Raw genomic sequence first — 288,358 nt, forward strand, 5'->3', positions numbered from 1 at the left:
AAACATCTGGCGGTCACGCCAGATCTCTCTACGAACTAAGATCCGAATCTTCAACTCAAACGTCAAATCCGTATTGCTGTACGGGTGTGAAACTTGGTGCACATATGACGACGCGAAAACTGCAAGTTTTTGTGAATCGCTGCCTGCGGAACATCATCCGCGCTTGGTGGCCTGGCAACTGGACCTCAAACGTTGAACTTCTTCGCCGGTGTCATCAAAAGGCGCTAGAAATCGAGATTCGGGAACCTAAGTGGAGATGGATTGGGCACACGCTGCGAAGAGATGAAAACGAGATTTGCAGAGAGGCGCTTGACTGGAATCCAGATGGGCATCGAAGAAGAGGCAGGCCCAAAAGCTCGTGGCGGCGAAATCTAGCCGCTGAAATCCGCACAGTTGACGAGAACCTTGGCTGGCAGCAAGTGAAGACGCTGGCTCCGGATCGCCAGCAGTGGAGATCTTTTATCTCAGCCCTATGCGCCGGTCAATCGGCGCTGGACCCTTAGGTAGGGCATGAACCGCAACCGCAAAATTTTAAAACTATCCCTCAATAGTTTGAGACAATTTCGGTAGCATTTAACAGAAGGTATAATATTTTGCTGCCTGCAGATACATTAATAAAAAAATCTGGGCAATTTTGAAAAAAAGTCTGGGAGTGTCTGTGCATAAGGAAGATCACAAATTTAACACTAAACAAGAAATTTGGTTATGCGTTAAAAAAAGGGGGGTTTAATGATAATTGGTCAAATACAGGGAGGTGGCAATCTAGTTCTTCTTTCGAACAAGAATCTTTTTCTTTTTTTCTATCCATCGGGAGAGACGTTTATGGTGTTTTCCTCTCAAAGCAGTACGAAGTCTCAAAAGTCAAAATTTAATGACAAACGATAGGGATGCCATCTCCCTGGTCAAATACCTATGGATACAAGCGAGATTTCAGTCTAATCTGGTACTTACGGATCAAATTCGATACACGAATATTGATTTCATCACTCAATTTTGAAAGTCTGTAAAATCTGGGCACTCTTAGCAAAAATCTGGGCAAAATCTGTGTCTGACCAATATCTGGAAGAAGGGTCAAAAGTCTTGGTTTTACAGACAAATCTGGGCACCTGGCAACCCAGCTTGAGAGAACGATTGCAATCATCCTGCGCGGTTGATCCGTTAGAAGTAAGCTAATGCCAATTGCATGAACCGCAACCGCAAATTTTTAATTTATCCCAGAGGAGGGTGGAATAAATTGAGACAATTTCGGTCTCCTTGTACGACGGAAGTAAGGACCTGGTACGACAATGAGGGAACTTGAATGTGAAAAATAAATCATTAATTGACTCAAAAGTAAGTTACGAATTGATCTATTTCCTGCATAATTTAATAACACAATATTAGGAATATTTTAGTTCAATGAATGAATGTCAGTTTTAAACCAACATGGAAGGCAATTCTATTGAAGTAATGAAAAAAGCTTCCTTAAGCCGTTGTCTTAGGGGCCTCTTCCCTAATAGAAACATATTCAAGATCGATAAAAATAACAACATGCTATTTTAGAATAATTTTTAATACAGAAACAATTTTACCATTCCACGACAAACAAAAACAAATTACAGCATATCACAGAAAACCAATCTAAACCGCTCCGGCTAATCGATTTGTAGCTTTCGAAAGCTTCCGACTGCCCCGGCATCAATAATATCGACGCTACCGTGCACCGTCTCAACTTTATCACCAAGCTCGATCTGCATCTGGTCCAGCGCCAGCAGCATCTCCCGTTTACTGACGACGTACTCTCGGAAGCGCTCATTCAACTTCTCAACCGAAAGCTTTCCTCCGTACTCCTGGGGTAGAACACTGACGTCAATGGATTGCCGCAACTCCTCCAGATTTCGATGGCACTGGGAAGGAAATGATTGAAGGAAAAAAAAAATCGTTAAAAACATTTTGAAACCAAACAAAGCGTAAAGTTTGTGTCAAGTTCACCTTCGATTCTAACTGTGACTTGCAGGTTTTTTCATTCTCGATTCGATTGAGATTATCATTCTGATCTATAACAACAAGTTTCGTGCATATATAGTAAATAATGATATGGCAGTTACAGCTTTGATTGATACAACGATTCAATAATATCTATATAACTGTGGACATTTTTTTCAATAAAAACACAAAAACATTATGACAACAAAATTTGAAAATTCGTTTTCTTGATTTTTTTTAAATAATTGTATCGAAAACTATATCTCAATTATTTTTTTTGGAATAACTTTATTAAAAACTACAATTCCAATAGCATATAGACATTCATGTACAGAAAAAACATAAAGTACTATTATAACATTGGGCAAAAATTGAATTCATGAAGTGCGAATATTCGTTGAAGGTCTGTGTTTATTGGGTATACTGAGCGGAAAATTTAATAATTATACCAATAATTTTTTGTTCATTTTTGTCCTTAGTAGTTATGAATATAGTTATATTTAATTTGAACACATACAGCTGATGATTTATTTGAGAGTAACAACAATCAATACTATTTTTTTTTTTTTTTTTTTTTTTTTTTTTTTTTTTTTTTTTTTTTTTTTTTTTTTTTTTTTTTTTTTGTTTCGATTATAGTCGTTTTACCATCTTTATGGCATTCGCGACTTTATCAACGTAACAGTTGGCGGATCGTTATTGAGAAACTATCCGGTACAACTGTGTTCGATGTTTACTCTTGGGCTCGAACTCGCGGACATCGGCTCAGGAGACAACAGACTTGCCAACTGAGCTATATCACAAGCCGATCAATACTACGTTTTGCTGATTTACCGAGCAAAAAATTGATAATTATAAGCTTTCACTGTCATGATGTATGACTTAGCCATTTTAATGATGGATTCGTGATTGCCAACCATATTCTCAGGGATTGTGGTAGCATTGATCTGGGTACGGCATTCGAATCACATTTAGATACGTACATTGTTTAAATTTCAAAATACTTCAGAGTATAATCTTTTCAAACGTTATCTAAAGAGAAAAAGAAAGATCACAGATTCAATGTTCAAATTTTCGATGCTTCCACCAAAAAGATAGAAACAACTAAAATGATTGAAATAATCCACTAAAAAAGAAAAACAAAAACAAAACCAGAGGCCAAAATTGCAAAAATGACAAAAATGACAAAAATGACAAAAATGACAAAAATGACAAAAATGACAAAAATGACAAAAATGACAAAAATGACAAAAATGACAAAAATGACAAAAATGACAAAAATGACAAAAATGACAAAAATGACAAAAATGACAAAAATGACAAAAATGACAAAAATGACAAAAATGACAAAAATGACAAAAATGACAAAAATGACAAAAATGACAAAAATGACAAAAATGACAAAAATGACAAAAATGACAAAAATGACAAAAATGACAAAAATGACAAAAATGACAAAAATGACAAAAATGACAAAAATGACAAAAATGACAAAAATGACAAAAATGACAAAAATGACAAAAATGACAAAAATGACAAAAATGACAAAAATGACAAAAATGACAAAAATGACAAAAATGACAAAAATGACAAAAATGACAAAAATGACAAAAATGACAAAAATGACAAAAATGACAAAAATGACAAAAATGACAAAAATGACAAAAATGACAAAAATGACAAAAATGACAAAAATGACAAAAATGACAAAAATGACAAAAATGACAAAAATGACAAAAATGACAAAAATGACAAAAATGACAAAAATGACAAAAATGACAAAAATGACAAAAATGACAAAAATGACAAAAATGACAAAAATGACAAAAATGACAAAAATGACAAAAATGACAAAAATGACAAAAATGACAAAAATGACAAAAATGACAAAAATGACAAAAATGACAAAAATGACAAAAATGACAAAAATGACAAAAATGACAAAAATGACAAAAATGACAAAAATGACAAAAATGACAAAAATGACAAAAATGACAAAAATGACAAAAATGACAAAAATGACAAAAATGACAAAAATGACAAAAATGACAAAAATGACAAAAATGACAAAAATGACAAAAATGACAAAAATGACAAAAATGACAAAAATGACAAAAATGACAAAAATGACAAAAATGACAAAAATGACAAAAATGACAAAAATGACAAAAATGACAAAAATGACAAAAATGACAAAAATGACAAAAATGACAAAAATGACAAAAATGACAAAAATGACAAAAATGACAAAAATGACAAAAATGACAAAAATGACAAAAATGACAAAAATGACAAAAATGACAAAAATGACAAAAATGACAAAAATGACAAAAATGACAAAAATGACAAAAATGACAAAAATGACAAAAATGACAAAAATGACAAAAATGACAAAAATGACAAAAATGACAAAAATGACAAAAATGACAAAAATGACAAAAATGACAAAAATGACAAAAATGACAAAAATGACAAAAATGACAAAAATGACAAAAATGACAAAAATGACAAAAATGACAAAAATGACAAAAATGACAAAAATGACAAAAATGACAAAAATGACAAAAATGACAAAAATGACAAAAATGACAAAAATGACAAAAATGACAAAAATGACAAAAATGACAAAAATGACAAAAATGACAAAAATGACAAAAATGACAAAAATGACAAAAATGACAAAAATGACAAAAATGACAAAAATGACAAAAATGACAAAAATGACAAAAATGACAAAAATGACAAAAATGACAAAAATGACAAAAATGACAAAAATGACAAAAATGACAAAAATGACAAAAATGACAAAAATGACAAAAATGACAAAAATGACAAAAATGACAAAAATGACAAAAATGACAAAAATGACAAAAATGACAAAAATGACAAAAATGACAAAAATGACAAAAATGACAAAAATGACAAAAATGACAAAAATGACAAAAATGACAAAAATGACAAAAATGACAAAAATGACAAAAATGACAAAAATGACAAAAATGACAAAAATGACAAAAATGACAAAAATGACAAAAATGACAAAAATGACAAAAATGACAAAAATGACAAAAATGACAAAAATGACAAAAATGACAAAAATGACAAAAATGACAAAAATGACAAAAATGACAAAAATGACAAAAATGACAAAAATGACAAAAATGACAAAAATGACAAAAATGACAAAAATGACAAAAATGACAAAAATGACAAAAATGACAAAAATGACAAAAATGACAAAAATGACAAAAATGACAAAAATGACAAAAATGACAAAAATGACAAAAATGACAAAAATGACAAAAATGACAAAAATGACAAAAATGACAAAAATGACAAAAATGACAAAAATGACAAAAATGACAAAAATGACAAAAATGACAAAAATGACAAAAATGACAAAAATGACAAAAATGACAAAAATGACAAAAATGACAAAAATGACAAAAATGACAAAAATGACAAAAATGACAAAAATGACAAAAATGACAAAAATGACAAAAATGACAAAAATGACAAAAATGACAAAAATGACAAAAATGACAAAAATGACAAAAATGACAAAAATGACAAAAATGACAAAAATGACAAAAATGACAAAAATGACAAAAATGACAAAAATGACAAAAATGACAAAAATGACAAAAATGACAAAAATGACAAAAATGACAAAAATGACAAAAATGACAAAAATGACAAAAATGACAAAAATGACAAAAATGACAAAAATGACAAAAATGACAAAAATGACAAAAATGACAAAAATGACAAAAATGACAAAAATGACAAAAATGACAAAAATGACAAAAATGACAAAAATGACAAAAATGACAAAAATGACAAAAATGACAAAAATGACAAAAATGACAAAAATGACAAAAATGACAAAAATGACAAAAATGACAAAAATGACAAAAATGACAAAAATGACAAAAATGACAAAAATGACAAAAATGACAAAAATGACAAAAATGACAAAAATGACAAAAATGACAAAAATGACAAAAATGACAAAAATGACAAAAATGACAAAAATGACAAAAATGACAAAAATGACAAAAATGACAAAAATGACAAAAATGACAAAAATGACAAAAATGACAAAAATGACAAAAATGACAAAAATGACAAAAATGACAAAAATGACAAAAATGACAAAAATGACAAAAATGACAAAAATGACAAAAATGACAAAAATGACAAAAATGACAAAAATGACAAAAATGACAAAAATGACAAAAATGACAAAAATGACAAAAATGACAAAAATGACAAAAATGACAAAAATGACAAAAATGACAAAAATGACAAAAATGACAAAAATGACAAAAATGACAAAAATGACAAAAATGACAAAAATGACAAAAATGACAAAAATGACAAAAATGACAAAAATGACAAAAATGACAAAAATGACAAAAATGACAAAAATGACAAAAATGACAAAAATGACAAAAATGACAAAAATGACAAAAATGACAAAAATGACAAAAATGACAAAAATGACAAAAATGACAAAAATGACAAAAATGACAAAAATGACAAAAATGACAAAAATGACAAAAATGACAAAAATGACAAAAATGACAAAAATGACAAAAATGACAAAAATGACAAAAATGACAAAAATGACAAAAATGACAAAAATGACAAAAATGACAAAAATGACAAAAATGACAAAAATGACAAAAATGACAAAAATGACAAAAATGACAAAAATGACGAAAATGACAAAAATGACAAAAATGACAAAAATGACAAAAATGACAAAAATGACAAAAATGACAAAAATGACAAAAATGACAAAAATGACAAAAATGACAAAAATGACAAAAATGACAAAAATGACAAAAATGACAAAAATGACAAAAATGACAAAAATGACAAAAATGACAAAAATGACAAAAATGACAAAAATGACAAAAATGACAAAAATGACAAAAATGACAAAAATGACAAAAATGACAAAAATGACAAAAATGACAAAAATGACAAAAATGACAAAAATGACAAAAATGACAAAAATGACAAAAATGACAAAAATGACAAAAATGACAAAAATGACAAAAATGACAGTTGATTTAGTTTATGGGTGGCCAACATTTTCAGGTGGCGGGCCAAATTTAAGCAATGTGGTTTGTCTGCGGGCCAAAAAAATCTTGACAGCACATTTTTTTTCTTCCATTTATACTTCTAAAGTATGTTTCAAATAAATTTAATCAAGTAAAATAAAAAAAATACATTTATAAGTTGTTAAGTTCTACAGTTTGAGAGTAATTGACTTATGGTATTTCTATAACTTTATTTTAATATGTTAAACGCCTATAATCGTAACAACAAAAAAAATATTCAGGGTTGCTTGCGATTTTTTCATTTGAAATTTCCAAGTTTTTCTCGATTTTTCTTGGTAAAAAATTATAATTTCTAAGACTTTTAGTCTTTAATATGAAAACATGGTTTATCAAAAAGTTTTGAGGAAACGAGATTCGCAACTCTATTTTGAAATTTTCATAATTTCAAACTTCTTTCATGTCACATTGCAAAAGTAAAAATTTTGGCTTCTGAAAATTTTTCAGAGGTGAACTAAAATTTAATTAGCTGAAAATATTCGGGAATGTATCACGTAAAGGAAAGACTTCTTCTTAAAATCATGATGGCTTATCGTTATATTAAAACTGCATGAAGTGAATATGATCTTAAATAAATAAGCGTAAGCTCAAATTTAAATAATTCCAACAATTCAAAAAAAAAATTCCCCCTCACACTTTTATTTTACGAAAATTATCTTGAAGATTTGCCTTCGAAGTACTAAAATATCTAGAGAAACTTAAAAAAAAAAAGATATTTTCAGATAATATGAAATAAAGCAATTTTAGAGCGACGAATGAATCTAAAATTACTCTTTCACAAAATTTGTTTCCTTTTCGATAAAAAGTATCATAATCTTAAAAACTATGCAAGATAAAAAAGTCTTTGAGTGAGAATTTTTTTTTCCAAAGATGTGAAAATGTTCTCATGTTTTTTCAAACATAAATTAAACCTGGATGATTTTAAGCCGAATTTCGTACAAATCAGTTCATTTGAACGTCAGAAGTTGAATTCTGTATACTTTCAAAAATTGTGATTAAAAATATTTCTATGCTATTGAATTGCTTTGTTTTTATCACATTTAGTTAAACCCCCTAACTTTTTACATTTGAAGCGAAATTCCCAAAAAATGTCAATTTATCTGGTTTTGTGCTGAAATTCCCAGTTTTTTATGGTTTCATGGCGAAGGAATGACATTCCAAATTTTTCCCAATTCGCTAGCAACCCATCATCAACAAACCTAGTTTATAAAATGAAGGATGCTTCACCTCATCCAAATTTGTTTTACGAAGCCCTTCCAGCCCAAACTGATGAAATTTTTTCTTTAACTGGGTATCACAGCACATTTCGCGGTTCGCGCAACGCGATTCAATTTTTGATGGAAATTTTTATGGAAGAAGAAATTTTTGCGTGTTAAATCGTCCTGAAAATTCAAATAAGCTTGAAATTAATTATGTCTTTAATTACTCATTTTGCCTATTCTTCAACTTCATTTTTTGCTAACATGAAAAGAAGTTAAGGCTATCATTAAAAAGTTATAAATATTTCAAAATAAAAAAATTTGAATTAAATGAAAATTATTTAAAAATGGCAGGTTTTGTTGGTTAGAGCTTTCACAAATTTTAAGAAATGATTTTGTCAAGGTTAAATAAATCAACACATTCATAGGCTGTGCAAAGCAAATTTTTTGCAATTTTTTATTCTCATCCATCATTTAAACAGATCTAAAAAGAACAGTCAAAAACGCTAAAATTAAAAAAAATATATATTTTGTATTTTTTTTTTTGCATTTTCTGCAATATCTTTTCTGGGATAAAAATTTGGTTTAAGGTTTGTTTGCATGAAATGTACTGCAAGAATTGAGCAATATTTCAAACCCAATGATATGTTTTATAGAACTTTCAGTACATCTTTGGCGATTTTTGAATGAAAAATTTTGTCATCCCATATAAATTTCCATACAAAATTCAAACTCGTTGCGCTAATTCAGGACTGAATGAATCGCTTCCAAAAGTTCAAGTGCTATTTGAGACAGTCGAAATAACCAAAAAAAGTAATGGGGGGTGTAAATATGTATAAATTTGGAATTTTTATACAAAGCTTGCAGGTGTCAAATGGGGATACGTGATCTCATTTTTTTTTTAATTTAATCTTTTTGGAAAAATTCAGAAAATCACCATCTTTAGCACTTTCTAACAGCATGTAATTTCAAGTTTATATGCTCCAAAAGCCATTAGATGCACTAGAAGCATTTTCGTGGGATGTAAAAAATTTTTAAAAGTTAATGAAAACTTGATCGTTTATTCGAGATGCCCTAAGCCTTGGCAAAAATCAAACAAACACTCAAGATAAATGGTTTACTTTTGGCCATATAAGTTTTCATTCCACAGTTTATAAGTGTCAGACAGAAAGAATTCTAAAATTTTGTCTACAACCCTATAGTCATTGCATAGTTGAAGGCACAATTTTCTAATTTTTAGATAAAAGCACTTTTTGTGTCCTTTTTTTAGGTAATTATTGAAACATTTTGAGGTGATAAAAAAAGATCACATTTTGTAATATTTTTTAAACAAATTTTTTTTTCGAATTTTTTCAGAGAACAGGTTTGTTGTTCCATTTTGCAAATTTTTCTAGAACATTTAAATTTTGTAAGACATTCCAGTTTCGAATCAAGTATACTCATTCTTCCCTATAGTATATTAAACTGTGTTCCAGATTACTCTAGTTTGTTAAAAGTAGCTGAGAACAATGTGATTAGTTTGCTCGAAATAGTGTTACATTTTGACAAAATAGAATTTTCAATTTTTTGCTTGAACCCTTGTAAAAGTTACCGAAAGGGGTTTATCCCCTAAATGTATGCATCTCCGGTAATAGCAAAAATCTCTGAAAAGTCATATTGGTCGCTGGTAGTGTTCGTGCTATTATGCTGGTTATTTCACCAAGACTTTTCAGTTTTGGGACAATCTATCTCAAAAATGACCATGTGTGTCTTTCGGCTGCCCGTTTTTTGTACCGAGAGTTTTTGAGGTTAATTGTCCCGTCTCAAAATGTCAAAAACAACTCTATTAATCTTTCCGTCTAAAAATACACATGTTCCTAAAACTTACTAGATTGCAGAAAATTTAAAGCACTAATGCCATGTCCCACAGTATTGAGAACATGAATTCTGAGACATCCCCAATAGAAAATTGGCTGGGAACTTTAAATTTATGACACTTACATGAATTCTCGATTTGAGCTTCTCACTGGCAAAAGAGAGACAGAACTTCCGAATTTGCGCCGCAAAGCTGGGCACATTGCAGAAGTGATTCTCCTTGAGCCTTATTGGGACGCCGTTGATGACACTGCGCAAATAGTTGCTCAGATTCTCCAGGGTCCAGCAGGTGACGTGCGACATCGTCATATCGCTGTTATCGAAAATGTGCGTGAAACCGGCTATCTGATTGGCTTGGTCTTCGAAGAGCACTTCGTTTACTAGCATCTGCAGTCGGATCATGGTATCGGAATTGTACTGTTGGGTGTTGAAGTTTTTGACGATCCCCAGGACCACGATTCGACCTCCTTTATCCCTTCCGATCGGAAGCAGGGAACAGTAATTGAGGGCATCTTTAAGATCTCTAGCTAGGGGATCCAGATTGTGGCACCACTTCTTATAGGTCTGTCTCATGGTGAGATACTTTTCCAGGGACTCACAGGCCCTGGGTATCGAGAACTTCCGAACCCTCAAGAACCGTAACAGGAATGAATCATCCGTACGGCAGTTTTTGATCCGTGGGTTTTGAACAATCCAATCACGCATCTGTCTCAAAGATTCTCGCCGCACGTGATCATTTTCGTTGAGCTCGTCCCGTGAAATTTGCTCCAGCAACTGATCCAGCCCATCAAACTTGTACAAACAAGAATCGCCGTCATCGCTGCCGTTAGCTTCCATTATTGATTGTGCTCTTCGTTAATTTGATTAGATTTTAATTAGACTGGTTTTCAGCACTTCAGGAGGAAGTCAAATCCAGAAATTCGCTTCTACTCTTGGAAGCGTCACTCGCTCAACTGAACTCAACCTGCAGTCCAAATTGTGCTACAGACGATGAAGCCGGACGGAAGATGATGTATCATTATTTCCAGCATTATCACTCGCCATCAGCGGCACACTATCAGTGAGTGAAAAAATTAAAGTGAAAAAAAAAACAATAACAAAAGATACCGAACAGCCGGGCGACCAGCAAATTCTGGAATCCTAAACAAACTCGCGCACACCTCCCCAGTCATAAAACGAAACCAATTGATGAAATAACTCGGGACGACGATGACGCTAATGATGATGATGGCGGGCGGCGGCGCGCGATGATTATTGTGTAAATTGGCGCGGTTTCTGGTAGTCGCGAGCCGAGACTCAGTAGAATACCTAGTATCTGAGCACATTACAGTAGGAGGAAATGATGCGACAAAAGTTCTAGTATTTATCTGTCTACCTTTGATTTTGAGCTTATTTTGACTCGGTCGGCGGCAAGCGTTTGCTTACATATTTCAATTTTCCACTTTGAAACGATTATCACCTAATTTGAAACAAGGGGAAAACCCCACACTCAATTTTCCTTATGTTCGTTAGTCTGACAATTGTAGACTGGCCACATGTTTATTTTTATTTTTAACGCTTGAAACCAACTGTCAGATGAATTTGAAGTAAAATATAATTCAAAATATTCCTCCGTCCAACTGATATTTTTTATGCCAATGATAATAACTGCGAAGAAAGTCATGTCTCATGTCAGCAATTTTGCTCTTGGGGATTGGCACTACGAGCATACTACCAATGTGGATGAATTTATCCGTCGATTTCCCACCACACGCTCGAAGAATCCCCGAGGTCCATGACGCTGAGAGTCTTATAGTTTTTTTTTTCCACTCGAAGATTCGGAGTTATTCTACTGCAAAGACCACCCCCGACCAGATCACCGTATGGTGGGATCATTTTAAAATTTTGAAGACCATCTAGACGATCGACGATCGCGATTATTGCACCAGTCATTGGACCAATTTTTTGCTTGTACTCGTTGGCAGCTGGACAACCGCCACTTGTGTTTCGTTGTTTGTTGTTACCAAGGTGGTAAATCCTTTTTAACGGCTTGAGGCTCATGATACTATGATTTTCTTTGCCATAAATCCACCTAGGGCCTATGATCAGAATTCTCAACCGGGCCAGCAACTACGCTATACCCGTAATGAGGGACCAAGTTCGCGCTTATGCGCTCATCGGTAATACGCGTTCACAAGTTAACTCCAGCTTATAATCTTGCCTCTTGTTACGATTCAAGACTAAGACCTCTCCTCTACCTACTCTAGGTCCGGCCTTTACTAGTAACTTGAAGCTCGCTCTTCATCTCCAACCATTGTGTGCTCCGCCTGTATTCGAGTCCACTATTAGAGACATGATCTCTCCTCTAACGACTTGAGGTCATAAGTCCGATTGTTTTGGATCGAGGCCCTCTCCTTTGCCCGCCCGTGTGCCGAATCAAGAGCAGCTTATCCTGGACATGCGCCTGTCACAGCACACGTCCGGGACTTTACAGTTCTACTCGGATAGTCTCCGGCGATGACGTTATCCTACATCGACTCGATTGACTCACCCGACAGCGACGTGAAGCCACTCTACTCGAGAAAATTCCACAGCGTGAATACTATTCTCCGTACGAGTTCGATTGCGGAGAAGGTAAAATTTTACCCCTTCTCACATAATCAACGACGGTAACGGTAAAGATATCCTACACAACGGTATGCGCAGAAGGTATAGTCTTATCTTTGTATGCGTATGCTTTACTGCTAGGTTCGGATGCCCTCGACTCAGATGCCCCCCGGTGATTCAGATATCCTACGCCGATCGTGAACTGGTCCGGACTCCAACTCCTCTGCAGGGCAGACATGATCCGGGCGAACCTATCCTTGACCAAGTTCTGGCTGACCAAAATTGACATCATCGCTAATTTATCTTCTGCAAGATATTATCGGCTGCCGGGTCAGCTCCACATGCGGCAAGGATGTTCGTGCGTACCCTTCCGAACCTAGGACAGTAGAACACTGCGTACTCCGACGTCTCAACTGTGTTACCGCAGGTTGGGCAGAGGTACGAGGCCAAGCGTCCAAACTGGATGGCAGTATTCCATGAAGCATCCATGGTCACCTAACCATGTTTCCAATCCTCCCAAAACCGACATCAGGGATCAAGCGATGGGTTCACCGGCCGCTTTCCGAGCTGTCTCACAGCTGCTGCCAGTTGATCATCGAGGCTTCTCTAGCGTATCTCCGTGGATTGAGCATCATCTTCCTCGAACAAATCCTAGTTTCACTGCCAGTTCCAGACTGCCATTTTAGGCTGCAACACTATTTACTAACTTAATTTTCCCGCGTCAATCCTCCGGTGCATAGGGCCGAAGTAAAAGACTTTCACTGTCGATTATCCGGAGCCAGCGTCTTCACTTGGTCCTTCAAGATTATAGTCGACAGTTCTGATTTCATAGACTAGGCTTCTTTGCCACAAGCTTCTGGATTCCAGTCAAGCGCATTTCTGCAAATCTCGTTCTTCTTTTTCGCAGCGCAATCTATCTCCACTTACGCTCCCGAATCTCGATTTCTAGCGCCTTCTGATGTCCTCCTGATGTAGTTATACGTTTGAGATCCAATTGCCAGGCCACGGATGATATTCTGCAGGCAGCGATTTACAAATACTTGCCGTTTTCGCGTCGATACCGCATATGTGCACCAAGTTTCGCACTCGTACAGCAATACGGATTTCACGTTTGAGTTGAAGATTCGGATTATTAAATTGATAAAAATACGTTAATTAACCAATCGTTGTTACTGAAAACTGATTAACTTACAGTTGTTAAAAGTAACAGCTAATAAATATAAGCTTAAAAACATGAAAAAAAAACTGTAAATGGACCCATTTCTCGAAAAATGATCAATTCGGTAGCTAACCCAGGTCAGAACCCCCTTGATCACTGTGTTTTTAGATCTAAAAAAAAAATGATTGGCAGCTAGGTATTGAAAGTCCTTAGCCCCCGTGCTTATGAAATTTTTTAAATAATTGTCAACAAATTTGCTCATCTATGAAGTTTTTTCGTAGAAAAAAGTTGTTTTGTAATGAATATTGTTGAATTTATTTCGTTATAGGTATCTCGTCATCTGTTAGAACAAGTGTCTCTTCCAGAGATTGTGTCCGTACTTTCAACTTCAAAGGCAATGCCGAATTGCCTCAAAAAATTTTAATCGACTCATATCTAGAGTGTCCATTTCCCGGCCGTTTTGGCGTTCCCGGGAATCGGGAAATTTGACGATCCTTTTCCCGAAAATTCTCGGGATCCCGGGAAAATAGAAAAAGAAGATTTCAACATGGAGATGTTAATCCTCTTCTGCGCATGAATTCTTATCAATATGGTATTATTAAATTTAAAGTAGTACCTAGTATTGTAAAACATTTCGACCTTTTTTAATGCGTCAAAAATTCAATAAGCAAACCAAAGACCCAAAAACAAAGTACTTTAACCGAAAAACCGGTCTGATTCTAGTAGCAAAAATTTGAAATAATTAAGAAAGACTTCTCACTATCGATAGAAGTTAGTTAGCTAGACTGTTATTCATCGAACATCGTAAATTTTCAAATAACTATTCATTTGTTTAACAATATGTCATTTCTTTGCTGATGATTTTGCTACTGTAAACAGTATCCGAAACGGAGGTTCTAAATGATGAGTGTTGCAAAATAGAACATTCAGATTCTTTCCGTAGCTTTTCATTATTGGTTTTATGAATTCTTTGGCGTTTTTCACTACTACACTAAGTTTTCGATAGGAAAAACATGTTTTTATAAAATTCCTTGTGTTAACCAGATCTAAGAAAAATAATATTTAAGACTAAGTCATCGAGGTCACTGATCACACTGACATGACACTAAGAACATAAATTCAACCATTTTCAGGCCATTTTTTGTCAAAGTTTGTAGGTTTGCAAAACCGACGGAAAAATAAACCTGTTAAGCCCGATTTTATCGTAGAAATTGCTTATTTTTTTAAAAGTTAGGTGGCACTTTTTAACTGGAATAGCATTTCTCAAATCGATCGATGCGCACTCTGGAGTATTGCGTACTGTTGGAAAAATTATCCAACAAACGAAATCAAGTGTCCAGTCAGTATGGTCAGTGGTAGAACTATCATTTTCCTTGCTCAATATGATTCATTTTTCCAATTCATCGTGTAAATCGTGTAAATTTGTAGTAATTTAGAACATTTTACTGGCTTCGAGAATTCTCAGGTTTTTCTAAGCGTTTCCCGGGATTCGGGAATTCCCGAATTTTCCTAATTCCCGGGAATTCCCGACCAAGAAATCCTGGGTAGGACACTCTACTCATATCATACCAGAAGCCTTTCAGTTAAACAATATCATTTCAAATTTCAAACCTTCAATTCGATTCCGCAATTCAAACCATAAAAAATATATTTAACGAATGATATAGCTCCACGACCATAATGTTTCCTGGTTCACTCGTAGGATTTTCAGCGAAGTAATTGCACATAAATATTTATTCTCTTGAAAATTTTTAAGATAATGACCAATCAAAATGTAAAAAAAAGTGTTGTTAAAACCGTACTTTTCAATCAATGAACTGTCAAAATTGTTTACGTCACAACAGATAAATTTTGAAAAGTGGATTGAAAAGTTGACGTCATTTCGCACATCTTTTAATTTTTAGATTGTCAAAACACGAAATACAGAATTTAAGACGTATTTTCAAAAGTAGCTGTTTTTCGAACTTTTTGTTAATTTAAAAAAAAACGCTGGATTTTTAGTATATTAACGCAAGATTATCGCAATGAATTTATATAGAAAGACAAATTCATACCGATTCTAGTGGTGTCATTACATAAGCTTTCGACAATATGAAAATGCAAAAGTGCCAAATTACGTCAACTTTCCAATCCACTTTTCAAAATTTATCTGTTGTGACGTAAACAATTTTGACGGTCCATCGATTGAAAAGTACGGGTTTTACACCATTTTCTTACATTTTTTTGTGGCCTTAATCTTGAAAAATTTCAAAAAGTATATACTAATTACTAATACTAATACTATACTAATTAAAAAGTAATACTAACATCTTATGTTTCTAACTTCATGTAACTGATCTATGGTCCGGAGCTTGTTTTCCGAAGCTTGTTTTTTCGGTTATTTTTACGGAAAACTGAAGTGTTGTATGTATGTATGTATGTAGATAATCCACCATGGGTGCACGGATTCACCGCAGTTTCGCCAACGTATGCGCTAAATTGCATTCTTTAGATAATAAGGTCGGCCAATCTTCAATGCAAATTAGCACATACCCGACACCATGGCTTCGTGTGAACTGTCATGTAATGAATGTATTTCGTGTATGTGTATGTCTTATTTGTAGAACGAGGAAACAGTTTCGCAACCGTATAAAATTCGTAACATTCTCAGTGTTATGAATCTACGACAGGTATTCCGCATGCGTGTAGATACCTGCCCTGCTGGCAACTGATTGAACGTTCATATATGATAAAATCAATAAATGAAATAATTATACAACAGAATAATCTCACCTTTATACCCAACTTACCTCAAGACACACTAAGCTTACCTTTAGCTGTAGCCCACCTTAATCACCTTAACCATATTTATTTCCATCTGATCTAAAATAAACAATTTTTAAAGTATTAAAAAATTGCGATGCAAAATATTTGAAACAAAACATTGAAAATGATAGATTCATTTTAAGCACAGAAAACTAAGAACAGTAAACATGACCACGTCCTGCTAATAATAATTCAAGGAAGTTGTATTGTTATAATAAACGAATAAAAAAATTGTTTTAATAAATGTTCACATCATGTTGGCGATGTACTGCAACTGTACATTCCATGAATATCTGAAAATAAAAGAATCCGGTGCTGAGGTGTATATTTCTGACGATGTCCAAGTCGATAGCTGAAAATTGAATAAATCACGATATTTCATGTATGTATGTATGGTAGCCACCTTGGGTGCACGTTTGTACCACAGTTGTGATTAAGGCTTCATCAACATATATTCAATTAATAACAGCTGGATGAGACGTTCAAGGGAATGGATTCGTAAGTAGTAACTTGAGATATCCGAATGCGTCTTTCATCCCGATAGCTTGAAATGTAATAAATTAATGTATTTCATCATTAAAAATGTAAAAAAAAGAATATATTTCAACAAGCCAGCGGTTTTCATTTGCCTCGGGGGACCCTAAATGTCGTCGAATTATCTTTCCACAAGTGCACCCTTATATTGATTGAAAGTTTATTCACTTTAAACAAATTAATTTAAAAACTTTGACTTCCCTTTGACACTTACAACCTATTCCATATTAGGTAATGGTTGCACCATATTGTCATCTGAGTCGCATCGCATGTTGCCCTTCTGGCCACGACACCAAACTCGCCACCGTATCCTGAAAAGCCCATTATAGACTAGAATTAATCGTTAAGTGTTCAAATTTTACTTTCCAGGATAGTTTTTTTTTTTTTATTTTGCAATTGGGCGAAAAGCATATAAATTTAAGTTTTATAAAAAATATGATTGTTATTATTTATATTTAAGAAAAATATTATTGGAATGGCTCTTAGAGATAGCTATTTATGAACTTTTTGTTGGTTTCATCCAATTTAAAAAAATAAAGGTTAAATTCTTGTATTTTTTTGATAAGACGAAATGACTAAAATTAAGAATTGGTTCTTAGTTGCAATACTTTACGGTTTTGAATTATTTCAATGGTGAAATATTTCAAATCAAAGATTCATTCATCCCTCAGACGAAAGAAACGGGGAAGACGAGGAGCGAATGAATTAAAATGCTTTTGCCGTAATAGTAAGTTAGCCACGTAACCATGGCAACGTATAGCTGTTCCCCCATTTGTTGGATAAATTTGAGTCATGTCTTGGCTCACCCGAACAACATGCACGTAGACCCTCAGCGTTGCAGCAATCAGGAAAGCACAATCGTCGCCTACTTGATATGAATGAATTAAACTATTAGTGAAAACTACGAGAGAGTGGTTAGAGGAAAGGGAGAGAAGAAATATGAATTATGTATAAAATCCTATGGTATCGGCATCTCACTCGCACCTGTGGAAATGTATACATACATGAGTCGTTTCTGTACGAGAATAGCGACGGGTAAGAGAAGGATAGTATTTATCTATATGGAATTTCCTCACCGGTTTTCTATCAGCTAGCCAGACTCAGCTTCACCCAGGGGAAAATGAACTGAAAATTGTGATTGATTTTTCTATCGACGCAACCGTATTTTAACTCCACCCGTCCTAAATAAATTTCTTTTGCACCAATCTTCCACCCTTTATGCTCAATTGGTTTTTAAACCAAGGTAGCACATCATCACTTTATTTGATTAATTAAGAGTTTTTAATGGCCCCGCTAAGGCACACTAGGCCAGACTTGCTCAAAGCCCGCTCGCCCATACATTTATCAATTATAGCCCTGCTTACAACACATTCTTTCTTCTTCGGCACATTAGTCACTTCTTCTTAGTAGTTGTCACCAAAATTCATTGCGATCCATCGCAGCAAGCCGGTGGATTTCGCTCATGCATTAACACGTCGAGGAGGAAAAACTAAATGATGCACCCCATAATTCTTTGGCAATTTTCACTAGGCACAATTCTTAACACCAAATTTTATTGAAAGCCAACTGGCAGACTCAAAACAGATATAAAAATTGAAACCATCGCTTTGCAGACAAATATTAATATATTTGCGCTAATGCGCATCACACTGAATAATCATTTTCAACAAGATAACATCACTTTTTGAGATTTAAAAGCCCCTCCACACGTATCAAAACCAGTTTTTCGAGGATTCTTTTGCTGCAACAGATTAACTTTTTGCAGATCCCATTGTGGACAAAACACCAAATTCATCACTTTTATTTTACGTCGCTTTCACAATTCAACAATATCGAATCCTTTCCGCACGATTCCGGTTAAAATTCAACACATTCTCCACGCAACATTTACGAAATCGGCCCAGCGAGGACAACCCGACCGCACCCGACGAAGGTTAATGCGAAACTCTCTGTTTACGGAAAACTGAAGTGTTGTATGTGAATAATGATTATAATTTTAATGGCATGTGCGGCGGAATGAAAACTAGAGAGAATTTATTTTATAGAATTTGAATGAAAGGTGGATAGACAGGCATTAGTGCGCCAATAGGAGAAAGCTTGATAGGTGTTGAAATTTTAGGCTAGAGGGCATGTTGATGAAAAGCTCCCATGAATTGCTCCCGCCTTTGCTCTGCATTAGCTAACTATACATGAGAAACCTAGAAAGAGAATTCCCATGTATAGCGAGCCCAATGGTTTGAGAGCGTGTTTTTACGCACACTTCAAACGAGCAAAAACGTAGCAACCCATGGGCCTACTGAGCTTTCCTTATGCGAGAACAGTTTTATCGACGTTGCCATTATTTCAGATTCGCTGCGAATAGTTGCTACTTGTCGATTTTTTCGCATTTCACATTTTATCTATTCCGCGTTCTAACTTTTTTGGCCAAGTGTCAATTTTTTGAACCGTATTTTTCTTGTTGTATTTTTTCTTTTTGCCAATGATTTTTTGTAATATGATTTTAATTTTTTTCTTTCAAATTCTATAAAATAAATTCTCTCTAGTTTTCATTCCGCCGCACATGCCATTAAAATTATAATCATACAAATTACGGCGATTAAAATCATATTACAAACAATCATTGGCAAAAAGAAAAAATACAACAAGAAAAATACGGTTCAAAAAATTGACACTTGGCCAAAAAGTTAGAACGCGGAATAGATAAAATGTGAAATGCGAAAAAATCGACAAGTAGCAACTATTCGCAGCGAATCTGAAATAATGGCAACGTCGATAGAACTGTTCTCGCATAAGGAAAGCTCAGTAGGCCCATGGGTTGCTACGTTTTTGCTCGTTTGAAGTGTGCGTAAAAACACGCTCTCAAACCATTGGGCTCGCTATACATGGGAATTCTCTTTCTGGGTTTCTCATGTATAGTTAGCTAATGCAGAGCAAAGGCGGGAGCAATTCATGGGAGCTTTTCATCAACATGCCCTCTAGCCTAAAATTTCAACACCTATCAAGCTTTCTCCTATTGGCGCACTAATGCCTGTCTATCCACCTTTCTTTCAAATTCTATAAAATAAATTCTCTCTAGTTTTCATTCCGCCGCACATGCCATTAAAATTATAATCATACAAATTACGGCGATTAAAATCATATTACAAACAGTATGTGAATAATGTTTGAGAAACATATTTGAATTGCATTTCGAGGTTTCCAAAACTATAAATTTAGTAAAAAATCGAGAAACAAGAGAGATTTAGTCAGGAGTGTCAAAATGACACTACAGGGACTGTAACGGGTAAAAATTTCAGGGAAGGATGAGGGTCAAAGAAATACGTTAAACTACGTCTACAATTAGAAAACCTAATTTGTGGAAAAATCTATGCAAGTGCCGTGCATTAAAGTTAGAACTTAAATTGTGAATTTAGCAACAATAACTTCTCTACCATAACTAATTTATCTCATTAAATAAAATAAAATAAATTAAATGAATACAAATTCGATTTCTGATTTCCACGATTTTTTTTTATGGGTAAGCTGAGCATCCTTAACATCAAGAAAAATTTGAATACTGAATTATGTTTTCTATTGAGCCAACGCGGAACAAAAAATTCAGCAAAGTTTCTAAAAATGTTGTGCAGCATAGATCAAATGATATCAAACACAACATGTAAAGCTCTAATATTCATTGGGTAGTATTTTAGATAATTATATTGAAAGTGTATGAGAAGCAAATGTTAAACCGATTGGCAGCCTCAAGCGATTGCCTAACGAAAGGCGCATTGATTTTCAAACATTGGACCGGTTCACTTGGATATGGGGTTTCGTTAAACATTTTGATGTACGGAAAACTAAGTTTAATCGATATCGATGAAGAATGCCAAGATTACACTGCCGGCCGTAAGGTTGAGATCAGCCCTAAAAAAATCATGAATTTTTTTTTATTGCCATATCTCAGCCATCTTATGACATGCTGCATTTCTTTCGATTTCATTCGAAAAAAGGTGATTAAAACATTTTTCGTCTGTTTTAGACAAAGTGTATATGTTAACTTTTTATGGCTTAAACTTAGCTTTTAGTTAATTTTCCAAAAACCTGCAATTAAAAATTCAAACCCCATTATCTAAAGATGTTGTGAATCAAATTTAAATATTTAAGTTGCATGCGAGTCATCATGCCATACTTATGCAAACCATTAGTTGAATTTTGTGCAACAATTTGCTATGTATTTAAAATAAATAAAATAGCTACTTTTAGGTTACTGTCCAAAAGTTTAAGGTCACTTTTCTAAAACATGCAATTTCATTTTACTCGTATCTCTGTTAACAAACAACGTATTGTTTAACAGGTAAGGTGATTTGGAAGCGTGTGAGTTGAACTTGCTTTGTGGATATTTAGTAAAAATATTTTTGAAGACTTCATTTAAAATAAATTAAATGGACTGAAACGAAGTATACTGTTCTAAACCTATTTAAAGATAAATTTCAATAATTTCAAACGTGGTTATCGGTAGATCGGTGATCTTTTTTTCAGTTCAATTGATTTGTTTCATTTCAAAACATTTAATTTCAAACTTTTGACTAACAGTTGAAATCTGGATTCTCAAATCATACTTTTATTTTGGTAAATTTCTCGTTCAATCCTAAAATTTCAAATGGGTAATATCAGAAATTTCCTTACTCTCAATTTCATTTTTATTTAAGTATTTAAAAATTGATTTGTGTTCAAGTACCTGTTTCGTATATTTTGCGGAGAAAAATTTCCGGTCACCCACAAGGAAAAATAAAATCTTAGTAAATTCGCTTTCTAATATCCTGGATATGAAGCAGTAAATACGAATCTTTAAGGTCCATAAAAAAATAAAACTGAACACTGTTCCCCATTTCCTTTCCATTTGATTCGCTCATCCTATTTCAAGTTTCAAAAGTAATATAAACCTTCAGTTGCTGGTCAAAAACTTGATAGTTTTAATTCTTTTGAACCTTTTTCATGACTCTTTTCTAAGGCTGAAAATTAATTTGTAATGGTTAAATAGCGTTTGACGTTTCCTATTAAATTTACAAAGAATAAATAATAGTCAGAAATTATCATCATTTATTAAACTCGAACGAAATAAAACAATTTTTTGAAGGAAAACTAAGAAAACTTGAAATCATATTTAATCATCATTCATAGTAATACGATATTGTTTTTTTTTTCAAGATTAGACTTAAATTAACTTTGATTATCTCACTTACATTAAACCTAATTATGTATATAATAATACCTTTAAATCTGATTCACAACACTAGGTAGATATTATGGAATTTTCAATTGACAGATCTTAAACCTCTTCATCATGAATGTTCTGGTCTGAAGACAAAATAAAAATGAGTTATAAAGTGATGAGTAATATTTATAAACATGATTTTCCTGTTTGGATTGCCTAATTTCTTCTAAACTAAACCACAAATAACCTGTTCGGAAGGAAGTTCAGACCAGTATTCTGATCATATGAATGTGCGAACGAGTTTGAATAAGCTAATGGTTTTTCTGAACTATTGAATAATCATGACCCTAAATATTTGCACCGTTAGGACCAGTTTCAAACCTATGTAAATGTTAATGCTATTTCGCAACCTAATCTGGCCGTGAACCTAAAAAAACACTAAGTGATGAAAATGTTTTATTTTACATATATAGCGAATGAAAACCGAACACAAACGAGTTTTTTGGCAAAATTATGCAGAATACCTAAGTAGACAAACGGATTCCTAACGCTAATTTTACAGCGAATCGGTAAAGATGCTACCCAAAATACGAATCAATGCTTTGCTACTAGCGAAGCTCAATCGATGTTCAACTTCCGGAAGCTGCCTACCATGCCGGACTCGATTTCGGTGGCCTTTCCGCAGCTGCCGTTGATGGCCGACGGGTGGTTTTGGTTCCAGAGAGCCGAATAGGCCGAAACGTCGATTTCCATCTGATCCAGCAGAATGAGCTCGTCCCGGGAGTCCTGAACCTGCTGGTGGAACTGCTTCGAGAGCTCCATCGAGTCGTTGGTCCCGTTGAATTCGGACGGCAGCAGGCTCTTGTCCAGGTACTTCTTGGCGTCGATCAACGTTTTGTGGAACTGTGGAGAGGGATGGAAAAAATAAGAAATGGGCATCGTCACAAATGTTGATTTCATGTTGAATAAGATATTTATATCGAATTGATCCGATAACATTTATTTTACAATTTTTTTCAACTCCATAACTTTTTAGGTTGTTTTTATGCCGGAAAAAGGATTAACAATTTTGGGAGCCATTCATTCAGTCCTGATTTAGTGCTACAAGTTTAATTTTTATTTGAAAGCTGTTTAAAAAATCGATACAAACTGCTGTTAATCAATTTATTGAATCATAAAGGATGATACGGTCAATATTTGGTCAATTGAAAACGCGTGTAATTCGGTGAAATCGTTATTTAAAAAAATCAAATTAAATTTCTTTTTCAAGTTTAATTAGTATAAAATTCAGGAAAAATATTCAGTTAGGCTTTCGCTTTTCCAAATCCGCATTTCCGGGCCTTACGCTTAACCCCTGCCATCAGATTTTGTACAGCCACCTTGTCCTTGTCCACCTTCTTCGCCGCAGAAAGCCAGTTTGCCTTGAACTGCTGCCCGTCCTTAGAAGTTTTTCTGGTCTTCTTTAGGTTCCGCTTGACAATAGCACGGTATTTCTCAATTTGGCGGAGCTCTGGCATGTTGGAAGGGTTCTTGTCCTTGGGAACCATCTGCACGTTGTTGGTGGCGTACCATTCCATGGCCTTTTTACCGTAATGGCAAGATGCCAAATCCGGTCAAAGCAGTCAAACTTTGTCAGCATCGTCGTGTACAGCCTCCGGGGTCGCGCTTTGGCCGCCGTATTTTGTTTATCATAGCGATTTGGAGTCACTACCTTCTTGTAAGTCGATAGTCCGGCTCGTTTTTTGGCTCGATGCACGGTTGTAGACGATACACCCAGCTTATTTGCGACATCTCGGAGAGAGAGGTTAGGGTTTCGCTTGAAACTACCGGTGACTCTCTTTGTCGTCTCAGTGGCTTCCAGTTTTCGATTTCCCCCCGATCCAGACTTCCTGGCTGTCTACAAACGTTCCCCAAATACTTTAATTACTTTTGTAACGATTGATTTGGCTACTTTTAGCAATTTTGCCAGCTTTGCGTGCGAGTAGCTCGGATTTTCGCGATGCGCGAGTAAAATTTTGATACGCTGCTCTTCTTCCTTGGACGGCATTTTGACAACTGAAGAGTGAATTTCAAAATCAAAATAGGAGCAACATTCTACACACACATACACACACCTTCATAATGAGGGGTGTTCAGGTTTTTTAAATGCAAAATGAAAGAAATACGTCAAGTTGATATTGACCAAATTTTGACCGTATCACCCTTTGGAACATGATGTTGAAGGAATTTAATCTCATTTTCACCATCTTTCATTTCTTCTAACGTTCTATCCATCTATAAAATTTCGTAATCTGGTGAATGTATGATGTCCGAGAAATTGGAGAACGGTTGCCATGGACCGAGTGAGTTTTAGGAATTATGTTCGTCAAGTTATGTCGTGAGATGGAATTCTACGAAAATACAAATAAAGTCCCTACTAAAAAGAACATCACTTTTCACCGATAAGGCCGATAAATTAATGTAGAGAATTAAGATCCAGAATTCGAATCTGGTGTTAGTTTTCATCCATGAGCTCTTGTGGTGTTAGGGCGGTTCAAAGACGGGAAATACGGTAATTTCAAGGAAAAATTCGACATTTATAATAAATGAACAAAAAAATAGCACCAAAACGAAAACTGTTATTGAGTTATGGAATTCATTACTTTTAATTTGAGTCGCATTTTAGATTTAGATTAGATTTTTTAGTCACAGAGATATATCGTTTTAAAAAATAACCATTAAAAAATTCAGTAGAACCCTCATAATTATTTCTGGCATCTCTGGTGACCGTTTCTGAGTTTTGAATATTCAAGGTCTTGTCTTACTCAGCAACTTTCTGCAAGATCGCAATACGTTTTGAGTTATAGTTCAAAAGATATTATTCAGTACTACAGTAATATTCAATAGTTAGGCTTTCTTCCACCCGTCAAATTGAAACGTTCCCGTGTTGATAGGTATAGCTTTGTGAACTTTGTGAAATCATATATCAACTCCTCTGAAGTATTGCATTTTAAAGCTTTGAAAACTATAATCAGGTCTAAATTTACGATTTTGGTAAACAAAAAAAATTCCAATGGCTCGAAGTAAAAATGATTTTTCTCGTTTTATATAAGAAAGCTTTTTTTCATGAGTTGAAATTCAGATTAATTTTCAAATTCAATCTTCAAATTTTGGAATAAGAATTCAAGTTCAAAACTAAAAACAAACACTTTCTAATTGATGCTTGAATAGTGTCGTGCACTTACGTTATGTGAAATATAGATACCTTGATTCAGATGTACAAGAACTGATGATTAAGAACCCTACAGCAATAACTTTTGAACTTAGAAATTGGAGTTTTATTCGTCAACCTATTGAATAAGTTATGACTGACTGATAAAAAATGTTCGAATCTATAATATGTTCTGAGCAATATCATAGCATAAATCATTTTATGAAAACAAATAAGTATCCAAGGTATTTGTGAGAAAATTTTTCGAGACCGCGTAGAAAACATTTGTGTGATAACAAATATATTTCAAATTTGTTTTAAAAATTTCAAAACTCAAGAAAATTTCGATCCTAGCATACTTTCGATAATTCAGTCAAAAGGTGGTGTATAATATGTAAAATAAGAAAAGCAATTTTATGAAGATTCCGGAAAAAAAACATCATGATTGAAGCAACTTAAACAATATTTCTAAATTCCAACGTTGCATTAGTTGAACGTTCTCCAAGGACGCTCAACTGAACGCTGAATCTTACTGTAAAGCTAAGAACTTTAGAGTTTTTTTGGTATTGTCTTGATTAACTTTGAAAAATGCTGCTTATTATTAGATAAAAGACGTTTTTAAAAGACTTTCAGTGTTAAACCAGTGAATCCAAATTTAGGCTAAAGTTTGATTTTTTAAGTGAAAACAGTAAACTTTCTAAAAGTTTTCAAAAAAAGGGGGACATTTTGAGGAAAAAGCGGATGGCGGAATATTCAACAAAAAATCGGGACATGTCCCACTTTTGCGGGACGGATGGTAACCTGAAATTTTACCATTTGATAGGTCTTTCAAAATTACACTTATTTTACAAACAGATGACTCAAATCTACTATCATTAGCTGAAAAAGAAACACATGTTTTGGGGTGGACGTTTCTATAAGCCCACTTCAAGTTTTTTTTTCATCAAAATTAATGATTAAAAAACGAAAAACTGTCAAATAATTCCAAGGTTCAGGTCGCAAAAAACTTGTGGAATGAGTTTCAAAGATTTCTTTTCTCAGAAAGTAACCGGATAGGTAAATCGGGAATATTTTATTTAAAAATCTGGCTAATTCAAGACATTTGATTTTAAAATTTTCATCTCAAAATCCGGCCAATACCCGTGCAAATTTTGTCAAACTCCAGGAATTATTCAACAAAAATCAAGAAGAAAAACACTTGAACCTTTTTTTTTCATCGCAACCCATCGGCATATTATAAATATGTAATAGGTACATATTTTTATCTTTTAAAAAACCTTTCATGATTGTTTTGATAAAATTAGCTGAAAAAAAAATTATGCATAAAAAAATTTACAAAAATCCAGTAAATCATTTTAAGACTTTTGATTTATTACGTAACTAAGGTGGATAAATCCGGGTAAAATCCAGGTTTTTGAAAGAAGTTCGAGAAACTAGGCCGGATTGGATTTCCTCCAAAATTTATTTAAAATATCCGAGCGAGTCCGGGCAAACCAGACAATCTGACAAGCTAATACATTTAGTTTGAAAACTTAATAAGTTGGATGGAAAAAACACGTTTAATACTTTGCATAATTGCCAATTGACTTTATGCCAGTATTTTTTCAGCACGTATTCGGGACACGTATTCGGGCAAATCCGTGCTATTTTATTTAAAAACCTGCAAAATCTGGGCATTTGATTACAAAATTGTCAACCAAAACTGGGTAAATTTATTATTACTAAAAAAAAAACAAGAAAAAGAATTGAATTTTAAATCGTATTTTAGGCTTCATATGTATAAACTGTTTATGATTGTTTAGAATAAACTTGCTCAAAAAATCGTTCTTGGACGCAAAACAATGATAACTATATTTAAAGTTTTTTTGTTCAGTTTAAGGAATAAAGTGAATAAACCTTTGCAAAATCTAGGCATTTTTCTACAAAGTTTGAGCAACCGAGCCGGACCGAATTTTTCAAAAATTTTGTGTTAAATATCCGGGCAAGTCCGGATGAAACCAGGCAATCTGGCATTACCATAACAATCTGGTTCAGTTAAGCAAGGTTCTTTGTGCACGTTCTAGCGATGTTAATATTTTTCGATTGAAAAAAAATGCTTTAAGTTCGAACGCATCAACCGCGCAGGACACCTGTAAACGTATTTATAAGATTTCAGTCGTAATAATATGGTCTTGACATTTATAGCCAGCCATGTATAGGAATGGTCATTAAAAAACAAGATTTTTAAGAGTTTCTAAAACGTCCCGCTTTTTTCGTCGATGTCCTGCTTTTTTTCGTGAAATGTCCCGCTTATTTCTGAAAGTATCTGGTAAGCCTACAATAGACTCGATTTTCGATCAATGCTCGAGAACTAACATATACGGTTGAAAATCTTAATTTTTTTAAAGTAAATTTATGTATATTTATTGATTTTCACATAATATCGATTTAAAATGTTGTTGGATTTCTGAATTATGTGCTGTAGTTCGATATCTGAGATCAGTTTTTTTTGTTCTGTTTGGTGGTACGTTTGGGTAAAAATCTCGCCAGAGCTGGAAGGCAACGATCAATTAAAGGGAATGAAAAGGAAGCAGTGTTTTTAGTCAAATATTTTAAACTTAGTGTTGGTGGAATGGAAAAAACGCGGGACAAGAAGTTAATCGCTAGTAATATTAATAGGAAACAGATTTCTAGTTGTGAAATAACGTGGTTAAAAATAATTAAACATTAAAAATGGAACTCGAAATAAAATATGAAACTAAGAATTTTTTTTGCTTAGAATAAATTGCTATATTGAGAAAAATGTGAGAATTCTAAAATCAGAAATTATTCAAGATATTTTCTTAATAAATAAAAACTTCGAACAAAAAGGGATCCAGAAAATTCAAAAAAAAGTAAGATGAGTAAAATTGTAAAGTTGATCAATTACAATCTCTTTTTACATAAATGTATAAGGAACGTCTAATAATTTAACTGCTGGGTAGTTATATACACTTGTTGATTTTCACATGATATTGTTTTTGTAAATTGTAAATATCACCAACATCGGATTAAATCTTTCATATACAAATATGGGCTGTAATTGGAGAAAATTCAGCATCATCATTCTGACACAATCTTCAATGAATAAAACTTTTCAATTAACGGAAAACTTGTTTTAAAGATATTTATTACTTACTTAGCTATTTTATAATTTTATATTTTGATGAGTCACAATGCAAACTCCATTAAAAATCTACTTCCATTTTCCCCAGTTTAACGAACTACACGCTCAATTTCCTCTGCCCACAATTGGTTCTCCGAAAAAATTTCAAGGTAGAGCCAACCGAGACACCAACTAAGGCATGCAATCAATTTGCTTGGTACCTTTCATCGGATTCTGTTTAAATAGGTATAACGCTATTTTGGCTGAAGAACCACGACGAATGCGTGTGAATCAACTGCCACCACCCTTCTCTACTCTACCCGGCGCAGCTTAGAGTCTGCAATGGCGGCAGCTGCGGCTCAAATTCGGGTCATTGTCAAGTGCAGCTTTTGGCAACGCACGCAGCAGCTCTTCAACGTCCTCAGCTCTTCACTAAGGCTGGACGTTTTTCTGCTGTTGTTATTTAAATCATCCATTCCATTGACGAAGATGCTGATGGCAAGTCATGAGATGTCTTACGGCTTATACAGCTTAATGGGGGTGAATGGATTGATTGTGAAGAATTGTTTATGGTCATGGTGCTGGCGCGGTCTGTTAATAGTTCTATGGCCGAACAATTGAAAATATTCTTGAAAGGCCTCCCCTGAAAAGGTAGCGGTCCTTGAAATCGGAAAAAGGTTTTGACAGTGGATTTTTTGTGCTGAAGCAAGCTTCTACGGAGAATGGCTCTTAAAATATCATACATTGAACTGAATTAACCTTTTGATCAAGATAGATTAGATATTGCTGGCTGTTTGAAAAAAAGTTGTAGACAAATTGAAAGTATTATCTTTTGTAATGTTTGATAACTTACTAGGAAGGTTCGTCACTTAAAATGTTGAAGTCTTTCGTTTATTCAATGAAAGCTCATTAAAAATACTATATCTAACTTTTTTACGAGTGCTCCACATGTTACTAAACCAATTTCGTTGCAACACTTTCCTAACTTCAAAAATCAGCTGACACTTTCATTGAAATTCAATTCAATTCAATCGTCGCGATGATGAATTGAAACCATAAACTTGCCAAAAACGCAATCAAAAGCATTCATTTCGGTTTTCCAGTCGAAATGTTCCTTCAGTTTTCCTGTCACCGGAGACAAAAATCTATGATGCTGAACATTTCGAACAGCAGCCACTATCTTGAGCAATCGCTCGGTGCTTTGCTGTGTTCAACCAATTTGATCGAGAAAACACACGAGACGAGATCAAACCACCTCAAGAAGACTAATGACACCTCATCAAATTTCAGCGCCCCAATCAAAGCTGCTGCATATTTACAATACGAACGAGATGTTAGAGATCTTGCGTTTGTGCGTTTGTTTGCTTGCTTACCTCAGCTTAATTGTCGTGTCAACATCCAGCAAAATTATGACTATTTGTTTGTATGATTTCTGTGAATTGTAAGTACCATTTGATTGCTCTACCTGATGATAGACCTATGGGTGGAGTTTGTCTTTGTTTGAACAGAACACAAATCTAGACTGATTTTATTTTTTATTTTGAAAACACTTGTGCAATTGATTGTGCTGCCTTTTAGAAGATTCAAGTAGGTATATTAAGTCTAATGTAAATTAAGTGGTTTTCGAATATCGTAATATTCGTAATATTCGTGGAATTGTGAAGCTAAAAGGTGTCCCACATCAAATTGCATCAGTGTGCACAAAGAAATCTGAAACTGTGTAGTTTTCAAGGTATTTTTTCTGTATTTTGACAAATGAAAAATATAGAGCCAATCAAAGAGTAATGAGGCAAATTTATTTTGTACAAATCTACAGAAAAATACTCAATTCTTCAAACGTGACGTGCAAAATCAACTTGTAGTCGCGCTGCAACTGTCAGTTTTGTGTTTAAACGTTACTACACAGTTCTGAGACAGAAGAAGATAAGGGGTCCGAATGATTTTTTTTATCAGTTGTTGTATACAGTTTCAGGCAGAATCTCTTTACTTCGCTCTAGAAATTACAGAGTGGCTCCTTACAAAATTTTGATCCAAAGTGTTTTCCAAATTTTTTGTGCATTTAAGATGATATTTCATCAAATTAATGATAAAAATTTGACATAAATATAATTTTTACAGCATTCAATACGTATAACTAGCATTTGAAAGTGATTTTTGCAAACTTTTGGATAAAAAACACAATTCGCAAAAAAGGTTTACAGTTTTGGTTGCATCTGCAAAACTACTAGACCGATTTTCATCCAAAATGCCATTTTGCAATCGTCTTAATAGCTACTTTGTTGTTTTTATGTTTGGACGCATCGAAAAATTTCAGTTAATTTCAAAATGGTCCGGTAATGATGTTTGTTTTTAACAAAAAAAACTCGCTTTACTGTAAAAAAAAAACTTCCAGAGCTCTCTTGAGTTGAATGTTCAAAATAAGCTCTAAGGTGGTTAACTGCACTATTTCGACTTGTTTTTATTCGTTCCACTATTCAAAGGATGCCCTGAAGTGATATGAAGCCAAAAAAGTTACTTTTGTATTCAAGAACATAAGTTCTTCCAAAGCGCCGGAACTAAGACCCATTGAAAAATACTGTGCTATTTTGAAGTGGGCACTCTGTGAGCGGCTCAAAGAGGTTAATTTTCAGGAAGAAATGACGAAAAAGTAGGTTTCTGTACAAAAAAAAAAGCTGCTTTCAAATGTTGCGCTAATTTTTTTGGGTATAATTGGGCCTAATGTACGATTGTACGAATATGGTATTGAACTTAAATCAAGTAAAAATATCAAAAGATCACAAATGGTTAAAAGTTCATCGTCTGAAAGTTTAGAAAGAATCGGTCAACTAGGCAATTTTGAAAGCATTTATACTGTGATGCAATTTGATGTGGGACACATGATTGCCAAAATCACAGAAAAATCTTTAATTTAGCAGAATTTTGTGCAAATTTTCATCACATAATCTGTGTCATAGAACACAGAATTTTGAAAATATGCAAAGATTTCACAGATTTTTCGATTTTTGTACGTGTTTCTAAAATTTTAATATTTAATGTCAACTTTCATTTTGGATTTCTAACTTTGAACTTTTTGGATAGTCAAGATAAGATTGTTAGTGTTTATTAATTTTTCTCTGTGTAAAAGAGACACAATTCCTCAAGACTATTTAATGAAATCAATGCTATTTTTCATCACAGAAAACTGTCTTAGATTTTCTGGGTAAAACCGCAGAAAGTCAGAATACTTTTTCAAAAAAAAAACAGTTTTTTCCGCAACCTTGGTGGGACACCCTTTATATTACAATATCAAATCAAGCATGCGAAACAAAGACAAATAAGTACAAAATATAATTCAGATATTAATTCAAAATGGATTTTTAGCATATTAAAGCGAAACAAAAAGAGTAAGAGGCTTTTAAGAGTATGCAAGCCTCAGATATATGTACAAATTCTTTGGAAAGCCCTCTTGGTCGTGGTTTCAGATTTTCCCCAACATCAATAGATATAACATAACATTGACCCTCTAGTGCCCAAACCCGCCTTTAGACGGGGTCCACAAGAATCGGCATAAAACCTATGCCAATCATATTTTGTACTTTTATTTTGCGCAGAATGTTTTATAATAATAAAAGAATTTTCGATCTCTGGGGGGGGGGAGGGGGGTGTTATCGGGGTGATTACTCCCTCCTCCCCTCCCCTCAAGCGTCAAAAAATCATTACGATTGAAAAATAGTTGATGTATCTTCTTTTCAACTTTAGAAATTTTCCACTCCGTGGGAGTGTTTGTTAAATATAAGAGTTTATCAATCACTTAAAAGTTTAAAGTCACTGAAGGTTTAAAAAAGTCGATCCACTAAACTCATTCAGCTGTAACATGCAATTTCCTGGACCGAATTTCCCCAAATAACTTTTGTAGAGAGAGTGTTAAATTCGAATTCGAATCTGTTAATGAATCTGTTAATGAAATTTGAGGCCGCTTAAAAAATGATACTATTTTGCCGTCATATGCCTAAGTTTACACGAGCAAATAGTTATGAATTTTTTATTTGCGCAAACTTCTGGGCTTCAAAATTCTTCGTATTCTTTTAAATTTAAATATAAAATTTTCAAATGTCAAATATGGAGGTTGCTATGATTATTATTAGACTGAAATACTTGAAACATTTTTTTTCTGTCGACGGCATACATTTATTGCCTTAATGCAGTAGGTATATTTTATATTCGCTTCTACATGGAAGCAAACGATAAGATTCCCGTAAACTATAAATGTACTGTACATATATTAGTCTATCATTTGATTTGCAATTTTCTTCAATTTAAAAAAAAATCTACAATCTTTATGAAACTTTATATTTTTTTCCTTCTTAGAAGTAAAAAAACGATAGGTCTTTATGTGTTGAATTTCTTTTATAGTACTTTTTTACTTTTTCTACAAAAGTATGCATTTTGTTGAATAAATTTTCACGAGGAATAGTTTCGTACTTCCTACAGTATTAATTTTTCACCAAAAAAGAAATCTCCTTATCGTATTTACAGAAATATTTAAACAAAAACATCTAGGTTCTCAAGTGACGAAAATATTATTATTTTCAAGCACCAGGAAATAAGCTTTTATGATCTTTGAATCATCTCGATCTTTAATGTACGCACTGCAACATGATATAGGACACATTGTTCCTCAATTTTCACCATCATTAATTTTTTGATTTCTCTCTTCAATTTTAAAACGCGTTTTTACTTTAATTTGTTGACTCGATGCGAACAGAGCACAATTAATCGGGACACGATGAGCGTTTTCTGTCGCATAGGTAAGGCGTCGTACACAAATTACGTAACGCAAAAAATCTAGAATTTGGACTCCCCCCCCCCTATGTAACAATAAGTAACGTTTGATAGGACCCCCCTCTATAGTTACGTAACGCTAAACACCACCCCCCCCCCCCCCCCCTATATTCAATTTTGAAATTAAAAGTAAAAGTACAAAAAGTAACGGGGTTTCTCATCTGGGCCCCCGTCAGCGGTAATAATAACAAAGGGCTTGATCTCTCCTTGATAACGCATGATCTTATTGAACTCTAGTAGTTCACACACCCTGTTGAAATCCAGTCCATTAGAAAAAGCTGTTGATGAACAGTGTTTCCCTGAACGCACCTACTTAACCACCATTGATGCTCTCGAACAAGGGGTGCGTAGATTTGCTCGCCAAAAATAGAAAATTACAATTCTTGTCGTTATGTTTTTTTTTCATTAATTTGTTACGTAACTGAACCAAGCACCCCCCTCCCCCTATGAAACAGCAAGTAACGCAGACTCAACTCCACTCCCCCCCCCCCCCCCTACATGCGTTACGTAAATTGTGTACGATGCCTAATCTAAAGCAAATTCAACTCAATGTAGTCAATTGAATTAAAGAGCTACAGCTTGACTAGTTTATATCTGACGATGTGGCCTATTGGTAAGGTGTCGGGGAGGCAATAAGTAGGCTGGAGTTCGATTCCTGTTTGAGGAGATTTTTTTTTTCATTTACCATTCATTATCGATTATTTGGATTGTTGCATTATATGACTAATACAATCTTGGCGAGTGATGCAAAGCACCAAAAACATAATGTATGAGTGTTTGTGAATTGTTTGAATTCTACAAACAGTCACACATTATTTATGTATTCCTTTGTCTGATGGATCTACTCCTAAAAAAATGCAAAATGCATCGACCATGAATGGTAAATAAAAAAAAATCACCTTGAACAGAAATCGAACTCAAGCCTACTGATTACATCTCCAACATCTAACCAATACGCCAAATCTTCAGATGAAACAAGTCAAGTCGTAGCTCTATTGTTCAGTTGACTTCATCGAGTGAAATTCGCTGCTAGATTCCACGACAGAAAACGCTCATCGTGCCCCGATTAATGTTGCTTATACTGCCCCAATGGGGGTTCTCATTATGCCCGTATAGTGACTGATTTTCAGCTTTCGGCAAATTTTTTTAAAATGCATTTTTAAACGTTTTTATCTACTTTTTCAAGTATCAGCCAGTTAGGAAATAGGCTTTTTTAGTGTCTGATCACAAAACAATGATGTAAGTCACATATCATAGCTGTTTTCTATGGTTAAATAAGCGTCTTCCTTAAGGTGGCCATTAGGCGCTTATCTCCCCTATTATTTCCCGTTGAATTATTCAAATAGAAAAACTAAAAACTTTAAATTGAAGGGTTGAAAATTGTTTATTCCTTATGGTAATATTTAAATAATCTTCAATTCAAATTTTTTGGATTATTTTCTAATGCATGTTTCAATTGTTAAAGAAAGTCTATTCTTTTTGTTAATTAAAGATATCGAAACTGAAATTATAAAGAAACGTTTAAATTTCAGAACATCAGGAAAATTAAAAAAATATACGGAAAAACGATCTAAAAAATTCTAAAATACGCTCAGATCGAACGAGTACTGTTCTGAAACACTAATAAAAAATACCATTTCCCTCACACACATATAATAAAAACAAATTTCCTTGTAAGGATGTTTATTTTGAAAGTTTTTTAAAAGAAAATTAACTTTGTTTGTATTTGCCTTGGTAAAGGGGTAAAGGTACTTATATTTGAAGCCGTTATCGCATTCAAACAATTTTAATATTTATTTTTGATTTTTAAGTTGTCTGTGATTCCTTTGAATTCACCCACAGTATTTATTTATAGTTTTCATCAAGATTTTTTACCTTCAAATAGAAAAATAAAAACAAAAGATATAGTAAATAAGAAATAAACAATAATGCATAATTTGTTCTGAGACCAAATAACGATTAATTTTGAAAATAAATTTCTATTATCGGTTATTCACCATACAGTTTCAATCGTTGTGTGCAACAAATGTTGATGTCGCATTTAAGTTTCGGGAAACGGAAGGTTCCTTATTAGTATTTTTTTTTTTGTTTTTAAAGTTCAAAATGGAGGAATATCATGAGTTTAGAATCAAAATGAAAATATTATTACTAGGTTGCATGGTTTTACCCGGACTTGCGCGGATATTTCACACAAATTTAGAAAAAGTTCGGTACATTCTGGTTGCCCAGACTTCGTTGAAAAATGCCCCTTAATATGCTAAATCAGACAAAAAAAAACTCTAATTGAGTTCTAAAGATTTGTATTTTTACGTCCAAAACATAAATGTATCAAGTGTTTTTTTTTCTTGATTTTTGTTGAGTTATTCCAGGGTTTGGACCAAATTTGCCGGATACTGTCCTTATTTTGGATTGAAAATTTTGAAATCTATTGCCCGGATTTTCCTAGGTTTTAAAAATTTTCTGCCGATTTCAGTAATAATAAATCAAAAGAAGGGATTGTGAGTTAAGAATTTTTAGGAAAAAATATGGGCTTATGTTTCAATTTTCCATCCACAAAAAAAAAATTAAAATTTTAAGTAGAACTCCATCTTCAGTTTTTAAGTAGAAAATCTACTGTGGCTCTGAAAAATTTGTTATTTCTATAGCGAATGTTTCAGACTCCTCCTCCTCCTTAATACTAATTAACTATCGAAAATGAACCTTTCTTCTTTTTTTTTCAAAATCATGCAAAAAAAGTGAGAAAAGACGTGTTTATAAAGATAAAAATGGTGTTTAACTTTTTTAATAGTTCATTTGTTGCAAATTTGATCCTATTCCGCTTCAGTTCAAATGAAATTTCAAAATCTGGTATGGGAGCTTGAAATTAAAGCAAAAAATAATGAAAATAAAGTTTCAATAGCTTCATGCTTCAGAATCAGCCTATGAGCCTAGTGCTTATTCGCTCAGGACATATATTGAAGATAACTTGAAGTTTTTTGTTTTTGATTTAAATGTTTTCGGCGTTTTCAGTCTCTAGAAGATGTCAAAATCGAGGTTTTTTACTACATCCGACGTTTCGGCATAATTTATTTAGTCTTTTTCAAGGAATCTAGGAACCAAAGTGTACATAAAATGGCATTAGAATTTTTGTTTTGATTTTTAGTTAAACATTAAAAACTTATGTAATCTAATTAACTTGTGTCGGAATGTTAAATTTTGTTTTTAAATTTTTGAAAAAAGGGGGTGAATGATATTGTGATTGGGTGTACTTACAGTAATTTGTCGTTTTAACTGTCCAGTATGTTTCTTGAATCTACTAAACTGTCCGATATTAAAAATTGTTCTCGTCCAGTTGTCTGTGAATGTTTGGAAAAACTTAGCATTCAAACTTGTATACAATATTATATGCTCCATGTTCTACTTACTGCCGGGGGGCTTACAATATATTGTGTGTTGATGTTTACGAATGATACAAAAGTAGGATGAAATGAAATTTGATGAAGAACAGTATAAAAATTTTTGGTGTTTCTTGTTGTTTGTTTTGGTTAACCACTATCACTGACTGTTGAAAGTTGCGTGTTATGATTGTCTATCTGTGTATTGGTGTGTTGGTGTATATTTTTCATGGAGTTGAAGATGTCAGCGTAGATGATACTTAGCCCTTCAGTATCAGTCTTCTTATTGACCGTGTTGCCATTTCTCGCGATGTGACACATTTCGAGAGTTTGAAGACCAGAGACGTACCTGTGGCGATCTATTATTTTTGTCCGTTCTAAGTTGAAGGTGTGATCTTTTTTAATACTGTGATGAAGAAGTGCAGTTTGTCCTTTCAGTTGTGTCATCCTTGTGTCGTGTTTATCTGCTCCTTCATTCCGTAGCTTTTCTAATGCTTTCTTGTTTGATTTATGACCTCCAATCCTTTCTTTTAACGTGTTTGTCGTCATTCCGATGTATTGTGAATCACAATCGTTGCAGGGAATACTGTAAACGATATTTGAGTAATCGTCTTTTGGTACCGGGTCTTTCACTTTGGTGAATATCTGTTTGATTTTTGCGATTGATTTCGTTGCTAGTTTGACATCTGGGTAATCCGTTTTCAGAAATTTTCCAATTTTTTCCGTTAATCCCGGAACATATGCGATAGATTTATATTTCCATTGTTCTTTATCAGTTGTTATAGATTTGGATGGATATTTTCTGCTGTTGATTAACCTATGTCGTAGTGTTGGTGGGTAGTTATTCATTTTCAGATGAGAATCCATGATGGCAATTTTTGATTTATCATCTAGTTTCGGGGAAAGTCGTTCCACTCGACTGATGAAGTTTTTTGCCACATTGATTTTTTGATGCAGCGGATGGACTGATAAGAAATCCAAAAATTTTCCACTGGCAATGGGCTTTTGATACCAACTTGTTGTGATCGTTAGATCATTTTCTCTTGTTAGGGTCATATCGAGAAAAGGTATTTTGTTGTTTTCTTCGACTTCGCTGGTGAATTGGATATTTTCATTATAACCGTTAAACTTATCAATGACATATTGTAACTTGGACAGCAGGATTGCAGTGATAAGATCGTCAACATATTTTTTTTATGAAAGGGAGTTCAAAATCCAGACTAGGTACGACGGTTTTAAGTAATCCTTCCATGACAAGATCCGCAAGGGTTGGGGATAATGGATTTCCCATAGCAGTTCCGAATGTTTGTTTGTAAAATTTGTAGTTAAACCTGAAGAAACTCGAATCAATGCAGAACTCAACTATTTCTAAGAACAAATCCAAGTTTATGTTGTGTGCATTCTCGCGAATATCATCCCAATTGTTGATGATGTCGTGTAACACTAAATCTTTAGGTATACACGTAAAAAGTGACACTACATCTAACGAAATGAGACTATAGTCTACAGGTAGAGTCACGGAGCTGATGAAATCGCAAAAATCAAAAGAGTTTACGATGTTGTAAGAGCTCTTGATCGAATTCTGTATTATTTTGCCTATGAACTTCGACAGATTGTAGGACGGGGCAGTCATGTTTGGAACGACTGGTCGTAGTGGTAGTCCTAATTTGTGGGCCTTGGGGAGTCCATAAATTCTGGGACAGATCGAATTATTGGCCGTTAACTTTCGTTTTGTTAATTTATCAATTAGTCCCAAATCTGAAAGCCTTTGAACTATTTTGTTATTCGATTTTTCATATCCTGTTGTTGGATCTCTATTCAGGAGGCTATACGTTTTTGAATCAGAGATAAGGTTTGTCATTTTATTTTTATAATCATCTAGTAACATAATAACAGTTTTGTTCCCCTTATCTGATTGTATAACTATGACGTTGGGGTTTGATTTCAAAAATTGTTGTGTTATTTTCAGTGCTTTTTCACAAAAAACGGTTGTAGCATTTCGGTATGAGCACTGATTTTTTGATCGATATATGTAGTTCTGAATTATATTTGAAACTCCACATCTGTTACTATTTCGAATTCCTATGTTGTTGCTCGATTCCAAAATCAGTTCCATATCCGCAATTAAATGAAAAATTTGGGTGTCGTGTAAGTTTTTCATTGGAAGAGCGAATTTTGGGCCTAAACTCAGGAGGGCCAAAGTCTCAGGAGGCGGTTCTGTTGTAGTGGCATTATGGATTGCTTTACTATTCTCATAGGGAACAGATATCTCAGGTTCTAAAATTTGGGAAAATTTCCTTTTTGTATTGGTAGCTTGGCGACATAAATTTTTCTCATAGAAAGACTGTTGACTGGAGAAGAAAGGAAGGTAAACTTCCGGTGGAATGGCATCTGTTATTTTGTTAGCGATAGTGGTTTTTTGCTGTTGTAGAGTACCAATTTTGAAGTATGTATGTCTTATTTCAATGTTCAATATAGTTTTCTTGAATCTCGTTATGCATCTTTCCAATTTTGGTAGAAAAGGGCTGTTTTCATCCATTTGAATGCTAAGTTTTTCCAAACATTCACAGACAACTGGACGAGAACAATTTTTAATATCGGACAGTTTAGTAGATTCAAGAAACATACTGGACAGTTAAAACGACAAATTACTGTAAGTACACCCAATCACAATATCATTCACCCCCTTTTTTCAAAAATTTAAAAACAAAATTTAACATTCCGACACAAGTTAATTAGATTACATAAGTTTTTAATGTTTAACTAAAAATCTAAACAAAAATTCTAATGCCATTTTATGTACACTTTGGTTCCTAGATTCCTTGAAAAAGGCTAAATAAATTATGCCGAAACGTCGGATGTAGTAAAAAACCTCGATTTTGACATCTTCTAGAGACTGAAAACGCCGAAAACATTTAAATCATCACCTTACCAGTCGATAGGAAAATTTAACGTTTTTTGTTTTTTTTTTTCATTTTCTGCTCTCAAAATGTGAGTATTATTATTTATAATTGTAAAATAAGATACTCCTAAATGTTATATTTTTAAGTGTTCGATCAAAAAGTATGGTAAGAAAAGTGGACTACGTTATCGTTGATATATTTTAAACTCTATTCATTGTTCTATCCTACTTCACTTTAAGTTTTCCGGAAAAATCGTGTCAACTATCAGCGATTTTGAATAAGTCTCCAGCTCCTATTTCCAGTGCATGCTTTCGGAGTCGGACAGTTCGGACAGACTTCTTAGAAATATCAAGCTCTCGTAAAATGATTCAATAATTCAACAATAACAAGTTTCATTAACTTATTTTTGAAACATTTCTAGATACGCTTCGAGTTCTGAAGAAATATTTCAAGACAAAAAACGTCAAAACAACAATCATTCAGACTGTAAGTGCTGGAGAGAGTTGCTTGAGTGAAGGAAAGCGTTTCCACAAAACTAAATGGCAATTAGCGAAATGAAGAAAGTGTTCACCAAAATCGCTCTCTATCGGAACAGCTTCTTTATGGATGGAATCTAAAAAATTCCAAAATGTTTTTTTTTACAAACCTATGAAAACTTTTTTTGCGTGTACAAAAAGCATTTAACTAAATCAATTACAGATTTTCTTACCAGATTCAGTCAACTTGTCTGAAATTCGACACCTTTCTCAGAAATCTCAATTTCATAAACAAAAACCGACATCATCACCCTTTTCTAAGTTTCGAATGTGAAAATCTGACCAAAATAGTGTCGTGACTTTGGATTGGCCTTTCCAGTCACCTGATACCAATCCAATTGAAAACGTTCGGGCTCAAATAAAGATGAAACTTGAGAAGAATCGACCCTACAATTTTAAACAGCTTGTCTGCCGGATTCACAAAATTTGGAGGTCGTTTTCAGAGGAATATGCGCAAAATCATGTCAAAAGTTTGACGCGAAGATGTCAAGTTATTATTTACGGTAAAGGTGATTGGACCTGCTATTGATTGCATTGATGATTTTGAAAACATAAGTCAATAGTTTAAACATTCCCATAACAGTGACTGACTAAACAGTAAATTTTTGCCTCGGTTTCCAGCGAAAACAATTGGCTGGAACTTCTAGCAATCCAAAATTTAGCTGGAAACCAGTCTCCGTCTTGCTGATTTTTCCAGCACTTGATTTGCATTGCTAAAACTAATAATTTCATTTTTATTTCAGATGGAGCATTATGTCCTAGACTTGACGAAAAGCTACCAACCAACTAGTAGACATTATTTTACATAGTTTAAAAAATCTATATTAATGTAGCTCAAGCTAAATGAACAAACCAATTTCTAATTATAAATACGACTACCATGAGGGTTTAATGTTGATATTTCATTTCAAATCTTATTTAGAATCCAAAAACTTTGGGTTGTTTTTTGATAAAAAAAAAAGTTGATTTCCAGTAATTGAGATAGCAAGCAAATGAGATTGATGGATTTCCAGTAATTGATTTTGCTGAACGTTTTCAGTAATTCAAATTTCTGGAAATTTTGCTGGATAATCAATGGAACAAAAACCAGCAAAATTTAGCCGGTTTCCAGAAAAAAAATGGCTGTGCATGTTTTATGAATAGACTGTACCTAGCTGAATTCAAAACTATATTAATTGCCGTTTCAAAAGTTCAGTAGGGTAGGAACTCTACAGAGATAAGAAAATATACCCTAGAGCACTAAATTAACAATCAATTTAATCTAAAAATTTCACAATTTTCTTTTAATATAAAAAAAAACCGTCAATCTCTAAATTAATGTCAATTTTTCCTGTCACAAAAAAAAATCTCAAAATGAAACATAATTAACACCCTTGAAATCCCCGTTCCCTGGGGTCATAAACCAAAACACTAAAAAACGATCGTTGAAATCGGTAGCACCATTGTTTGATTCATAACAAAACACACAACACTTTTGATCGGCCCAAAGTCCCAAACATAGTACCACGATCTGCACAACGAAAGGCAAAAGAACGACGAAGTTGATGCGAAATATTTCGCAAAGATCACTTCTGCTGTAACAATCTTGTCATCCTGGCATGGCGGGCGCTATGTGACCTTTTGCGGTTCGACCCAGATTATTTGTCGGAGCGACACAACACCCAAACAGCCAAACCGAAAACTCTACTAAATAAAAGACTTACGAAGAATCGCTGCTTCAGCTTGGGACTGACGAAGGTGAACAGGATATCGACCAGGGTGACGCTCATCTTGGGCAGCCGCAGCACGTGGATCTCCTTGCAGCGCACCGGCAGCAGATGATTGATGTACGGCATCATGTTCTTCATGTCGCTCAGATTGAACAGGGTAAAGTGCATCATCGTTGTCTGGAAGCAGTCCACTATGAGGACGATTCCGGCGATTTGGATGCGTTCGTCACTCGAAAGGATTTCCATGTACATGTGCAGGTACCGCACCAAGTGGACTAGGGTGAACTTTTCCACATTGAAGTTTCGGGATTTAATCAGGATCAGAATACGTCCGTGCTCATCGAATCCGAGTGCTTGGAAAACGTCGTTGAAGCTCATTTCCTGCATGTCTGCATCCTGTGGGTCCAGGTTCTGATACCAGTGCGGGAAAGTTTGCCGCATAGCCAGGTATCGTTCCAGTGTTTCACAGGCCAGAGGGATTGAAAACTTCCTCTGTCTCAGGAATCGCAACAAGAACAGGGAATCCGTTCGGCAACGTCTGATATAAGGATGTTTAGCAATCCAGGCCCTCATCCCTTCCAAAGCCTGTTCCCTCAGAGTGTCATCCTCCCTAAGCTGTTCCTTAGCAACGGCCCGGTATTTCTCCGTCACCGTACAGCGGTATTCATCGAACTTTTTCGGGCACTTGTCCACTCCGTAGGTAACCGTCATTTTTGCCAACCCGATTGATGATGAATCCGATCCGATCTGAATCCAACCGACGAACGAGACGCGCAAAACTAGACTGACTAGCTTGGGGGATTGCGCTCCGTCGGGTTGACACGGTTTCCAAAAAATTTTGCGCCCGCTCTTAGCCATTCGTTTCGTTTTGGCATCCCACGATTTTTGTTCGATTTTGTTTTGTCTTGCATCGATTGCAATCGACCAAAAGTCTGTTGTTGGTGCTGATGTCGATCTGCCGATGCTATTTTCGGAACCCTACTTACATACCTTCTTGGAGTGAAAACTGGGTGCCGTTCGGGGTGGTCAAGAACTTGTGTTTCAAGTTAAGTTACTGGTAATAACGATATCCCCACGGACTACCCAATGATGGGTGGAGCAACACGTGGTCTGAACTTGAAGAAACTAGACTCTCTAGGGCTACATATTTGCGAAAACCTGTTGCGCTGCATGCATATGGCTTAAAGGCGGGAATGCTTGTGGGTTGTCTAGACATGTTACATTTAATGCTTGCAGGTTGGATTGATGGACGTTTGGGTCTTTCATTCAAATATACCTGAAGTGCAGTTCCTCCCGTAAAAATTGAAAATTCTTCTAGAGGACGTTTAAGCTCCAATATTTCTGTTTTCTGTAATTGCTGTTGAATGATGTTATAATTACCAGAACTTTCGCTTTAAATAAAGCGTTTTGATCAATTTTTTTTGTGATCTCAGGGAACGATCTATTAATTCGGCCGTATTCGTTCGACAATCGGCTTAACCCTTAAGATCTGTCAATAATAGCGATTATTTATTATAATCTAGCCACACGAACCTTTTGGAGAAAGAAAATCAAAACCGGTTAAAAACCAATAAAATATTGCAAAACGTCCGGGACATCCTACACGTGTCTAGAAATTGTATTACCGTCGTTCGAGATGACTATGTGTCTAGGGGGTATCAGGTATCAGATAAGGTGGCAAATAGCATGATAATGGACAAATAATTTCATCTTTTTCTCTAGAAGTTTTTTCTCAGAAATATTTAGATGTGATTCTAAGATTCTTGAAAATTATGTATCGAATGGAATGCCTTTTCGTGCATAGTCAGTCTACGTTTATTCGTTTTGAATTTACATATCGGGTATTACACGCATAATGATAATGTCTCAAACGATCGACTGCCAAATGGAATAAAGTGCTAAAAATGATTCCGCGAAATTCTACCCACTGTCTTGTGGAGTCGTTCAGAGTAGCAAAGCAAGGGCCGGGGGTCGGGGTAACTTTTTGAATTGAATTTTGAGTTAAAATCAATTGGAGTTAACAATTTGGGGTACTGTAACAAATAATAAAAAAAAAATCATTTTAATAATTTATTTATTTATTTACATAGTATTCCGTCTCACGACATAACTTGACGAACATAATTCCTAAAATTCACTCGGTCCATGGCAACCGTTCTCCAATTCCTCGGGCACCCCACGTTCGCCAGATCACGCTCCACTTGGTCTAACCACCTCGCTCGTTGCGCCCCCGCTCGTCTTGTTCCTACCGGATTCGTAGCGAACACCTGTTTTGCAGGACAGTCGTCCGGCATTCTCGCAACATGTCCCGCCCAGCGTATCCGGCCAGCTTTCACCACCTTCTGGATACTGGGTTCGCCGTAGAGTCGCGCGAGCTCGTGGTTCATCCTTCGCCTCCACACTCCGTTCTCCTGTACGCCGCCAAAGATGGTTCTTAACACTCGTCGCTCGAATACCCCGAGTGTACGCAGGTCCTCCTCGAGCAATATCCATGTCTCGTGCCCGTAGAGAACAACCGGTCTAATAAGCGTCATATACAGGTTACACTTCGTGCGAGGGCAAAGCCTTCTCGACCGCAGTTGCTTGTGGAGTCCATAGTAGGCACCAGGCCTCGGCATCGTCGAAATAAAAAATCGAAAGTGAAATTTCCTGTCATTCGCCTCATCTCACCGTTAGTCGATTTCGAGCACATCATTCTCTTCTGTCAGATCGAAGCAAACACTTTTCTGCTCACTACTCATGTGAAACAAATGTTCTTCGATTTCATTCCGTCATATTCTCATCTCATTGCAATATTTACAGTCGAAAATTTCAACGACGAGAGAAACTACTCGAAAGCAGTGCCTTCAGTTTCAACGTCAGGAGGCTTTCATTTTCGTTTCGAATATTCAGCTTCCAGCTCAGTGAGCAGTTTCAATTCTGCATCCGCCCGCTTACTGCAGGTCACATGCAATGCACATCAATGGAGGTTGGTAGTTTTCATTTTTTCCCCACAAATTGAGTTTTAAGTTTATTTATCTGAGCAGGTAAATCCACAACGACGGAAGGTAAAACCCACCCGCTTGGAGAGGTCCATCACGGCAACGATCACAGATCTCCTGAGCCAAAACTGGAAACATAACGGTGAAAATGGTTTGGGCTTTCTGGCTGGACCCTCCGGGTTATATCGATTTCAAGATGGAACAGTCGCTAGCGGCCGTATCGAGGCGCAAAAGGTAACCGTTATGGGGCAACCGATGCCGCCCAGGCTAGTCCGTAAGAAGCTGAGAGTTGACCCCGGTGCTACATAAACTACTCCTAATGCTACTCCAAGTTAATCGACAAGGTTCCGAAGCGATTTTTTGAACTTTTAGTATAAGCAAAAAATGAATTAAATTATAACCATAAATAAACTGAAATTAATTATATTACATTTTTATAGATTTCTATTACATTTTGAAAGATTTTCATCAAATTTATATAGATTTTTGAAACATTTGAACATACTGATGTCTTAGAAACTTTTTGTTTACATTTCTCGGTTTGGCGGAGGTTTTTGACCGACGCACAGTCACAAATGTATGTTTGCTTGACATTTAGCGCCATATTCGACGTGCATATTTTGTGGAAAATTGTATAAATACGATACTGCCGGTACTCGCGAAACTGTCCCATGAGTCATATGTTAAGCATTGAATTTAGAAACACGGCTCTTATGATGTGCGATTATCTCCCATAAACATGTATAGGTTTTTTATACGAATTGCGGAAAGATGAAACATTGCATTTGTTCTTATATAAATTTTCTTTCGTAAATTATACCGCTATTCGCAAAATTAAACCTAGAGGCAACAGTTTTGAAAACTATCGGTACAAGTACATGTGGAACATGAGACAATTTTGCGAATAAGCATTGTATTTCTAACCTTCCACTTCATTTTCTGAACAGTTTTCTCGTGATAAGTTTGACATTAGAAGAGTTGTGCGTTTACATTGACTGTCGTTATTAATCGTGCTTCAGTGATAACGCCAACCAAACAAACTCCACATTCACAAATTGCCCTAAACATTCGGATTTTTCGTTGAGTAACGCCATGATCCTAATCGACATATGACTTAAATATACCGCGATGTTTACAATTTTTTCGGGTAAAGTTTAGACAAACAGGTGCACTCCACAGTTCAGCATTTTCGTACCATGATTTTTCATCTATCTTCAATCCGACGTTATCTTTTTTGCAGCATGCCATTTTCATTTGCTATCCTGTAATTTGAGGATTATAGAAAAGCTCTATGAGTTAACGCCACTTTTCGGATGAGGCCAAACTTGAGATTCACGCTCGGTTTGCTTACCTGAAGTCCAGAGCTGGTTGGATCAGACTGTCTAAGTTTGGATGGCGAACTAAGCTCTTTAATCTTTTGCCTGTACTCTTGGTGGCTCTGAAAGAAAATGAAGTTCTTATCAATAAATAAAGGCTTTGCTAAGGTTAATTAAAAAACACACTTAGAATGATTAATTCCAGAGGACTGTTTTCCAGACGACAGGTTGTCGAAAATCTTTTGCGTCGATGAAGGAGTCCTCATTTTAATAGATTCTGTAGCTTTCTGTTGCTTCCGGAAGATTTCATCGACGATCAATAAGTTCATCCTACTTCGAGTTTTTTAATAGAAAGTGACAAATTTCCGGAGGTTCTTCATTACTCTGGCACTGTGGCAAAGGTTGTTCTATCGAATATTTGATGCCTGTTGGACGGTCTGACGGTTGGAGGATCTGATCGGATCGACTGTTGAAAGCTTGATGGCTGGTATTCCTTAGCTGAGGCAAGAAGTTTTGAAGAGGGACCCTTTCTTGATTCCCGTTTGGATTAGCGAACAATGTGAACTGCCACTGGTGAAAATTTGGTCTGTGCGAACACTAAACGAAACAAAACCAAATAAAAGAACGACCGAGCAAATCAAAACAAATGTTTTTTGATTTTTCTTTAGTTGTAAGTTACCTCACTCCTTATTTTGTTTTGCTCACTGAAAGGACTGACGAAAGCGCCGATGAAATTTCCGATTGAAGAAAAACTGCTCGAATGAGAAGAAACATCGTTTCGCATTGAAGCTGACGTTTGCTGTCTTCACTTCACACTGACGTTGAGAGCAAATGAAAGTGAGACGAAGAAACTGAACATGAAGGAGAAAAGAATATAGAGCTAAGTGAGAGTGAAGAGTGAATAATCGAAATCGAAACTACATGAATGGTTAGCAAAATGTAGCTCACTGGGCTCGTTAGTGAGTGACGATTGCTTTGTGAATGTGAATATGCCAGGGCCTGGTAGGCACGACTTCCGCTGATAATTCGCCTCCGGATCTCACGGCTGGTGTCATTGTCTGCGGTCACCAGTGAGCGGAGATAGACAAAGTCTTCGACTATCTCCAGCTCGTCGCCGTCGATCGTGACCTTGTTATTACTGGACAAGCGGGTTCGGTCGGTCTCGGATCCGCAGGCCAGCATGTACTTCGTCTTGGACGTATTAATCATCAACCCAATCCTTCCTGCTTCGCGTTTCAGTTTGCGGTACATCTCCTCCACCGCCGCAGATGATCTGCCGACTATATCAATGTCATCGGCAAAGCAGATAAGTTGACTGGATCTGTTGAAAATCGTGCCCCGCATTTCGCCCACCGCTCGTCGAATAACACCTTCTAGCGCCACGTTGAACATCATGCAGGATAGACCATCACCTTGTCGAAGCCCCCTGCGCGATTCGAATGAACTCGACAATTCACCCGAAATCCGCACACAGCACTGCGTTCCATCCATCGTCGCCTTGATCAGTCTGATTAGCTTCCCGGAAAAGCCGTTCTCGTCCATGATTTTCCATAGCTCGTTACGGTCGATCGTGTCGTATGCGGCTTTGAAGTCGATGAATAGATGGTGCGTAGGGACTTGGTGTTCACGGCATTTTTGGAGGATTTGCCGTAATGTGAATATCTGGTCCGTCGTAGACCGTCCCTCCATGAAGCCGGCTTGAAGACTTCCCACGAATCTGTTTACTTGTGGCGTTAGGTGGCGGAGTAGGATTCGGAACAGCACTTTGTTGGCAGCATTGAAGACTGTGCAGTGATCACTCTGTAGTTCTCACAGTCCAATTTGTCGCCCTTCTTGTAGATGGGGCATATTACCCCTTCCTTCCACTCCTCCGGTAGCTGTTCTATGTCCCAGATCCGGATTATCAACCGGTGTAGGCAATCGGCCAACCTGTCCGGGCCCATTTTGATGAGTTCAGCTGCGATGCCATCCTTCCCAGCCGACTTGTTTCTATTAAGCTGGCGAATGGCTTCCTTAACTTCACTCGTCGTTGGGAGTGGCTCGTCTTCGTCGTTGGCTACGCCGGCGATGTACCTTCCTCCACCGTCTTGATCTCCTGCATGTGCGCCGTTAAGGTGTTCATCGAAGTGCTGCTTCCACCTTTTGATCACCTCATGATTGTCCGTCAGGATACCCCCGTCCTTATCCCGGCACATTTCGGCTTGCGGCACGAAGCCTTTGCGGGATGCGTTGAGTTTCTGATAGAACTTTCGTGTTTCTTGGGAACGATGCAGCTGCTCCAGCTCCTCGAGCTCCTCCTCCTCCAGGCGGCGCTTTTTCTCCTGGAAAAGTCGAACTCCCTGCCTTTAATTTTAATAATAGTTTAAAAATAATAACAATAATGCTTGTGTACAAACAAAAATTTTATTTAAAAAAGGGAAAAAATTAAAACAATCTTCTACGTTTTGGAGAAATGATGTTGTTTCAAGTTCGAAATAATAGCTTCATAATTGTGACTTTTTGATGTAGGTAAGGGCGATTTGAATACAGTCTTCGGCGTTTAATCGATTTCTGTTCTTCGTTTTTATGGTAATTAGAGTGGAAAAGCCTTATTCGCACAAATATGTTGTTCCAAAGGTGAGTAATTTTTTAACCGCCTCTCCATGTGCAATTTTGAAAGCCTTTGCCGCTTTTGACATCCAAAAAAGACGACAGATTTGGTTTGTTCTCAAATTGAATGCGTGCTTCCGTATTAGACCGAAGTTTGAGAATTGCTTCTGCTAAACCTGAAGGTATTGTAGCAATTTCACAATTAATAGGATCTGCAATCCAACTGACAGTATGTGAATCAAGATCTAAAAAGTAATCAGAAAAACGCTTTCTGAGTTCGACAAGATGTTTTACAATTGTATCCTTGATGTCTGCAATAGTAATATTTTCATCATCTTCAAAAACAAAGCAAATCTTCTGTCTCCATTAATGCAGTTTTAAACCAAACGCTGACATCATTTCTGCCGCTGAAATGATATCAATATTTTTTCCTTGCAATTTGTTGTTCAATATATTTATATTTCCCAAAATGTCCGTAAATAAGCGAGATATGCAACAAAGGAAAGGAATTCGAACTTATCTGCAAGAATATGTTTTTGACCAATCATCAAAATTTCGACTTCATTTTTGAGAGTCCATATTCGATTTAGTACATTTCCGCGAGAGAGCCACCTCACTTCTGTCCAATAAAGTATGTCCGTATATTCAGCTTCTCCATCCTGACATGGTTCACGAAATAGCCGCATCATTCATGACAGCTTCCAGTGTTGATTCTAAATATTTGACCATGAGAGTCTGGCGATGGATCATACAGTAAGTCACTTGAATATTTGGATTTTTTTTACGAAAGCCGAAATACCATTAATATGGCTTAGCATAGCTGGAGCTCCATCCAAAGATACAGAAAAACAGTTTTCCCATTTTAAATTATGTGCATTGAAGTTTTCATTCACTTTATTATTGACATCAATTCCACGAGATCTCAACTCGAGCGGAGAACAAAACAGCAATTCCTCTTCAAAACTATCTGCACCTTTGTAGCGAACATATACCATTAGCTGTGAATTGCTACTGAAATCGGTTTTTCATCAAGCTGAATAGCTAAGTATTTCGCCTAAAGCAAAAATAATTTGTTCCCTCACATTTTCGGCTAATGTAGAAATTCGTTCTTTATCTATTCTAGCAGATAAGGGCACTAAATCCAGTTTCTTCGCTTCTGTTTCGCCACACAGGAATAGGGGACAATGAGGATACTTGATCCCTGGGGATACTCGATTCCTTAGCTATATATCGAAACTGGAATGACTTACAAGAATCAAATGGTCTAGAAAAATGTGCTAAATGAAGCAAACCAACTATGCTATAAGCTCAGAAAATTTTAACAAAATAGTTTTTTGAGTTGTTGAACTTTGTTTGAAAAAATTCACAAAATGCGAACATCTTTTTTTATCACTTTAAAATGTTTCTGATATGAAAAAATTAAAACAAAAATATACATTCCAATACTTAAATCGTTAGAGTGAAATATGAACTTCATAATACCATATTTTCAAAACAATATGGTAAACTCTCATCATTTTTCATTTCAAGTTTTCAAAAATGTCCATTATGGGTTCAATTGATTCCTAGAGTTCAAGAGGGTTTTTTTTTCTTCTAAATAGATCGTGATCATTGCTGATTACAAGATTACGATTATTTATCCAATAACTGATATTCATACAACAATTGTCTGGAAAAAAGGGTTTGGGAAGTTGATTTTATCCTAAATTCAGAAAAATGCGCCTTAAAGTATGGAATTGCGACATAGTTTTGGAATTTTTTTTTTCTGACATTTATAAATTGTGAAATGAGAAAAAACACGACCAAAATAGTCAATTGACATTCATTTTGAAATTTTGTTTGATTTTTTCGAATGACTAGGGCCTCCGGAATGAAGGATCAAGTCTCCTTCACTTAACTTCAAAAATACTGCATTTTTTAACTTACACGAAAATGCTTCTACGGGTTCATGTATCGTTCCAACTTTTAGAGCATATAAACTTGAAATTACACGCTGTTAGAAAATGCAAAAGACGGCGAGTTATTAATAAGATATGACCAAAACAAGAAAAGGGGATTAAGTATCCCCATTCTCCCCTAAGGAGACACAATCGGGAAAGGACGCGGAAAAATGACTCTGCGAAGGTCACGCTTTTGGTACGATCAGACGGTAGGTATAAAACTCCTACCCCGGGTTTGCAAAAGGAATAAATGCTGGTATTTCTAAAATTATAAATAAAAGTGTCCATTAAAAGTTTTGATTGGATTATTGATAAAGTTTATCGATTTCATATGATCAAAAAACTAAAACTTTTTTTTATAATTCCTTTATTTGAAACGGCTCATACCTTTAGGCTTCAAGGAGCCAAACTCGTTTTGTATTTTTACAATTGGTATGCTTAGCTTAACACTTGTTTAGAAACCAAAGAAGGATAGAAAGGGAAATATGAAAGAAAATAAAAAAAATTATAGACGAAGATCAACGGGATCTGCAAATGTCAAAAACTAAAACTTTATAATTATATTTTATGTAGGATTAATCACCGTAATTTATGTTTGTAGATATAATTTATCGGCCTAGCGGTGAAAAGTGATGTCCTTTTTAGTAGGGACATCTAAATTAGGTTTTTTTTCATATAGATGGATAGAAGGTAAGTTGAAATGAAAGATGTTGAAAATGAGCGGGTAGAATTTATTTAGAAGCATATCATCATGAGGAACAAAAATTTGATATGTTATGATATGCTTCTAAATAAATTCTACCCGCTTATTTTCAACATCTTTCATTTCATCTTACCTTCTATCCACCTATATGAAAAAAAAATCCTAATCTTTAGATGTCCCTACTTAAAAGGACATCACTTTTCACCGCTAGGCCGATAAATTAAATCTACAATAAGAATTATTTTAGAGATCCGAATCATAAAGTCAATCAGATTAATCAATCAATTATTCAATCATCATTCAACAGCTAGTAAAAAAAGGTCACAACAAGATAAGATATAGAAAGTAAACATTTATTAATCAACCACCCAGCGCGCTACATTTGTAATCGAAAGGAAATGATCCGTAATCAATTACACTACTGGCGTCACACAGTGGGCCAGGAACCACACTTTTGCGGTCAAAATTGACTGTAGACCAGAGGCTTCGTTGTAGCTCATTGGTGTCTTGGACAAAGTTACTCGACTATATTTGCACTATCTATTGATGGATTTGAATTAGTTCTATTTTTCTCTGCAAGGTGGCGCCAAAAATCTAACTTTTTACAGAAGCAAGATACAGGCATGGTCTCTTCTACAAAGTTGTTCAATACACTTTCACATCAACTTTCTAGAACATTTTTAAGCTCTATGTTGTGTACTTACCTTGCAAATTTTTTTGCCAAGGTGAAAAGAATGGTGCTTGGGAATAGCAGCTCATTCTCATCACAAAAAACTGATGCTCTCTCTTTGAACATCAATAACGGCGCCGGCCACGTCCTAGTAGTCAAAAGATAGTTTGGAAAAGAGTGAAAGGGATGAAAGAATGATATTTTGCTTTAGGACCGAGGTCACCTCTGCATCCTAGCAAAAAAACATGTTCTTGGGAGTATGAGTGCAAGGATATGATCAGGAAGCACTTTTGACTAGTGCGATCATCTAGAATATCATTTCTCTTACCTTTATGTATATCTGATTCCTATATGAACTCTCAATCTCAATCTCAAATCTTCAACCAGGCATCTTTTATTTCAGTTTTAACTTATACATTAAATTTCATCAAAACAAAAAAAAATCATTTAAGTTAAGTTAATAAATAACAGATTATTTAATATTTTGGAAGGCTCTAGCCAACAAAAAGCAAAGAGAAAACAATTATTTTGAATGAATTCGTCTCTAGTGAATATATTAATGGAAGGTTTTGTACCAATCGATAATAATTTTATTTAGATTTTTTGACAATGAAACACTCAATACTCTTACTACCTGTCTAAGTTTTTTAAGCACGATACTGCAGTTCACGAAAAAAGAAATTCTCTTCTGCACTTCTGTAGTTTCATAACAAGTCAATCTTCTACATTATAATATGGTCTCTATTGCTTGCTAAGTACTGCATTGAAACTTGTATTGAAGCCTCCTTTTCTCCTTCTCATTCGCAACTGCTGGAAGGAGGTGAGGATCCCATTTTTTCGTACCGTAGCGTAATCCGGGGTAATATTGATCACTATTTTCAATATATTCCGATTTTTTTTTCTGTTAAGAGGAATGTGGCATGTTTTATATTTATAAAACCAGTACTGGACTCCTATGAATATAAAAAATGGATGCAGAAATTTATTGGATCTCTTTAAATTTGATTTAAAAATCGTTTTCGTCTCTGTTCAGGATTGGATGCTTTAGGGTGACATTGATCAGCCTCTATTCTGATGGTTTTAATGAGTTTTGCTTTAAAACGTAGAAAACAGTTTTCAAAAATTCAAACTATAGACTGAGTTATTGATGATAGTATGGAAAAGTATATTGTGGTGTTTTTTTTCGGGTCCGAAAAAGTTTCAATTAAATAGATTGTTTTAATTTGAATAATTTTCATAAATTGTTAGAAGATGAGTAAAAGAAGTAGCTGGAAGTCTACTGAGTCTCTGATCGCCGGAAGTGTTTCAAACGGGCTTGTGGGTTGATAGCTATGCACATTTCATAAATTTGCATTGAGCAAAAGGCAAAAGTTTGGACAATTGAAGTGAAGTTTGCGACTCCAGTGCGTTTGAATTAGTGTAACTCTAAGTTTACGAAGGAGTTTCTCTGATAGATCCCACAAGTTTCACCGAAATAGCGGAGGTTGTGTTTCGGTAATGGTTGGTGTGGGTTGGTGTGGGAAGAAAAGTTTACAATTTGGCTAATCGCCGTGGTGATCTCGGCATGCTGCGATCAGATAAGTTTTTCTAATATGGTTTTTTGGTCGCTTAGAAATACCCGAAGCCTTTAATGGAAAAACGATAAGTATCCTAAATATCATTTTATGAATTTTAGATTCCTTTTTAAAAACGGTAAACATAAAATAAATGTTATAAATAGGTAAGATGCAAAACATGATTTAAAAGTTTATAATGATCGTAAATTCAAAATAGCTTAACTCTATTATGGGGGCTTAGTGGGGGGTAGGACAGGGCATCAAACGAGCGGAAAACTGATATACAATGGATTGTGGGTTCAAGCCAGCCGGAGTATCTCGGCAAATTTGGAATCATGTGTAGGGTACCTTTCCAGGATTCTTTATTTGTTTCGAACAGTTTGAAGGGAGCGATATGATTCAAACCTGTCCCAAGCCAGTGGTAACGGACCCTTGGTTGTGCTGCAATTATTGTTGATGAGTTAAGCATGAACAAAATTTGAAAATGCGATCGAGACTTCCCGTACCGCCTCGGGTCGAAAGACCTATCAGCCACTGGTGGGTTCTCATACATACATGCATGCATACATACATAATATGGAAAAGTATATTGTTGGTCAAATTTACCCCGGTGATCAAAGTTACCCCGCTTTACGGTAATCGAAAAACCCTGCCATATCAAATTTGGTTCCATTATTGTTTGATAAGTTTATGAGTAATACAACAACATTCATATGGAACTTCCTCCGTCCCTCTGCGCTTCACACTGAAAGGCAGAAGGGTCTGTAACATTCATAAAAAAAATATCTCAAGTACCATCCAATGTCAAATTCAATTCCAATTACTTAATTACTTCTCCAATTAAGCCAACAAAACTGTATTAGAGCCTCCTGCCCCCTTTCTATGTACTCCCTGGAAGCAGGGTGGTGTTTCAAATACCTAATCATAAAACCATTTCTCGTACCCAAGTGATTTCTCATGCCATACTTGGTCCCATTTGTTAGATAAATTCTTGGATTATGCTAAACAATTGTATAGGAGCTCCCCTCTTCCCTAACTTTATAGCCAACTGAAAGAGAAGATTTTGAAAGAAACATATTACCTTTTTTCGTATCCAGATGTCCTCTCATGCCAAGTTTGGTTTCATTTGCTCGATTAGTTTTCAAGTTATGCAACAAATTGTAAAGAAACCCTGTCCCTGTTTCTATCTCTACATTGTAAGGAAGAGGGGAACCAATTCTTCATAGAACCATTTCTCGTACCCAAAAGCATTCAAAGCTAAATTTGGTTCCATTTGCTCGGATAGTTCTCAAGTTATGCAATAAAAAAAGGTATGAAGCCCCCTCTTCCATTCCTATATCCCCATTGGAAGAAGGGAGCTCATTTATCAAAACCGTGCGAAGGGGGGGGGGGGTTAGGGGTTTAATCCCCCCCCCCCCGCCATGGATATTTTTTCAAGTAAAATTTTAATTTCAAGAAATAAATTTACCGTTGTAACGTGGAATAACTCGATTCCAAAAGGTGTTTGAGAACAAGTGTTAACATACATGTCAGAAAATTTTCGGTTTAGCTTCTTAATCACACTAGACTCAAGACATTTCATTCTTCGACACTGTATGCCTTTCACGTACATAAACTAATTTTTAATTGTAAATTTCGATTTGCAATTAAATAAATCTTTTGTATTGAAACTCGAATCTTAATGCACGAAAACCCTACCTGGTCTATAAAATTGGTTTTTATTAAGGAGTGTACCTAAACAAGTTCATCCATTACTTTATTACTAATTGCTTTCAAAATAAAAGAAAATCTTTTATATGACTGCAAATTTTATGCAGCTACGAAACATTCTTCAAAAAACCAATTTCAGCCTAAATTTTATTTTATGTTTCTTGTTCTTAAACTCCACATTGAAAAGGGTTTTGATAAATTACACAAGGCCAAATTCACATTTTTCTGAGGTGTAAAGAACTGAGGACCTTTGGTGCCCTGAAACATTTGAAAATAGATAAAAACTATTTCCGAAAATTTTTCAATTTTCTGACAAAACTTTGAAACATTACAAAAATGTTAAAATAAAGGTTATTATCAACATTCTCCAAGACCCCAAGAAATTTTGACATCTGCGAAAAAAGTCATAAAAGTTTTATTTGTTTACTTTTCCCAGTTTTGTCAATTAATAGAGTTTTAACTTATGCTATTTTAATTGAATTTAAGATATTTTAAAAAGCAAAAATCAAATCGTTGTGCATGCTTGAACAAGTTTGTTCAATAAAATCTATATCTATTTTTTCAAACTTTCTTCAGTTATGTCAGGAATTAAATTTTCGAAGAACGGTTGAATTTTACTTATTTTGATCAGCATCATCATCATCACTATGGAAATATTATTCCTAAATTGAATAGAGTGTTATAAACAACAAACTGACCCGGTAAACTTTGGTTTACCTTTAAATTAATAAATCATTATAAATAACTAACTTCTTCTACACGTTCTGAACTACTTCGTGCTCGTGAATCAATGTTGAAAATCATTTCAAAATTGTGTCCAATTTTAACTTGTTTATGTATGAGGCCCCCTTTCATAAAATGTGCAATTCTTAAAGTTATTAGACAAACCATCTCTCACCCGATAAACCCTCGCATTCCAACTTGCAATGCATTGCGACTGTTCGTTTATACGTGATGGTTATAATTTTTGTTAATTTAATTATTCGACTTTATCAGTGAAAGCTATATTCTTTAAGTAAGCACATTGCTAGATTATGAAAATTACAGGCTAGTAGAAAGTTAGAAGAAATGGATAAAAATTGATAATGAGCAAGCAGCATTAGTAGATAAAACCATTTTCATCACATGTCATCAATTTGTTCCTAATGGAACGAATTTGCATTTTCATAATCTTGAAATGTTCTTACTAAAACAACATAACTATTACCGATAAGGCTGAGCAATCAAATTTACATTTTATTTAAATTTTCAAATAAATTTATGGAATTTTTCAGTCAAATCTATAATTTTTTTATATATTTTGAATAAGTTTGCCTTCGTTATTCAACTCTAAATTTTTGTAATCTGCAATCATGTTCTTGGAAGCCTATAAATCTAGATTTTTTTTAAGAAACACATAGTTCCGACCTTTTTCTTTCCGGGCCCAATATTGCACTTCACAGCTATAAAAATTCAGAGCTTGAAGTTTTAAACTTGAATTGCGCTTGAAAATTTATAAACGTTTCACTTATTTCCATTGTTTGTTATTTTATTGTTAATTCATCTTTTTGGAATAGATTATGAAAAATTCAAACTTTTGAAGTTTTTCATTCTGATAACTGGAATAATTTGGAATATAAAAAAGAATTTTATCTCTGACTTTGATAACTGGCACTCTTGAAATGAAATTGGATTTGTTTTATAAAATTTAGTTCAATCAGCTTCTGTGATTAAAAAAAATCTCCCAAGTTCAAAATGGTTAACTATTTAGATTTAAAAAATAAGATAAATAAATAATAAGTTCAAAATGGATTTTTTTTTTCACAATTAAAAAAAATACATTTCATATCGTGTTTAAAATATAATTTAAAATTTAACATAAACAGAGGAATTTTTCAATTAACTTTTCCATTTAGAATAAAAAAAAAAGTCAATTAATATGGTTACTGATGGTTAATTTCTGACCTGCCTTTAAATTTATTTTTAAATTCGTATTTAATTTTTTTAAACCTGGTGTTTTATTTTATGTATTCTATTTCTTTGCACTGATGTTTATGCCCAACGCTTTAAATTCTGGGTTAAAATTTTAATACACATTCGATTTCCGGATTTCGATAATATTGACTAAATAAATCTAACTATTTTGAATTATTAATAATAAGTCAGATGAAGGTAAAATTTGAGTTACAGAACTATTAAATTGGTAACAATTTTTGCCTGTACCTATATGTATATTTACACATAGGTTAAAGTTTTTTTTTTTCGTTTCGATTATAGTCGTTATACCATTTTTATGGCATTCGTGACTTTATCAACGTTGCAGTTGGCGGATCGTTATTGAAAAACTTATCCGGTACAACTGTGTCGATGTTTTCTCAAAATTAGATTGGCTGGAATTTTTGTCTGCATATTTTGATATATCGAATACATTAATACATTTGGGATGATTTTTTTATAAATACATCTTGTGAGTCTTTCAATATTTTTTTAAACAAAAAAACAGCTTCTGGTTGTTAAGAATAGTAAAGAGATCGATCATAAAGCTCCGATTTTTAAAAATCTAATCGAATCAGATAAAGGTAGAATTTGAGTGATTGATCGCTGCTAAAGTCATCAAACGGACCGATGATTCCTATATCTGAGTTTTTCTATCCCAGGAAATGGTTATTAAGCTTCAACTATAAGTAACTGGTCGAATTGATAACAGAACAGTTTATGCCTGTTATATGATATTTTTCTCTATTTAAATGAAATTCAGAAATTTAATGTTACACTTATGATATAGGTCTGCTGTATTTCGTAAATAAATTTTTAAAAAATTACAACGTATTTTCCAACATCATTTTTTGGCCATTCATTCATTATCTTTTTCTGACTCGATCCTTGAAAATGTGAAGAAGACTCTCTAGCTGAAAACATAACATAAACGCCTTATCAATCTTTTTCGGCAAATCACCGGTGTCCAGTCAGCTGCGCATTATGAGTTTTGCGCAAATTTTCTCCTCTCCAAAAGCATCTCGTTCCTTCAAGGCCGAAGCGTGAGCCGAACCAGCATCAGGCTGAGCCGTTAGTTTTTACAATCACTCTGCGCTGATTCGATTCTTGACTGGCAGCCACCCAATTTGAGAGGAAGGTGAGAAGAATGGCTCCTCACAGACAGACTCCTCAAATATCCAAACATTTGGAATCGATTGGTGGCCTGCCAGTCAGCAACCATCGAGACACTCACGGAGATCACCGAAGGCCGAAGATTTGTATTCGAGCGCGATCACCAGCACCACCATTAGGATGTTACGTAAGGTGCGGTACAGGTGTCCGAAAATTGGTTCGAAGAACCGTTTTTGAGAAAGGTCAGTTACCTTGCGATATTAGATGTTTTTGTTATTTTTTGTGGTCCAGCTGTTGTTGGTGATCGATGTAAGTAACATTGAGCAATTAGGCAATGTAGACCGTCAGAATAATTGAATTTAATGATTCCTCGAAAAAGATGGAGATGGTGTAACGATGCTCAAGGTACCGAAAATGACTCACGTTGGACTTGAGATTTTAAAGATTATCTTCACAGCAATTGATCATTTCCAAATACGGTAAAATCGCTATAACTGATAGGGAATTCGGCATGAAACTCAGAAAAAAACTTCGCTTATCCACTGTGTAAAACTATTGCCATTTGTGCACTTTATTTGTTAAATGTTTACCTACACTGATTCACTTTATACCCCGGTTAAGCTAAAATTGTACAGCATCGTTTAGCAAACGAGAGAGACAGCTATTCTTGCCTTATAATTATAACCGGGACCATTCAAAGATTCCAATCGTTTTTCTTCTCTCAACAACAATCTCGAACGAGCATTTTTCTTAACATTGAATGATCCACTTAGAAACTTAGAAACTTCAAGTACAAATTGATTAGGAAGAGACATTTCAAGGAACGATCCCACCAATTCAATCGACATTCAGCTTCCGGAAGCTGCCAATGACCGACTCGTCGACGACGCTGCTCTGCAACGCTGCGTTGGCCGGATTTTTCGAGTTCGGATTCGGAATCGAAAGGTCGATCGTCATCTCGGCGTGTTTCAGGATACGCTCGCGCTGTTCCAGCACCTTCTGGCGGAATCGCTCGTTGGCCTCCTCCAGCGACTGTTTGCCACCGTAGATGTCCGGCAGGACCGACTCGTCGATGGCCGCCTTCAGATCGTCAATCGATTTGTGGAACTGGAAGGACATAAGAAAAAAAAATGTCAATCGAAGATAGAATGTTAGAAATCATAAATATTCACGATCAAAGTATGGGAGTATTTTAAAAAAAATCGAAACAACCGAAATAATCTAGATAATCAAACATAACGGAATTGTCAAAATTATTGAAAGAATCGAGAAAATCAATTAAATAAAAAAAATCGAAATCGAAAAAATTATCGAAATAACAAAAATATTTGAAATAAATTTTATTATCGAAATAATTGAAATAATCGAAATAATCGAAATTATCGAAATTATCGAAATTATCAAAATTATCGAAATAAACGAAATAATCGAAATTATCGAAAAACTTGAATCAATCGAAATCAGAGAAATATTCGAAAGTACCGACAGTATCGGAAAAATCAAAACAGCTGAAGTATGTAATGGAAACAATAGAAATAATGAAATAAATCGATAAAACCGAAATAATCGAAATAATGAAACAAATCGAAATAACCAAATAAATCGAAATAATCGAAATAATCGAAATAATCGAAATAATCGAAATAATCGAAATAATCGAAATAATCAAAATAATCGAAATAATCGAAATAATCGAAATAATCGATAAAAATTAAACAATCCAGATAATCGAAAAAGTAACAAAAGAAGTTGGTATTACCAAAATGATCAACAAAAATGACAAAAACTACTAGAATTAATAAAATTTTTAAAAAATTTAAAAAATTGACAAAATTGAAAAATTTGAAAAAAATGACCAAATTGACAAAATTGACAAAATTGACAAAATTGACAAAATTTACAAAATTGACAAAATTGACAAAATTGACAAAATTGACAAAATTGACAAAATTGACAAAATTGACAAAAATGACAAAATTGACAAAATTGACTAAATTTACAAAATTGACAAAATTGACAAAATTGACAAAATTGACAAAATTGACAAAATTGACAAAATTGACAAAATTGCCAAAATTGACAAAATTGACAAAATTGACAAAATTGCCAAAATTGACAAAATTGACAAAATTGACAAAATTGACAAAATTGACAAAATTGACAAAATTGACAAAATTGACAAAATTGACAAAATTGACAAAATTGACAAAATTGACAAAATTGACAAAATTGACAAAATTGACAAAATTGACAAAATTGACAAAATTGACAAAATTGACAAAATTGACAAAATTGACAAAATTGACAAAATTGACAAAATTGACAAAATTGACAAAATTGACAAAATTGACAAAATTGACAAAATTGACAAAATTGACAAAATTGACAAAATTGACAAAATTGACAAAATTGACAAAATTGACAAAATTGACAAAATTGACAAAATTGACAAAATTGACAAAATTGACAAAATTGACAAAATTGACAAAATTGACAAAATTGACAAAATTGACAAAATTGACAAAATTGACAAAATTGACAAAATTGACAAAATTGACAAAATTGACAAAATTGACAAAATTGATAAAATTGATAAAATTGACAAAATTGACAAAATTGACAAAATTGACAAAATTGACAAAATTGACAAAATTGACAAAATTGACAAAATTGACAAAATTGACAAAATTGACAAAATTGACAAAATTGACAAAAATGAGAAAAATGACAAAAATGACAAAAATGACAAAAATGACAAAAATGACAAAAATGACAAAAATGACAAAAATGACAAAAATGACAAAAATGACAAAAATGACAAAAATGACAAAAATGACAAAAATGACAAAAATGACAAAAATGACAAAAATGACAAAAATGACAAAAATGACAAAAATGACAAAAATGACAAAAATGACAAAAATGACAAAAATGACAAAAATGACAAAAATGACAAAAATGACAAAAATGACAAAAATGACAAAAATGACAAAAATGACAAAAATGACAAAAATGACAAAAATGACAAAAATGACAAAAATGACAAAAATGACAAAAATGACAAAAATGACAAAAATGACAAAAATGACAAAAATGACAAAAATGACAAAAATGACAAAAATGACAAAAATGACAAAAATGACAAAAATGACAAAAATGACAAAAATGACAAAAATGACAAAAATGACAAAAATGACAAAAATGACAAAAATGACAAAAATGACAAAAATGACAAAAATGACAAAAATGACAAAAATGACAAAAATGACAAAAATGACAAAAATGACAAAAATGACAAAAATGACAAAAATGACAAAAATGACAAAAATGACAAAAATGACAAAAATGACAAAAATGACAAAAATGACAAAAATGACAAAAATGACAAAAATGACAAAAATGACAAAAATGACAAAAATGACAAAAATGACAAAAATGACAAAAATGACAAAAATGACAAAAATGACAAAAATGACAAAAATGACAAAAATGACAAAAATGACAAAAATGACAAAAATGACAAAAATGACAAAAATGACAAAAATGACAAAAATGACAAAAATGACAAAAATGACAAAAATGACAAAAATGACAAAAATGACAAAAATGACAAAAATGACAAAAATGACAAAAATGACAAAAATGACAAAAATGACAAAAATGACAAAAATGACAAAAATGACAAAAATGACAAAAATGACAAAAATGACAAAAATGACAAAAATGACAAAAATGACAAAAATGACAAAAATGACAAAAATGACAAAAATGACAAAAATGACAAAAATGACAAAAATGACAAAAATGACAAAAATGACAAAAATGACAAAAATGACAAAATTGACAAAAATGACAAAAATGACAATAATGACAAAAATGACAAAAATGACAAAAATGACAAAAATGACAAAAATGACAAAAATGACAAAAATGACAAAAATGACAAAAATGACAAAAATGACAAAAATGACAAAAATGACAAAAATGACAAAAATGACAAAAATGACAAAAATGACAAAAATGACAAAAATGACAAAAATGACAAAAATGACAAAAATAACAAAAATGACAAAAATGACAAAAATTACAAAAATTACAAAAATTACAAAAATGACAAAAATGACAAAAATGACAAAAATGACAAAAATTACAAAAATGACAAAAATGACAAAAATGACAAAAATGACAAAAATGACAAAAATGACAAAAATGACAAAAATGACGAAAATGACAAAAATGACAAAAATGACAAAAATTACAAGAATGACAAAAATGACAAAAATGACAAAAATGACAAAAATGACAAAAATGACAAAAATGACAAAAATGACAAAAATGACAAAAATGACACAAATGACAAAAATGACAAAAATGACAAAAATGACAAAAATGACAAAAATGACAAAAATGACAAAAATGACAAAAATGACAAAAATGGCAAAAATGACAAAAATGACAAAAATGACAAAAATGACAAAAATGACAAAAATGACAAAAATGACAAAAATGACAAAAATGACAAAAATGACAAAAATGACAAAAATGACAAAAATGACAAAAATGACAAAAATGACAAAAATGACAAAAATGACAAAAATGACAAAAATGACAAAAATGACAAAAATGACAAAAATGACAAAAATGACAAAAATGACAAAAATGACAAAAATGACAAAAATGACAAAAATGACAAAAATGACAAAAATGACAAAAATGACAAAAATGACAAAAATGACAAAAATGACAAAAATGACAAAAATGACAAAAATGACAAAAATGACAAAAATGACAAAAATGACAAAAATGACAAAAATGACAAAAATGACAAAAATGACAAAAATGACAAAAATGACAAAAATGACAAAAATGACAAAAATGACAAAAATGACAAAAATGACAAAAATGACAAAAATGACAAAAATGACAAAAATGACAAAAATGACAAAAATGACAAAAATGACAAAAATGACAAAAATGACAAAAATGACAAAAATGACAAAAATGACAAAAATGACAAAAATGACAAAAATGACAAAAATGACAAAAATGACAAAAATGACAAAAATGACAAAAATGACAAAAATGACAAAAATGACAAAAATGACAAAAATGACAAAAATGACAAAAATGACAAAAATGACAAAAATGACAAAAATGACAAAAATGACAAAAATGACAAAAATGACAAAAATGACAAAAATGACAAAAATGACAAAAATGACAAAAATGACAAAAATGACAAAAATGACAAAAATGACAAAAATGACAAAAATGACAAAAATGACAAAAATGACAAAAATGACAAAAATGACAAAAATGACAAAAATGACAAAAATGACAAAAATGACAAAAATGACAAAAATGACAAAAATGACAAAAATGACAAAAATGACAAAAATGACAAAAATGACAAAAATGACAAAAATGACAAAAATGACAAAAATGACAAAAATGACAAAAATGACAAAAATGACAAAAATGACAAAAATGACAAAAATGACAAAAATGACAAAAATGACAAAAATGACAAAAATGACAAAAATGACAAAAATGACAAAAATGACAAAAATGACAAAAATGACAAAAATGACAAAAATGACAAAAATGACAAAAATGACAAAAATGACAAAAATGACAAAAATGACAAAAATGACAAAAATGACAAAAATGACAAAAATGACAAAAATGACAAAAATGACAAAAATGACAAAAATGACAAAAATGACAAAAAATGACAAAAAATGACAAAAATGACATGATTTTTTAAGTAATATTTTTTTCAATTTCCTTTTTGAATCCATTGCATTTGATTTTTAAAAAATATTCAGCCAACCAAACGTTGACTGATTTCGGTTTCTGAATCAAAGAAGAGCATGCATGCATATATTGGATCCAGAAGAAAAGTCATAAAACTTTGAACCATGAAGTTTGACGGGAAACCGGATGTGACCTTCCATAGGTGGCCAGGCCAGTGCGTCAGGCACCTTGGACTTGGAACGTGCCAGTAGAAATTGGCCTTTTTTTCTAACTGATTATTCACCACCTAAGACGGAAAACCCAACGAACTAATGTAGTCACTAAAACCTTTAAGTTGCTGTGATTTTGGCGGCCAAGGTTTTTCACTGGTCGTCTCAGTTAGCAGCTGTATGTGATTTCCGTGCATGAGCTGTGTTCTTGCAAGTATTATCTTTAACAGCATAAAAAATTTTATACGCCCGCGGTCGGTCATGGTACTTTTTCATGGTTCACACGATTAGCAAGATGGCCAAAAAACGACAACAAAACCGCGCTGTTATCTCGTTTCAGGTAACGGAAGCGCGCTTGCCTTTGGTTCGGTAACATGTTTGCAGGTTTCGGTCCAAAGGTTATTCATCCACCCATTCATCTATCCATCCATTCATCTATTACTAGTGTTATGTCAAATTCTATTTTAAAAAACAGATTACAAAACAAGTTAGACAGTTCAGCTGATTGATTTCTAGTTTCAGTGTTCAAAAAGCCGTATCTATCTTGAAGTAAAGGGTGCTGAAACCAAACAGGCGTTTTGGTCAAATGTCGCTGTCGGTAAACTTAAGCTAGACATAAGGTGGTAGGTAACACCAATTTCGGTTGCAATAAAAACCTTATATGATAGATAATTTAGAGAAACAAAAACTCACCGACTGCAACGCTATCGCTCGACTCAAGATAATATATTAAAAATCAATGAGACGTTAGGGCACCTTTGCACTTTTGTCTTTCACACATATCAAAGGATTTTGCCTTTTGAAAAACCCCTAACTTCTCGATGAAAAAGGTGAAACGAATCATTTGATATTGCAGATAGATTGACAAGGCCAAGGGATTGATTAAACAAATTGAAAACCACATACCGTTACCGCATAAACGTTACAGTAAGTTTTAGTAAGAATTTATTATGAATCAATCAATCAACCTAAAAATCACTTAAATTTCCCAATTGACTAAAAGTCGAAAAATAACATGGTTCCGGAAAAAGGCTGTAGATCAGTAATTAAGTACTCGACAATTTTTTCACTTACTGCCTTAGTAAGCTGAAGTAAGATTCTTGAAATATGTTGCACGTGTGGTTTTTTTTTAATTTTTTTTTTTAAGATCATGGCTACACAAAATGTAAAAACTGTGGTCTAAAACTCGTTCTTTTAAATCAATCAACCACCAAAGCTGTTCCAGTCACAGTAGGAAATAGTGCAATTTGTTGATGTTTGATAAGACGTTTCAAAGAATTTCATAGAAAAAGTAAACTGACATAGAATTCCAGGGTAAAATCCAGAACATAGGTCGGCATCCTGCGGCTCTTTGAATATGAAGCTGCGGTGCTTTAGCTAACTGCGCAAACAAATGAATAAATATATAAAAAATCGTGCTAAATCGATAATTGAGTCTAGTGATCTGGCACACGGATTTTCATAGGTCCAGAAGAAAATTTGAAAATTTCATCCACTGTAATGGCCAAAAAGCTTTTATTGAAGCCAAGTTTGGCAATTTTTTGCTTTTCACTGTTTTTAAACCATCAGCATAGAGATCAAGACTTAATTTATCATTAACCGTAAATGCAAAACATAAATGTTGTTTTAAAACAACAATAACTAAAATCAAATTATTTATTTCCAAAACGTGTGTAGCAATCACAGATTATAATTTACAAAAAAGTAGTTTCACATAGCTACTGTTTTGTTATCAAACAATATAACCCTCATCAAATTTTATATTTTAACACTCGCAATCACTTTTTTGCCATTTATGAAAATTGATCAGTTGAAATTCTGGTTGCCCGGATATTGAAGATAAAGGCCCGGGGTTTTCCCGGACTATTCACAATTTTTACGAGATTTTAAATTTTCAACTTGTTTTGGCGAAATAAATTCGCATGCATTTTGTAGGAATTGTGAGAAAAAATGGAGATGCGATAAAATCAGATTATTACTGAGATTGTTAGCTCAAAACGGGTGAGCTTAATAACTGTTTTTGATAATTCTAATCGAAATGCGTTCTTCAGATTTAGTATTGTCATAATTTTCGGCTTTAAAACACTCAAATTAATATCATTTGATCATTGGTGAAAACCTGTTTTTTTTTTGTTCATCCCGAACAAAATCCACGTAATGCTATACAAACTTCATGTTTGTTGCGCGGCCCCTTTTCCGTAGAATAATCTGTCCCTTATTTTAGTTGGGACCCTGTGCTACATATTTTAATTTTATTAATTTTGTAATTCAGTTAAAAGTCTCTTTCGTGGGTGTGGTATCTAAGTAGTCAGGTATTTCTATAATGTTTATCTTGTGTCAACTGGAGATTATTATTAGTTTAACCACGGATCCTGAAGGTTAAAGATACTACAGTGGGATTTTCTAGTAACATTCTTTTAGGTGGAAATTTCAATAAAGGATAGTTTTTAAGTATAATTTCATTATAAATTTATTATGGATCGAAGTAGTCATCGACTGGAGTATGACGTGTTTTTTTTTCACGCTCTTAATTTACTTTAATTCAAAGTGAAATTTTTAATATCAAGATATCAAGATCAAGAGTAATCCTTTTAATGTCGGTGTAGAAGATATTAAATGGAGCAAAAACATCTGTCCAAGGATTGTTCATCAGGAGTCCAAGGAGTCATCAGGCACGAACTTCCGCTCCAAGAGTGTACGTCGGGCGTCATCAAGTGTGCGCGAATAGAGCAGTGGATATTAGGAATTTCCCTTTCAGCAGGTTGTAGTACAGCGGTACGAGGGAAGTAGTTACAGCATAGGTCAAATAGACGCTGGATACCCGAAGGATTATTCGAGCTTGAAGCAAAATCCATTTGGAAATCAGCATTGAAAGTCTTAAAGCTAAGTATTTCCTTTAACTTTAACTTTAATTTCTGCTTCGTCTCAGATTTGCAACAAGTGCTTACTGTGTTTTAATTTGTGGTTCTTGATCATTGAAGTTAATTAAATTTTGCAGAACTGGAGCGATGGGGATTTTTTGAATTTATGTTTCGTTATGAAACTTCCATTAAAATTTGTGTGCATATTCTAAGACACTCCAAGGATATATATTTTTTTCTTTGGAAGAATGAAAAGCTTTTAAAACAGACAGACATTAGAGAGAAATTGAACAATTCATCAAATAAATAGATTTGTATGATTTTAAGCTTGAAATAAACTTAAAACTTCATTTTTGATTCTATTCTGATCTAAATTTTGTAAAAGTTTGTTGAATTATTAACAAATTAGGAAGGTTTGGCCTTATGATTGAAACGGTTTTTTTTTTTGCCGAAAAGTTAGCTTTCAACTTTACGCGATCCAGATGTTTGATAGAAATAAATTCAAAAAATTCAGCTTACGATTAAGAAAAATTTAGAACTAGTTATAAAACAAAAATTATGCAATCAAATAGAAAATTTTCCTTATATGCTATTATAAACTCAGTTAAATTTTCACAGAGAAATTGGTCTTTGAGGTAGCCAAACTGTTAAAATAATGATTAAAATTTACTTCAATTCAATCGAAACGTTTGCAATTGTTCAAAACTAACTTCCATGATTTTTTAAATTTTATTTCTCTAAACAGTAAACTGTATATTGAGAATATATATAACAGGAAAATTCAGTTATAGTCATTATGATTTTCTTTAAGGTTCATCAGTACTTTGATTGAAGAAATGATCAAAATTCAAATGAATTTTATGAAAGCAAACCAGTCGGAAATTTAAAAATTCACGAAGCCATTTAGGAAAGAAGAGAAGTACCCTTCCATTGAAGACGTTCTAGTATCCTTTTAAAATGGTACCAGGTAAGCTGTTAAAAATGTGCAGCTTTTTTTTTTACTAAATTTCTACAATCAAAATAGCTTAACTCTATTAAAGGGGATTAGTGGGGGGTTGGACAGGGCATCAAACGAGCGGAAAACTGATATACAATGGATTGTGGGTTCAAGCCAGCCGGAGTATCTCGGCAAATTTGGAATCATGATTTGGCTACTTAGGTTCCTTTTCAAGATTCTTTATTTGTATTGAACAGTTGGAAGGGAGTGAGATGAGTAAAACCTTTTTTTTTTCAATTTCTGAATGTACGATCGAGACTTCCCGTACTGCCTCGGGTCGAAAGACCTATCAGCCACTGGTGGGTTCAACTACATACATACATACATACATAATTTCATTATAAATTTATTTTCCACTGGCTTACCCGGTGTGCTTTGCTACACCTTCCAAAAATTATTGAAATTTGTGGTACCTAGTTATTTAACTTTTAATTTATTTTCATAAAATTATTTATTCAATTTCAAAATCATTAAAATGTTTCTGCAAAATAAAATTACAACTCTTTTTATTTTGAAAATTTAAACTTTTTTTTTTAATCCGTGTTTTATTCTTTTTTTATGAATCTGGATTTCTTTGCTTCATTAGTTTATAACTTATCTCAAAATATTTTTTTCATATATAGAATCTTCACTGTCTCTTTTTAATGTGGAGAGGGTTTCAAACTATCCAAGAATTATTTTTTGTAACAAAACATCGTCACGGGACACTTATCACGTTCTTATCGTTCTCGAATTATTATGCCCAATTCTGTTCCATTTGCTCGATTGTATGATTGTTCCCATGTCATATTTGGTTCCATTTGTTAGATAAGTTCTTGGTTTATGCAAATCAATCGTATGTGAGCTCCCGTCTTCTCTTACTGTATCTTCAATTGAAGAAGAAAGAAGCCTCAAATAAGCACATAAGTATTTGACGAATCCAAATGCATTCCCATGCTAAATTTGTTTCCATTTGCTCGATTAGTTCTCGAGTTGTGCGAAAAATTGTAAAGGAACCCCCTCTCTTTCCTATCACCCCAATGGAAGTAGTGACAAATATTCACAGAAACATTCCTTATGCTCAAATACCATCCCAAGCCAAATTTCGTTCCATTTGCTGAGTAAGTTCCCGAGTGATGTAAACAATTGTTTGGTAGCACCCTCCAACGGAGGTTTTGAAAAATATCATAAAAACATTTCTCGTAATCGAATACCTTCCCACGCAAAATTTTGTTCGATTTGCTTGATTATTTTCTCAGTAATGCTGAAAACTGTAAAGGAACCCCCACCCCACTTTCTCTCTCTTCACTGGACAAAGGGAGGGGTACCAATTATTCATAGAACTATTATCGTACCCAAATACCCTTTCAGGCCAAATTTGGTTTCATTTGCTCGAATGGTTTTCAAGTTATGTAATAAAAAAGGGGTTAAAGGCCCCTCCCTTCCTTCCTTTATCTCCACTCGAATGTGGGAGGTGTCTGAAATAATCATAGAACAATTTCTTGTATTGCACTACCCTCCCATGCCAAATTTTGTGCCATTTGCTTGATTAGTTCTCCAGTTATGTAAAACAAATTGTAAGGTAGGCCCCTCCCCCCTTCTTATCTTCACACTGGAAGGAGGGAGAGGTACCAAATATTCTTAGAAATATTTCTCGTACCCTACTACCAACCTTTGTCAAGTTTGGTATGATCTGCTTTATCAGTTATCGAGTTATGAAAACTTATTACTTTTATTTAAGAGACCCCCTCCCCCCTTCTAGGAAGAGGGAAGAGTCCCAAACTATTATAGGAACCTTCCACGGTCTCCAATACCCTCATATGCCAAATTTCACGATTATCGGTTCTGTAGTTTTCGAGTCCATATGGAACAGACAGACAGACAGAAATTCATTTTTATATATATAGATTAACGTGTTATGAATTTGTTTAGAAGAAAAAGTTTCCAAAAATTTTAACGCCAACATACTCAATTCTAAAGAAAGGTAACTGAATATCTTTTGATGGAAAATGAATCTCAAGAAAAAACCTTTCTAATGCTGTGCAATTTACTTTTGAATAATGAAAAAAAATCGGTTCTCCAGTTGAGGGGCGCTTGGAATGGGTCATATAAGAACACTCAGGTTTTTTTTACGCGGTATTTTGTCCCGCGTAAAAAAAAACCGCGTTAAATCGAAAATCCGCGTAAAAAAAACCGCGTTAATTCGAAAATCCGCGTAAAAAAACCGCGTTAATTCGAAAATCCGAGTAAAAAAAAACCTCGTTAATTCGAAAATCCGCGTAAAAAAACCCCGAATTTCGAAAATCCACGTAAAAAAACCATTTTAATTAAAAAATTCGAGCAAAAAAGCACGTTACTAAAAAAATGCGAAAGAACCATGATTATTTAAAAATTTGCGTACAATGATAGTTTATTTTTAAGATAAAAAACAAAATCAATTAGATCGTCTGATGTCTCATGTCTCAGGTCTCATGTTCCATGTCTCAGGTCTCATGTCTCATGTCTTAGGTCTCATATCCCAGGTCTCATGTCTCATGTCTCATGTCTCAGGTCTCATGTCTCATGTCTCATGTCTCAGGTCTCGTGTCTCAGGTCTCATGTTTCATGTCTCTGGTCTCATGTCTCATGTCTCAGGTCTCATATCATAGGTCTCATGTCTCATGTCTCAGGTCTCATATCTCAGGTCTCATGTCTCATGTCTTTTGTCTCAGGTCTCATGTCTTAGGTCTCATGTCTCATGTCTCATGTCTCAGGTCTCATATCTCAGGTCTCATGTCTCAGGTCTCATGTCTCAGGTCTCATGTCTCAGGTTTCATGTCTCATGTCTCAGGTCTCAGGTCTCAGGTCTCATGTCTCATGTCTCATGTCTCATGTCTCATGTCTCATGTCTCATGTCTCATGTCTCAGGTCTCATGTCTCATGTCTCATGTCTCATGTCTCAGGTCTCATGTCTTAGGTCTCAAGTCTCATGTCTCATGTCTCATGTCTAAGGTCTCAGGTCTCAGATCTCATGTCTCATGTCTCATATCTCAGGTCTCATGTCTCATGTCTCATGTCTCAGGTCTCATGTCTCATGTCTCATGTCTCAGGTCTCATGTCTCAGGTCTCATGTCTCAGGTCTCATGTCTCATGTCTCAGGTCTCATGTCTCAGGTCTCATATCTCAGGTCTCATGTCTCATGTCTCAGGTCTCATGTCTCATGTCTCATGTCTCATGTCTCAGGTCTCAGGTCTCAGGTCTCAGGTCTCAGGTCTCAAGTCTCAGGTCTCAGGACTCAGATATCATGTATCACGTTCTTAGTCTCAGAGCTAAGATTTTCCCAACTACAAAGAGAATCTAAGTGTTTTCCTTTGAAAAAGTCTTAGAATATTTTCTCTCAAAAACCGCGTTAATTCGAAAATCCGCGTAAAAAAATACCGCGTTAATTCGAAAATCCGCGTAAAAAAAGCCGCGTAAAAAAAACCGTGTAAAAAAAACCGCGTAAAAAAACCTCAGTGTATATGTAAAAAGCATTTTCTGTATGTTTGTTTGTTTGTTTGTTTGTTTCTCCTCTATAAGCTCAACCGTCTTAAGATCTAGAGAGCCAAAATTTGGCATGGATGCTTATTAGGACCAGGGATGATGAAAAATGTGTTCAGATTTTCGGATGACCCCTTTTGAAGGGGGTCGTCCTTACATGACAAATATTGTTTGAGCGATATTGTCGTTATTGTAAATCGGATTGTGATGAAAATTTACATATGAGTGTTTTGAGGAACGAGCAATTGATTCCAGGTATAACATAGAGGGAAAGAGGTCGGCCAAAGAAGTCGTTCATCTCAACTTTTTAATGCATTTGCGACAGTGACGTGTTCAAAAGTGTTTAGCGAATGTTTTCAACCATCTTGAAAGAAGTTGCATTAACAGCGCTTAGAAGTTCCGTTATCGATATTTTAACCTTGCAAAAGGCGATGGAAGTTGCTGAGTAACTTTTACGTGGCATGAGTCACCTGGAGCTCCCGTAAAACATTTTTCCAGCCAAATGTGAACTTCGGAATTCCATCTTTAAGTAAAAACGCGACTTTTGGTTTGCAGTCATGGTCACTTGAAGCAAGTGCTTTGTAATTTTGTAAAACAATCTCATTTTCCCTACTATTACTAAAATAGCTATAATTTAGGTTATTCGCTATCGCATGAACCATTGGAATCAGTAAATTTCTTTCATTAAGACTGTTTTAGACTAATCTAAAACATACCTGCAAATAACACTTTTCAAAAATGGTCGGGTAAAACGAACAATGCTTAGGAAAGGAACCTTTTTTTGAAAAAAAAAAAATGCTGTAAAAGTAGGGGTGAGTGGGGTATCATGGGCCACTTTTTTTCTTTGCTTCATAACTTCTTTATTATAAAAGATAAAAAGAAAAAATAAATGGAAAGGTTTTCTACATTTTTAAAGTATCATAAGGCATCTTGTTTAATTTTTAAATACATTAATTTCCCGAGGTTTGGCTGTTTAAAAAAAAAATAATTTTTTGGATTTTAGAAAACTTTGGGGAAACGTGGACCACCAAATCCAAATTGACTAGATAACTTGCAAAGTTTATAAGTTGACTCCAAACTAAAATTTCATAATTCATTTAGTTATTTCAAAGCAATTTCTGATGAGGAAATAAAAAAAGAGAGTTGTGTTGGATCGATTAGTTGCTTATTCCTGGCTCGCGAACGTTACGGAAAAAATCCCTTATGTAGGATTTATGTTCGTCTCTATCGCACTGGAAAAAATGGACAAAATATGTTTCATAGTTCTTTATTTGGCATAAGAAAACTTAGCAGACAGGAAAAACGTATTTGAAGTTCTGAATGTGTTTAAAAACACCAAAATATAGGTGGCCCACGATTCCCCACAAGATATGATTTGCAAAATAGTTGCGTTTGTGTGACTTATTTATGTTTCATTAAATATTCCTTTTCCACGTGAAAGAACATAACAAAATTATGTTCATAAGCGTACGAGCATATTTTTGTTATGTACTTTAGATCTCCCACAGATGCGATTCGCGAGTGTTTTTTTTTAATTATGTAAGTATATTTTTCTAGGCCAGTTAAATAAAAGAAGCATATGATGCGTGCATAAGTCAACAATATATAGAAAAACATGCTTACGGAAAGCGACGACGATTACAGTTGGATTGAGATTTTTATCTCAACACACAACTGAGATATTTAGAGCGGCCCACGATTTCCCATGGCCCACGTAAGCCCACTTTCCCCTACATATTTTGTGAGTTAAGTATTTGAGAACGTTTTTAAACAAAAATGGAACCAACTGGTCCGAGTCCAGAAGCGAAACAGTGTGGTTTTGGAATTCTGTATTTTGTAGGCGCTTTCTTAACCGGGGATCCAGGTTTTACAGTTTTTATGGCCTATTTGAGATGGTGAGTGCTTTTTTATCGACAATTGCTCTTGCCAAGCTCATATATAGCATTTGAAGGATTAAAACGATAAAAAATTTAAAATACTTGGAGAAACTTATGTGTTCGTTTTAACCGACCTTTAGGCGTCCGTCTTACCCGCTTAAGCATCTTTTTTTTTTAAACGTAAGTTGCTCAAGCCCTTTGACCGAAACCCGCTCATTTTTCTCCAGATGGTTAAAGAGAAGCCTAATAAACACTCCACCTTTAAAAGCAATTGAAGCTTTCGAAAATGTTTCGACTTATGAACTATTTTCTGAGTAGAAAAAAATACATCAAATAATGGAACCTCAATTTTTTTGTTTGTTTGGTTCACTAATACGAGGCCTTGCATGATGTTAATAAACAAAGGGTCTCGAAAGTGTAGGTACACTTAGGCAAAAATATTCATATCATTAGATAAGTGCCACATATTGTAATTTTAGAAATATTGAAAGTGTCCGTCTTACCCGACTTTCCCCTAGTGGTACGCAGAATGGTCAAAACTTAACAAATGAAGAGTAAAATCAGGTAAAAATTTCTAAATTAATTCGTTATTCCATTTTTTAACTCAACTGAATTATTTTTGAAACTGATGTTAGAAGCAGTTGATTAAAAACATCTAGAATAATCGTAGAAATGAGAGATAGGAAACGTTTTTTTTTCTTACTCTTCTTTCTATAACCGAATTAAGAAAAAAAAATCAAAAAGTCAATATCGAAATTCTCTAATGATAATGCTAATATTTCTTGAGACGTTCAACCATCAAGTTCACTCAAGACTTATAATCACTTTAAATTAAGCCGGGCCGCACGAATCCGGGCCAAAAACCTGGCAAAATCTGGGCATTTGATTTCAAACAAAACTTTTAACCCAAAAGTCGGGCAATATCCGGCTAAAATTGGAAAACACTTGAAACATAGTTTTTTTTAATACATCAGCCGTTTTACAATCACTTTTAGGCTTACAGGAAACTGTCTATGATGATTTTCATAAAACGACTTTAAAAAATCTCATATTTTAAAATTCTAATAACTTAATTTAAGATTTTTTGTTTCATTTGACAAATAAAGTGAATACATCTGGGCAAATTCCAACGCAATTTTTCAAACAAAATCCGGGCAACCGGACCGGACCGGACTTTTCCTAATTTATGTATCAATCATCCGGGCAAATCCGGATAAAACCGGGCAATCAGGAAAACTTATTTTATGTAAATTTTTCTTACTACATTTTTTAGTTTTACTGATAAATTTTGATAGATTTTCTTCTCTTATTTCACCATTAGATAAAACTTCGCTGATGCCACTAATAATAATCTTTAAAAAAATGCCTGTCTAATCATTACTATTTAGACAGGTCTTATGTCAGAATCTTTTTTTTTTTCAATTTAAGCTGTTTTAACATCTGTATGTTATTCGCGATTCAGTTGCGAACTTGGATTAAAAACCCAATGCAAAAGTTTACAGCATTACCTCTTGGAATATGAGCTCCTCTAAAAATGTCACTTCAATAAACTGATCTACATAGATTAACTACCTTCAACCTTTTCTGCAACTTTGGGGAGAGGGCGGCCATACAAAACTCCATCAGCACCGAGGCGTATTTGGGTAGCTGAACAACGTGAATTTCTCGGATTCGAAAAGTCATAAGATCGTTTACCGCACCGATTAGCACCTGCAGCTTCGGGATGGTCCAGATTGCGAAATGCGCCATTGTCGCCCCACTAAAATCAAGCAACGCCACGATTCCCGTTATCTGGTACATTTCTTCGTCATGGAACGTTTCCATGGTCAACGTTCCGAGTCGTGTCTGATCTTCCGGGATTATTTTACTGGGATCGAAAGCACCGAACCTCACAATCACAATCAACCGATCCTGACGATCACGTTCCACCGGAATTATCATACACTCATCGATCATGTAATCGAGATCCCGTGGATCGGCAAACCGAAAGAAGCTAGCCGTGAGGGATCCGGCCGTTAGCCACTTTTCCAACATTTCACAGGCGGCCACCACATTGAACTTCCGGTACCGGAGAAAACGCAACAGAAACAGGGCATCTGTCCGGCAGTATTTTATCTGAGGATGTTTATTGATAAATTCCCGCATCTGTCGTAGAGCCGGTTCCCGAGTGGTTTCATCTTCGTGGAGTTCCTCCCTGGCTATTGCCAAAAATCTTGGCTCCAGTGTGGTTCGATAGTCTTGCTCCATTTTTGAACCGGAAGCTTCCGGTTGAGTGTTTCTGAACCTGTCAGCCCGGCGATCGATTTGCAACACTGTCCTCAAGTGATGCTTTTCCCTGCAGCTTTAGAAATTCGTTTCCCGGAACAGTTTTTCGAGGGTTGATGAGCTTGAAACAATTACCCATACACCTGCCGGCCCATTCCTACTGATATGAAATGTTCATGGGATGGGATATCAAGTTTATGAAATCATCTGGGGTTAAATCTTTTAATTTTTTTATAGAGGTAGTCTAATCTTCTAGCGCACAGTGGCTCCATAAAATTTAATAACCGATTGAATTATCTTACAGTTTAGTTGATCCAGTATTATCTTGCCGTTTTTAGGCAACGTTAAACATCGTTAAACGTGCTGTTCAGATAATTGGCATTAAATTAGATGAGACGCAACATGAATTGTTGATGCTCAACAATCTGACGTGGAGCGTCATTTTTCTCCCACAATGCAACTGCCTTGAAGGTTGAGAGCCATTCATGCAACTGCTTGCCTACTTGAAGTGTAATTATTTAGCCACTTGCAATCATCTGCCGATGTCGACGACGTCAGCAACTGTATACATATGGCCTTTGGTCAGATTTTTTACTCCCAACTTGAGACTATTCTGGAAGCAATTTAGCTTCTACTGTTGATAACTTTTTTTCTGCCAACTAATAATACTATACAAGTATATAGTGAAATTAGACACACGCAGCGCTGTCAAACGTCTGACCTCTGGGAGCAATCTTCTCCCGAAGGTTTTTCGAGCGACACATAAAATCTACGATTTGCTTTATCAAATCTTTGACACTCTAGGGATAATTTTATGGTTCTTAAACTTTCTCTAAAAAGTACTTACATATATGTCCGGCAAACTATAACTTCTTTAAAAGTGCTTTAAAACAAGCCATTATTTAAAAAAAATGAATGAATGTCAGAAGAAAATTTGGTAGAAACAATTGAAAAATAACAAATTATGAATCCAAACAAATATTAGGGTGGCAGTGACAGCCAAATGGATCATGTCGAATTTCGAAAACTACATATAGGTACATTTAGTATACTGACCCAAATAAATACAAGTTCAAAATTTTCAGCTCTGTTCTCCAAAAAACGGTCCCAGAATGTTGTTTTTGGCCAAAAAATTTGTTTTTCGAGATAACACTAGATCTCGACGTTTCTAAGTCATTTGGCATCTAAATTAAAATTTCGATTTTCTGGATTTCTTTTGGTTTCTTCTTTGGAGACTTTTGAAGGTAAAAAACCAAAACTTTGAGGCATCCCTAAATCAAGTCTGATTAAGCTGAAATTTTGCACAGGTCAGTTTTTTAAGCAAATCTACAAAATGTATATGGTTGGTTTTCATAATTCGATCATAAAATTACAAAAATATTATACTTTCATAAAGAGAATATCTGAAATTCTTGGGTGCCAGTATGTTTAAAAAAAAATTCCGAAATCCAAAGACGACAGTCTTTCGACCATTCGACCATCTATTTTATAATGAATATGACTTTCGGATGTGGCAGAAAGATGTGACGTGTACTATAGTCCAAACTTTATTAAAACTCCTCTTCTCATCGTGCTAGGCAGAAGACCCAAAACATAAAAAATGCAAAACAATATAGATGTGCGCTAATAGGAAAATATATCGATTATTTCTAATGGAAAATTCAAATTTTAAAGCGCTTCCTAAAACAAGCAATTGAATGAAATAACAATAAAATAAAACATCAGCCGAAGTATAATATTCAAAATAACCGGTCATGAATGGTCAATAAAAAAAATCGCCTCGACCAGGAATCGAACTCGAGTCCTATGAATTACCTCGCTGACACACTGACACCTGACCACTAGGCCAAATCGTCAGATGAAAAATTTACTATTGTTCAATTCTCAATATGAAAATTAAACATTTATAATTTCGATTTTCGAGAGCCTTGCTATTTTTTGCAGAGGCTCAAAAGACCTGGCCCCTAAAACATTAAAAACTTTTAAGGATCTACAAATCTCCAAAAAAATTTTTTGCTTTCAACAGCATTTAATGTTCTTTTTCGTTTTGAAGAATTTACAATAATCGGTTATATTTTGATTTATCTGTGAACACATGTCAAAATTTCATAGGAAATTTTTGGCAAGGGAATTATTCAAGATAAAATTTCCCCTTTGAAAAAAACTGGAGAGCCTTTTCAGTACAACAATTAATCTTTTTATGTAGGTACATACATACTCGATATATTACAATTTCAAAGAAAGTCACTTAAAAACAGTTCGTTGGTACAATACTTTCTAAGAGGCAACTTTCATAAAAAAAATTGAGGGGTCTTCAAAACATTTCCGTTTCCTAGCCCATAGAGAACAGACAGATAGACAAACATTCATTTAAATTTATAGACGTTTGATTTCAAGACGGTTCGATTTGGAAAATGTGCCAAATTCGAATGGTTTTTCAACACAATTTCTCTTAACATTTTCCGCTTTATCAGGACCAATAGAATTCAGACAAACAACATAAATTGGTTTCTAAGTTTAAAAATGATAGATAAAATATAGAAAAAATAATAAAAATTGCATGAAGTAACAAAGTTATTAAAAAAAATTAAACTTTCGTAAAACTAAAAAACAAACAAGAGCATAAAAATGAGAAAAATAACTAAAATGGATACACAATGACAAATATGACAGAAATATGCAACGGTATAAATTTTTAAAAAATCCTAAAATTAAAAAAAAATACGAAAAACGACGTCGTGGTTTATTTTTCAATTAATGATTAACTTTAGTGTCTAAATTTGGGATTTTACATTGAGATATGAATGCCTCATTGTTATATCAGATTATTATTTTTCAAGAAGGGCTATTTGCTTCAAGTTAAAGACAAAAAAATTTTGAAACAATCACTATTCAAATCCAGAAAAAATAACGCTCAGTTCACGAACATTCGACTAAGAATTCAGAATAAAAATCATATTTCAGAATTAAACGTTAAAATTGAGTTTACAAGCAGCTCTTGGTGCTAATGTAGCACCCGAAAAAAATATAAAATTATACGAGCCAAAATCGTTGAAAAAATTTATTTTATTAGATTTAAATTGAAAAGGACCTAATTTTATATCATTTTACATCTATGTTTCATGCGCGTAGCTTGAAATTAAAATATAGTTCTGGAGAACCGATTTTAATTTTTCATTTTTCAAAAATAAATTGCACAGCATTAGAAAGGTTATTTCTTTTACTTCATTATCGCATCAAAAGATTTTCAGTTACCTTTTTTAAGAATTGAGTATGCTATCGTTGAAATTTAAAAAAAAATCGTTTGGAAACAAATAATTATTTTTTATTTGAAACATGACTTTGTCAAAAATATAGCTATATAAAAAAAAAATTACTGAAAAATTGTGGTAAAACAAACATCTTTTAAGCATGATTTTAGATAAAGAATAATCACTGCCAGTTTACGCTCTAGAATAGGAGATAAAGGTATTCATTTTGATGCGTTGTGACGTCACGAAAATTCTACTGTTTTTCGATTCATAATTGCCTTAAGGGGGGAGTAGGGTCTAACGGGTAAGAAATCACCATTTTCACGAATTTTTTTAGAGCTATCGTTCGAACAAATGTATTTTTTGCATTATACAAAGCATTGTTAAAAGAACATTTAGTAATTTTTTCGTAGAAAAATATTGAAAAATGAGCCGGTGACGGAGCACTTTCGATTATGCCTTTTAGAAAACAGGATTTGCGGTGGACACTGTATCTCAGCACAGAATCATCTGAAGTCAAAAAATCAGAGCAAAATATTTTTAATAGATGTTTTTCTGGACCCCAACGATTTTATTTAACTTAAAAAATTTTTAAGTTAAATTTTACGATTTTTCACGAAAAAATCCGCCATTTTTTATCTGTAAAATCTCCCCAAAGTAAAAAAAAGGCAATCGTTGGGGTTCGGTATTTTATATGTAGAAAATATGTTCCAAATTGGAAAAGAATCGGTGAAGTAGTTTTCAAATGACTTTAAAAATGTGCTTTCGAGAAAAACGTGTTTGAAGTTTCTGCTCTATTGTTTCTGCAGTATTAGATAAGAGGAGATAAAGGCCTATAATTTCTACAGTTTTGCTTCGATTGCCTTGAAAATTTGACACAACATTCTTGAAATGTTTTACAATAAGAAAATAAAAAAAATCGATTTTTTGAAAGTGTTAGACCCTACTCCCCCCTTAAACGTCTCATATTGCAGAAAATTGGGGATTTTTTCAATTTTTTTAGGAGGAATTCAATGCAATTTTCAGAATGAAAATCGGTTCAGAAGGTTGTGACGTCACGAAAACTAGTTTACTTTTGTTTTGAAAACGTTCAAGACTTTTTTACCTCAACACAATTATAATATTTCTTCAATACAAGTTTAAATTAACAATTCGCTCCAATAAACGAACTCAACTATCAATTTTTTAAAGAAACTAAGAAAATTAATTTTTTCAGAGATTAAGTTTATATCTAATAAATTCATACGATTTTCATAAAAAATAAATTTCTAGTAAAATTATTCTTAAAAAACTGTCCTTTATTGAAATTTTCACCTAAAAAATTTACGAGAAAATCCAAACCGACCAGATTAGATTACGGGAAGGGGTCGCGCAACAAACCTTAAAATTTGCATGGAATCATGTGGATTTTGTTCGGCATGAACAAAAAAAAAACAGTTTTTCGCTAATAATTTTGGTCTTTATCAATCGATTTTTCTTTTAATTCGAGAGTTTTAAAGCCTTAGTTATTTATGACAATATTTCATCTGAAAAACGCATTTCGATTAGAATTATCATTAAACACATATTAAGCTTCAAAAACGAGTATATAAGCATCAATTAATGAAAATTGATGTATTTTTAAGTATTTTTCTTCATTGACCCTTCACAAGTTTATTTTTGAAACTCAAATCTTTTTTACCATAACCAAGACCGGATTAAGGGGGGGGGGGGAGCAATAGGGGCAATTACCCCGGGCCCCCCGGCTCAGGGGGCCCCTCCGAGGGAAAAAAGTTTTAACATTACTTTAATCATACTACTTCAATTTCTACAAATGTATCAAAAGAAATCAAAACTAGAAAATCGGAATGAAAAATTGAAATATAACCCTCGTGAAATAATATCTAGAATAGTTTTTCTCTTATATAAGTTAAGGGGGACCCCTAGAGTAAGCAGTGAAGGAGTACTCCTGCGTTTTGTGGGCTGAGGATATCAAAATCTTGGTATTGAATTTCAAAATTTTCAACCCAAAATGTGGACAAAAATCATTCGACAAAAATTAAGAAGATATGAAGCAAAACACCTCACATTTTCTTTTTTTTTTTTATAGATACATGTCAGTAAGAATATTCAGTTCAGAACAGCAAAATTTTAGAAAAACATCTCCTCATTTTCATGACACATTTACAAACGTCTTGCACAATCATAATGTTTATTATTACGTTTGCTTTTATAAATTCTAAACCCTTTTCCCTCCCTATTTTTGAAAATAAAATCTTTTAAAAAAACTATAGTTGCTTAAATTGGACCAACCGACAGTGCAGAGTTTCTTTATTGAATTTCCACCCCAATTTCTGTCTTAGACTTGAAATTTGTATTGAAACATTTGCAAATGATTTAACCCAAATTTTATTATCTATTGAAGTAAATATCCTAAATTCAGCATATCATTTTCCAAATGATCTTTTTCAAATTATTTTCATAATAAAAATAATCTCATAGTTGAACTGCTAATATCATTGAGTGATTCTCTTAACTTCAATATTTCTATGTTTTTGATCTTATCTTTTTCCAGATTCAATTCATTAAGATTTTTTAGTCTTGTGTTGTATTTTCAGTAACTGAAGTTCAGTTTCATGGTTTTTCTTAATTTTGAGAACTCAGGATCTTTGTTTAAGGTACTAAACTCATTTGGATTCGTTATCTGACTTTTTTCAATGATTACTGATTCTGTGTTTTAAACCTTTAATCTCTATTCTGGATTTTTTTCCTTCAATCGTTTTTGCACTTATACCCCTTTGGCTTTGAGGGCATTGAATGAAACCTTTGTCATATTTAGAAAAACAAGTTTACAAAAAAAAAATTCATCTAATGAGAATCATATTCATAAACATCTCATGAAAAGGTTTTTTTGTGTTTCAAAGATATAAAATTGAAATTCATATTTGGTGCAATTTCTGCATTTCTTGCATTGCATCAGAGAACTCTAAAACTCTCATTTTTTTTTTATTTAATTCATATTGTTTCTCAAAACTTCTTTTGAAGTTATGATTCAGATTTGAGACACTGAATTCTGGTTTTGTTTGAATATAACCTGATTTTACGTTTCGAATTCTTAAACTCTTATATCTGCATCTCTATGGAGTTTGAATTTAGTTATTATATTAATTTTTTAAAATTTTGTATTCTTTGTTTCCAATTTTTATTATATTTTCCAATTGTCATTAGGAAAATATTTCTCCATGAAGCACAAACCAGAATATCAATTAAGAAATGCGAATCTTTCAAAATATCCATGTCATTTTTCTAAATCAGATAATTTTAATTGGTCATAAGGGATTTAAAAGAATGGATAATTGAATTATGAATGTTGCAGCTCAAATCAGAGCTTTCATTTTTGAGAATTTTCTAAACTCTTCCGCAATGATTGCACGTGCTAAATTAACAATTTTTATATGAAGATACCATAAAACAACTTCTACGCAGAAAACATGGCTATTTGAAGACAGTTACTGAACTCATCTCCAGTTCTTTAACATGTTTAAAATGTTTTGTATTATCTGGGATAACGTTTGAAAAAAAGTCCGATCCCCCAAATTTCGCATTGGACGTTGTGCTAGGCCTAGGATCAATTATATGTTATATATCTCATTAAATTTTCATAAGTGAGCTCATTTGGCTTATGATTTGGCTTTTGAAATTATCATTTATTTTTCCTTTCCTTTATAATTAAATATTAATAAGATTCAGAAACACATTTCAACGCTTTTATCAAAAAAATTTCCTAGTATTAGTTTTTTTTTTTAAATATTGTTCACGGGATCGCACAAAACAATTTCGAATAAAATTTATGTGCGCAGTGTTGCAAATCTTAATCAGTTTACATGGGCCTTTTTGCACTTAATTTTTTAGGCATGAATGGATCAGTTTCATTACCAAATCATATTATTTGTTGAGTTTCTAAGCATTTTTAGTAAGTTAAGCACTGATTTGAATAATATATTATTATACTTTGATTTATTTCATGTAGCTGATCATAAAATTGCATGACGTCACAACGCTTTGCAATACCGTGTTTTAAAAAATGGAGCGTTCTAACATCACGAAACTTAATCGCTCTAAAATAAATTGAAACCAAAATTTAAAAAAAAATCAAAACCAGCGATTTGTTGGTTGTGGCGTCACGAGTTCTAATGCTTATATTTTGATAACTATTCGTTCAATAAAAATACTTTTGATTCCAAATTGTAGCGGTTTAAATTTTGAACATAGAGGTAAAATTTTTTTTAATGTGTGCAATAAACTGTAAAATTTACTAAAAATATACCAAAAAATTGATTTGCAAACGTTGTGACGTTACGCTGGAATGGGTCTTCTCAATTAAAATTTATCTCTACAATGACGTAGAACTTAGTGCGAGAAAACGCAATTCGAAGGAGACAGAAATAAAGGCGAAAAAGTTGAGTTCCGGAGAAAAAATCGATTTAACTAAGTGTTGTTATTTGATGACTGCTGGAGTATGGCCGAATCGATGAATGAATAATGGTCGAAGGAAATAAACTTAAATTCCGCAAAACTTGTCTGTTGCAACATGCTGCAAGGTTTGTCTTTGAATTTAAATTTCATTGTTGGTTTAAGAAATGTAAAATGAGATTGTGAAAACTGTCGGAAAAGAGCGAATATTTTGCGTGTACAGTGAAACTTTTGCACATCTAGTTGGACACAAATTTACATCAATGATTTAAATTGATGTTTTTTATTTAATTTTTATTATTTTCAGTTTTTATTTCAGCGCTGCTGTTTTATACCTAACATGTTAGGAAACTTTTCAAAACCTCTATCTATTCAATAGAAATTTATATAAATTTGACGTGATTGACACTTTATTGATGTGAATTGCTAAAGGATTGGTTTCGGGAACCAATAGAGTCACACTTCAATCTTGTAGCACTGATCACACTGACATGACACTTAGAAAATAAATTCAACCATTTTCTGTTTAATTTTTTGTTGTCAGATTTTGCAGGTTCGCAATACCGACGGCAGGCGGCGAACCTGAAAAATTTGACAAAAATTGCCTTGTAGGAAAAATGTATCTGTTTAGCCAGATTTTATCGTAGAAATTGTCTGTTTTTTTAAGTTGGGTAGCATTTCCTAACTGGGATAGCATTTCTTCAAATCGATCGATGCGCACCCTGGAGTCAACATTGCGTACTGTTGGAAAAATTATCCAGAAAACGAAATCGAGTGTCCAGTCAGTATGGTCAGTGCTTGTAGTGTAAGCAATTTAAAAATAATTGTTCCGTGAGCTTTTTGTTGGTATGTTAAATCAATAATCAAAACCAATAAATAAACAACACAAAGGTAGTAATCGGATAAGTTTTTCAATACCAAACCACCAACTAAATCATTAATCATATTCGAGAACGGCATAAACATATGTATTGAAATTCCTTTTATCAAAACTCTTAAACAGTAGGAGAGAATGAGGATACTTGATCCCTTTTTTTCTTATTTTCATCATATCCTTTTGGAAAAAAATTGCAGATAGTCGTATTTTGCATTTTATGACATCGTGTATTTTAAAGTTTATATGCTGCCAAAGTTAGATCGATACATGAACCCGTAAATGAACTAGAAACGTTTTCGTGGAACAAAAAAAAAGTGCTATTTTGAAAGTTAAAGGATAGGTACTTGATCCTTTATTAAAAGAGACTTGGTCTTTCGATCAAGGTGCTCTAAGCTTTGGCAAAAGTCATACAAAATTTTAAGATAAAAGTTCCATTGACTTTTTTGGCCATATTAGTTTTCCTTCTACAGTTTATAAGTGTCAGACAAAATTGCAAGTTTGCATTCAAGTTACATTTGCAAGTTACATTCATTGTCTACTTAAAGACGCAATTTTCAGATAAAAGCACTTTTTTACGTTCTTTTTATCAGTAAATTATAGGATACATAAAAGCAATTGAATAAATATTAATAATTTTGTACTTAAAAATGATCAACACCCTGTAGAAGAAAAATATATATTTTTGCACTCGAGGGATCAAGCGAACCCATAACATACATTTTGGAAAACTTTTTATTGAAAAAAATTGAGAGTTTACTATTCCTTTGAAAATATGGCATTAAAAAGTTCTAATTATATTCTAACGATTGCCTGTTGGAATAAATATTTTTATCATAAATTTTTCATGTGAGACACATGTTAAAAAGATGAAAAAAAATTTAAAGTCACATTTTGTTGGATTTTTCAAACAAAGTGCAATAATAAAAAAAAAAATTTTTTTAATTTTTTTAGATAACAGGTTTGTTGTTTTTTCAATTTGTTATTTTTTTCTAGATCATTTCAGCACCAACACGGTGAAAAGGGTCTATGTTCATTTATGACGTTTCGAGAAAAACGCATTTGAAAATTTTGCAATCTTTTTTTAATCGCTAATTAAAATTCACGAGGAATCTTCCAAGTCTATATGATCAAAACGGTGCGTAAATATTCTAAATATGTTTTTTATCGATCCGACGGTGTTATCATGGAAAAATAGCTCGCAATTGTTTATAGACCCTAGCTGGAGTATGAAATTCGTCTAAATGTTTTTTACACCCTTTGCTTTGTACTGTATGTCTCATATGTGTGAGTGAGATGGAGATAAAATTTTCCCTCTTTTTTGACAAAGGCTTATGGTTCTCGCTACGGGAGTGAGTAAATAGCTTCCCAAATTCTTCCCCTTTTAAGGTTTTGCATCAAGACCGTTTGCTTTGTTGTGGAGTAAAGGGTGTATAAAACAATCTGTGTAAGGATAATGTCATTTTATGGCTCTAATTATTTTAGATCCTTTGCTCAAACTGGATTATAAATCTTGCGAAAACTGAAAAGCTAAAAACGGTTTTTTGTGTTCAGTAGAGCTCATATTGGGCTATTTGAGTCCCCTGAAAACGGGTTTTGTTTACTTTGTCTTTTATACCCTATTCACATGTTGGTGCTGATTTGATATATGTAAGACGTTCCTGTTTCGAGATAAAGCTAAGAAATCAAGTATCCCCAGGGATCAAGTATCCTCATTCTCCCCTATAGATATATGTATCTCTGTTCCTGTTTTAAGTTTCAGTTTCCGTTTTGATTGAAATATTTCCAAATACAATCAAATTCAAGTGCTTATTCCAAATTCGGCCATCCAAGTGGGAACATCACTTTGGTTGTGCTTCAAGAACATATTGAAGACCATTTCTATCAATGAATTTTGTCTGGACTGCCTGCTGGCCATTCGAAGCGAATGTTTTTGTCGATTAAGCCCCAATATCTAAATGAAAACTTGAATTCATTGATTGAGAATGGAAACTCCGTATCACGAACAGTTAGATTTTTTTTAAATCAGAATACGATTATCCGAGTGAAGAACGAATATTGGCCCTTATTCTGCGCCGCGCGTGACGTGACGATTGTCACCTCACCTCGAGTCACCGTGAGATTTGTCACCTTATTCCCGGAGTCGATATGGGTAAAGTGACAGATGTTCATTTCTGGTGAGCGACCGAATGAACTCAAGTGTCAAATTTGTTCGGTTTGTATTTATTTCGTTCGCGATTCCAAATGTTAAAATTAAATTTTAAATCAAAATGTACAAATTTCGGTACGCAAACGGTCACTATCGGGTTGCAAGGTTTAAGCAAGCAGCTGGAATCACTTTTGGAGCTGCGAATAAAGCGATTCGACAGAATTTGGTCATATATGTTTGGTTCCTGGAGCGGCTTGAAAAAAAAACATCCACCAGAAAAGCGGAAATCGACAGCTGCTGCCTCAATAAACTGGTCCTTTCCATACGGATCAACACATGGGATACGACACCTCGACGTGGATAAACAACGGTTCAGTACAGGACTTCAAAGCTTATTTTGTTCGAAAACAACATTACCGGGTGAAAGTGAAATACCCCCGCGATGGGAATCGGATAAGATTTAGTGAAGTGCAAAAAATGTGTATTTTTTTTAAATTTCGATGCATGTAAATGAAGTTGTATAAAATGAAATTATAACCTCTTTCAATTCTATATGTTTGAATTTATTTTCAACGTCTAGTAATCATTTTTTTTTTGCTGCACAAATAATTGAAAAAAATCAAAAATTGAAGTGATTTTTGTTTTGATTGATTCTAAAACTATCATACTTTAGTGTAATTAAACGTTTAGAGCCTAATTATTCCATTTTGTATCAATTTTCCATTCAATTTCTCTCTCGTCGCCGCCTGAAAAGGTACCGACAATTGTCACCTAAAATCGTCACCCGAATGCGACGATTCTCACCCACGGTGACTATCAGAATAGGGTATGAACTCAAAAAGTTCATCCGAAGTGACGTTCCTCACCTAAACCGACTACTGGAATAGAGTGACTTGGGTGACTCGACTATCGTCATCTCATGCGCGGCGCAGAATAAGGGCCATTGATTTATCGATCTGCCAGTATCTTGATGAAGTAGATACTTATATAAAGTTTTGTTGGCAACTTCCAAAATAGGTAAAAGGCTTCAAATGAAAGTTAAATTTTCTTATCATTAAACCTCAATCATCCTCACCTTTACTCGGATATTCAACTTGGACGACAACATTCCAATAGCAAAATTCACAACACCGGTCGTAAACTTGGGCATTTGTACCACATGAACTTCCTTCAGCCGATAGGGCATCGCATCCCGGGCAGAACTTATAACAATTTTCAGCTTGGCCAAAGTCCAGCCCGCCAAATGGGCCATCGTAAATTCAACAAGATCCACAATTATGACGGCACCATTCACCTGGTAACGTTCCTCGTCCACGTAAGTTTCTACACTTAGCACCGAAATCAGACAGGCTTTTTCCGGAAAGGTGATTTCGGGATCGTAATGACCACATCGCATCACAAACACCATTCGACCATCCCGATCCGGACCCATTGGAACAAAAATACACTGCTCAATCAGCTGTTGCATATCAGGTTGGTTCCGAACGAGGAAAAAATCACTGTAAATCGTTCGGAGGGTGAGCCATTTCTCCAACGCCTCACAGGCGGAAGTGACATTGAACTTCCGGAATCTGAGAAACCGTAGCAGAAAAACCGGATCCGTTCGGCAGCAACCGATTTGGGGATGCTTGGCTATAAACTGTCGCATTTGAGCGAACGCAGGCTCTCGGATGTGAGTTTCCTCGTGCAGCTCTACTCGAGCAGTTTCCAAGTCTTTCGGGCCCAGGGAGCATGAGTACTGTTTGTAAGTTTCGGGACTTTTATTTGTTTCAATTGGATCTTCGTTCATTTTAGAGCTCAAAATTCGAACTATTTGACAGGGTGGACTGCCCTCAACTAACTTAATGTCTTTCTGAGCTACAGAATAGTTTGGGGATCATTAAAAATAATTCAATGCATATACAAATCGTGAGATTATTGTATTTTATGTTTTAAACCGCAAATGAACCATTTAAAAGATACACGATGAAACGGTGTGTTAAATGCACTTGGAGATAACATCAATAGCATTGTTTCCGTAATAGCGTCGATTTGACAGTACTTTTAACTACGGCAATTACTGTTATGCGTCATACAGCACTGCAGTATCATTTCTTTTCGATATGGATCAATATTTTCCAAATGATAACACTAGTTTACAGCATTTTTGAACTAAGTAAACTGAAGATCACTTTTAATGTGTAATCCGGTGCTGAATCAGAAAACGAAATTAAAAAAAGCTCAGTACCTAAACGCACAGTTTTTGAGTTTGAGGTTTTTGCATATTAAACGAAAATAAATTTGCTATCAACCATCTGAACTCCATTTTTGCGTATGATCAACAGTATTGTTGATATTAGTAACATAATAATAGAAAAAATTATAAAAAAAAAACTCTTTTTTTAAAGAGAAAATTTTGTTTCAGAGAAAATTTTGACCTTAAAGGCAACATTCAAAAATCTTATTTTCTATTGACCTTAAAAATCAATTCAAAACCAAGAGTGGTTATTTATCAATATCGATTGAAAATTGAAGAAGTAATGGTTCATTTATCATAACAATAATTTTTGCATTTTTGAATAATTTAACGAACCGCGGTGTATCAGGTATCAGAAAAGGGGTAGGCTTGATAGCGGCACGTTATCCAAACAAACGGGAAAATTGTGCCTAGCCTTTTTTTTTACAGATTTCATCATATACCTGAGAAACCTGAAAACCATAAAAGGATTAGAAAATAAATAAATATTTAGGGCATAAAGCCGATCCACGTAGGGATTTTAAAGCAATGAAGCTTATAACCACATTGGGTGAAAAATGACAGATTGTTATTTAAGTTTAAATTATTAGAATAAGATACACTTATAACAAGATAGGCGAGAGTACATAAAAGCTTTCTAGCAAACGAAATACAGGCATATATGAGTTAAAATGAATCACAAATTTTTGATTCACAACTACAAAATTCAGAAGATTTGAGTTTACAATCATCAGAAAGTGTTCTAACCAGGATGCTACAACTACAATAAGGGCAAATAAACGATTTTATAATGGCAAAGTTGGCATTTAGCCTATCCACATAGGGATTTTTAAGCAATGAAGCTTTTTTTTAAATCATAATATCGGAAATAAGGACTTTTTTTTTTAACTTTCTCTGTTAAATTCTAACATACATTAAAAAAAATGAAGTCGGGCGAAAGAGGGACATGTACACACTAAGTGGAAGGTAAATATAGGTACGGTAGTACCTCTGAATCATAGCTTAACCATACAGGAGATTCAGAGCACAAAGTCTTGATTTTATATATTTTTATTTAACTGACTAGTTAGCGCTCTAGTTAGACGACTACAAAGAGTTCCTGTGACAACAAATTTGAAACAAGCGATAGCTGTAACAGTGGATTCTAGAACCAGGATTGACGTTTGATAACGAAATATCAGAGTACGATACTAGAGGAGCATTGACTCTTCTTAACACTATAGCCATTCTAAAGCTAAGGGAATATGTGTCAATACAAGAGAAATGACATAAATTAGGTGAAACAGATATGACTGTCGACATGCGATACAAATTTTGATCGAAAGCTTGATTTAATAGGGAATTTTAAAGCCTTTTGGCAACCTAAAAGACATTTTTTTTGAACACTTTTTGCATGGAAACGATATTTGTACGGCTTGAATGATTGAATAACATGACGCAATTTTAAAAATTTAATATCTTTATATGAAAGGACATTTACCTCCACAAAATTCTGTTACCAATCCAAAGATAGAAGGGACTGAACACTTGTCCATAATAAGGAAAATACACTAATTTTGCGCTTGATGTAACAGATATAACTGTTGTAATTTAGATTATATTCTTCTATGATTTCAAATCGGTTAATATTAACAGAAAGCCAAAAGAAATGGGACCGTAAGCGATGCGTTTGCGATTCACATTTAAACACATGTGAAGAGATTTTATAAAACGGAGTTACTAGGAGAGCAAAAAGATTAGTTATATGAAAAATCATATTCCAAATTGGCAAAACAAGAAAATATAGAAGAATACAGCTTGTGCAAATGTATGTACAACATATGCACTATTGGCATACCCTTCTCGAGAGAGAATACGTACAAAAGTTCAAAAACACTAGCAAGAATTTAAAACTGATTCAGATTCAAAACATTTTCTTCCAATGTTTTGAACTCGAAAAACTTCTGAACTCTGCATGCAATAATTGACCTTGACCTATTTTCTCCCCCGCCCAGATACAGCCTCATTGATTTCCAATAGACAGAAATATGAGATAAACGTATCTGGGAAGTACTGGATAAGTCGCCTCGTACGACATGGACCAGTATTCCAGTGGCAGTATTCTTTTGGCCGCTGCCACACAGCGTGCACACAGATTGCACACAGCGTGCACACAGATTCAAAAATCTTATTTTCTATTGACCTTAAAAATCAATTCAAAACCAAGAGTGGTTATTTATCAATATCGATTGAAAATTGAAGAAGTAATGGTTCATTTATCATAACAATAATTTTTGCATTTTTGAATAATTTAACGAACCGCGGTGTACTTATCATAGTATAGGAAGAATTAAACATGATAAATCTCACTCGCTCCAAATTGATTATTTTCTTACCAGAAGGTCACATGCCAAATTTCAGAACGATATGATCATTGGGAGGGATTGCTTTAATCTCAAACGTGAATAGTATTTAAGGAATAAAATACTCGGGAGGAATAAAATATAGTGGTTTATTATCAATAACTTTTTTCTTCAATGGTCGATTGCTTTTTGAATAATTTTTTTTGAAAGCTTGAATTGAGATAAATACTCGAAGACTTCAACCCGATAGGACTCGAAACAAAAAAGTTAGTGCGGTTCAAAAATAATATTATGGCCGAAAATTGTTGTCTAACACGCAATGAGTACTTTTTAATCTCTTAATCTTTTATCCGCAATAACTTTTTTGTTTCAATAATCAATCATCGTATTGCAGTCTTCGAATGAAATATTTGTCTCAGATTTGGCTTCAAGAAAATTATTCATAAAAATTAATCGGGTAGTGAAAAAAAAAGATATTACTGAAAACTAGTATTTTTTATTCCTCCCTAGCAAAATACCTTAAAGTCCTATTCACGTTTGAGACTTAAACAACTCCTCCCCATGGTCAGATGGTTCTGAAATTTGGCTTGAGACTTTCTAGTAAGCTAATAATTAATTTCGGCTAGTAGGGAGTGAGATTTACCACGTTTAATTCTTCCTATACTATGATAAGTACACCGCGATTCGTTAAATTATTCAATAAAGCAAAAAATACTGTTATGGTAAAGTAACCATATCGTCTTTAATTTTTAACCGATTTTGATAAAAAAATGAGTTGAAATTTTTTTTTATTTGATATTCAAGTACAACAGAAAGCCAGATTTTTAAATGTTTCCTTCGAGTCTAAAACATTCGCTGAAACAAAATTTGCTCTAAAAAATGCTATTTTTTATAATTTTTCCTATCAAATAGTCACTAATATCAACAATACTGCTGATCATACGCAAAAATGAAGTTCAGATGATCGATAGCAAATTTATTCACCTTTGATATGCAAAAAAAAAGATTATATGATTTAAATGAATTTATGTTATTCAGTCAAAGATATTTGAATTTGAGTACACTTACCTACTTATTTTATTTTTTTTTAATTTTCTATTTGGAACATAACTCAAAAACTGTTCTACTGATTTTTAAAAAAAAATTTTTTTTTTGGAATTAGAGCCCGATCTCACATTAAAAGTGATTTTCAGTTTACTTGGTTCAAAAATGCTGTAAACTAGTGTAATCGATTATTTCGCTTGTATCACTAGACTGTGAGTCACATCACGTGATATCACATCATCCACCAAACAAAGCTTTGGAGAAATGATTCCCAAATTGCACTGGATTTATTTGAGTATTGTGTACGTTTAATAAACATTCTTTTAAAAATAACAAAAAACCATCCGAAACAACATCGTTTGGTTAAAGTAAAATGACAAACTTTAATTTCCAATCGATTTGACCATTGTTTTGAGATTTTTTTTATTGGAAATTGTTTTCTTCTACAGTTGTTTCCTAACTTCCGTCTTTTAGTGAGCAATCCGATCCAAAATTCTCAACAGAAGTTATGTTTGAACCAATAGACCGTTCGAAAGTGGTTTGGAAAATAACGGGAATGTCTAAGACCTTTTTTTTAATATATTCGAAATTCGTTCTTATTTTTAAAAAATCGTTCTTATTTTTAGAAATTTTAAAAATTATTTAAAATATACTGAAAATCCTGTGCAAAGTTGAATTTAAGTGCAAGAAAATCTGAGAAATTGCAAATTGACCAAAGTTCGAAAAACAGCTACCTTTGAGTATTCGTCACAAATTCTGAATTTCGTATTTTGAAAATCAAAAGATGCGAAAATGTGCAAAATTATGTCAACTTTTCAATCCTCTTATCAAAATTTATTTGGTATGATCTAAACAATTTTCCCGGTTCTTTGATTGAAAAGTACGGTTTTTACACAAGTTTTTTACATTTTTTGTGTTCATGATCTAAAAAAAATTCAAAAAAAATATATCGTTATGTGCAACGTATAGCTTCAGCTTTCTTGGAATGTTATTGAAATTATTTCTGAGCATTCCGTAGCTGATCTAAGTCATTTTTTCTGGAGCATGTTTTTTCGGTTTTTTTTTCTTAGACTTTAAATAACGGAAAACTGAAGTGTTGTAGCTGAACATTGTCTGAAAAACATATTTGAGTTACGTTTCGGAGTTTCCAAAACTATAAATTTGGTAAAATTGGTAGAGAAACAAGAGATATATCTATAGCGGTTTTAAGCGAGGAGTGTCAAATTGGCACTCAAGGTCTGTTTAGGGATTTCTTTGGCCTTCAGGGTGCGTCCATAAAAAAAGTTTTAATACCTACGGTTTCAGATAGGTTTCCGGAAGATCCGGAACACTTCAGCAGAGGATTTTTACTTACAGACACTTAAATTTCATATAGTCTGGCAAAGAGAATGACGGGAGCCAATCGAGCAAACTTTCCAAATAATGAAAAATCATGATTTAAGTACTGTGATTCCCGAAGCTTTTTTGGCTTTTTATTAACATTAACTAAAGTTATTTAGCATAATTTTCACTATTTTTCATGTATAGATCATAATATATTTTTCAAAAACGATTTCGAGTGCAATTAACAAAAAGAGTATTTATTTTACGAGTCTAAAATACTATTTTAGATTTTGCAACTGGAGAGAGTAATGAAGAGCTTGAACATTATCATAGAATGCTCGATTGGCTCCGCACGAATGACAGTTCGATTGGCTCCCGTCGTTCTCTTTGCCAGACTTTATGAAATTATAGTGTCCATACGGTCCATACTTTTACTATTTATTCCTCAAAGAGAACCGAAACAACACATTGTTTTGGTTCGTTTGTTTTCAATGCTATTCGCAATTGCGAAGAATAGAACCGATGATTGCTAATGATAGGTGATGGTGATAAACGCGGTTCAAATGTTTACATCATCGCACGGTTAATCATCACTTCCATCTGTACCGTTGAGCCGTCAACACGTACGCCGGAGCATCGTATCGTTGCTGTGTACCTGCAGGAACATTTTACATTATTTATTTTTTCCTTACCTGTATTTCAATCAGCACTTTTCAGTGCTAAAATTATTTTCATTTTCTTTTATTCATATTTTCTCTTTTCTTTCCAGCATGGGGAAGTCTTCGGCCGGCTCAAGGGCCGGAAGAAAACGGATTGCTGAACCTAATCCAGGGCCATCTGCCAAAAAAGTTGAAATTTCCAATTCATTCGATGTCCTTCATAACATCGGTGATGAGGAAATATTCATATTTAATTCTGATAAGAGTACTAAGAAACCTTCTTCTTCTTATACTCTTAAAAACGAAAAGATTCCACCAATAACGGTCACGATTCCTGACTTCAATGCCTTTCGAAAAGAAATCGTCACTTCCGTCAAGGATGTGAAGATTTCTTTTCAGATCGGTCGAAGGGGAACTGCTCGTCTATTGGCGGAATCTTTTAATGATTTTCAAAAGGTTTTAAATTATTTGAATAATAAAAAACACCAATTTTTTACGTACGACGCTAGAAGTGATCGTCCATTTAAAGTTGTACTTCGTGGTCTCACTGGCGATCAGACACCGGATGAGATCACAGCTGAATTAAATTCTTTGTTAGGTTTTTCTCCAATTCAAGTAATTCAAATGAGGAAAAGAACCAACACGAATAATACCAGTAGTGTTGGTTTTGCTCCTGAACTTTATTTGATCCATTTTAAAAAGGATCAGGTTAATAATTTGGAAATTTCGGAAAAGGCTCGTCTTATGTTCCATTGTCGAGTAAAATTTGAACCTTTTCGTAAATCCCATACCAATTTTTTACAAAATATTACGCAATGTCGTCGTTGTCAAGCTTTTTGTCATGGCACTAAAAATTGTAGAATGAATGCCAGATGCATGTTTTGCGGCTCATTCGATCATGAAAAATCTAAATGCCTTTTTGGTGGTGATAAGCCAAAAACAGAATTTTTTAAGTGTGCGAATTGCGCAGGTAATCACTCCTCGAATTCGCTAGATTGTCCCATCAGGGCAAAAATTATTGCTTCTAGGAAAAATCCCAAAGTTTCCAGAAAAGTTTCTTCTCCTCCTTCCTCTTTTTCGTCTTCACACGTCGGGCCGGCAAACAACCTGCCTGTTCGCGGTCAGCCTCGGTCGACATTGGAATCACGGCTGGGTAATACCCGAAGTGATTTTAATGTTACCTGTGCTGAATCTGCGCCCCAGACTCGTTGTTTATCGTTCTCAGAGGTGGTTGAAAATGGGTTTCCCTCTTCAGGTTTAACTAATAAAAATGGGAAAAAACCAAGTCTCAACGTTCATGCGAAGGCTTGGGAAAATCCCCGAAATTCAAATATTTGTTCTTCTCCTTCATTTTCTGATCCTAACAATTTTGTTGATTTGGGTGAGATTACTGAGGAAAAATTAAAATTTTTGCATCAAAATTTAATGGAAATGATGCAACTTATGTTGAAAGCAAATTCAATGTTTGAAGCTTTCCAAACTTCTTTTAATTATGCTAACAAAATTATTATGACTTTACGATTCCCTCATGGATCCAAATAGATGTTTAAATATTATGAATTGGAATGCTAGATCTTTGCTGGCTAACCAAGATGAATTCTTTTTATTTTTGAAAACTCAAAACATACATATTGCTGCCATCACTGAAACTTTTTTAAAGCCAGACAATAACTTGAAAAGCAATGCTTTCTTTAAAATTTTACGAAATGATCGACTTGATCGACAAGGTGGGGGTGTAGCTATTGTCATCAATAATCGTCTCAAATTTAGACTTCTTCCTTCTTTCAATACAAAAGTCTTAGAAACAATTGGAATTGAATTAGAAACTTCTATGGGGAAAATTATAATTGTTGCCGCATATTTGCCTTTCCAATGTAGCGGTGAACAGAAAAATTTTTTGAAGGGAGATTTACAAAAACTCACCAGAAATAAATCTAAATTTTTTATTATTGGTGACTTTAATGCAAAACACCGATCTTGGAATAATATTTCATCAAATTCAAATGGGAATATTTTGTTTAATGACTGCTCTGCAGGTTATTATACTGTTGAATATCCTAATGGGCATACTTGTTTTTCTTCAATTAGAAATCCCTCCACAATTGATTTGGTTCTAACGGATTTAGGCGAGCATTGTAGTCAATTAGTTACTCATGCGGACCTCGATTCAGACCACCTTCCAGTAACATTTTCTTTATCTCAAAGTCCCATTGAAAACCCTTTAAAATCAACTTTTAATTTTCAAAAGGCTAACTGTGAGCGATATATGAATTTTATTGAACGTATTTTAGATGTCAACGTTCCACTGAATTCAATAGAAGATATTGATTTGGCTGTAGAAAATTTGACAACTTCAATAGTCAATGCTAAAGCCGCTTCAATACCTAAAGTTAAACATAAATTCAATCAACCTTTAATTGATGATGATCTTCAGTTTTTGATACGACTGAAAAACATTCGTCGACGCCAATATCAACGTACTAGGGATCCTTATTTGAAATTAATTTATTGCGACCTTCAAAAAGAGATCAAACGTCGTTTAAATTTCATTCGTAATGAAAATTTTGCTAAAGCAGTAGAGGATATAAAACCCTACTCAAAGCCATTTTGGAAATTAACTAAAATTCTTAAAAAGCCCCAGAAGCCAATTCCTACTTTGAAAGATGGGGATACACTTCTTTTAACTAATTCAGAAAAGGCTCAAAAATTAGCCCAACAATTTGAGTCTGCTCATGATTTTAATTTAAACGTTGTAAGTCCAATTGATGCTCAAATTTCCCTAGAATTTGATGATATTTTTTCCAAGCAAAATGTGTTTGAAAGTTCTTGTGAGACAAATATTGATGAACTTAAATTGATTTTCAAAAAATTTAAAAATATGAAAGCTCCAGGGGAAGATGGGATTTTCTATATTCTTATTAAAAAGTTGCCTGAAAGCACTTTAAATTTTTTAGTTAAAATCTTCAACAAATGTTTTCATTTGGCTTATTTTCCCAATAAATGGAAAAATGCCAAAATAACTCCAATTTTGAAACCTGGAAAAAGTGCTTCAGAGCCTTCAAGTTATCGACCAATTAGTTTGCTTCCTTCTTTAAGTAAACTATTTGAGAGAGTTATTTTGAATAGAATGATGATTCACATTAATCAGAATTCTATTTTCCCTGATGAACAATTTGGTTTTCGTCATGGACATTCTACTACACATCAACTTTTGAGTGTAACTAATATGATTAACGCTAGCAAATCTGAAGGTTATTCAACTGGTGTTGCTCTTCTTGATATTGAAAAAGCTTTTGACAGTGTTTGGCACAAAGGTTTAGTTGCTAAATTAGCTCGATTTGATTTTCCTGTATATCTCACCGCCTAGCCGAACCTTACAAGTAAGCTATCAAAATTCATGCTCTGAAAGGACACCCATTAGAGCTGGTGTCCCTCAGGGTAGTATACTTGGGCCAATTTTATATAATATTTTTACTTCTGATCTTCCTGATGTACCAGAAGGAAAAGGTAGGAGATTATTTGCTGATGACACTTTGCTTTCAGCCAAAGGTCGAAATTTACGGGTGGTACGCAGTAGATTGCAACAAAATTTAAATTCCTTTTTGAATTACTTGAAAATGTGGAAAATTTCTCCTAACGCTTCCAAAACTCAACTTATTTTATTTCCCCATAAGCCAAGAGCAAATTTTTTAAAACCTAATGAAAATCATTCCATAACTTTTAATGGGGTTTCATTAGAATGGTCTGATCACGTGAAGTACTTGGGACTTACACTTGATCGGAATCTTACTTTTAAAAATCACATTGAAGATATTCAATCTAAATGTAATAAATACACTAAATCTCTTTATTCTCTCATCAACAGGAAATCCCGGTTGTGTCTGCGAAATAAGATGCTCATCTACAAACAAGTTTTCCGACCAGCGATCATGTATGCAGTTCCGATTTGGTCTAGCTGCTGCGCGACGAGGAAGAAAGCCATCCAGAGGATTCAGAACAAAGTTCTGAAAATGATTTTGCGGCTTCCACCTTGGCACAGCACCGAAGATCTTCATCGGATTGCGGGCATTGAATCGATCGAAGAGATGGCCAACAAAATCATCTCCAACTTCAGAGGCAAATCGATGCAGTCTTCCATCGCAGAGATTCGTTCTCTTTATGTTTAGTTTAATTTTAAGATAGTGTTTAGTTTTAAGTATAAAATATTTTTGCTATTACAGGATGTTCTCCTACATTAAAAACTTGATTGCGCTCAGCAAATTTAAATCTTATAAATAAATTCTTATAATCTAGTTACTTATAGGGCTATGAACAGTTCATTATTGAGCTGAACACCTAGTTTAATGCAATAATGTAATATAAGTGTAATGATGATTTGATACAAATAAAGACATATTTAAAAAAAAAAAATCGCACGGTTAAGCGAGACTACTCAAATTGGATTCATGGTAACACAACAGGGTTGCCAGATATACTGGGTAAGAGTATCAAAGTACTCATTGAGAAATGAGTACTTTCCCGGTTAGGGAAAAGTGGAAAGTGCTATCTGTAGTGTCCGCTGATAGACGTCAAAGAGAAGGCACGTCGTTCTCCGTTGCTCTCTGAAATACGACTGCTGTTATGTTCATACTTCTGCTGTAAAGAGCAGATCCAGAGGCCTGAGCCGTTAAGCATCTTATTATGACAGGGTACAATACTACACTATCGCTTATGTAATGGGTAGTTGTTTAAGGACTTCACGAACAAACCTGAATAAAAGTAACTCTATTCCACCACTGAAACCTGCGTTTTCAACTAAAACTAATGATGCAAAATTAAGGATTTTGGTCTCCGAAGATTTTTTTAAAGTTTAAGTTTAAGTTTATTATTCTAAACTACGGTAGCCACAAAGTTACATATAACGGTTGTACAAGTTCAAGGATAGTTTCCCAAGAAACCAAAAGTCCCATAAAACAGGTAAAAAAACGTTTACTCAGTCCCATCATTGATATGAAGTACATTCTATGCAGCTCAAAATTATCATAAAAATTTCTTATTGATACTTTTAAGTTCCAAAACAAGTCTTAATGATCTTCTATTCAGCTCCAGCTAATTCAACTTCCAAAAAATAGCAAAATGAGCAAAAAATCTCTTTCTATCTCAACTGCACCCTTGGCATCGGTTCCTCAATTACCAAATTACTTATTGAAAAAAAAAACTTGTCCGGCTTTGGGATCGAACCCCGACTCTAAGTGGTGATTTGATTTTGAAAGCACATCAATGCACTTTTTGTGACTTACCAAATCCCGTTTTTATCACTTTTGTGTCCTTTAGGTGTCTTAAGTCCCGTATAACGTACGTACAAATCACTTTTGCAACTTTCAAGTTCGTTAATGAGTACATATAGATCACTCATGGGAATTGGGCAAAATAAGTCACATACAACGTACATATTGATCACTTTTGCAACTTTCAAGTTCATTAATGAGTACAAAAAGTTTACTAAAGGGAATTGGGCAGTTGATTAACTTTGTCAGCCAATGTGTAACTTTCAATGCCTTCATTCAAGTAAATATGTGGCTTTTGGTTGCTTGGGTTTTTTCATTGTACCCAAATAAAGTTACAAGCCAACGAAAGCCGAAAGTTTAAAAAGTGACTCCAAACTCGTGGAAACAGTCCTACACCTGTAAGGGAGAAGCTGTAAGCGCATGGCGCATTCAATAAGTATTTCATGAAAATTTTAGGCAATTCTTTGTAAGTGCTTTAGTCACAGATAAGTGCATTCTACAAATTCCAATCATTGTTAAAACTTCAATTCATCTTTAAAGCTAGAAGTATTTAAAGAAAACATATCCATCCAAACAAAAAACACACAATTACTATATGATATTTTGAGTCATAACTTTATACTGCAAGGAAATAGGGCAAATGTTCACTTTAATGCTAAATGACTTTAAATTGCATGAAACATCGAGAAGTGTATGTACACAGTTTTTATCTGAATAGCTATCTATCGTCGAACATACTTTTCAAGATATATTTTGGTTTGTGTCAAGTGTAAATTATAGTAGTTTTTTTTTTATTGATCACATGTAACGTTCACAAACGCTCAGTCCCTAGTGATTAATAAGCGCATAAATGAGCATTGAGGTTAATTAATTTTTTTGACTTCTGTTAAGCAAGTGCCAAGTATCCTCAGTACTCAATCGGATAAGACAACATTTCACGGACAGGACTCACCTTAACGCGGAATTGCAACTTCGACGACAAAATGTTCAGACAAAAATCGACGGCACTGGTAAGGTAGATGGGCATCCGAACCAGATGCACTTCCTTCACTCGAAAAGGCAAAATGTCCCTGGCGGCAGTCATAACCGTTTTTAGCTTGGTAAAAGTCCACCGCCCCAAATGGGCCATCGAAAATTCCCCGAGATCAAGAATGGCGATCAGCCCATGCACCTGAAATCGTTCGTCATCCGCGAATACTTCCACTGCCAAAGTCCCAAGTTGGGTCACCTGTTCCGGGGTTGTTAAGGCGGGATCGTAATGGCCACATCGAATAACGGTAACCACCCGATTTTGAGAGTCTTTTCCCAAAGGAACGATCATAGCCTGGTCGATCAGTTGGGTCAGTCCATCGGGATTATCCACCACACAGAAATCCCTCGCCTCAACGCGGCCAATTAACCATTTTTCCAGGAACTCACAAGCCGCAACCACATTGAACTTCCGGTACCTCAGAAATCTCAACAGGAACAACGGCTCGGTCCAGCAGTTCCGGAATTGTGGATGCTTGGCGATGTACTCGCGCATCTGCTCCATAGCCTGATCCCTTACGTGGTCATACTCGTTCAATTCTTCCCGAGCAACTTTGAGATCTTCCGGTTCCAAACTGCAATGGTACTCTTCCGAGGGTGGAAGATCCCTACCACTTTCAGAAACTTTAATCATTTCAACGAATCCGATCAACCGAACGTATCACATTAGACTAACTTGAGCCAGATTGTGCACCGGATCTCTTATTTCGACAAGCATATTTAGGCGTGAAAAGTGCACCTCAACCAACTAGAGCAGTGCTTTAATTTTGTCGATGCGAAAATAAATCTCGTGGCGTGGCTAAAGCTCGTAGTAATCCTGGATCGAGGCAAGGCGTCCGGAGCAAGGTGAAGGCGGATGTATTGAAAATCGACAGGCCTCAAGCCTAGTTACAAGTATGTAGGCTAAAAAATGTTTATTGGAAAACAAGTTGCTACTTTAAACGTGCAAACCCTCACCTGAATGGCTTGTAAACAGGTAAGAATTTAAACGAGAGAACTAGTTGAACAGAAACATGCGAAGCAAAAACGAAACTAGATTTTTTTCAGCGGTGATCGAAAGGGATTTTTAAACTGTTACAGCACAAGTTGAAGCGTGCTTTAATTGAGCTAAAATTTAAACTTATCTGTTTAAATTTTAGCCCAATTTAATCTTACTTCAACTTGTGTTATTGCAGTTTGAAAAGCTCTTTCAGTAATTTAGGAAAAAAATATAGTTGAGGTCATAAATTTTATATATAGCAGAAAAAAACTCAAAATAAAAGTCGAATAGTTCAAAATAAAATAAATACTGTTTTTCATGAAAAATAGGAAACTAAGCAAAATCAAATCAAAACAGAAATGTGAATTATCGGGAACTTCCAGAGAAGTCAGGAATTTTAAAATTTTGTTACTTTACCTCATTTCATTATCAACATTTTTATCATTTTTTTATAATTTATGTAATATTTGTAATTTTTGTCATTTTGGTAATTTCTGTAATTTTTGTCAATTTAGTAATTTTTGTAATTTTTGTAATTTTTGTAATTTTTGTAATTTTTGTAATTTTTGTAATTTTTGTAATTTTTGTAATTTTTGTAATTTTTGTAATTTTTGTAATTTTTGTAATTTTTGTAATTTTTGTAATTTTTGTAATTTTTGTAATTTTTGTAATTTTTGTAATTTTTGTAATTTTTGTAATTTTTGTAATTTTTGTAATTTTTGTAATTTTTGTAATTTTTGTAATTTTTGTAATTTTTGTAATTTTTGTAATTTTTGTAATTTTTGTAATTTTTGTAATTTTTGTAATTTTTGTAATTTTTGTAATTTTTGTAATTTTTGTAATTTTTGTAATTTTTGTATTTTTTGTAATTTTTGTAATTTTTGTAATTTTTGTAATTTTTGTAATTTTTGTAATTTTTGTAATTTTTGTAATTTTTGTAATTTTTGTAATTTTTGTAATTTTTGTAATTTTTGAATTTTTGTAATTTTTATAATTTTTGTAATTTTTGTAATTTTTGTAATCTTTGTAATTTTTATAATTTTTGTAATTTTTGTAATTTTTGTAATTTTTGCAATTTTTGTAATTTTGGTAATTTTTGTAATTTTTGTAATTTTTGTATTTTTTGTAATTTTTGTAATTTTTGTAATTTTTGTAATTTTTGTAATTTTTGTGATTTTTGTAATTTTTGTAATTTTTGTAACTTTTGTTATTTTTGTAATTTTTGTAATTTTTGTAATTTTTGTAATTTTTGTAATTTTTGTAATTTTTGTAATTTTTGTAATTTTTGTAATTTTTGTAATTTTTGTAATTTTTGTAATTTTTGTAATTTTTGTAATTTTTGTAATTTTTGTAATTTTTGTAATTTTTGTAATTTTTGTAATTTTTGTAATTTTTGTAATTTTTGTAATTTTTGTAATTTTTGTAATTTTTGTAATTTTTGTAATTTTTGTAATTTTTGTAATTTTTGTAATTTTTGTAATTTTTGTAATTTTTGTAATTTTTGTAATTTTTGTAATTTTTGTAATTTTTGTAATTTTTGTAATTTTTGTTATTTTTGTAATTTTTGTAATTTTTGTAATTTTTGTAATTTTTGTAATTTTTGTAATTTTTGTAATTTTTGTAATTTTTGTAATTTTTGTAATTTTTGTAATTTTTGTAATTTTTGTAATTTTTGTAATTTTTGTAATTTTTGTAATTTTTGTAATTTTTGTAATTTTTGTAATTTTTGTAATTTTTGTAATTTTTGTAATTTTTGTAATTTTTGTAATTTTTGTAATTTTTGTAATTTTTGTAATTTTTGTAATTTTTGTAATTTTTGTAATTTTTGTAATTTTTGTAATTTTTGTAATTTTTGTAATTTTTGTAATTTTTTAATTTTTGTAATTTATGTAATTTTTGTAATTTTTGTAATTTTTGTAATTTTTGTAATTTTTGTAATTTTTGTAATTTTTGTAATTTTTGTAATTTTTGTAATTTTTGTAATTTTTGTAATTTTTGTAATTTTTGTAATTTTTGTAATTTTTGTAATTTTTGTAATTTTTGTAATTTTTGTAATTTTTGTAATTTTTGTAATTTTTGTAATTTTTGTAATTTTTGTAATTTTTGTAATTTTTGTAATTTTTGTAATTTTTGTAATTTTTGTAATTTTTGTAATTTTTGTAATTTTTGTAATTTTTGTAATTTTTGTAATTTTTGTAATTTTTGTAATTTTTGTAATTTTTGTAATTCTTGTAATTTTTGTAATTTTTGTAATTTTTGTAATTTTTGTAATTTTTGTAATTTTTGTAATTTTTGTAATTTTTGTAATTTTTGTAATTTTTGTAATTTTTGTAATTTTTGTAATTTTTGTAATTTTTGTAATTTTTGTAATTTTTGTAATTTTTGTAATTTTTGTAATTTTTGTAATTTTTGTAATTTTTATAATTTTTGTATTTTTTGTAATTTTTGTAATTTTTGTAATTTTTGTCATTTTTGTAATTTTTGTCATTTTTATAATTTTTGTAATTTTTGGCATTTTAATCATATTCGTCATTTTTGTCATTTTTGTAAATTTGGTATTTTTTGTAATTTTCATAATTTTCATAATTTTTGTAATTTTTGTAATTTTTGTAATTTTTTGTATTTTTTCTTATTTATCTAGTTTTTGTCATTTTTGTCATTTTTGTCATTTTTGTCATTTTTGTCATTTTTGTCATTTTTGTCATTTTTGTCATTTTTGTCATTTTTGTCATTTTTGTCATTTTTGTCATTTTTGTCATTTTTGTCATTTTTGTCGTTTTTATCATTTTTGTCATTTTTGTCATTTTTGTCATTTTTGTCATTTTTGTCATTTTTGTCATTTTTGTCATTTTTGTCATTTTTGTCATTTTTGTCATTTTTGTCATTTTTGTCATTTTTGTCATTTTTGTCATTTTTGTCATTTTTGTCATTTTTGTCATTTTTGTCATTTTTGTCATTTTTGTCATTTTTGTGATTTTTGTCATTTTTGTCATTTTTGTCATTTTTGTCATTTTTGTCATTTTTGTCATTTTTGTCATTTTTGTCATTTTTGTCATTTTTGTCATTTTTGTCATTTTTGTCATGTTTGTCATTTTTGTCATTTTTGTCATTTTTGTCATTTTTGTCATTTTTGTCATTTTTGTCATTTTTGTCATTTTTGTCATTTTTGTCATTTTTGTCATTTTTGTCATTTTTGTCATTTTTGTCATTTTTGTCATTTTTGTCATTTTTGTCATTTTTGTCATTTTTGTCATTTTTGTCATTTTTGTCATTTTTGTCATTTTTGTCATTTTTGTCATTTTTGTCATTTTTGTCATTTTTGTCATTTTTGTCATTTTTGTCATTTTTGTCATTTTTGTCATTTTTGTCATTTTTGTCATTTTTGTCATTTTTGTCATTTTTGTCATTTTTGTCATTTTTGTCATTTTTGTCATTTTTGTCATTTTTGTCATTTTTGTCATTTTTGTCATTTTTGTCATTTTTGTCATTTTTGTCATTTTTGTCATTTTTGTCATTTTTGTCATTTTTGTCATTTTTGTCATTTTTGTCATTTTTGTCATTTTTGTCATTTTTGTCATTTTTGTCATTTTTGTCATTTTTGTCATTTTTGTCATTTTTGCCATTTTTGTCATTTTTGTCATTTTTGTCATTTTTGTCATTTTTGTCATTTTTGTCATTTTTGTCATTTTTGTCATTTTTGTCATTTTTGTCATTTTTGTCATTTTTGTCATTTTTGTCATTTTTGTCATTTTTGTCATTTTTGTCATTTTTGTCATTTTTGTCATTTTTGTCATTTTTGTCATTTTTGTCATTTTTGTCATTTTTGTCATTTTTGTCATTTTTGTCATTTTTGTCATTTTTGTCATTTTTGTCATTTTTGTCATTTTTGTCATTTTTGTCATTTTTGTCATTTTTGTCATTTTTGTCATTTTTGTCATTTTTGTCATTTTTGTCATTTTTGTCATTTTTGTCATTTTTGTCATTTTTGTCATTTTTGTCATTTTTGTCATTTTTGTCATTTTTGTCATTTTTGTCATTTTTGTCATTTTTGTCATTTTTGTCATTTTTGTCATTTTTGTCATTTTTGTCATTTTTGTCATTTTTGTCATTTTTGTCATTTTTGTCATTTTTGTCATTTTTGTCATTTTTGTCATTTTTGTCATTTTTGTCATTTTTGTCATTTTTGTCATTTTTGTCATTTTTGTCATTTTTGTCATTTTTGCCATTTTTGTCATTTTTGTCATTTTTGTCATTTTTGTCATTTTTGTCATTTTTGTCATTTTTGTCATTTTTGTCATTTTTGTCATTTTTGTCATTTTTGTCATTTTTGTCATTTTTGTCATTTTTGTCATTTTTGTCATTTTTGTCATTTTTGTCATTTTTGTCATTTTTGTCATTTTTGTCATTTTTGTCATTTTTGTCATTTTTGTCATTTTTGTCATTTTTGTCATTTTTGTCATTTTTGTCATTTTTGTCATTTTTGTCATTTTTGTCATTTTTGTCATTTTTGTCATTTTTGTCATTTTTGTCATTTTTGTCATTTTTGTCATTTTTGTCATTTTTGTCATTTTTGTCATTTTTGTCATTTTTGTCATTTTTGTCATTTTTGTCATTTTTGTCATTTTTGTCATTTTTGTCATTTTTGTCATTTTTGTCATTTTTGTCATTTTTGTCATTTTTGTCATTTTTGTCATTTTTGTCATTTTTGTCATTTTTGTCATTTTTGTCATTTTTGTCATTTTTGTCATTTTTGTCATTTTTGTCATTTTTGTCATTTTTGTCATTTCTGTCATTTCTGTCATTTCTGTCATTTTTGTCATTTTTGTCATTTTTGTCATTTTTGTCATTTTTGTCATTTTTGTCATTTTTGTCATTTTTGTCATTTTTGTCTTTTAGTCATTTTTGTCATTTTTGTCATTTTTGTCATTTTTGTCATTTTTGTCATTTTTGTCATTTTTGTCATTTTTGTCATTTTTGTCATTTTTGTCATTTTTGTCATTTTTGTCATTTTTGTCATTTTTGTCATTTTTGTCATTTTTGTCATTTTTGTCATTTTTGTCATTTTTGTCATTTTTGTCATTTTTGTCATTTTTGTCATTTTTGTCATTTTTGTCATTTTTGTCATTTTTGTCATTTTTGTCATTTTTGTCATTTTTGTCATTTTTGTCATTTTTGTCATTTTTGTCATTTTTGTCATTTTTGTCATTTTTGTCATTTTTGTCATTTTTGTCATTTTTGTCATTTTTGTCATTTTTGTCATTTTTGTCATTTTTGTCATTTTTGTCATTTTTGTCATTTTTGTCATTTTTGTCATTTTTGTCATTTTTGTCATTTTTGTCATTTTTGTCATTTTTGTCATTTTTGTCATTTTTGTCATTTTTGTCGTTTTTGTCATTTTTGTCATTTTTGTCATTTTTGTCATTTTTGTCATTTTTGTCATTTTTGTCATTTTTGTCATTTTTGTCATTTTTGTCATTTTTGTCATTTTTGTCATTTTTGTCATTTTTGTCATTTTTGTCATTTTTGTCATTTTTGTCATTTTTGTCGTTTTTGTCATTTTTGTCATTTTTGTCATTTTTGTCATTTTTGTCATTTTTGTCATTTTTGTCATTTTTGTCATTTTTGTCATTTTTGTCATTTTTGTCATTTTTGAAAATTTCATAACTTATTTGACTGTTGCGAGATGAAAATTTAAAACACATACCACTACTCGATTCCGCAACTTGGGCGATATCAATCTCATCGCCAGTTCGATAAAAGTGGCTGTGTACTTTGGAATGTTGAACACATGGATTTGTTTCCATCTAAAGGTGACTTCATTCATTGCCCGCGTGACAATCGACAGCTTGGTCAGTGTCCAATTCGCCACATGAGATAAGCTCATTTCCTTCAAGTCCACCAGCAACACAATTCCCATGACCTGGTAATGTTCCACTTCCTGGTAGACTTCCAGCGCTAGCAATCCGAGTCGTGTTACATCCTCAGGAAGCACACTGTCCGGATCGTAATGTCCTGATCTAAGATAAAATACTTTTCGTCCTTCTTCATCCGGGTCCAGTGGGATAAATATTCCCTGTTTTACCAGATGATCACAGTCCAACGGATCTTTCACATAGAAAAAATCTTTCGCCACAACTCGATATGTCAAATATTTTTCCAAAGACTCACAAGCGGCCACAACATTGAATTTTCGATTTCGGAGAAACATCAACAGGAATAACGGATCCGTACGGCAACGCGTGATCTGCGGATGTTTGGCTATGAACTGGCGCATCTGTTCCAGGGCCGGCCCTCGCGTATGTTCATTCTCATTCAGCTCATCCCTAGCGATTGCCAAATGTTTGGGCTCCAGAGCACACCGATACTCCACGTAAACCGCGGGACATTTGTCCAAATTTGCTATGTCGGACATCACGCGTCGTTGTCGATCGCCGGAATCTAACTACCGATTGAGCCGAAACAAAATGACTTAATACATACTGCCAAATGAGCGAAGAAAGGCAACGACGACATCAATCAGAGGCAGAATGCTACGAGCAAGCAATTGAATCATCACAGATGATAAACGAAGATTTGCTACTAAATTACGGCAAATCATATACTCGTACTTTCCTGTCGTCGGCGGTTTTCCGTGCTTCAGCTTTGGTTTCACATATGTAACTCTAATAAATGCATTGAATCATTTCAATATTGTTCCAAAGCATTCTAGAATAATATAGCTATGAGTGGAAAAACTAAGGGATGTATGTATACAAAAGTAATGCTTATTTAAGAAATAAGAGTTAGAGAGAGAGTCTCAGGGGATTATGAAAAAACCTAAAAATAATTGGTATACAAATTCTTGAGTCGAATATTGCTAGAAAAGAAGTTAGAAAAAAGAAATTCTTTTAAGGGAAAGTGTATTTAAAAGGATGCAATTCGAAGGAAGTCTACAAAAAAGATAAAAAGAAAACGATGAGCTGTTTGGTGTAAGTACCGCTCGAAATGACTTTTTTTAAACTTCCACTTTTAAACTGAGATAATTTTTTAATAAAGCGATCGTTATTGTGCTATGCTGGAAGCCTCCGAACCGAAAGCTCGACCGAAAAATGTAGTTTGTTATGTCATTATTGCGCGTAATGTTTGCGTTCAATCTCTTCAAAAAACATCTAACCTTTATTTCTTAAATCTATTTTGAACAAAAATTTTCCAACTAGATTTAATGAATTGAAAAACTGCATGTCAACCTTCTCCTTTTTATTTTTTTTAAGTCCGTTCATTTCTTGATAGAACTTTTTAATTCGAATACCTTTGTTTAATGAATCATTTTCCCGAATTCAATGCATATTTTTATGGTGTTATATGGTGTTTTATGCCAAACATTCCGCTGATTAAGTTGGCGAAAATGGAAGAAGTAAGTTTCGGAGCGGTCTGAAATTCGATTTGAAAGTATGCAAAGAAAAGCATCTTCGTATACTAAAAAAATCGGGGCGGAAACCGGATCCTGTGGACAAAACTTTGGACCTGAAAGTCATGCGTGCTTAAACCTGAAAGAAGGCTGCTTCAGTTCAGGATGTGGTCAAAAACGAGAATCCACTATCAGCACTGTCCATCGTGCCAAGGTAAGATTGGGTCTAATGATATATAAAAGCGAAAGAAGCCGAAGCCTACACCCACAAATCAGGCTCTACTCTAGTAATGAACTTCCTTGGAGGTGGAATTATCGGTATAAGATTCTATGCCGGTCCGGCATTAACAAGCTTTTTAATAACTGGCATTATCTTCCCAGCGCAACCGCATTGCACATGACTGAAAGAAGCCGATTAAAACAAATCACAATACAAAGCAGGATGGAAACAATCAGCCAGCAAGGATATTGTCCAATGATGTAGCGAGCGCTGTGTGTGTATGAATTGGCATAAGAAAAAAAAACATTCTTTGTTTCCAACTGACAACAAAAAACCACCAGCCAAGATGAGCTGTGCGTGTGTATGTAAACCGACCGGCAATAGAAAAAAGTTTCTAGTTTCCAAAGACAAAGAATGATGAAAAAACACCGGCCAAACGCCAGACGGCCAATGCAGTGCGTTTTTTTTTAATTGGGCTATGGCAGAAGGAATATGACAATAAACTTTCGTTTGCTAACCGACTCAGATGGTGCACTGGACAAGATATCGTACTGGCAAAGCCGAGATGAAATGTTGCAGTGAGTTCGATTTTCACTATATTTTTTTTAGATGAATTATCCAAAAGGATGAAAACCCCATAAAATGTTTTCCTTGTTTCGTTTGAATGTAGTTGTCATGCATGATTTTTGCTTGGAGGCTCGAATCTTTATGCCAGTAGTGCATTTCACATAGAATCTGGTCGCATCTTTTCATTTACTGCAGCGCCCCTAGTTGTCACATCGCGAATCTATTGACAGTGTTTTGATCCGGATGGTTTGTTTACTTAGTGGTGAAAATTTCATCAAGATTGAAGCAGTCAATCTGTAGTTGTGGGAAGAAGACTAAGATTTTCATCACTGCGGACACAATGAATGGGAATGTTTACAAAGAAGAATGTCTCCAGAAGAAGGTTTTGCCATTCATTCGGTCCCACAAAGGTCCGGTGAAGTTCTGGACGGACCTGGCAAGCTGCCACTACAGCCGGAATGTCGTTAAGTGGTATAAGGAGAACAAGATCGATTTTGTTGAAAAAAGTATCAATCCACCAAACTGTCCGGATTTCCGTCCCATCGAGAAATATTGGGCAATAGTTAAGGGCAAACTGAAGAAATGTGGCAGAACCATGAAAAAACCCGCTCAAATGAAAAAGTGGTGGAACAAGATTGGATTCTATGTGAAACAGACTTTACACTTTGCAACGTATTTTCGTCACAGAGATTTGCCCGAAAATTATGTAATCAACTGCTGTGTGGAAAACCGGTGTGCGTTATCATCGACGACGAAACCAATTTCAAGTTACAAAACGCTTCCGTGTGATCTGTAATCCACTGTTCGGGATCACCAAAGTATTGACGAGACCGAGACATCAATTTTTACTGAAAAAATCAATGAAAAGGAAATGTTGATACCAGGGCCGTAGGAAGAACCGACTCATGGGGAGGGGGGGGGGGGTTGGTGACTGATTTTTACCTATGATTTTTTGCCCAACAGAAAACGAACAAAAAAGATTAAATCAAAATATATTTGAAACTATATGATTATTAACTTTTAAGTACTCATTAATAGTTTTCGTATTAAATCGTAACTATAGAAAAGTGGTCCTTAGCCTTAAGGGTGAGCTTACTTTTTTTATAATGAAACCTTTAGAAACAAAATGTGGAATTTGTTTTCATTGATGGTTAAAATTTATGAATTTGTTCAAGAGTCTGGTAGATCAAAGTTATTTGATTTGAGCATAAAATAAGTTCTTTGTAGGGTAGCCTTCAATTTCTCAAAAAAGATTATTCTATACTTTAATCAAACAAGCCTAATCTTCCAAACTTTAAAGCAAGTTCCAAGATTCTATCCTTTGATGAAAATAAATAAAAATGTTCAAATAAACAGCAAGAGATAATACATTCTCGGATCAAATTTGTTTTGAACAAAATTTATGATTTTAATTTGAAATTTGGCTTTAAAAAAACTACAATATTAAAAATGTTAAACAATACACCGAGAAAATATAAAATTTCGTGCAGATTTTTTAGGTGAAGATCAGCTACATGTTTCTTTAACAGTTTCTTTCTTTTCTTTCAAATATAGGTTCATAAAGAATCAATTCCAGAATGATAATCCTGAGGATGATTTTTTTAAAATATAATTTATGATATTTTGCATAAAATAAAACTTAAAAAAATTAACTCAAATTCTAGTTTATATTTGTAATTTTTTGCTGAATTCTGTTTACAAACTTATTCTGATTTAAAAAAAATTAAATCTGGAAATCAAGCAAATATTTAAGTTCTTGTTCTCTTGAATTCCTCAACAATTTAATGTTGATTGAAAAACTTATTCACAAGCCAAATCTTTTTCTGAATTTTTAATCTGAATTCTGAACCTGAATTCAAAAATTGATTTTTGAATCTGTTTTCGAATTTCAATACGATTTCTGAAATGTACAAAAATTACGATTGTCGAATCTTATTAATAAATATTTAATTTTAATTAACAAATAAGAATTTTACTAGCCAAGCCCTCATTCATGAATATATTATTTGAACTCTGTAGTGCTGGTCTAATATTAATTTATTATCAATTAATTTATTAATAATCCGTTTTTTAGATCTGAAATAAAATGTGAATTTAGAATGATGAATCTAAATCTGAGTTTTCAATTTTGGATCAACACTTAGAAGTATTAAATGTTCAAATTTTGTGTAAGAATATTTTTTATTCTTTAGCTTCGAATTTGAATATAAAACCAAATTCTTCGTTTTTTATATTCGGAAAACTGTTATAAAAACATTGGAAATGCATAAAATTTTCGAAAAACATGATTCAAATTTGATATGAAATGCTTTTGAACCGGGATTTCAAAGCAGCTTATCATTCGAACTGAAAATCAAGAATCCTAAACTTGGTACAAAATCCGAAATACGAAAATATGTAGAAATACAAATTTGGTTATGGGAACATGGAACCAGAACCTCCAAAATGGGTTTAATTTAAAATTTTACATTCAGACCTGAATTTCTATGACAAGGTTGTAGATTTCCCAGTTTAAACCGGGTTGGCCTGGATATTTAATATAAAACTTTGGAAAGTCCGGTTTGACCCTGTTGCCCGGATTTCATTGGAATAGCCCAGATTTTGCCTGGGTTTCTTTCTCATTTTTTAATCAAACTTAAAAAAAATGTGTTGTAAATAAATTTGTTTTTATTTATTGATAATTTCTGAAGCAAGTTTAAAAAAAAAGAATCATGAAAAGGTTTTCTTTATTGATTTTCGATGAGTTATTCCTAGGTTCTGAACAGAATTGCCCGGATATTCCCGGATATTTTGCCAGGTTTTTATATAAATCAGCTCGGATTTGTCCGTCCCGGATACGTGCTGAAAAAATTCTGGCAACCGTTTTCCATGAACAAGTGAGAAAATTTTGAAAAACTGTAGCAGAATTTTAAACTTAGGATGGGTTTTTGTGGTTTTGGCACTAGTTTTTAGTCTAGATTGTTACTCTTCAGTTACTTTGCTCTATTATCATAACTGGATTACGAATTTAAAATTTTAAGTGTAAGGTAGAATACCTCGCTTGTTTTTTTGGACCCTCATGGGGGGGGGGGGGGTTTAACCCCCAATTTAATTATATTTAAACTGTTTTTTTTTAATTATGCTTAAACATAATAGGACATTCTATAAAAGTGAAGCTGAATTTTTTAAGTAAATCTGATAATTTCAGTTGTTAGGTCTAGGTGAAAAATGATTTTTAAATGCAAATTTGGTCCTGCAATCGACATTTTGATTCAAATCATCCCTGTTTTTTGATGAGATTCGTTCAAAACATGTTCTCCAAACTACCACACTCTCACTTTATGTAAGTGAATGTTTTTAATAGTGTGTATCTTAAATTTAATGAAGTTGCAAAAATGGTTGCAGTTGTATTGTGCAGTCACCGTAAATACACAGGCACAGCATTGACCAACCGGATCAACTTATTCGAGTCTGGAATCCTCTGGATGCCTGGCGGTGATTGACTCCATCCTCATCTGTCTTGTGATGAGATATGAAAGGACGTGAAAACGTATTTTTATTTTCTATCTAGCCCCAATACCGTTCACATCTTAAGCCAATAACGTTGGAATGTCGAGAACTCATTATTGGAGTAAAGGTTGAATTGTTCCGTCAGTGTAGCTCTTAGAGTGTGCTCTTAGAAAAATTGAGTGTGTTTTAGGAAACCATCCTTCCCATCATGTGCATAACAAAAAAAGACGTTCATTAATGGAATTCTTTAGGCAGCGCTTTGTTTTTAGATTTTCGGATGACCCCTTTTTGAGGGGGTCGTCCATACAACACAAATACTGTGTTAGCGATATTGACGTCGTTATACATCGGATTTTAAGTCAGCCAAATAGAAATTCGCTGCAGCATTCTTTTTACTTTTCGACAGAAAAATGTGCTCTTTTTGAAAAGATTTGTAATCGCTGATGATAAAAACTCGTGCCGGAACCAAACAAAATCAACAAAGCTATTGTTTTATAGATGAGGCATGCTCAGTTTGGTAAAACTTGTAAACTTATCCAATGCAAAACTCTCTCAAAGACTTAAAAAAAAGTTTTAAGAATAATCTTTCTAAAGAAACAAAATTTGGTATCTGCTCACTAGTCGGTGATTTAATCAGATCAATTCGACATTTGAGCGCCTTTTTTTGTTTTTTTCATCTGTTTTTCACCCCTGGATCGGATTGAGTTAAAAATTAAGACATTAATGTTTTGAATGACGGAAAATCCGTCTAAGGTATCAAATTTTGTGTCAGGGGTCGGCCAAGGGTGTCGTTCGTATTATCTATTCAGTGTTTTTGCTGTATTGACGTTATTGTGCATTGGATTGGAATGAAAATTGGCAAACGGGGATTTTAGGGACGAGCAATTGACTTCAAGCATCAAATTTTGTGCAAGGAGTCAGCAAAAGGCAACACAAGCAAACACAAAACAGTTTATATGAAACACTCATATAAACAGTATGAAACACGTTCATAAAAACTGTTTAATATATTTAGCAATATTGTCGTGAAAATACCCAACCACTGTTTAAATACGAGCTCCTCCTCTTTTATTGATAGTTAGAAACAAAACGAAGTTCGTACGGGAACAGCTAGTATATAAAAATAATACAACTTTAGTTAAAACAACAAACAACACCGAGTTTCGAACAAAATGGAAAATAGACCAAAAAGATAAAAATGACAAAATGATCCGAAAAACAAAAATGAGCAACATTCTATGAATAAAAAAGACTTATAAGAGTTACGAAATGACTTAAGTTTACCATTTTTTCCTATATTCGTGATTTCTGTAGTTTTTGCTTCAAATCATTAAAGATGTTATGCTATTTTATTCGTCGTTTTTTTCTGAAAACCAGCCGTTTTTCGAAAATCGATAGAGTCCCAGAAAAACAATTTTTGGCAAAAAAATTTGAACTACAGTCACACCACAATCATTAGTCACTTAACGCAGCCTTTCATCACTAATTGTTTGTTTATTCGGGTGATGGTAGCTTTGCATGAATTCCAATCATTAAATACATCCTCTTTGAATTCAAATATGTTGTCATTTTAAATTGTCTTAAAAAATAACATTATTTATCGAAACAATTAACGTTTTTCAAAACCGCACATATGGTTCCAAATTGTTCCCGTTACAATTATTAGTCAACTTTTTTTACAATGGGCGATAGAATCGAAAAGTTGTTCTTTCCCTTCTTAAGAAAAACCCGGAAAAATTGTCATAAGTTGGGCGAAATTTTAGTTGCATCCCACTTGACTAATGTAAAACTATCACTCAAATTCGGCAGCGTTTTCATCGCTTATGGCAACCCTCGAATATCAACATGGATTTCAACTTGTTTCTTACAAATATTCAAAGACATTCTTTGCTGGTATACCCACCTAATTCTATTTTATTCTGTTAGAGCACTACCCAATTCGTTGTTGCGTAGTTCCAGGTAGTTTTTAAAAACTTGTCGTGCAAAGTTTTGTTCAACGCTGAACTTAAAACGGCATTAATAATTGAAGATGATCAATACGTTCCTGAATATTCAACTTGTACAGGATATTCGTATTGTCACGCACTGCCACAAATGGCTGGTTCTAAGAGGCTAAGTAAATATCACACTTTTAAAATCGGAAATTCGCCGGAAGGTAGGTATTTAACCCTTCACTACATGATTTTTTAATCATTTTTCATCAATCATGTTTCATGTATAAATTTTTGCAAATTTATTACTTTATGAACGAAGGGTTAAGCCTAAAAGAATTCAACTATATTCAATAATCGAATAAGTTTTCTTAATAGTGTGTTTATTTGAATTCACCTTTAAAGTCCTTTATTCAAAAATAAGAATTGACTGCTCAATGAACCAAGGTAAACTACCTGCAATCGATCCCTGAGCTTTGTTTTCAACGCCTTCACACAAAAATCCACCAGCTTGACGGCATACTTGGGCACATTGATGACATGAATTTCTCTGGGCCGATACTTGATGGAATCGTTAATAGCACCCATGCTCGTTTTCAGCTTCGGCAACGTCCAACTCCCCAAATGAGCCAGGGTGACACCTTCAAGGTCCATAATCAGTACCAGTCCTTGAACCTGATACAGCTCCACATATTGGTAGGTATCGAGGAGTAGAGCTGCTAGCAGATTAATTTCTTCCGGTTGCACTTTCATGGGATCATACATTCCTACCCGGACGGTTACCAATAACCTTCCCTGAGCATCAGGTCCCAATGGGACCACGATTTTCTGCTTTCTTAGAGGTTCCAATTTCAACGGATCCGTAACCATGAAAAACTCCTTACACGTTGTTCTACAAATGAACCATCTTTCTAACATTTCACAGGAAGCCTGAACGTTAAATTTGCGCACTCGTAGAAAGCTTAAAAGAAACACCGGATCCGTTCGACAAAATGTAATCTGAGGATGTTTGGCAATGAACTCGCGCATCTGGGCCAGCGCAGGTTCTCGGGTATGGTCATATTCGTTCAGTTCCTCCCGGGCAATCGCAAGCTGCTTCTCGTCCAGAGTTGTACGGTACGGCTCATAGCTAGCGGGACACTTATCGAAGTAACTGATCGATTCTGCGGACATCGCGCGCGCCTCGTTTCGATTCACGTCGTTAGAATCTAAAACTAAACTAACCTGTCGGCGCATACCCATTTGAAAGGGAACCTTTAATCACTCCCAGCAAGGGATGGTAATGAGTATTTACAAAAGGATCTGTATCTTGGTTGGTACGCTAACCCTCTCATCAACAATTATCAGTCTTAAAAGTCTGTAGAAACTCTATTATTAATCATTTTTTAAGCGGCCAGTAGAAGGTTATCCGCCATCAATTAGAGATAGGAAAAAATATTCTCCCGTTTTAAATAGACACGAACTACCACCTAGCGTGATAATTTCTTACGCCAGGTGTACCTACTTAACGATTGACCGGCTGATATTTGCTTTTCAATAAGAAACGATGAGAAGCACACGGGTAAAGCTTTGACAATTCAAAACACCGGTGGGTTGAAAATTTGTAAAATCAGAAGTTTCTTTTTAAAAATTGTTATCGCATTCTAAATATTAATATATTGGAAGTGTTAAAAGGCTGTTATTTTACCAAGTGTAAACCAACACAAATCAAAGCCTTATCATCTTGGTTTGTTTTTCAAATTTTTTTGAATGTACACTTCGTACGGGTTTACTTTTCTGATCATGGAAGGATTTTTGAAAGATTAGCTTAGCTTAGCTTGATTGACTACTCACATCCACCAAAAACCATTGAGTACGAAATGCTGTATCATGAATTTCTAACAAAGTAATGCTTATGAGATAATAATCAAGTGGTATTTTTCTTACTAAATAGTATTCGGATTTCTTACTTGAGTTATATTATGTTTACTTTTTTTGCATTTCGAACTCCATGTTTTCAGGCGTGGCTCAGTAGAACGAGTTCCACATCGCCAATGGTTGCTACTCCGTGATTGACCGAGGCCATCAGCTTTGTGCAACGGTCAAAAGAATGATGCTTGGGAGTAGCAGATCATTCTCATTGCACAAAACTGATGCTCTCTCTTTGATCATCAATAACGGCGCCGGCCACGTCCTAGTAGTCAATAGATAGATAGGAAAAAAGAGAAAAGGATGAAAGAAATAAATTCGTGCTTTAGGACCGAGGTCACCTCTGCATCCTAGCAAAATAATTTTGGTTTGGAGATTTGGGAGGCAGGATACGATCAGGAGACACTTTTGACAAGTGTGATCGATTATTTGAATTCTATCCTATGCTTCTATTATTTGTGAATGGACTTATGGAACCCAATAAATATTCTTATTTCCTATTATTCAGAAATTTATAAATTGTCATATCATTCATAATAATTCATTTAAATTCAAAATTGTATTAGAGGAAAAAAAAAACTAGTCTAAAAATGTTAGTTACAAATAAAAATGTTGTTATCACTTTAACAATATTGAGAAAAAAGGGGGAAAAAATGAACTATCGAACTAATATCATTTCGGCTTTCGTTGTTATTTGTTTAACTCATTCAGTAAATTAAGATACCAAATATAGAATAAAGAAAACTTATAAAAATAATATTATTCGGTTTTGAATTCTACACGTAACGAAAAAAGATGCCTTAACAGTTCTGGTTTCGACCAACCATAGTTTCTTATCAACGGAAATAAGATCATGCTTTAAGGATTTAAGTTTTTTTTTGTTGAAAATATTTCAAATGAAAAAATTGTATGAATACGTTATGTTTAGTATTTTCCGATCACAGTTCTGTTTTTAACAAGGTTAAACTTCTATTAAGCTTATGCAATCAATAGTCAGAATTATAAGATTAACGAACAAGATTAAAAATTTATGCTTTTTCCTGAAAGATTTTTTATCAGGTCCCTAACTAAGTTCAGTTTTACAATATATAACGCGGTAACAGGATGTCAATCAATCTTTTTAACGAGAAAAAACTAATAGGCATCTTCATATTTAATTATCTTGTTTATCTTGATTTGCTGAAAATAAAATGACTAATTAAAATTACTATGTATACATGCCAAGAAAAAAAATCACCAGTGATTGGCTCGATTATTTATAAAAAAAAATGGAATAAGATGTCTACTAGTTTTACAGTTAGATAGCCCTCAATCAGATTGCAAAAAAAGGTATGCTCAAAAAAAATTGTCAAATGAAAGTAAAAAATTCCTGCTACTTACAATACGCTACATGCAATACAGAGAGCTTATCAGTTGAGTTTGGTTTTCATTCATATTTTCTTTTACAGTTAACAATTGAACAATCCTTTAAAGAAATTGGAAATATTTATGCGACAGGTTGAATTATCTGTACAGTTGTAATAATGACTATCCGTCTTTCATAAGAAAATTTAAATGGCTGTGCAATTAGTCGTAAAATTTAAACGATAATATTCTGAAAGTCAAAATTAAATAAGAAAACAATAAATTCTTAAAAAATATATGAATTATGTTTCACTGAACAACAAATTAAAGGCCTCCATGAAGAAAAAATATATAAGCAGCCTCTACACGAAATTTACTCCCACATCGCTCGGTGGTTCTCAAGCATATAAAACCCAACTAATATTCGTCTTATACTCGTGTTAACAACATAAAATTTGCACTACATTTGCCTTTTCATAATTAACAAAAAAGAAAGACAGATGATGCTTTGTATTGTACATTGTAGTAAAACAATAAAATATTTAGATAGAATTGAAATTAGTTAACAATAAAGAACATTTCGAGTCTGAAAAACACTGGCAAGATTATTATTGAAATTGATCACTGAATTGGATAATCATGAAATTCATAGAGAAATGATTTCATTCTCTCATTTAACTTTTCAATTTAAAAAAGCAAAACCTCGTACACAAATCAATTTGCGTTTTGAATGATTAAATGATAATCTAAACTTTCGATAGAATATCCTCCGAATCAAAAAAGAATATACACAAATAAATACAAAAATGGAATGAAGATACTTATCTGTTCGTCTGCTACCCTATTGAAAATTTCGAACATGTCATGAAACTGCTTTGCTGGACTGCTTAGTGCTCGCCAATCCATAATGGATTATCCATCTGCTCGCGATTTTTTTCTGTTTGTTTTTTTTTTATGTTTCACTTTCCATCGCAAAATCTGACGTATTCTAGTGTTACGTTCTATTTTCGCGCAAATGTGTAACGCCACGCCAAGGGGTACTTACAAAAATTTATTTTTTCTACCGTTATACCTAAATCACACATCCGATTCACGCTTCAAATGCCCGAAGATGAAAAACGCTTGGCAGCACGAATTTTTATGAAGGTACAAAACGGAAAGCGGAACGAACTAATACTCTTGGGGACTGGCAATGAAATTACAATTTTCATCACTAAATCAAGCATGGGCTGTAAGAATCTTAAAACTAACGGATTAAAAACACTTTAAATTGCAATGTAGAAGCACTTATCCACTTTTAAACGCCTATTTTCCGGTCTAATGTAGGAATTAACACAAAGCCTAAAAAACAACACTAAACTACAGCAGAGTTGCCAGACCAATCTGGAAGGATTTTTGAAAGATTATTATGATAAAGCTTTTTCACAGTGTTCTGTGATTATCAAAACTCTAATCCAGGCTCCAAGACGTAATGGAAGCATTCAATCACTTCTTAGCCAATGATTAAATTATACCGTTTATGATAGTTTTCCAAAATAATCAACAGTGTTAGGAACCTACACAAACATTTTGGTCCTTCGAGCCGGAAGGATTCCGAAAATCAATCGAGCTTTCAGGGCTCTGACTTCAAACAAGCATGGGTTTAAGAAATCCCTGCAAAATAACACATAATTTTTTTTTTTTTTTTTAAATTGCGACCCAGAGATGGGTCTTGACTCAAACATTCAGTCAGCGAAACTTTTTTTGTAGAGAAATGAATCCAACTTAGATGAAATTTCAGGGACTAGATAAGAGAAAATCGATGTTGAAAAACATGCGAAAAAAATTCGCCTTGTCTCCCGGTGAGACTTGAACCCACATCTTGCGCCTTTTTCAACATCGATTTTCTCTTATCTAGTCCCTGAAATTTCATCTAAGTTGGATTCATTTCTCTACAAAAAAAATAACACATAACTTTGGACCGTAAAAAAAGAAAATTCTGGTTTATTGGAACCCACGTCTTCACTGTTTGTATCACTTTTTCGTTTGTTATGGTAAGAAGTCTAAACGCGATATTCCAAGGCAAATCCCCTACAGGAAGCCATCATTACATACAGCGATTTTTTATCTTTGAGAGAGTTTCTAACGTCAAGTACATACATGTACTTATATCAACATTCAGATTTCCACCCAGCTGTTATTGGATATACATTTTAAAGCCTTATCCCAACGAATACTTAATTAAGGTGGTGCCGAGCCGAGAGCCATATTGGATTTTTTGTGACGTCACAAAAGCGATTATATCGAAAATTTATACGAGAATGGCAGAAATTTAAAGAAAAATGTTTTAAAATGAAAATGATCCCCGCCCAAGCAACCAATGAACGCCCAAGCAACCAAAAGAACCAAAAAATAGGTTCAAAAATGGTTACTCAGCCCCATCATTGATATGAAGTACGTTCTATGCAGCCCAAAATTTAAGTTCTTATTGATACTTTCAAGTTCCAAAACTAGTCTTAAAGGCCTTCTATTCAGATTCCAGCGGCCTTTTTATTCCGCTTCAAAAAAATCGTGAAATGAGCAAAAATTCTCTCTCTATCTCAATTGCACCCTTTGCATCGGTGCACCTTATCTTGATTATTTACTATTTTCAGTACAGGGTGTCGCCATGATGCTACGCGCCGGATTTCAATGTTTGCCGAGATTTTTCCTACATTTCCTACATATATCGCATCAGAATGGCCACTCAAGTATCAAATGACTTATTGAAAAAAATCTTGGCCTACTTGGCCCACACCCTTTGTTGGGGAACACGCTACCATAAGACCAAGCCTACACAGCAATTTTTTTTTTGCTGGAAATCAGCAAAATTTTGCTGTTTTTTTGTCCCGCTGACTTTCCAGCAAAATTTCCAGCAATTTCAATTGCTGGAAAAAACAGCAAACGTTAATGCTGGTTTCCAGCAATTCAAATTGCTGGAAAATCAGCAATCCAGATGGCTGGAAACCAGCTATTTCTTTCAACACAACCGGCAGTATTTAGTATGAAATTTATATTTCAATTCAAAATTAAAGTTTAATATTGGTTGTGCATATAATAAGCAATGAAAACAATTATTTTCTCCCATTTTCAATAAGGGATTAATTTATTTTCCAAAAAAAACTTTTTTTTCACAACTTTCTAACACCGGCTCTGGCGTGGCCGCTTTGTGCCAAAATGTTGATCATCCGCCACCTGTAAAAATAGTTTTGATTAGTATCTTCTATGGAATATCTACCTGTACAATAAAAACTTACCCTTGACTTGATGCCTATGTCGAGACCGACCCGTCAATCCATCATACTACCGGTTTGGCAGTCATCTCGTTCCTTCCTTTTCCTTTCAATTTATGTCACAGCCCGTACTACTTCCTGCCATTTTCTTTTCCCGGTTCCGCATAACATTCCTTTTTCACATCGCGCGTGTGTCTCTCACAGATTTCGTCTATAAACTGATCCTTCATTTCATTCCAAATCCGATGCGAGCTGCTCTCTCTTCTCTTAAAACTACGATATTTTTATCTCTCCTACTACTTCTCCCAATTCATTCTGATGCAATTGCTCTCTTCATTGAAAACTCTACAACCTATCTTTTCTCTTTCTCCCAACCGTGTGTCATCTCTCTAGTAGTGTTGCCAATTTTTCGGTCGTACCTTATTTTTTTATTTCGTCTGAGTTATCTATACACTTGCTATATTTCCTACATTCGCCTTCGCCTCTATACTCATGAATCTAAAGTTGAATAGCAAAATTCTAGAGTTACAGGTTCATATCAAGGCGATTCACTATTATTGCGACCAACCTTTACTAAAGTGATGTTCCAATTCAACATTGTATGTTTTTTCTTTATGGCACCGACTAACAATTATGCAGTTGATTCAAAAAACTATAATCAATTTTTCATACCTTTACGCCTTTAGAAAATAACATACTGTTTCAACTAAACTATTAATTTATTTTTAATTCGAAAGTGTTGCTTAGGTCCAGTTGAAATGTATTTCTTGATCTTACTGAACCGAATTTTCAGTTCTGTTAACACTTATTCTGTTTACTTGAAGTTGACCGTGCAGAAACAAAAGGTAAACAAATGAAATTGCGCGAAAGAAAATCAAAATTACTGCAGTACTACCATGGTCTCCAACTTCTCCGAAGTGCTACATTTATGCGACCGAACAGAATCGTATACATACGTTTTGCTGCTGTTCATTGAACCTGATCCAGAAGTGCATGCTGCTGCATTGAAAGCATGAACTTAGGTGTCTATCTCCAGTTCTTGTCCCATAGACATCCAGAACAAAATATGAGATAGCAAACCTGCATCTCCCAGATCCCATCTAGGAGGATATCCAGAATTCCAAACATCCTGATGAAATCCCGAAACCGAGCATTCACCTCGAGTAGAACGGGATGTGTGAACCAATAAACCTAAAAAAAATCCCTCGGATCTCAAACAATTTGTGAAAGTGAAAGATTGACGATTGTACCAATGAATCGACTCAAGATGCATTTAATCTTCAAGACGACCAGTAATGTCTGCTGTCGTATCACCGGCTGTTCGAAGCTGTACCAATGCTTTCTCGGTTCCGTAAGTACCAGTTTAAAATAGGGATCATCATTCAAAAGTCTTATGAGTGTTTTTTTTTTGTTTACGATTCTTGAAACACACTAACGAATACGCAATTGCACTCATATATTTGGTACACCTTTAAGACCCTATTCATTTGACCAATTCAAAAAAGTACGGACAATTTCCGATACTGTTGTACAAGCTTAACTGATTTTTCGTATTATTCATAATGCTCATTTGAAATTCGTTTCTGTTTTTTATGTGTTTTATTTATACTCGTACTTTGCTTCCTGTGTTTTGATTCCAGTTTTTAGACTCTCATTTATATTCTTTTGACTCCCGAATTCTCACTTTCCATTCTTGACTCGAGAATGTAAACTTTTCCTCCGATAAACTACATTTTACTATCGTACATTCACACCTCTTGATCTCCTGATTCATACCTCTTGACTTCCCAATCAATTACCAACAAACCTCCATTCTTAATTCTAGGTTCCCTATTCGTATTCTTTAATCCTTGACTCCTGAATACTCACCCTTCACCCCGAATTCCAGACTCTGGTGTCCTGGCTCATTACTCTTGATTGCCCTCTCTTACCTTTGACTCTACTCCATTACTCTTGAATCCTGATACTTCATCGGAACTCTTGACTTTTCAATTGTTTCTTTTTCTTATCAACTCTTTATGTTCGACCCAAGGCTCTCTCGTCTCTTTAATTTGAGGTTCAATCTTTGACAATTTCTTTTTTTTTTTGTTTCAAATTACAACCTATGCCTGTTGATTCTATTAAAAATTATCTTACTTTACTTTTATGATTCTGATTTTAAGATTCAATTTTGCTTCACGATTTATGACTTCGAAATTTCGTCTATTTGTAACACTCCACATGTAAATTAATTTCCGACTTTAAAACTGAATTCTCTTGACTTTGTTCAAAATCAAGTTCCAGAACTATTCGATTCAAAAACTTATATCCTTTTTTTTTTAAATTACTCATTTGAATCAAAACTATAATTCATCGATTCAGAAAACAGGAGCTAGATTCCAAAAAATGCAGGTTTAGAATCAAAGTCAGTCCTTTTTTGTTTCAAAATCCACAGCCCCATTCAGGGGTCTGCACCATACAACAAATTATTTCGACTGCCCTACTCAGAGTTAAACCCTCGGTTTATCAATTTGACTTTTTCCCTTGTTTGTGGTAAGATAAATAAAAAATATTGAAGACTCAACCTTGACACCTCTTTACTTTTTTGTGAAACGAAATCTTGGGGACACTTCATTCCATGTCCACTTGAAAATAAGCTTTACTAATAAGAAAGTGTCATTAACCCTAACAAGACTAGTATTTAAACTCAATTTGGGATCGATAAAATTTTTATTTTCATTTACTCAATCTGATTTTGATTTCATTCACCTACAAAAGGTCTTCAATCCTGCTTCTTTTTCGAGTTCGCTCAACATGTTTGAGACTGTTACTCAAACACTCAATTATACAGATTCGGACCATTCCACCGATTGGACTTCTTGGCTCTGACATATATCTGAGATTCCACATCTAATATAAATCTGCAGCCTATACCGAAGCTCTAACGTTTACCCCCGTCCTACTTCCTACCAAAAATCACTTTGAATCTCCCGAGTTCATCACCTACACCAAACAATCTCCCCTCTCAGTCCATTCATCGAAATATTTAGACCGACGCACTCAGGGGTCTGTCCCATATAATGGACTGCCCCACTCATTGTTAACACTTTTTTTTGTTGAACTTGAAACCTTGAGGACCCTTGATTCCATTTTCACTTGAAAATAAGTTTTATTAATAAAAAAAATGTCATTTGCCCTAACAAGACTATTATTTAATTTTAATTCGGCATCGATAACATCTGTATTATATTTTACTCAACCTGATTTTGACCTTTATTCACCCACAAAGGTCTCAAGTTTTGCTTCTTTCTCGAATTTACTCAGACAATTCGAGATTGTTATTCAAACACTCAATCATACTGATTCGGACCAATCCATCGATTGGACTTCTTGGCCCTGATACATATCAGAACTCCGCATTTATTAAAAAAATGTGTAACCTGAACCGAAGCTCCACTCAGTGTTTGTCCCACGCATAGAACTATTGGACTGCCCCACTCGGGGGTCTGTCCCATATAATAAATTTTCTCGACTGCCTCTCTCAGGGGTGTGTCTAATAGATCAAATCATCTGGACTGCCCTTCCCGGGCTTTGTCCCATAAACCCAACTATCTGGACTGCCCCATCCAGGAGGCTGTCCCTTACAAGAAACTATACATACTGCCCCTCCGGAGTTTGTCTGATCTATCATACCATCTAGACTGCCCCTCTAAGGGGATTGTCCCATACATCCAGCTTTGAGGACTGTCCCACTTAGGGGTCTGTCCCGTACAATAAACTTTTTCGACTGCCCCTCTCAGAGGTTTGTCTGATATATCGAATCATCTAGACTGCCTTGCTCAGGGCTCTACTGTTACTGTTATGGAATACCACAACAGCAGGACTGACCCACTCAGGGGTCTGTCCCATTCAATTGATTATCTCGACTGCCCCTCTCAGGGGTTTGTCTTATATGTCATAACACCTGGGCTGCCCCTCTCAAGGGTCTTTCCCATTCGATTAACTACCATGACTGCCCCTCTCAGGGGTTTGTCTGGCACATCACAACACCAGGACTGCCCAACTCAGGGGTCTGTCCCTTTCAATTAATTACCTCGACTGCCCCTCTCAGAGGTTTGTCTGATATACCATAACACCTGGACTGCCCCACTCAGGGGTCTGTTCCATTCAACTAACTACCACAACTGCCCCTCCCAGGGGTTTGTCTGATATACCATAATACCTGGACTGCCCCACTCAGGGGTCTGTCCCATTCAACTATCTACCACAACTGCCCCTCTTAGGGGTTTGTCTGGTATACCATTACACCTGGACTGCCCCACTCAGGGGTCTGTCCCATTCAATTAATTATCTCGACTGCCCCTCTCAGGAGTTTGTCTTATCTATCATAACACCTGGACTGCCACATCACAACACCAGGACTGCCCAACTCAGAGGTCTGTCCCTTTCAATTAATTACCTCGACTGCCCCTCTCAGAGGTTTGTCTGATATACCATAACACCTGGACTGCCCCACTCAGGGGTCTGTCCCATTCAACTAACTACCACAACTGCCCCTCTCAGGGGTTTGTCTGGTATACCATTACACCTGGACTGCCCCACTCAGGGGTCTGTCCCATTCAATTAATTATCTCGACTGCCCCTCTCAGGGGTTTGTCTTATATATCATAACACCTGGACTGCCCCTCTCAAGGGTCTGTCCCATTCGATTAACTACCATGACTGCCCCTCTCAGGGGTTTGTCTTGCACATCACAACACCAGGACTGCCCAACTCAGGGGTCTGTCCCTTTCAATTAATTAGCTCGACTGCCCTCTCAGGGGTTTGCCTGGTATACCATTACACCTGGACTGCCCCACTCAGGGGTCTGTCCCATTCAATTAATTATCTCGACTGCCCCTCTCAGGGATTTGTCTTATATATCATAACACCTGGACTGCCCCTCTCAAGGGTCTGTCCCATTCGATTAACTTCCATGACTGCCCCTCTCAGGGGTTTGTCTGGCATACCACAACACCCGGACTACCCCACTCAGGGGTCTGTCCCATTCAATTAATTACCTCGACTGCCCCTCTCAGGGGTTTGTCTGATATACCATAACACCTGGACTGCCCCACTCAGGGGTCTGTCCCATTCAACTAACTACCACAACTGCCCCTCTCAGGGGTTTGTCTGGTATACCATTACACCTGGACTGCCCCACTCAGGGGTCTGTCCCATTCAATTAATTACCTCGACTGCCCCTCTCAGGGGTTTGTCTTGTATAACATAACAACTGGAATGCCCCTCCTAGGGGTTTGTCTCATACATTCTACTTGAACTGGACATACACTCGAGGGTTTGCCCGTTCAAAGAACCATTTTGTTAGCCCTTCTTAGGGGATTGTCTCTTTCATCAATTTATCTGGACTGCCCCTCTCAGGGGTCTGTCCCATACAGCCAACTTTACAAAATGCCCCACAAAAGGGGTTTTTTTCAGTTTACATTCTGCATATATTAGATTTTCACTTTCGCTCTGGATAGAAAATAAATGATCTACGCTTTCAATCTTCCCATCGATTACTTCTTTATTTTCATAATTTGCAATTGCCGAGACCGACCCATTAATGCTACACCTACATAACTTTTCCTCCCTGATGTAAATTCTTTTTTTTTCCATTTGTTTGCATGTGTCATTTTAAAATTACATTATTCTTTTCAAATAAGCTTTATTTCAGCACTTCAATTGTCCCATTTTAATTTGTTCTTCTTAAATGCTCCATTTTTCTTTCTTATTTCACTGCCTTTTTCATTTTTCTTTTTCCACTCTCTATCATGTTTTTTGACAATATTTCATGGTCTCAATATTCAGAATATTTTTTGTTTTTAATTCACTCCAATTTTTTTAATTATTTATTTTTTTTTTTAAACCTGCAATAGTCAATATTCAATTGATTTCTTTCCAAGTGTTTCTTTAAACGTTTTAATCTTTCCAATATTCCCTACACTATTTATTTCTGTCATTCACGGCTCTATATTTTCATTTTTCACTTTTTAATGGTCTTTATTCCCATTTTTCCATCCATATTTTTCTTGCCCTTTATTTTGTATTCGTCAGCTGTATTGAAACTATTCAATTGTCCATTTTTTTAGAATGTTTCCTTTGTTTTTTTTTTATATACCGCTCTATATTTGTAATTTTTCACATTTTTAATATTCTTTATTCAATTTTATATCTTTCTTTTTCCAATTTTATTTTGTCATTCATCCTACTCCGTTTCTCAGTCTCCCATTTTTTATTTTTCATGTTCTACATTTAATGTTCTTGTACAACATTTTCCAATATTTTCATTTTTCGGTCTTCATCCTCTAATTTCAACTCTCTATATCTCACACGTCAATTTCTTTTCTCCTTTATGTCCATATTATTTTTCTTTTGATGCATTTTAATTCTTTAATTTGATTATTCATTTTGAATCATTGTTATTTAAGCACTCCCGTTCCATTTCCAATTTCCAATTTAAGTTCTGTAAAAGTTCTTCATTTTTCTTTCTAATTTACCGCTCTTTATTTTTTTTCTCTTATTCACTCTCAATCACGTTTTCTTACAATATTTCCGTTTTTTCCCACACCGTTTTTTTATCAGTTCCCATATTTGTCAATTCACAAAATCCATTTTTTTTACTTTTATTTCACTTAAATTCTTCATCAAGTGCATCCCAACGTTCCCAACTAACACATTTCACCAGAAGAAAAAGATGCTCTATCTTTGCTCTCTGTGCCCATGAAATAAAAATGTCCAACAAACGCCAACCAGCGTCTCCATATTGCATCCGTATCATATCATCATTAAAAAATTCTCCAATCAATGACCAGAAATCACTTACCGACAATCGTACCGATTGCGCCATTGTCGAGACCGACCCGTCAATCCATCATACTACCGGTTTGGCAGTCATCTCGTTCCTTCCTTTTCCTTTCAATTTATGTCACAGCCCGTACTACTTCCTGCCATTTTCTTTTCCCGGTTCCGCATAACATTCCTCTTTCACATCGCGCGTGTGTCTCTCACAGATTTCGTCTATAAACTGATCCTTCATTTCATTCCAAATCCGATGCGAGCTGCTCTCTCTTCTCTTAAAACTACGATATTTTTATCTCTCCTACTACTTCTCCCAATTCATTCTGATGCAATTGCTCTCTTCATTGAAAACTCTACAACCTATCTTTTCTCTTTCTCCCAACCGTGTGTCATCTCTCTAGTAGTGTTGCCAATTTTTCGGTCGTACCTTATTTTTTTATTTCGTCTGAGTTATCTATACACTTGCTATATTTCCTACAGTGGCTAGAATATAGAGGAAAACAAAATAATTATATTAATTTAACCTTAATTCGTAAAATAGAATCTCACCTTACTTCAGCGTACGAAACAAAAACAAACTCCAAATTGACAACTCGATTGCTGATTTTCCAGCAAACTGGATCAATTGCTGGAAAGTCCAGCAATTTGAAAACCGATTGCTGATTTTTCAGCAAAAATGACAAGCACATAACCGAATGCTGAAAAATCCAGCAATTCGAAAACCGATTGCTGGTTTCCAGCAAAAATTTGGATTGTTGAACGTTTCCAGCAATTTTTTTTGCTGGAAATCGAGGCAAAAATTTACAGTGTAGATGTTGTTCTGACAGAAACTAAAACTTGAAGTGGTTATGTTATTTTAAAAGCACCTCAATGCACTTTTTGTGACTTAGAAAATCCCGTTTTGAGCTCTTTTGTGCCCTTTATGTGACTTAAGTCCCTTACAACGTACATATGAAGCACTTTTGCAACCTTAAAGTTCATTAATGATTACATGTAGTTCACTCATGGGAATTGGGCAAAATATGTTACATACAACGTATATATTAATCACTTTTGCAACTTTCATGTTCATTAATGAGTATATAAAGTTCACTGAAGGGAATCGGGCAGATGATTCTCTTAGTCAGCCAATATTTAACTTTCAAAATCTTCATTCAAGTAAATATGTAACTTTTGGTTGCTTGGGCGGCCTCTTATGGATAATGTTACGAAGTTGGGTTCTAGTGTTTTACCTTATTTTATTATTTTATTATTAAAATTAGTATCACCTTGAAGTTAAAAGTGTAAAAAGGAAAAAAAATCTGCTTCAAAAAGATCTAGCAGGTAATTATTAGAATGATTTTAATCCAACCGGTTCACCATATACAATCTTAAGTAGAACAATTAACATCGATAAATGATTGTTAACTCGTTTACTAAAATATCAATAAAAAAAATTGGCTTTGATAGTAAAAAATTTTTTTGATTGCTTTTTGTAATGAGGAGCTAAAACTGAACTGACTTGAACATTTTCATGGATTATTTTGAACAAATTCTGAAGTTTTTCAAATTTGAGCTTGGCAAAACCACCATTTTCTCGAACTTCAATAGTCTATTTTATTATTTTATAGAAATATTACTCGAAAATCCAACTTTTTAGTACCGATCTTGAAGAACAAGAATTCTTCTAGAATAACATGCTTATTAAGTGGAAAACTTCTAGTAGATTCTTCGAGTTATCAACGAAAAATACAAGTTTCCTTGTGAATTTAAGAATTTTTCTTGATTATGCCGTCGCAGTCTATACCAATACTAGAGCAGGGCTGCCTAGGCACTACCTTCTGTAAATATACCTTGGCCTTAACCTCCATATTTCGTCCGAAAGTGACTGATGAAGACAAAACATGTATCTATAAGCTTGCAATTCTGATCTCTACTCAATCGCCTCATACAGAAAACATTAATCCATCGCCGGAAACCTCCAGATGCATATCAACGCGATCGAAAGACTCCTTTTAATTCGACCACGGTGCTTTTGATTGAGCAGGATACTCAACCAAGTAGGCTCACAACCAGCGATGCCACACATAACAATTTTTTGACAAAATTTTTAACCAAGAATCGGTTCATACCGAATAGCATTCAATATGAATAATTCGGTAGCATGATAATAGTATTACGATTGAATAAAACAAAATAGCCGCAGTAGACTCTCTTTAACAGAATATATGAAGTTTTAAAAGAAAAGTGATTTAAAAAAGGTTTAATCCTTTAATCCTTTTCCAATTTCACTTATAATTTGTTTTAAAGATTTTCAAGCAAACACAAATGAACTTGATTTTGATTAAGATAAATTGGTTGTTAAAACTGTATTTTTTGGTGTTTTGCATGAAGAGAAATAAATTTTATTTATTTAAAGAAGAGGACGCAGGATCATTAAAGGGATGAATAGAACGATAGTGTTAAAATCCCAGACAAATAAACAATCAATAATTCGTATTTTGAACATATTGACTAAGCTTAACAATTTTAGAAGCATCGAAAAAAATTCGTAATGATACCGATTTTTGGAATTTACATACTGAATACCGATTTTTTCGGGCTTGAAAATACCGATTTTGATGTGGCATCACTGCTCACAACCAGGCTTCTTTGGTTCTCTGGATCATTTGGATAAATATCATTTGAATCTACATTAACTAAATTCAAAACACAGATCTGAAAAACTCTTTGAAATTATAAGGGGAAGAAGTGTTCAAAAACTAATTTCAAGAAAACACGCTTTTAAATTGTTGCGTTTGGCTACTCCTCTGAAATTTTCTTTCGAACGTAAAATTTAACAAATATAATTTTAAAAATAAAAAAATAAAATTAATTAATTTTCTCATAATAATATATTTTCTCACATATTTTCTCATAATAAATTATAAGTGAAAAAAATTATGCTCCTGTCTTAAATTTTAGTTCCTTGATAAAGAATTAATATAATTCGAAACGTTGGATGAAGCACATATAAAAAGTGTTATAATTGACCTGATAAGACCGAAAAGCCAATACATAACCTCAAAATTATTCCCGGTCGAACAACAAATTGATTGAAGATCTGAAAATATAAATTGAAACATGGAGAATCGATTGGAATTATTCACTCAAATTCGATCATTTTTGCACTTATACTAAGGTTGCCAGATTTCCCCGTTTTATCCGGATTTGCCCAGATATTAAATATAAAGTTTAGGAAAAGTCTGGTCCGGCGCGATTGTACGGATTTCATTGGAAAAGCCTGGATTTTGCCAAGATTTATTTTGATAGTTTTATTTTCAAATTAAAATTTAAAAAAACCAATTCTCTTGTAAAAACTATTTTTTTAAATTTATGCGTTCACAACAAAGTTTTTGAGTAAGTTATATGAAAATAATTATGAAAGGATCACTTCCATCTGTACCGTTGAGCCGTCAACACGTACGCCGGAGCATCGTATCGTTGCTGTGTACCTGCAGGAACATTTTACATTATTTATTTTTTCCTTACCTGTATTTCAATCAGCACTTTTCAGTGCTAAAATTATTTTCATTTTCTTTTATTCATATTTTCTCTTTTCTTTCCAGCATGGGGAAGTCTTCGGCCGGCTCAAGGGCCGGAAGAAAACGGATTGCTGAACCTAATCCAGGGCCATCTGCCAAAAAAGTTGAAATTTCCAATTCATTCGATGTCCTTCATAACATCGGTGATAAGGAAATATTCATATTTAATTCTGATAAGAGTACTAAGAAACCTTCTTCTTCTTATACTCTTAAAAACGAAAAGATTCCACCAATAACGGTCACGATTCCTGACTTCAATGCCTTTCGAAAAGAAATCGTCACTTCCGTCAAGGATGTGAAGATTTCTTTTCAGATCGGTCGAAGGGGAACTGCTCGTATATAGGCGGAATCTTTTAATGATTCTCAAAAGGTTTTAAATTATTTGAATAATAAAAAACACCAATTTTTTACGTACGACGCTAGAAGTGATCGTCCATTTAAAGTTGTACTTCGTGGTCTCACTGGCGATCAGACTGAATTAAAGCTGAATTAAATTCTTTGTTAGGTTTTTCTCCAATTCAAGTAATTCAAATGAGGAAAAGAACCAACACGAATAATATCAGTAGTGTTGGTTTTGCTCCTGAACTTTATTTGATCCATTTTAAAAAGGATCAGGTTAATAATTTGCAAATTCTTGAAAAGGCTCGTCTTATGTTTCATTGTCGAGTCAAATTCGAACCTTTTCGTAAATCTTCTACCAATTTTCTTCAAAATATTACGCAATGTCGCCGTTGTCAAGCTTTTTGTCATGGCACTAAAAATTGTAGAATGAATGCCAGATGCATGTTTTGCGGCTCATTCGATCATGAAAAATCTAAATGCCTTTTTGGTGGTGATAAGCCAAAAACAGAATTTTTTAAGTGTGCAAATTGCGCAGGTAATCATTCCTCGAATTCGCTAGACTGTCCCATCAGGGCAAAAATTATTGCTTCTAGGAAAAATCCCAAAGTTTCCAGAAAAGTTTCTTCTCCTCCTTCCTCTTTTTCGTCTTCACACGTCGGGCCGGCAAACAACCTGCATGTTCGCATTCAGCCTCGGTCTACATTGGAATCACGGCTGGGTAATACCCGAAGTGATTTTAATGTTACCTGGGCTGATTCTGCGCCCCAGACTCGTTGTTTATCGTTCTCAGAGGTGGTTGAAAATGGGTTTCCCTCTTCAGGTTTAACTAATAAAAATGGGAAAAAACCAAGTCTCAACGTTCATGCGAAGGCTTGGGAAAATCCCCGAAATTCAAATACTTTTTCTTCTCCTTCCTCTTCTGATTCTAACAATTTTGTTGATTTGGGTGAGATTACTGAGGAAAAATTAAAATTTTTGCATCAAAATTTAATGGAAATGATGCAACTTATGTTGAAAGCAAATTCAATGTTTGAAGCTTTCCAAACTTCTTTTAATTATGCTAATAAAATTATTATGACTTTACGATTCCCTCATGGATCCAAATAGATGTTTAAATATTATGAATTGGAACGCTAGATCTTTGCTGGCTAACCAAGACGAGTTCTTTTTATTTTTGAAAACTCAAAACATACATATTGCTGCCATCACTGAAACTTTTTTAAAGCCAGACAATAACTTGAAAAGCAATGCTTTCTTTAAAATTTTACGAAATGATCGACTTGATCGACAAGGTGGGGGTGTAGCTATTGTCATCAATAGTCGTCTCAAATTTAGACTTCTTCCTTCTTTCAATACAAAAGTCTTAGAAACAATTGGAATTGAATTAGAAACTTCTATGGGGAAAATTATAATTGTTGCCGCATATTTGCCTTTTCAATGTAGCGGTGAACAGAAAAATTTTTTGAAGGGAGATTTGCAAAAACTCACCAGAAATAAATCTAAATTTTTTATTATTGGTGACTTTAATGCAAAACACCGATCTTGGAATAATATTTCATCAAATTCAAATGGGAATATTTTGTTTAATGACTGCTCTGCAGGTTATTATACTGTTGAATATCCTAATGGGCATACTTGTTTTTCTTCAATTAGAAATCCCTCCACAATTGATTTGGTTCTAACGGATTTAGGCGAGCATTGTAGTCAATTAGTTACTCATGCGGACCTCGATTCAGACCACCTTCCAGTAACATTTTCTTTATCCCAAAGTCCCATTGAAAACCCTTTAAAATCAACTTTCAATTTTCAAAAGGCTAACTGGGAGCGATATATGAATTTTATTGAACGTAATTTAGATGTAAACGTTCCATTGAATTCAATAGAAGATATTGATTTGGCTGTAGAAAATTTGACAACTTCAATAGTCAATGCTAGAGCCGCTTCAATACCTAAAGTTAAACATAAATTTAATCAACCTTTAATTGATGATGATCTTCAGTTTTTGATACGACTGAAAAACATTCGTCGACGCCAATTTCAACGAACTAGGGATCCTTATTTGAAATTAATTTATTGCGACCTTCAAAAAGAGATCAAACGTCGTTTAAATTTCATCCGTAATGAAAATTTTGCTAAAGCAGTAGAGGACATAAAACCCTACTCAAAGCCATTTTGGAAATTAACTAAAATTCTAAAAAAGCCCCAGAAGCCAATTCCTTCTTTGAAAGATGGGGATAAACTTCTTTTAACTAATTCAGAAAAAGCTCAAAAATTAGCCCAACAATTTGAGTCTGCTCATGATTTTAATTTAAACGTTGTAAGTCCAATTGATGCTCAAATTTCCCTAGAATTTGATGATATTCTTTCTAAGCAAATTGTGTTTGAAAGTTCTTGTGAGACAAATATTGATGAACTTAAATTGATTTTCAAAAAATTTAAAAATATGAAAGCCCCGGGGGAAGATGGGATTTTCTATATTCTTATTAAAAAGTTGCCTGAAAGCACTTTAAATTTTTTAGTTAAAATCTTCAATAAATGTTTTCACTTGGCTTATTTTCCCAATAAATGGAAAAATGCCAAAGTAACTCCAATTTTGAAACCTGGAAAAAGTGCTTCAGAGCCTTCAAGTTATCGACCAATTAGTTTGCTTCCTTCTTTAAGTAAACTATTTGAGAGAGTTATTTTGAATAGAATGATGATTCACATTTATCAGAATTCTATTTTCCCTGATGAACAATTTGGTTTTCGTTATGGACATTCTACTACACATCAACTTTTGAGTGTAACTAATATGATTAACGCTAGCAAATCTGAGGGTTATTCAACTGGTGTTGCTCTTCTTGATATTGAAAAAGCTTTTGACAGTGTTTGGCACAAAGGTTTAGTAGCTAAATTAGCTCGATTTGATTTTCCTGTATATCTCACCAAAATTATTCAAAATTATTTGACTAGCCGAACTTTGCAAGTAAGCTATCAAAATTCATGCTCTGAAAGGATACCCATTAGAGCTGGTGTCCCTCAGGGTAGTATACTTGGGCCTATTTTATACAATATTTTTACTTCTGATCTTCCTGATGTCCCAGAAGGAAAAGGTAGAAGATTATTTGCTGACGATACTTTGCTTTCAGCCAAAGGTCGAAATTTACGGGTGGTACGCAGTAGATTGCAACAAAATTTAAATTCCTTTTTGAATTACTTGAAAATGTGGAAAATTTCTCCTAACGCTTCCAAAACTCAACTTATTTTATTTCCCCATAAGCCAAGAGCAAATTTTTTAAAACCTAATGAAAATCATTCCATAACTTTTAATGGGGTTTCATTAGAATGGTCTGATCACGTGAAGTACCTGGGACTTACACTTGATCGGAATCTTACTTTTAAAAATCACATTGAAGATATTCAATCTAAGTGTAATAAATATACTAAATCTCTTTATTCTCTCATCAACAGGAAATCCAGGTTGTGTCTGCGAAACAAGATGTTAATCTACAAACAGGTATTCCGACCAGCGATAATGTATGCAGTTCCGATTTGGTCTAGCTGCTGCGCGACGAGGAAGAAAGCCATCCAGAGGATTCAGAACAAGGTTCTGAAAATGATTTTGCGGCTTCCACCTTGGCACAGCACCGAAGATCTTCATCGGATTGCGGGCATTGAATCGATCGAAGAGATGGCCAACAAAATCATCTCCAACTTCAGAGGCAAATCGATGCAGTCTTCCATCGCAGAGATTCGTTCTCTCTATAATTAGTTTTAATTTAGGATAGTTTTAGTTTTTAGTAGTAAGTTTAAAATATTTTTTGACATTACAGGATGTTCTCCTACATAAAAATACATGATTGCACTCAGCAAAATTAATTCAAATAAATAAATTATAGTGATTAATAAACTATAGGGCTCTGAAAGTTCATTATTGAACCGAACACCTAATTTAATGTATTAATGTAATATAAATGTAATGATGAATTGGTACTAATAAAGATATATTTAAAAAAAAAAAAAAATCTGTTCGTCTGCTACCCTATTGAAAATTTCGAACATGTCATGAAACTGCTTTGCTGGACTGCTTAGTGCTCGCCAATCCATAATGGATTATCCATCTGCTCGCGATTTTTTTCTGTTTGTTTTTTTTTATGTTTCACTTTCCATCGCAAAATCTGACGTATTCTAGTGTTACGTTCTATTTTCGCGCAAATGTGTAACGCCACGCCAAGGGGTACTTACAAAAATTTATTTTTTCTACCGTTATACCTAAATCACACATCCGATTCACGCTTCAAATGCCCGAAGATGAAAAACGCTTGGCAGCACGAATTTTTATGAAGGTACAAAACGGAAAGCGGAACGAACTAATACTCTTGGGGACTGGCAATGAAATTACAATTTTCATCACTAAATCAAGCATGGGCTGTAAGAATCTTAAAACTAACGGATTAAAAACACTTTAAATTGCAATGTAGAAGCACTTATCCACTTTTAAACGCCTATTTTCCGGTCTAATGTAGGAATTAACACAAAGCCTAAAAAACAACACTAAACTACAGCAGAGTTGCCAGACCAATCTGGAAGGATTTTTGAAAGATTATTATGATAAAGCTTTTTCACAGTGTTCTGTGATTATCAAAACTCTAATCCAGGCTCCAAGACGTAATGGAAGCATTCAATCACTTCTTAGCCAATGATTAAATTATACCGTTTATGATAGTTTTCCAAAATAATCAACAGTGTTAGGAACCTACACAAACATTTTGGTCCTTCGAGCCGGAAGGATTCCGAAAATCAATCGAGCTTTCAGGGCTCTGACTTCAAACAAGCATGGGTTTAAGAAATCCCTGCAAAATAACACATAATTTTTTTTTTTTTTTTAAATTGCGACCCAGAGATGGGTCTTGACTCAAACATTCAGTCAGCGAAACTTTTTTTGTAGAGAAATGAATCCAACTTAGATGAAATTTCAGGGACTAGATAAGAGAAAATCGATGTTGAAAAACATGCGAAAAAAATTCGCCTTGTCTCCCGGTGAGACTTGAACCCACATCTTGCGCCTTTTTCAACATCGATTTTCTCTTATCTAGTCCCTGAAATTTCATCTAAGTTGGATTCATTTCTCTACAAAAAAAATAACACATAACTTTGGACCGTAAAAAAAGAAAATTCTGGTTTATTGGAACCCACGTCTTCACTGTTTGTATCACTTTTTCGTTTGTTATGGTAAGAAGTCTAAACGCGATATTCCAAGGCAAATCCCCTACAGGAAGCCATCATTACATACAGCGATTTTTTATCTTTGAGAGAGTTTCTAACGTCAAGTACATACATGTACTTATATCAACATTCAGATTTCCACCCAGCTGTTATTGGATATACATTTTAAAGCCTTATCCCAACGAATACTTAATTAAGGTGGTGCCGAGCCGAGAGCCATATTGGATTTTTTGTGACGTCACAAAAGCGATTATATCGAAAATTTATACGAGAATGGCAGAAATTTAAAGAAAAATGTTTTAAAATGAAAATGATCCCCGCCCAAGCAACCAATGAACGCCCAAGCAACCAAAAGAACCAAAAAATAGGTTCAAAAATGGTTACTCAGCCCCATCATTGATATGAAGTACGTTCTATGCAGCCCAAAATTTAAGTTCTTATTGATACTTTCAAGTTCCAAAACTAGTCTTAAAGGCCTTCTATTCAGATTCCAGCGGCCTTTTTATTCCGCTTCAAAAAAATCGTGAAATGAGCAAAAATTCTCTCTCTATCTCAATTGCACCCTTTGCATCGGTGCACCTTATCTTGATTATTTACTATTTTCAGTACAGGGTGTCGCCATGATGCTACGCGCCGGATTTCAATGTTTGCCGAGATTTTTCCTACATTTCCTACATATATCGCATCAGAATGGCCACTCAAGTATCAAATGACTTATTGAAAAAAATCTTGGCCTACTTGGCCCACACCCTTTGTTGGGGAACACGCTACCATAAGACCAAGCCTACACAGCAATTTTTTTTTTGCTGGAAATCAGCAAAATTTTGCTGTTTTTTTGTCCCGCTGACTTTCCAGCAAAATTTCCAGCAATTTCAATTGCTGGAAAAAACAGCAAACGTTAATGCTGGTTTCCAGCAATTCAAATTGCTGGAAAATTAGCAATCCAGATGGCTGGAAACCAGCTATTTCTTTCAACACAACCGGCAGTATTTAGTATGAAATTTATATTTCAATTCAAAATTAAAGTTTAATATTGGTTGTGCATATAATAAGCAATGAAAACAATTATTTTCTCCCATTTTCAATAAGGGATTAATTTATTTTCCAAAAAAAACTTTTTTTTCACAACTTTCTAACACCGGCTCTGACGTGGCCGCTTTGTGCCAAAATGTTGATCATCCGCCACCTGTAAAAATAGTTTTGATTAGTATCTTCTATGGAATATCTACCTGTACAATAAAAACTTACCCTTGACTTGATGCCTGGTGGCTAGAATATAGAGGAAAACAAAATAATTATATTAATTTAACCTTAATTCGTAAAATAGAATCTCACCTTACTTCAGCGTACGAAACAAAAACAAACTCCAAATTGACAACTCGATTGCTGATTTTCCAGCAAACTGGATCAATTGCTGGAAAGTCCAGCAATTTGAAAACCGATTGCTGATTTTTCAGCAAAAATGACAAGCACATAACCGAATGCTGAAAAATCCAGCAATTCGAAAACCGATTGCTGGTTTCCAGCAAAAATTTGGATTGTTGAACGTTTCCAGCAATTTTTTTTTGCTGGAAATCGAGGCAAAAATTTACAGTGTAGATGTTGTTCTGACAGAAACTAAAACTTGAAGTGGTTATGTTATTTTAAAAGCACCTCAATGCACTTTTTGTGACTTAGAAAATCCCGTTTTGAGCTCTTTTGTGCCCTTTATGTGACTTAAGTCCCTTACAACGTACATATGAAGCACTTTTGCAACCTTAAAGTTCATTAATGATTACATGTAGTTCACTCATGGGAATTGGGCAAAATATGTTACATACAACGTATATATTAATCACTTTTGCAACTTTCATGTTCATTAATGAGTATATAAAGTTCACTGAAGGGAATCGGGCAGATGATTCTCTTAGTCAGCCAATATTTAACTTTCAAAATCTTCATTCAAGTAAATATGTAACTTTTGGTTGCTTGGGCGGCCTCTTATGGATAATGTTACGAAGTTGGGTTCTAGTGTTTTACCTTATTTTATTATTTTATTATTAAAATTAGTATCACCTTGAAGTTAAAAGTGTAAAAAGGAAAAAAAATCTGCTTCAAAAAGATCTAGCAGGTAATTATTAGAATGATTTTAATCCAACCGGTTCACCATATACAATCTTAAGTAGAACAATTAACATCGATAAATGATTGTTAACTCGTTTACTAAAATATCAATAAAAAAAATTGGCTTTGATAGTAAAAAATTTTTTTGATTGCTTTTTGTAATGAGGAGCTAAAACTGAACTGACTTGAACATTTTCATGGATTATTTTGAACAAATTCTGAAGTTTTTCAAATTTGAGCTTGGCAAAACCACCATTTTCTCGAACTTCAATAGTCTATTTTATTATTTTATAGAAATATTACTCGAAAATCCAACTTTTTAGTACCGATCTTGAAGAACAAGAATTCTTCTAGAATAACATGCTTATTAAGTGGAAAACTTCTAGTAGATTCTTCGAGTTATCAACGAAAAATACAAGTTTCCTTGTGAATTTAAGAATTTTTCTTGATTATGCCGTCGCAGTCTATACCAATACTAGAGCAGGGCTGCCTAGGCACTACCTTCTGTAAATATACCTTGGCCTTAACCTCCATATTTCGTCCGAAAGTGACTGATGAAGACAAAACATGTATCTATAAGCTTGCAATTCTGATCTCTACTCAATCGCCTCATACAGAAAACATTAATCCATCGCCGGAAACCTCCAGATGCATATCAACGCGATCGAAAGACTCCTTTTAATTCGACCACGGTGCTTTTGATTGAGCAGGATACTCAACCAAGTAGGCTCACAACCAGCGATGCCACACATAACAATTTTTTGACAAAATTTTTAACCAAGAATCGGTTCATACCGAATAGCATTCAATATGAATAATTCGGTAGCATGATAATAGTATTACGATTGAATAAAACAAAATAGCCGCAGTAGACTCTCTTTAACAGAATATATGAAGTTTTAAAAGAAAAGTGATTTAAAAAAGGTTTAATCCTTTAATCCTTTTCCAATTTCACTTATAATTTGTTTTAAAGATTTTCAAGCAAACACAAATGAACTTGATTTTGATTAAGATAAATTGGTTGTTAAAACTGTATTTTTTGGTGTTTTGCATGAAGAGAAATAAATTTTATTTATTTAAAGAAGAGGACGCAGGATCATTAAAGGGATGAATAGAACGATAGTGTTAAAATCCCAGACAAATAAACAATCAATAATTCGTATTTTGAACATATTGACTAAGCTTAACAATTTTAGAAGCATCGAAAAAAATTCGTAATGATACCGATTTTTGGAATTTACATACTGAATACCGATTTTTTCGGGCTTGAAAATACCGATTTTGATGTGGCATCACTGCTCACAACCAGGCTTCTTTGGTTCTCTGGATCATTTGGATAAATATCATTTGAATCTACATTAACTAAATTCAAAACACAGATCTGAAAAACTCTTTGAAATTATAAGGGGAAGAAGTGTTCAAAAACTAATTTCAAGAAAACACGCTTTTAAATTGTTGCGTTTGGCTACTCCTCTGAAATTTTCTTTCGAACGTAAAATTTAACAAATATAATTTTAAAAATAAAAAAATAAAATTAAATACAGGAGCATAACACATATTTTCTCATAATAATATATTTTCTCACATATTTTCTCATAATAAATTATAAGTGAAAAAAATTATGCTCCTGTCTTAAATTTTAGTTCCTTGATAAAGAATTAATATAATTCGAAACGTTGGATGAAGCACATATAAAAAGTGTTATAATTGACCTGATAAGACCGAAAAGCCAATACATAACCTCCCGGTCGAACAACAAATTGATTGAAGATCTGAAAATATAAATTGAAACATGGAGAATCGATTGGAATTATTCACTCAAATTCGATCATTTTTGCACTTATACTAAGGTTGCCAGATTTCCCCGTTTTATCCGGATTTGCCCAGATATTAAATATAAAGTTTAGGAAAAGTCTGGTCCGGCGCGATTGTACGGATTTCATTGGAAAAGCCTGGATTTTGCCAAGATTTATTTTGATAGTTTTATTTTCAAATTAAAATTTAAAAAAACCAATTCTCTTGTAAAAACTATTTTTTTAAATTTATGCGTTCACAACAAAGTTTTTGAGTAAGTTATATGAAAATAATTATGAAAGGTTTTTACAATTTTGAATCAGCTGATAAATTTTGATGAAAAACAATTTATTCTCATTTTTTTCTATATTTTTGATGAGTATTCCTAGGTTTTGACAACTACAATTTTTGAAGGATCAAAATTGTATGATATTTGACACGACACATTGTCTGTAAATTCCATCACATATTTTCCAATGTTTTCCGATTGGATTGAATTCTATTTCAACAACTTCGCTCATTCAAAATTGTTTTTATAAAATTAGCAAATTATGTAAAATATCGAAAATTTGCTATGTATATTTTTCAATTTGTTATTTTTAGCTAAGCTTTAACAGAAAAGGGTATATTTATTCAAATTAAACGAAATCCAAATATATTTTAAATGGCAACCTGCTTTGTATTTATATACATCAATAATGAAAAACTAGAGGTACTGCAGAATTAATGAGTGCATAAAAACTTATTTCGAGAAAACACGCTTTTAAATTGATGTGTTTGGCCGTTTTTCACATATTTTTCAAGAACTTGTATTTTTCTATGTAAATAAAATTTTAAAAATCCGAAAAAAAAATCATCAAACATAAGTAGAAATATGAAGAATCGTTTGGCATCATTAACTCAAAATCGACCATTTTGTCACGTATACCCCTTTGGCTCCAAGGGCCTCATTTATGATACCTATGACTAAAGTTCGTTGAAAAATTATTTTTTTAAATGACAAAAACTTATGATACTTGCAAGGCCGGATTAAAGGGGGGGCAAAAGGGGCAATTGCCCCGGGCCCCCCGGCTCAAGGGGGCCCCCCGAGGGAAAAAAAAAGTTTTAGCATGACTCAAATCATACAACCTAAATTTCTACAAATAAATGAAAAGTTATCAATACTAGAAAATCGGAATGAAAACTTGAAATATAACAACTAAAGGGGGCCCCGTGAATTAATATCTAGAATAGTTTTCCTCTCACATAAACTAACAGAGGCCCTTGGGGTGAATAATGAAGAATTTCTCCCGAATTTTTCGGGCTGAGAACATCAAAATCTTGGTATCGAAATTCAAAATTTTCAAAATCTGGGAAAAAAATGTAAACTGAAATCGAAAAAAAAATATGAGGAAAAATATGTGCCTCAAATTTTTATTTTTTTTACCGAAAAATGTCAGTCAGGATATTTGTCAGGATCTCCTCATTTTCATTCCAGACAAACGTCTTGAACAATTATAATGTTTATTTTTACGTTAACCTGCTATTTTAGAGCAGTAACCATTACTTGGAATAATGGTTACTGCTCTAAAATAGCAGCTAATTTCGTCAAAACTGGCTCACAGTGCTAAGAGAGTACAGAGAAGTTTCATGAAAAACATCTCAGATTTTCACCCGGGCAATATCCGGGTTAATACCGGGTATTATTAAAACTTTTCACTTATCAATCATTTTTATTGAAATAACCGTTGGTTGATAAATTCTTTTTGCTTCCTATTTTTGGAAACAAAATCTTTAAAAAAAACTGTAGATTGCACCAACCGACAGTACTGAGTTTCTTTATTGAATTCCCATTCCAGTTTCTGTCTAAGGTTTAAAATTCGTATTTAAACATTTTCAACTGATTTAACCAACATTTTCCCATCTACTGAAGTTAATATCCTGAATCATTTTAAATGATCATTCTCAAATTATCATTAAATCGATCTCATAGTTGAGTCGGTAATATCATTGAGTGATTCTCTTAACATGAATATTTCTTTGTTTTTTCCATCTTATATTTTTCCAGATTCAATTCATTGAGATTTTCAAGTCTTGTGTTGTTTCTTCAGTTATTGAAGTTCAGTTTTATGGTTTTTCTGAATTTTGAGAACTTACAATCTTTGTTTTAGGTACTAAACTCATATGGATTTTATATCTGATTTTGACGTAGAATTGCGTCTTACGGCAACACTATAGGGGGGCAAATTAAAATTCGCGAACGGATCTCGCGTCACGAAAAACGCCTCTTTGACGGACATCGTTTCCGAACAACATTTTGGGTCAGCTATGTGTCGGTACACCAATACTAATAACGCGCTAATACAAATTGGTGCGCAAAACACCCGAGCGAAAAAACCCCGATCGTCGACCCAAACTGCACTAGATGCGAAATTATAAAAGAGCAAGGATTGCCCCGACCCGGTTTCATTTGGTTTTTGGTCTTTCTCCCGGTCGGTCGGTTGTTGTGACCAAAAATGTGTGCAATGCTGTTGAGAAAAGGCCGCTTGCTAGGATTGTGCTGTTTGAAGTTCTTCATCAGGACGACGAGGACAACTATGCTCGGCTGAGTAAACCATTTTCACTGAAACCCGGAGCATTCATTATGCTTCACCACCATCATGTTGAACTGGTGCAGCAGTGGCCTGGCATAGGGTTGCCAGAACATAAACATAACCTAGAAATATTCGATTCCTTTGAGAAAATCAAACTCAAAGGAACCGGAAAGGCCAAAAGCCCACCAAACCACATCAGCAGCATCGTCCAGATTCAGCAATTTTCCACATCTGCGGGGTCAGCCAACTAAATGCTTCACGCTACTTTACAAAGGCATGAGTAACTTTTGAAAAAAAAAAATCATTTTAATTTTTTTTGTATGGCAACCTGTAATTTTTTGAATATAAAAAAATTTTACAACATTTGTTAAAATTATAAACCTTTCGTTACTTTTCAATAACGTTCTTCTATAGAGATGAAATTTGAAATAAAATTTTTATTGTGCATGGCAAAGATAATTCCACGGTTCAAATCTTAAATCAGAACTTAGATAAAAAAAATTGAAAAGTAATCCACGGTTCCGATTTCTGAACACAAAAATTTCACGAAATTCAAATGTGTAGAAGTTTGAGTATGACACAATTCATTGACATATAATATTTATTCAAGCAAAAAAATCCATTGGAAAAACCTGAAAAAAATTTCACTCTCTAAATAATATTGTACTATTAAGTGCGCTTTTCATTAAAGTTAAATTTGTTGTTGAATTTTCATCTCCATCCAATGTACAATGACGACCCCTTTTGTATATCCATTAGTGCGCATTTCCCCTTCTGATTCGAATTAAACGCCTAATAAACGCTACAAATATTTTCCCGCCTTTTGCTATGCAATTGTCTAGAGCTACAATCTGTCTCAATTGGCCATGATAGTTGATGAATGAATATTTAATTCATGTCAAAACGATCATTTTCATTTTCCGAGTATGAAAATTTATTATGAAACATATCCTATTGACACAGGACCGGCTGTCGTAATTCTACGTTAACCTTGTGGTCGTGGCTTATGTACAACCTCTTTAACTTTTTTTCAATGATAACTGATTCTGTATTTTAAACATTTAATCTCTATTCTGTATTTTTTTCTCACTTCTACCCTTTTGGCTTTGGGGACATCGAATGAAACTTTCGTCACATTTAGAAAAACAATTTGATAACATTTTTTTTATCTGATAAAAATCATATTCATGAACATCTCATGAAAACGCTTTTTGTGTTTCAGAGATAAAAAATTGAAATATACATTTGGTGCAATTTCTGCTATGATTGTAACTTTAAATCTCCATTTTTTATATTAAATTAATATTTCGTTTTTCAAAACTTGATTTGAAATTTTGATTTAGATATGAGACATTGAGTTGTGGTTGTAAAAATAACCTCATTTGAAGTTTTGAATTCTTCAACTCTTATATCTGTATCTCTATAGAATTTGAATTTAATTATTTTGTTTATTTTATTTTTGAATTTGGTGTTCTATGTTTCAAATCTTCCTAATGCTTTCCCTTTGTCTTAAGTTGAAAATTCCTCGACGGTCAATTATGAAATGAAAAACACTTTAAATATCTATTCGGTCCTTTTTCTAAATCAGAGAATTTTATTTGGTGATAAGAGTATTAAAAAAATTAAGAATAAAGTGTTGCATTTGGAAGCTCCAATCAGACCTTCATTTTTGAGAAATTTATAAACTCTTCCGCAATGTTTGCACTTTATAAATGACCAGTTTTTATTTGAAGATACCAGAAACAAATTTCTACAACGAAAACATGGCTATTTGAAGTGAATATATTGAACACATCTCCAGTTCTCTTACACGTTTAAAATTTTTTGTATTCTCTGGGATAGCATTGAAAAAAAACGAATCATAGGCCCCCCCGAGAAAAATTGCCCCGGGCCCTGGATACTTGTGACCGTTACTTTGTCTCAACAATTTCATTCAGCGTTTTTTTTTTTTAATTTGCGTATCAAATTTTTCTAAGGAAAACGGTGAACTTGAAAACATTGGAAAATGGACGATCATTTTTTTTTATATTTGGAAACCATAAAATTGAATAAATGTACATTGTAGTTACGCGATTTGATGTTTCTAGGATGAATGAACGGATGAGGTTTTAAATCCTATGAAAAGATTGGCGTACATACATAAGTTGGGAGGGGTAATTCATTTAGGATTGCGTAATATTTGTACTAAATATTTTTCCTATGGAGCAAAATTTGTATAAATATGTAACAAAAATGACTCTTAAGATGAATCTACACTAGATGTGACCTAGACAAATGTTTTTTATAGCGTTTTTTTAATGCGTTATTATTTGTTTTCGTTGAATGCTCCAGAACAAATTGTTGGCACGCCAGCCTATCTCATTTCTAAAATTTGGCCCGCCTGTTGAAAATGTTGGCCACCCGTGTCCTAGAGGATCTAATAGTGAGCTAATTCATTCCAAATTTCACTATTCATGAAGTGAAGATAAAAGATTCCATGAAAAAAGGGAATGTTAGAGATTTTATCAAGCGCAAACCAAAAATTTCGATTAGGAAGTGACAAAAAAAAATTATTACTGACCCGTCTATCTGACTCATAAGCAGGCCTGACTTCATTTCTGCATGGTAAAAAAGCTACTCGGCGTTAAAATAAACAAAATACGGTGGTCAAATCGTGCGCAAAATATTGGAACCGCTAGAGGGGAGATATTTCGAAAAAAATATTGTATTGAACAGCAAGAAGCGAACTCTTTAACGGGTACCTGGCAGGTTTCCAGCCAGAAACTTTTCGTTGACAAGTCTCGTCTGCTTGTTCCGGGGATAAACAAGGAAAAAAATCGTTGTGTGTAGTGGTTGAGCTGCAAATCAATCAGTATGACATAACTATTGACACAATGAATGTTCATATATACAAAGAAGGCTGCCTCCCAATTCGATATTGTTCCCTGAATAACAACACTTCCATAGGTCCTACAAACTAAATACTCTGTTTTGGTTGGATTTGGAAAGGTGTAATAACTCAAAAACAGAGATGGAGTCACTTATAATCAGAGGTTTGAAGAACCTCTTAGCTGAATGAAACTATGATTTCAAAGTAGTCGATGATTCCTTCGAATTCAGCTACAGTAATACTTCAGGAATCATCGACTGCTTTGAAATCAGAGATGGAGTATATTTATTAAAAAAAAAGTGACTTTTGGAGATGTCGCAATCGAATCCTAACTGTAACTAGTAAACCTTCATATAAGAGAAGCGACATCTGATCCCTCTTAAAATAAAATATGTGGCTACATCGCCGAAATCTTGTACGAAAAAATCCTCAGCACTGTTTTCTGGCTCAATGTTCAAGCTCTAAAGTGAACGCTCCTTCAATCCAACAAAACAACATTGAACTCGATGCCCGAAGGATCGCGATAAACGGTATGAATGACTTGATTTTCGTTAATAATCAGTTAGTTTTTCAACTAGGAACACGATTCACCAAAGCATTGAAAAAAATTGCACCTAATCATAATTTCAACTGCCCAGCTTTAAAATTATCTGTTTAAACTATAACAACAATCACAATAGCTTCCTTGGTTGAGTTTTCAATAAGAAAGGTAAAAGCTCTGCGACAAAATGCTCGGATCGATTGGAATCGATTTTGACAGTTCTTTTGTATCGATTGGAATTTTGTGTTTGAGACGTCGCTTCTCTTACATGTAGGTTCACTAACTGTAACATATAAAAATCCATCATCACAATTAAAATTGATACAAAAATAACCATTTTTACTTACAACAACTCGTTCTCTCATTTTGGTACTAATGATGCCCATACAAAGATTGCTAAACATCACTGCCAATGGAACCAAAGGAGCCACATGAACTTTTTTGATCCTAGCCGGCAACGCCGTGTCAGCTGACACAAACAGCAGATTCAGATCCGACAGCTTCCACATCCCCACATATGCCATACTGGTTCCCCCGATATCGAAAATCAACTCCACACCCCCGATTTGGAATCGATTATCCTCGCCCAGCACCTGAACCGTTACGTAGGCATACTTGATAATTTCCGCCGGGGTCATCCAGCTGGTATCAACGGCGGCCACCCGATAGAGAACCACCAGCTGATCATCCCGGTTGTATCCCAATGGGACAATCACCCCAGCCCTAATGAATCGATTCATTTCTTCAACCGAGTCCCGCACTTGAAAGCACTCTGGATGCTTGGCGATGGCCGTCAATCCAAGCTCCAAGAAATTACACGCCTCCACAACATTAAACTTTCTCATCCGAAGAAATCGCAACAAAAACATGACATCCGTTCGACAGCGCACGATCTGCGGATGTTTGGCAATAAACTCGCGTATTTGAGCTAAGGCCGCATCCCGACTTCCGGCATCTTCGCGCAGTTCCGTTTTGGCCTTGGCCCTCAACTGGCCATCTAACTCTTCATCCCGGAACGAGTCGTATTCCGGTGGGCACTTTTCGATACTTATCGGGTCCGGAATCATCGCACCGTACCAGCAGGTAAACAAACTAGCAACTGACTGATCAGAAGAAAACTCATCAAAGTTCAATGTGAGACCCAATTTCTAGCGCAACCGATCAAGCCCCAGATACCCTCCACGAAAAAGTGTAAATTAACATCTTTGTTTTTTTTTCTTCATTGAAATAGCTCAAACGTCAGCTGATAGTGCTAATCGGTGGAGGTTGTGGGAAAATTAACTCCAATGATGCTCTCGAATGCATGCATGTTACTTTATAGCACAGCCAGCCTGTCGAACAGTTTATGATATAGCAGGGTCAATGAAGTTGGATTGAAAAAGGTTAAATGTTTGAAATGAAAAACTTTTCTTATGATATCTACCAGTCGTAAATGCAACCGAAGTTTAATGAAGGGAACTAATATCAGTGTTTTTTTTAAGAATAAATAACATATTGAAATCAGTTAAAAAGTCAAATTCATCAAACATGTCAGAACTGTGAAAAATATCACAATTGTCTGAATGATTAAAATTATCATAATTATCATAATTGTCAAAATTGTCAAAATTGTCAAAATTGTCCAAATTGTCAAAATTGTCAAAATTGTCAAAATTGTCAAAATTGTCAAAATTGTCAAAATTGTCAAAATTGTCAAAATTGTCAAAATTGTCAAAATTGTCAAAATTGTCAAAATTGTCAAATTTGTCAAAATTGTCAAAATTGTCAAAATTGTCAAAATTGTCAAAATTGTCAAAATTGTCAAAATTGTCAAAATTGTCAAAATTGTCAAAATTGTCAAAATTGTCAAAATTGTCAAAATTGTCAAAATTGTCAAAATTGTCAAAATTGTCAAAATTGTCAAAATTGTCAAAATTGTCAAAATTGTCAAAATTGTCAAAATTGTCAAAATTGTCAAAATTGTCAAAATTGTCAAAATTGTCAAAATTGTCAAAATTGTCAAAATTGTCAAAATTGTCAAAATTGTCAAAATTGTCAAAATTGTCAAAATTGTCAAAATTGTCAAAATTGTCAAAATTGTCAAAATTGTCAAAATTGTCAAAATTGTCAAAATTGTCAAAATTGTCAAAATTGTCAAAATTGACAGAATTGACAGAATTGACAAAATTGACAAAATTGACAAAATTGACAAAATTGACAAAATTGACAAAATTGACAAAATTGACAAAATTGACAAAATTGACAAAATTGACAAAATTGACAAAATTGACAAAATTGACAAAATTGACAAAATTGACAAAATTGACAAAATTGACAAAATTGACAAAATTGACGAAATTGACGAAATTGACAAAATTGACAAAATTGACAAAATTGACAAAATTGACAAAATTGACAAAATTGACAAAATTGACAAAATTGACAAAATTGACAAAATTGACAAAATTGACAAAATTGACAAAATTGACAAAATTGACAAAATTGACAAAATTGACAAAATTGACAAAATTGACAAAATTGACAAAATTGACAAAATTGACAAAATTGACAAAATTGACAAAATTGACAAAATTGACAAAATTGACAAAATTGACAAAATTGACAAAATTGACAAAATTGACAAAATTGACAAAATTGACAAAATTGACAAATTTGACCAAATTGACACAATTGACAAAATTGACACAATTGTCAAGAGTGCGAAATTTGTAAAATTTATCAATCTTTTCAAAACGCTCAAAATAGTCACAAATGTCAGAATTGTTATAAATATCAAACCTGACAAAAAATTTTTAAATTTAAATATCACAAAAATTTGCAAAAAAAAGCAAAGAGCGAAAATAGAATTGCAAGTAAAATTTTTAATTTTTCTTAATTTCTCATCAATTATTTCAGGACAGGTTTCATTTTTTTCATATTTTTCAAATTGAAATTTTTGAAACATTTTTCAAATTTTAAAATTTAAATCAAGAAAAAAAACATTTTTTCTTTGTTTTTTATTTTGAAAGTTTTGAAATCTTTTTTCAAAGTTTAAATCTTTTCCAATTTCATAAATTTTTACGAATTTTGTTATTTTTTAACTATGCATGTGTTTGAAAATATTTCAATTTTTTTTAATTTTCTAAATAGCTTACTTTAATTATCACATTTGTTTGTCTGTTCCTTTTCATATTCTTTTGTACATTTTTAATTTTTTAAATTGTTTGAAATGTATTAAATTTGGATTTGTTTTTTATATTTTATAATTCTATGATTTTAAAAAAATTTAAAAACTTTTTAAATTTGTCAAATTTTTCAAATTTTTAAAACCTTCAAAAATTTTGTAATCTTATAATATTTTCAATCTTTTTTAAACATTTTTGTTTATTCAATTTTTAAGTTTTTTTCCATTTTTTCAAATAATATATATTTTACATTTCTTTCAAATTTTTTTAGTTTTCGAATTGTTCAAATTTTTGCATGTTTTATTCAATTTTTAAAATTTCAAAATGTTTATAAGAAATCCAATTTTTCAATTTTTTTTATATTTTTTAAATTATCAACAAATTTCATGTTTTATTTAAATTATTAATTTTTTTTTAAATCTTACACCTTACACCTTAATTTTACAATTCCTCAGTTAACAAAATTTTTAAAGAGCTACAAAATATATTTAATATTTTTACAAATTTTTATTTGAATTGTTCAATTTTTTTATTTCCAATTTTTTTAAAATTATTCTTGTTGAAATCGTAGTTTTCAGTGGTGAAATAGAGTTATCTTTATTCAGGTTTGTTCAGTCCTTAAACAACTACCCATTACATTATCGTGTAAGATCGCATAGATTCCAAAACCTGGCTAGCGAACGTTTTGGCAAAATTTCTTATATAGGATGGACAAAATATTTTTCATAACTCTTCATTTGGCATAAGAAAACTTTGCTGATAGGTAAAACGTATTTTAAGTTCTGAATGTGTATAAAAATATAGGTGATTCAAGATGTGTGGCCCACGATTCCCCACAAGCTATAATTTGCAAATTTGTTGCCTTTGTGTGACTTATTGATGTTTCATCAAAAATTCCTTTTCCACGTGAAAGGTCATGACAAAACTAAGATGAGCGTATGAGCATATTTTTGTTAAGCACTTTAAGTTCCCCATCGATGAAATTAGCGGGTGTTTTTTTCAATTATGTAAGTAAATTTTTCTAACTTTTTTTAGCTTGATAAATAAAAGAAGAATATGATGCGTATTTCAGTCAACAACATATAGGAATATATGCTCACGCAAATCGACGACGATGACAGTTGGTTTGAGATTTTTATCTCAACATACATCTGAGATATTAAAAGTGGCCCACGTTTCCCCATGGCCCACGATACTCCACTCTCCTCTACTTATTTCTCAATGAGTACTTTGATACTTTTACCCAAAAAACTTTTTCAAAATTATTTTTATAAAACTTGCTCAAAAAATTTCGCTTTGAACAAAATTTGCATTTTCCAATGAAACTTGGGCAACCGGGCCGGGGAAGGACTGTTCCCAAATTTTGTATTAAATATCCGGGCAAACGCGGATAAATCCAGGCAATCTGGCAACCTTATTTTAAACTGATTTTGAATTTTAAATTAAGTATTTGTAATTTTAATAAATAAATTATAAATTTTGAAAACAAATTTTCAAACTTTTTTTTAATTCTAAAATTAAGATATAATTAAGGTATAGTTTTATCTTTAATCGTAATTTTTTTCATTTTTTCTTGTGCGTTTGATTGAAAAAAAAGATTCCAATTTGGTGCTAATCACTGAAATTTTTGAAATTTTCTTTAAACCTTACCTCAATTCGTTTCCTTATTTTGTCACTGGCAAGCGACAAACATGTGTTGATGACCATCACTCCGATCGCTGGTAACCCTACGATGCACGCCTTCCTCAGCCGAATCGGAAGCGCCTTATTGGCAGCAGTCATCAGAAGGTTGATATCGGCCATGGTCCACAGCGTCATATAGGACATGGTAATCCCGCTCAGGTCAATGACAATGTCGACCCCTCCGATTTGAAATCGATCTTCATGCGCATGAATCATAAGGGCTACATAGGCGTATTTGATGAACATGGCTGCTGTCATCCAACTCACATCGGCTGCCACGGCCCGGAAAACTACAAACAGCTGATCCTCCGGACCATAACCCATAGGAACTAGTACCTTATAGTCGATGAATCTATTTAATTCTTCCACTGAATCCCGCACTTGGAAGCACTGCGGATTTTGAGTTACGATCGTCAGGGCAGATTCCAGGAGCTGACAGGCAGCCACCACATTGTACTTCCGGCTTCTCAAGAACATCAACAGAAAAGCGGCATCGGTCCTGCAGCGCACAATCTGAGGATGTTTGGCAATGAACTCGCGCACCTGAGCGATCGAAGAATCTCGACTGGACTCATCCTCGTGGAGTTCTTCCTTGGCCTTCGTTTTCAGGCTATCGGACAACAACAGTCCCTGGTAGCTATCATACGAAGCAGGACGCGGATCCAGACACACAGCTTCCGCCGCCATCATTCAATCACACAATTTAGCCGAAAAAAAAATCACACTCCGAACCCGTTACCGAATCGAACAACCAACAACGACGACTGGCGTCTCTGCAGCATCCGCAACATTGCACGAGATCTCGTTCTTACAAAGATATCGTTCAGATAGATTGTAATAAGTGCAACCCCCAAAGTAGTTAGATACACTTCCATCGCTCAGAGGGTAAAGATATGAAAATAGTTGTTAATGAAAAAAAAAATCAGTTTATTACCGGCAAGTGTGAGGTGAATTAGTTGCGAGGGAAAAAATCTGCCATTCAACTATACCTTAGACTTAGACCCAAAGGTACCTGTTTGTTACACTTGGGATTTGACTCCGTCATTCAATTACTTTTTGATGGATTTAGGGTAGGTTGCCTATTTTGAACCAAGTTTTTTAAAATTTTACCACATTATTAAAATCCGTAGAAAAATGTTCATATCAATTCAAAGTAGGATCATCAACCATACCCACATTTAACCTGCTGATGGTGATAATAAGTTATAGTTTAGCCTCGCGTGTGTACTTAGTTGAGAAAGTTCACACAAGTCTTATTCATCAGCTGAGATTTTCACGCACATATGTACTTACCTACATATACAAAAGCGAAGAAAAATATAGATAATTAAGTCTAACAAAATAATCAGCTGTCATGCTCTTTCCGTTTTCTTAGTGAAACTACTAAATATTTTCATTCTGTTCTAGAGTAAAACACTTTAAACTTGTTTCTGGTTGTAGAGAAATTTCAATTTTATCTACCGTTACATTGTGTGAAAACACGATCGTTGGATTACCTAATTTATGTTTTCTTTACATTTATTTCAAGCACAACATTGTAAAAAGTGGTTTCTAGATACTGCGATTCACTTCATTATTAAACGTGGGTATCCAGAAGAGAAAAATGCAGTAACCTGCTAGTAATTTGTCAGAACACAGCAGTGATGGTAAATTTCGCCCGTCACGCTTGACCCGACTAGTTTTGTTTCATCAAACGACTGACACTGTTCTCAATTGATGGAGCCTCACTAGTCGCATGACGGATAAAGCACGACAACAATCAACATTTCTCCATCATCGACTGGCGAAGCTCCTACACATGGTCAAAATTTCTACTGAGAGTGACTGGCAAATCTCTTCACACTTCGATCGGCTGCTTTCGGCAGGTACGACTAATTGAACGACTTGCTGGCAGAGAGCAACAATAGCAATAAAAAACTGAAAACGAGCTTGCTGTCAGGAGCAACAATAATAATAAATGCTTTTCTTGTTCCTTTTCGGTCGTCTGTCTGTCTGTCTGTCTGTCTGTCTGTCTGTCTGTCTGTCTGTCTGTCTGTCTGTCTGTCTGTCTGTCTGTCTGTCTGTCTGTCTGTCTGTCTGTCTGTCTGTCTGTCTGTCTGTCTGTCTGTCTGTCTGTCTGTCTGTCTGTCTGTCTGTCTGTCTGTCTGTCTGTCTGTCTGTCTGTCTGTCTGTCTGTCTGTCTGTCTGTCTGTCTGTCTGTCTGTCTGTCTGTCTGTCTGTCTGTCTGTCTGTCTGTCTGTCTGTCTGTCTGTCTGTCTGTCTGTCTGTCTGTCTGTCTGTCTGTCTGTCTGTCTGTCTGTCTGTCTGTCTGTCTGTCTGTCTGTCTGTCTGTCTGTCTGTCTGTCTGTCTGTCTGTCTGTCTGTCTGTCTGTCTGTCTGTCTGTCTGTCTGTCTGTCTGTCTGTCTGTCTGTCTGTCTGTCTGTCTGTCTGTCTGTCTGTCTGTCTGTCTGTCTGTCTGTCTGTCTGTCTGTCTGTCTGTCTGTCTGTCTGTCTGTCTGTCTGTCTGTCTGTCTGTCTGTCTGTCTGTCTGTCTGTCTGTCTGTCTGTCTGTCTGTCTGTCTGTCTGTCTGTCTGTCTGTCTGTCTGTCTGTCTGTCTGTCTGTCTGTCTGTCTGTCTGTCTGTCTGTCTCCCAGACAACCAGAAGTCGTATTTTCTTTTACAGATTACATCGCATAGAATGTCATTTATACTCATTTTCGTATATCTGGACCTACAATGTACGGTCCATGCATATTCTTTATCGTATTTAAAAGCATTGCATGATTTTATTACGACAAGAAGAGAGACTCGTATTTATGTACATATGAACTCGACCTTTGTGTACGACAATTCGCAAAAAATCCGTGAAACGACCGATATACGGTGATCAGCCGTGACTGAGAGATTTTGTCGTGCTATGCTTAAAATAATTCGAAATAAAAAACGTATATAACTGCATTGATTCGTAATAATGTGCATGCAATCGTACACCTTTGCAAATTAATTCGCATGTCTGATTTTCGTAAAACGTATTTGCTGGCAATCGTAAAAGAATACAAAAAAGTTCAATAAAATCGTTTATGATAATGGGACATCGATGATTGGAATCGTATTAAAGGAGGCTTCAAAATGTTGGTCTATTTTTAGATCATCGATGACGTGTTCTACGATTTAAAAGATTTAAGTTATAGAAATATACGATTTACTTTTGGTTTAATGCCTTTGAAGCAAATCCCCTTGAATTTATATATTCCAGATAGCGTCGAGGAACCATCATGAGCTGCAGATCGTATCGTCAGGGGATCAAGTCCAGGTACTAGCAATAACTTCATGAACGTTGAAAAAAATCAGCAATCAGACAAATAATAAATTTTTACGATATAAACTTGAATTTGACAGCAAAAAACGCATTTCTTTGAAATAATCTTATTTTTAGAATTTTTATGGATGAATAAATCAATTGGTTTAAAGTATGAAAAAAAATAATAATCTTATTTTTATTCAACTAACGGAAAATGAGAGCCCTGCACTCAAGTCGCAAAAGACGACCAAATAAGTCGTCATACTTTCCATATTATTACGAAAAATGTCGTATATTACAACCTCAATAATCTATATGATGATGTAAATTGTCGTAGTATATTCCAAAAAGAATCAGGGCAGTCGTAAATGATGCGCATGACAAGTCGTGCAGATCGTAATTTAATACAATCCAAATCAAGAATATGTTTGCTAATGTACCTATATGGCCTCCAAAATGATACGTATATACTGGTTTTGCTACATTATATACGATATGTTTACACGTATATTTGCATGTATATTTGCGTTGCAAATTCGAAATACCCACCAAATGGTTGTCTGGGCTGTCTGTCTGTCTGTCTGTCTGTCTGTCTGTCTGTCTGTCTGTCTGTCTGTCTGTCTGTCTGTCTGTCTGTCTGTCTGTCTGTCTGTCTGTCTGTCTGTCTGTCTGTCTGTCTGTCTGTCTGTCTGTCTGTCTGTCTGTCTGTCTGTCTGTCTGTCTGTCTGTCTGTCTGTCTGTCTGTCTGTCTGTCTGTCTGTCTGTCTGTCTGTCTGTCTGTCTGTCTGTCTGTCTGTCTGTCTGTCTGTCTGTCTGTCTGTCTGTCTGTCTGTCTGTCTGTCAGACTGCTTGGCTATTACTAAAAATAAACAACGCTATTACTAAAAATAAACAAACATTCTCATTAAAATTAGATCCTGATTTGAAGAGTTGATTTCAAAACCCGCTATCATAAAGAAAAAAAATTAATAATTTTCATCTCAATTTTATTTATTCAATTTGAAGAACTCGATTGCATTTTCGGATCATAAAATTTGAAAATTTTCTAGTACTTTTCTTTTTAATTAAGATCAGCAACACACAGAAAGCATTCTTCTGTATATTATTGTTTTGTTTGGTTTATGTTTTACTAGTGTTCAATATCTGGTACCAGTTTAATAACAAGTGCTTCCAACCTACCAAATTTTAAAGTGGCTTTTGAATAAACAGAATAATTTATGTTCAAATTACGGCAAATCAGTCCAATTTTTTTTTATTTATAAACGACATTTAATTTATTCCGACGTTTCGGTGTTTATTGACACCATCATCAGGGATCCTACAATGTTTTTTTGAACAATATTATTGTAAATCTAAAGTGTATTGTTTGTGTAACGTACTGTCCGGATTATTTTATGCAGAATCACTGTAACGGTAGTTGGAAATGTTATAAATTATCATATTAAACTGTACTATTTCTTACGATTCAAATTCAAAATTTTTCTCCAAAAACTTTCTATGAGAGGTACTGTGGTGTACTTTCAGGCGGTACTATTGTTTTGCAATGTTTCTTCTTGTGTTGTTTTTTGTTCGGTCTGATTATCGATATTTTTTATATCTTTCCGGTATATTTTCTTATAATTGTGTTGGTTTAATATGTTTAAGACAGATGCAAAAATAGAGTTTAAATTGTTTACATCTGTTCTTTGGTTGACTGTGTTGGGTGTGTTAAATATGTGGCACATTTCGAGAAAATTAAGTGTGTATTTGTTAAAACTTGTATCTAATACAATTCTTTTATCGATTTTGAATGTGTGGTTTGTTTCTATAATGTGGTCTATGAGTGCTGTGTTGTCTTTCTCTCTGTTTTTCTCCGCTGCAGACAACACAGCACTCATAGACCACATTATAGAAACAAACCACACATTCAACATCGATAAAACAATTGTATTAGATACAAGTTTTAACAAATACACACTTAATTTTCTAGAAATGTGCCACATATTTAACACACCCAACACAGCAAACCAAAGAACACATGTAAACAATTTAAACTTTATTTTTGTATCTGTCTTAAACATATTAAACCAACACAGTTATAAGAAAATATACCGGAAAGATATAAAAAATATCGATAATCAGACCGAAAAAAAAACAACGCAAGAAGAAACAATAGTACCGCCTGAAAGTACACCACAGTACCTCTCATAGAAAGTTTTTGGAGAAAAAATTTTGAATTTGAATCGTAAGAAATAGTACAGTTTAATATGATAATTTATAACATTTCCAACTACCGTTACAGTGATTCTGCATAAAATAATCCGGACAGTACGTTTTTACAAAAAACAAGTAATAAACGACAACTTTGTAAGTAGGCTTAGATAATAGGACAATCAACACACAAACAATACACTTTAGATTTACAATAATATTGTTCAAAAAAACATTGTAGGATCCCTGATGATGGTGTCAATAAACACCGAAACGTCGGAATAAATTAAACGTCGTTTATAAATAAAAAAATTGGACTGATTTGCCGTAATTTGAACATTAAAACATACAGTCGAAATCTTCATGACCAACATAGAAAATTTATTTTTGCTACACACTGTAACAATTCGCTTCTGATTACCACACGTGCTTGAATGCCCGTTGCATGTTGTAGCAATTTGACGGCGTTTTGATGGTTGCGTTAAAAAGTGTTCTATCAGGTTGGGGGCATTTATCGCGACTAACAATGTAAACAATAATGCCTCTTCAACTAAGACACACGTTCGCCAATTTGTGCTAAGGGTTAGTTTCTCGACAAGCTTCTACGGAAGTCTACTGGAGTTTATCAGAATTAGGATGGTTTCTACATTCCGGTTTTTAATTATTGTTAGTTCTAGAAGATTTTTAAGAAGTGTATTCAAAAAAAGCTTTGTTTTGTGAATAATTTTAAAAAAAAAGTAATTTTTGAATAATCGTCCATTGAACAAATTTTTCAACTTTAATTTTTGGGCACAACATGCGCCATCCATAGTGTTTACTATGAACCACCATTTTTTTTTCAAATCGAGTTTTCTGTTTCCCGAAGCTTGACCCTCAAAATTAAAAAAAAAAATTATATATTCTGATCTGAGTTATGACAAATTTAGCCAATTGTCCTCCATCGGCAGTATTCTCGTATATTAAGCCATTCATCAAGTCAATCGTTCTGAAACACTGACTGATTTGCAGTTTCCACAGATCGTCAGCTTACTCAAGTACATCAGACATCAAAATTTTCAACTTTTTTTCACCTTGTTTCACCACGTTTCTAGCTGGAAACCTGCCAGGTGCCCATAAAAGTGTTCAATTTGCTGTGCATTACGAAATTTAACAAAATATCTCCCCGCTACCGGTCCAAATATCTTGCAAACGGTTTGACCACCACATTTTGTTAATTTTACCAGTGTTCAGCTTTTTTACATCGTATAAATGAAGGAGACCTGTTTATTAGTCGACTAGAAAGACCGGTCAGAAAAATTATTTGTTTTTATCACTTTATCTATTGATATTTTTGGATTTTTTTTTTTCAAATTTTAGCACACAGTTAGATGCTCTAAGACTCCTCCAACGATTAATCAAATAAATTCTGATCAAATTGTTGATTTTCAGCTGTTTGGAATCTTCCACTTGGACTTTCCTTGGTTTTCTCGATACTGCCCAAAAAAATTGTCTATGAGTTTCTGTATTGGACGCTATCTCAAAAACCACTTGACAAATAGTTATCACATTTTGTACACTTAAACATTAAGTTACTAGGTAGCTTCACTGAAAATTTTAACAATTTGCTTTCATGCATTCAAAATTAATTCACAATTCAAAGTGTTGCATTTCTTTCGAACCTTCTTCATATTGCTATTTCTTGATAATAGTTTTCCTTTCTTCAACTTCTCGGAAAATGTAAGCCTTTGGCTATAGGATTTGTTTCATGATTTTAAGCACTATATAAAAGGTTTTGTAAGTACATTTAGTAAAGTAAACTTACCGAGACCCGATTCTTTAGCTTTTCGCTCAGCATTCCCATACAGGTATTCGCCAGTATCGTTGCAAAGCTCGGCAACCCCACAACATGCACTTTCTTCAACCGATTTGGCATAGCATCGCTGGCCATCGTCATCAGAATGTTGATATCGGTCATACTCCACAGACCCAGATACGATGCCGATATGTTCCGGAAATCCATCACGAGTTCCGTTCCACCAATCTGGAACCGATCCTCATGGCCGTGCGAAATGCACAACAAATACAGTATTTTCATAATCATCGCTGCCGTCATGCTGTTGGAATCAACTATGGCAGCCTGGAACACGATCAAGAAGTGATCCTCGGGACTGTAACCCATCGGAACCACAATACCCAATCCGATGCAACGGTCACAAAATTCGTCAAAGTCCTGCACCTTGTAACACTGCGGATATTGAGTGATAATCGTTAGCGTAGACTCCAACAATCGCCCAGCGGCCACCACATTGAACTTCCGTGCCCTCAGAAACATCAACAAAAACGGCGCATCCGTCCGGCACCGGACAATCCGAGGATGTTTGGCCACAAACTCACGCATCTGCGCCAACGAAACCTCCCTAACATTGTCATCCTCGTGCAGCTCATCCTTGGCCTTCGCCCGCAACCGATCATCCCTCAGACCCTCGTAACTATCGTACCGCGCAGGGCACTTATCGACACTGAAAACCGTTGACATTACGCTACGCAGCGACGAAGACGTGACGTTTACGCGTGAGCTCTCGGTTCGACGGCAAGTAGAAAATTAAGTGCCTGCCGAAAATTTACCGCACCTTGACACCGAGTGTTGGGGATGGGTAAACTTACTAAACCGATAACTTTTTCTGCCCCATTTGAATGGAATAACCTGAAATGTGTGAAAGTAAATATTTGTAAATTTTTCGATCAGCGTAATTGTTGGCCTTGATGTAGTCGTCGTCGGTGGCGATGCAAAAGTCTGGTTGAATGCACAGTAAAAATATGTCGATTTACGTTATTTTTTTTTTTTTTTTTTGGATACACTTTAAACCTCATCGTTTTAAGGAAGTAAAATTATCAACCCATTTCACCCGGCACATTTTGGATTCCACTGTTATTACAAAACAGATCATTTTACAAGTACTTCTGAGTGAGTGTAAAATAGTTTGGTTTCAAGTTGGTTCCTAAATTAACTCCACCGCACAATTTTTAACAACAATTTTAAATGAATTACGTACAAGTAGTATTTTTTACTGTGATTTTATAAAGGGATATTCTTATCGAAACTAACAGCCTACACGTTTCATAAACAGGTAGTGAAAAATACCATCCAACTATTCTATGGAATTCGATATGTGCTAACCTAAATAAATACGTTCTTCTAAGGATTTTTTACAAGATATTTCAAAAATACCACGTGTACCAGTTCAGTGAAAATTTGCATCGAAATTCAGTTATTCAACGTAATAAAAAATAACAATATTTTACCTTCTGAGATAAAAAAAAACCTAATGACCATTTTCCGCAATTGATCTACTTAACTGTTAACTCTTGAAAAAAATATTTTTTAATAATTCAAAATAAGATTTGAAAGCCTATAAACAAGGCGCAAATAGTCAGTTGTTGGGCTAGGAGACCAGTGGAATCGAGAAATTTCATCGGCTTTCTTTGATCGTGTAAGCCAGTCAGCCAACCGGTCGCTGTTGTTTGATCATTTTGCACTTAAAGGGCATCATCATTGACAATTGATGAATGGTGTATCTGTTCGTTATTTCCCATATTTAAGTTAGCGTCCCCTAGCAGCACAAAGTAGTTTTGGAGCCGTACCCACAGTAGAGTGGGTTGAATTGCAACTTTATGCAAATTTCACATAATCAAAAAACAAATACAAACAAAACATTAAAAATGACAAAAAATAACTCGAAAATGATAAAAAATTACAGAAAAAAAAGGAAATATAATAAAAAAACAAACATTGTTTAAATAAAACAAAAAACGTGCTAAATGCATCCAAAACATCATATAAAAAAATACAAAATGACTAAAAATGGTTAAAAATCGCTAATAATTACGTTAATGTTGATAGTAACAGCTATTTTGTGCACCCACAATTCAGCCTCTGTGTCAATGGCGGCATCATTGGTACAAGAAGATAACGCGACCGGTGCTGATTCTATTTGCTCCCACCGGCATTACCTCCCAAATTAACCGAATTGCGTATGTCTGAAAGAAACAATATAAAAAAGAATTCACGTCCCTTCCTATCGCCTCACAAGACGAAGAAGGATAGAAATAAATACCGGCCAACACCAGGCAGCCAGCGAACCGAGCACTGTGCGTGTGTAGCAAAAGCAACAACAAAAATATTCCTTCAAATCAATCCACCGGCAAACAACCACCGGCTAAGCTGTGCGTGTGTAGCAAAACATTTAAAAAAAAAACATTTCTTCCACCGGCAAACAACCACCGGCCAAGCTGCTTGGCTTTGGCAGCTGTGTATATGTAGCGTGTGTATGTAATAGCAGGCAGTAAGCAAAGCACAGTTCTCATTCAATGGGTTTCCCGTTCCTTCACTCCCGTTCCCTTTCCCGTTTCCATCGCAAGACAAAGGAATGCCTTGAAAGGAGGCCAAACGCTGGGAAGCCATCGTTGAGCGTTCTTTTTTGTGATTGATCGGTGGCAGAAAGCCTATGACAAATATCCCTCGTCCTGCATGAAGTTCTAATAATTCACCGGTTTAAGTGTCGGAATTGCAATGCGATGAAGTTGGTGATTTGAGTTCGATTCTCCCTACGGCTCTGTGGTTTTAATTTTTATTTTCTCGTTTCTGGGATGAATCATCCAATAGGAAGGAAATCCCATAAAATGTTTTTCTTGTTTCGCTTGAATGTAGTGGTCATGCATCTTAGGCTGATGTCATGCTGAAGCATCTAGCAACGCAACACAACGCAACGTTCCAATAAGATTGCGTTGCAACGCATTGGTATGTAATGCTGGCGCGACCTGTCACTTTGAAATTCCCTACAAATCATCACTTCTCTACATCTAATAATGCTTTGAATCGTCTCCTTTCTTTCGGAAACCATCAAAAACTCATCAAATCACGACCCGGATTGCAAGAATGCCGAAATTTGAACCGACAAAATTCCTTGTTTTTTTTTGCCGGAACTAAGAATTCATGAAAATTTTCTCGCCGATTAAGATATTTTTTAGTTTATTATCACAAGTTCGGACAGATCTTCGTACTATTGTGCTTAAAACCCGGAATCACTGCTTCAAATCGAGAAAAAACAATATTCCTATTGGATTTCCTACTAGTCGCGCTACAAAACACATTTGCATCAGATTGGTCGCGCTATACAAAGCGACCAGTATGACAGGTCTGCGCGATTTCCATGGATATCAAATGAGAGCTGGTTAGTCGTGTGAACGTTGCGTTGTAGGTCGCGTTGCTTCAGCATGACATCAGCCTTATTGGTTGGGAGCCGAGTCCTTATGCCAGTTACGGTTTTTCAAACATTACGTCTTCGGCACAGTGCACATTTCAGCGCATTATCAGCACAGAGGTATGCAAAATAGGCATTGGATTTTTGCAACCTCTTCTATGGGTGTAGAAAAAAGTGAAAAAAAAAGTTGAAAAACCGGCAAGTTGATGACGTAATGTTTAAATCTTAAGCAAGCGTTTTTTAGTTTTTGGTACTTCAAACGGGTTAACAATGACCACTTTTTTCATTGTTTGCCGATTATTTTTTCTGTTAAGAGTTATTCTAGAGTTTGTTTTGATTAGGTCGTATGAGCCACTGGACATGTTTTGAGAAAATCTATGTTAAAGTTCTGAATCACATTTTAAATTCTCATTTTATGAATACTGGTCCAGTTAATGTATAAATTTGCAGGTCAACGTAAAAATGGAAGCAGAACATGCTGGCGTACTAGAAATCGACGTTAATAAAGTTTTAATCAATGGAGATGTACTTACGACCTAATGCATTTTTCGTTTGGCGCATACGTCTTTTGGTTCATCGAATAGTTTGATTCGAAAAACTGATTCGATTGCCTCAAATCATCAGTTATTGATTCGGATTTGATTGAAGAAATACTTTAAACAAAATAATCCTTTCAATTAGTACGCGGAAATTACCCTTTCAAAGAAGCCAGGATTTTTTGCTTTCTGGATTTGACCTCAGGTATTCCACCTAGACATTGATGCTTTGGGGTAACATTGATCAGTCTCTATTTTGACGGTTTTAACGAGTTTTCTTGATCATAAAGTATACAAAACTCATTCATAATATTAACAAACGCTAGTTTATCAATTGCTAAGGTAGTTCGGAACAAACTCAAATGATATAAAATTAATCACGAAACTCTACAAAATTGAACAAAACACTTCCGGTGGCTCAAAGATACTTTTTTTTTTGTTTCGATTATAGTCGTTTTACCATCTTTATGGCATTCGCGACTTTATCAACGTTACAGTTGGCGGATCAAAGATACTAAATTTGTAACTTTTGGTCCAGTGAATGATGAGATATGCAATGCTGAATTTCGGCCGTCCTTGGTTTAGATTACTTCGCGGTAAAAAAAACAACATCGCGGTTCTTAAGGCCGAACAACAATTAAAATCGAAAAATGAACAATGATGCTGCATAAATTGAGGGGCTAAATTTTTAAACATCTTATATATAAAAATGGAGGCGTTTTCTTTGTAACACCATCACATATGTATAAACGGACGGTCGGAATGAAGTGAAATTTGGTATTCGAGGGTATTTCGGGTCAGAGATGGTTTGTATAATAGTTTCAAAAATCTTTCTTTTTGTGGAAGGAGGCCCTCTTCACATTTATGTATGTAGTATGTATGTAGATAATGCACCATGGGTGCACGGATTCACCGCAGTTTTGCCAACGTATGCGCTGAATTGCATTCTTTAGATCATAAGTTCGGAATCTTCAATGCAAATCTCCACATACCGACACAATGGCTTCGTGTGAACTGTCATGTAATGAATGCGTTTTGTGTATGGGTGAGTCTTATTTGGAGTACGAGACAATCCGTTTTGCAACCGTATAAGATTCATCACATGTTTAGTGTTATGAATCTACGACAGGTATTCCGCACTCGTGTATATACCTGGTCAGCTGACAGCTGATTGAACATTCTTATTATGTAGTCAGTTATAAGAGAAAACACGTCTTACCTGTCGGCAATTTATGGGATTTGAATCCAAAAGTTTTCTTGTCGATACCGGGAATCGAACCCAGTACGCCTGGCATACCAAAACCAGACTCGCGCCAGCCTATCCGCTAGACCACATCGGCGCTTAGGATTCTTGTTCTTCAAGATCAGTATCAAAAATGTTGGATTTTGAAAAAAAAATTTTATAAAAAAGACTACCAGAGTTCGAAAAAATGGTGAATTTTTTTTTTTTGACAGAAACTGGCGACAATTTGGTGGATTGAGCTGCATAGAATTCAGCAAGACGATTTCACTGGCTAAACACGTTTTCAGCAGTCAAAATCTGACAAAATATGGTAGAATCATCATAAGATTCATTTAAAAATAAAATCGATTATTTGAGGTAACGAAGTTGTCAAACAAGACTTCAATTTTTGATCTTTTGAAAACATCGTAAACCAAAGTTTTTGTTTCAAAAATTTAGTTAACCACAGGAGCAGAGTCCTGCAGAATCATGATTTTTTTCGCAAAACAATCAGCAAATATAACATCATTCTTTAGTGACCTTGAAAATAGCTGAGATGTTGCAGGATTCAACCAGGCGGCTTGATTATGTTTACAATTTCAAGCGAGTTGAGAGGACAGCTTGAAATTGGAAGGCGTGTTGAGAGGACAGCCCGAACATATTGACGCTAGTTTCCAGCGAGTTGAGAGGACAGCTTGAAACTGAAAGGCGAGTTGAAAGGACAGCCTGGGCGTTTTGGTAACAATTTCAAGCGAGTTGAGAGGACAGCTTGAAATTGGATGATGAGTTGAGAGGAGCGGCAGTGCATATTGATGAGAATTTCAAGCGAGTTGAGAGGACAGCTTGAAACTGATAGGCGAGTTGAGACGACAGCCTGAGCGTTTTGGTAACAATTTCAAGCGAGTTGAGAGGACAGCTTGAAATTGGATGGTGAGTTGAGAGGACCGCCAGTGCATATTGATGAGAATTTCAAGCGAGTTGGTTACAATTTCAAGCGAGTTGAGAGGACAGCTTGAAATAGGATGGCGAGTTGAGAGGACCGCCAGTGCTCATTGACAAGGATTTCAAGCAAGTTGAGAGGACAGCTTAAAACTGATAGGCCAGTTGAGAGGACAGCCTGAATAAATTGATTAAAATTTGAAGCGAGTTGAGAGAACAGCGTGAAGAAATCAATTGAAATTGAGAGAGCAGCTTGGAATTTTAAAGGCGGGTTGAGAGGACAGCCTCAAAATATTGTTAGAAATTTCGAGCGAGTTACAATGAAAGCTAGAAATTAAAAAAGCGAGTTGAGAGGGCAGCCTGAACGTATTGATAAAGAACAAATTCAATTATGCTTTCAGGACAGCTTGAAATTGAAAAGTATGTTGAAAAGACTATTTAAGTATTTCATCTAATTGGAAACTAAACGAGTTGGAAGGACAGCCTGAGATAAGAACTTATTTTAAAACATATCGAAAGTAATTAGGGCTTTATACTAAAATATATCTTTAAAATCTCATGTGATTTTAATGAACAAATTATTGATAGAGCAGAATTAGAGTTCAGCTTGAAATAAGAGTATACAATACTTAGCGAGTCGAGATAGCGGATCGAATAAATACGTTAAGCATTCTAGAATTAAAATAACAGCAAGGTAACGGCTTAAAGCTTAAGATATAAATAAGATTGGCAATGTAATTGAATAGAAAAAAGTAAGAACATATTTATTGGACAGCTTGAAATTGAAAGACGAGGTTAGAAGGTCTCTTGAAAAAAAAGGAGTCAAGCTAACTGTTTGGTTGAATACAGTAGAGGGAATACACAGGACAGCTTGCAGGAAATGTATGGTACAGTTCTTTTACTGATAATTGAATTGATCGATAAACACATCTTAAGAACGAATCAATTGACGTTAATAATTGCACCTTGCATCGAAAGTAAGATTTCCGATGATTACACTAGTTTACAAAATTTTAAAAAAAATCGTGAACTTGATTAACTGTTCAACATTTTTAATGTAAAATTGGGCGCTGAATCCGAAAATGAAATTCAAAAAAATCTCAGTAAAACCGTTTTTGAGTTATGCCCCAAATATGAAATTTCGAAAAAATTAAAAAAGTTCTTGTACTTAGATTAAAATATCTCGGACGGCATAACAGTAATTTGAAATCCCTCTTTTGCATATTGAAGGTGGATAAGTTTTCTATTGATCATCTGAACATTGTTTTTGCGTTTGACCAGCAGTATTGTTGATATTAGCGACTTTATGAGAAAAAAAATTATAAAAAACGCATTTTTTAGAGAAAATTTTGTTTCAACGAAAGTTTTAGACTCGATGGTAGCATTTAAAAAATCTGATTTTCTTTTGCGCTTAAATGTTAATTTAAAACAAATATTTCATGTGGTTATTTATTAAAATTGGTTGAAAATTGAAGAAGTTATGGCTACTTTACCATAACTGAAATTTTTGGAGTTTTTAATAATATAACGAACAGCAGTACACTTATCATAGAATTGGAAGAATGAGACATGATAAATCTCACTCGCTCCAAGTCATAATTATTTATTAGCTTACCAGAAGGTCACATGCCAAGTTTCAGGAAGATCTGACCATAGGGAGGGGTTGCTTGAGTCTCAAACGTGAATAAAATTTTGAAGTATTTTGCCCGGAAGGAACGAAAAATACGGGTTTTTCAAAAATAACTTTTTTCATCACTAGCTGGTTGTTTTTTTTATGGTTGATTTTCTTACAGCCTAAATTAAGAAAAATATTTCACCCGAAGACTGCAACACGATTGGACTTGAAGTAAAAGAGTTATTGCAGTTCAAAGGCCGCAAATTTTGTCCAACACGCAATGAGTACTTTTTACGCATTGCGTTTTATACGACAATTTTCGACCAAAATACAATCTTTGAATCGCAATAACTTTTCTGTTTCGAATCCAATCGAGTTACAGTCTTCGGGTGAAATATTTGACTCAACTTAGGCTTTGAGAAAATCAACCATAAAAAATAATCAGCTAGTGATGAAAAAAGTTATTGATGAAAAACCAGTATTTTTCGTTCCTTCCGGGCAAAATACCTCAAAATTTTATTCACGTTTAAGACTTAAGCAATCCCTCCCTATGGTCAGATCTTCCTGAAACTTGGCATGTAACCTTCTGGTAAGCTAATAAATAATTATGACTTGGAGCGAGTGAGATTTATCATGTTTCATTCTTCCTATACTATGATAAGTGTACTGCGGTTCGTTAAATTATTAAAAACTCCAAAAATTTCAGTTATGGTAAAGTAGCCATAACTTCTTCAATTTTCAACCAATTTTAATAAATAACCACATGAAATATTTGTTTTCAATTAACATTTAAGCGCAAAAGAAAATCAGATTTTTTAAATGCTACCATCGAGTCTAAAACTTTCGTTGAAACAAAATTTTCTCTAAAAAATGCGTTTTTTATAATTTTTTTTTCTCATAAAGTCGCTAATATCAACAATACTGCTGGTCAAACGCAAAAACAATGTTCAGATGATCAATAGAAAACTTATCCACCTTCAATATGCAAAAGAGGGATTTCAAATTACTGCTATGCTATGCTACTGAGATTTTTTTGAATTTCATTTTCGGATTCAGCGCCTGATTTTACATTGGAAATGACCTTCAGTTTACTGAGTTCAAAAATGCTGTAAACTAGTGTTATCATGCAAAGTGAGTAAGAAATTTCCTTAAGCTATCGTATTGCAACCTGAATATCATTGAAGTATGGTAAAAAAAAATGATTATATAGTTTTTCGTTGACTTTTTTACCTCTCATAAAGATTTTTAAATGTGAATCTGTTAAATGTTTGAGAGGGTTCTCTGAAGAATTGCGAAGGTGTTGTGATAAGATAGCCTTTAGTGCATAACCACTCTAAATGCAGTTCAACATTCAAATACTTTGCTTACATAACTCTGTCAATACCTTGAGTTTGCAGATTAAAATTAAATTTGGTAAAAAACCATGATGAATGTATGAGATAGTTTTTTAAATATTTTCTATCATATTTTTTTTGGTATATGAGGGGGATGTGTGAATGTTATTCACGCCATTCAACAAATAAGGAAAATCGTGTAAAAAGTAAGACGGTTAGGGTAACGATAGATCGAGAAGTACAACAGAAGCAGAGGATGGATTTCAAAATGGCGTTGCATGGAGAAATTAGACTTCTACTCGTTGAACCCTTTCACCCAATACCCATATTGTGTGGGTTTCATACATTTTTCAGTCATTTACAGCACTTTGAACTTAAACGGAAGCCGCCATCTTGGATTTCAAGATGGCGTCGGATGACGATATTCGACTTCTACGCTTTAAGCCCTTTACCCCAATACCCATATTGTGTGGGTTTCATACATTTTCCAGTCATTTACAGCATTTTGAAGTTAACGGAAACCGCCATCTTGGATTTCAAGATGGCGTCGGATAACGATATTCGACTTCTACGCGTTGAGCCCTTTACCCCAATACCCATATTGTATGGGTTTCATACATTTTTCAGACATTTACAGCATTTTGAACTTAAACGGAAGCCGCCATCTTGGATTTCAAGATGGCGTCGGATGACGATATTCGACTTCTACGCGTTGAGCCTGTTCGGGCTCGGCCGATGGGGGGGTTCGGAATTCGAGGGTTTTCTTCCCGTCTCTAAGGCGACGGCATCCACCAGCAGCAATAACTCCAGGTAAGTCACCGACACTTGATGCACAACAGCTGTTTCACCCGCTGGGGGGAGAATTTGTTTGCACTTCGATGTAGGTTTTCTTCCGCACACAACACAATATGATTGGCGATTAATTTGCCACTATTACTTGATCTCGATTTCGGAACTAGAATAGAAAGTCGCTTGCTTGGACTTAACTTTGAAGTTTATTTGAAGACGAAGTGAAATTCCGTGCTATTTGTTCAACTCTAGATTCTATTCTGAACTTATATCTAAAATGGCTTACATACTATTGTGTGAGACTCTCTCGGTGAAAGTTGTTATGTTGCGAGAGAGTTATGCTTATTCTAAGGTACGTGCACAGATAATGGTGTTTGCGAACAAATTGATTAAAGTGTCAAGTGAACATAAAAAGGACACATTACAAACAGAAATCAATTTGAACTCCTGATCGGTTCAGTACCGATCATTCCGGCCACCTTGAAACTGCTGGCGATCGTTTCAATAACCCACATGCCCAACGGGTTGCTGCATGCTTCTTCGGCTGGATTCGAAGGCACGGCTGGTATGTTGCTCATCGAGGAAACTGCTTCGTCTCAGCGTCGGAACTAGGGATTGATAATGGGACCCGGGTGATCACTCGGCTGAAAACTCATTCGGTTGGACCAGAAGATACGGTTGACACGTCGCACATCGAAGAACTTAGTCGCAACATCGGCACTGGTGCAGAATCTGTGAACGACAAGAGATCCGGTAGAACGAACAACGGAGGATAAGGTTATAGGAACGCTAATCACCTGTTAGCGCCCTTTAAGCGCGTTGAGCAACGTTCGGCGTGCTCTACCGATCTTTGAAGACTCTGCTGTTGATACCGATGTTGTTGGCCGTTCTCGATGGTGGCCCATGAGATGCTGCGACGATGTACGATAGTTGGTGATCTGGAATCAACAAAAGACCCGGTAGATGGAACGATAGGAGAAAACTGATAGGAACGCTAATCACCTATTAGCGCTCCGTTAGCGCGTTGAGCAACGTTCGGCGTGCTCTACCGGTCTTAGAAGATTCTGCTTCGGACTTGTGGCTAGGTGCATGGCGATGAATGCTCGGTGACGATATAAAAATAGTGTTGGAAAGGATCTGCAATCGACAAAGAACCGGTAGATCGAACGAGAAAATGTGACAGTTTGGAACGCTAATCACCTATTAGCGCTCGACATGCGCAGTGAGTCACATTCGGCGTGCTCTGCCGGTCTTTGTAGAAGGATCTCGATGATGGCGGGGTACAATAGGACGTCTAAGGAACTGTAAGCAACAAAGACCCGGTAGATCGAACGATATGGATGGAATGATAGGAACGCTAATCACCTGTTAGCGCTCCATTAGCGCGTTGAGCACGTTCGGCGTGCTCTACCGGTCTTTGTAGCTTTCTAGTTGTCGGGGTTGTCGCGTTGACCTGTTGACTGCTGGCGGTGAGTAAGATGACAATCTCGCTTGGCTGGCTGAATGACTCCATCTCGACCTGGATGAAGCCTTGTAAAGCGACCGAGTGGCCGCGAGGTGGTGGAATAAGGCCAGTTTTCAAAGGATGAGGATTGCCATGCGTGGTCGTAGCAGTGCTGACGCTTATCGGGGAAATGGAACATGTTGGACAGATTGCTGGTCACATTGTGCCCGCCTGCACCAATCTCGACAACTGGTGCGCGCTTAGCAGCAAGAGTTCGCCAACGATGCGATGGCGGCTTTGACCGTTGGGGTTTCTGGAACGATTCCGTTGGTAGAAGAGGTGCACCTAACTCCAGGCAGGTACCAGAGGGCTGCTTGGCCAAAGGATCGATGTAGCAGCTGGATCCATCAACAGCGTCTTCTTTTTCGTCGTTGCTTTTAGCGGCACTTGAAAGAGTGGCGGACAACGGATTGTGTTGAACGACGCAACCGACGAGCAGCGTATCCTTGAGCGCGTACCCTGAGTTGGGCTCACAGGATGCGTTGAATACCACGCATTCATTGGTGGTTTTGCTGGCATCCTTGAGCACCGGGTGATGTGGCAGATAGCAGTGTGGTTTGTAGTGTTGAACAGAATCGCTGTGGTGTGAATATCTGGTGGAGTTTCGATGTGTGGCTCTCGTTTCGTTATCTCCAAGGGTGGTTTGTGGATCATTAGACCGTGAATGGCAGGCGACGTATCCTTCGTCGTGGATTTGAGTGGTGGAGGGTTCAACGTCCATCCTTTGGCTCCCATCGGTGGTGTCCATTGGCCGGAACTCCTCAGGGATCGTTTCTCGGGTTTGATCAACGGTGGAGAGGAAGCACGCTCGCGGTGCGGTGGTGGAGCTGGAATCCACTTTGCCAGAAACTGTCCAGCCAAAGAGGGTGTCCACCAAAAACGGGAAACCGTTACCAAGGGAGTGGCGTACGCCTGTGTGAAACTCATGGTAACATTCTCCACCGATGATCATGTCGATTGTTGCTGGAACGTTGAACTGAGGATCCGCCAATGGAACCTTCGGCATTCTCCAGGCAGTTGAATCGATCGGGGATGTGGGGAGATATGATGTTGGTTTCTTCATGACGAGGAAATCGAGTGTGGTGGAGAAGTCGCTGTTCTTGGATATGATTTTGGCAGCTAACTTGTGTTTGATGCGCTTCACTGACTCTCCGATTCCGGCAACTGAGATGTCCACGGGCCTTTGACGGGTGGCGAGTTGGTTCGCCAGCTTCTTAGTGATGAAGTTGGACATCGCTGCAGAATCTAGCAGAGCTCTAGCAGGAATCTTTCTGCCGTATCGGTCGACAACAAACAGCGTGACCGTCTCCAATAGAACCGTCGAATTTGAATGCACGGATAGATTTATCGCTGGTGGGTTTACTGAACCGCTAAAACCTGGATTCGCTTGTACGGGATGTGGTTCTTCAGTAGTGGGTTGCTCTAGATGTGCTGTTTGGTGGTCGTGCAACATGGTGTGGTGTTTCGCTTGGCAAATCCTACACAGAAACTTCGATTTACAGGATCTTGCCTGATGGTTTGCACGAAAGCAATTCCAACAAAGACTGTTCTGTGTCACGAGCTCTCGCCGCTGGGAGCTTGACAGGTTCGAAAATGCTGGACATTGGTGAAGAGGATGTGTCCTCAAGCAACAGTGGCATGGCGAAGTGCTGGATTGAATTTCGGATGTAGCTGTGTTTACGACAGACCGAATGGGAAATGGTTTCTTCGGGATTTGGCCGGCCACCTTGGAAACGGTGGGCACTGAGGAACGATGCTGGAGATCGCTGTCCACGGATTTCAACATCCGGACCTGGTGGATGAGAAACTCGATGAGCTCGTCGTAATTCACCTCATCCTTCTGTCGAGTATCTTGCTCCCATGCACGAATCGTCGCCGAATCTAACTTATTCGTCAGGATAAAGATGAGCGGCGTATCCCAATGCTCGATAGGTTCACCCAATTTCCCCAGTGCCTTAACGTGTCGCTGGAAATCGTCAACCAGTGTGTTGAGGTCTTGTGCGGATTCATGCTGAAGAGGTGGAAGGTTGTACAGGCCACGGAAAAGCTCTTTCCTAAGGAAACGCTTGTTGTCAAACCGCTTTTTCAAAGCGTCCCATGTCGATGAATAATTATCGGCTTGAACGTCCACAGATTCGAATGGTTTCTTGGCCTCTCCTTCCAGTGACTGTAATAGGTACTGCAGCTTGTTGACGATTGGAATGTCCTCGTTGCAGTGGATCATCGAAATGAAGTTGTCGCGAAATGATATCCATCGCGATTCATCCCCGCTAAACTTCGGTAGATCGATTTTAGGCAGCCGATGATGGAAACTGGAAGACATGCTATGAGAAGTCGATGCGTGCATGATCGTCGAACTCAGAAGATGCTCCCTGCTTTCCAGCTTAGACAACAAAAAACCTTTCGCTCTGCAAAACCGATCCTCGAAATCCGCCCGGAACTCCAGATGCGCCTCGAACCGTTCTTCGATGTCACCCATCTCGATGTCGTTCTGCACGTTCAAGAACAACTCGTTGCATTTGTTGAGAGCCTCCAAACGTACCGAAACCTGGCAGCAATCCCGTTCATAGGTGTAGTCCGTGATGAACTTCTCCACCACATCTCGCTCAGCACACGCTCGTCGTCTCGTCAGAAGGTCCGCTGTAAGTTTTTTCTCCGCCTTGCTAGTCATCACTCAACACCACTCAAATCACACGTAATTGCACCAAAAAAGACCGTAAATGCCACGAACGATTGACCTTTGGATGCGATTTGTATATGAAAATCTCCAAATTATTTTTATTTTGTTCTAATTGCTATGTTTTTGGACGGTACTGTAGTCAGCAACTTGTATAAACGCCACCCAGCAATGCTACAATCGCCTCAAAATTAACAGGTAAAGCGATTTTGAAATTTTCCAAAAATCCACCAGTGTCGCTATACTTTTGTACGGTACTGTTGTCTGGCCACTTGCCCCAATGCGTATCAGCAATGCTTCACAGTGTCTCAGAGACCACTGGAAGTGAATTCCAATTTTTCCAAAAAACTTTCAATTTTTCAAGTGTCGGTGTATTTTTGAACGACACTGTAGAGTGCACCACCCTCAATGCACTTGCACTTGCGCCTTGAACTGACTTTTGGCCACAAAAATGCAATTTGGTTAAAAAAGTTATTTAATTTTTCCTTGTTGCAAAACTTTTGCGCTGCACTGTGTTTCAAAACATTTGAACGGCACTGTAAAAGTTTCCCGTTTGTTTTGATTCTACGAATTCATTAATCGACTGTTTGGCTATAATTGCGGTGTCGGTTAATTTTTTGCGCCCAATTTACAAAATTATCCGTTGGCCAAGTGAATAATTGGGCCGTATTAGTTTGTCCGCGGTGTGAAAATCACAAGTTGGCCTACCTTGGGTGTGGATTTCTACAAACCACAACTGCTATGGCGCTCGGAAGATGGCGAATGCTGATTCCTCTGTTGGTTCCTGATGAGATGATGTCCTCGAATCCGGCTGCGAAGGACCAAATGTTCGGGCTCGGCCGATGGGGGGGTTCGGAATTCGAGGGTTTTCTTCCCGTCTCTAAGGCGACGGCATCCACCAGCAGCAATAACTCCAGGTAAGTCACCGACACTTGATGCACAACAGCTGTTTCACCCGCTGGGGGGAGAATTTGTTTGCACTTCGATGTAGGTTTTCTTCCGCACACAACACAATATGATTGGCGATTAATTTGCCACTATTACTTGATCTCGATTTCGGAACTAGAATAGAAAGTCGCTTGCTTGGACTTAACTTTGAAGTTTATTTGAAGACGAAGTGAAATTCCGTGCTATTCGTTCAACTCTAGATTCTATTCTGAACTTATATCTAAAATGGCTTACATACTATTGTGTGAGACTCTCTCGGTGAAAGTTGTTATGTTGCGAGAGAGTTATGCTTATTCTAAGGTACGTACACAGATAATGGTGTTTGCGAACAAATTGATTAAAGTGTCAAGTGAACATAAAAAGGACACATTACAAACAGAAATCAATTTGAACTCCTGATCGGTTCAGTACCGATCAGAGCCCTTTACCCCAATACCCATATTGTGTGGGTTTCATACATTTTTCAGTCATTTACAGCACTTTGAACTTAAACGGAAGCCGCCATCTTGGATTTCAAGATGGCGTCGGATGACGATATTCGACTTCTACGCGTTGAGCCCTTTTCTCCAATACCCATATTGTGTGGGTTTCATACATTTTTCAGACATTTACAGCATTTTGAACTTAAACGGAAGCCGCCATCTTGGATTTCAAGATGGCGTCGGATGACGATATTCGACTTCTACGCGTTTAGCCCTTTTCCCCAATACCCATATTGTGTGGGTTTCATACATTTTTCAGTCATTTACAGCATTTTGAAGTTAACGGAAGCCGCCATCTTGGATTTCAAGATGGCGTCGGATGACGATATTCGACTTCTACGCGTTAATCCCTTTTCCCCAATACCCTTATTGTGTGTGTTTCATACATTTTTCAGTCATTTACTGCAATTTTTAGTTAAGCAGAAACTGCCATTCCCAGCCATCTCCATTTGAGAAAGAATAAAATTGAAATGACCATCATTCAATTTTGTAACATAAACGAATGACGCCGATTCGAAGAAAAGTTCGATCCTGACGAAAACCAAACAGAATGCCTTGGAGCTTCTCCTATGTCTGAATATTCCACTGCGCGCTGGTTTGAAAGTAGGCAACACAGATAACACAGAAGCATGTTGTTCACAGAGCAGATCGAAGCACGTTCATTTCTGTAGGGCTTCACTAAGGGGGTGAACGTGAATTTTGATTCATTTTTCAAACCCTGGTGAATGGATAAAACTCATCCTACACGAGCGTGCACGCCAGTCGGCAGTCAGTCAGTGACAACGAGCACGCGAGTGAACTCTGTGAGGCAGCGCGGTAGTCCCCCCGGCTAGGTGTGGTCTGGAGACCCGCGGATGGTACTTCCAAACGTCGGACCAGTCTGCACAGCTTGCACTTTAAATAACTCGTAAATGCGTTTGTTATGAACTTTGAAAAAATTAGGAAGAATAGTACTTTTTACAGGCAATCCAACGCAGTAAAAATTATTCGATCATTAGTAACTTAGTTATCATCAAAAGAAAGTATCCCATTGCTAAATGAACCAAGTCTGAAAAATTGTTGAAAAAACCGTGCGATTTTGGCAACATTCTATTTTGGTAACACAAAATGATCGGGCATGTTGCCAAATCGAACAGGGTCCACATATAATTGAGTCATCATCTAACGATTTCAAAAGGTTGATGACGTAGTTTCTTACATCTTAAACAACCGTTTTTAAGTTTTTGGTTCTCATGAAAAAATCAAAAATCGAGCAATTGTCGTCCGAATTTAACTTTTTATGTTGACGTAAAAAACACTATCTAGTATGACGTATTAACTCAATGATATACCCTAAAACTTTTAATTCGTTCGAAAACTGTATACCAACATTGTTGATGAAATAATATTTTTCAAAAAATCATTGCAATTTTTGTATAAAATATTTTATTACCTATTCAGTTACCTACCTGGTGCTATTTTTAGCTTGCCAGATTGCCTGGTTTTTGTCGCACTTACCCGAATATTTGATACAAAATCTAAAAAATCTCCGCTCAGGCCCGGTTGCCCGGATTTCGTTGTAAAAAGCCTTTTTTCGGGGAGTTTTTCCGGCTTGCAGTCTTGTTTTTAACAAAAACGACGTGTTGATTTACGTTTCCAACGTTTCGATCCTTATTGAATCTTCTTCAGGGACGAAAAGATTCCGTTCTCTTGTGAGTTTCGACTCGTTTGTCTAGGAGTTTTATCCGCAAACATCTGTACGCAATCAAAAGACAGCTATACACGACCAGCCGAATCGACACCCACAAGAAAACGTGCCTGAAGAAGATCCAATAAGGATCGAAACGTAGGAAACGTAAATCAACACGTCGTTTTGGCTAAAAACAAGACTGCGAGCCGCAAAACCTTCCCGAAAAAAACATATTTCCAGTCGAATTTTTCTACCACAAAAAAAGGTTGTAAAAAGCCAAAATTTAAGTTTAATTCATTGATTAAAAAATTTGATTTTCTTTGCTGTCGAAATCGAAATTTTTTGGGAAAATTTTATCGAAATAATCAAAAAGATTTTATGGAAATAGAAGCCACAAACACGATTTTAACTCTGCTGATGTGTTTCGATGAAAAAATAATTTCCCGAGTGTTTTGCTTCTTGATTTTTGTAAATTTCATCTGACAACATTTTTCGTGTTTAAGATTTCAAGTACGTATGTACATAAGTAAGTTAAACTACATATTTGTAACTATGTTTATTCCTAAATGTGAGCAGCAAATTAACGACTTTTCTTATATCGGGTTACCGACTTTCTTATTAAAGGTTACTCCTTTTTCTAAAAATGGTAAAACGCGCATGTTTTTGAGTAGCTAAAAATTACTGAAGAAACTGTTTTTTTTTTACTACGTCAATGTGATGTACCATTAACCCTAAAACTTTCAACGCACAAGCCGTTTAATTTTTGTTAGACATGATTTTTTTTTTCGGAAACCATTGAAATTGAAAAGTGTTGCATAATACCCGAGTTGACGGTAATGCCAAAAGATTTCTCATGTTTCAAACCATATTTGGTGATATTTTTAGAATTTTATTTACATATAAATTTACGTTTGAATGTTAAAAATACATGTATGGAAAATGTCGAAACACAACAACATCAAGCATTTTTTCTCGCAACAGACCTTTATGCACTTTATAATCGAATTTAAAACTTCTGTTATCATCATCACTTTGTCATAAATTTCATTTGAATATGGCTTTTCGTTCTATATCCTAAATTCCTTGATTTTGATAGCTTGTAGTGTTCCTTCATTCTTTATTTATATTGATTTCATCGGCCATTCAAATTTGAATTCTTAATTTCTTTTTTCAAGTTGTACTGTACTGTATATAATTCCAAATCCTGATTCTATGAATCGAAGTATCAAAAACAGAATTCGGTATTAAATTTCAATATTATTATCACTAGTCTCAAGTTAGAGTCTGATTTATAAATTTCACTTCGGCATTTTCATCTTGTTTGTGGATGACACGATATTCATTTATTTTGAAACAAAATTCCGAATCTGAAAGTTTAAAGTAAGTTAATTTTTAAAGATCATCTTTCAAAATATGGACTGTTAGAAAACTTCTCAGATTGCGATTTTTCTATTCAAATCAGAGTTTTTTTTAAGGTTTGATTTTGAATCATTTATTCTTTTCCTACATATTGAGAAAGCCGAATGCCAATTGTATCTCAATCAGCCTCCAGTTATCTAATAATATCAAATACTGATCTAATTAGAAGCAACATTCGCTGCAAAACTCATAAAGTCAAAATAAATGAAACGACACCCAAAATAAATCTAATCAAACACAATGTAGACCTCTAATTCCCTAGAAACTTTTACGATCTCTCACCGGAGGGCTGAAGTGGCAGCAATGAACAGCAAAACCGTTAAACGACATTTCGACAGCCTTGCTTGATTTATATTCAAGAGCTGGCCTTAATTTCCAGACACGCATGTAGACATTGTATGACTTACTGGCCCAAAGGCAAAGGTCTAGGAAGTGCTAATTTTTTATTTATGTTTAGAATTTTTATCAGCTCTCACTTTGATCTAACACTATTTTACTTTACAAAAGGCGTAATAAAACTATTTTTTCTCAATTATGTTATGAGGACTCATCAATGATGTTATCAGGGTATTACAAACGAAATACTCCTGATTTATTAATGAATGTTTTTCAATTAATATATCAATTATCTAACACCTTTAAACAAGTTTTAACAAAAACAACAGACGGAAAAATTAAATTAAAATACACTTTAACTTTATTGACAAACAAATAATACGAGCGACACAGATTTTTATCGGAATGTAAAACTTTTGCCTTAAAATTACCTAAGCCTAGCAATTAAACCTCTAACGATACGATACCCACACTAAACAGAGAAGAGATGTATCTTTCAAATACTTAATCACGAGTAAATTCAACACAATAAAACCAAAAAATCCAAAAACCCCAGGTGCTTGGGCTAATCGACATTCAACTTCCGGAAGCTGCCGGCCACACCCGACTCGATGCTATCGTCCGTCGTCAGATGCCACAGGGATTTGTACCGTTCCGCGTCGATCTCCATCTGATCCAGCAGCAACAATTCTTCTCGTTTGGCTCGCACCTGCTCCAGGTAGGCCCGCTTGAGCTCCTTCGGGTCTTGGGTCCCACCCTCGTAATCGGTCGTCAACATCTTAACCTCCAGGTGCTTTTTGGCGTCCTCCATCGATTTGTGGCACTGGAAGAGAAGGGAAAATAGTAGGTTAGGTTGGAAGAATGAAAATAAGAGGTTCGTCGTTTCAAATCATAGAAGTTAGATTCCATTCTAGATTGTGAAGGGTGAAGTCAAACACCGACACGTTTTAAACCGGTTCGAATACCTGAGAAAAAAAAAGCGCCTTTGAGTAGGCTATAAAATATGTTTCATATAACTTATTCCAAAACTTGCACGCAAGCAAGAGCAACGTGTTTCAAGTTTAAACTTAATGACAAACAAAATTTAAAAAAACCGCTTCCCGAAGCACTTTTATTGAGACTCACAAAAACTCTGCCCTGGAGCTTCTCACTAAGGGCTGCAACGGCCAATTCAGCGATGGCCACGGCGAATTTTGGTAGTCCAATTGAGTGGATTTCGCATATTCGCATCGGTAGCGAATGGCTGACGCATTGCATTAGATTCATCACTTGAGTTAGGGACCAGGCCGCTACCAGCCGCATCGTGATGGCTCGATAATCCAGAACCGCCACGTAGCCCCCGATTTGGGTTTCCTCGGTGTCGGCCTGCATTTCTATGAATGTCTGGATGTCCCGGCATTGATGAATCGAGCTGAACTTCTCAACATTGAAATTCTTCCACTGAATCAACACAACGGTTCGTCCCTTGACGTCCTGTCCAAGTCGCTGACAGGTGAAATCTTCTAGAACCTCAGCCATTACTGGTTCCAGAGGATCGAGCTTTTGGAACCACTCCGGAAGCCTCTGTCTCATGGCCAGATAACGCTCCAGCGTTTCCTGGGCCCGAACAACGGAAAATTTCCGCATTCGAAGAAATCTCAACAGGAACAACGCATCCGTGCGACAGCTCTTTATGCATGGATTCTTAACTATCCAGTCGCGCAGTTGAGCCAAACTTTGCTCTCGGATGTCGTCCGTTTCGCCTAGTTCTTCCAGGGCTTTCCTGCGGTACAATTCCGGTAACTCGAACCGATAGTCCTCATATTGATTCGGGTTCTTAACGACACGTGCTGAAGTCATTTAAAAAATCTAAAAACCACTTCGAATCCTTAAAAATTTCACACCATCAACTACTTTTGGAAGCGCCGAAAAACCTACTGACCATCTTCTGGGAGAAAGGGCAAAAAAAGCAAACCGGTCAGCAACTGAATGAGATGACCACCAAAAAAGTAAAACAAAAACATAGAAGTTGTTGGGACGTGCCTTTCGGTTGGTCTGTAAAAGCGTGAGCATTTCCTAAATTTGTATAAGGTACGTTACCAACTTCTGTTGCATGTATGTAGATTTGTTTCTGGTATGAATTCGTCTGGTGTACTTATAAACATTTAACGTATAAACTTAACGACTTCAACGACTAGAAAAGGTATAAAATTAACCCTTCAAATGGGCAATTAAGATTTACATGAGCTTGTATAAAGCCGTCAAAAAAAGTAACAAAGCAGTTTTCAAATTTCTTTTTTTTTTTCTTATAGCGGCCCACCACACTCCCCCACACCAAAAAACTCATTTGAGCCTCCTGGTAATGGACGCTACTGTTCTCAGCACGTCTGGCAGCAAAACAAATGAAACTTAAACGCGAACAAACTTTAATCATGCTGAGAACACAAAAATTTATGACGTAGTGCGAGGAAATGTATGATTTAATTGAATTAGATGACGATAAGAATCTCGATGGAAAATTACGAACTCATAGTTTTAATTCTGAAGACACAAATCCCAAATTTGGAATTCGGGACCCAGATCCACATTTAGATTCTAAATGAAGAGTCATTTTTCATTTGGAATTCTTCGAGAAAAAGAATAGTTTTTATCAGTGAATCAAAAATCGCCTACTATCGAAAGATAAAGACATTGTCCCAACTTGAACTTTTCATGACAAAAAAAAAAAATAAAATCTTTGTCGTTGTCGTACCCTCGGAACGATAAAGACAAATGTCTTTGCTGATTGATTCCGATAATATTTTTTCAGAACATTCGTTTGTTGCTGTTGAAAAATATAAGGATAAGCGGTTCCGAAAAAAGCAACTTAAACGCATCGGATCATAGCTTGAGGGATATTGGAAGAAAGCTCTTGGCCTCTTCATTAAGGAAATCGATAGGAGAATCGATTCGGGGACACTGGGTCGTGGCCATGGCCAATCTGGCCGGTTTCAGAACGAAATATGTCAAAGTTATCGGATTGAAGCTTGCGACATATTAATGAAAAGCTCTTGGCCTCTTCATGAAATGAATCGATAGGAGAAGCGATTCGGGGACACTTGGTCGTGGCAAAGTTATCGGATTGAAACTTGCAACATATTGATGGAAAACTCTTGGCCTCTTCATGAACGAAATCGATAGGAGAATCGGTCATGGTCCCGACCCGGTGTCCCCAAATCGCTTTTCCTATCGATTCCCTTCATATAAAGGCCAAAAGCTTTCTATCAATATGTCGCAAGTCTGGATCCGATAACTTTGACATATTTCGTTCCGGAACCGGTCAGATTGGCCATGGCCACGACCCAGTTGTCGTAAACTTAGGGCTGGTCCTCGTTTCCTTGCCGTCTTCAAATTGCTGCCTCTTCTCCGCTCCGTGATCTTCTCACTACAAAATCCGAATTTAGAATGACCATAAAGCACGAGAGCTGTTCTTTTTATAGGCAATATGTCCACGCGCTCCGCCTACAATCAAAGTAGTCCGTTTTTTTTTTCAATCATCTCATATTCTTTGTCCGTCAGTAAGTAATGCATATTTGAGATATCATGAACTTTTGGTTTTCCTTCTTTTCCATCTCTCATCTGTATCCTACAATACTTCCCTTCTGTACTCTCCCAAATATCATGTCTTCAATTCTTAAAAATTAGTTCAGTATTATTTACTGAAACTTACCTTTTCCATTTTTTTTTCTACTCTCGAAGTTTCAAACACAACGTCCTTTAATTTATTTAAATATCTCGCTATTCATTGTGTTGTTAAAACTTCAAACTCGATTCCCTTTCATCATTTTCTCCAAAAAAAAATCGTCCACGTTCTCATCGAAATCCTAATAAATTTCTCTTCCTCCTCTCCTAATTTGTGTTTACCTTTTAGCTTTCTTCAGTCTTCCCTAACGGCGCGTTCGTAAATTGATTTTTTTTGGGTGATGCATCAGTCGATTGATTTGTTTGGTAGATGTCAAATCACTTTCCATGTGCTTTTGCATACGTTTGTTTGGAATTTACGAACGCCAGCATCGATAAAAAAATCACTTCGATAGAAAAAATCAATTTACGAACACGCCGTAATTATTCTGCTGCTTCTACTTCATCGTAGAAAAAATAAACCGGAGAAATACTATTCCATTTTTTAATACATTGAGTCGTTCACCCTTCCATCAACAAACAATGATTGCTCATACTATCTCCTACTTTCAAACTACACTTCAAGTCATCCGTTTTTTTAGAAACCTTAAAACGCTCACCTTAATTCTGCTCTTACTTTTAGAATGCCAAAATATTCATTTTTTCTTCAGAGCTCTTCCACTGTCGTCCGCCTTCCCATCGGAGACTTAACAAAACATTTTGCTTTTCATCATTCTCACTTGAGAAACTTACTTCCTAGAGTTTCTGCCTTTTCCATCAGAACTCTACATTCGATTTTTTTTTTCTAGAGTTTCTGCCTTTTCTATCAGAACTCTGAACTTCGTCTTTCCTACCGAAGTTTTTATTTTATTTTTTTAAAGAGTTGCTGCCTTTTCAATCAGAACTCCAAACTTCGTCTTTCCTGCCGAAGTTTTTTTTTTTTTTAATGGAAACATCACTGTTTTCATTATCTGTAAAGAATTTCGCCTTTCCCATCGAAATTCAATCGTTTCCACACCCTCATTGAATTGATGTGTTCAAACTGAAAAGTTCAAATCAAAACTCAATATTCAGAAAAGATTCAACTCTTTTTATTTTATGGATTTGAATTCCATCTGGTAGATCCGAAACTGCTACCAACTGCGCCATTGTCGTAAACTTAGGGCTGGTCCTCGTTTCCTTGCCGTCTTCAAATTGCTGCCTCTTCTCCGCTCCGTGATCTTCTCACTACAAAATCCGAATTTAGAATGACCATAAAGCACGAGAGCTGTTCTTTTTATAGGCAATATGTCCACGCGCTCCGCCTACAATCAAAGTAGTCCGTTTTTTTTTTCAATCATCTCATATTCTTTGTCCGTCAGTAAGTAATGCATATTTGAGATATCATGAACTTTTGGTTTTCCTTCTTTTCCATCTCTCATCTGTATCCTACACCAGTGTCCCCGAATTACTTCTCGTATCGATTCCTTTCATGAAGAGGCCAAGATCTTTTTATCAATATGTCGCAAGTCTCAGTCCGATAACTTTGATATATTTCGTTCCGGAACCGGCCAGATTGGCCACGGCCTCGACCTAGTGTCCCTGTACTACTTCTAGGATGGTTTCCCTTAAAGTTAGGCTAACAGCTCTTCTCAGATATCTTATGATCTGGTCACATAATTTTTCATTATTACGAAAACAGATAGATTACCCACATAAGCGAAGCGGATTGTCCCAAGTTGTAAATTTCAGGACAATTTCACATTAGAATTTGTCATTATCTTTCCAACGAAGTGACAATTCTTGATTGCCTATTTCTTTTTGTCATGATACACATACGGGAGAGACAAAAGGTTGTCGCACAGAGAGAGAATAAAGACAAAACCACACGTCTACTTTGTCGCTTGTTTTGAGATAATATCAGGGACAATTTGATTCACTGGTTTTTATTTGATTTTCAGCAGACAGAAAAATATTTAAGTTGTTGGTCACTGCTATCGACGAAAACAATCGACTATAATGCTTTCAACAAGACCAACAGGAGATAATCAAACTTAATAGAGAAAAGACCCAACAAATTTTGATAAAATCACAACTTTAATTTTAATTAAAATTCTCATCTTTTTTTTTCGACGAATCAACCGCAGCCAGAATGCGGTTAACGACATATCAACCTTGTTTTTTTGTTAATGAGTTAAATTATCGTACTCTTATTAGAATCACCAAAATTTTAAAAAACGTACTCTTATTACTCTGGCTGAATGTAACAAGCGTCCACCAATGTTCAACATTGACTTCAATTTTCGGTTTGGTCCCGTTTCGTTACACTGAAATGATATACAAATTGTTTCTCACCGATATTATTATTATTTTTTTTATTAGTTCAATCAAGTATTAACCCATTAAGGTCATTCTTCATCTTCCTTTTTATGATGAGAGCAGAAAGTTCCATGGAATTCAATCAGATGGCGTAATATTCGTTTCCTTCTAACATTATATAGAATTAACCACCTTCTTTCAGTCTTGAGGTCTTGATAGATATTTTAAGTAGAACCTGTAGACTTCGCCTTTTGACTTCGCGTGTAAAAGGATAATCCGCAGTTTTACACTAAGACAAAAAAGAAACGTTAAATTCACTTGAATTTCCACGTAACCACCCATGACGTGATTTTTTACTCAATTTACCTGTATCACTAGGAAGCTAAAAATAATCACTTTATCCCAACATGAAATTAGCATAGATGGACGCCAGGGATCCGCCAAGTATAGAGGGATTTGGTGCATTTGAATATGATGTTCACATAGCTCTGATTAACTCTTTCCCGGAAATCTATATGACGGAATACAAATCTCAATATTTCGTGGACCCAACAGTTAGAGCTTAAAGATAGAAAATTCTGAGTGAAGCTGACATTTCCTTAGTAATAAAATTTAATTGTGTGGTTTATTTATATCTTTGTCATTTCAACAGGATTTAAAATTGAGACAGCTGAGACGGTCTGGCATTCTTGGGCCTGGACAAACCAAATGCCGTTTTTTGAGACGAATTTGTGGTTAATTGGTTAAGTAAATTGGAGCGTACTGGAGTCAGTTTGAAAGTGATAGTAAAAAGTGCATTTGTAATTTATGTGTTATGTTATTCATTCAACCTAATAAGTTCATCTGCAATAAAAACGAATTCCTTTCCACATTCGATTCCCAAGTGGAATTCGCTTACAATATGAAAATTACGTGAATTCTGTTTGCAACACGGTCTCAGTTTGCTATCCGATATTCACTTAGATACCATTTGATTTTCAGGGTGGCAAAAATCTTTGCATATATTTTCACGTAACGTTCATGTGAAAAGTTTTTTGAGTGTAGATAAACCTGGAACCAGAAAAGAGTCACAAGTAACGGGAACAAACTGATATCTTATTTAACACGACACCCACTATAGGAAGACGAACAGGCTGTAAGTGGTTTTATTTTCCTGTGTGTGGGCTTCGTTTGTGCACGCAAAATAAAAGATCAATTAAATCTACGTGATTTTAAACGTCGTTACCGTTTTTTTTAATCACATCAGAATTTATGTAAGGTAAAACTGAGTGGACGACTTAAATTCATATTTTTGAAAGTGAACTCGCAACTATGAAATAAAAACGTGAGAGATGAATGAGTGTCACGCAGAGATGCCAATGTGCCTGATTTTTCAGGATTTGCCTGATTTTTCAAGGCTCAGCCTGACAATCTGATAAGTAGAGATGTACCGAGTAGTGGTATTCGGCGAACGGCCGAATACCGAATATTGACCTTTTCAACTATTCGGCCAAACGAATATTCGGCCGAATATTCGGTCGAATATTCTATTGAATTTTAGTGAAAAAATAGCTTAAGCGATTATTTCAATGCTTTCTATTTCTTCCACATAAATGCCCCTCATGTTTTAAGTCGATTATTTCCAACCAGATGATATTATTGGATGATGTATTACAAGATATTTTTTAAGTAGGAATCTATCTGATTTTTAAAATGTCACCAATAACTGAAAAGGCATCAGATGACTAGTCGCTTCTAGGGCGTTTATCACTAAAAAGATTGCGTTCCTGCGAAGCAATTTGAAATTGCTTCTCTGATATTGAATTAGATGAAGGTCGAGTTTGAGCAAGATATCTTCAAAATAGTTTTTGAAAAGATAAATGATCTATAACCTTAAACATACCATACTTTCAACCATACGTATCCACACGGTCAGGCATTCAAAACGATTTTTGAAAAAAAAATTAAAAAAGGCAAAATATATGAATATTTTGAAATTTTTGAAAAATTTTTATTGAACACAAAATCTAAAAAATTTTAAAGAGGAATTTGAGTTTCTTGTTCGATTTAGCAAATAATCTGAATAAACCCGTGCAAAAATCGGGAAGTTTTTAACAATATCTGGACATGCCGGCCTGATTTGACTTATCTGGATTTTTAAATAGATTTATGGGCAAGCCTGAATAAATCCACAAAATCTGGAATAAACTATAATCAAAGTATAAAGCGATACCGTTTAGCATTCTTATGTACGATCTACAGTGAAATATACGCGGATACACCTTAGATGTTTTGCTGAAACGATAAGTTTTAATAATTGTGTAGCTTTTACAACATTATATTTCGTTATTTTACAAGTTATCCAAAATTATTTGAAAAATTTACAAGTCTGTAGTAGATATTCGGCCTATTCGGCCTATTCGGCCGAATACTTGGCTCAACTATTCGGTGCGCCGAATATTCGGCTTAACGGTTTTTCGGCGGTATTCGGCGCCGAATATTCGGCCGACCGAATATTCGGTACATCTCTACTGATAAGCCATTGAATCTCCCTGATTTTTTAAAATATGCCTGATTTTTACGAATGTGATGAAAAATGAATAGTAAGAAACTTTCACTGATACCGTAATCCGGGGTAAGATTGATCACTTTATTCAATATATTTCGATTATTTTTTCTGTTATGGGGAATGTGGCATGTTTTATATTTTTAAAACCAGTGCTGGGCTCCTATGAACGTAAAACATGGATGCAAAAATTTATTAAAATACTTTGAATTTGATTTAAAAATCGTTTTCGTCTCTGTTCTGTTTGATGCTTCGGTATGACATTGATCAGTTTTTATTTTGACGGTTTTAACGAGTTTTCTTGAGCATACAAAAGGATACAAAACACTTTCATAATATTGCTAGTTTATTAATTTAACCTTGATTTTTAACGTTCAATTTTAAAAATATTTACAATCGAAAAAAGAACCATGATGCTGCCTAAATTTAGGGGCAAAAATTATAATAATTGCTAAATAGTTTGAGCTTCCAAATACAAATGAAATTTTACCTCCACTCATTCTCCCAAGCCCTCCCACGATTTGAAAGGTTCCTATCCATTTATCCAATACGGGCTTACTCTTTGAAAATGTCCTCAAAAAAATTTTGAACACAAACCAAATTTTGCCTATCTGATATTCAATTCGTAGACTTTCAAACGTAGAAAACAGTTTTCGAAAATTCAAACTATAGATTGCTGAAGTAAAAAAGTGAAAATGTGGCTTTAAAAAAAAAAAGGGAATTAAGAGGAATCTATCGATTGCTTTGATTCAGTAGAACTATTCAACCAAGTAGGCTCGCAACCCATATTAGAGTGAAAATGTGGAGCAATGACAAAAAAAAAAGGTCATCTCTTTAAGCGAAATTCCCGTTACTTTAACGTAGCCCGATTTTGACTGATTTTTATTTCACCAGTGAAAAGGCTTTTTCTGAAGCAAAAAACACTTCGAAAGACAGATTGTTTATACGGGTTGAAGAGTTTTTCTGAGAGCAAATGACTCGGAATCTTTCGAGAAAGAGTCAGTCATCAAAGTGTTGTTGAAAAGTGTCGATAATTATCTTGACAGTCTGAATAAATTTGATAGTTTAGGAAAGAAAAGTGAGAATTGAAAGTAGGAAAGTGAAGTTAAGAAAAAATTAAATGTATCAGTCACGACAGTCATGTTGAACCTTAATATTTTTTTAAAATGTCTCAAAATTCCATACAAACTTCAGGCTCGTTGCGGGACCCCTTTCTTTGCTCCGATTCGGCTCAAATTTCGCGTGGAATCTTGCGTTAGGCCTAGGATCAGTTATAGCCTACAGCGCTTATGGTTTTCCGAAGTTGGCTGATTTTAGTCACTCCAGTACCCGGATTAAGTTAAAGTTGCATCAGAAATTTTCAGCGCCTTTTGAAGGGTAAAAATATCGATAACGAAACTTCTAAGCGCATTTAACGCATGTCTTTTATAAAAAAAAAAAAAAGAATCTTTACGTTTCCCAAGCACTTTCGAATGAGCCGTTCACAATCTTTCGTGGTACTTATTCTAAGAACCGGATTGATACTTTTTAGCGACATGTCAAATATCTTTTCTACAACTCTATTAAGTTGTTTTTGACATTTCTCAAGTCACTGGATTGTGTGCACAGAAAAACAGGAAAAATAACAAAAAATTCGATGCAAGAAACGGGCAGAAAGCAGACCAAGATGGTCGAATTAGAGATAATTTTACTCAAAGACCAGAATTATTCCTATAGAACTATAGCACTGATGAACTATAGCACGTGTCGTGTAAAAATCATAAATGTATTCCTGCTACTTATGACTCACCAGCGAGTACATCACGAAAATAACATTGCCAATAACTGGTGGTTACAAAACAGTTTTCTGATACCTTACGAACTGAAGAGTTGTTTTCACGCACACTTGCTGGGCGTGTACGGATAGACAGTGGTAAATAACCTCAAAAACTTTCAGTGCAAAAAAACAAACACGGCCGTTGTTGAGGTTTTTATTCCCAGAATTGAAAAGTTTCATTGAAACACCCAGCGTTATTTCACGAACACTATCAACGGCAAATAGGACTTTTTTTCTCTTTTTTTTACAAGATGGAAATTTGACTTCAAACCAAAACAGTCGGGTGTTTGCTGCCGTGAGTGGGTTCGTCCCACTGAAACCACCTTGGGCTTCGTGTGCCAGATGTGCCCCTTGGTTTCACCCTATGATACTACATCAAGGGGTAGGCTGTGCTCATGCACTTATACATCTCACCCTTTTCCTCTTTCTCAATTACTCCTTGATCATCGTTCTGCGTTATCCTTTTTCTCCTTTTTCCTCCTTCTCCTTTTCCTCTATCGCCAACTTCAGACTGGTACGGAAGACAACGAAACGTGTGCCAGTTAGGTAACGCTTTTATAATAGCTCACGCCCGTCACAGCATCCACTACCCCGGGGACCTCGAAACGTGTGCCGGTTAGGTAACGCTTTCAAAGTAACTCGCGCCCGTCACAGCAACCACTTCCGCAGGATTTCTAGCCATCAAGGCATGGCCGATTGAGAAACTACCAAGCTAGAATCCCGACACGACCACCCCGAATGGTATCTCCGCTTCCTTTTGCTGCAGGAAAGATCGTAGCTGAGTACGTGAGACCTTTTAAGTCCCACCACACGTATGAGTCCAGATTAGGGTTGTTATACCGCGCCATAAGATCGCGTTGCTTTTGAATTGAAGTGTCATACGAGGCCCAAGACCTTCCATTAGCTTGTCAAATTTGGTTGACTATCTCGCTCTCTTCGTTCATCATCTTTCCTGATTCTTATCAGTTCGCGCATGATTTGCGAAATTTCGTCGACTATAGCACGCCACGACTGTTCGTCGCGACACATTTCACTCACTATGTTTTCAGCGTTCAAATTTTGAAGTTGTTGACGCCTTGAATTGAACCTGAGGCAGACAAAGCCGCCGACCGTGGCCTAGAGGATAGCGTTTAAGTCTTCTAAGCCAGAGGTCTTGAGATCGAGTCTCGGTCACGGCATACATAGTACTCTTTCTGTGGTCTGGTGGTGTTAGCATTAGTAAGATGCTAGCCATTATATCCTTGAAAGATGTACGCTTTAGTCTTAAGTAGAATTCAGATCTCTTCAAAGAAACATGAAGTTTCACTGAGATCCCATATGTGTGTGTTCGTTTTAAAAAAAAAGATAGCATGTTCTGCCGATTCCTCCGTCTCTACGCATTCCGGGCAATAAGGCGAGCTGATAAGTACCCATGACCCGAAAGGAACTGCGTCAGGTAGAAGTTGACCTCTCCATACTTCCGATTTACCCAGTCTGAAAGTCTCGGGATTAGCCTATGCGTCCATCTTGCGTTGTTCGATGTGTCCCATTGCTCCTGCCACTTGAGCATTGACGCTGCTCGTTGAATTTTACGCACTCCTCTAACAGCTCCTGCTTTGTAACATTCCATATCCTCCGCCAGAGTTATGTCGATAGGAATCATGCCCGCGATGACAAAAGCTGCATCTGCTGATATGGTCCTGTACCCACAGGAAACTCGCATGGCTATCAACCGATGTGTGCTCCGTAATTTGGATCTGTTGCGCTCTACCTCTATCGCGGAGCTCCAGGCCGCTCCTCCGTATCGTAGTTTCGACAGTGCTACGCTCGCAAGGAGACGTCTCCTGCTACTCATTGGACCATGGCAGTTCGGCATAATCCAGGCCAATGAATCTATGACTTCCGATGCACTTTCACAACAGTATTTGACATGCGCACCAAAACTTAAGCAATGGTCGACCATTACTCCAAGGTATTTCAGCTGCTGTTTCGAAGATGTCGTGTGCCCTCCAACAGTAATCTCCATGTGCGGCACAACTCTTTTATTGGTCACGAGCAGAACTTCAGTTTTATGGTGAGCTATCTGAAGCTTAACTCCCTCCATCCAGATGCCAACCCTTTCTACGGACACCGTTGCAAGGTCTTCTACCTCCTCGATTGTTTCGCCGGTAATCATGAGCACGATATCGTCAGCAAATCCGACTATCTGCACGCCTGCTGGTAGTTTCAGCGTTAACACCTCATTATACATGGCATTCCAAAGCACAGGTCCGAGTATGGAACCCTGTTAGGGCAGTAGTTCGTAACCCAGTTTCGGTTTCGTACGTCAGGATTCGATTTTCGAAGAAGCTTCCTATTATCCTGCAGAGAGTATTGGGAACAAGCATCCTGTGAAGCGCTTTGGCAATCGCTTCCCAGCTGGCATTGTTGAAGGCATTCTTAACGTCGATCGTCACAATGGCGCAGAGACGAACACCTGTCCGCTTCTTTTTATATGCACGCTTCGCGTACTCTGTCACCATACGGATGGCGTCCACCGTAGATCTCCCTTTCCGAAAACCGAACTGTCTGTCCGACAGTCCACTTCCGCCTTCTGTGTAGATAATAAGTCTGTTTAATATTATCCTCTCCAGTAGCTTACCAAGGGTGTCCAGGAAACAATTAATTTTGACATTTCTACTTTTTTTTCTTTTTTTGGATTTTAAGCATCTACGGCTTATTCACCCCCTCTGACATGTTCCGCGCACACTATCTAGTGTGTACGGATAAGGAAGAGAAAAAACCTCAATGCAAAAAACGGGCAGCGAGCTTAGTGTTATTTCGCGCTGGTAGCAGACTTGTAAACCATCGACATTCTCTCTGACAGTCGCACAGCCTGCTTCCATCAGTTTCACTGTTCTCGCCATCAAACGAATGCGACCAAATACTAACGCAACAGCCGACTACTATCAGTCGAAATGTCACGCATTCACCTATGCGTAATTGTCGAATGAAATTTCGTGTCATGGTACACGAGAACGATGATTTGATGGTCAAACGACCAAAATTCCCGACAGTTTATGAAGTCGCCTGTCCCTTTCACGCAGCTGAAACTATAGGCTCAATAAACGAAGGTAATTCTTTCTGTTCACTCTCTCCTGCGTAAAAAATATTCGCTGCTGAACAGTGCCGGGCGTGTTCGGATGTGTTGGTCGAACAATGTGGAATGATTGATTTGCAACGCATGGAATGATAATCAAACGACTAACCACTACAAATATCCGAAATATCATTTGACATGATTGGCTCTCCGATCAAACGATAGCGCATTCCATGATAATCAAGAGAGATGTGTTTGTGACCGTCTCTGAAAAATTTCAAACGATGGTGACCGATACGTATCATAGATTTATAAATTATTTCAATTTACTGTAGAAAATCCTTTAAGGAGGAGTATGTTCAATAATTTGCTTTTGTGATTATTTATAAATTCACATTTCGATGTATAACCCCGAATATGAGCTGAACACGTATTAAGCCATCCCTGCAGTACTTACATGAATCCTATCTTTTAGCTTTTGACTCATGCAGGACACGGCCAACTCAGCGATAGTCATGGCAAATTTTGGCAGACCCACGGCATGAATTTCCTTCAGGCGCAGAGGCAACGAATGGTTCACACAGTTAATAAAATTCTTCACATCAACGATCGACCAGATCGCAATATGGCGCATCGTGATGTCCGCGTAATCTACCAGCACAACATATCCGCCGATTTGAACTTGTTCATTGTCTGCCAAGGATTCTAGGAATAATTGGCAATCCCGGGATTGATGGGCCGAACCAAACTTATCCACATTGAACACCTTAATTGGAAGAGAAACTACGGCACGACCCTTCGAATCCTGCCCCAGATAGCGGAACTGAAAATCATCGAGCACTTCATTTATTTCCGAATCTTGTGGGTCCAACTTTTGGAACCACTCCGGAAATGACTGGCGCATGGCCAGATAGCGTTCCAGCGTTTCCTGAGCGCGTGGGACCGAAAACTTGCGCATCCGCAGGAAGCGCAACAGAAATGGCGCATCAGTACGGCATCGTTTGATAAACGGATGTTTGGCTATCCAGTCCCGAAGTTGGGCCAGACTGTGTTCCCGGATTTCATCCGTTTCCCCTAAATTTTCCTCAGCCAACTTCCGGTACATTTCCGGAAGAGTAAAACTGTACTCATCATACTTTTCCGGATTTTTATCCACACTTAGGGCACTCATTTTAGGGTTTACAAAATTTTAGAACGATCCACCACCAACTGGGCTCAGAACGAGACTAAAGCCGCTTTGGTGACTTTAGTTGGTTCATCGTTCTTCGAATGGACCCAAACTAGGGTAAATGTACTGATAGTTGTTTAGGTATACGACTTTGTACTAGGTAAATTTAGAAAAATTTTAATGGAACACAATAAAGGTCCATTCATCAAATAGGAAGAACCCGAAGACACATTGAAAGGGTCATTAAAATCTTCTGATATGAAGACAAATAAAACTTTAACTCTGTACCCGTTGTTTAGTTGCCAGATTTAACGATCTTCCTAAAATCTTTTTTATATCCGTCTAGCTTAGCAAGTTTTATTACCCCAATTGTAAGCGAATCTAGCTGATCCACTCGGTAATTGCTCGAAGGCTCTTAATACTCTAGCTAGAGACCACTATGTGTGCAATTGGCTTGGATTTTGAATCGCAAACCGGACCCAAGAACAAGTACCACATATTGATATTGGTGTTATGTGTCAAGCCAGAGTCCTGCCTGTGTCATTTGGGAAGAATGCTATGCAGATATGTGTCATATAGAAAATTATAAATTCTTTTCAATTATTGGAACAAGGAGTTTGATTGTAATTGATCGAGCTTCAACAATATCTTTACTCCAATAATGAAAACATAAGTAAAATAAAAATAAATAATGTTCATCTTCTAGCTAATTTCACAAGAAAAAAAATGGTCAGTTGAGGTGGCGATTACTCTTAATCCTGCCTACGCACCTACAGAAAAAGACAAATGCAGCAATCGACGGAAATAAATCTAAGAAGCCAAAAGCAAGCTCCTCTTCTCTTTTATGGCAATATTCCGTGCCGTTTTTCTGCAAAACGACATGGAAGACGAAGAAATAACTTGTTTGTTGCAATTTTCGTTTTTCAGCTTGACAAACTTCTCCTTTCTAACTACCCTCAAGAAAGACGGGTCTTTGCTTTTTTGAAATTGTCGATAAAATCAAGGTTTTCTCGTCCTTTCACCACAGATTTTTTACATGTGGCAAATATTATTTTTTGTTATTTTTGTCATTTTTGACATTTTAGTCATTTTTTAACATTTTGATCATTTATGACATTTTTGTCATTTTCGTCATTTTTGTCATTTTTGTCATTCTCGTCATTTTTACCATTCTCGTCATTTTTAGTCATTTTTGCCTCTTCTGTCATTTTTGTCATTTTTGTCATTTTTGTCATTTTTGTCATTTTTGTCATTTTTGTCATTTTTGTCATTTTTGTCATTGTTGTCATTTTTGTCATTTTTGTCATTTTTGTCATTTTTGTCATTTTTGTCATTTTTGTCATTTTTGTCATTTTTGTCATTTTTGTCATTTTTGTCATTTTTATCATTTTTGTCATTTTTGTCATTTGGGTCATTTGGGTCATTTGGGTCATTTTGGTCTTTTTGGTCTTTTTGGTCATTTTGGTCATTTTGGTTATTTGGTCATTTTGGTCATTTTTTTCTTTTTTGTCATTTTTTTCATTTTTGTCATTTTTGTCATTTTTGTCATTTTTGTCATTTTTGTCATTTTTGTCATTTTTGTCATTTTTGTCATTTTTGTCATTTTTGTCATTTTTGTCATTTTTGTCATTTTTGTCATTTTTGTCATTTTTGTCATTTTTGTCATTTTTGTCATTTTTGTCATTTTTGTCATTTTTGTCATTTTTGTAATTTTTTGTCATTTTTGTCATTTTTGTCATTTTTGTCATTTTTGTCATTTTTGTCGTTGTTGTCATTCTTGTCATTTTTGTCATTCTTGCCATTTTTGTCATTTTTGTCATTTTTGTCATTTTTGTCATTTTTGTCATTTTTGTCATTTTTGTCATTTTTGTCATTTTTGTTATTTTTTTTTGTTTTTTTTTGTCATTTTTGTCATTTTTGACATTTTTGTCATTTTTGTCATTTTTGTCATTTTTGTCATTTTTGTCATTTTTGTCATTTTTGTAATTTTTGTCATTTTTGTCATTTTTGTCATTTTTGTCATTTTTGTCATTTTTGTCATTTTTGTCATTTTTGTCATTTTTGTCATTTTTGTCATTTTTGTCATTTTTGTCATTTTTGTCATTTTTGTCATTTTTGTCATTTTTGTCATTTTTGTCATTTTTGTCATTTTTGTCATTTTTGTCATTTTTGTCATTTTTGTCATTTTTGTCATTTTTGTCATTTTTGTCATTTTTGTCATTTTTGTCATTTCAGTCATTTTTGTCATTTTTGTCATTTTTGTCATTTTTGTCATTTTTGTCATTTTTGTCATTTTGGTCATTTTTGTCATTTTTGTCATTTTTGTCATTTTTGTCATTTTTGTCATTTTTGTCATTTTTGTCATTTTTGTCATTTTTGTGGTTTTTGTTATTTTGGTCATTTTGGTCATTTTTGTCATTTTTGTCATTTTGTCATTTTTGTCATTTTTGTCATTTTTGTCATTTTTGTCATTTTTGTCATTTTTGTCTTTTTTGTCATTTTTGACATTTTTGTAATTTTTGTCATTTGGGTCATTTGGATCAATTTGGTCATTTTGGTCATTTTAGTCATTTTGATCGTTTTGGTCATTTTGATCATTTTGGCCATTTTTGCCATTTTGATCATTTTGGCCATTTTGGTCACTTTGGCAACTTTGGTCATTTTGGTCATTCTTGTCATTTTGGTCATTTTGATCATTTTTGTCATTTTGGTCATTTTGGTCATTTTTGTCGTTTTGGCCATTTTGAGCATTTTGGTCATTTTGGTCTTTTTGATCATTTTGGTCATTTTGGTCATTTTAGTCATTTTGGCCTTTTTTCCATTTTGGTCATTCTTGTCATTTTGGTCATTTTGATCATTTTGGCCATTTTGGTCATTTTAGTCATTTTGGTTATTTTGGTCATTTTGGTCATTTTGGTCATTTTGGTCATTTTGGTCATTTTGGTCATTTTGGTCATTATGGTCATTATGGTCATTTTTGTCATTTTGGTCTTTTTGGTCATTTGGGTCTTTTGGTCATTTTGGTCATTTTGGTCATTTTTGGTCATTTTTGGTCATTTTTGGTCATTTTTGGTCATTTTTGGTCATTTTTGTCATTTTTGTCGTTTTGGTCATTTTGGTCATTTTGGTCATTTGGGTAATTTGGGTAATTTGGGTAATTTTGGTAACTTTGGTCGTTTTGGCCATTTTGGTCATTTTGATCATTTTGGTCATTTTGATCATTTTGGTCATTTTGATCACTTTGGTCATTATGGTCATTTTGGTCATTTTGGTCTTTTTGGTCATTTTGATCATTTTGGTCATTTTGGTCATTTTGGTCTTTTTGGTCATTTGGGTAATTTGGGTGTCTGATAAGGTTTAAGATTTATAAGTTGTACCAGTTGATCAAAACCTGTAAGATTTTTGGATTTGAGATCATGGTAATGGCTAGGAATTGATAACAGAAATGTCGACTCGATGAGCAGCATTCTATAAAAATTGCTATACTGTATATGTACTGCTCGTTGGGCGATTTTCAACATCCACATGGTGAAAAGGTGCTTGAAGTTGTACAATGGTTACTGTGATTGAAATTATATGGAAAAACTTTAAAAAAATGCGGCCTTAATCAAGATCCAGAAAATTCAGCTAAGTATCAAATTCTTATACATTTATTCAATTTTTTTTGTTCAAAATGGTTTCAAGGTAAGATGAATAAAAATGCATAATTATTTATTGATAGAATGTTCAAAGTAGCTTAACTCTATTATTGGGAATCTTTGGGGGGTTGGGCAGGGCATCAAACGATCGGAAAGCTGATATACAATGGATTGTGGGTTCAAGCCAGCCGGAGTATCTCGGCATATTTAGAATCATGAGGAGGATACTTCGGTACCTTTTCAGGATTCTTTATATGTTTCGAACAGTTGGAAGTGAGTTCGGTGAGTCAAACCTGCCCCAAACCAGTGGTAACGGACCCCTTGGTAGCGCTGCAATTATTGTTGATGAGTTAAGCATGAACAATATTTGAATGTGCGATTGAGACTTCCCGTACCGACTCGGGTCGAAAGACCTAACAGCCACTGGTGGGTTTTCATACATACATACATACATACATTTGGGTAATTTGGGTCATTTTGATCATTTTGGCCATTTTGGTCATTTTGGCCATTTTGATCATTTTGGTCATTTGACCATTTTGGTCATTTGGGTCATTTGGGTCATTTGGGTCATTTTGGCCACTTTGGCCATTTTGGTCATTTTGGCCATTTTGATCATTTTGGTCATTTTAGTCATTTTGGCCTTTTTTCCATTTTGGTCATTCTTGTCATTTTGGTCATTTTGGTCATTTTGATCATTTTGGCCATTTTGGTCATTTTAGTCATTTTGGTTATTTTGGTCATTTTGGTCATTTTGGTCATTTTGGTCATTATGGTCATTTTGGTCATTTTTGTCATTTTGGTCTTTTTGGTCATTTGGGTCTTTTGGTCATTTTGGTCATTTGGGTCATTTGGGTCATTTGGGTCATTTTGGCCACTTTGGCCATTTTGGTCATTTTGGCCATTTTGATCATTTTGGTCATTTTAGTCATTTTGGCCTTTTTTCCATTTTGGTCATTCTTGTCATTTTGGTCATTTTGGTCATTTTGATCATTTTGGCCATTTTGGTCATTTTAGTCATTTTAGTCATTTGGGTAATTTGGGTCATTTTGATCATTTTGGCCATTTTGGTCATTTTGGCCATTTTGATCATTTTGGTCATTTGACCATTTTGGTCATTTGGGTCATTTGGGTCAGGTCATTTTGGCCACTTTGGCCATTTTGGTCATTTTGGCCATTTTGATCATTTTAGTCATTTTGGCCTTTTTCCATTTTGGTCATTCTTGTCATTTTGGTCATTTTGGTCATTTTGATCATTTTGGCCATTTTGGTCATTTTAGTCATTTTAGTCATTTTGGTTATTTTGGTCATTTTGGTCATTTTGGTCGTTTTGGTCATTATGGTCATTTTGGTCATTTTTGTCATTTTGGTCTTTTTGGTCATTTGGGTCTTTTGGTCATTTTGGTCATTTTTGGTCATTTTTGGTCATTTTTGTCATTTTTGTCATTTTTGTCATTATTGTCTTTTTTTTTCTGGGCCATATTTGTCATTTTTATTTGTTTAATTTTTTGTCATTTTTTTTTTAAATTTCTGTTATTTTTATCATGTTTGTAATTTCTTAAAAATATGTGTTATTTTAATCATTTTTTTGGTTGTCTTGAGATGGGGATCCCTTCTCGTGTGCCCATGGTTACCGAAATTATGAAAAATCTGTTGTTTCAATAAGTTTAGAGAAAATTTTCATCACAGAATCAGTGTCACAAATGCAGAATTTTTTTAAAAATCCCTGAATTCATAGATTTCTAGAATCCTTACATGGTTTTTGTCAGGTTGATTAACATCAAATCAATGTTTAACACAACTTGAAATATTTCTTTTTTTTTTAAGTTAAAGTAATGATGATCTAGTTTATAACTTACATAAATTCGATCTCTCAACTTCTGACTCAAGCAAGCCTTGGCCAGCTCCGAGATGGCCACCGCAATCTTGGGCAGCCCGACGGCATGAATCTCCCGGATCCGCACCGGCAACGAATGGTTAACACAGTTCATGATATTCTTCACATCCGTCAGGGACCAGGCGGCAATGTGCCGCATCGTAACGTCCGCATAGTCCAGGATCGCAACGTAACCTCCGATCTGAGTACGTTCCTCATCGGCCAGAGTTTCGATACAGAGCTGTAAATCACGACACTGCTGGATGGAATTGAATTTCTCCACATTGAAGGTCTTGAGCTTCATCATTAGGACAGTTCGGCCGCGGGAATCTTGACCTAAGTTCTGGAACTGATGATCACTGAGCACTTGCTCCGTAACGGGGTCAAGGGGATCGAGCTTCTGGAACCACTGCGGGAAAGTTTGTCTCATGGCCAAGTAACGCTCCAGCGTTTCCTGAGCCCTTGGAAGCGAGAACTTTCTCATCCTCAGAAAGCGTAACAAAAACAAAGAATCCGTTCGACATCGGCGAATGAACGGATTTTTGGCGATCCATTCCCGGAACTGGGTCAAACTTTGCTCCCGAATTTGATCGGTCTCTTCGAGATCTTCGCGGGCCAACTTCTGGTATAGATCCGGTAGGGTAAAACTGTACTCATCGTACCGGTCCGGACATTTCTCCACGCTTAACCCGGTCATGTTTCCAGCTATTGTTTACACAAATTGTCTCTCTTCCTCTAGAATAGAATCGTAACGGTCTCAACTGCCCTAAGAATCGAGCGTAACTGATGAGAGCAGCATCGGCTAACTAGCCTCCAGAAGTCAGAAACTGATGAACTTGCGCTGTCGGTTGAGGTGAACTGGAAAGTAAGTCGTAAGTGAGAAACTACTTATCTCAATCAGGTTTTCAAGAAATGAGAAGGTTACTGGCACTGGATGTGTTACTGCTACTTAACTAGAGACCCCTCAAAGCTGGAAATGCAATAATATTTCCCAAATGGATTTATTCTAGCTAGGGTAAATAAAATAATTTACAACTGATTGACGAGAATATAAAAAAAAAAAATGACGCGGAACCCTAGGCTTCGATTAAAGTTTCCAAAGGTGTAATCCTCCAAATGCACGTGGAGGCGTCTCGTGCCAGTAAAGCTAATCTATGATTAATCCGATCTAACTATTTGAGTGCAAGCAGTGTCCGATCTTTCCCTGGAGTGTCTCTCCATAAGTAAGCTCACTTGCAATTGAAAGTATGATTTATTGTCTAATGGAATGATTTCGAACATCTCCTCGGTGTAGTTTACACTTTGATAGTGCATCATCAATCGTTTGTCTACTGGAACAATGCTATTAAAATTTTTATTGTCTGTATGCATTTTTATTTTCCCATCTCAAGGAAAGTATATGAGCCAGACTTCGTGTAAGATTTTATCTACTGTTGAATCAGAACTAGTAAATCGGTAGTCTTACTAGAAAGACTATCGAAATCACCATTCAAGGAATATTACGCATTGAAAAAAAGGAGCATTCACCCTTTAAAATTTTCGAAGCTAATCGGCTGACATAAATACAAAATGCTTGATGTTAATGAAACTTTTTCAACTCAAAATTGGTCAGTTAGAAAAACATTTGTATGACTTTTGATTAGTTGCCTTCAAAACAATTGTAGGAAAAACGTAACTTTCAAAACGTAGTGCCAGTTTCAGTGAGCTATAGACATAGTTAGGAATTTCATAAGTAGAATTTGTTTTGATTTTGAATAATGATTAGTTAAACACTCAATACAATTGTTGGGTTTTTATCTATTAGTAATATTTATCGTACTAGTATAATTAATATAGATGGTTCCCAAGTAACTAAAAGTTCCATAAAACAGTCTCTTAAAAGCTTACTCAGCCCTTCTCGAAGGCTGTATAGCATTCTACTTAGCTGAAAATTTAAGTTCTTATCCACACTTTCAATTTCTATAGTCAAAGCTGAGTAGAATGCTATTCAGCCTTTGCATGAAACTTTCAATAAACAGAAAAGAGGAAAAAAAAACATACCGTTCACTTTTTTTTACATACTTTGAAATCTATCAATTATCAAATCTGTTGTAGACTAATGTTACCTATTTTCTAAATGAATTTCATACTTACTTAATAATTGGTATGTTTGAAGATTTGAACCTGGACCTTCGTAGTGAGAACTGAACACGCTACCACTGTACCATGGCTAAAGCTTATCTTGATGTTATTTGAAACATCAGTTTAAAGTTTATTCAGGATTATCACCCTTTCAAAGTAGGATAAATTAAAAAAAATGTAAACATTTGCTTTCAACAGATGATGCATAGCATATTTTCAAACAAGACCCGCACGGTTCGAAATCAAGCTAGTTTACATACTAAAGTTTCGGTTTTCTTTTGGTGATTTGTGTTTCCCTACTTTTTCTTTGAAATTGTAGTTCCAAGAACGGATATTTCAAGAAGTTGGTCGGCAAAGTTTTTCATAATCCAACGATAAAGCACAGACTAATATTAGTCTGTGGATAAAGTGCTGCCGAATCAGTTTCAACAAAAATAAATGGAACGCCAAATGGAGCTAGTGAAGAAGTACGGTATTTTATGACTTTTTTTCCATTTTGTTTTGTACCACTAACAATTATTTTGCAAATTTTAGATTCTTGAGGGAGACTAAAATCGCTGTTTTTCAAAATAGATCTAAAAAATCGAAATGCATATAATTGATTGCTTTCAGCGGAAACAAACGAAGAAAACGGTTGGTATTGATAATTTGTGTGCTTCCGGTCGCATTACACTACCATCCGTGCCAGTCAGTGGCGACCTTGCTTGAAGGAAATATAAACAAAGAAAAATTTTAAAACAAAATGTAAATAAACATTTTCAACTATTATGTTCTTTTGGTGAAAAAACTATACTTTTAATAATTATGATGTATGACACTGTGATAGATTAATAATGTTGCTAGAACTTAAATTTACATCGTGATTTTTTTTGCCTAAGTCGAATTTTGTTCTTATTACGGGCGTTTTTATTTTCCAAATAATCCATATTATATTCAGAGTTAAACATTAAGCACAACTCTGAAAACTTTTCAGGAGAGCGCTAAATACTATGAAAAACTTTTCGACAAAACTCAATTCACAAAGATGTTCTATAGAAGTTCAGAGTGGAACCAAAAAGTTCGTAAGGAGTTCGGAATCGAACCAAAAAGTTCTTTAGGAATTCAGAACGGAACCAAAAAGTTCGTTAGGAGTTCATAGGAAAGTACGATAGTTGAAATTGATACTCAAACTATGCAAGTCACTTAGAAGGCACAAACATTAACTTTAAGACTTCTATGGACTCATCACGTTCGTTCAGAAGTACAAATTGAGCACTTACGAAAATCGGTTTTCATTTCTCTCGAGTACCTTTTACTCAGCCAAATGTGAACTTTTAATGTACTAGATTAAGTAACTATGTGACTTTTGGTTACTTGGGTTATTGTTCCATATTATTGAAAAAAATTTTTCTCGAAAGCCATGGATATTCAATGTTTTCCAGTACACGTGATTTGCTATAAAAATGTACGTTTCTTAGATTTGAAAGTTATCCTCGAGAACAAGATTTAAAAAAAAAGAAAACAATTCAATAAACGCCCTCCAATATTTCAATATTTTCAAATACATTTAGCCTATTAATTATTATATTCTATCTAAAAACCAGGTAAAATCCAGAACTTTCATTTCAAACTTGGCGACTAAAACTCTGGGCAATATCCGGCCAAGTTTGGTCAAAACTTAGGAATTACTCAACAAAAACTGTGAAAACAAACATCAAGAAACTTTTTCATCAAAACTCATCAGCAGATTTTAAATCGTATTTATGGCTTTAGAAAAACCTTTCATTGTTTTTTTTACTTGCTCAAAAAGTTTCCTTTATACGCTTCAATAAATAAAAAAAATAAACAAAATATGTTTTTGTTCGTTTGATTTGACAAATGTATTTTCAAAAGTAAACCACTTATATTCAATCATATATCTGATTGATTCTGTAATTATCAAAATTTCAACAATACATATAATAGACAATCTTGTTGATTTCGTATATTCAACAATATGTAGAATACATTCATTACAGTTGAATGATTTATTTTGGGCATTCAACTATAAATATAATAGATTCAACTATAATGTACGATTGATGTCATACATTCAACAATAATTACAGTAGATTCAACTATAATAATATGATGGATTTGATTATAAATATGATAGATTCAACTATAATAATATGATTGATTTAATTATAAAAATGATAGTTTCAATTATATTTCTAGTTCGTCTGAGTTCGTCTATGGCGCAGGGGTTCTCAAACCTGTGCACTCAGGCAAGTATGGCACTTCCGACCGGTTTCCTTCGCCTTTCCAGTGTTCGGGGATCTAGCTCTGCCTCGGAATCTTTTGACTCAATAACCTTGTACTACTAGAACGTCGCAGTTTGTCTTCTGCCTTCATTGGAATCGGACGTACTTTCACGCGCTCCAATACCAATCTTAAAGGCTATTGTTTTGATGACTAAAAAGATTACAAGTGTTTTGTGCGCGGGATGAGTCCTTCTCCCGGGGTTCATCCGGATAGCCGGAATGGTCCTATCCGGATGAACCCCGGGAGAAGGACTCAGCGAGAAAAGGTTTTGTGCTACCAAAAAATCCGTTCGTCATTGCAAGGTCGATCGAGCAGTACGCGGGACAAATAGATAGTGGGTACTTTGTGAAAAGTAAAGAATGGTACGTTTTGAAAATTCGCAGTAAGGATCAAGCCCGAAAAATCTTCACCATGACAACACTAATCGATGGCACGCAAATCGAATTAGGTCGCCATCCGGAATTAAACAGCCGAAAATTTGTGGTACGATGCCACGAGGTCGCAGGTATGTCTGAAGAAGAACTTCTGAAAGAGCTGTCGCCGCAAAAAATTATACATGTAAAAAGGATTATGAAAAAAACATCTTCTGAACTCGTTGAAACGCCAACACTAATACTAACAATAAATTCGACCGTGATCCCGGAATTTATTAATTTTGGATTCATACGTTTGAGGACACGTCTTTACTATCCCCAACCCCTAATATGTCGACATTGTTTAAAATATGGACACCCAAAAAATGAATGTTTGACAGAAAAGGCGTGCATAGTTTGCTCTGGTATCCACAGCAGCGAAACATGTACTGCCAAATCCAAGTTTTGCGCTAACTGCAAAGGAAACCATTCCCCGCTCGACAGAAATCGTCCCGTCTACACATACGAGACTGCGGTTCTGAAAGTGAAAACCGAACAGAATGTAACACTGGACGCCGCTCGTAAATTGGTAGAAACGCACCATCAGAGTATCACCAGCTATGCAGAAATTGTAAAGATCCACAACGAAGTATTCATGCAGCAGAAAAAGAAACAGCAACCGAAAAAGTACATCGCACCGACCGAACCAAAGCAACAGAAGGATCAACAACAGCAACAACAACAAATACAAAAACGAAATCATCACTCGACCGAAAGCATCACACCAGCTACAACAGTAAACTTGACCGTTTCGACGCCCCGCAAGAGACCAACCCCTCAAGCTTCGCCAATCGCCTCCGGTGACGAGGCTGAAGATGATCAACAACAAAACGATACACTTATCAATTCCGAGACTCGGAAATTGATCAAAGAAACAAATCGTGTTCTTTCCCCAAACCCTTCCTCCTCATCCCAAAACCTACTCCAACCTCCCCTTAATTCTAAAATTAAATTTGACCCTCGGCAAAATGATACTTGTAAAAAGTGAATTGCCTTAATAAATTTTAGTATTAAGAATAATAATACTAGAACGTCGGAGGTATGAACTCGTGTCTAGCAGACGATCTGCTTGCAAGCTTATGTTGCTGTTACGACGTTGTCGCCTTTACGGAAACATGGCTGAACGACCGTACTCTTTCGAGCCAGATATTTGGACCTGACTATTTAGTGTTTCACCCTTCTATCTTGACTTCAACAACGCCAACTTTGATGAGATTTCTCGTACCCTGGTTACCATCGACTGGGAATCTGAGCTCGACCTATCTGATCCCAACGCTGCGGCCGAAACCTTCTCGCACATCTTGAATTACGTAATCGATCGTCACGTACCAAAACACAGTACTGGAGAGAATATACGTACTCCTTAGATCACGACTGAAATACGACAACTAAAGACAGCAAAGAATGTGCCTTCGAAATTATAACAAGTCAAGATTCTCCTACACTAAGGACATTTATCGTAGACTAAATTCTGTTTACAAAAAAGTCAGCAAAAGTTGTCACCAAAACTGTCTTGTTCGTGTTCAACGTGAACTCAAGTCCTGACCAAAATCGTTTTAGAAACATGTTAAAAGTCAGTAGAATGAACCTGTTCTGCCAACCCAAATGTTTCTGGATGACAATATGGCGAATTCTAATCGTGGATTCTGTGATCTCTTTGCCGAAAAATTCTCGTTTATCTATAACACAGCTACGATATCCCCTGAACATTTGGATAGTGCAGTCGGAAATATTGCGCCACTGGGCTTCTCTATAAACAGCATTGTAGTTGAGAATGCAGTCAGCTCAAAAGCAGCCGCTAAGCTCAATAATTCTTTCTCTACGGGTCCGGACGGAATACCTGCTACTTTCATTTAACGTTTCATGCCTGTTTGCTGACTCCTGTTAGACTTATTTTCCAAGCTTCGCTTGACAGAGCTACTTTCCCTCACTGTGGAAGGAGGCTTACATATGTTTCCGGGGTATGAAAAATTAGCAGGAAAAATGTCCACAACTACCGGGGAATCTCGGCATTATGCGCAGTAGGCAAACTATACGAATTGGTGGTCTTGGATCCAATTTTCTTGCAATGTAAGAATTTTTTTTTTCCGACAATCAACACGGATTCATGCCCAAGCGCTCCACGACAACTAACCTTCTGACGTTTACTTCTTACGTGCTTGAAATTTTTGCTGCGAATCTCAAACCGACACCAATTTGTCTGCGGCATTCGACAAAGCCAACCACGATATTGCCATTGAAAAGCTCGAACGCCTGGTTTCTGTAGAACCCTTCTTGGCTGGTCCTGGAGCTACCTATCTGGACGTAAATTAACAGTTCGCACGGGGACTCTTTCTCCAGACAATTCTCTGCTTCTTGTGGTATGCCTCAGGAAAGCTATTTAGAGCCGATTATTCCAACTCCGAGTGACAAAAGAAGGATTTGATATTTGTTCCGGCCTAATTAATTTTAATAAAATTTTTAGAAACGTCGCTGGTGACACAGACTTCCGACAATCTAGTAAATTACTTTTCATTGGCGGAAGTCTTTCGGAAGTCGGAAGTCCGAACTTCCGAAGTAAAATTTAGTGCTGGCGCGTTAATATAAATACATTCAACCGTTTTTCTGAGCACTTCGAATTCGACGTTTCGAGAGATGTTTTCCGTAGTAAAGTTTTAATTGTATTGAGAACCTTGTAGTTAGACTTAGTATTTATGAATTTTATGTCATCATTTGGATCAATATGTGTTCCGTTGATTTCAAAAAAGTAAATAAGTAAACTTACAGCACAGATACTGAATTTGTAGAATTTCGGTTTCTAAGATATAAAATACCGAATTTAGGTCTTCGAAGCTTAGATTTCTTTGCGGTCCTTAAAATGTTAAGCTGATCGGTTCTTGTTATGTTATTACTTCACCGAACCCTTTAATCAACATTCAACTTCCGGAAGCAGCCCGCAATACCGCCATCAATTTCCGCACTCTCTCTATCCCAACGACTCTGATGAATCTGCATCGAGGAATACTGTTCGATGTCGATTTCCATATCATCAAGAGCCAAAATGGCTTCTCTTCTTTCTGCAAAGCGTTTTTTGAGTTCCCGCAATTTCTGGTTTGCATCTACCGCACCACCGTATTCCTGAGGCCAGAGGGTTTGGTCAAAGTGCTTCTTTGATTCGAGAACCGTGTTGTGGCACTAGAAAAATTAAATTGACGTTAATATTTGTGGAATAAACATAAAATAACAATAAACCTACATTTACTCTTTCTTTGAACTTCGGTGTGGCGAAGGATAAAAGGAGGTTGGCTATGGCCACAGCGTATTTCGGCAACCTGATCGCATGAACGGCTCGAAGACGGAACGGAATCATACGATTGACAGCATCCATAAGTAGTTTCATATCCGGAATACCCCAGATTCCATAATGTTTCATAGTGCTGTTTGAATAATCATCCCAAAGTCTTATACCGGCAATTTGGAACTCTTCATCCTCCAACATCAGTTCCAAAAACAAGATAAAGTATCGAAACTCCGCTATTGCATCCAGTTTTTCCACATTAAAGTTCCCTAGATGAAACCATATAATCTTCCTACCTTCGTCATCCTGTCCCAGTGGAACCAGTACGGAATCATCGATCGCACTTCTCATCAACTCGTCGTTACAGTCCAACTTTTGAAACCACTTCGGGAAGGCCTGCCTCATGACCAAGTACTTCTCGATGGCCTCCTGGGCCTGGGGGATGGAAATCTTTCGAAATCGCAAAAATCGTAGCAAGAAGTTTGCATTTGTTCGACACTTGCGGATGTAAGGATGCTTTGCAATCCATTCCCTTAGCTGCGTCAATGCCTGTTCTCGTATTTCATCGTCCTCTCGAAGTTCTTCCTTGGCCAGCTTCCGAAATTTGTCCGAAAGTTTGAACTCGTAAGGCTCGTAGCTATCAGGTTTCTTATCTACAGAAAATTTTGCACTCGCTGATGCCATCGTTGAACGCGCTACTAAACCTTAAGATCAATGGAATCGAACTGTAACAATTAACTGACTGAATATTCTCGGTTTCAACGTTTTTCAACGTTATCCGAGGACTTGCTTCTTTAAATATAGTTTGCCACGATAACTATCCATCGTAAGTCATAAATCTAAGTTGGGCAATTAAGAACCAAATTAGTTGAGCCGGAGTCGATGAAATACGTCGCAAAAAAAATTCATCTTATAGATACTTAATCTTGGAATTCACTCCCGTTCAACTATTTCAGCTGCAAAATATTAATAATAAAGGTCTATTTATGATAATGAATGACATCAAACGGTAAATTATGATATTTGAAGGTAGTAAATTCATGGACAAACTTCCAAGACATCTGAGAACGAAATGTAACGGTTGAAATACATTAAACACGTGACCATTTTCACGTTGTGAAAAATTCAGCTGCTATTAGCTGTAAAACGAATTTTGTTTAACTCTCTCGTTTAAATAAAAATATGATAGATTAAACTGTAATGGTATAAAAGATTCAACTGTAAATATGATAGATTCAACTTCAATTGTATGATTGATTTTGGACATTCAACTTTAACTATAATTGATTCAATTATACATTTCTGATGGACCTCTCACATTTATCTATGAATATGATAGATTCAAGTATAAATGTCTGATTGTTTCAACTGAAAATATGATTTATTCAACTACAATAATAAGATTCTGGACCTTCAACTTTAAATAAAGTAAATTGAACTATATTTTTATGGTTGATTGTGTGATGAATACATACTCATACAAACACTATACAAGTGGAGCTAGAATGCCCTCAACAACAGGCATCTGGTGTTTTCCAATGGCAAAAAAGAAGACAGCGAGAGATAAGAATGTTTTTTTTTTTCAATATCTATCTATCCTGTCTTCTTTGTCTTTTCCTGTATCTTTTTTTCCAACAGGTTGAATTCTCTGGGATTCTACGCAGTTCGCTTTTAGTCTCTCGAAAAACATTGTGTTCGCCGGAGGAGCTCGAAATGCTGCTCAAGGAACACCAGGAAGCGAATACCGTGCAGGATGTCGTCCACCACGCCATCTATAGTAGACTGGCCCATAACAAAAAAAAATCTTATATTCCACGCGGCACCCCCTAGGTTGGTGCCTTTGGTGAAAAAATGACTTTCTGAAAGTTTCAGGTCATTTGGAAGAAGCACGAGCCGGCGCAAAGGACTTGAAATTTGTTTGGAGATTTTCGGCAAAATGTATGAAAAATCGACATACTTTCACTCTTTGTGTTCTAAAATATGTTTCCAGTATGCTAGAAAGGTCAGAAATGCAGGAATTGTAGTTCAAACAATAACAAACATGTTTGTAGAAGATTGTGACGCGATACGAGTTGACTGTGATGAGTTATTTGCAATTGAATGAATAATTTTTTTTTCGCATTTCATCGATTATCGTGAACGGTGTATAGGTGGATTGTTAGTACTAACTTTATCGCATTGTCACACAATGAGAATAACAGATAGAAAGTTTGTGTCCTCGGCAAAGTCTAAACTTGGGAAGAAACTGCGGGGAATCCGTAAACCCATGGTGGATAACCAACATATATGTAAGCGTCAGATAACACACGGAAAATAAAAAAAAGGTAAAATTTACCTTTTTGCGAGGTGAATTTTTTCCACCCCTCTTTCGAGGTAAATTTTACCTTTTTTTCATTCACCTAGCAAAAAGGTAAATTTTACCTTTTTTCAATTTACCTAGCAAAAAGGTAAATTTTACCTTTTTCGCATTCACCTAGCAAAATAGTGAATAATACCGTTTTCCCATTTACTGATTTAAAAGGTAAATGCTGGTTGGTTTGATTGTTTTCTTCAATAAGAATTAAAAAAAATACAAAATTCTTTCAAAAATGATATTTATTGAAGATAAATAGGGACTGGTAATTCGGCTTCGCGTTCTTCTGAGCCGCTATGACTGCTGAATCCACCTGCGTTTCGTACATTCATGGCCTCCTCCGTTCGACTAATCCGGTCAGGTTCGGCTTTTCCGGCTGGAGGATGACGTGGAATACACCTCAAAGCTCTATGGGCCGATCTGAAACAAAATCAATAGTATTATGACGAGAACCAGCACAACTAAATGATATTTAAGAACACTTACCATTCTATTCCGATTTTCACATATTAGGCACAAAGCAAAACTTGTCCCTAGAATGACAAAACAGCTTAACTTCAATGAACGGGTTCGGCGAATAGTTACTTTTTTTTAGAAGAATTGTACCGTTTTGTTTAGCTCAATCCAGGTCAATTACACCTCGCTACGAGGTAAGTTTTACCTTATTTGAATTTACCTTTTTTTCTAGGTGAATTATACTTTTTTATCGAGCTCAATTCAGGTTACCTCGCTACGAGGTAAGATTTACCTTTTTTGGATTCACCTTTTTTCTCGGTGAATTGTACCTTTTTTCCAACCTCGATTCAGGTAAATTTTACCTCACTGTGAGGTGAGTTTCACCTCGAAGAGGTAGAAGTTACCTTTTTGGCTTTCACGAGCGTTCACCTTTGCTAACTCGGTAAATTTTACCTTTTTATTATTTTCCGTGCACTTCCATCGAGGTGGTACACGGAAAATAAAAAAAAGGTAAAATTTACCTTTTTTAGAGCTGAATTTTTTCCACCCCTCTTTCGAGGTAAATTTTACCTTTTTTTCATTCACCTAGCAAAAAGGTAAATTTTACCTTTTTCGCATTCACCTAGCAAAATAGTAAATAATACCGTTTTCCCAATTCAAATTTCATAACTAAATTTTTTAAAAGTGGTTTAAGTTGAACCCTTATTTCCAATTAATATTCAATTCTAATTCAAGATTTCTGGAAACTCTAATAGAACAATATGACTACGATACGCGCTTAAACCTTATAGAATGAAATTTATTCAGCTAATTAGTGCTCGGTTAGGCATCGACTCAAGTTTCAACAAATTCTAAGCAAATTCAAAGCTCTGAGAACATTAGATTGAAAACTACTCTACTTAAACTAATATGATTGACGTCTAAAAGGCATTTCAATCGCCATCATCACAGGGACTCTAAACTCATGGATAATGCTTGAAAATTAAAGTGAATATTCTACTTCCACACATTCGACACATCCGCTCAGTCGGTTATTTGAGACGACGACGTGACGAAATGCACCATTTGCATCGATCGGCCTCGTTCGAATCAGAACTTCTGTTAGTCTAGTCGAGGACGTTGGATCAGCACGTTTTACGATGTCATCAGCTGCAACCGGGGCAACATTTTGTGTTGTCAAGAAACCGGATAGTTATGAGCCATATGAGTTCAAGCTGTCGGATAAATTCCAGAAGCTGGCCAAGGAAGAACTACGCGAAGACGATGAAATTCGGGAACAGGCTTTGGCCATTATGAGGGAATGGATCGCTAAGCATCCTTACATTCACAAGTGTCGAACTGATGCAAATTTTCTGTTAAGGTTTTTGCGATTTCGGAAGTTTTCCATTCCACAAGCTCAGGAGGCCATCGAGAAGTACTTGGTCATGAGGCAGTCCTTTCCGAAGTGGTTCCAAAAATTGGACTGCAACGATGAGTTAATGCGTAGTGCGATCGACGATGCTGTGCTTCTTCCGTTGGGTCAGGATGAGGAAGGTCGACAGATCATATGGGTACATTTCGGGAACTTCGATGTGGAAAAACTGGATCCAATAGCAGAGTTTCGCTATCTGGTTCTGTTTTTGGAATTAATGTTGGAGGATGAAGAGTTCCAAATTGCTGGAGTCAGAGCTTGGGCTGATTACACCAACAGCACTATGAAACATTACGGCATCTGGGGTATTCCGGATATGAAACTGCTGATGGATGCTGTCAATCGCATGATCCCTTTCCGTATTCGAGCGATCCATGGAGTTAAACTACCCAAATTTGCTGTGGCCATTGCCAATCTTCTCTTGTCCTTTGCCACACCAAAGCTTAGAGATAGGATAAATGTAGGATATAAATTTTAAAGTGATGTGAATCTGAAATAATATTTTAATTTATCGTTATTATTTTCTAGTGCCACAATACGGTTCTCGAATCGAAGAAGCACTTTGACAAATCCCTCTGGCCCCAGGAATACGGTGGTCCGGTGGACGTGGATCAAAAGTTAAGGGAGCTTAAAAAACGGTTCGCCGAAAGAAGAGAAGCAATCTTGGCCCTCGATGATATGGAAATCGATATCCAGCACCTTGCTTCATTGCAGGTTCACCAGAACCGTTGGGACCAAGAGAACGCGGAAGTTGATGGTGGTATTGCCGGGTGCTTCCGGAAGTTGAATGTGGATTAGGGTTGTCAATGAAAATAGGAATAATTAAGGGTTTAAGATGGATTTGACTAGTTTAACGAATATTTTTAGACAAAAATGTTGAGCGGTGGTTAGAAAAAAAATAGTTCTAACATTAAACTTAACTGTTAAAATACACATACTTAGAGGACTTTTATCTCGATTTTCGAAATTCACGAAGCTGCATCGAACTGAAGAGAAAACGTAAGATTAACCTTTACCTTTGTTTCAATTCTCAGGTAAGATTGAAGTGTCAAGTCTTTTTGTCTGTGCTTACTAAGAATTTGATAGTAGCCTAGCTACTTTGTGATTACAAGTTTATATTCGCGATCAGTAAACATGTCTGGAAATCATCATTCACAAATTCTAAACATAAACAGTTTAATCACAGACTCTGTGATGTCACTTTTGGGTCAGGGTCAGTCATAGCCATAGCCCAACGAAGTGAAAGTAGATCGGTGGAAAGATTTAGTAGTTTAGTTTAGCCTCTTCTAACTGTTCGGAAGATGAGAACCTTATCATTTTTCAATATAAAATCAATATGCTTATAAATGTAAGCTTTACGTGAAATTTTTTATAGTAAAAACAAATTCGACGAATGTGTGACGATTTGGAACTTCTTTAGCCATTGATCAATTATTGATGATTTTAAAAATGTGTTTTGAAGAACGGGGATAATTCTCAAATTTTCGAAATTATATGACGCCCTCAGAGTCAAAGGTCTAAAAGTTCTAAATTGATCAATTTTGGATTGATGACACTGAGTTAATAATGGTGGATAAAATTACTTGAAATTTGATACACGATAGTTATGGGAGGAGGGCTCATATATAAATTAACATAAAACATGACACAACTAGATTGATTTTTTTTGGTGATAGTGCAGAATGACATCTCTCGCTTTTGGAATTGGGGGCTCCCATACAAAATAAATAACAATATAACACAAACAATTATCATATGATATTTATGAAATTTGGTGCACATGTAAGCTTGGACACGGTGTGATATTTTATCCTAGTATTGTCGCTGAATCTCTAAACCGGAGTTTTTTGAAATTTTCATAAATTTGGAATTTAGTTTCAAGATTTTTATGAGTAAGTATCTACCGATTTTGAAAAAAGAATTCCTTTCGGTTTGCCTAAAACATACCAATTGAACATGGACGTGAAATTCGATATCAAACCTTTCAAATTAAATGAATATATCAACCAACAGATGTTGCACAGTCCCAAGATTTTGATTAAAGGCAAATTTTATACTTGTTTAAAAAAAAAACATCATTGCATGCCTTGACAGATTTTTCAAAACTTTATTTTTAAACTTATTTCAACCATTCTTGCACTCCTTTCAACAATGATGTTTTTAAAACAAATCAAGAAATAGTAATTTTACGAATTTTTGATAAGTTTCTATTATGCGCTGCGATTATTTTGAACACTGATAGAAAAATATTAATTTGCCCAAAACCGTTTCAAAATGCATAACCATTTAAAAAAACAATTCAAATAAATCAATCAATGTTAATCAAATTTGAATTTCTACGCATTTTGCGTAGAATTTAGTGGCGCTGCTATATTTCCGCACACCACTGTAATTCTCCCACTTTCGTAACGTGGAGGAAGGGGGTTGTCCATATAAAATCCTTTATTTAAAAAAGGAAGCATATCTAGCGTGACATTTAAAAAGGGCGAAACTGCCAAATGTAAACAAATCGAGTTAACCGTCATTCCGGGTGTACGCGGTTGCACTTTACCTAATAAACGCGGTTTCATCTTAAAATCGCTTAAAACTTTCAAAAAATTGATAAAATTAAATTGGGCGAAACTTCATGTTGATGCATTTTCGTTGGAACGTGAAGTTACGCCTATTCAAAATGGGGTTAATTTTTCTATCCGTGTAGGGCCAATAGGCGTAACTGAGTTGACCGTGTGTGACAAAACGGCCTAATTAGTTTTTGCGTGTAGGACCAAAGGGCCTAATTTCAAAACCAAAAAAAAAACGGTCGATTAATTGGGCGAATCTTGCAGGCGTAACTGGAATCGAAAATAAAAAACGGCGAAACTCGAAAATATCGTAAATTTAGTGAAAAAAGTTGAAGTTCTTGATAACCAACGAACAATAAGTGAATATAATGCACATTTTTTTTATTTTGTTGAACAAAAAGTGGTCAATTTTTTAAATAGGATTTGATTAGATGTTCAGAAATTTCAAACGCGTTTTTCTCGATTCGAGCTAACTGCTAGTTTCGCCCTTATGACATGTTACGCTAGATATCCTATGTGACTCAAAAACGGGCGATCAGAAGAACGTCAAATTTGTTACCGTAAACTGGGGGAACTTTGATCAGCGGGGTAACTTTGATCAACATGAAATTTTTGCAGATAATCATCATTAACTAAGTTTAAACTTAAAATATCTGAAAACTGTTTACTACGTTTAAAAGCCTATAAATTAAGTTACAAATATGCTAAATTGGGTTTTTATTAGAAGATTTTTTATATTACTTCAAATGAAATTTTAAAATCTTAAAATATCTTGGTTTTTGAAGGCTCACAAACAAACATCTCTCCTGATCAAATTTAAGCATTTAGAAGCAGATGGGTTGTCAAATGTGAAAGTTCCACTTTTTTCTTGATTTGGGTTTTGTTTAAGTGTTATTTTAATGGTCATTTGATGATAATTTTTGGATATTAAAAAAAAATCGGTTATTTTCCATGAAAAGGCTCGTATAGAAAAAATAGCTAAAAACCCTATCAAATGATTAAGTTTGAAGAAAAAAGATCATAGGAACAGTGCGAGGACTCAGGGAATTGCATAAAGATAACATTTCATTTGTTTTTGAGGCCAAAAATATAAAGAAATGTTTATAATTTTTGCCCCTAAATGTATGCAGCAACATTGTCCATCTTTTGAGTATATTTGTTTTTGAAAGAAAACGTTGAAAAATTCAATCGAGTCCAAACAAAAAATACTGTTATCGATATTTTGAGCCTTCTGTGCTAAATGGCATTAAAACAATAAATTTTAAGATGTTGAGATACGTTTAAACCAAAGTGATCAAAGTTACCCCGAAACTCGAAACCTGGTTTTGTAACAAACATTTAATTATGACCACAAATATCGTTTGAATTTACTGCAATCAATGATCATGTTTGATACTCCTCACCTCAGTAAGGGTTGTAAAGCTTTAAGGTATTACGAAAAAACAACCCCTTCCAAAATATTCAAAAATGAATGAAAAAAGTGATCAAAGTTCCCCCAGTTTACGGTACCCGAGATCAATAGGAAGAAAGTTCATATAACGTCCCATGTTGCTAATACGCGTGTATTTAAAAAAAAGCTACTACATTTTCAGGTGGGCTTGAGATATAGCTCAGTTGAAAAGTCTGTTGTTTCCTAAGCCGATGTCCGCGAGTTCGAGCCCAAGAGCAAACATCGAACACAGTTGAACCGGATAAGTTTTTCAATAACGAACCGCCAAATACAACGTTGATAAAGTCGCAAATGCCGTAAAGATGGTAAAACGATTATAATCGAAAAAAAAATACTACATTTTCAGCTTGTAAAATACTACAAATTTGGTTTTAATGCTGTGTTTTGCCATGGCAACAACGATTTTTTACTTAAAATGCCCCTGGTTCGCAAAAATTTTACTGTTTAGTTTTTTCTTAATTTTGATGTAAGTTTTACTTAAGACACTTTCAATAAGGTGTCATCTAGCGAGGAAAAATGAATAAGACAATATTTTTGGGTACATCAATGGAGGCGAATCTAAACTTCTATTTTTTTTTTAATTATGTAAAATTCGCTGAAATATGCTTGGCAAATTAGCGATTCGCTAAGGTGGGGCATAATAGAGCATGTTCCCCTACAAATGTTATGAATTCGTCAAGGTACATCTTCGTACCTGAAAATTATAAAGTTTTCGAAGATGACGGAAAGTATTAAAGAATTACGAGGAATCAAAAAAGGAAAGAACATAAGCCGTAATGAATTCTTCGAAAAAGATACATCGGCTCACCGACGGGACTTGAACCCGCAATCTCCGCTTCAGTACAACGGCGCGTTAGCCAATTACACCACAGTGAACATGCTGAAATCGATCGACACGAGCGTACACGTCGAGCTCCGCCGATCAACTAGGACTATGAAGGGCCTTAGGCAGGTAAGATTCCTTCTTCATTTGACCGTAAATTGCGGCAAGCTCGAAGCAATCGAATACGTGTGCGCTCGGATAAATCCCGAGTTGATGAGAAGTTGCAGGGTTGCCAACATTTTTTTCAAAAATCAGCAACTGGTTATAATAAAAATCAGGAAAAATCAGAAATTTCGCTCAAAGTGACCATTTTTCATCACATTTGCAAAAATTAGGTTTATTTTCAACAATCAGGGATATCCAATAGCTAATCAGGTTGTCTAACTGAGCCTCGAACAATCAGACAAATCCTAAAAAATCAGGCACATTGCCATCTCTCGTGGTGGGTGGGTGATAGAGAAACAAGAGAGATCAATAGTGCACGCAAAATAATTTTCACTTAAAAAATAAGTGACATCTGTAGTAAATTCTCGCCATACGTAATTTCATTTGAATTTTAAGTGATGGGTCAAGTGAATTCACTTAAGTGACCGGTCAAGTGAATTACACTATGACATTACGAGTGAAATTTATCTGAATTTCTAAGTAAGTTTCTAGTTAATTATCTCTCTCATTCATAGAACACCACTCCGATTTCAAATACACTCAGGTTTTTTTTACGCGGTATTTCGTCCCGCGTAAAAAAAAAACCCGCGTAAAAAAAACCGCGTTAATTCGAAAATCCGCGTAAAAAAAACCGCGTGAATTCGAAAATCCGCGTAAAAAAAACCGCGTTAATTCGAAAATCCGCGTAAAAAAAACCTCGTTAATTCGAAAATCCGCGTAAAAAAACCCCGAATTTCGAAAATACACGTAAAAAAACCATTTTAATTAAAAAATTCGAGAAAAAATGCACGTTACTAAAAAAATGCGAAAGAACCATGATTATTTAAAAATTTGCGTACAATGATAGTTTATTTTTAAGATAAAAAACAAAATCAATTAGATCGTCTGATGTCTCATGTCTCAGGTCTCATGTTCTATGTCTCAGGTCTCATGTCTCATGTCTTAGGTCTCATATCCCAGGTCTCATGTCTCATGTCTCAGGTCTCATGTCTCAGGTCTAATGTCTCAGGTCTCATGTCTCAGGTCTCATGTTTCATGTCTCTGGTCTAATGTCTCATGTCTCAGGTCTCATATCTTAGGTCTCATGTCTCATGTCTCAGGTCTCATATCTCAGGTCTCATGTCTCATGTCTTTTGTCTCAGGTCTCATGTCTCATGTCTCATGTCTCATATCTCAGGCCTCATATCTCAGGTCTCATGTCTCATATCTCAGGTCTCATGTCTCAGGTTTCATGTCTCATGTCTCATGTCTCAGGTCTCAGGTCTCATGTCTCATGTCTCATGTCTCATGTCTTAGGTCTCATGTCTCATGTCTCAGGTCTCAGGTCTCAGGTCTCAGGTCTCAGGTCTCAGGTCTCATGTCTCATGTCTCAGGTCTCATGTCTCAGGTCTCATATCTCAGGTCTCATGTCTCATGTCTCATGTCTCAGGTCTCATGTCTCAGGTCTCATATCTCAGGTCTCATGTCTCATGTCTCATGTCTCAGGTCTCATGTCTCATGTCTCATGTCTCAGGTCTCATGTCTCATGTCTCATGTCTCAGGTCTCAGGTCTCAGGTCTCAAGTCTCAGGTCTCAGGACTCAGATGTCATGTATCACGTTCTTAGTCTCAGAGCTAAGATTTTCAAACTACAAAAAGATTCTAAGTGTTTTCCTTTGAAAAAGTCTTAGAATATTTTCTCTCAAAAACCGCGTTAATTCGAAAATCCGCGTAAAAAAAACCGCGTTAATTCGAAAATCCGCGTAAAAAAAACCGCGTTAATTCGAAAATCCGCGTAAAAAAAACCTCGTTAATTCGAAAATCCGCGTAAAAAAACCCCGAATTTCGAAAATCCACGTGAAAAAACCATTTTAATTAAAAAATTCGAGAAAAAAGACACGTTACTAAAAAAATGCGAAAGAACCATGATTATTTAAAAATTTGCGTACAATGATAGTTTATTTTTAAGATAAAAAACAAAATCAATTAGATCGTCTGATGTCTCATGTCTCAGGTCTCATGTCTCATGTCTTAGGTCTCATATCCCAGGTCTCATGTCTCATGTCTCAGGTCTCATGTCTCAGGTCTAATGTCTCAGGTCTCATGTCTCAGGTCTCATGTTTCATGTCTCTGGTCTAATGTCTCATGTCTCAGGTCTCATATCTTAGGTTTCATGTCTCATGTCTCAGGTCTCATATCTCAGGTCTCATGTCTCATGTCTTTTGTCTCATGTCTCAGGTCTCATGTCTCAGGTCTCATGTCTCATGTCTCAGGTCTCATGTCTCATGTCTTTTGTCTCATGTCTCAGGTCTCATATCTCAGGTCTCATGTCTCATGTCTCAGGTCTCATGTCTCATGTCTCATGTCTCAGGTCTCATGTCTCATGTCTCATGTCTCAGGTCTCAGGTCTCAGGTCTCAAGTCTCAGGTCTCAGGACTCAGATATCATGTATCACGTTCTTAGTCTCAGAGCTAAGATTTTCAAACTACAAAAAGATTCTAAGTGTTTTCCTTTGAAAAAGTCTTAGAATATTTTCTCTCAAAAACCGCGTTAATTCGAAAATCCGCGTAAAAAAAAACCGCGTTAATTCGAAAATCCGCGTAAAATAAACCGCGTTAATTCGAAAATCCGCGTAAAAAAAACCTCGTTAATTCGAAAATCCGCGTAAAAAAACCCCGAATTTCGAAAATCCACGTAAAAAACCATTTTAATTAAAAAATTCGAGAAAAAAGGCACGTTACTAAAAAAATGCGAAAGAACCATGATTATTTAAAAATTTGCGTACAATGATAGTTAATTTTTAAGATAAAAAACAAAATCAATTAGATCGTCTGATGTCTCATGTCTCAGGTCTCATGTTCTATGTCTCAGGTCTCATGTCTCATGTCTTAGGTCTCATATCCCAGGTCTCATGTCTCATGTCTCAGGTCTCATGTCTCAGGTCTAATGTCTCAGGTCTCATGTCTCAGGTCTCATGTTTCATGTCTCTGGTCTAATGTCTCATGTCTCAGGTCTCATATCTTAGGTCTCATGTCTCATGTCTCAGGTCTCATATCTCAGGTCTCATGTCTCATGTCTTTTGTCTCAGGTCTCATGTCTTAGGTCTCATGTCTCATGTCTCATGTCTCAGGCCTCATATCTCAGGTCTCATGTCTCATGTCTCAGGTCTCATGTCTCAGGTTTCATGTCTCATGTCTCATGTCTCATGTCTCAGGTCTCAGGTCTCAGGTCTCATGTCTCATGTCTCAGGTCTCATGTCTCATGTCTCATGTCTCAGGTCTCAGGTCTCAGGTCTCAAGTCTCAGGTCTCAGGACTCAGATATCATGTATCACGTTCTTAGTCTCAGAGCTAAGATTTTCAAACTACAAAAAGATTCTAAGTGTTTTTCTTTGAAAAAGTCTTAGAATATTTTCTCTCAAAAACCGCGTTAATTCGAAAATCCGCGTTAATTCGAAAATCCGCGTAAAAAAAGCCGCGTAAAAAACCTCAGTGTACTTACATTACGCTTTTGCCATAAATTTATTGATTGGAAAATTCCATCGTAATCCCAAGGCAGATCGGTTACTGCGGATAGTCTGACTTCTAAATCTTCCCTGCTGCAAACCAGAAAATCTGTCCAGTTCAACCCACAAGCTGAAACATGATAACACCTTTTAATAACTTTTTCTTACATCACGTTTAACACAAACTACCGCCAAAATCGCCTGGTAAAGAATTGAGAAAATCCAAATCCAGCATAAACTCTATACGCTGCATTTTAGAATTCGTCATTTTGAACTCTCAAAATAAACACAATTACAACCCGAAATTCACTTGAAATTCAAATGATGGGGAAGTGAACATTTTTTCTCACTTCAAATTCAAGTGACGACTGAAGTGAATGTGGATGAATTCACTTAAAATTTAAGTGACTGCCAAGTGAAATATATATGTCGCACTTGAATGGAAGAAAATCACTGGATCCTTGTTTTTAAGTGAAAAATCATGTGTATTTTTAGAGTGAATTTGGGTTCAGTGTGGGAAACATCACAGTATGTAGGGTTGCTAGCGAACCGGAAATATCATGAAAATCTTTGGAATTTTATCTCATCACCGGGAAACCGGGAATTTCGGTACATCACGCGGGAAAATTGTCATGTTAGAAAAATTTTCACAGAATTTCAAAATTATTTTTAAATTATTTTCTAAATTTACGAGTAGTTTTCGGCAGACTCGATATACATTTACATGAGGCAACACATATTTTCGTTCATTAGTAACAAACAAAGTTTTACTAGCTTTCCTAACTCATTACGGACCAAATACCAGATATCTCGATTTTTCGTTCTCCGCAAGTTTGCTACACTAACAAGCATATTTCAAATGTTCTGAATTTAATAATGAAACTATAATCGACAAAACTAAACACAGAACGTTTGGTAAATTAATGATACTCCTTAATGTGTTACACAATACTTTTTATGTTATCTTATTTCCAACTACCAGTTTCAGTTTTCGACGTCAAATGATTCATTATTCGATATTCATATGTTTAATTAAATTATTTTAATACTAATGTTATGAATTTGTCTTGGTACATCTTTGTACCTGAAAGTAATCAATTTTTCGAAGGTGATGGAAAGTATTAGAGAAACATTAGGTATCAAAAAAAGAAAGAATATTTGCGAATATGATGAATTTTTCGGAAAAGATACAGCGGCTCACCTCCTGTCAGCACCTTGAAGCGGAGATAGCGGGTTCAAGTCCTGCCAGTGACACGTTGTATCTTTTTTTTATTTTTTTTTTCATGCAGAAACCAAATATTCTAATAGTGTTAGACTTTTTAAGCAGAGTAACATTTTTCTAACAAGAGGAATATCTTTTTCGCCAGAAAAGGTCTCTAGTTCAGCCCTGTCTTATTCACGATTTTCAATACTTTCACGAATCTTAAGTTCAAATGACAAGGGCACTACTGAAGTTATTTATTGGTTTGTATAAAGAAAGTTATTTATTTTCCAGAACATGTTTTTGGATTTGTTTAAAAAAATATAACTGCACTAAGAAAATAACTAAATATTTCGGTGCAATCTGATGATTTTAAGTGTTGTAAGACAAATGCCCATTCAAGATGACAAGATGATTTAATATTATATTTCGATGTATTTTCTAGATATTGCTATATAAACTGTACAATTTTATTTACAACTCTGTACACATTCTAGAAAAACTGGAATATTCATAGTGGCTCAAAAAAACCGAGTCAGCTGAACTTGTTCTTGGCAAATTGTTGAAATTGTGAAACAAATTTGATGCGAAAAGACTACGTGTTGAAAGACGTCGAAGTATTTTTCATGATTCCATACCGGTTATTAAGTTTTGAGGAAAAATTGTTAAACATTTTAGGGCTTTACATTGATTTTTTTAAAATTCACTTTGATTTTAAATTCAAAAACCGAGTATAATTAAATACCAAGAAAAACATCTTTTTCGACCGGAAAAAACGGGGGAGGACCTGAAAAACTTTGGAATTTCAAAACGAAAAATTGCTAGCAACTTTGAACTGGGTTGTGCCATGTGCCAGATTTTTCAGGATTTGCCTGATTTTTTAGGATTTGCTTGATTTGCCGATTTTTATGTCCATCTTGATAACCTGATAAGCCTCTGTTTTTTTTCCTGATTTTTTAAAATAAGCCTGATGTAGCCTGATTTAGTAAACATTTTTAACCCTTAACCGTTATAGATTGTCAATATAACACTATTGCAAGTTTGGAGGCTCGTAACTTTCTTCAGGCGCATCCAAATAACAAAAATTCTTTTGGAATCTCCCATCAATTCATAAAACGCTAAGACCTGACAAAAAACACCATTTAGGGATCTAGAGTTTTAATTTAACACTCTTCACCTAAAATCGCTGTATCTCGCTTGTTTCTCAACCGTACAAACCGTACATAATTTAAAAATTTAAAAAGCTTGTAACGAACAGGTCATATTTTATCTAATGGCTGTTGTAAACTTCTTATATCTTAGAAGCATCACAACAATAATAATAAATCTGATGAAATCTGATATCTGATAAATCTGATATAAACGGAATTTTAACCTATTTGAGAATGAGCAAACATTTTCCATGAGCATTCATAGCCTATGGATAAGTTCTTAGGACTTTTTTTACGTTGAATGATCCTAAGAAAAATCGAAAGAACTCATACAATTTTTCATGTGTTGTTCATGAAATTAGAAAATTCCAACATTACAAAATAATTCATAGCAATGAATAATGTGACTTCTTAAACAGGCAGTTCCTATGCAAAACTGACATATAGTTGATATTTCTATGTTTTTAGGATTGCCAAATGTGGCATATTTTGAATTTTTCAAATGATTAATTGCATAATTATCAAAAAATATTCAAAATCGGCTTAACGTATCAAAGTAGTAAAAACCTTAAAACTTTAGAAAACGACTTTTTGTTCAAATTTTCTAAGTGATCCGAAACTGTAAAAAAATGTCTTAAAATCTATCTATTTGTCAAAATTTAAAACGGGTCTAAATTACCAAAAACTAAAATCTATCCTCTCTAATATTCTACCCGCTGAATCTTAATCTCGTACTACTTAATCCTACACAGATGATTGATCTACTGTTTAGACTACAAATAATCAATGTTAATCCCATGAAATTCATTAAGTCTTTCAAGGTGCAGAGACAAGAAAACCAGACGGCTGCTTAGACATTTCATGCGTGCCGACGAATAATGTTCGATCTACTGATTTCTGATCAGCAGTTGCCTACGTTCAAGGGGATCAAGAGTGACTATGGTATGCAGGCAGCCATCCGTTTTAGATTTGGTTCAAACAAAATCGATAAGTTGCAGCGTTACATGGTATAATGGCGTCTTCTTTTGTGTTAGTTATTCTCTTAAAAGGTTTTCTCTGATCTCTCAACTCTAAACCTTGAGACTTTCATAAACATCTTTGTTTCAGTCATCCCTAAGATCTCATCAGATTACAACGTTCCGCAATGCCCTCAGCGACCACGAAGTTTTGTGTTGATAAAATCCCACCAATTATGAACCATATGAGTTCAAACTCTCGGATAAATTCCGTAAACTGGCCAAGGAGGAACTTCGCGAGGACGATGAAATCCGGGAACAGGCCCTGGCCAAGCTGAGGGAATGGATCGCAAAGCATCCTTACATCCGCAAGTGTCGAACCGATGCCAACTTTCTGTTACGGTTTTTGCGATTTCGGAAGTTTTCGATCCCACAGGCCCAGGAGGCCATCGAGAAGTATTTGGTCATGAGACAAACTTTCCCAAAGTGGTTCCAGAAGCTAGACTGTAACGAACAGCTGATGCGAAGTGCGATCGATGATGGCGTGCTGATCCCATTGGGACAAGATGAGGAAGGTCGACAGGTCATTTGGGCTCATTTCGGAAACTTCGATGTGGAGAAAATGGATCCGATAGCAGAGTTTCGATACACGATGATGTTCATGGAAATGATGCTGGAAGATGAGGAGTTCCAGATTGCCGGCGTCAGAGGTTGGGTAGATTATTCGAACAGCACCATGAAACATTACGGGATCTGGGGTATTTCGGATATGAAACTGCTGATGGAAGCTGTCAATCACATGATACCGTTTCGTATTCGAGGGATACACGGAGTCAAGCTTCCCAAATACGCTGTAGCCATTGCCAATCTTTGTCTATCCTTTGCGTCACCAAAACTCAAATCAAGAATAAGTGTAAGTTAACTTCATCAAGTTAGATACATTGATTTGGAATTATTCCAACCTTTTCTTTTTCCTCAGTGCCACAGTACGGTTCTCGATTCGAAAAAGCACTTTGAGCAATCGCTCTGGCCTCGCGAATACGGTGGCCTGGTGGATGTGGACCAGAAGTTACGGGAGGTCAAGCGACGGTTGGCCGAAAGAAGGGAAGCGATTTTGGCCCTCGACGATATGGAAATTGATATCGAGCACTATTCTTCGCAATGGGAACATCACCTGAAGAAAGATTCGCACATTCAGAAAGTGGAAATCGATGCCGGGGTTGCCGGTTGCTTCCGGAAGTTGGAGGTTGACTAGTGATATTAAAATTATAAAATTATTATGTTTTTAAATTTGTCACCATTGAAGTTTAGGAGTTGTCAACAATACGTGAGAAAAATGGATTAGGTTAAAGTAAATTGTTACCAGATTTTGTAAAAAATGTTCAACTAAAATGTTTCAGTCTTTATTGCACTGTTGTTTCATCAGTTTATGTTATGTACTATTTTAAGTTGTTGATGTGATGTTATACGAAAAATTCAAGAAATAAATTTTAACAATTTAACAACACAGTTTACGAATTCATGTATGGGCAAAATTTACTCATAGATTTTTGGAAACGAACCTTAGGTATACATTTTATAGATTAGGCCAAACATAGACATGTTTCGATTTTTTCGATCCTCAAAAATCACTAAAGGAAATTGATAAAATCTAAATTTGCAAAATTAGGTAAGGTACACTGGGGTCCGTGAGACGGTTTTACGTATAATTCCACTTTAAAAATCAGCAGTGGATCAATTTTGAATAAATAAATTAGGTTCAATGTGATGCAAAACATGTTGTATGTAAATGCTGAATAAATGATTTTTCAATGATTACTTATTGTTATTGTGTGAAATTTGCACTAGAATTGATTCTACCGAAAATATACACATTTTCCAGAACACCAAACACTTTGGTGAAGACAAATTTGGTCGAAAATCGACTTACTGTGTCATTTTCTCCATTTGCGGAAATCCAATGAAATCACAAAGAATGTTTAAGAATCGGGTTGTAAAATGATTGATAACTCACTCCTAACCGCATGGTTATGTCGATTTGAGGTATTTTAAATTTCACAATTTTCTTATTTTTTCACAAAGATGTTACTTAAAAGTTATTTAACATCTCAGAAAAATAAAATTAAAAATAAATGAAATGCCAAATCCACAGATTTTACATAGCTAAAAACGACTCAAACGAAAAAAAAACTGACAAAAAAATCACAATTAGGATTTCCTGTTGATGAGAGAATACAGAGCTTTAGTGTATTTATGTATTACATTTAGATTGAATATCTTCAATCTGATTTTTAAAAGTAAGATTCCGATCAAGTGTGAGTCCCAAGTTCCCAAGTACTTCACGTGATCAGACCATTCTAATGAAACACCATTAAAATGGAATGATTTTCATTAGGTTTTAAAAATTCAGATCTTGGCTTATGGGGAAATAAAATAAGTTGAGTTTTAGAAGCGTTAAAAGAAATTTTCCACATTTTCAAGTAATTCAAAAAGGAATTTAAATTTTGTTGCAATCTACTGCGTACCACCCGTAAATTTCGACCTTTGGCTGAAAGAAAAGTAACATCAGCAAATAATCTTCTGCCTTTTCCTTCTGGTACATCAGGAAGGTCAGAAGTAAAAATATTGTATAAAATTGGCCCAAGTATACTGCCCTGAAGGACACCAGCTCTAATGGGTGTCCTTTCAGAGCATGAATTTTGATAGCTTACTTGTGAAGTTCGGCTAGTCAAGTAATTTTGAATAATTTTGGTGAGATATACAGGAAAATCAAATCGAGCTAATTTAGCTACTAAACCTTTGTGCCAAACACTGTCAAATGCTTTTTCAATATCTAGAAGAGCAACACCAGTTGAATAAACTTCAGGTTTACTAGCGTTAATCATATTAGTTACACTCAAAAGTTGATGTCTGGTAGAATGTCCATGACGAAAACCAAATTGTTCATCAGGGAAAATAGAATTCTGATTAATGTGAATCATCATTCTAATCAAAATAACTCTCTCAAATAGTTTACTTAAAGAAGGAAGCAAACTAATTGGTCGATAACTTGAAGGCTCTGAAGCACTTTTTCCAGGTTTCAAAATTGGAGTTACTTTGGCATTTTTCCATTTATTGGAAAAATAAGCCAAGTGGAAACAATTATTGAAGATTTTAACTAGAAAATTTAAAGTGCTTTCAGGCAACTTTTTAATAAGTAGATATATAGAAAATCCCATATTCCCCCGGAGCTTTCATACTTCATACTTTCATACTTTTTTCAAATACATTTTCTTTATAAAAAATATCATAAAATTCAAGGGAAATTTGAGCATCAATTGGACTTACCACGTTTAAATTAAAATCATGAGCAGACTCAAACTGTTGGGCTAATTTTCGAGCTTTTTCTGCGTTAGTTAAAAGAAGTTTATCTCCATCTTTCAAAGTAGGAATTGGCTTCTGGGGCTTTTTCAGAATTTTAGTTAATTTCCAAAATGGCTTTGAGTAGGGTTTTATGTTCTCTACCGCTTTTGCAAAATTTTCATTACGAATAAAATTTAAACGACGTTTGATCTCTTTTCGAAGGTCGCAATAAATAAATTTCAAATAAGGATCCCTAGTTCGTTGATATTGGCGACGACGAATGTTTTTCAGTCGTATCAAAAACTGAAGATCATCATCAATTAAAGGTTGATTAAATTTATGTTTAACTTTGGGTATTGAAGCGGCTTTAGCATTGACTATTGAAGTTGTCAAATTTCCTACGCCAAATCAATATCTTCAATTGAATTCAGTGGAACGTTTAAAATGACGTTCAATAAAATTCCCATATCGCTCCCAATCAGCTATTTGAAAGTTAAAAGTTAATTTTAAAGGGTTTTCAATGGGACTTTGAGATAAAGAAAAAGTTACTGGAAGGTGGTCTGAATCGAGGTCCGCATGAGTAACTAATTGACTACAATTCTCGCCAAAATCCGTTAGAACCAAATCAATTGTTGAGGGATTTCTAATTGAAGAAAAACAAGTATGCCCATTAGGATATTAGGACAGTATAATAACCTGCAGAGCAGTCATTAAATAAAATATTCCCATTAGAATTTGATGAAATATTATTCCAAGATCGGTGTTTTGCATTAAAGTCACTAATAACAAAAAAATTAGATTTATTTCTTGAGAGTTTTTGTAAATCTCCCTTCAAAAAATTTTTCTGTTCACCGCTACATTGAAAAGGAAAATATGCGGCAACAATTATAATTTTCCCCATAGAAGTTTCTAATTCAATTCCAATTTTTTCTAAGACTTTTGTATTAAAAGAAGGATGAAGTCTTAATTTGAGACGACTATTGATGACAATAGCTACACCCCCACCTTGTCGATCAAATCGATCATTTCGTAAAATTTTAAAGAAATCATTGCTTTTCAAGCAATTGTCTGGCTTTAAAAAAGTTTCAGTGATGGCAGCAATATGAATGTTCTGGGTTTTCAAAAATAAAAAGAACTCATCTTGGTTAGCCAGCAAAGATCAAGCGTTCCAATTCATAATATTTAAACATCTATTTGGATCCATGAGCGAATCGTAAAGTTATAATAATTTTGCTAGCATAATTAAAAGAAGTTTGGAAAGCTTCAAATATTGAATATATTTTCAACATAAGTTGCATCATTTTCATTAAATTTTGATGCAAAAATTTTAATTTTTCCTCAGTAATCTCACCCAAATCAACAGAATTGATAGGATCAGAAAATGAAGGAGAAGAACAAGTATTTGAATTTGAATTTCGGGGACTTTCCCAAGCCTTCGCATGAACGTTAAGACTTGGTTTTTTCCCATTTTTTTTAGTTATGCCTGGAGAGGGCAACCCATTTTCAACCACCTCTGAGAACGTTAAACAACGAGTCTGTGGCGCAGAATCAGCACAGGTAACATTAAAATCACTTCGAGCATTACCAAGACGTGATTCCAATGTAGGGTTTCGGTATCCTTTTATACTCGGCCAATAACCACTTAGCTACTTTTTCGGTAGGCGCGTTCACACCCGATATTATCTCCCTTATCCCATTCCCTGGTTTGTGAATCTTAGGCAAACCTTTGATTCTAGGATCGATCGGGGCAGACACTTTCAAGGCGATTGGCGCAAACCCCATGATAGGCACAGTCCTTCAACTTTTATCCACATCCTTGACCATCTCCGGTAGCGGGTTCTCTCTTCGAATTTGGTACGGTCCTTCGTCGATTTGAACATGTACCAACTGGTTTTAATCCATGATGACCACCGAATTTCCCTTATCCGCCTTGATGTATCCTACATGCTTTTCCTTAACCTCTTTCGCTATCTGGATCTCCTCGTCGTTGGATTTCTCATTGAGGCCCTTTCTCAAGACATCTGCCACTTCAGCACTGGCGCAATCCTTCTGGGATGAGGACAGTATGCTGGAACTGATAGCCATCTCTACTTCGAGGATTATCTGGTCCATCCTTTGTTTCCTGGACACCGCGTAGTTCAGACCTTTATTCAATAGTTCCCTCCCGACCGGTTGTCTTCCCTTCAGTATCTCTATCTTCTTCCGCAGCACGCCTTGTTTCCATCTTTCCTCGCACCGCTCCTCCACCTTTACCTCCGTCAGGAATGACGGAAACTCGACCGAGTACTCCTCCGATAACTTTAAATGCAGTGCGTAAAGGGTGATACGGTCAAAATTTGGTCAAGGGAAAACGCGTGTAAATCGGTGAAATCGTTTATTTAAAAAATCAAATTAAATTTCTTTTTCAAGTTAAATTAGTATAAAATTCAGGAAAAATATTCAGTTAGACTTCCGCTTTTCCAAATCCGAATTGCCGGGCCTTACGCTTAACCCCTGCCATCAGATTTTGTACAGCCACCTTGTCCATCTTCATCGCCGCAGAAAGCCAGTTTGCCTTGAACTGCTGCTCGTCCTTAGCAGTTTTTTTGGTCTTCTTTAGGTTCCGCTTGACAATAGCCCAGTATTTCTCAATTGGGCGGAGCTCTGGCGTGTTGGAAGGGTTCTTGTCCTTGAGAACCACCTGCACGTTGTTGGCGGCGTACCACTCCATGGCCTTTTTACCGTAATGGCAAGATGCCAAATCCGGCCAAAACAATACGGAACAACCATGTTTCTTCAGGAAAGGCAGCAAACGTTTATTCAAACATTCTTTCATGTTAATTTCTTGGTTGACAGTCCCGGAAGCTATGAAAATGCTGCATTTCAAGCCACAGGTACAGATGGCTTGCCAAACCAGATATTTCTTCGCGAACTTTGACAGTTTCATGTGCTTGAAAATATCTGCTACCTTTCCCCTTCCTTTTACCGTTTAAAACTCCTGTCCCGGAGATGCTTGTAATCGGCTTTGACGTAGGTTTCGTCGTCCATTACCACGCAGTCAAACTTCGTCAGCATCGTCGTGTACAACCTCCGGGATCGCGCTTTGGCCGTCGTATTTTGTTTATCATCGCGGTTTGGAGTCACTCCCTTCTTGTCAGTCGATAGTCCGGCTCGTTTTTTGGCTCGATGCACGGTTGTAGACGATACACCCAGCTTATTTGCGGCATCTCGGAGAGAGAGGTTAGGGTTTCGCTTGAAACGGCTTCCGGTTTTCGATTTCCCCCCGATCCAGACTTCCTGGCTGTCGACAAACATTCCCCAAACAATTTTATTACATTTGTAACGGTTGATTTGGCAACTTTTAGCGATTTTGCCAGCTTTGCGTGCGAGTAGCTCGGATTTTCGCGATGCGCGAGCAAAATTTTGATACGCTGCTCTTCTTCCTTGGACGGCATTTTGACAACTGAAGAGTGAATTCCAAAATCAAAATAGGAGGAACATTCTACACACACACACCTTCAAAATGAGGGGTGTTCAGGTTTTTTAAATACAAAATTGAAAGAAATACGAAAGTTGATATTGACCAAAGTTTGACCATATCACCCTTTAGCACTTTAAAGAGATCAAGCGGTGCGGCACGGGTGAGGCCAACCGAAGCGTGTCGCACAACCAGCAAAGGTTTTGTGCAAATCTCCATTAAGATTGGGTTGCGCAACCAGAAAACGAATATTGGAAGTGAACTGGCGAATACTTCCGAACGCTTTGTGCGGCGACATCCGGTGAGGTGGAACATCCAAAGCGTGTCGCCCAACTGGAGAGGCTGGGCTTCGAACGTTCGAGGTACAAAATGCCCCTAATCGCGACGAAAAGCAGAACAAGTCCGCGAAACCCGTGCCAGGAAGTTGAATGCTGCATCATGGACAACGAAACATATGTGAAGGCCGACTTCAAACAGTTCCCCGGCAACTGGTTTTTCACGGCCAAAGAAAAGTTCAGCGTTCCGGAACATGTCCGCACTCAGAAGATGTCCAAATTCCTGGTTTGGCAAGCCGTCTGCACGTTCGGAAAGCGGAGTGCACCTTTCGTGACCCAGGACACGATGAACAGACAGGTGTACATGAAAGAGTGCCTCCAGAAGTAGCTGCTTCTCTCTCGAAGGCCCACAACGTCCCAACAATCTCCTGGCCGGACTTGGCTTCATGCCACTACTCCAAGGACGTGCTGAAGTGGTATGCGGACAATAAAGTCAATTTCGTGTCGAAAATGTTCAACACTCCGGAGCTCCGCCTCATTGAGAAGTACTAGGCTTCTTAACCCTCATCCGCATTAGAGTGTCATTTTGACACTATTGCAAGTTTGAATGCTTGTAACTTTTTTCAGAAGCTTAAAAAAAGAAAAATTTCTTCGGGGACCCTAAATGAATTCAAAAGTTCTTTAATATTGCATCTTTACTTTATTTATGGACGAACCCTGGAAGCCTGGACAAAAAAACTCCCTTTTCCGACTTAGAGTGTCATTTTGCCACTCCAAAAGTAAAATCTATTTAATTCGTTTGAATTATTATGAACTTCATATAAAACTTATATCAATAGAAACCTTGTAATGTCAGTAAAAAATGTTTGGAACATTATATACAGCTAAAGTTACAAGTTTTCTCGTTATTCAGCATGAAAGAAAAAAATCCGAAAAAACATGCCTTACGAAAACTGCTGTAGTTCATAAGTTACACGTCCAAAAAAATATTTGACTTATGCATATGAAAGCTGAAGTTAATGCCTATATCATGAAGACAAGTAATATTTTTTTAAAATTTTTTAGTGAAATGGTCACAAAAAGTTCAAAAAATAGGTCTAAAAAACCTACTTTTTATTCGATTGCTAGTAAATACTGTTTGAGCGATGGTAGAGTTTTGAAAAAAATATGACTACAAAATCTATTAAAATTCCAACATTTTGCTGTCTTTAGATTTTTGATGCAACAAAAATTGAATTTACTAGAATTTTTCAAAGTTCACTACTTTGCGCGAATTTTTTACAAATTGAAATTTCATCTGTTTTTGTGGTCCACTGTCAGGTTGTACCCGGATTATCAGTGCTTTTACTTTGTTTGGACCAATCAAGAGTATATTCATTGGAAAGCACATTTAATCTACATTCTAGTGAGGTGCTACAATTCACGCTGTGAGATTTCACAAATATATGAAAATTATAAACGTAAAATCATTCCTGAATTTCTAGAACTACAAGCAGCGGTCCAGCAAAACGTGTTTGTTTGCTCTCCGAGTAGGTACGGTGGGTAGTTATTCGGGCAGAGAGCGAAGCCGACAGACGAAATAACGATGCGTGTCGTGCAAAATGGTCACAAAAAGTTCAAAAAAGTGGTCTAAAAAACCTTCTGTTTTTTAGACCACTTTTCTGAACTTTTTGTGACCATTTCATTAAAAAAAATTCAAAAAAATATTTCTTGTCTTCATGATGTAGGCATTAACTTCAGCTTTCATATGCATAAGTCGGATGAAAACTCGAATTTTGCGAATCAATTTTCCCAAGTAACTTTTAAAGTTTTATAGCAGGCTACTAGATAAAGTTTTGGTTTTATAAGGGGCTTGAAGAGTCTAATGAAACAATCGGTGTTACTTGGATTGTTTGTGGCAATTTCATCGAGGACACCAAGTACCAAGCTCCAAAGGATAAAAGAAGAATCGCTTTGCAGATTTTTAGTAATTGAATATTTACCGTTAATTGTAACAAATAGTCCCTCCTTATTTAATTTTTGGCATTTCGGCGAGTTGTGAAAATTCAAGGTAGAATATTTAGAAAGAACATGAAAGTATTATAGGTGGAAAGATCAAAGCTAGAGCGCTTTGGGTAGAAGAAATTGAATAGTTGGTGAAAATGTGAGCAGGGCTTTTGTTTTGGGAACAGCTTTTGAACTACTTGCGTGATTCTTTGCCGCGCGCCGTTTCAATGTTGATAGGAAGCGATGAAGAAACCCATCGCATTCCTACCCACATTGAAACACGGACGGGTCGAACACATGAGATTGTGTCCGACCGGGCCCGGCAAACTGTGCAGTGGCATAGCGGTAGCTGCAACGCTGAAGTATGATAAATCTTAAGCGGCTTGAGCATGAGAGTTCCAACGGGCAAACGCAGTACAGCAGTTTCTCGAAAAATCGAAACCGTTCTCCCACACACGGTACTTATTTAGAGCCACAAATGACTTCATCTCTAGGATTTGTTTCGGTGGTAATGTATTGTAAAATTTAAACTTTAATATATTGTATAGATCATAATTTTGAATATATTTTAGGTTAAACCAGCTAAATACAACATCCGACTGAATATGGCCGTTCTAATTGGATGCCGTTAAATCACCCTCTATCTTGCTATTCTTCTTCTTCGAACTATAGAAACGCAAGTAGAAATATGCACGAATTTAACAGGATGGTTGCATTATTAGTAAGGAATACGACGAGGCATTTATTCATTTATTTTTCTATATTGGTACATATTAGATCGTTTAGAATTGTATTTTTCATAACTGAATCGAATTCTATGTTTCACGATTCAATTAAAACTCAGCAATCTTTAACAGTCTGAATGGTCAATTAAGTTCTACTTTAGTCTTACTTAAGGAACCATTTTTGTTAAAAAATTGATCTCTGATTTATATTTTTTGTTAAATTTTTTAATCAAATCCAATAGTAAAATTTAAAAACCTTTTATGATACGTAATTAAAGAAATGAACAAAGAATTAGGAAATTAGCTGTTTGAAATATAGTTTGACATCAGGATTTAAAAATTGAAACCAAAATCCTAAAATCTATTAAAATTGCATGAAAGATTTTAATCTAAATTTTGCGTTTAGAAACAGCTTTTGAAACAAAACTTTTAACGTCCAAAATTATAGTCAGGCTGGAATTTCTACAACTGTTTTTTATGCTTTCAGCGATCTGCAGTGGCGAAATTCCTTTCGTTACTTTTGTTTGGACCATGCTGGCGAACATTCTGGTTATGCGACCAAGGCACAGATTCGATTTATTTCGGAGGTGAATGCGATAGAATATAGTTGAGTTGAGAATGTCTTATTCGAATAGCATAATGTTATTATTAAGTAATCGTTTAATTTGGATAAAAATAAAATCCATGTAAAACTATAACTAGAATCGTCTTCTTTTATATCATAAAATGATCTTTTAAAGATACACTGTAGCGTCTGAAACATTGGCGTTGAACGATTAACTGAAGATTACATATATCATACCATTTTATTTTCACCCCAGAAATGTCTAGAAAAAAGCAAAAAAATGAATCGTTTCTTTACTTAACAACCCGTTCCCTGTATCGTTATTTGTGTCTAAACGATTCCATTTGATGAAAAAACGATTTGCATAATCGTTCCTCAATAATCCAAAAACTATTAAGGGAATCGTTTGGGTGTCTTGGGAAGAAGATAATGATGATCGTTATTGTATGATACTGCTCTATGCGGGTTGCTACTAGTTTAAATCAATTTTTGTTTTTTTTTTTTGTAGTAAAACTGTTTGTTAACATTTTGTTTCATACGACGTAATGAAAGCTCACGCGAGATTTTGGCATAATTCTGGACTGGACTGGTAAATTAACCTTAAAAGCGACCATGTTTTTAGACTTTTTTCCCCATCTTAATCCGTACACGAGAGCAAGTGCGCGCGAGAAATGTCAAGTTAAAAATCTTTTATTCGAAAAAAAATTGTTGAAAGTAATTAGTTTACTAAATGGATCCATTCTTCAAAAAACTATAATTTTGAATAAGGTTCATTTTAATGTTCCTTAACCGATGCCAAGTAAATAAGAAATAATTTCGCAGTAACTAAACTTATATATCCAGGGTTGCTAGCGAATTTTTGTTTTGAAATTCCAAAGTTTTTCCCGGTTTTCCCCAGGTTTTTTCCCGGTTATAAATGATGGCTTACCCATTTATTATACTCCTTTTTTTTTAAATATAAAATCATGATGAATAAAAAATCAATGTAAGGGGACTCAAATTTATAACAATTGTATCCCAAAACTTGTCAACCGGTTAGAAATCATGTCAAATACTTCGGCATCTCTTAACACGTAGTCTTTTCGTATAAAATTGACAGGTTTTCATAATTTTTTGTTTAAACGAATGTTACGAAATTTTCATCCAATCGTTGTTTTGCTCTACAATTTCAACAATTTTGCAAAATTGATCTTCACTATAATGAAGTGCTTTTCAGGCACTGTGAAATTTTCTAGAATTCTAGAAAAAAATTGTATAGTTTGTAAAGAAATATTTAAAAAAAATCCATCGAAACATAATATCAAATCAGCCTGTCAACTTGAATAAGGATTTGTCTTACAAAACTTAAAATCATCAGATTGCAGGAAAATATTGAGCTATTTTTTGAATGCAGATATATATTCTTGTACAAATCTAAAGGTATGTTTAAGAAAAAAAAATTGTTTATCTTTCCAGTAAAAAACAATGAGTAACTTTAGTAGTGCTCTAGTCATTTGAAAATATAGAAAATCGCTTTTTTCGTTTCAATGTAAGATATTATTTTGTATCAGGGTAACAACCTTAGATTTCGACAGTAGCTTGCTTCGATACAATTTTTAAATAAAATAGATTCCAGCGTAGGAAACTTTAAGCAAAAGTTTAACGTTGGAAGAAATAAAAACTAAACACTTGCGATATAATTCAAACGAAATACACAACATCATTTGAATCATTTGACGTCAACAACTAAATCTGGTACAGTCTGGATTAGCGAAAAACCTCTAGAAGTGAGAGAAAATACCAAATCCAAAGCTTTTAAAACACACAAAATCTCTTTAGAGTTTTGAGAGAGTGTAAAACCTCTATAACGACGTTTTCCTGACTAGACCAAAGAAAAAAGAGAAAATACGAGTTATGTATTGAAGTTTTGGAAAAAAAGGATATTGATTGGGTTCCCGAAGAGCAAATACTCATAGTTCCATTTTGAAACTCACTCAAGAAAACTTCGAACTGATGCATCAACTGGAATAGTTGCATTTCAAGATCACTTTTAAATACATTTGTATGTTGCCGACCCTCTATAAAAGAGAACCTGATTAGTTTAAAACCTCTATAAACGAGAAAAAAGTTTAGTCTTTTATACTCTCTCGACTGTAGTTAGTTTTGTCGATAATAGTTTTTATGACTTTTGAGTTATGCTTGTTATTGAAGCAAACTTCCGGAGAGCGAAAAAAGAAGATATCACATATTGCAATTAGTTAAAAAAAGCTATTCAAAGTTCGTTGGTTTACTATTAAACGAAAGTAAGTGTTTATGACATAAATCTATATTGAGACTGTCAAAAACAACTCTTAAATTTAAAACTAGTTTTTGAAATTCCGTGACACATTTTCAAACACGACAATTTTCCCGGTGAGGTGCCGAAATTCCCGGTTTTTTCCCGGTTTCCCGGTGACGCGATGGAATTCCAAAGTTTTTCCCGGTATTCCCGGTTTTCCCGGTTCGCTAGCAACCCTGTATATCGATTTCAATGCTTTTCCACACCACCAAAACGAATTTTGAATGGTAAAAGAACAGTACTATCTTGATGCAAACGAAAGTCATTTTTATTTTCTTGTCGTTTTATGGAATGTCAAATATCGTATGTCTGTGTGAGTGAATTCATTTAATGTTTTGATTTTGATGTGACGAATTCACGTTTGGTTTATTTTACCGATGGATAAAATCAATTACACGTGCGATATTCAAAAAATGGTTCGAAATATAACCAAAAAAAATAATAATAAAAAATTAACTTAACAACAGAACAGGAAAAGCTAAGCTATTCTTACTAAACAGACTCGGATAATTGAGATTGTTTGTCAAGAATCATCATTATGTCAACCAACGCCCTTTGTTAGAAATTGTACTAAATTTGCAGGAAAAAGCATCATCTCGAAACCAAAAATATTTTTTCCTCAACTGCCTCTTCCAGTGGGCGGTAAAAGGCTTAGTTTAGTTAGATATTTCGAAAGGAAGACATTTCTCGAGTGTGACTAAATTTTTCATAGAAAGGGAAGATTTAGGATTTATTGGAGAAAAAAGTAAATAAAAATCTGACACCGGTTTTTTTGTTGTAGATGGTGACTTCTTCTGTTAACAGAACATTGCTTTACAAATTTTGTAAATATCACCTCTACTTTTGTTTTATTCAGTTTTCGTAAACCTCTATAAATGCGGCAATTCGACTAGGTGAAGGGTTTTGAGAAACTCTAACTGAAACAGATTGTTCAAAAAAAATTTGGTAAGAATCTCGTCCATTCAACTGATTTAACAGTTCTAAATAGTAATATAATTTAAAGCCACATTCAATATACTGTAGTTTTGCAATATACAATTAGTGAAATGTTTTTACAATGTCATTTGTAGTTTTCTCAACAAGTCATAGATCGTTTTATAACTATTTACAAATAATTGGGTTTGTTACAATATTTTTCTACTCGAGAAACTTGAACTTACCCTTGACGGAGGTTTCGGAGTTAACGAAAACTTGCAGTTGAAAGTGATCTTCACAAATGAAGCCAAAGATGTCATAAAATGGTTATTTTTCAACCACAACGCAATAATGAAGTGGTGCAGAAAATCTCAAGTTTTCATTCAATTTTCATTTATGTCGAAGTCGATGTATTTTTTATAAGCTTTATGGTTGAATTCTAACCACATTTTGTTAATACGCTCCAATTCAAAATCGGTTCGTTAGTGGTTTTCGAAATATATCGTGTTATTTTTTTCTATCAAAAGTAGGTAATCAAAAACGACCGTGTTCATCGCTAGATGTAAAAAAACAAATAGCACAATGCAAATGTGTGTGTGACATGGCCGTAGGAACGGGGGGGTTTTGGGGGTTAAACCCCCCCCCCCCCCCCCCATGAAGGTCCAGAAAAGAAAGCGAAGTGTTATACTCTACAGCAAAATTTTGAAATTTTTAATCAAATTTTGATTTGAGTAAGATTATTGAAGAGTAATAATCTTGACTCAGAGATTAGCTTAGCTTAGCTTAGCTTGATTGACTACTCACATCCACCTTTAATTATTGAACCCGAAATGCTTTGTTCATAGTTTTAAGTAATTAATCAAAATTAATGAATTCCGTTCGACTTTTTCAGTGTATTTAATAATCATTCTTTATTTTCATGGCAATTAATTTAATTGCATTTCGAATTCCATAATCGCAGGCGTGGCTCAGTAGAGTAATAATCTTGACTCAGAGATTATGCCAAAAACTCATCTCATGCTCAGAGTTCTGCTACAGTTTTTCGAAATTTTCTTCCTTGTTGATAGAAACTCGTTCTGAATATTAAATTTTACATGAAATTCATCTCAGTCGAGAGGTTCTGATTCCATATTTAAAATTTTTAAATGCATTCTGTTTTCGTATTACGAATTTTGTATTTATTTATATACTCTTGGTTATCGGTTCGAATCATCATTTGAAAATAGATATGAAAAACTGTTTTCAACCGTTTAAATTTGGTTTTGCATTTCATTCATAATTTTATTCTTGTTTTTTTTTTTCAACTCATTCTTATTTTTGATATTTAGATAACAATTTTCTAAACATAGAAAAAAAAATAAAAGTAGAAACCATCCTGAGTTTATCTTTGATATTCATTAGAAGTTTCAAACTCCATTCTTTGAAATCCCATTTAAAAAACAGGATCTTATGCAAAATTAAAAAATTATAAAGCCTCAAAATGGTAATTCTAGTTCTGAAATCGTATATTTCAGAAATCGCATTGAAATTCGGTATCAGATTTAAAAACTAAATTCTGAGTTCACGTGCAGAATTTAAACTTAGAATTAATATTCAAAATTCAGATTTAGATTCAGCATGTAAATGAGCTTCACAACCATGATAAAACTATCAAGATGACTTTTTCGTTGGGAAATTCAAACTTCAAGAGATCGCATTATTATAATTTTGGGTTGTCAGTTAAATTTCAAAATCCTAAATTTTTCACCAAGTCATTTTGAGTACATGATTCTGCAGAAAATTACAAATTAAAAGTAAAATTTGAGTTTATTTTGCCATTTTTAAATTTAAAAAAAACTTATTTCTACAGATTGCGCCATCAGATATTAATATCGAATAACCCCACCAATTTCAGTTGATTTTGAAAAACAAAAAACATTCTTTTAGAAAATTTCACGTCATTTATTCCAAATTTCGGGCTTTCAACGAAAGTACGCATAGTTTTCATAGTTGAACAATATTTTTTTATTTAAAGCGCATTATTAGCTGTATATCGACTCAAAGCGCATTATTTAGCTGTATATCGACTCAAAGCTAAATGATACTAAATTACGATTCGAAACTGTGTTCATCTGTCTAAATCGGCTGAAATATGGCAGAGTTATTCAACGTTAAAATCGGATACATCCTGTTGGCGCACGCTGTATATTTTCAATCGCAAATATTTTCTAGCATATTTTTGATGTATTGTTTAACATTATTTATGTTCCAGATTTTCAAAAGCCAAATTTCAAACTAAAATCAAAAATTTGGAATGATTTAGCCAGAATCAGACTTGAACCGTAAAATAAAAATCTATTTCTTCTTCTTTTGAAAGCTCGATTCATACTGATTCATACTAGCTTTGTTTAGAAAAAATTCAAATCAAATAAGCATTACTAACCTTATTTTAAAGTTAATTCAAATATTTCTAGTTTCATTTTTTGTTACTTATGGATTTCTTATATAAATATAGTTTACCATTTTAAAGATTTAGTGATATATTTTCGAAAGTTTCTTTTTAATACAAAAAGCTGTTGAGGTGAAAGAACTTAGAAATAAATAACCAAATAGTATAAAAACAGTTTTTTTTAATTTGTATTATTCATGCATTGTTTGAGCAGAAAAAATCATAGAAAAAATCGGGTGGCCTAAAACCCCCCCCCCCCCCCCCCCCCCCCATATGAGGCGGTTCTTCCTACGGCCCTGGTGTGTGATATATCGAGATTTTTCCTTTTGTGTATGTGGCCGTTAGTTTCACGATAACCCGTAGATAGCGCTGCGGAACAAGCGCCAAAATCAGCCTTCAGTGGTCAGTCTGGGTATCTGGTGTCTGCGCTCCTAGTGAGAAGTATTCATCAAATTTTGAACCCGACAAAAATAAATGAGTAGTTACACTGCCGAAACTAAATCATTCTAACGGTACCGTCCAAATGAATTCGTAAATAATTGTTACAAAAAAACAAATTCACGACCGTCTCAAAAGTACAACAAACTCATTAATGGTTATTGTTATAGTTAATCGCAATTCATGCTCGGTTCACCAGACAGTTTTTAATGAAGAATGCTTAACTCCACAAAAAAAAAACAAAAAAAAACACCTCAACGACAACTGCATGCAAGGCATGCAGAAAACCTCAAGTGAGCGAGCAGTCGAGGTAAATAAATCAACAAGCTCCAACTGAGCCCCACCAAGCGCATGCAAGTTAGGGTAGGGAATCTCTTACATCAGCAAGCAACCATACAACAACAGTTCGCGCTCTTCTTCCGTGATTAAATCACAACTTGAGCTGCCAGAGCAGCAATTTTTCTTTTGTGCTTTTCTCGCCTTGACTTAATTTTAGTTTAAATAAAATAAAAATGAGTGAAAGCTTTTTTCTTGTTAACTCTTAGAGAAATTGCTAATGGACTCAAAAATACTCGTACGAGGTATGAGCTAAACATTCTTTTTTGTAGCTTAAGCTAGATACCTTATTTCTGAACGAAACAAGCGAATGATATCTCACACCACACCACATCAGGCATTACTCATTGCAGCGGTTTTAGTTGTTTGCAGCTGGCTTGACTCGCCCGCCTACCAGAGAGACTAGGTCAGTGTGTTTTAGACCTTGAGGCAGGTCGTCTCGTGTTTCTACAAACAACAATCGTAGTAGGTTCGGTTTATCAATTACCATGACCAGTTACAGTGTAGATAAAAATCCCGGGTCCTACGAGCCGTACAATCGGGATCTTCTAACCGATAGTGAGAGGCAGCTTGCCCAACGAGAACTTGGTGAAGATGACTCGATTCGGGATCAAGCTTTGCAAAATATGCGCGATTGGATCGCTCGGCATCCAAACATCCGCAAGTGTCGTACCGATCCAGCTTTTCTGCTGCGCTTTCTGAGAGCACGTAAGTTCAATCTACCAAATGCATGCGAAATGCTGGAACGATATCTCTCGATGCGTCAGGTGTTTCGAATCTGGTTCGAAAATCTGGACCCGGATGACAAGTACATGAAGCAACTGGTAGCGACCGAGGGTGGTTTACCCTTAGGATTGGACAGTCGTGGTCGGATGGTTGGCCTCGTTAAGGTACGGAACTTTGATGCCACCAAGTACAGCTGCTATCATCTGGGCCGCTTTACGCACATGGCTCTGGAAGCGTTCTACGATGACGATCGGGTGCAGATTGGAGGTGGGGTGGCCATAGTGGATTGTCAGGAAGCGACGATGGCTCACTTTACGATCTTCAAACTATCGGACATCAAAAACTTCATGGAGTGCCTCAAGTATGCGCTGCCCATCCGAATTCAGGAAGTGCACATCGTAGGGTTGCCTCGGATCGGTGCAGCCATCGGTGACCTGATACTTAGTTTCGCTAGTGCGGACATGAAGCGGAAAATATTCGTAAGTCGATTGTTTCTAGCAAAAAAAAATCTTCACACAAAAATCAACCCCCAATCCAAAAAAATTATAAGAATCAGAGCCGGAAAGGTAAAAAAAAGCTTAATTCGAAGTATGCATCGTAAATAAGAATTGAAAACAGAATATGTGAAAATATCAAAACAAAATTAAAAAAATATTTGAAATAACACAGAAGAACAAGAGAACCGAAATCCATAGATAATTGAAGTTAATATGAACACAACACTATCTCAAAATAAACAAATAAATCAATATGAAAAAGAAAAACAAAAAAGTATATGAAATGATTAATCGCCGTAATTTAGGTTTGTTACTCAATTTTCCAGCCTTATCGGTAAAAGTGATCTCTTTTTTTAGTAATGACATAAGATTGTGAAATTTTTATAGAAGGATAGAAAATTAGTTCAGTTATTTGAAATCTCAGGATATCCAAATTTGAAATCTGAAATAAAAATTCAAAAACAAAAAAAAATCAATCAACACAAAACTAAATCCAAAAAAAGTTTGAAAAATATGTTCACTCTCAAAGGAACTTAGGCACTTGGATCACAGGGGTGAAATAAACTGTTTTTTTGAAAAATTAAAGTAGGGGAGATAAGGGCATAACGAGCACCCAGGGCATAATAAGCACTCCTTTTGTCTACCAAAGTACGTATTTTCTTAAACGAATTTTCATGAGGATTTGTTTCGCACTACCTATAGTATAAATTTTTCACCAAAAAAGAAATATCCTTTTCATCTTTACAGAAATATTTATTAATAACCAGCTAGGTTCTAAAGTGATGAAAATATTATAATTTTTGAGCACCATCAAATAAGCTTTTATGACCTTTAAATCATCTTGATCGGAAATCTACGCACTGCAACATGATTTACACATTGTTTCTCAATTTTCATAAATCATAAAATTTTCGATTTTTCGCTTTAATTAATTTTAAAACGCGTTTTTACTTAAATTTATTGACCTCTAGCGAACAGAGCACTTTAAATCAGGGCAAGATGAGCGTTTTCTGCCGTATAATCTAGCAGCGAATTCAACTCGATGAAGTCATCAACTGAATAATAGAGCTACAGCTTGACTTGTTTCATCTGTCGATTTGGCCTATTGGTAAGGTGTCGGAGAGGTAATCAGTAGACTCGAGTTCGATTCCGAGGGAATTTTTTTATCACATACCATTCATGATTGATTTTTTTTGATTGTTACATTTTACGGCTAGTAGCATCATCCGTCAAACAAAACACCAGAAACATAATGTATGATCATGTGTTAATTCTTTGAATTTTACAAACAGAACTAGATTTTTTTAGGCATTTGTAGAAAGCGGTTCGATAAGGTTCGATAAAACACAGATAGATCCACGGCAGCTCCAGAGCAGACTACGGCGCAATCACAAAATTCCTGAAAAACTCTAAGGCGGAGTATTATACACACGACATCCCTGGTGACAAGCCGTTCAAAGCTGTCATCCGGGGGCTCCCAGGCTATGACACCAAACTTATCGAAGAAGAGCTCAAGAACCGGTACAAGCTAGGACCTACGGCCATCTACCGGATAAAGAGAAAAGACGAACAGGTGAAACAATACTCCAATTGCCTGTTCCTTGCACATTTTCCGAAGGGATCTGTTACCTTAAACTCTCTCAAAGCTATCAGAACCCTTCTTTTCGTCCGAATCCGTTGGGAAAAATACCGTGGTGGTCGCACGGATGTTACCCAGTGCCAGCGTTGCCTTCGTTCTTGGTCATGGTACCAAATACTGCTTCCTTAAGCCACGCTGCAGCCTATGTGCCAAGCCTCACGTCACTTCGAACTGTCCCGCAAGTGACGCAAGAGATGTTGTAGCAAAATGTGCCAATTGTGGAACTGATCATCAGGGCAACGACCGTAGCTGCCCAAAACGCGAAGCCTACAAGAAAATCCGAAAAGAAGCATCAACGTCGCACCAGCCAGGGCGAAACCAAAGCAAGTCTGCGTCGTTTACCGACAAGGACTTTCCTCCGCTTCAACCCATACCTCGGTCCCAGCCCGCAGTCTATCCATCTTCGTCCGGCACCACCGCCGGTCAAGGTTCGCCATCTCCCCCTGGTTAGCGCCCAACAACATCAACTGATGAATCGGACAAATTCTCCTCGGAAGAACTTCTTAACATCTTTGAGCAGATGACGGTCGCTCTTCGTCGGTGCCGCAACAAACCTGAACAAATTCAGGTGCTCGGAAAGTTTATATACAGTATGGATCCTAAACCCATTACTGTTCTCACCTGGAACGCTTGCTCTATAAGAGCAAAAATATCGAGCTCGCTGACTTCCTCGGCAAGCACAACATCGACGTGGGTCTCCTTTCTGAAACCCACCTGAAGCCCGGCGACAGTTTCTGGCTGCCGGATCACATCATCGTACGACTTGACCGCACCAGCTTCAAGGGGGGTGGTGTGGCCATCGTAGTACGAAAAGGATTAATCTTCAAGATCTTACCGCACATTCGCACCACCACCATCGAAGTCATAAGTCAAGTGTAGAGGTTGAGACAACGACTGGAAACGTCTGGAAACAACGGGTTGGCAGCACACTTCTCCAGGGACCTCACTGCCATCACACGTTCCAGCTGCCGATTTGTAATCGGTGGCGATTTCAACGCCCGCCATGAAGCATGGCGAAACTATCATCAAAACCAAAACGGTCGGCTATTATTCGACTACTTGCAGCATGGACACAGTGGAATTTCCGGACGAACCAACGTTTGTTTCCCGGGCTGGAAACCCTTCGACTTTGGATTTGTTCCTGTCTAACACCACGATCTCCAAGCCGGAGGTGCAAAACGAGCTTAGTTCTGACCACTACCCTGTGGTGTGGTGACAAGTATTGCCTCCAATGTAGCTCGGCGTCCACCACAACTCCGCAAGGACTACCATCGGGTCGACTGGGTTCGTTTCTCACGAATGATCGACGAAAACATCGAAGAGGACCCACCGCTCGAGGACGAGGCGGACATCAATCGGGCTCTAGAGAAACTACACCGAGCGATCACCGTGGCCGACGAGACGTGCATCCGACGTGTTCCTGTGAGGGGTTAGTTTATTGCTATATTGACTCCCACACCCAGCTCCTTATTAGACTTCGAAGTGTTCGATCTAAATGAGTTGATCTCTTCCAGAATGGACTCAGCGCTGAGGGCTACCAAGAACATGAAAGCTCCCGGGTTTGATGGAGTTTTTAACATTATCTTAAAAAAAGCTTAACACCAAAGCCTACCCGCTGTTGAGCACTATCTTCAACAAGTGTTTAGAATTGCACTATTAAAAAAAAGACCCTACTCTACCCTCAAGCTACCGACCTATAAGTCTCCTCTCAGCGCTGGGCAAACTGCTCGAAAAACTTATTCTCAATCGTTTGCTACAGTTCGTACAGGACCACAATATATTATTGCCTGAACAGTTTGGTTTTAGATATGGTCACTCCACCACCCACCAACTAGTAAGGGTAATGAACACCATCCGGAGGAATAAGGCTCGAGGGATTGCAATGGAGAGAGAATTCTTTGCATTTGGAATGGTAATGATCAAAATTCCACAACTGCTTCACAAATTGCAACAATTAGCACATTTTCACTCTCTCTGAGCACCGGTTTCTCTCATTTTAACTGAAACCTTCTAATTCTTACTTACTTACTTAATGATTCCGCGCCGATCCTCCGGTGCATAGGGCCGTGGTAAAAGACCTCCACTGTTGACGATCCGGAGCCAGCGTCTTCACCTGGTCCCAGTCAAGATTCTCGTCGACAGTTCGGATTTCAGCAGCTAGGCTTCGCCGCCACGAGTTTCTGGGTCTGCCTCTTCTTCGATGACCTTCTGGATTCCAATCTAGCGCCTCTCTGCAAATCTCGTTTTCATCTCTTCGCAGCGTGTGCCAATCCATCTCCACTTACGTTCCCGAATCTCGATTTCTAGCGCCCTTTGATGACACCGGCGATGTAGTTCCTCATTCGAGATCCAGTTGCCAGGCCACCAAGCGCGGATGATATTCCGCAGGCAGCGGTTTACAAATACTTGCAGTTTTCGCGTCGTTACCGCATATGTGCACCAAGCTTCGCACCCGTACAGCAATACGGATTTGACGTTTGAGTTGAAGATTCGGATTTTTGTTCGTAGAGAGATCTGGCGTGACCGCCAGATGTTTCGGAGACTCGCAAACGCAAATCGGGCCTTTCTGATCCGTGTTTCGATGTCTTTTCTGGTACCACCATCAGGCGTAATCTGGCTACCAAGATACTGGAAGCACTCCACTTTCTCAACTTGTTGCCCAGCTACCATGAAACTGGAGGGATTTCCTGTGTTGATCTCCATCGACTTGGTCTTTCCGACATTGACTTTGAGACCTGCTGCCTTGGAACTTTCGGTGAGGTCGTCGAGTTTGCTCTGCATATCTGGTTGTGTTTGGGCGAGCAAAACAATATCGTCAGCCAGGTCAAGGTCGTTCAATTGCTCCATTGTTGAAGGATTCCACGGCAATCCTCGGTTCGGTGCACAGTCAATCGATCCAATCAGAATCTCATCCATTACGATTAGAAAAAGTAGCGGTGATAGAATACATCCTTGTCTCACTCCAGTAGTTACCGGGATTGGTTCGGACAAGACACCGTCGTGCAAGACCTTGCACGAAAATGCCTCATACTGTGCTTCGATGAGATGGACTAGTTTCTCTGGGACCCCTCGTCGCCTTAGAGCCGCCCAGATGTTTTCATGGTTAAGTCGGTCGAATGCTTTTTCGAAATCAACGAACACCAGCAGAAGAGAGTCCTGGAATTCGTTGATTTGTTCCAGTATGATTCGTAGCGTTGTGATGTGGTCCACACATGATCGTCGAGATCGAAATCCAGCTTGTTGCCGTCGGAGTGTAGCGTCTATTTTCTCCTGGATCCTGTTCAGAATCACTTTGCAGAGTACTTTGAGGGTTGTACAGATCAACGTTATGCCTCGCCAGTTACCGCACTCTGTCAGGTCTCCTTTCTTCGGGACCTTTACGAGGATACCCTGTATCCAGTCGGCCGGGAATGTTGCAGTATCCCAGATGTCAGCGAAAAGACGGTGCAACTATCAGCACAAATGGCAGGGTCGGCTTTCAGCATTTCAGCAGGGATGCAATCGATCCCAGGTGCTTTGTTGGATTTCATGTTTTTGATTGCCGCTTCTATTTCAGCCAGCGAAGGCGCTTCCGAGTTGACGCCATTTATGCGACTTACTGTTGGCGCTTCGAGCTGCAGATTCTGTTGGCCATCGCTATTCGTGACTCGGAAGAGTTGTTCGAAGTGTTCAGTCCATCGTTTGAGCTGATCTGTTCGATCGGTCAATAACTGACCTGCTCGGTCTTTTAGCGGCATTCTTGCATTGGTCCTTGCACCACTGAGGCGGCGAGAAATGTCATAAAGTAATCGGATATCTCCATTGGCGGCGGCTCTTTCTCCCTCTTCGGCTAGGGAGTTTGTCCAGGCTCTCTTGTCTCGTCTACAAGCTCGTTTAACTGCCTTTTCCAGCTCCGCATATCGTAAGCGGGCGGCTGCTTTGGCTGACCCGGTACATGCCTGCTCAATTCCGACTTTCGCCTTTCTCCGATCATCGACCATCCTCCAAGTTTCATCCGACATCTAGTCACTTCTTCTTCCACAAACTTTACCGAGAGTACCATGGCTCGTCGTGATAAAGGCATTCTTGATTCCACACCACTGTTCTTCGACTGTTCCGTCTGTCGGCAGCTCCGAGGCTCGGGATTCTAGCTGTTCAACGTATGCCCTTTTCACCTCTGGATTCTCCAACCGGCGGACGTCGTATCTACACCCGACTTTCTCCTCGCACCGTTGGACACGTGCAACTCTCAGTCGTATCTCGCCAAGGACGAGGTGATGGTCAGATGCAATGTCTGCGCTTCGTTTGTTGCGGACATCAAGAAGGCTCCTTCTCCACTTTCGGCTGATGCAGATGTGGTCAATTTGATTTTCTGTTCGGCCATCTCGGGATACCCAAGTGACTTTATGTGCTGGTCGATGGGGGAAGAGCGATCCACCGATCACCATGTTGTTGTTGCCACAAAATTCTACAAACAGCTCTCCGTTTTCGCTCATCTGTCCTAGGCCATGGCGCCCCATGATGCGCTCAAGGTCTCGATTGTCGGAGCCAATCTTTGCGTTGAAGTCGCCCAAATGGATTTGAATGTCACCCTTCGGAATTTTCTCTACCACGCTGTTCAGTTGACTATAAAACTGCTCTTTCTCCTGCAAGTCGGCAACGTCAGTTGGCGCATAACACTGGACCATTGTAAGGTTTCTAACCCGTGTTCTAAATCTGGCTACGATTATTCTTTCGTTTATCGGTTCCCATCTAATGAGGGCCGCGTAGGCCTGCGGGCTTAACAGGAAACCAACTCCTCGTTCCCGAGTAGCATGTTCTCCTCGTATGCCAGAGTAAAGCAGGACTTGCCCGGATTGTGTCTTGTGTTCTCCAGTATTAGGCCAACGGACTTCGCTCAGTCCCAGAATTTCAAGCTTGAGGCGGCTAGCCTCTCTAGCAAGTTGAGCCAGCTTGCCTTGTTGAGCAAGGGTTAAAACATTCCAAGTTCCAATTCGTGTCCGTGTTTTCATGCTAAAAGTCGTCGCCAAAGTTCCAGGTCGGTCATTTCTTTCGGATTCCGTAACAATTTATGAATCGGGAGCAGTAGGTTGTTAGCCTAAAGTCCCTATCCCGCGATGGGGCTGCCATCTTGGACTTAGCTGGCGGGAGCCGCATTTCATAAATTCAGCCGCTTGCTGCAAGACAGACGCTGTTTGAGCCGCCCCTGACCTGGAGAACAGACGCTCGGTTGTTGTTGCACGCCGCCCCTGACCTGGGGAACAGACGCGTGCGGCCACCTTCTCAGTCTGCATGCGACCAAAGCATCCACCGGGGTTGGGTACCCGATCTCCGCTTAGGTTACTCGCACCCCAGCCGGCACCGCGGGGAGGTAGAGATAGGAGTTGTGAATAAGAGGTGATATGACCACTATGGGGTCTCGTGTTGCACATTATCCACCGTTTACCAGCCTGCCAAGCCCCACGTCACTTCGAACTGTCCCGCAAATGAGATGTTGTAGCAAAATGTGCCAATTGTGGAACTGATCATCAGGGCAACGACCGTAGCTGCCCAAAACGCGAAGCCTACAAGAAGATCCGAAAAGAAGCATCAACGTCGCACCAGCCAGGGCGAAACCAAAGCAAGTCTGCGTTGTTTACCGACAAGGACTTTCCTCCGCTTCAACCCATACCTCGGTCCCAGCCCGCAGTCTATCCATCATCGTCCGGCACCACCGCCGGTCAAGGTTCGCCTTCTCCCCCTGGTTGGCGCCCAGCAACATCAACTGATGAATCGGACAAGTTCTCCTGGGAAGAACTTCTCAACATCTTTGAGCAGATGACGGTCGCTCTTCGTCGGTGCCGCAACAAACCTGAATAAATTCAGGTCCTCGGAAAGTTATCATACAGTATGGATCCTAAACCCATTACTGTTCTCACTTGGAACGCTTGCTCTATTAGAGCAAAAAACATCGAGCTCGCTGACTTCCTCGGCAAGCACAACATCGACGTGGGTCTTCTCCTATCCGCCGCCCGTGGCGTAGATGATAGCCTTCAAGTCTTCTAAGCCAGCGGGCATGAGATCGAATCCCGGTCACGGCATACATAGTACACTTTCTGTGGGTTGGTGGTTTTAGCATTTGTAAGATGCTAGCCATCATATCCTCGAAAGATGTACGCTTAGAGTTAAGAAAAAAGGAATCTCTTCGAGGAAACATCAAGTTTCATTGAGATCCTGTATGTGTTTGTGTTCGTTTTAAAAAAAAAAACCCACCTGAAGCCCGGCGACAGTTTCTTGCTGCCGGATCACATCATCGTACGACTTGACCGCACCAGCTCCAAGGGGGGCGGTGTGGCCATCGTAGTACGAAAAGGATTAATCTTCAAGATCTTGTCGCACATTCGCACCACCATCATCGAAGTCATAAGTCAAGTGTAGAGGTTGAGACAACGACTGGAAATGTCCGGTTCATGGCAGTGTACTGCCCACGGTAGTGCTTCGCCAGCAACGGGTTGGCAGCACACTTCTCCAGGGACCTCACTGCCATCACACGTTCCAGCTGCCGATTTGTAATCGGTGGCGATTTCAACGCCCGCCATGAAGCATGGCGAAACTATCATCAAAACCAAAATGGTCGGCTATTATTCGACTACTCGCAGCATGGGCTCTACACAGTGGAATTTTCGGACGAACCAACGTTTGTTTCCCGGGCTGGAAACCCTTCGACTTTGGATTTGTTCCTGTCTAACACCACGATCTCCAAGCCGGAGGTGCAAAACGAGCTTAGTTCTGACCACTACCCTGTGGTGTGGTGACAAGTATTGCCTCCAATGCAGCTCGGCGTCCACCACAACTCCGCAAGGACTACCATCGGGTCGACTGGGTTCGTTTCTCACGAATGGTCGACGAAAACATCGAAGAGGACCCACCGCTCGAGGACGAGGCGGACATCAATCGGGCTCTAGAGAAACTACACCGAGCGATCACCGTGGCCGACGAGTTTCAGAGGACCGGAGATCTGAACCGTAAGATAGAATGGACTCACTCCGAAACAAAAATTTTGGACGTGTTATCCAAAATTTGGACGAACGTTCCAGACCATTCTGGAAAGTAGCCAAAGTACTTAAATCACACCCTAAACCAGTTCTATTGTAGTAGTAAGCAATGACTAATGTATAATAAAATTTTCTTCATTCTGTTACTAACTGTCAACACTAGAAGACGTGTTTCAATAGGTTATGGGCCTATCGCTTCCGAACTTGAAACTCGTGAAGTTATGGCAAGTAAAGATTTTTCGATCGAGAGACTCTGCGGACGGGAAAACTGGCCGACGTGGAAGTTTGCCGTGCAAACTTATCTAGAGCTTGAGGACCTTTGGGAAGCAGTCAAGCCCGAGAGAAAAGCCGATGGAACTTTCAACGATGTCGATCCCGTGAAGAACCGAAAAGCAAGGGCCAAGATCATCCTTTTACTGGATCCGACATACTATATCCACGTGCAATCGGCGTCGACAGCGATGGAAGCTTGGCAAAACCTGGAGAAGGCATTTGAAGATTCGGGTCTTACCAGGCGAGTAGGACTTTTGCGCAAGCTGGTCAAAGCGGATCTCGGAAGCTGTTCTTCAATGTCGGAGTACGTAAATCAAGTGGTTTCTACGGCACATAAACTCAACGGGATCGGATTTCCAATTTCGGACGAATGGATTGGTGCGTTGCTGCTGTGTGGTCTCCCGGAGGATTACAGGCCAATGATTATGGCCTTAGAGAACTCCGGCACCCCAATCACAGGAGATGCCATCAAAACCAAGCTACTGCAGGAGCTGCAGGTACCTTCGGCGGATGCGGCGCTACTGGCAAAAGGGAAGCGTGGAGTATTCAACAAGCAACACAAAATTCCAAACCATCCGAAAGCAGAATCGAGAGGTCCGAAGTGTAGGAAGTGCAAGAAATTCGGCCACATTGCGAAGGAGTGCAAATATACGTCAGATGAAGCTTTTTGCACTGTCCTTTCTACGATCGAGTCACGCAACGCCACCGATTGGTATTTCGATTCCGGGGCAACAGTACACATGACTCATAACAAGGCGCTGTTGAAGGATCTGAAGCCGTCGAATGGTTCCGTTGTAGCTGCTAACAAGGGAGAAATGAACATCGAAGCAGTTGGAAAAACCATCCTGAAGCCACGTTTTCAGAAAAGCTGTTCTGAACTCCAAATCAACGAGGTGCGGTACATTCCACTATTGTCCGTGAATCTACTCTCCGTCAACTGGATTGTTCGAAATGGATACAGCATGGTATTCAACAACGCGGGCTGTAGAGTGCTGAACCAGAATGGCAACATAGCGGCTCAAGGTACCCATACGAATGACCTATTCAAGCTGGAGCAACACGGTGTAGGTGACAGGGCACTGACGTGCTCATCAAAAGTATCCCTGGACATCTGGCATCGCCGAATGGGCCACTTGAATTCGGCAAGTTTGAAGCAGCTGGCTGATGATCTGGTTGCCGGCGTTTAATTAAGCGAGAAGACGGTTGCTGATTGTTGCATTTGTGCTATGGGTAAACATAGTCGTCAACCATTTCCTAAGACAGGCGCACGTGCTACCAATCTCTTTGAAATCGTTCACTCGGACATTTGCGGACCCATGGAGGTGAAGTCGCTCGAAAGAACCCGATATTATGTCACTTTTATAGATGACAAGGCTAGAAGGATTTTTGTCTATTTTCTTGAAACAAAATCCGAAGACGAAGTTCTAGAAATCTTCAAGAGATTTCATGTGATGGCTGAGCGGCAAACCGGATGTAAGATAAAAACTCTACGAACTGAAAACGGGTTGGAGTATACAAACCGGAAGTTTGAAGATTATCTTGCGAAGTTTGGGATCCGCCATCAGACAACGACTACCTACACACCACAGCAAAAAGGGCTAGCTGAGCGAACAAATCGAACAATCGTCGAGCGTGCGAGATGCATGCTATTCGAAGCGAAGCTGAAGAAAACTTTCTGGGCTGAGGCTGTGTCGACTGCGGTTTATCTCTTGAATCGTTCCCCTACTAGAGGTCATCATGTCACACCTGAACAGCTCTGGAGTGGAAAGAAACCGGACTTATCGCACGTGAGGATCTTCGGAACACAATCCATGGTGCATGTACCGAAGCCCAAACGACGCAAGTGGAATGGGAAATCGGAACCTGGTATTTTGTTAGGTTTCGAACAGAACACCAAGGGCTACCGTCTGTATGACTTGAAGACCAAGAAGATCATCAAGAGCCGGGACGTGATATTCATCGATGATCGGAAACCGCAACCTGGTGCAAAAACTGGCGGTAAAATGGTTTACTTGGACTTCGAAACCAACGAGGAATCAGTAGAATCGGCTGGACCAGTCGAGGTTCCGAGCGTTCCTGGTGCTGAAACCGGCGTTCTGGCACCGATCCCTGAACATCAAGTAGTCATCCCTGCAAGGAAAACCTAGAGAGCAGTTTTGAAAATGATGATTTCGATGAGGCGCTAGCAATGTTAGTAGTAGCTCGACAGATACGTTTACCAATGTGACTGTGCTCCCTTCGCGCCAAGTTTCATATCCGCCTGCCTGAGTCACTGGCGTTAAGGCGAAGCGGTCGGGAGCACCATCTACCAGGCAAGTATGATCAGTTTGTTGTTACAACCAGAGGTCTACCCAGTTTTCACTCACCACAGATAGCCAGTACTGATGTCGCGCGAGGTGTGCTACCGAGTCATGCCGAGCCGAGCCAATTCAGTGGAGTGGCTACTCAGCAACATGTTGATGTCTCAGGTGATCCAACCACCCCGCAAGAAGCGATGTCCCGTCCCGATGCCGGAAAATGGAAGGTAGCCATGCAGGAGGAGTACGATGCGTCAATGGGCAATCAAACTTGGTCCTTGGCGGAACTACCAAAAGGCAGAAAGGCGATCAAGTGTAAGTGGGTGTTTAAAACCAAACACGACTCGAACGGAAATGTGGACCGATACAAAGCGCGCCTGGTGATTAAAGGTTTCTCGCAGCGAAAGGGGGTGGACTATGATGAAACGTACTCTCCCGTCGTGCGTCACAGTTCACTGCGGTACCTTTTTGCGCTGGCTTCAAGATACGATTTGCAGATTCAACAGATGGATGCTGTAACGGCGTTCCTCCAAGGAGAACTTGAAGAGGAAATATTTATGGAGCAACCGTTGATGTTTGAGAATCCCACGAAGAGGAAGCTGGTATGCCGACTGAACAAGGCGTTATACGGGCTGAAACAGTCGAGCCGAGTTTGGAACAACAAACTGGATTCCATGCTGAAGAAATTTGACCTTACTCAAGCAAACTACGATCCATGCGTGTATTACATTGTCGAAAATCAAGAGGCTATTTTCATGGCGGTCTACGTCGATGATGTGATGATTTTCTCGAGCAACAACGACTGGATCAAGCGCATCAAGACGTTCCTGAATACGAACTTTCGGATGAAAGATCTGGGCGAGGCTAAGAGTTGCTTGGGCATACGGATCAGTCGGACCGACGATGCTGTTGCTCTTGATCAAGAAGCTTACATCGAAGCGATCCTGGCTAGGTTCAACATGGCGAACTGTAAACCTGCAAAGATTCCGATGGTGGGTAAGCTGAACAAAGACATGTCACCTAAAACAACCGAAGATGAGAAGCAGATGGTCAACATCCCATATCAAGAAGCTGTTGGTTCTCTTATGTACCTGGCGCAGGTTACCCGACTGGATATTCTCTACTCCGTTAATCAACTCAGCCATTACAACTCAAATCCTGGACAACAACATTGGAGTGCGGTAAAGCATCTTTTCCGCTACCTGCGTGGAACTTCGAAATTAAAACTGGTTTACAAGAAGAATGCGAACGAAGATGTTATTGGCTACAGCGATGCTGATTGGGCAGCTGATTTGGACGACCGGAAGTCAACGAGCGGCTACATATTTCAACTGCAAGGGGCAGCGATTTCTTGGTGCTGTAAGCGCCAGCCAACAATAGCTTTATCCACTTGTGAAGCAGAGTATATGGCACTTTCATGGCAGAAGATCGGACCAATTGCTATCCTCTGCGATAACCAAAGTACAATCGCGGTGGCTAAGAATGGTGGTTACAATGCAAGAACAAAGCACATCGAATTTGCTCGGATATTGCCCGGATTTTGGGTTAAACATTTTGAAATCAACAACGCGGATTGTGCCAAAAAATTGCCCAGATTTTTTAAGCCCGGATACATCCGGAAAAATTCTGGCAACCTTATCAACCTTTTATTTTTTGGGAAGCTTGAATAGATTTTTTTTTATATAATCTTCAAATGATAACAATGTATTTTTCATCTTGTCCATGTGTTATCTTATGAAAATCCAATATCTTCGGCTTGTAAACATATGTACACGACCTCTTTTGAAGATTATCTTACTTATCAAAATGAATTATCTTTCGTAGAATAGTATATTCAAATTTATTTTGTACTTATGATGAGAATGACAAATTGTTTTAAATGATAAAAGTTTCATTAATAGTTTTTTAAGTTATTAAAAAATCACATCACCTTGGAACCGAAATCACCCATTTTATAATATCATGAAAAATTTATTTGAGCTACATTTAAATTTTCTATTTTTGACACAACTATTCCATTGATTATCATGAAGAGTGATCAATGTAAAAATCCTTAGAAATCATTCGTATGAATTTGCACTACTAAAGGCTCTAGTTTTCTCATAATTGGATGGTACAGTGAGGGGCAAAATAAAGTGTCCAAATTATTTTTTTATCATTTATTTTATTTTTCTGGTTGAAATTCACCGAAAACACATCGTAATCATTTTTAAAATATTGTTTATTATGTTCTTTTTAATTTTTGTTAATGTTGCGTTGGTAAAAAATTAAAGTTTTTCTGATAGAAAAAAAACAAATAATATTCCAAAAAAAAAACATGGGCAAAATAAAGTGTCCAACTCAAAAATGTATATAATAGCTTCGTTCAATCGTTAGTAAAAATCGGTTTCAACTGGTTTCTGTTAACTGATAGATGTTCAACGAGCCAATGTTTTGGTCGAAACTAGTCAGGTCGTTGTTCAATGGAGCAAGTTGAAACTAGTCGAAACCAATCCAGCTCGGCAGCTGGATTAGTTTCGACTTGGTAGAAATCGGTCGAAATCAGTTGGAAAGAGACAGGTGATCAACTGTCAATCCATTTCCACTTGTTTCGACCCGTTTCGACTAGAGTTGATTGAACAGACATAATTTCGATAAGTTTCCATCGCGAGGCCCCTCGAATTTGTTTGTTTTGTGTATTTTGACGTTTCATAAACAACTGGCTTGGCTCTGGAGTATTCAAACAGGTGTCTTCATTCGAATAAGTTGTAAAATATGGAGAACGCATAAATTTCTGGTTCCATTCCGTTGTCCATCCGGAAACTGGTTGTTCGTGATGTGAATAACGGTCAAACGCACCGGGAAGTGGCCTAGCACTACGAAATCAGCAAGACAGCGGTATCAAAAATCATGAAGAAGATGAAAACGTTCGGATCGGAGATGGATCGCCCAGGAAGAGGACTGAAACCCAAGACAGATGCCAGAACGGACAAGAAAATCATTCTTGAAGTGAAGAAAAAAGCAATAACAACGATCCGGCAGATACAGGAAGAGCACCAATTTTCGGTATTGCATTGTACTATCCGTCGTCGCATCCATGCAAAGGAGTACCATAGAAAGATCGCAGTGAGAAGGCCTTTCATCAGCCAGGCGAACAAGGCTAAGCGGCTCAAGTTCGTCAAGGAACACGCCGATAAACGGCTCGAGTACTGGAAAACATTGTTGTGGGCCGACGAATCCAAATTGGAGCTATTCAACCGGAAGAAGCGGGATCATATGTGGCGCAAGTCGGGTGAGGAGCTCCAAGATCGCCATATCCAAAGAACAGTCAAGCACGGAGGAGGTAACGTGATGGTGTGGGGGTGCTTTTCTTGGGGTGGGGTGGGCAATTTGGTAAAAATTTACGGAATCATGACAGCTGAGTCATAATCCAATATCCTGCGGGAAAACCTCGAGGTATCCATCATCAAGACGGGCCTCGAAGAGCGCTTCGTTTTACAGCAGAATAACGATCCGAAGCATACGGCCAATCTGATGAAGTCATTTTCCCGTTCCTGCCGCATAAAAGCCCTTGGATGGCCCCCACAAAGTCCTGATCTGAACCCCATCGAAAATCTGTGGGCCATCCTCGATGCTCTGATTGATAAGACTGGTGTGACAAATTAAAAATACTTATTTTGATGCCATGGAGCATGCGTGGGAGGAACTCGACCCACAACACTTGCACAACCTTGTTGAAAGTATACCGAAGCACTTGTAGGAGGTGTTGAAGGCCGAAGGAGGCCATACCCATCATTAAATCGTTCTTGTTTGCCTTCAGTTTGAATCAATTTGAAGCTGTACCGATCTGCACACTTTATTTTGCCCCTGTTTTTTTTTTGGAATATTAACTGTTTTTTTTTCTATCAGAAAAACTTTTTTTTTAACAGCGCAACATTAACAAAAATTGAAAAGAACATAATAAACAATATTTTAAAAATGATTACGATGCGTTTTCGTTGAATTTTAACCAGAAAAATAAAAGAAATTGAAAAAAAATAATTTGGACACTTTATTTTGCCCCTCACTGTAGATCGCAGTCTTCAACTCACAACCTTTAATATTCTTTCTCTATGAGGAATTCCAAAAATATGAAAATTGTTGGTTCCTAAAAGCTGGAACATTAGTTTTTATTCAAAATAGTAATTCAACTGAAGAAGTCAATTCATAATGAGATGACTCTTGCATTGTATTTATACTTCACCTACAGCATATTCTTGTTGACTCTCAACGCCCCCCAGCGGCAGTTGGGACCACTTTGAAAACCACTGTTCTAATCATTTTATTCCTAACATGCGATAAGTTTTTCTTATCCCAAAATTAGACTTATTATTTCATCCAAGAAACACGTGCTTGTGCCCTGTCCTGCGAACAACAGTAGACGAAAAAAAGCGCGCCAGAAACTTCGCTATCAAAATTTTAATCATTAGCAGGCTTTGATTTGCTTTCCAGTACACGTGAACTCTGGATGGTCGATCCTAATGCCCGGCCCATTATGATGGTGAAAACAACCCCGTCAAAGGAAACGAAAATCGGTTGACAAAATGGGTGCCATGACTTTAGGTTCGTGTGAATAAAAACGAAAGTTGTATGGGAGGGTCCCTTTTCTTAGGTGGGAGGGTCTCAAAACTATTACTAAAACCTTACCATGGTCCAAACACATGATTGTACCAAATTTCACGCTGATCAGTTAAGCGGTGTGGATTTGTATAAGGTGCATACAAACAAAAATATATAGTCCAACTCATCTTTATATAAGGTTAACCGGGGCAAGTGCAAACTCGGGGCAAGTGCAAACGTTCAACTTTTCTCTGTTACAAAAAAAGTAAAAAATATTTCTTCTTCTAGAAATTGTTGTTTAGACCCAAACAAACAATCTGACATCGATAAACTAAACTTTCTTTAAATTTTTCACTAAAAACACGGCACTGTTTGATCACACACGAATTCAAGTACGTACTAGACATGAACAGTGTGTTTTTGTTTTGCATATTTTGACTACAAAAAAAGGCATTCAAATCCGAATTTTCGTTAAAAGGTGAGTGTTTGAGACCGATATTCAAGTGAAAGCAGAAAATTTATGATAAATTTTCAGTACACCCCGAAAGTTGTGAAAATAATATTCGCTCTTGTTAACCCACACTGCGGGGCAAGTGCAAACGACACTACCGGGGTAAGTGCAAACGCATCTTTAAGCCATTAACATCAGCCATTTCAGAAAATTCATCACCAAAATGGTTCAGCATTATATTAAAATGGTCAGAAGAGGTATCCAAAGTGTTGTATCTGAAGCAAATGTTCGAAGTTCCGTAACGCCTAAGTAAATGAAGGTCTTTTGCTTAAAACAACAGTCACCAAAAATGGAGTTCCAAAAAGTTATCAATATTGCAAGAAAACAGGAAATATATTGATAAAAGTTGATAAAACGTACCGGAACATGTAATCAATTCATTTTAAGACCGATACACTGACTCATCTGTGAATTAGTTTGGAAAAAGTATTGCGTTTGCACTTGCCCCCATAAACGGGGCAAGTGCAAATTTTGAAATTTTTTCACAAAAGCACCGTTACTTTTTACGAACATTTTTTTATTTTTCACTTTCAACGGGAATTTGTTGAGAACTATTTTAGTGATGCAACGAACGATAATTGATAATTTTTGAACATATACATATTTTTTCTAGAACCTGTGAAAGTTGAACTATGGTGAAAACCGTTTGCACTTGCCCCGGTGTACCTTATTAGAAGATTAGAAATCGGAATCAGTAATCAAAACCATAATCAAACAAGAAATAAGATATCAGAAGTCCCCAAACATTTTCCCTGGAATTTCCATTGAATCTGAGTTAAAAAATAAAACCCACTTTCTAATTTTAGTTCCACGGATCCCTGGCGGACGCGCTGAAACACCTGGAGGTGGCGATGCTTCCGATCGAATACGGAGGACAGCAAAATCCCCAAGAAATTAACTCAAAACTTCGAGAGCGCCTAGCCACAGTCCGCCCTTCCCTGGTCCAACTGGACGACCTAGAAATCGACGTGGAACCGTACGCCGGCTTCTGGAACCAGAAGGCCGACGAGGAGGTCGAGTTCGGGATGGAAATCGATTGAATCCGTTTCGTTATATGAAATATTCGTTTTTGTAAATACTCATCTGAAAGATTTCATTATTGTTTTGAATATACAACTAGATATTTTAACTTTTTTTACAAAAGTTTTTTTTTTTCATTGTATCGCAATAATAAACTCTTTGGTTTTAACTAAAAACGCCAGGATTGTTCGGATCATTGATGTCCATCAACTGCTTAGAGAATTTATAATATAGTCTACTATATTTCAAAAAAGGTATCTTAAAAAACAACTCACCCACACGAGGACGACATCACGTTCTACTTGCCTTTGCCCTTGCCCATCTTCTTGCCCAGCGCCTTCTTTTTCCGGGCAACATTCCTTAATTGGGCAGCCTTCTCCCGGGCCAGCTTGGTCTCCTTTTGCATTCGTCGCTTCACAATCTGATCGGCCGTTTTCAGATCGGTATCGCGAGACCGTTTCAAATCCATCTTAGCATTATGCCGACCCCAGTGGGTGTGTGGATAGTCTCGTTTCGGAAGCGGAATTGCCGCACTCTCACCTCCATCATTGTCATCGCTGTCGTCATCGTTTTGCCGGGCTGCCATCTGCTCGTCCACCTTCGAACGCTCCTTCCACTTGTCGTAGCGTCCTGTTTTATAGGAAGCGGCAATCCAAACTCCGTGCTCGGTACGAATCTTCCCGGCTTTGGGATTTTCCACGTTAACCATCTTCTTCTTCTTTCGGTCCCACTTCTGCAGCTTCTTGTGGAACTGCTGATCGGCTGCCGTATCGCCGATCACGGAAAACTCGGCCGATCCAGCTTCCTTGGCAAAGCTGTTGATCGCATAACCATCCTCCTCGACGTGATCCTTCGATTGGTACGAAATGTAGTGATCATCGTCTTTCGAGGGCTTGTTTTTCTTCTTAGCCGGAACTTCCTCTTCCGTCGTCAGTTCCGTCGTTTTGGTTAGCTCTTCCGCTTCCTGTTCGGCCAGCTTTCGTTTGTGTTTTTCGATTTTGATGGTGTCCTTCTCACGCTTAGCGCTCATAATGAGCAACTCTTTGGAGTTGCTTTTCGGATTCAGCTCGAAGATGGTCGACTTGGGCCGGAAATTTTTCATCTGAGCCAGGAAACTGCTTCGGAACTCGTCCGGGTCGACCGAGGGCTTTTTCTGAAATAAATGTTTAAAAAATTATTGAAAAAACTTCTAAAAAATGAAAAAAAAACGAAATTGAACAAAATGATCAAAATGAATAAATTGACTTCCATTACCAAATTGACCAAAATAACCCAAATGAACTAATTAAGTAAAATGACAACCTTTAACGACAAAAAAGTAATCCCGGACAAAACTAGAAAGTGAATTTTGTTGACTTGTGTTAGGTATATCCATCACAATTATTAAAATTTTCGGGATTTTGACAATTTTTATAATGCTGACAATTTCGCTCTAATTCGAAGCTATCGATTTAAGAAATCAAAATCAAAGATCAGAAATTGGAGATCAAAAGCCAGGAATCGAACAACGGAACCCAAAATTGAAACATAAATTAATTAGGAATCAGAATCACAAGCATTCAGAAGTTTATATTGACATTGGAAATCAGAATCAAAAATTTAAAAAAAAATCACGAAACGACTGAGGTTTGTGAGCAAAGTTAGACATTAGAATAAATAGTTGCATTTCAATAATTGTGAATTACCTGTTCCTCAATTTTCGCTTTCTTGGCCTTCTTCTTGGCTTTGTCCACCTTCTTTTTCTCGTTTTCCTTCTCCGCTGCCTTTGCAAAATCCTCCAGCACCTTCAGCTCCCCAATCTTGAACTGCTTCGCCTTTTTATTGGCTGCAGCCGATGCCGCCGGTCTTGTAACAATGTACTGTTTGTAAGCATTGTTACTTATCCGAAAGGCGGTAGCCAAATCTATATGCTTCACATAGGCCTGCACCTGTTGATGTTCTTCTTCCACCTCATCCGGAGGTCCAATCCCGATGGAAGCAATGTTGCTAAGCTCTAGCGGTCGGGCTAGGAAGGTGTGCAGATCGATCATATGAGCGATATCATCGGTGGAGAAGATGTTGAAAGCTGTTCCAGATCTACCGGCACGAGCACATCGACCCACTCGATGGATGAAAAGCTTCGGCTTGCCGGGGAAATGCAGATTGACCACGTAATCTAGGCTGGGAATGTCCAAACCTCGGGCAGCGATGTCCGTGACGACCAGAATGTTTACCTTCTTTAAGGTAAATTTGGCGGTGTTGATTTTACGGGCCGAAGCGTCCAGAGCTGAGTAAACGTGGGTGCAAGGGAATCCAGCTCTTGTAAGAATCTAAAAAGTCAAACTTTATAAGATAAATTTTATATTTTAAATAAAGGTACAATTTTACCAATGAAATCAACTCAACGTGATGTTGAGTTCCAGCAAAGATAACCGTTTGAGCGCTTCTCGGGATAACATTTCTCAGCAGAACCAAAAGTGTGGCATATCGTTCATCCGGTCTACAGTAGATGAACTTCAAGTCCAACGTTTCCGGAATCTTAGATTCCACATCCAACCGGATCAAAGTTGGATCATGCAGACCGGCTTTAGCGAAATCCACCATCAGCTTGGGTAGTGTGGCACTAAACAGAACCATCTGCCTGGATTCCGGCAATCTGCGCAAAGTTTCGGTTAGCTGTTCTCCAAAACCCATCTCAAACAGCCGATCGGCCTCATCGAAAACACAGTACTGAACTGCCGAAAGTTTCAAATCCATCTCCACGCAAAGATGCAAAAATCGACCCGGAGTGGCCACAATTATATCAGGCAAAGTATGGATAGCCGCAAACTGCGAATCCATCGAATCTCCGCCCAGTACCAAAATAGCCTTCAAATCCATGAATTTCCCGAGCTGTTTAATAAACTTGAACGTCTGAATGGCCAACTCCCTAGTCGGGGTCAAAATCAGGGCCCGAGCCCCTCCACCGCTTTTTACTTCTCGTTGCTTCAGCTTCTCAAATAAAGGAATCAAGAAGCACCCCGTCTTTCCTGATCCTGTTTTGGCCATCGCCACCACATCACGACCTTCCAAAATCAACGGAATGGTCTTCCTCTGAATCGGCGTAGGGACCTTATAGCCCATCTTAAAAATACCCTTTAGCAGCGGCATCCCCAGACCCATGGCCTGAAATCCTCCACCCTTTTTCTTTTTCGCCTTCCGCCCACCGACCTCATCATCGTCGTAATCCAAATCGGCGTTTTCCACCGAAAAACCGGGAATCACGTTCGGATCCTCGGTGTCCATGGCGAGGTACTAATGCTGTCAAACTTTTAAAGCACTTTTCAACCGAATTTCAAGCTAAATTCATTACTTTTCCGATAAAAATAAAACGTTTAAAAATGTCTGTGGGACAACCGGCCACGCTAAATTTTTTGAGAAGTAAACACAAACACGTGCTGTTTTGACGTTTTCGAGCTTTACCACCAAATGGGTTTCGCACACATTTGCACGCTATGTTTTGAAGGATGCACGGCTTTTGATTGGCTGAAAATTTATAAACAAGTTCGTGCGCACAAACACATCAACATTTTTTTTGGGTCGCGTTCACAAAACAAACTAAAACCAATATGGGGGTTAGTTCGTTCGCGTAAAAAATTTACGTATAAAATTTAAACATAATTTTATTTAAAATCAAAACATTAAAAAAATATATAATGGTGAAACTTGAATTCAACATCAATTCAGAAATTTCCATTCGTTTAATATAAAAAAAAACCAACATAATTATTACAACATCCCATATCGCACTCAAATTCATATTTCCTTAAAATTAACGTGTTTTTAAATGCTTTTTGAAATGTTTTTGCAAAAGCGTTTAACTTATACTTAATCTTTATCGATAATAAAACATGAAAAGATGTAAAATACATGAAAAACATAATGAAACTATCCGAAACTTCATGTCTAAAATTTGTAAAATTTGTAAAATTTGTAAAATTTGTTAAATTGTAAAATTTGTAAAATTTGTAAAATTTGTAAAATTTGTAAAATTTGTAAAATTTGTAAAATTTGTAAAATTTGTAAAATTTGTAAAATTTGTAAAATTTGTAACATTTGTAAAATTTGTAAAATTTGTAAAATTTGTAAAATTTGTAAAATTTGTAAAATTTGTAAAATTTGTAAAATTTGTAAAATTTGTAAAATTTGTAAAATTTGTAAAATTTGTAAAATTTGTAAAATTTGTAAAATTTGTAAAATTTGTAAATTTGTAAAATTTGTAAAATTTGTAAAATTTGTTAAATTTGTAAAATTTGTAAAATTTGTAAAATTTGTAAAAATTTTTAAAATTTGTAAAATTTGTAAAATTTGTAAAATTTGTAAAATTTGTAAAATTTGTAAAATTTGTAAAATTTGTAAAATTTGTAAAATTTGTAAAATTTGTAAAATTTGTAAAATTTGTAAAATTTGTAAAATTTGTAAAATTTGTAAAATTTGTAAAATTTGTAAAATTTGTAAAATTTGTAAAATTTGTGAATGTTGTAAAAATTTTGAAATTTTTGAAATTCGTCAATATTGTCAAAATCGTCAAAATTGTCAAAATTGTCAAAATTGTCAAAATTGTCAAAATCGTCAAAATCGTCAAAATTGTCAAAATTGTCAAAATTGTCAAAATTGTAAAAATTGTCAAAATTGTCAAAATTGTCAAAATTGTCAAAATTGTCAAAATTGTCAAAATTGTCAAAATTGTCAAAATTGTCAAAATTGTCAAAATTGTCAAAATTGTCAAAATTGTCAAAATTGTCAAAATTGTCAAAATTGTCAAAATTGTCAAAATTGTCAAAATTGTCAAAATTGTCAAAATTGTCAAAGTTGTCAAAATTGTCAAAATTGTCAAATTTGTCAAATTTGTCAAAATTGCCAAAATTGTCAAAATTGTCAAAATTGTCAAAATTGTCAAAATTGTCAAAATTGTCAAAATTGTCAAAATTGTCAAAATTGTCAAAATTGTCAAAATTGTCAAAATTGTCAAAATTGTCAAAATTGTCAAAATTGTCAAAATTGTCAAAATTGTCAAAATTGTCAAAATTGTCAAAATTGTAAAAATTGTCAAAATTGTCAAAATTGTCAAAATTGTCAAAATTGTCAAAATTGTCGAAATTGTCAAAATTGTCAAAATAGTCAAAATTGTCAAAATTGTCAAAATTGTCAAAATTGTCAAAATTGTCAAAATTGTCAAAATTGTCAAAATTGTCAAAATTGTCAAAATTGTCAAAATTGTCAAAATTGTCAAAATTGTCAAAATTGTCAAAATTGTCAAAATTGTCAAAATTGTCAAAATTGTCAAAATTGTCAAAATTGTCAAAATTGTCAAAATTGTCAAAATTGTCAAAATTGTCAAAATTGTCAAAATTGTCAAAATTGTCAAAATTGTCAAAATTGTCAAAATTGTCAAAATTGTCAAAATTGTCAAAATTGTCAAAATTGTCAAAATTGTCAGAATTGTAAAAATTGTCAAAATTGTCAAAATTGTCAAAATTGTCAAAATTGTCAAAATTGTCAAAATTGTCAAAATTGTCAAAATTGTCAAAATTGTCAAAATTGTCAAAATTGTCAAAATTGTCAAAATTGTCAAAATTGTCAAAATTGTCAAAATTGTCAAAATTGTCAAAATTGTCAAAATTGTCAAAATTGTCAAAATTGTAAAAATTGTCAAAATTGTCAAGATTGTCAAAATTGTCAAAATTGTCAAAATTGTCAAGATTGTCAAAATTGTCAAAATTGTCAAAATTGTCAAAATTGGCAAAATTGGCAAAATTGTCAAAATTGTCAAAATTGTCAAAATTGTCAAAATTGTCAAAATTGTCAAGATTGTCAAAATTGTCAAAATTGTCAAAATTGTCAAAATTGTCAAAATTGGCAAAAGTGTCAAAATTGTCAAAATTGTCAAAATTGTCAAAATTGTCAAAATTGTCAAAATTGGCAAAAGTGTCAAAATTGTCAAAATTGTCAAAATTGTCAAAATTGTCAAAATTGTCAAAATTGTCAAAATTGTCAAAATTGTCTAAATTGTCAAAATTGTCAAAATTGTCAAAATTGGCAAAAGTGTCAAAATTGTCAAAATTGTCAAAATTGTAAAAATTGTCAAAATTGTCAAAATTGTCAAAATTGTCAAAATTGTCAAAATTGTCAAAATTGACAAAATTGACAAAATTGTCAAAATTGTCAAAATTGTCAAAATTGGCAAAAGTGTCAAAATTGTCAAAATTGTCAAAATTGTCAAAATTGTCAAAATTGTCAAAATTGTCAAAATTGTCAAAATTGTCAAAATTGTCAAAATTGTCGAAATTGTCAAAATTGTCAAAATTGTCAAAATTGTCAAAATTGTCAAAATTGTCAAAATTGTCAAAATTGTCAAAATTGTCAAAATTGTCAAAATTGTAAAAATTGTAAAAATTGTCAAAATTGTCAAGATTGTCAAAATTGTCAAAATTGTCAAAATTGTCAAAATTGTCAAAATTGTCAAAATTGTCAAAATTGTCAAAATTGTCAAAATTGTCAAAATTGTCAAAATTGTCAAAATTGTCAAAATTGTCAAAATTGTCAAAATTGTCAAAATTGTCAAAATTGTCAAAATTGTCAAAATTGTCAAAATTGTCAAGATTGTCAAGATTGTCAAAATTGTCAAAATTGACAAAATTGTCACAATTATCAAAATTGACGAAATTGACAAAACTGACAAAATTGACAAAATTGCCAAAATTGTTAAAATTGTTTGAATTGTCGAAATTGTCAAAGTTTTAAAAATTATCAAAATTGTCTAAACTGTCAATTTTGTCAAAATTGTCATAATTTTCAATGTTGTCAATATTGTCATAATTTCCAATGTTGTCAATTTTGTCAAAATTGTCAAAAGTGTCGCCAAAATTGTTAAAATTATCAAAACTTTCAAAATTGTCAAAATTGTGAAAGTTGTGAAAATGGTCTAAAATGTCAAAATTGCCAAAATTGACAAAACTGTTACAATTGTCAAAATTGTTAAAATTTTCAAAAACTTTAAAATCGTCATCATTTAGAGCAAGTTCACTGGTGTTGGGAATTAAATTGTTGAATATCCATCTGTTACTGTAAAAAATTCAATCAGGTAAACTTTTGTTTAAAGTTGACCCAAAATTTTTATACGAACTATACCAGGATCCATTTTTCCTCGCTGTCAAAATCAGCTGGCGAAACCGCGACCCAAAAGTGGGGGTGATTCACAAAAAAAACAAAATTTTCCCCGTTAACCCGCATCGTGATGGATTTGGATTCGCAATTTTTGAGCTTATCGACTAAATTCCTGTTTATTAACTGTGGCAGCCAGTCCGGTGAAAATCGCTTCGAGCTCAACACACTTTTGAACGAGCTGAATGGGTTGGACTACCGGAATCAGAAGATTAGTGACTTAAGGGTAAGTTTTCGGTTTGTTTTGAAACAGCTGCATTATCGTATTTTATTTTCAGGCCCCTATCCGTTTGGTGGAATCCCTTGTTAACATTCCGACCAATGAGGATACGTTGATCGTGAAAGCATGCTGTCTGATCAAAACTCTGGTAAACAAGCAGAAAATTGTACTTCCGCCCAATGTTGCGGCAGCCCAAATCAACTGGCTGTACAGATGTCTGGATCGATGTTTCTATCAGGTCATCAGCGAAGCGCTTGGAACTTTGCAAGTTCTGTGGAAGTTTAGCGGGGAGCACATCAGCTTGTTCAGTGATCTTTTGCTCTCCAATAATGGGGTTTTGATCAATTTACTGGCAGACCCGTTCTATCGGCAAGTGGACCGAGGTCCTAATTTCGATTGTTGTTCAGCGGGAGAGATTTACCTAGCTGCGATTTTGTGCCTTGAAGCGCTGCTGGTGGCGTATGAGGAGAATGAATTGTTGGAAAAATATTATCCTCTGGTAGGGGATTCCATTATTTCCTTGATGTTCCGAATCAAAACAGACTCCCTTGCGGAACCATCGTATTGTAACCTGGTTACATCTGCACTCCGTTGCCTAAGAATAATATCAGTCGGAACAAATCAAACCCAATGGCTACCGGATCACCTGGGTCAACTGCTGGGGGTAGCAAAATCTTTCATGATGTATGGCATTCCGGGAATCAACCACCTGAATCCGCAGAAAATTATGGTATCCCAGCAAGGTGTCCCGGAACCGCAACACATTCCTATAAACAAGGGCGGCAAGGTGCCGAAGACGAGAAAAACACGAACGCCGGCCAAGGGAAAGGGAAGAAGCTCTACAGATACCAGGAAAAGTGGACCGGCTCCAGGAAAAACTGGTTCCGTTTGGGACGAAAACAGTCGGCAGCCGTACACGGATCAGAGTTTTGTGTTGGAAGGTAGGAAAAATCTTTAGTAGTTATGGGAATTTTTATTTAATAGGGATTTAAAAAACGCGGTTGAATTAAAGGAAATCCTTCGATTGCTTCGGTTCCCTAAAATTTAACTTAAAAGACATACTTTCATTCCTTACCGAATGTGGAAAAGCGCTTTAATGCTAAAAATCCCTAAGAGCAAGTTCACTGGTGTTGGGAAAAAGTGGTAGAAATTTTTACATTTTAAAAATTTTACCATGCCAAAATGTTTTCAAAATCTTTGGGCGTTGTATTTTTTACAGCACTGTTTCTATTTCAGCCGTATGTGATAGAAATATTGTTATTTTTGCATCACAGCATGCGAAACTACAACAAGTGTTGATAAAAAACTTGAAGGCCACAGATCTTGAAAATGTTTTTGCATGGCAAAATTTCCAAAATGTGTCAAAAGTGTCAAAATTTCTACCACTTTTTCCCAACACCAGTGAACTCGCTCTAAGCGGAAAGGCTTTATGACACCTTAAACAGATTGAATTTAATTCTTCAATTTTATAGGTTTTTCAGGTTTCTCAAGTATATGATGAAATCTTTTACATAAAAGAGGCTACGCACAATTTTCCCGTATGTTTGGATTATTTGCCGCTATTAACCCTACTCCTATTCTGATGCCTGATCTGATATGTGGCTCTTCAAGGGTAGATTAACTAGCCCGACGACTTCCACTTTTCTTTCCATTCCGACCACCACCGGCACAACCTTCTGTGGTACCCCGTTCGTAATTTTTCCAGTGACACTTAGTACGCCGACCACGTCGTTGCTCCAGCCTAACAACCTTCCTGGCTCGTCAACCTCCTCTTGGTTTCCAGTTCCGACGACGTTCCAGGTGACCTCTGGGTTGATGGTTTGACAACCTTCCACAGTTCGCAGATGTTTCAATGTCTCCGGCACAATGACCTCCCAATAGCTTTGCACCGACGACCTTTCAGTGGCTCAGTTGACCTTCCTTCGGCTCGTTGTCCTACTCGCGATGTTCGCCATTCTTATCTGCCTTTCTTATCCTGTTCCCAAAACATGTTGATAGATCACTGTTCTATGTTCCTGTATATCACAATCTACAACTTCCAATTATCAAATGATTGCCAGACAACTTTCAGTGTGTGTTACACGGCTAACTCTTACCCAAAACTCAAATACGCAAAACCCAAATCTTGTAACAATTATAATTATTTATTAACATACAATATTTTAAAAACCCAAACTAGCTTAACGTTAGATCTACTCACAGGCCTGTTTTTCCTACCATAACATTAAAATGCACAACAATCATATCACAGCTCGCACGGCACAGGGGTATCACAGCTGAATCTGGAACGGCACTGGTGTATCACAGGTCTCATGCGGTAAACTGGTAACCCTTTCTGGCTGCACTAATTCGACAGTGCCCGAAGCAGCTCCAACGACTTCCGGCTCGATCCGGCTGGCTCTCACCACGTCTGCACCTTACTTCCGCAAAAAACGGGACTCGCAAAACCAAAAATCGAGTCTCGAAAAGCGATCGGCTCTTGAGCAACGGCTCAGCTGCCAAAAACGGCAGATTGTTAAGCTTGACTTTACATAAACGCATTTGAAGCACAATAATTTGGCTACTCACCCGCTAGGGGTCGCTTTCTTTCTGCACATCAGATTCCCAACGTCGGATGGGTAAATACCAGGGCAGCAATTTCTTACGTGCCTTGTAAAATCGAGACTATCTAACCACCATTTGTGGATCTTCAGTTTGTTTCACTCATCCTTCTACCTGATTTGCGCTGCTTGAAATGTTCTTTCGCGTTTTACTTCCTTCTCCCAGCACGACACTAACCTTAACTTACGACGAGAGGCGAGTTTCAGAATAAAACTAAATGAATTCTTACTGCATTACCGTTGTTTCTGGTCAAGTTGTCTCTTGTCGTTGTTTACTCGGTCGATGCTGATACGTGTTGCTTTCAATCAGTTGTCTAGGAGCTGGAGGAATCTGAATTGGTTCTCTGATCCGATTAAAGTGGTCGTGCAGTCTCACCTTTTCAGCAAGCAAATCCGGGGTGTCCTCCTTGATCGATGGTTGCGGCTCCGGGATACCAAATGTTTGCAGGAACTTTTAATTCGCAATTGCTCTTTGTTTATGTTGTTTTTTTTTTCATGTGCGTGTTTGACAGCTACACTCCTAATTCTATACACTCATTATATGGTGTCTTTTTGACTCAGATGATCGAACTACACGCTCGAGACAAACCAGCTACAAGCACTTAATTATAATGCTACACCCTTAATATATAATATAATAATAATAATATAATACCCTTAATACGGTCCATGACCTTTTGAAACAACACAGGAATCATTCCTGAACCGAAAGGGAGCCGTTTGAAGCGAAAAATTAGTTATGAAAGTTTTGAACCATCCAGATTCTACTTTATGACTAAAAAACCATTTCTACAGTTTACAAGATGTATATAAGGAGGATATCGACCTGGAAACCTAATTGGGAGGCTTAGAAGTTCTAGAAGTCTAAGTTAGAACTAGGAGACCATGAAGGTCGACAAAACGGAGCCATAAAAGGTCATCATCAGAGTCCTATTCGAGGGTAGTAGTGAAGTTCTGGAAACTTCGAGCTTTGAATGCAATTGTGATTTGTGTGCCATAATATTTGATTCGCTTTATTTTATAATATCGAAATTTTGTTGTAGTAATGTCCTGAGTTTTAAGCTCTGGATGTCGCAATGCAGAGTGATCTTGGGCAACCTAATAGGGATTTTTACTTATAGTTGTTTAAGTCCATCTGCCTGTTGTTGAACAATTTGAACATCTACCTTTACAGCCATCAACACCGGCTACGTATCGAGCTCGGTCTACCGCACCAGTGATTCGGACTTTTCCGAAAGCGAAACATCCCGGGCTCAGATCGATCGACACAAGCAGTCCAAGCTACGATTGACGGCTCTAACCCTTGTCAGTGCCATCGATCAAACGGTCGAAAAGCGTATCATGTTTGGCTTTTGGCACGCCCTGTTCCCGGATGAAAATCGTACCCCGGCCACAGTTTCGCTGCTGAATTGCGTCCTGAAGGATCCCTCACCAAAGTGCCGCATCACCGCCATCCAAGCGATTTCTTTTATGCTTTATCGATCGAAACCTTTTTTGATACAGGCGGAAAACAGTAAGAAGTCGCCGGTTTCCTTTACACCGTTTTCGATCGCTCTCGGGAACATGTTGGTGGAGATGTACGAAATGCTAACGCAAGCACTGGCCGATGAAAGTGACCTTTCCGTTCTGACGCAGATTCTTAAGTGTTTAACGGTTTTTGTCCAGGCGACGCCGTTCCATCGACTCAAGCGGGGTATCGTCACGAAGTTTGTGAAGTACATAAGGTTGCTGACCCGGCACAAAGATCCTACGATTAAGGTGGGGGCATTGATGGTGATGGGTTTTCTGATATCGGTCAGCGAGATTACTCCGGAGATATCGGAAATCGTTGGTATTCCTAGGACAGAAATTACGAACAAAACAAACGAAACTAGGAAGAAGAATGCAGCCGAAGCGTTGAGCGTACAGTTAGCCGAGGAGGAGGAGGAGTTCCCAGCTTCGGATGAAGAGCTGGAAGAACCTCCCTCGAGGGAAGATGATAAATCCGTTGATAGTAGTTCGGATAGTCCGAAGATGTCTTGGTTACTGCAGCTGGCTTTGGAGTATTTGGGGGTCACAGTTAACGAGCACAAAGTGGTCAATCCGTCTTCGGTGATGGCCGTTCGAATGGAGTGTCTGCAGGTGTTGTCGGCCATGACCTCTCACTATTCACTACTGGTCGATCATCTGCCATTGGTGGGTGCGGCTTTGGAGAAGTCCTTCCGGGATAACATTTCGGAGATCAAACTGTACTCGGGAAGGGTGTTGGATCTTCTTGGTCATGCCATCAATACGTCACTGCTGCTTAAAGGTTAGATTCAAATAATTTTACAAATAAATTTGCCCTAATGATCGAATTTTGTTCTAGTATCAATCGACACTAACGAGTTGGGAAACTCGGTAGCATTTTGGATGGCCATACTCCCGGTGGTAACGGAGCAGATTCAAGAAATTCAGGAAAACCCTTCAATGAGAGCTATTTGTTGTGACGCTCTTGGAAACGTGGGAATTCACGTTTATGAAAAACTACCGGTAAGTTAATTCCTTTTTCTGGTTACAAAAAAAAACATGCTCTTACCTTTTCTTTTTGTTTTTCAAACAGCGTGAGCGTCAGATAGCCTTGGTATCGCTTCTCACCGGGTGTACCTTCGATGAAGACAGCTCTGTCAGTTCGGCTGCTGCCCGGGCCCTATCGGTATTCATCCTGTTCCCATCGCTAAGGGATAACATTTGCTATATTGAGAACACAATTGATGCCATTCTGAGGATTATGCAGGATCAAAATGTGGCGGCACGTGTCAAAGCCAGCTGGTCCTTGGGAAATACCACAGATGCGCTGGTATTGAACATTAGCACTCCTGGAGGCAGTGTGGAACGCATCAACGATCAGCTACTTCGAGGAATCTTCGAGGCCACCATTAATTCTGCTGGTGATAGTGATAAGGTACGTTGTAATGCCGTAAGAACTTTGGGCAACTGTTTAAGGATGTTACGAGCGGAACACTTCCCTCAACCTCTTTGGATGGACCTTGCTCGAAAAGCGGTCGACAAACTTGTCCACAACACACTAAACTCAAACAATGTTAAAGTCAAGTGGAATGCATGCTACGCTGTCGGAAACATGATGCGTAACGACCTAATGTTCAGCGAGGGTCAAAGAATCGAATGGCAAAAGCAAATCTTCCCTGCCCTCTGCCAAATCGTCATCAATTCCAACAACTTCAAGGTAAGAATCAACTCCGCCTCAGCCTTATCGGTCATCTCGATCCGAGCCCACTACGCCACATACTATCTTGAGATCTGGAGCTCTCTCCTAAAAGCACTCGAGCAGTCTGACAACCTGATCGACTACAACGAGTACAAACACCGTGACAACCTTCAGGAACAACTGTGCCTCTCCCTGTCCCATTTCCTAAACCTAGCGACCCGCGAAGATCTAGGTCCAATGGCCTGCGAACTCCTTCCCCTAGTGGATGCAATACGGCAGAACTGGGTGCGGGTCATCAATCGAATACTGCCGGAAAAATCGGTTAAACTCATGGAGGCGCACGTCCGGCTGAAAGAGTTGCATTCCACCCTGAAAAGTTCCGAGTCCAGGAGCGCTGCCGAAATGATTCTGAATTGTTTCCGCGGCGAGGAGCAGCTGCTGTGAAATTGTAAGTTTTCCTCTGTTTATAACGGAATTGTGTACTATTTGAGAAAATATAATTTTCTCAGCAAAAATCGAGTGTGGAAAGTTGATGTGAAAGAACTCTCCTTATCAAATATCTTTGCCCAAATTGGACAAATTGCCCAAATCTTTCATGATTTCATTGTATAGGTTAAGGTCCTAGTTCTCCTAAATAATGAAATGTTGCGGGGTAAAGTATGGTGTACGTTAATAAGTTTTCCTCGCAAAAATGCCCTTTCGCTCTTTTCAACATCTGTAAATTTTCTCCTCACTTTTCTATCCACCTTTATCAATTTTCAATTCTGATATTCTTTCTCCAATAATACAAATTTCACCGATTTGCCGAAAATAAATTTATAAAAATCATGTTAACAGTGGTTAACTTATCTAAAGAATTTAGATTTCAGAATTTAGAATCCATATTTAAATATTAAGAATTAAAAGTTCCAAATATAGAATTCAGAATTTAAAATTCAGAATTCATAATTTAGAATTTATAATTTAGAATTGATTTTTTTTTAAATTTAGAAATAACAATTTAGAATTCAGAATAAAGAATTTGAATTTAGAATTTAAAATCTAGAATCTAAAATTTAGAATTTAGATAATTCATGATTAAAATTTTGAATTAAGATTTAAGAATTTTGAACTAAGAATTTGAAATTATGAATTTAAATTCAGAATTTGGAATTTAGAATTAAGATTCAGAATTTCGAATCTATAATTTAGAATTTTGAAAAGAAAAATAGAATTTGAATTCCGAATATCGAATTTTTTATTCCGAATTCAGAATTTTGAATTTCAATTTTCAATTTGCTATTTTTAATTTGTATTTTGAATTTAGAATTTAGAATAAGAAATTTTTAATTAAGAATTAAAATTTTAAAATTTTGAACTTTTATTTAGAATTTAGAATTTTTAATTTCATTTTTAGAATTCAAAATTTAAAATTTTTAATTTCGTATTTAAAATTTCCAATGTAAAATTTAGAATTAAAAATTTGAAATTGAGAATAAGGAATTTATAACTAAGAATTTAGAATTTTACATTGAGAATTAAGAATTCAGAATTTAGAATTTAGAATTTCGAAATGAGGATTAAGAATTTAGAATATAGAATTCAGAATTAAGAATTTACAGTTTAGAATTAAGAATTTAGAATCTTAAATTTAGAATTGAGAATTTAGAACTCATAATTTAGAATTTAGAATTCAGAATTTAGAATTTAAAATTAAGAATTTATAATTTACAATTTACAATTTAGAATTTAGAATTTGGAATTTAGAATTAAGAATAAAGAATTTAAAATTTAGAATTTAGAATTTAGAATTTAGAATTTAGAATTTAGAATTTAGAATTTAGAATTTAGAATTTAGAATTTAGAATTTAGAATTTGGAATTTAGAATTTAGAATTTAGAATTTAGAATTTAGAATTTAGAATTTAGAATTTAGAATTTAGAATTTAGAATTTAGAATTAAGAATTTAGAATTTGGAATTAAGATTTTAAAATTAAGAATTTTAATTCAGAACTTGGAATTAAGAATTTAGATTCAGAATTTTAAATCTATATATTATATAATATAGAATTTTGAAATCAAAAACAAGAATTTGAATTCAGAATTTTGAATTTTTAATTCAGAATTCAGAATTTCGAATTACGAAATATGAAATTTCCAATTTTCAATATTAAATTTTTATTTTTTAATTTTTTATTTTTTATTTTCAAATTTTCGTTTTCAAAATTTTATTTAACAATTTTCAATTTCAATTTTATATTTTCCATTTCAATTTTAAATTTTAAATATTTTATTTTCAAGTTTTAATTTTCAAGTTTTAAGTTTCAATTTTCAATTCAAGAATTAAGAGTTTTAAATTTAGAACTAACATTTTTAATTTAATTTTTGGAATTCAGAATTTAGAATTTAGAATTCAGAATAAAGAATTTAGAATTTTTTAGAATTTAGAATTTAGAATTTAGAATTTAGAATTTTTTAGAATTTAGAATTTAGAATTTAGAATTTAGAATTTAGAATTTAGAATTTAGAATTTAGAATTTTGAATTTAGAATTTAGAATTTAGAATTTAGAAATTAGAATTTAGAATTTAGAATTTAGAATTTAGAATTTAGAATTTAGAATTTAGAATTTAGAATTTAGAATTTAGAATTTAGAATTTAGAATTTAGAATTTAGAATTTGGAATTTAGAATTTGGAATTTGGAATTTAGAATTTAGAATTTTAAATTGAGAATTCATAATTTAGAATACAGAATTTAGAATTTAGATTTAAGAATTTAGAATTTGGAATGCAGAACTAAGAATTTTGAATTTAAAATATCGAATTTTAAAATTAGAATATCGAATTTTGAATTCGGGATTCAGAGTTTTAAATTTTTAATTTAGAAACAATTGAGAATTTAGAATTTAGTATTCAGAATTTCAAACATAGAATAAAGAATTCAAAATTTAGTATTCAGAATTTAGAATTTTAAATTTCAAATTTTGAATTTGGAATTAAGATTTAGAAATTAGAATTAAGAATTTAAAATTCAGAATTTATAATTTAGAATTTAGAATTAAAAATTAGGAATTAAGAATATTGAATGTAGAATTTAGAATTCAGAATTCAGAATAAAGAATTCAGAATTTTGAATTTTGAATTTAGAGTTTGGAATTTTGAATATCGAGTTTCGGATTCTGAATTTGATATTTAAAATTAAGAATTCAGAATTCAGAGCATTTCGAATTTAGAATTTGGAATCTTGAATTTAGAATTAAGAAGTAAGAATTTATAATTTAGAGTTTAAAATTAAGAATTAAGAATTTTGAAATAAGAACTCAGAATTTAGAATCCAGAATTTAGAATTTAGAATTTAGATTCCAGAATTTATAATTTAAAATTCAGAATTAAGAATTTAAAATTTAGAATTTAGAATGTAGAATGTAGAATTTAGAATTTAGAAATTAAAACTAAAAATTATTAATTAAAAATTAGGAAATTGGAATTCAGAATTTAGAATATAGAAAAATTAATTTAGAATTTTTAATTTAGAGTTTAGAATTTAAAATTTAGAACTTAGAATTTAGAATTATTGATTTAGAATTCTAATTTCAGAATTAAAAATTTTAATTTAGAATTTTAGAATTTTAGAATTTTAGAATTTTAGAATTTTAGAATTTTAGAATTTTAGAATTTTAGAATTTTAGAATTTTAGAATTTTAGAATTTTAGAATTTTAGAATTTTAGAATTTTAGTATTTTAGAATTTTAGAATTTTAGAATTTTAGAATTTTAGAATTTTAGAATTTTAGAATTTTAGAATTTTAGAATTTTAGAATTTTAGAATTTTAGAATTTTAGAATTTTAGAATTTTAGAATTTTAGAATTTTAGAATTTTAGAATTTTAGAATTTTAGAATTTTAGAATTTTAGAATTTTAGGATTTTAGAATTTAAGAATTTTAGGATTTTAGAATTTAAGAATTTAGGAATTTATAATTTAGAACTTAGAAATCAGAATTTAAAATTTAGAATTCAGAAGTTTTAACTAGGAATTCAGAGATTGAAATATAGAATAGAATAAAGAATTAAGAATCTTGAATTTAGAATTTAGTATTAAAAATTAAGAATTTGAAATTTAGATTTAAAATTTGGAATTCAGAAGTTAGAATTTAAGAAATAAAATTCAAAAATTGGTAGTTAGTATTAAGAATTTAGAATTTAGAATTTTTGTTTCGAATTAGTACTTTGAAGTTTAGAGTTTCAAGTTAAGATTTCAATTCATCGTTCAAAAACCTACAAAAACTGGAAACGAACAATCAAGACGAACTTAAAGTCAAACACATCTTCTACCTGCCATTCAACGTGATTTTTCGTTCGAAATCCGATGTCCAAATCACCATTGCAAATCGTCTTGTTTTGGGACAGACACGTATCTCCCAAAAACGAAAGGAAGAACTACAGAAAAAATGCGTTTCGGCACATAGATAAGGTCACGCGTAAGACTAAACGGAGGTCAGTTGAAAGAAGAAAAACGACAAACAAGTTAGGAAACGTTTACTGCAAATTTGTTTCGTTTTCCTTTGCTGTGGACTAATTGCAGTTGCTTCCAATCAGTTCCCAGGATTTAAGCACGTACCTATGTTTTGGCTTGTATTCAAAATTTTCTTGAGGAAGTATTAAGCGCTCTTGGAATAAACAAGTTTCCTAACACGAGGCTAATTCGTGATAAAACTTTCATTTTATAAAAGTTTTCTTGTAACGAGTTAACGTATTTCTATTACCAACTTCTACTCGAAACAACACATGTGATTTGCAAAAAAAGGATAAATTCTGTGCCCTTTATTCACAAAAATTTCACGAGTCTGACTCGTGGTAAAGAATTTGTCTCATAAATCAAAACCCAGAACCAGCTTACGTTGCTTTCGTTTGTTTCTGCCTACCTCGAAAGAAAAATCTAATGTGTCAAAAACATTTCCACATAATTAAACCACCCGTAATCACGCGGAAGCTCCCATAAAGAAATTAGATCAAGGTCGTGTCGTGTCTAGAGAAATCCTTCCGATTAACCCCAGAAAAAAATCTTATCAGAGGCGGTTGAAGTCTTTTTTTGTGAATCATCTCTTGCATCCTTAAAATTTATCCTCATCATCATCATAATCGAGAACATCAAAGCGTGAAGGAGAGAAAAGGTACCGGTACCACCATCAATAATATTTTTGGAATCATTTCTAAATATGATGTGAGAGGTTTCAATCCCCCTGCCGAGCATGACTTTTTTCCGGGTGCGTTTTCCGGTGTTTGTTGAAGGACGGCGGCGGTGTGTCATGCACGTGTCATGCAGGGACCCTCACCTCACCTTCGACTTGAAAAGTGGATGAAAATAAGGTAAATAACGCACTTTTCCGTGGAAATTTTATCCGGTACCAAAATAAATGTTGGTTCACATAAATCGTACAAGAGGGTTAATTTTCCCTAACATGTTATTTGTGAAAAACAATCGTTGGATAGAAAACTTTCTGATTCTGGGATCATTGATCAATGCAATATTCTTAAAGGTCCTAATTCGGAACTGAAGAAAAACTGACAAAGTAATTCATGCCCTCATGAACTTACGTGAGTTCCTATGATAGTACAGGGCATAACTTTTTACCATGCGGTAAAAATCAACCAAATTTTGAACACTTTTTCATTGTAGTGTATTGTTTACATGCTGTCAAACTCGAAGTCGTGTTTTTTGATTCAACGAAAATGGAGGTGAACCAATTCGAGTCGAGAGAACAAATTCTTTCCAAACACCTGGAATTTCCTGACCTGTCACACCGGCAGTTGGGAAAAATGTTGAACATTCACCATTCAACCGTCTCCAGAGTGTTGAAGCGGTTCCAGAAGCGGTTGACGTTGGACCACGGCAAAGGAGCTGGAAGAAAACCTGGACCGGAGAACAAAAAGACGGAGGGAAAGGTAAAGCGGATGATTAAAGTAAATCCCAACGTCTTAAGCCGTGATTTGGCTTAAAAGATCGGCATTGCGCAGAGCTACTTCCAGAATGCAAAGAAGAGAGCTGGACTACATACATACAAGGTAAAGAACTTCCCAAACCGCGATAAGCAACAACAATCAACTGCTAAAACTCGGGCACGGAAGCTCTACGAGAAGATGCTGACAAAATAGGGCTGCTGTGTGATGGACGACGAAACGTATATAAAAGCCGATTTTAAGCAAATTTCGGGGTTGGAGTTTTCCACCGGCAAGAGCAAGTTCGATGTGGACGGCAAATTTAAGAAGAAGAATATGTCGAAGTTTTCCTCCAAATATCTCGTTTGGCAGGCCAGCTGCTCTTGTGGACTGAGGAGTAAGCCTTTCGTGACAAAGGGCACAGTAAATGGCGCAATCTACAAATCTCAGAGCCTCGAGAAGCGCCTTTTGCCGTTCTTGCAGCAGCACGACAAAGCTCCGCTATTTTGGCCAGATTTGACATCATGACACAATTCTAAAAGTGTCCTGGAGTGATATGAAGTCAATAATGTCCATTTTGTTCCAAATGTTAATTTAATGATTCATTAGGGGGGGGGGGATCTAATGAGTTGCTAGGACTCGAACTATAGTCACTAAGATTAGGACAAGATCCAGCACTATGGCTAGAACTTAGACTAGGATCAGGCCCAGGACAAGAACTGGGACTAGTACTAGGATAAGCACAAGAACAAAGGAATGGACAAGGAACAAGGAAATGGACTGGACTAGAATGGCACAATAAACTTATGAGTTCTCCGTGTAGTCCTATTGAGTTCGTTGTATAGAACTCATGAGTTTCTGAATCAGAACTCATAAGGCTCTAAAACAGAACGCACATTTTTACAAAGAATGAAACTTTTGTTAAAGAACTTGGAACATAAACTTCGACAAAATTACACATTGTCAAAAGCAATCCATCAATAACTTCCCTCAATTTGATGTTATCTTAGCTTGTTTTCGATTTGCCTTCGGCCTAGCTTCGGTTGGCGTTAATTGAAAACACACAGCTCCCGTATCGGAGCAGAACTCACCCACCGTCCGAAAAGCATATGTCATCAAAGCTGAATGGAATCAAATCGATGAAGAAAAACGCAAACGAGAGGGTCCCGAACTCCTCTTTACCGCGTACGAACTAGTTAGTTCAATGCACCCGGAGCATCTCATTCGGCACTCCGTATATACTCGAATCGACACGGTGGGGTCACCCCGATTGCATTAGCGCCCGCGTATGTGGGTACTCAATCATTATTGGATTACCCAGAAGCCGAAACCAAAACCATCAACAATAGCAATAAAAATAATAACGTCAACAACAAGACTAGGAACCGAAGCACCGAAAAAGCAGCACCCTAATGTGAGAAAAGAAAAAAATAAGTGGTACAATCGCCCAAGTTGACGCGACACATCTCCCTGCGCTCTTTCTAAATTCATCCACAGACAGAAGCAATTCGTTTGCTTCGGTTTCGGTTTCGTGTTCGGTTCCGATATGAAATGGGGTGCGGTCCATTTTCGGGTCCCCTCTTATTTTATTTTATTTTTCCTGCCGTAAAATTTTCCAGGATATTTTTAGGAACACTTAAGAATCAAAACAAAGTTTAAAGCATTCCAGTATTCGGTTGGTTCTGCTGCCGGATCTAATTGGAATGAACTCTACAAGGGTGATCATTAAAGCGTCGAATGATAAATATTATCACAGCTAAGAAAACAGTTCGGGTGATCTAAAATTTAATGGGTATGCAAAAGTTGAAACAAACGAATTCAAGCTCGAAAATGACAAACAAGATAAAAAGTACAAGACAAAAATGATAAAAATGACACAAACGACAAAAATCACAAAAACTCAAAAATTACAAAAATGACAAAAATGGCAAGAATGACCAACATGAAAAAAAAATGACAAAAATAACCTTAAACAAAAATCACAAAAATAACCTAAAACAAAAATTACAAAAATGACATAAATGACATAAATGACAAAAATTACAAAAATGACAAAAATTACAACAATAGCAAAATTGACAAAAAAGACTAAAATGACGTAAATAACAGAAATGACAAAAAAAACAATATAGACAAAAAGGACTAAAATGACAAAACTGACAAAAATGATAAAAATGGCAAAAATGACAAAAATGGCAAAATGACAACAATAACAATAATTATAAAAATGACAAAAAATGAAAAAATCCTAGAATGACAAAACGACAAAAATGATAAAAAAGACAAAAATACAACAATTGCAATAAATGCAGAAAAAAAAAATTACAAGAATGATAGAAATTTCAAAAATGACTTAAATAACAAAAATCCCTAATACGACCAAAATGACAAAAATTACAAAAAATGACAACAATGTACAAATGACAAAAATAAGAAGCATTTATAAAATGACAAAAATTACAAAAATAACAAAATAACAAATTGAAGAAATGACAAAATCACAAAATGACAAAAATGACAAAATGACGAATTGATAAAAATGACAAAAATTACAGAATTGACTAAATTTACAAAATTTTTAAAAATGACAAAAAAAAAAGAACAAAAGTGACGAAAATGATAAAAATTAAAAATTTTTCAAAATAGCAAAAAAACGAAAATGACAAAAATTACAAAAAGGAAACAAATAACATATACATATTACAAAAATGACATGAATGACAAAAATTGACTAAAATGACAAAATTGACTAAATTGACAAAAATGACAATATTGTCAAAAATGACAAACATGTCAAAAATGTCCAAATTCCCCAGAATGACAAAAATGACAAAAAATGACAAAAATGACAAAAATGTCAAAAATTTCAAAAAAGTCAAAAATGACAAATGACACAAATAACACAAATGACAAAAATGACAAAAATGACAAAAATGACAAAATGACAAAAATGACAGAAATGACAAAAATGACAAAAATGAAAAAAATGACAAAAATGTCGAAAATGACAAAAACGACAAAAATGACAAAAAGTACAAAAATGACAAAAATTTCAAACATTACAAAAATAACAAAAATGACAAAAATGAGAAAAATGAGAAAAAATTTCAAATTGACCAAAACAACGAGACTGACAAAAAATGACATATATGAAAAAAAAAAACGACTAGATGACAAAAATGACAAAAATAGCAAAATTGATAAAAATGACAAAAAGGACATAAATGACAAATATGAAAAAATAACCAAAATGAAAAAACACAAAATTGGCTTAATTGACAAAAATGACAAAAATGTCCAAATTCACCAAAATGACAAAAATTGCATAAATTACAAAAATGACAAAAATGACAAAAACGACAAAAAATTACACAAATGACAAAAATGACAAAAATGAAAATAATGACAAAAATGACAAAAATGATAAAAATGACAAAAATGACAAAAATGACAAAAATGACAAAAATGACAAAAATGACAAAAATGACAAAAATGACAAAAATGACAAAAATGACAAAATGACAAGAATTACAAAAATCAAAAGTTACAAAAATGACAAAAATGACAAAAATGACAAAAATTACAAAAATTACAAAAATTACAAAAATGACAAAAATGACCAAAATGACAAAAATGACAAAAATGACAAAAATGACAAAAATGACAAAAATGACAAAAATGACAAAAATGACAAAAATGACAAAAATGACAAAAATGACAAAAATGACAAAAATGACAAAAATGACAAAAATGACAAAAATGACAAAAATGACAAAAATGACAAAAATGACAAAAATGACAAAAATGACAAAAATGACAAAAATGACAAAAATGACAAAAATGACAAAAATGACAAAAATGACAAAAATGACAAAAATGACAAAAATGACAAAAATGACAAAAATGACAAAAATGACAAAAATGACAAAAATGACAAAAATGACAAAAATGACAAAAATGACAAAAATGACAAAAATGACGAAAATGACGAAAATGACGAAAATGACGAAAATGACGAAAATGACAAAAATGACAAAAATGACAAAAATGACAAAAATGACAAAAACGACAAAAATGACAAAAATAACAAAAATGACAACAATGACAACAATGAAAACAATGACAAAAATAACATAATTGAAAACATGACAAAAATGATAAAAATGACAAAAAAGAAAAAAACGACAAAAATGACACAAATGAAAAAAATGATAAAAATGACAAAAATGAAATTCATTTTTGTCATTTTTATCATTTTTGTCATGTTTTCATTTTTGTTAATTTGGTCATTTTTGTTATTTTTGTCATTTTTTTCATTATTTTCTTTATTGTCATTTTTGTCATTTCTGTCATTTTTGTAATTTTTTTCATTTTTGTCAGTTTAGTCATTTATGTTATTTTTGTCATTTTTGCCATTTTTGTCATTTTTGTCATTTTTGTCATTTTTGTCATTTTTGTCATTTTTGTCATTTTTGTCATTTTTGTCATTTTTGTCATTTTTGTCATTTTTGTCATTTTTGTCATTTTTGTCATTTTTGTCATTTTTGTCATTTTTGTCATTTTTGTCATTTTTGTCATTTTTGTCATTTTTGTCATTTTTGTCATTTTTGTCATTTTTGTCATTTTTGTCATTTTTGTCATTTTTGTCATTTTTCTCATTTTTGTCATTTTTGTCATTTTTGTCATTTTTGTCAATTTTGTCATTTTTGTCATTTTTGTCATTTTTGTCATTTTTGTCATTTTTGTCATTTTTGTCATTTTGTCATTTTTGTCATTTTTGTCATTTTTGTCATTTTTGTCATTTTTGTCATTTTTGTCATTTTTGTCATTTTTGTCATTTTTGTCATTTTTGTCATTTTTGTCATTTTTGTCATTTTTGTCATTTTTGTCATTTTTGTCATTTTTGTCATTTTTGTCATTTTTGTCATTTTTGTCATTTTTGTCATTTTTGTCATTTTTGTCATTTTTGTCATTTTTGTCATTTTTGTCATTTTTGTCATTTTTGTCATTTTTGTCATTTTTGTCATTTTTGTCATTTTTGTCATTTTTGTCATTTTTGTCATTTTTGTCATTTTTGTCATTTTTGTCATTTTTGTCATTTTTGTCATTTTTGTCATTTTTGTCATTTTTGTCATTTTTGTCATTTTGTCATTTTTGTCATTTTTGTCATTTTTGTCATTTTTGTCATTTTTGTCATTTTTGTCATTTTTGTCATTTTTGTCATTTTTGTCATTTTTGTCATTTTTGTCATTTTTGTCATTTTTGTCATTTTTGTCATTTTTGTCATTTTTGTCATTTTTGTCATTTTTGTCATTTTTGTCATTTTTGTCATTTTTGTCATTTTTGTCATTTTTGTCATTTTTGTCATTTTTGTCATTTTTGTCATTTTTGTCATTTTTGTCATTTTTGTCATTTTTGTCATTTTTGTCATTTTTGTCATTTTTGTCATTTTTGTCATTTTTGTCATTTTTGTCATTTTTGTCATTTTTGTCATTTTTGTCATTTTGTCATTTTTGTCATTTTTGTCATTTTTGTCATTTTGTCATTTTTGTCATTTTTGTCATTTTTGTCATTTTTGTCATTTTTGTCATTTTTGTCATTTTTGTCATTTTTGTCATTTTTGTCATTTTGTCATTTTTGTCATTTTTGTCATTTTTGTCATTTTTGTCATTTTGTCATTTTTGTCATTTTTGTCATTTTTGTCATTTTTGTCATTTTGTCATTTTTGTCATTTTTGTCATTTTTGTCATTTTTGTCATTTTTGTCATTTTTGTCATTTTTGTCATTTTTGTCATTTTTGTCATTGTTGTCATTTTTGTCATTTTTGTCATTTTTGTCATTTTTGTCATTTTGTCATTTTTGTCATTTTTGTCATTTTTGTCATTTTTGTCATTTTTGTCATTTTTGTCATTTTTGTCATTTTTGTCATTTTTGTCATTTTTGTCATTTTTGTCATTTTTGTCATTTTTGTCATTTTTGTCATTTTTGTCATTTTTGTCATTTTTGTTATTTTGTTATTTCTGTCATTTCTGTCATTTCTGTCATTTCTGTCATTTTTGTCATTTTTGTCATTTTTGTCATTTTTGTCATTTTTGTCATTTTTGTCATTTTTGTCATTTTTGTCAGTTTTTGTCGTTTTTGTCATTTTTGTCATTTTTGTCATTTTTGTCATTTTTGTCATTTTTGTCATTTTTGTCATTTTTGTCATTTTTGTCATTTTTGTCATTTTTGTCATTTTTGTCATTTTTGTCATTTTTGTCATTTTTGTCATTTTTGTCATTTTTGTCATTTTTGTCATTTTTGTCATTTTTGTCATTTTTGTCATTTTTGTCATTTTTGTCATTTTTGTCATTTTTGTCATTTTTGTCATTTTTGTCATTTTTGTCATTTTTGTCATTTTTGTCATTTTTGTCATTTTTGTCATTTTTGTCATTTTTGTCATTTTTGTCATTTTTGTCATTTTTGTCATTATTGTCATTTTTGTCATTTTTGTCATTTTTGTCATTTTTGTCATTTTTGTCATTTTTGTCATTTTTGTCATTTTTGTCATTTTTGTCATTTTTGTCATTTTTGTCATTTTTGTCATTTTTGTCATTTTTGTCATTTTTGTCATTTTTGTCATTTTTGTCATTTTTGTCATTTTTGTCATTTTTGTCATTTTTGTCATTTTTGTCATTTTTGTCATTTTTGTCATTTTTGTCATTTTTGTCATTTTTGTCATTTTTGTCATTTTTGTCATTTTTGTCATTTTTGTCATTTTTGTCATTTTTGTCATTTTTGTCATTTTTGTCATTTTTGTCATTTTTGTCATTTTTGTCATTTTTGTCATTTTTGTCATTTTTGTCATTTTTGTCATTTTTGTCATTTTTGTCATTTTTGTCATTTTTGTCATTTTTGTCATTTTTGTCATTTTTGTCATTTTTGTCATTTTTGTCATTTTTGTCATTTTTGTCATTTTTGTCATTTTTGTCATTTTTGTCATTTTTGTCATTTTTGTCATTTTTGTCATTTTTGTCATTTTTGTCATTTTTGTCATTTTTGTCATTTTTGTCATTTTTGTCATTTTTGTCATTTTTGTCATTTTTGTCATTTTTGTCATTTTTGTCATTTTTGTCATTTTTGTCATTTTTGTCATTTTTGTCATTTTTGTCATTTTTGTCATTTTTGTCATTTTTGTCATTTTTGTCATTTTTGTCATTTTTGTCATTTCTGTCATTTTTGTCATTTTTATTACATTTTTGCCATTTTTGTCAATTTTGTAATTTTTGTAATTTTTGTCATTTTACTTTTGTCATTTTTGTCTTTTTGTCAATTTTGTCATTTTTTAATTTTGGTTATTTTTGATATTTTGTCAATTTTGTAATTTTTGTCATTTTTGTCGTTATTGTCATTTTTGTCATTTTCGTCATTTTGACATTTTTGTAATTTTGAATTTTTTTTTGCCAGTTTTTGTAATTTTTAAAATTTCTGTCATTTTTGTCATTTTTTCATTTTGCCATTTTTTATATTTTTGTCATTTTTGTCAATTTTGTCATTTTTGTCTTTTTTTTTCATTCCTGTCATTTTTGTCATTTTTATAACATTTTTGCCATTATTTGTTATTTTTGTCATATTTGTCATATTTGTCATTTTTGGCATTTTGACCGCTTTTTACTCAATAGAAGTTCAAACTTCTTTTATTTTACTCATTCTTTTGAAATTTTGTTAATCTTTTTATCTGTAATCCATCTCATTAAGGTAATTCTTTCTAGATTCGATATGGCTTATCTTCTTTGTTGTCTTATAATTGAGTTATTTTCCAACAAAGCTTCATTTTTTTTAACCGTAGATTTTTTTTCCCTACCCTAAACCTAGGCTTCATTTATTAAATTCGCCATCTGGGTTTATTATTGTTTTCTCATCTTCTCGCTTGGTCTCTCGCTACTCTCTCATGAAGTTTGTTTCCAGAGAAAAGATAGCGCTCTCAAAATTGTCTTTTACTTGCTCTCCGAGTCCAAATCTCTCAAAACATTAGAATACTTCAAATAACTTGTTTCATTCAGCTATAAACGTTATCCTTTATCGTTATCGTTATGAATCGATATGAATAATAAACAATTATTGTTTTCTTTTAAATGCATTGAGTTGAAAAAACGATGCTGTGAGGATATTCTCATCAAAAGGGTAAAAATTTTAAAAAAATCAAGAAACTTTTCTCAGAGACGGTCACATTAAAAGGCTGCCCTCAAGTGATTCAATTTGAGTTGTAGAGTTTACTTTGAATGCTATTATTCTTGAAAACAAGCAGAAATTATATTTTGCTAATATTTGAAGGACAGGTTTAAAAAAGTTCATATTTTAGAAGAATTTCAGATCACAAAGTGAAGAATGCATACTTCGTGTGCTAGCATGATTTCTTCAAGCGAAATATACATAAAGCTTGTGATGTGTTGTAGTGCAGTTTGCAAGTCAGTTACTTCCTGAACCGATGTTCGTGAGTACGAGCCTAAGAGTAAACATCGATCACAGTTGTATCATTTTTGCCATTTGCATCATTTTTGTCAGTTTTGCCGTTCTTGTCAATTAAGTCATTTTTGTCATTTTCGTTTTTTTTTGTCATTTTCGTCTTTTTTTTTTGTCATTTTTGTAAATTTTTGTCATGTTTGTTGATTTTTGTCATTTTTGTAATTTTTGTCATTGTCATGTTAAAACGACTATATAATTGAAACAACAAGTATGATTGTATTATGTTTTTTTTTCCAACGGGATAAATTAGGATTGATACCTTTTTTTAACGAAACCTCTGCGGTTTTATCGATCAAATATACCTTAATATTAAATGCTGTCGGATGACCATTATTGGTTTAACGCTTTCTTTTAGTTTTCACATTACACATTACTAGTGGTTTAACTCCAATTGTGACCATGATAAAAGGAATTGTTCAGTCTGTTACGATAATAAAAATTAAACAAGGTAAATAAAATTTATGAATCATGCTAACAAATTCTCAAATTTGTAGAGCGAAAAGTCCCCGAGAGCGAGAGATTTCCAGTTTTCGTTTCTTCTCTCTCCCGAGCGCGGCAGCGTTGCCAGCCAAAAAACCCATTCAACTTTCCCATGGTTGGCAAGGGGGCCGCCACGAGAGAAATCCGCACTACCGGATCCGTTAGTTTGCAGTGAGCTTTGGTTGAGCTTGGACGTTCTTTCTCTTTTTCGTAGTTCCGAGTACCGTGTACGTTGTTTGTGCTCCCGTGTGTGGTGGCCCTCTTGGCTCTTGGCCTGTCTCGGTCTCCTCGGTCTCTGGATCTCGTGCGGTCGTGTGCGGTTTTGGGTGTATGCGTAGGCCAAATCAAAACTAGTTTTTGTTTTGCTCCCTCTCACTTCCACCTTCGGTTTCGGTTCGTGTGGGCCCTGGATTGTTGAGTGAAGTGAGTGAAGTGGAGTGAAGAGCTCGGAACGACTGGCCCTGTTATTGATGGTGTGCGTGCTCTGTGTACAGAGAAAATCGTGAAGCAGACATATTCCTGGGCTGGATTTTTCATTGCCTTTCAAGATTGTTGCATTTTTCGAAACTTCCAAAGGGAGCTATCGAGGTTGAGAATGTTTAACGAGAAGATAACATACGTAATCGCGGAAAAAGTGTTTTCATCTGAGTAAAAATGTACAAAAGATAAGCTTTTGACAAGCGTTTAGTGAGATGTTTGAGGCCAGAAAAAAAGAATGTCAAAATCAGCTCTAGTGTAATCCCTGTTGTGGGATTACGGAAGGCCTTTCAATGGTGTCAATGTGTGCGAGAGTTGGTGTAAATCAATGCTGAAAAGAGTGCATTTCTCGAAATGATTGGAATGCCGCAAATTTCAATCGAAAGCTAGTTATTCCTCGAAAACCAATTACAAAGTTATACGATCCAAATAACATCGTACCTAAATGGGATTGTACAAAAATCCTGCAAATAATTCGAAGGTGGTCATTGCATCGCCCTTTTGTTGGTGTAGAATTTTGTGGTGAATTTCGATCGTGGCGTGTCCATACACAAAACAGGAAAATATTTCTATCGCTGTGTGAGTGAGACGAAACGAAAAGTTTGATTTCGATGGTGTTGAATGAATGCGAAAAGCCAAAGCATTTCCCCCTCTTCTGACCAAACAAGAAAAGGCGAATACGGCGAACAAAGAGGAATGGTGTAAAAATATTACAAATGGGTGTTCGATGATTGAAATCCGATGAAATCAAGGAAAAATTAAAGCGGTTTAGTGGAAAAAAAAGTGAAAGAGCGCAGCAGCAACTGAATTGTGCATTGTGATTAATCTCTCGATGATCGTGAATGTGCCGCAGCAACAACACAAGAAAACCATTTAATTGGCCCGCGGTCTGAGGAGGTAAATAAAACAGAAGGAGTTTAATTATTTTCGAGAGCAGATTAAACAGTAGGAACAATCTGCTGGAACCGAATAGAAAACGAAAATCGCAAAAATACAGTGATTGTGCATTAACCTATGTTAGTTTAAAGTGAAGAAGCAGAAATCGATTAGCTGGAATATCTTCATTTACCACACTAGGTAGAATTAACAAATTTCTGTCGTTTATAAATAAGGTAAGATTTTTTTTTGAAGAATTTGCATTCATTTAGGTAATTATATCATTAAATTTTCTCCTAATTTAGGGAAGTAAAAATTATTTTTTTTTTTGATTTTTGAGTAAAATTCTAAATCTGGGGATTTAATTCTAGATCTGACTGCTTGTTGCGATTCTGAAAAAGGGATTTTGAAATTTTAATTCTGACTCTTATTAACATTTTAACATCTGAATCTGATTTCTGATTTTACAAGCCGACTATCTAAATTCTGAAATGTGTTTTGAAACTCAAATTTAAATTTTAAATTCTTCAACTGAATTCTGAATTTGAATCCTTAATCTCATTTCTGCAACTGAATGACTAAACTTTAGAACTGAATTCTAGATCGCTCTCATCCTGTTGAAAAAAAAGTGCAAAAAGTCGTAAAAAATGAAAGGTAATAAGGCTGAAACAAATATCAATTTCTCCTTTTGTTACCCCCCTTTCCCCCCCCCCCCCCCTTCGAAATTTCCAAAAAACCCGAAGGGGGGAATAAATAAAGTTTGAAGTTTTTCACGTAAATTTGAAAAAAAAATACAAATAA

At 35.2% G+C, this 288,358-nt stretch overlaps 11 protein-coding genes across 18 annotated transcripts in view; 5 read left to right on the forward strand and 6 right to left on the reverse strand.

The window, feature by feature from the left end:
• Window positions 1–1,471: 1,471 nt before the first annotated feature.
• On the reverse strand, window positions 1,472–11,110 carry LOC129755295 (retinaldehyde-binding protein 1-like). The gene is made up of 2 exons (XM_055751719.1): window positions 10,271–11,110; window positions 1,472–1,886 (listed from the first exon to the last, which is right to left on the reverse strand). The coding sequence occupies exons 1-2, from the start codon at window positions 10,979–10,981 to the stop codon at window positions 1,635–1,637; spliced, it is 963 nt and encodes a 320-aa protein (XP_055607694.1). The 5' UTR covers window positions 10,982–11,110; the 3' UTR covers window positions 1,472–1,634.
• Window positions 11,111–22,578: 11,468 nt separating this feature from the next.
• LOC129757736 (retinaldehyde-binding protein 1-like) lies at window positions 22,579–42,847 on the reverse strand. Its single transcript, XM_055755022.1, has 2 exons — window positions 42,074–42,847; window positions 22,579–23,325 (listed from the first exon to the last, which is right to left on the reverse strand). Exons 1-2 carry the CDS (start codon window positions 42,788–42,790, stop codon window positions 23,041–23,043), a joined length of 1,002 nt encoding a protein of 333 aa, XP_055610997.1. The 5' UTR covers window positions 42,791–42,847; the 3' UTR covers window positions 22,579–23,040.
• A 16,319-nt stretch (window positions 42,848–59,166) lies between these two features.
• LOC129756209 (clavesin-1-like) lies at window positions 59,167–160,542 on the reverse strand. 7 transcript variants are annotated; one of them, XM_055753021.1, is made up of 2 exons: window positions 159,727–160,542; window positions 59,167–59,738 (listed from the first exon to the last, which is right to left on the reverse strand). In XM_055753021.1, the coding sequence occupies exons 1-2, from the start codon at window positions 160,438–160,440 to the stop codon at window positions 59,469–59,471; spliced, it is 984 nt and encodes a 327-aa protein (XP_055608996.1). In that variant the 5' UTR covers window positions 160,441–160,542; the 3' UTR covers window positions 59,167–59,468. The 7 variants fall into 7 exon arrangements, with proteins under 7 accessions (XP_055608996.1, XP_055608993.1, XP_055608994.1 ...); XM_055753018.1 differs by lacking the exon at window positions 159,727–160,542 and adding an exon at window positions 152,421–153,233; XM_055753019.1 differs by lacking the exon at window positions 159,727–160,542 and adding an exon at window positions 147,954–148,693.
• An 18,431-nt stretch (window positions 160,543–178,973) lies between these two features.
• On the reverse strand, window positions 178,974–199,580 carry LOC129755084 (retinaldehyde-binding protein 1-like). Of its 2 annotated transcripts, none has more exons than XM_055751419.1 (2): window positions 198,657–199,580; window positions 178,974–179,458 (listed from the first exon to the last, which is right to left on the reverse strand). In XM_055751419.1, exons 1-2 carry the CDS (start codon window positions 199,368–199,370, stop codon window positions 179,201–179,203), a joined length of 972 nt encoding a protein of 323 aa, XP_055607394.1. In that variant the 5' UTR covers window positions 199,371–199,580; the 3' UTR covers window positions 178,974–179,200. The 2 variants fall into 2 exon arrangements, with proteins under 2 accessions (XP_055607394.1, XP_055607395.1); XM_055751420.1 differs by lacking the exon at window positions 198,657–199,580 and adding an exon at window positions 192,449–193,227.
• A 6,814-nt stretch (window positions 199,581–206,394) lies between these two features.
• LOC129752019 (alpha-tocopherol transfer protein-like) lies at window positions 206,395–207,451 on the reverse strand. The gene is made up of 2 exons (XM_055747808.1): window positions 206,726–207,451; window positions 206,395–206,664 (listed from the first exon to the last, which is right to left on the reverse strand). The coding sequence occupies exons 1-2, from the start codon at window positions 207,449–207,451 to the stop codon at window positions 206,395–206,397; spliced, it is 996 nt and encodes a 331-aa protein (XP_055603783.1).
• Window positions 207,452–210,629: 3,178 nt separating this feature from the next.
• LOC129756552 (clavesin-2-like) lies at window positions 210,630–211,847 on the forward strand. The gene is made up of 2 exons (XM_055753459.1): window positions 210,630–211,447; window positions 211,516–211,847. The coding sequence occupies exons 1-2, from the start codon at window positions 210,716–210,718 to the stop codon at window positions 211,783–211,785; spliced, it is 1,002 nt and encodes a 333-aa protein (XP_055609434.1). The 5' UTR covers window positions 210,630–210,715; the 3' UTR covers window positions 211,786–211,847.
• Window positions 211,848–222,999: 11,152 nt separating this feature from the next.
• Window positions 223,000–224,031, forward strand: LOC129752020 (clavesin-2-like; the record flags this gene model as incomplete). Its single annotated transcript, XM_055747809.1, has 2 exons — window positions 223,000–223,689; window positions 223,756–224,031. Coding segments are annotated over 2 exons (966 nt in total), but the record flags the coding sequence as incomplete, so codon positions are not given.
• A 15,768-nt stretch (window positions 224,032–239,799) lies between these two features.
• LOC129756048 (clavesin-1-like) lies at window positions 239,800–258,223 on the forward strand. The gene is made up of 2 exons (XM_055752802.1): window positions 239,800–240,765; window positions 257,901–258,223. The coding sequence occupies exons 1-2, from the start codon at window positions 240,049–240,051 to the stop codon at window positions 258,132–258,134; spliced, it is 951 nt and encodes a 316-aa protein (XP_055608777.1). The 5' UTR covers window positions 239,800–240,048; the 3' UTR covers window positions 258,135–258,223.
• Window positions 258,224–258,336: 113 nt separating this feature from the next.
• On the reverse strand, window positions 258,337–261,555 carry LOC129756047 (ATP-dependent RNA helicase DDX54). Its single transcript, XM_055752801.1, has 3 exons — window positions 260,482–261,555; window positions 259,800–260,423; window positions 258,337–259,267 (listed from the first exon to the last, which is right to left on the reverse strand). The coding sequence occupies exons 1-3, from the start codon at window positions 261,376–261,378 to the stop codon at window positions 258,413–258,415; spliced, it is 2,376 nt and encodes a 791-aa protein (XP_055608776.1). The 5' UTR covers window positions 261,379–261,555; the 3' UTR covers window positions 258,337–258,412.
• A 3,783-nt stretch (window positions 261,556–265,338) lies between these two features.
• LOC129754114 (HEAT repeat-containing protein 6) lies at window positions 265,339–271,780 on the forward strand. Its single transcript, XM_055749978.1, has 5 exons — window positions 265,339–265,522; window positions 265,575–266,457; window positions 269,291–270,406; window positions 270,464–270,627; window positions 270,698–271,780. Exons 1-5 carry the CDS (start codon window positions 265,370–265,372, stop codon window positions 271,745–271,747), a joined length of 3,366 nt encoding a protein of 1,121 aa, XP_055605953.1. The 5' UTR covers window positions 265,339–265,369; the 3' UTR covers window positions 271,748–271,780.
• Window positions 271,781–286,629: 14,849 nt separating this feature from the next.
• LOC129757643 (phosphatidylinositol 4-kinase beta) overlaps window positions 286,630–288,358 on the forward strand; it is a 281,978-nt gene continuing 280,249 nt past the window's right edge. The window contains exon 1 of the mRNA XM_055754916.1: window positions 286,630–287,793. The gene's annotated coding sequence lies outside the window, so the exon portion shown is untranslated. The remainder of the gene's footprint in view (window positions 287,794–288,358) is intronic.

Source organism: Uranotaenia lowii, chromosome 3 (genome assembly GCF_029784155.1).
Source record: "Uranotaenia lowii strain MFRU-FL chromosome 3, ASM2978415v1, whole genome shotgun sequence".
Taxonomy (NCBI): Eukaryota; Metazoa; Arthropoda; class Insecta; order Diptera; family Culicidae; genus Uranotaenia; species Uranotaenia lowii.

Bases quoted from the DNA above. Each gene is read 5' to 3' on its own strand.
- LOC129757736 (XM_055755022.1), bottom strand. From the start codon at position 42,790: ATGACGGTTACCTACGGAGTGGACAAGTGCCCGAAAAAGTTCGATGAA. The intron at 23,326-42,073 runs GTAAGTCTTTTA...CCCTCTCCACAG, and splicing joins AGCTGAAGCAGCGATTCTTC to TTCCACAAAACGTTGATCGA.
- LOC129755084 (XM_055751419.1), bottom strand. From the start codon at position 199,370: ATGACCGGGTTAAGCGTGGAGAAATGTCCGGACCGGTACGATGAGTAC. The intron at 179,459-198,656 runs GTAAGTTATAAA...CTTCTCTTCCAG, and splicing joins AGTTGAGAGATCGAATTTAT to TGCCACAAATCGATGGAGGA.
- LOC129752019 (XM_055747808.1), bottom strand. From the start codon at position 207,451: ATGGCATCAGCGAGTGCAAAATTTTCTGTAGATAAGAAACCTGATAGC. The intron at 206,665-206,725 runs GTAGGTTTATTG...TAATTTTTCTAG, and splicing joins AGTTCAAAGAAAGAGTAAAT to TGCCACAACACGGTTCTCGA.
- LOC129754114 (XM_055749978.1), top strand. From the start codon at position 265,370: ATGGATTTGGATTCGCAATTTTTGAGCTTATCGACTAAATTCCTGTTT. The intron at 266,458-269,290 runs GTAGGAAAAATC...CTACCTTTACAG, and splicing joins TCAGAGTTTTGTGTTGGAAG to CCATCAACACCGGCTACGTA. The intron at 270,407-270,463 runs GTTAGATTCAAA...ATTTTGTTCTAG, and splicing joins TACGTCACTGCTGCTTAAAG to TATCAATCGACACTAACGAG.
- LOC129756047 (XM_055752801.1), bottom strand. From the start codon at position 261,378: ATGGACACCGAGGATCCGAACGTGATTCCCGGTTTTTCGGTGGAAAAC. The intron at 260,424-260,481 runs GTAAAATTGTAC...TTGACTTTTTAG, and splicing joins ACGTTGAGTTGATTTCATTG to ATTCTTACAAGAGCTGGATT. The intron at 259,268-259,799 runs GTAATTCACAAT...CATTTATTTCAG, and splicing joins AAGCGAAAATTGAGGAACAG to AAAAAGCCCTCGGTCGACCC.
- LOC129756048 (XM_055752802.1), top strand. From the start codon at position 240,049: ATGACCAGTTACAGTGTAGATAAAAATCCCGGGTCCTACGAGCCGTAC. The intron at 240,766-257,900 runs GTAAGTCGATTG...TTCTAATTTTAG, and splicing joins ACATGAAGCGGAAAATATTC to TTCCACGGATCCCTGGCGGA.
- LOC129756209 (XM_055753018.1), bottom strand. From the start codon at position 153,143: ATGATGGCGGCGGAAGCTGTGTGTCTGGATCCGCGTCCTGCTTCGTAT. The intron at 59,739-152,420 runs GTAAGGTTTAAA...ATGTCCTTCCAG, and splicing joins AAATAAGGAAACGAATTGAG to TTCCACAAATCGATTGACGA.
- LOC129756552 (XM_055753459.1), top strand. From the start codon at position 210,716: ATGTCATCAGCTGCAACCGGGGCAACATTTTGTGTTGTCAAGAAACCG. The intron at 211,448-211,515 runs GTAGGATATAAA...ATTATTTTCTAG, and splicing joins AGCTTAGAGATAGGATAAAT to TGCCACAATACGGTTCTCGA.
- LOC129755295 (XM_055751719.1), bottom strand. From the start codon at position 10,981: ATGGAAGCTAACGGCAGCGATGACGGCGATTCTTGTTTGTACAAGTTT. The intron at 1,887-10,270 runs GTAAGTGTCATA...TTTCCTTCCCAG, and splicing joins AGCTCAAATCGAGAATTCAT to TGCCATCGAAATCTGGAGGA.